General features: G+C 36.2%; 2 protein-coding genes across 4 annotated transcripts; both read right to left on the reverse strand.

The window, feature by feature from the left end:
- Positions 1-76470: 76470 nt before the first annotated feature.
- Positions 76471-113646, reverse strand: PCMTD1 (protein-L-isoaspartate (D-aspartate) O-methyltransferase domain containing 1). Its single transcript, XM_039368591.1, is given in 8 exon segments — positions 76471-78775; positions 80758-80881; positions 85617-85759; positions 85762-85787; positions 103522-103624; positions 104503-104926; positions 105106-105201; positions 110432-113646. Coding segments are annotated over 6 exon segments (1074 nt in total). The 5' UTR covers positions 104810-104926; positions 105106-105201; positions 110432-113646; the 3' UTR covers positions 76471-78404.
- Positions 113647-123582: 9936 nt separating this feature from the next.
- ST18 (ST18 C2H2C-type zinc finger transcription factor) lies at positions 123583-242624 on the reverse strand. Of its 3 annotated transcripts, XM_039368592.1 has the most exons (21): positions 242524-242624; positions 221987-222041; positions 216093-216123; positions 197658-197836; positions 186567-187358; positions 179429-179563; positions 174515-174605; positions 172678-172782; positions 170069-170271; positions 166083-166294; positions 153057-153302; positions 141703-141815; positions 139138-139200; positions 138689-138757; positions 136315-136377; positions 136154-136234; positions 135320-135541; positions 133612-133700; positions 132732-132835; positions 128058-128201; positions 123583-126109 (listed from the first exon to the last, which is right to left on the reverse strand). In XM_039368592.1, exons 2-21 carry the CDS (start codon positions 222039-222041, stop codon positions 125969-125971), a joined length of 3138 nt encoding a protein of 1045 aa, XP_039224526.1. In that variant the 5' UTR covers positions 242524-242624; the 3' UTR covers positions 123583-125968. The 3 variants fall into 3 exon arrangements, with proteins under 3 accessions (XP_039224526.1, XP_039224528.1, XP_039224527.1); XM_039368594.1 differs by lacking the exon at positions 153057-153302; XM_039368593.1 differs by lacking the exons at positions 216093-216123; positions 221987-222041 and having other exon boundaries at positions 242524-242557.
- Positions 242625-261474: the final 18850 nt, after the last annotated feature.

A 261474-nucleotide genomic window follows, 5' to 3' on the forward strand; every position in this document is an offset into this window, starting at 1 on the left:
CATGGCCAAAGTAAATCAGACATAGTTTCATGATTTTGGATTCTAGTAATGTGTTTAGTTTTACATGATTCTCTCATATCCTTCACTAAGTCTCTCAGTCATTCAATCTAGATAATCAAATCAACCTTGCTTTTCTATTTCATTCATTATTTTGCTTTCTGCATGCATAATGGTTTTACATTTAAAGCATTCTCGGAGTGGCTATCCTGAATCTCTTCCTCTATCTCATGTCAAGATCCAGGAAGGGAGTTAAGGCAGATGGGAGGAAAATTTCTGATAGTCTATCAGTTTTCCACAAGGAATCTCTCAAAGTCTATCTCTTAAGGTAAGAGTAATAAGGGTTTGGTCTGGCAAGATATTATTACACCAAATGTTGTTGGCACATAAAGAATTGAACTCTGCTGAATTGCTCTTTGCTATTCTTGGGCTTAGATTGACAGTTTGTGACCTTCTGAAGATTAGGTAGGATTGGTCTACCTGATCTCTGGTATATAATATTTATTTTCAAAAATTCAGCCCTAAAATATATCAAACAAACCATTGAACTTGATGTATAATTTTATCACATTGCTTATTAACAATGTATTCTGATAAGTCATATATTCTGTCTAATGCTTTCTAATTTTAGGCTTTATTGAAGGAACATAAATTAGAAAGAAAAAAGGTATACTACTTGCTTGGAATAATAAATTGTCCTAATTGTATTTGATTTGATAAAGTCGATTAATTCAAGTAATTTATCATGTTTTGATATGTTTTCAACCAGAGATGTTAAAACTTAAAGTTCTTTCCCTTTTTTTCTACTATGAATTATTGATTGTATCTCAGCAGTTCATGCCTAATCAGAAACTTTGGAAACAACATAGTTTTAATGATATATTTTAATTAATATATAGTAGTTTCCTTTCACATTAACAGCATTGCCAGTATATAGAGGAGAGATCATCATATTTTCCTGTTTATCATCTAATTTATACTTGTTTTTATAATATTTATATTTGAGGATGTTTTCCATTTTTGTACTTGTTCTTTATTCAATTATTGTATGACATTCAGCGTCACCTTTTGTGAGATGGGCAGCTGTACAAATTAATAAATAATTTAAAACAATCTCCAAATAATGGCATTCAATTAGAACAGATCAGCAAGTGTAGCAACAGCCTCCTTACCCTACATGCATCAAAATGGCTGCCATAATATGGAGGTGACTCGGGCTGTGTCCTGTGAAGTAATCTGAGATTGGTTTGACTCTCTGAGTCATGAGGAAGCAGATAGGACTCTCTAGTGATAGGTTCTCAATCTGCACATTGTGTTTGAAGATTCTTTTGAGGTGGTAAGAGATTAGATTTGAGTGGTAACAAATACTTCTTTGAATAAGAGGTGTTCTCATTACTGCTGAGTGAGGTTATAATTTATCCCTTTGCTTAAAAAATCTTCACTTGATTATAATTTTAGACTTTTTTCTAACCTTCCTTTTTGAAAAAGCAATAACTTTGGAAATCCAGAAGACTCTAGAAGAGGCAGGTTATTTAGATCCTTGACAATTAGTTTTCAGGCCAAATATAACATGGAAAGTGCATTGATCATGTTCATGAATGATGTTTTGAGAGTCCTTTCAAGTTCCAGCTATAGGAGATTGACATCTGATGGAATGTCATTTTTTTAATCATTGCTTCCATACTCTGAGATTAGCTTTCCATGGAAATCCAGACTGTTCTTTTATTTCTGAATTTCAGTACAGCATTTAAGGTCTGGGCATTTTATCAAGCATAGGGGGATTTATGATTGAACATTTGCATTTGGAGATGCTTGGGAATAGACAACATGCAGATAAATATTTTTTGGGGGGGAAAAAACTAGGTTGGATTTATATGACCTAGTTTGTTCCTAACTAGATGTGTTGCTGCTTCTCATTAAATTACTTACTGTTAAATCTGCTGTTGTTTCATCAATTAAGGTAGACCTGCCTCTATATATCAGGAATTGGTGAATTACTTGGTGATGTCCCAATTTTCTTTCAGTTTCTGGCTACTCTTTCTTTCTCCAGATGTCTTTTATAGACTTGCAATGGCTAATTGGATCAGAGGCATCACAGAAGATCAAGAGCAGGCTTATCCTCCAACATCATTTCCTGCTCCGTTTGTTTCTTAGGAATGAATACAAATTGTTAAAGAGCTTCTAAGGAAAGAGTCATATCTATGAGTTTGCCCTAATCTTTTCTCTCTTACAGCAATAGAAGAGAGGGTTCAGGTTTAATTCAAGGTTGCAAGTCAGCAAAATCTATTATTACAGTTTTTTGGGGGGAGGGAGGGGAATAACACAACACACACAAGCACAATACATTTTTAACCTTCAGTTGAATATGTGCAATTTATAAACTTTAGAACAGGGATGTCAAACTGCTGGTCCACGGGCTGGATGCGTCACGCTAAAACTGCACGCATTCCATTGCTGGCAATGGGGAAAAAGTCATGATACATCATGCCATGTCACGTGACATTGCAAGTTTGACACCCGTGCTTTAGAAGGAACTACAAATGTTTTCCTAATAAATAAGCCATGGTAAACTTGTTCTGATTCTTCTTCAATAGGCCCTTTATTTTTTTCTTTTTCTCTTTTGACTATCATTTCCTTTATTATATTCTATCTTACCTTTCAAATTTTAACCATATTTATTTGCTTATGTTCTCAGTTCAATGTCTGTTATTTATTTATTATTTATTGTTCTAGTTATATCTTTAATTTCAATTAATTTATGCTTAGGATTCTAATATGCTTATGCCTATCCTGTAAATTCTATTTAGCTCCATCTCTCCAGGCATGAAAAAGACTAGCAGATGCTATGCTTTTCCTTTTTGTGCTGGCTGGAGGGAATGATTTAGTATCTTCTGTTTCTGATATGCTATTCTGTTAATTTGCTTCTTGAGGTCTTATGTAGGATCCTTAATTCTTATGAGTGGTTTATTCTAATTCCTTTCTAATGTTGCCAATGCTTTGAGATTTTCTTAGGGCTTACATTAGGGCTTGCCAGAGCACTGGGATTAATATCATTGGAAGCTTCTGAGTTCCTCAGTGTCAATCTCTTTCTAAAGTGTCTCTCAGTGTTCTCTTGGCCTCCTTTTCCAGCATTACTTCATTGAAGAGGCTTTCACCCAGCTGCTGCCACTGAGCCTTCAGCTGCTGCTGCCAACATTCACCCATATTGTCCAAAAGCTTCTTTGCTCTCATGCTTCCTTCTCTGTTAGGACCACCACACTAATGCTTTTGATGATATCACTTTGTGCTTACCCTGGCTGTTATGCACCTAAAAAGATGGGTGAGCTTTAGAGGGAAAGAAAGTAATACCAGTTTTTTAAAACTGTGTTCAATGTTTCCACTTTTCATATCTTTTAAACATCTGAAGAAATCAAGCAGTTAAATCTATTAAGCAATTTTAAATAGTGAAATCCGTGAAGTAAATTTACATAGTTCTACTATTAGTTCAAAGTTCTTACTGGGAACCAAGATTCAAGGGCAAGATGGTTAACAGTATCAATTGCAGAGAACTTGTGAAGTTTCCAAAAAGACTTTATGGCTTTCCATGTCAAACCAGATCCTGAGGTTGAAACTCAAGTACTTTGGCCACCTAATGAGAAGGAAGGACTCACTGGAGAAGATTGAGGGCAATAGAAGAAGGGGACAATAGAGAATGAGATGGCTGGATGGAGTCACTGAAGCAGTAGATGTGAACTTAAATGGACTCCAGAAGATGGTAGAGGACAGGAAGACCTGGAGGAACGTTGTCCATGGGGTCGCGATGAGTCGGACACGACTTCACAATTAACAACAACAAAGGTACAAATATCAACAAATGTTGACAGTGATGGATGTGTAAACATCCTTATTGCTTGCAATAGTGAAATAAAATAGAAGAAGACAGAAAGGACACCTCTTATTGCATTGTACTGGCAGTAATATTCTTAAGGTTAGTAAGTACTGACAGAATGTCTTGAATAAGCAGTGGTTGTGTAGTTTTCAGCTGTTTGCTCCTTCAAAAAACATTACATAAGTTAGCACATCTCAGCACAGTTGGCAATCTGTGCTTAAAGGTAGTTGGTAACTGGGACACTAGGTAAATTGAAGATAAAGCTTTGTCAATTTGCACACAAATGACGCCTGCCATATCCTTTGGTTGTTTTCCAATAATTTGGAAATTTGAACAAATTAAAGAACAGACTGTTCAGTACAGATAGATGCTTATGTGTGTACAGATGAATCTGAGGTTTTTGTCAGTTTTTTTTATATATGGGCAGATAGATAGGCAGTAGATGTGAACTTAAATGGACTCCAGAAGTTGGTAGAGGACAGGAAGGCCTGGAGGAACATAGTCCATGGGGTCATGATGGGTTGGACGTGACTTCGCAACTAACAACAACAACAACAATGTCTTGAGTCTATTTTTATGGGTCATGACACCCACCAAGAAGTTCAGTGACCTGATGCTTAAGCACTACACTTTTACAGGCTTTTCTTTACAACAACGAATGAGAAGTTTTTCTTTTCTTATATATATATCTATGTTCCAACAGATTAAAAACAATCCTAGAATAAATTAGATTCTGTGGTTCCTAATAAATAAAATGAAATCTTTTTGTAATTTTTATTCCCAAAATTGAATCCGTAAAGTAATCTTTGTGTTGTTAATGATGATGTTTTTAAAGACCATTTAATTTGGAGACATCTAGAAAATTTAAGTGACATCTCTAGTTAGTTCCACTGTAGACACCACTGATCATTTTATGATTTGTTTAAAATGATTCTGTAGATTTCTAGCAGCTTTTTTAAAAGTAAAATATTTTATTGTTTTTTTAGTTTGTATGTTTGTAAATTTTAAAATATTTGGTTGTTTATTATCTTAGAAATGTTGACAAGGAAAAGCCAACAAAGTAACAGTGATTTCTGAATGTTTCTATTTGTCTGAAGTTCAGTCTCAAAATGAAATGTAAATTTCATGCAGAAAATATACAATAAGAATTGATATTTGTTTTAATGATAATCTTTCTTGGCACAATGATAGTAATAGGCAGAATAATGATATTCATAACATAATTGTATATTATAACCCAGGAAGAATATGCCTGACATAGTTCTGCTTTACAATATGTTGGACTAATGACTTTAAAATCATGACAAACCTCAAACTCAAAATTGTAATTATTATAAAGGGCACTAAGTGTAAACTTTAGTGTAATACAGCTATGTAATGCATAATCAAATATTTAAAGTTATGACTATCATAGGTTGCTTATATTATAAATTTTGAGTGTATCACAGAGTACTAAATATTTGGGATTTTTTCAGATTTTTTTTGTCTAGATCAGACAATAATTTAATGAAACTGAAACTTTCAACTTGTAAACATACAAAGAGAGTGTATACATATATAACTGGTTCTGATGTAATCTGTTATTTGGAATGAATAAAGCTGAAATGCACACAAATGGTCCCTTATAAAAATGTTGTCTATGCACAACTCACAGAGGGGAAAAGACCATAGTAATACATTAAAATATGTTATTTATTAATTCCTGTTTCCTGTTTTCCTCTCTGCCCTTTTTATTTTTTATTTTTATGCTTGTTTTATTTTCCTCAGTTTCTATAGTTTATTTTTGTACTTTAATAAAATATTATTAAAAAATATAAAGAATAAAATCACTGAGTTGCAAAGAAATAATTTCTGAATGGAGGTGGTTGCTGAAACCTAGCTGGTGGCAAATCCTTTACGAGCTACATTTTTCTAGATGTCTAGAATGTCTTTCTTTGGGACAATCTCATGATTCTATGTTCTTATTAGATGTTTAATAGTTGATTAAGATGGATGAAATTCATGTGTGTATATATATATATATGTATGTGTGTGTGTGTGTGTGTGTGTGTGTGTGTGTATAAAATAAAATGAACACCAAGGTATTAATTAAAACTATAAAAGTTTAATTTAAAAATGCCAAGCTTTCGCCATCACCTGCCGGCATCATCAGGGCTGAGCCGCCAGGGTGTGAGAGAGTCATTTTATAGGCAGATCGAAGTCTGCACTCGGCTCCTCGATCTCGTCACTGGACCCAATTGGCTAGATTGTGCTCCGGTGGTTCGTTTCTTTCTGTCCTTCCTAGCTGCGTGTGTATCTTCATCTACCTTCTTTTCTTTGAATTCTAGGGCAGGTGATGTAAACTCCTCGTCTCTCCGATTGTCTCTATCCCTCAATCCATTCCCCCTTTCAGGTTCGAGTGGTAATTTACATTTGTCCTTTTCTTTTCCCCAATCACGTTTCACCCAGTCACTTTCTCTATGAGTATCTTTCCTTTCGTCCTTAACGCCCCTCCCTTGTACCCAACTGTCATTAAGATGGTCATACACAGTGTTCCAGACTGGGTGGGTTGGCTCGATAGGTTGTTTTTCTGTGGGGGTGGTCTCATGGTTGTAATTATCTTTGATTACTACACCCTTCCCCTCCTTTTTATCCTCTGCGCTCTTGTCGCGTATACTATAGTCCGAGGTCTTGGTCTGGGGGGGGTGGAGTTATTGGGGATAACTCCACCCCCCCAGACCAAAATCTTAAACCCCTCTTCAACTCAGACTAACCTGAGCACAACCAAGCAGAACACTCCCCCAGCCAATCAGAGCACAGCCAACCCCCCCAGCCAATCAGAGCACAGCCAACCCCCCAGCCAATCAGACCACAGCCAAGCCCCTAACCAATCAGAACACACCTCCACCCAATCAGAACACAGCCAAGCTCCCCCCCAATCAGTTCATATCCCCACTGGCAGTTAAAAGGAAGAAACAGCTAAGACCACACATTGCTCCTCGAAGCACGAAGCTGAAAGCACCAGCCTGAAGATGACGAATGGGACTTCGTCGAAACGTCGCCAAGACACTTCCAATTTTACGTGGGAGAAAACCCGAACAACCAAAGACCTACATACACACACACACACACACACACACACACACACAGAGAGAGAGAGACTCTTTCTCAATTGAAAACTAAATTTCAAATGAAACCTTTTATGTACATGCTGAAATAGAGAACTGAGATATGATTGCAAAGGAGAACTCATCTACATTCATTATGATTAAAATTCATCCAGACTTTTAGCTAATTCATTTCCCCATGTTTTTAAATGTTAATAATCTAGAAAAAGATGTTGTTTTTTCAATATTTGGCAAAATAACAGCAATTTCAGCCTCAATAAGTATCTAGGCAACAGACGTCTAGACAGAGTCTTGCAAGTATTTATCAGCAGATGTGACTACATGCAGAGGAGAATGAATCATATAAGTGTTATGAATAGGAACTTTGGCAAACAATCGGCTGCTTTTTTCAACCAAAAAAAGTTACACATGTTCTCACAAAGGTAAAGAAAACATTGTGTATGCATCTTGCTGAAATTAATTCCATAAAGATCAAATAGTATGTGTGAGAGAAAAAACTGTGATCAGTTTTGGTGCAAGAAAGCAGGTGCAAGGAAAATACATTTTAGTAGGTTTATTACTTAAATCCAATCTTCCCTAGAAAGAAAAGGAAATTAAAACAAATACAGCATTCTTGAATTTAGGATCAGAGATGTGTTAATTTAAATTTATAATATAATAGGGAAGGGTAATTATAACCATTTTCAATTAGAATTACATTGTCAGGAGCAACAAACTTGAATCTGTAACGCTATATGTGGTTTAATCCTACGATAACCCTAGAGCAGTTCTTATATTGCTAGAACAGAATATTTGTAGCTCAGGGTTGAACTGTGGAGTCTTCGGTGTTCCTTTAAGCTTGGTTGTTTTCTTGCAGATGTTTCATTACACAAACAGGTAATTCTAGCACTGATGATGTTACCTCTTTGGGTAATGCAAGAAAACAACAAACTCAAAGAGAACCAATTCTTATATTTTTATTTTGTGACAAAAATGTGTTTGTGTGGGAGGGGGGAGCTTTTAAGAAAAACAGAGAATAATCCGGTCCTTTTTTTTCTGGCTTTGTACTTAATCATGATCTTATGCACATATCCCAGATTTCTCTTTTATTTTTTTATTCCACACAACAGCAAAAAAAAAAAAATCCCTTTAATTTACTACTCACTGAAACATTTTAGCTCCCATTTACTAAGTTAAAACAGGTTACTCAACTGGATGGATGCTCCACTTATGTAATATGTTGTGCTTACAAACGCAGCACCAAACCAGTTACATGTATAGTTATGCTGCAATCATCACAGAAGTAGTATACAGAACTGCCTTAATGTTATGTTTACAATTGTACTTAAAACATTAAGGTTCAGTTCATTCAGGGTGGCTTGAAAATTGACCCAACTACAGGTCAGTTCTTATACAATCCAATGGATATGTTAATTGCTTGTTTCATGTAGGGTTACAATAAATACAAATTAATTTAACTGCAATACTAAAGAGAAATATAAATTACACTCAAAAAATGAGAAATATACAAAATAAAAATGCAAAGAAAAAAAAAGGAATACATATCCACAAAGAAGTGGCTTTCAATCTTTTTAAAAGCATTTATAAATGCATTTATAGTTTTCCTCTATAAAGTTATATCATTTTCTTTTTTCAGCAAGTGTCCATAAGGGATTTCCAGTCACTAATAAATATAGTAGTTGATCTTTCTCTAAGCAAACAATTTTGGGCATCTCTGTAGGTTCTATCATACTCACCAATCATTACTCAATTGTAGATACTTTAAAGTCTTTTTATTTTTGTGCATATAATAGTCTCATACAGAAGTCACATAGAAGAATAGTTGTCTGTCACTTTTTTCTAATTGTCTATAAACCCAGCAAAAAAGTCCTGATTTCAGTAGAATATTAATTTTTATTTTTATTTTTAATATCATTGAGTATATTTCAACCAAACATTTTCTGACTTTCCAAAAAGTCTACCAGGAATGATAAAATGACCTTTTGTGTTGTCCACATTTGCAATATAAATTTGAAGTACTTTAATACATTCTAGACAATTTTTCTTGATTCATATAACAGTGGTACATTATCTTGTTAAAAATCTCATTTAAGTTAAAACATAATATACATTTTAACCATATATCACTCCTCTGTTCCATAAATATGCTACAGTATGTCCAAAATTCTTAGCCCACTTTATCATATATTTTTTACTTGTTCTTCTTCTGTTTCAAGTTTCTGTAAATGTTTATATTTTTTAGCAATTACATGTTCATCATTTGTACAGTTCATATTCTGTCTTCTGCTGCTCAATTCCAAATGTACTATTATCTACCTTGAATCTTTTCTTTAAATGTGCATGTGAAAACATTGCAAACTAAATCTCTCTGCAGCCAGCTGTTTTTCTATTTCATCTTAAATTCTTATGCTTTTATTCCAACAACTCTTGATAAGTTAACAATTTTCTCTCTACCTATTGTTTCTTTCCTACAAAAAGCTTCTTGTGCTGAGGTCAACTTTTAAAAAGAACCGTTATATCCTATATACACTCTTACATAAGCCCATCTGCAAATAATACAACTCTCAAATTTTTGACCAGAATACTATGAAAAATTGAGGGCTGGCTTATCTACAGATGGTCTTATATGCAAGTACTGTATATATGGTAGGTCTAAGAAAGGGAACATTGACAAGTTTACCCTTACCATGGGAGCTCATTGGATGATTTTCAACCAGTTGTTAGCTGAGAAGTTTAAGTTTCAAACATACCCACAAAATTGGGTTCAGTTTATTTGCAGACCAAAGCTCAAGAGTTTTTCAAAAGCCTGTGACGGCCTTAAAAATCGTGCATTTTTAAAAATGATGTTGGAACAGTTTGTAGTTTTCCTCCCATTACTGCAGTTAAGAAACTGAAGGTCAGCTTATCTGTGAGTGACACATTTCTCATGGCGTTTTGGTTGAAATTCCAAAGGTTGGTTCACAGATGGGTTTATCTGCAATTATATGCAGTAATTCAAAGATTTGTTTTTACCAGAAAACTTGAAGGAAAAAGTACTGTGTACATCATCTTTAGTTTCTGGAGGAAAGCAGAGACATTAATGAATAAAAATCCATAACTGAATTATATTCTCCGTTGAGGACCTATGACCTCAGTTTTCTTCCCCTGGATGGGTAACAAGATTATGTCAAGGATTGGAGATCACATCAGTAAATGTCTTATTTGAATATTTACTTTTTGTAAGTGGAATTAGTATATTATCTTATTATGGAAACAGAGTTGCTGCAAAAGAGGGCAAATCAAGGTTCTTGTCTAAGCACAATTTTATTCTCATTAATCATCTTCAGAAGATATGGGCATCTTATGTCATATTCATGTTTATCGCCTTTATATATGAAAGCAGCTGGATTTCTTTGGTGTGCGAGATAAAGGATGTAGTGCTTGACTTTAACCCTCTCAGGACTATTATTATTATTATGCAAGTCAATTTGACTACTATAAAGGTAACCTTTAACCTGTTTTAATTATTTGTATGATTCACCGACACTGATTAAAATTAGAGATTAAACTAAAACAAGAAATAAACTGTTTATAGCAGCCTATATAAAATGCAGTAAGAAGGCAACTTCATAATTCTGGTAGAAATTGTAACTACCTCCTAATCCCATTTAAATTTATAATTTATGGACTAGATTACAGGACCTTGGATTATGATTCATAAATCCAAGATATAAACCATATACAGGATTGGAAATTCCTAGCAGAAAATTCAGTTATGATCTGCTTTCTAATGAACATGACTATGTTTTCTTCTTAATCTTTGGCTTCTGCCTATGAGATAATGCATGCTTAGTGTTCAAGTGATTTTGTTGCTGATTGATATAATGCTATGACTTTGCTTCATATTTAGTTCTTACAGTAGCTTAATTTTTGTGGGGTATCTTGATTTTCTTCTCAATTAATTGCTATCAATTCTATGCTATGTGTTGCTTCTATACCCAGTAATAGCATTATTTCCTGTCCATTCCTATCCAGGGGATCAAATTATTTTCCAAAGCACCAGAGGGCAGGACAAGAAACAATGGTTGGGAACTGATCAAAGAGAGAAGCAATCTGGAATTAAGGAGAAACTTCCTAACAGTGAGGACAATTAACCAGTGGAACAGCTTGCCTCCAGAGATCGTGGGTGCTCAATCACTGGAGGATTTTAAGAAGAGACTGGACAGTCACTTGTCTGAAATGGTATAGGTTCTCCTGCTTGAGTGGGGGGCTGGACTAGAAGACCTCCAAGATCCCTTCCAGCTCTATTCTATTCTATTTCCTCTTCCTTTTATGCCATTTTGATTTAGGAATCTGTCTTTTTTTTAAAAAAAAAAATCATGTTTTTGACTGCTATGACTACCGTTGAGCTGGAGTTTTCTTGGCAAGATTTTTTTATGGATTACCATTGCCATTCTCCTAGAGCTAACAGAGAATGACTGGCCCAAGATCACCCAATTGGCTTTGTGTCTAAAGTGGGATTAAAACTCACTCTCTCCATTTCTAGCCTGTTGCCTTTAACAACTACACCAAACTATCTCTTAATGGTGTAGTGCAGACATGTCAAACTTGTGACATCATGTGACGTTGTGCAATGTATCGGGACTGTTTTACCATTGCCATGGGGTGGGTGTGACTTCCACTTGACACGCCCGGCCCACGGGCCAGCAGTTTGACATCCCTAGTGTAGTGTAAGTAAAATAATGGTAAGTTAAAATTAGTGGGAAACAAACTTCCCATATGATTGTTTACTTTACACATTCCTCTATACAAATTCTAATCCCAACACTAGCAGTGCCCTTTATATAGCCAACTAATATCAATAAAAATTGTTTTGGTTCTTTTAAGTAATGTTTCTGTTCCATTCTCCCATTTCTATCCTTACAAGAAATGAGACAAAGGAGATAAGAAAAAGATGATTAGAAAAGCCACATTTATATTTCTTCTAAGAATGTCAGCAAATTAACCAATGGAACAACCTGCCTCCAGAAGCAGTGAATGCTCCAACACTGGAAGTTTTTAAGAAGAGACTGGACAGTCATTTGTCTGAAATGGTGTAGGGTTCCTGCCTGAGCAGGGGGCTGGACTCGATAACTTCCAAGGTCCCTTCCAACTTTATTATTATTATTATTATTATTATTATTATTATTATTATTATTATTATTATTTCTCCAAAGTAACAAATGCAAATTCTTTTCCAGCTTAATTACTTCTGCCAGCATGGTTAACAGCATTTCTTATATTAGACCCCAGCATCTACTATTGTGTCTAGGTTCATTTACTAAGTTAAGCCATCATGACCCTATTTGGTTTTAGCTCACTGTGTTGTGTGAACCCAGCTACTGCTGTTGTTTTTAAACAATGGTTTATTGTAAAAGGAGAGCTATAATAAAGGCCTTCATTCAAGCTTTATTCTGGGGAGAAACAATGAAACAAATCAGATTGTACCTGTTAATGTTTTGTGTTCTCAACAGAAAAATGTTTTCTAATTTAAACCAATGACCACAATTTAATAATTGCCATTATCTTTCCAACAGAAAGAGGAAAAAATCTTTTCTGAGAAGGAGAAAAAGATACCGCAAAACAAGGCCATAAAGTATATATATAAGAAAGTAACAACAGCACAAGTAATGACAACACTTTATACACTCAGTCAATTTAAACTGCAATCTTTCCTCAGCTGGTTTTGTTCCCTGAAATCTCATTAAAAAAGGCAGTGATGTGTTTTTAATGTCAAAATACTATTTAATTCTTGTCATCTGTCTTCGCTGAGGCTAACACAATAGCAAATAGATCTTCTGAACAAGAAAACAATATTTTTTTGAAGAATGAATACAAAATATGAGCCTCTGTGAAATAAATCTTACTGTAAACAAAGCCACGTCATCACAGTCAGCAGAGGGAAGAAAAGTTCTAAATATGTTGGTAGTTTTCTCTTGATCAGCAGTTTATTCCCAAACTAAGCATCATTTTGTCTTGTCATTGTACCTGAAGTAGTAGATTCTATCCTTCCTCCCTCAAGTGAAGAAGCATCAGAGCTACTATACCTCTTCTTCCTAACCAAGGTTATGACTTCCAAGTTTTTCACAGAATTCAGCTGATGTTAGAAAAGCCTATTTCAGCACTTTGTAGTATGTATCTTGCTCCATAATTCTACTTTTGTATAGCAACATGCTGATTTTTTTTCAATGTACTAAAGGCTTTTTAAGTCTGATGAATAAATGAGTAGAAGGCTGTGGAAAGTTCTAATAAACCTTCCAAATGTTTCTTCAACTTTTAACCACTGTTGTTTCTCTTTTTTTCCTTCTTTCAAAAATTATCTTCTCCTAATGATTTAATTATTGAAAAATTAAGAAAAATGAAGATAAAATTTAAATATGAATAAAAATTATTTTATAATATTTTTCAAAACAGTATTGTACAATAATTATAATATATAAATAAATACTGCATATATTAAATTTATTTTAATATATTAGTTTATGTCATATATTGTTCCTAGTAATGGTTCAAAGGATTGAGTAACCCATTGAATATTTCTAAAGTAAATGTGCATCATGAATGTATGTATGTACATATAATATACATCAACTCAATTAAATCAATGAAGTCTTCTCTTAGAACAGGGGTCCCCAACCCTCGGTCCATGGACCAGTACCAGCAACTGGTCCACACAAATAAGCAAAGCTCCATTCGTGGGATGCAGGCAGCATACAAAACTACGTACACTCCAGTCTTCAGAAAAACATTTATCCACGGAACTGGTCCCTGGTGCCCAAAAGATTGGTGACCTCTGTCTTAGACTACGTTTGTTACTTCATAGTAGTAGTTCTATACACTTGCACTGATAGAAAGTTCTTTCAGATGCAGTGAAACCACTAAGGAATGGGAAAGGAATACAAATGTGGACTAAAAACAAAAACAAGTGACTCTTTTATTGTGGTTCAACTTTATGAAAAACTTTAATAATGGCACCTTGAATTGGGTCCTGAAAGTATCTGAATGTCTTGAAAAGCTCTAAAAGTCATGCAACGTGATTGTAACACCTAGTACCTTTTGCATTCTTACTGCTTTATTTAGTATTATTGGATTTTCTGGATACCTCCCAGATAGCAGCATCTACAATATACTAGCTGAGAGTTCAGCAGGGCTTGGATTGTTGAAATGAGGTTATGCCCCAGTCTAAGATCATGTCATAGGCGACACTTATGCTCTTAATGATAATAATAGATCTAGAAGTACCATCAAGGGATGGGCAAGATCTTTTTAGCAAGATGGCACTTTTATTTATTTTTAACCAAAAAAGTTGAACAGAGGTGAATTTTAAACTTTTTGTGAATTCCTCAACAATGAAGGAACTAATCATATGTGTGTGTGCATGCATGCCTGTGCTATAAATAAGAATCAGATGAAAGAGGTAAGTAGCTACAGTTGGTAATGACTGTAATAGTTAGTGGGGGAGGGTTGGGGAAGCCATACCATAAAAATATATACACCTCTTTTAAAAAAGGGAGATGAAAGAAAGATTAATGGTGAACTCATGTGAAATTAAAACTGAATTTTTTAACAACATAAATTTGTTAACACTGTCTATTGGGAACAAAAATAAAGTGATTAAATAATAACATATATAGTAATTATTAGAAAATACAACATTCCAAAAATTTGAAAGAACAGAATAAATAATTATACAAATTAAATAGAAAAATAAAAATATAAAATAATATCTGAACACAGATAGAACTCAGAAGAAAATCTAAGTCGTGAATTAGAATACTAAAGGATGGCAGTGCATAGAACCTAATTGATTCCAAGAAGATCAAAGATAGAAAGAACATACTGAAATTCTGTACAATATCAAAGATAAGAATATATTGCTTACTTACAAGAAATCTAGTATACAAAGATGATGTTAATTAAGCACTCTGGTCATTACCAAATGAGAAGGCTATAAAAATTGATTGAATATCTACAGAAATATGACAAGCTACAGCAGAAGAACCAGTCTAACCAAACTTTGCCAAACTCTCTAAAACACTACATTTGCTAATAGACTGAAAGAGATCAAAACCAAAGACTTAACAGAATGTGCAAATGATTGTATAATATTTTCAATTACATGTGCTATCCAGAAAATGCTTAGGATTATCCAATGCAAATTAAAGTCCTATTAGAAAGTGAAATGCCAAATGCCAAACTGGCTTTTGAAGAGGCCTAGGAATAAGAAGCATTATTGCTCATATGCACTAGGTAATTGAGAGAGCCAAAAAGAGAAAGAAACCAAAATATATTGATTATAGAAAGGCCTGCAATTTGGTTGACCACGTGAAATGTGGAATGTGCTTAGGAACATGGAAGGATAGCTTATTGTACTCTGGTAAAACCTAATCACTGGTCAGGAAATCACAGTTTGAATGGAACATGATGAAACAAATTGGCTGCAGGTCAACAAAGGAATAAGGCTGTAATCTCTCCTTTATTTATTTGTTGTAAGGATGCCAGATCATCGCATCCCTAAACAGCTCTTCTATGGTGAGCTGTCTCAACGAAAGCGATTGCATGGGGGACAAAAGAAGCGATACAAAGACACGTTGAAAGCCTCTCTTAAGTCCCTGGATATTAACACCATCTCTTGGGAACTTCTGGCACATGATTGACCGACATGGCGCAACTTGGTGTACCAGGGTTTCCAGACATATGAACACAGAAGGACAATCTTGGCACAAGAAAAGCGAGCACTCCGCAAAGCCAGAGCTGCAAATGCTGAAGTAACAGTGTCTACATTTCTTTGTTCAGTATGTGGCAGAACATTCCGTGCTAACATCGGTCTTATTAGCCACCTATGGACACATCGTTGATGGCCCATAACCCACAAGATGTCAAGGTCTTCATCGAAATTGATGGACGAACAACATTAATTTAACCTATAATGTTAAATATATGTTGAGGAAAATAGGATTCTAAAAATTATGATTTTACAATTGGAGAAAGAAACTTCAATAACCTGTACTATGTTAATAATAGTACTGTAATAACTGAAAGTGCAAATTATCTGCAAGTTTTAGAAATGAAACTCAAAAAGCACACTGAAAAAAATAAGATGAAACTAATGACATCAGGTACAACTACCAGTCTTAGAACTGACAATGAATATATTGAAGTAGTAGATACTTGATTTTAAAAATCAGAAGCTATCAACAATAAACCTATCAACTTGAAGAAAATATTTCAGTCCCATTTTGCATCTACGTATACAAGGATAAGAAATGTCTATGTTTTGCCTGTAACACTCTATGAAAGTAAAAATTAGATCTGAAGAAGATAAAGAAAGAGCACTGACTTATTTTCAAGTCTTTTCTACTCGAGAAAACTCCTGAGATTATCTTGAATAGCCAGGAAACCAAACAAATGGATGGTAAAACAAATCAACCCACAGTTCTCACTTGAAACACAAAGGACTTGGCTGAAATTATTATATTTATACACTTTATGTAGAGACCTTAACAAGTTTGCAATTATGATAAAATAGAAGGAAAAAAAAAAGAGGAAAACCAACAGTAAGGCAGATAAATTACAATCACTGTGGGCATAGTGTTAGAAGACCTTAAGGACCAATATTTTTATATGGTTGCTAGGAATCAGAACCAACCTGATTGTACAATCTTATGTTATTGTAAGAGCATTCAGAATTGAACTAAAGGAATTTATTCTTTTCTTTTCTTTTCATGACCTTGTAATCCATTGCTTTGGGGTAGGGTCAGGACAACTGTTTATTAACATTTTTAAAAGTCTGTTTCATGCATTCCTTCATAACAATCAGGGAAGGTATATATTATTCTCTTCCTTCAGTTCCAAAACTTCCATTGTCATATGGAAAGACAAAAAAGAGCTTGATTGAATTTAGAATATAATAGTTTTAATACACTCTAATTTAAGAAATGTAGCACCTATGTCAGCACACGTGAAAGGATGAGAAAACTAATTGAATATAAACATAAATTCCTGCAGGAGTTGACTTTTCAAATTCCATCAGTTGCCCTCTGTCTTCCTGCAAAGGGCCTTTGCTCAGTCTCTGTGTTGCTACTTACCTATACTTGAGACTATATCAGCATAAAATGTACTTCCCCCAGCGCCAAACCCTTTCTCTCATATATCTCTTCTGTCTTCCTGAGGACTTGTGATATCCTGAATAAGTACCAGAAGGTCTATTAAGTAAAATGATTATTCAATGTCCATGGTTTTCCTTTCCTTCTCTCAATGTGACCAACCAGTAGGAAACTATCCAGCAACTGTTATACCTGCTGACATATACCTTCCATCTGAGCACCAGGAAATACTGTGACTAAAATAAATCAGAGTCATGTGTGCATACATAGTCCTTCCTACCACTATCAGTCCCTTGATTACAGTCATTTATTCTTAGCAAGAAACTTAGGTTCACATAGATAAGCTGATGTTACTTATCAAAATCAGGATGATGAGAATCCTATATAGATTTACTGCTGCTGCGTGTGTTACATATTCCTTAATTAGGGTGCATTGGTTTCTGCACTTAGTCTTCCTGTTTTAAAGATATGAATTTTTCATTCCATTTCATTTTCCAGCTGTTTTGAGGTATCATTCAAAGACAGAAGAATGGTAGCTGTTTATTTTGATCAGTAATAAACTGAGACAGGGGACAGAGGAGAAGGGGAAAAATTTCTGTCAGAGAGCTCACCTATAGAATTTTCTCCCTCTGAAATAAATTATTTTGCATGTTTGACCCTAAGCTTAGACTTCTGAAGAGGAGCATTCTTTCTATTTTATTACAGGGAACCAAAGTATTGAGCTGAGCCTTTGTTCATGCATTCAAACAAGTGATGAATCACTCACTGCATGAGAAGCTATCACAACATGTAGCATAGCAACCTATGATAATCTGATCTTCTGCCAATAAGAATGGCTATTGTTCAGTAATAGCTGCCCAGGGTTGCTTATTGATTCATCAGAATGCTGATGCCTGCAGGCATTAAAGTTCACAAATCTGCTACAACTGCTTAATAAAAGTGATAATCTTCTGTGTCTGTCCTTCTAAATAAAATAATGCTCCTGATATGGAAGGCTCATGTGCTACAGTAACATCAGCAACAGACTGAATAGTTCTGCCAGCTGATTAAATAACATCCTCAAATACAAACAGCTGTTGTTTCCTCTGAGGAGTTTATGCAGCCATCTGGCCTTGTGATTGCCAGATGGAAGTTGTATGTTAAGTTTTGTTTGAAGTTTGTAGGGTATTCTTACTTGGTATTTGCATGGTAGGCTGTTATCATCGTTGACTGATAAAAATTGAAGGTACAACACATCAGGTATATTAGCACAATATTTCATGTACACATTTTATTATATCCTGGAGTGAAGGTATTCAAAACCATGATAAAATTTGTTTCTGAAATTATATTGAATGATTGATGATATGTAAACTAATATTTCTATCCATTGTTTCTCCTCCATGCTGAACTATTATCTTTAATGGTTGCAGTTGTGCCTGTCATATTCCCCATATTAGGTAACTTAAAGTCCAATGGTAATCATAATTTTGATAAAGATAATCTAGGGAAACAATATCAATAATTTATCAATCTCATTTTTTGAATCAGTTCTCTATCAATGAAGTATGATTCCAACTGGCCAACATTTACTTAGTTGGTTTAAAATTGAGCTGAATTAAAAGTTCTAATATATATATAATTGTTCTCCATATTGTTTGTATTTAATTTAGTTATTGTTTATCTTCTTTAATTTGTGCTTCTTCTAGGCTCATAATTCCTTATTCTACTACAAAATTTAAACACAGCTTTGACTCTTCTAGGAGATACTGAATTTCCTTAATTTATAGTCAGTGATGATACTTTTAGATAAAAGATCTTACTTGTGTAGAAACATATTTTGTCTTTTTGTATATACAAGCTTTTTCAGTTTAAAATTGGCCAGTTTTCTATATTTCTCCTCTTAGAGCAGGAGTGTTAAACTGCCAACCCGTGGGCCAGTTGCATTATATGGAGGCCATGCCCAGCCCAGCTCCGGCAATGCAAAAAAAGTCACAATATGCCATGACACATCATGTAGCGCAGTGAGTTTGACACCTGTGTCTTAGAGGGATGTCTAAGATCAGTATAGGATCCCTAGTTTATGATTGCTTGGCAACTAAGAAAGTTACGAAGCAAATAAATAAACAAGGGGACAAGGGAAAAAAATGAAAATTAAAAAAAAATTCATTTGACTTATTTAAATTTAATGAGAAAAACTTGCAAATAATAAAGCCAAAGGACACACTAAAGTCATGGAACTTTGAAAATAATCATGTTAGAAGCTGATGGAAACAAAATGTACAGCACAGAACTAGAAAATAAAGTAAAAAAGAACTGAACAACAAATTACTTGAATTTCATATGTATGTCTATAAGTATGTGCACATGCACATGGACATGCTCTCTCTATCTCTCTCTCTCTCTCTCGCACACACACACACACACACACACATACACACACACATACACAAACAATAGTGGTTAAGGTACCAGTCTAGAAATTAGGAAGCTGTAAATATTCTAGTCACACTCAAGGCACAAAGCTAGTAATTTGGGGCTAGTCACTCTCATTTAGCTGTAGGAAAAAGGCAATATCAAATCACTTCTACAAATGCAGCAAAGAAAACAGCAAGGACTAATCCAGATAGGCATTCAGTCATCACTGGCTTGAAGACACAAATTTATATATTTATAAACACATACACGTTATTTTATTTATGTAAAATAATACATCGTTAATAAGCTTGTCTGAGGTCTCTATATCCAAAACTCTTGGCAATAAAAAAAGATATATTATGAAATAAAGGAAAAAAAGAAAAAAAAATGGATCCAGGAAACTACAGAACTATCAAACTGATCTCAATACCTGGGAAGATTCTGGAAAAGATAATCAAACAATAAATCAGCGAACACCTAGAGGCAAAAAAAGTCATTACCAAAAGCTAACATGGGTTTGTCAAAAACAGATCATGCCAGACAAATCTTATTGCATTCTTTGATCAAGTGACAAAATTAGTGGACCAGAGATATGCTGTGGATATAATTTACTTGGACTTCAGTAAGGCATTTGATAAATTAAATTATAACCTACTATTTGATAAGATACAAAAATGTGGGTTAGACAGTATCAGCACCAGATGGATTTGTAGCTGGCCATACTCAGCTTGTGATCCTCAATGGAACTGCATCTACATGAAGGAAAGTGTGTAGTGGGATGCCTCAGGGCTCTGTTCTGGGCCCAGTGCTCTTCAACATCTTCATCAATTATTTGGATGAGGGGATAGATGGAGAACTCATCAAATTTGCAGACAACACAAGCTGGCAGGAATAGCCAACACTCCAGAAGATAGGCTTAAGATACAGAAGGATCTTAACAGACTTGAACATTGGGCGCTATCTAACAAAATGAAATTCAGTGATGAAAAAAGTAAGGTTCTACATTTAGACAAGAAAAACCAAATACAAAGGTATAGTATAGGTGGTACCTTGTTCAATAGAAGTAACTGTGAGAAGGATCACAGAGTCCTAGTGGACAATGACATGACACGATAGCAGTGTTTCAATATCTCAGGGGTTGCCACGAAGAAGAGGGAGTCAAACTATTCTACAAAGCATCTGAAGGCAAGACAAGAAGCAATGGATGGAAACTAACCTAAGAGAGAAGCAACCTAGAACAAAGGAGAAATTTCCTGACAGTTAGAACAATTAATCAGTGGAACAACCTGCCTCCAGAAGCTGTGAATGCTCCAACACTGGAAGTTTTTAAGAGGAGACTGGACAGCCATTTGTCTGAAATGGTATAGGGTTTCCTGCCTGAGCAGGGGATTGGACTAGATGACCTCCAAGGTCCCTTCCAAGTTTATTATTATTATGGATCATCACACAGTCAGCCAGATGTTCAGACTGGATTTGGCATTTTGTCTACCTATCGAGTCCTTACCCAGGACCTGGGATAGGCAGATGTGGATGTTTGATGGTATTACAGATATCGTCGCAGGATGGAAGCAGTTCCTAGTAAGGCCGCCTTTTGCAATTGACTAATAGCAAATTTGTCAATGCCAATGGTGTTCAAGTGGTGCTCCAGTTGTTTTAGGATTGCACCCAAGGAGCCTATCGCTATTGGTACTACCCTTGCTTGCTTTTGCCACAGTCTTTCTATTTTTATTTGTAGGTCTTTGTATTTTGTTATCTTCTCCAGTTCTTTCTCTTCTATTCATTATTATTATCGATCATCGCACAGTCAGCCAGATGTTCAGACTGGATTTGGCATTTTGTCTACCTATCGAGTCCTTACCCAGGACCTGGGATAGGCAGATGTGGATGTTTGATGGTATTACAGATATCGTCGCAAGATGGGAGCGATTCCTAGTAAGGCCGCCTTTTGCAATTGACTAATAGCGAATTTGTCAATGCCAATGGTGTTCAAGTGGTGCTCCAGTTGTTTTGGGATTGCACCCAAGGAGCCTATAACTATTGGTACTACCCTTGCTTGCTTTTGCCACAATCTTTCTATTTCTATTTGTAGGTCTTTGTATTTTGTTATCTTCTCCAGTTCTTTCTCTTCTATTCTGCTATCTCCAGGCACTGCCACATCCACTATCCAGACTTTTTTGTCTTTCTTATCGACAATTGTTAAGTCTGGGTTATTATTATTATTATTATTATTATTATTATTATTATTATTATTGTAGTAGTAGTAGTAGTAGTAGTAGTAGTAGTAGTAGTAGTAATCAGTCCTCAGTCATTGCAGGGTGCAAATATGGTTGTCCGCCTTTGCAGTGTTTATTGCCTTTTATACAGTTTTACAAACAGCAAAAGTTTAACATGGCAATAGCATAGCAATAGCATTTCATTGGTTAAACTCCTTACCAATCCTTAAGGATAGAAAGCCAGAGGCCCAAAACAGGGAGTAGTTGGCTGTAACATTCTGTTGGTGTAAGCTAACTGATATCAGGCAGGTGAGGTCATTGTACCAGCCTGGAGTACTTTCCCACATTGCCATGGTGATGTGAAGGGATAAGATAATGTAGAGAGAAGAGGCACACAGGCTTTGGAGGGGCAGTTTGCTGCACACGACCTCTACCTGGCCCCCACCTCTACAATTATTATTAATATTATTAATATTATTATTATTATTAAAAATCATATCAGCAGGACTTACATGATAATTATAGCAATCATATGCAAAAATTATAAATTCAAAAAGGGAAACAAAGATTGAATACTTTTTTACAGAATTGTATGTTTATAATTAGATTCTCAATTTATATTTAATTATAGCTACATGTATAAAAATATTATTTGAAAACCAAATAACAAAAACATTATTTCAGAAAGAAACTGAAAGAGAAAAAAAAATCTCAAGAAAAAAGAGGCTGATAACCTATTACGTATCATTATCTCAATGAATTTTATAGCTGTCTCAAGTTTTTCTCACAACCTAGGAGACTTTGGTGATAAATAATTCAGAATCGTATATGTATATTGATGAGGTATAAGTATTCCACAGTGTGCATAAAACTCAGATATTTTAGCTGGCTATTTCTAATGCATAACACTTTCAAACCATCATTGGAAATACAACTCAAAATCTGTTAAAAGAATATAAAATGCATTATGTAATACACAGGTGAAATTTATCTGCAATTTATGAAAATTTTTACATATGAAATTTATAAATTATAATGCCACTAATTTTATTTTTATTTATTTATTTTTTGTTTGTTTGTTAAATTGTTTGTAATTGTAACGGTAGTAGTCATACCTTTTTTGGCCTGAAAAATTCAAGAAGATCCACAGATTCAGACAGTTCCAATTCTTTGCTAGATGCCATGGTCGCCTAGATTTTTGCATCCCAGATATAGCATGCCCAGTTTATTGATAAATACTATGATTAAATTTAGTGATCCTATTTTAATAGGATTTGTAGTTCTCCCAGATTCATTAATTTTGTTATCAGAAATTGTATTTATTATATATACAGCTGAAAAATTATATCTGCTATTTCTCCACTTCAAACAAAACTACATAGGGGATGTGGTCTGGGGAGAAATGGGTGAGCAATGTCGGAATTTGTGTGTTGTATTTTAACTTCTTATTATCTGAATTTTTTTTCTTATGATTGTAATGAAAATAAAATAATAAAAATTAATAAAAAAACGAAAACAAAACTACATTGAAAGTGTATGAAGTCTTTTAAATGAACCTTGAATTTCAAATGTGTCTATATTAGAGCTGCCACATTATTACTTATGTTACTGGGGGCATGGCGTATTATTGGTCATCTTCTGAATGCTGTAAAATGTCTATCAGTGAAACAAAAGACATTTTCCTTCAGAAAATTTCACCTGGATTTTTTTTTTTTTAACCAGACTGGGTACAATGCAACATTTGGAGCAAAGTCATATGAGGCCATGTATTGTATAAGCAACCTTCTACTTTTGAAATACATACTAAAAACTGCCACTGGCAATTGTGATCAAGAGCAAATGAAAGGCAAATGAATCTTTATTTCACAGTTGCCCAAAGCTGTAATAGGAGCTAGGAGCATAAGAAAAAATAAATAATAGCTCATCCAGAGGCAAACAGACATTTCGGTTACCTAATCAACTGCAGTAGTAAAAGAAAAAAAATCAGCATCACTTCAGATTTGAAGACTCGGATGATCTATGATTTACTCTGAGAGGCTAATAATAATTAGCAATCCTATAGAGCTGTTTTGAAGAAAGTAGTGAACTGGAAAAACAATTTTTTTCCTCCCATGCTAACTGTCCACTTTAAACAGATGACTACAATTATTACTGGCTCTTTGAAAGTTTAGAGGAATATATATATATACATCAGTGCTAACAACCCTGACCTTAAAGAATGGTTCACTAAACAACCAAAACCAGTAACAATAAATAAGTGAAGCCACAACACAGCTTTCAACTTGATTAGAATAAAAAACTGGAGCAGTTAAAGGAAGAAATCCAAAAGGTTACATTTTGCTACAATATTCATTAGTGGTGATAAAAATCGACATTGAAGAAAGACTTCAAAATTCCAGATGTCAAGGTGGTATTATTCACATTATGAAATTTAATCATAATGTTCAAAGTAACTTGATATATTACAGTATGGCAAGCTGATTTTTTTTCCCTTAACAGGTAGAGTTATCTATAGTTTCAATTCTTCTCCTTTAAAAATGAAATAAAAACAGAAAATGTTGAATCACTAATGATAAGATTTATCTTATCTTAAATTATAGCTTCTAAAGTTATTAATATCTGGAACCTTCTTGAAAGCACTACATAGGAGGTTTATTTATTTAAAATGATATATTCACACAAATAAGTAGATGAGAGTAATTCAGTTTAAATGGTGATATAATACAGAATACTATGCTCTACCACCAACAAATATTTATAGTTTGCTTCTTATTTGCTTAACATTACCCTCCAAATTATATATGCAAGTTGATTGGGCAGAAAATACTCATTTTGAGACATATGTTATATTAAAATTATTATTAAAGCTAATAAAAGATTCCAAGACATTCAAGCTTCAAGCTAAACTGGGACATTTTGAATTCAGAAATTACTTAGATTGCCGAATCAATCTCCAAAATACCATCAAGCCAGTTTCCTAAAATTTCGAAGGTAGTGTATGGTAATTTAAAAAAAAAAAACTGTGAGTGCTACCAAGTTGAAACTAAGTCTTTCAGTATGCTTTGAGTCCTTCTCAACGTTGCTACCTCTCCTTTTAAAAGATTTTATAAAATGCCACTTGCAATGATTCTTCTTCTTCTCTGTAATATGAAAGGTATATACATGATATACATTTTGGTGAAATTTATTAATAAAACTTTTGATCTACGTATTTGAGAAAGTAAGGACCAAACTACATGTTATATCAGTTAATTTTTCAGGAATACATTATATGGGCACAGTTGTGCAAAGGGGGCATTAATTTTTGATTTTATTTTAGATGGCTATACTCTTATTATAGCCTTGAACAAACGAAATATCCACTCAGCTTGCTTTTAGTTTAGCTTTGCCTTTATGATCAGGATCCTCTGTCATTTTCATTTCAGACTTCTTTTATGTAAGTCTGAATTCTTACTACCTGCTGGCCAAGAGCCCACAGCCCTATCCCAAGCCCAGACCATACACTGAGACCTTTGACTCAGGACACCAGCTGCTCTCCATCTTACTTTTGCTTCTCTTTTTTATGGGAAGATTGTTTCAAATCTAAGTTGCCCCAGAGTATTTGCATCAATCAATTTCCCCTAAAATATAGTTTTTGCCCAGTATGAGTCTTTCTTGATCAATAATTTTTATTTGTTTAAAAAAAGCTTCTGCATTTCCATGGATTAAAAACCTAGCCTCCAGTGTCTCTATCTTTACTGAATATTGATTGTACATGAGCAGAAATTGTTTTTGCAGTTTTAATATTAATTGCATGCAGATTCACTTTTGATTGTATTAGATCAGTGATGGCGAACCTTTTAGAGACTGAGTGCTCAAAAACTGGCCCCACCCTCACTCCATCCCCTGTCCTGTCCCCACCCCACCTGCCCGCAGGGCCACTCACCACTTCCAGGGCCCAGCACAGATCACCCAGGCAGCCCAGCAGCGCCATGGAGGCCAAGCCTCTGCCCACACCCCGCAGCATCAACTGTGCATGATGGGGCATGAGGGCAGAGTGTTTTCTACACTGCCTGGCTGCTATGTCCTTCGCTGTGCTGCTCCGCGTGGGCCAAGCTCGGGGGCGACTCTCCTTCAGGGGGGCTGCTGGGGAGGAGGAGGCCATGGGGGGAGATGGGGCTGGGACAATGGCATGTGTGCCCACGAGAGGGCTCCGAGTGCCGCCTCTGGCACACATGCCATAGGTTCACCACCACTGTATTAGATACTACAGTTGGGCAAAGTTTCAGATGAGCATCTCAGTTCAATGATACTTCAAGAAAAGCATTCTTTCAGAGCTGCTTTGTATTGCAAACACCCTCTCACCATTTTTAAAACTGAAACCAAATAGCTGCAATGCTTCACTTTGCTGCACTTCAAAAGTGAGCTGTACTGTTGGTGCTTTAAGGTAATGCAAAGAACCTCATTAAGAAGAACTCTGTTTTATCCACACAAAGAAAATATCTCTTGCTCAGAGAAAGTAAAGCTAAATTGCCTCACATGCTTATTAGGTCTAGACCAGAAAGTCAATTAAATGTTTTGATAAAAAAGCAACCGAAAAGTTCAAAGCAAAATAAGTTTAGAAAATGCATGCTAGCTTTCTCTTGTAACCTGTTCCAAGACATAACCATATGTGCTTTTATTTTGTGTTCTGCTAGTTTGTAAAAGGACTTGGTTTTTTTTAAAAAAAATTACAAAGTTTTAGTGTAGTGAAGTGATATAATATACTGTATGTCACATATGCTTAGTCAGCCTCTTGTATTGTTCTTTTCTTATTTTAACACATCAATTCTTCATACAGAGGGAAAAACTCAAAGATTAATTTTCTCCTTGATGGTTTTAAATTTTGAATTCATGCCCATCTAATTATGTTCCAATATGACTACTTCCAAGTAGTTATTGAGGATTGCCTAATAAATGCTTAGAAAATAAATATTGCTGATTCAAATCTGTGAAGCTTGATTTCCATTTTTTAAATATATCTAATTTAAAGCCATTGCAACTCTTCCATAACTTTACTCACAGCATACATGACCCTATTCCTCTGGTTTTTAAGTAACGTAAGATTGATTGATTCCTAAGGTGATGTTCTCCAAAGACATCAATATTGCAACTAAATTTTGCCTGGAATGTCTGAGAATTGCAAACCTTATGAGAATATGCAACCTCCTGGCTGAAAAGGGTGTATTAGAGGCCAAATAGGATTTTAATGGTCTGTTTGTTTCTGGTTGTCCAGAAACAGATTGTCAAAAATGTACTGCATATTGTTAGATGAACAGGCTAAATGACAGGATTGATCTGTTTTTCATCTTCAGGCATCTAATTTGATCCTAATCAGATTTCATGTCAGCAAGGAACAATGACTAGTATATAGTATTTTGATAGCATTTGGAACACAATAATAGTGAAGAAAACTTTGCTTAAAGCAATCAGTGACAACCAAGTGGTTGGAGATATCTGGAAAGAAAAACACTAATTGTGTTGTTGTTTACATTGAACTGAAGTCTTGCTAATTTGTACTGCCAAGTACAAATTGTCTGTTTTAGAAATAATCTAAAAGTTTAAAGCTGGTTTTTCACAAGAATACTGTAAAATGAAGGCCAGACACTTAAGATATTCTTTGTTCACTAGAGAAAGAGAGAAAATGATTATTAGTATAATAATCATAATGTCACTGGAGGCATAGATAAATATACATTGTTTCTCAAATAATTATTTCCACTGTGGATATTTGAGATCACATTTCCCAACTTGATGTAGTTGAAATGTTGGGAAAGCTGCTCAATTTTATTTAAGTTCAAATTTATTTAAAAGTTAAGTTTCTGTTTCAGTATGATAATTTTACATATTGGATGTGGAAAATAGAACACCAATGCTTTCTCTATAAAGGTTTACTGGATGTTACAATAGAAATAATGTACGGTACCATTGAATGTTTGAAGGTCACATGCATTTATTTTTTTTTAAGTGCAAAAGGTAATTACAGAAGGAACAATGAATGAGTTGTAAAGGAAACCTTTTTCTGATGTTAATTTATTCTGCCTTTTTTTCAAATTTAGAGATGCACAATAAGAAAGAAGAACAAAACCAGGAGCAATTTTTGTCTACAAAGAAAGTCATCTTTACAAAGAAAGCAAATGCCCTCTTGTGGAATGAATTGGACTGTCAACTTTTTTCATAGACTGTGAGTGGCCTATTCAACAGAAGGTTCATAAGATTGCTGCCCTGAAAAAGTAGATTCTTCACTTCAGATATTTTATATAAAAGATGCAAAGCAAGTAAAAATTTAAAATCTGAAGTTCAAACAGTTACAAGTTGTTTTATCTAAGACAAAACTAAGAAAAAAATATTGCTCTCACTTTCCATTCAGTCAGTAGTTCTTCAGGCCATCTGGCCAATTTTTCCATACTAATAGGAGTTACCTGTGTACATGATACAGTCTTAGAGATCTGTGGGAGATTTTGTGAGACATGTTATATTGTAGTTAACTTGAAGCAACATTTTGAAGAGGCAGTTGAAGTTTTTCTCCAAGTTGTAAAAATAAGGACTAATAGGGACAGTGGTTTAGTCAAGGCAAGTTCAGAAAACATATGTGAGAAGTGTGTTTTCAGATGTTTTATACTTTCTCATTAGTCCCATATAGAATAATCATGAATGGAAATTGTAGTCCAACAACAGCTTAATGCCATATATTTTCTTTAGCCTGAAGAAATGGAAAATCTAGGGATAGAGATTGCAAGCAATACTAGGCAAAAGAAAAACGTGATGCTACATTTCTTTACAAAGCGATATACAGAATTATTTTAACCAACTTTGAGCAACATCAGTGGTAACATTTACTGATATTGGGGGGGGGAGAGTACAATATCTTATGAAGGCATTTTTTAAATAATAGGGTTTGGATTCTTTTGGTCAAACCTTGTAGTGTGCACTTTAGTGTTGCTATTTCTTTCACAAATTGACAGTTCTGATTAATTGTAACACTCTCATTACTAGCATCATGTAGAGGCTTCCCAATCCAAGTTAAAATCACAGAGGACAGTAATGGATTAGAGTATTTCTTCTTCACAGCCTCATTCTAGGTGAGGTGACCCTTGGAAATCAATGTTTACACTCACAAGATGCTTGATTTGTCAATCTTAATTCCATTTAACCCTCTATCACTTCTTACTCTGTTGCAAGGGGCTCCCATTTAGTTCTTCATCATTTTCTGAGAACTCAAATAGCCATGCAAAGTATTCTCATCAATTTCCACCCCCCAAAAAATACAGACATTAGGCTGGGCTGAGAGATTGTGAGGTTCCATAGACTAGACACTGATTGTCTTGTACAATAGGTCAATACTTTATTGTATCATTGTACCACATTGAGTGGTTTTTAGAAACACAGAGGGTTAAAATAAAACAAACTAGCTTTACCTTTTTCTTCAGAATTTCACAAAGTGCAAATGTGAACTCTTTGACCCTTTCTATTTTTGTAAAATTATATAGTATATTTTATCTTATTTTTTTTATTCTACAAAAGGAAAGCTCCTGGACAAGTATCCCAGGAGACTGATTGGCAGTGTCCTGCTTTTTGCAATTAGCATTCTATCTAATAATTTTGTTTGCTCAATTAAGCTTTTTCAAAGCTTTCCCAATTGGACTTCATCAATTGAAATGAAAGAACTTGCGGCAGGTTTTCCACTAATTATTTTGTTCTAATACCATACTGTGCCATGCAGAGAACACTGCATATCAAGCTGAGGAAGCAGGCTGCATAATGTAATTAGATAAGTCTCCTTTCCTGCTTCTTAATACTCTAGTCATGCAGCAGCAGAAGGAACACTGCAATCATATTCAATTGTGGCTGCAGGGTAAAGGAGGGAAAAAACTAAGGTAGCTATATCAAGATCAGGGAATGGAAAAGAGGACTTTTACAGTGCTTCCAAATCAAATACAAATAACGCAAAAGGATTGACCAGTGAAAAGTATCAAAATAATGCTTTTTGACTGAATCATAAAGGGGATTTTTTTTAAAAAGCATACAGAATACTGCCATTATAGATAATGCAGTCCAAATTCATATACAGAGTTTAAAGTTGCACAGAGGTGTGTACATTCCGTTGGCTTGAGAGTCACAACAGTTGTATGTGGCATATTGACAGCCACATTCCTAAAGTGGAGAGGAGGATTCTAGAGTTTCAAGGAGCAGATTTGGCTCATTGAGCATCTGAAAAGACTCATTTTGCCCCTCACATTCTCTTAAATGCAAACAGTCCCCAAAGGCATCACAACAGGTCACAGGTCCTTCCTTAGGTGATATTTTTTCATTCCTGCACCAGATGACTTCTAACAAAGTACTTGTAACTGTTTCATACTGGAAAATTCTCTACAGCTCATACAGACAGCAAATAAGGTTACCTAGAAAACTAAAATAATCTAATACTAAAATTGTTTCAAATTGCTTGATAATTTAAATTGCTTCTATCATTCTTTTTAGTAATTTTATTAAAATATTGTATTACAGCAGTAAAAACTCATTATGAGGAGCAATTGTCAGGAGCACTTGTGGATTATCTCAATTCCTCTCTTTGTCCTCAGAAGAATTATCAAAGAGTTGATCTACTTGCTGGTTCATCCACAGTGAACAGCTCCCCTTTTCATGGAGCTGTCTTTGGTACATCATTTCTTTCCCAGAAGTCTGATGTTCTTTATCATCAGGACAATTCTTTCATGTTATCATACAGGCATGGAAATTGCACGTATAATGGCAGTTTGAAGTGGACTTGTATGGAAATTAAAAATGGATATTACTTCTGAAAAGGATTTCATAGGATTCGCTTGCATTTCTTCAAACACTTAGAAAGCACTTCAACAATAATGTATTTGTTTCAAAACAGGAGTTACGGATGCTGTTCTTTTTCTTCTTTCTCCTCATAATATCAACATTTAAATTAAGTGCATTTAAATTAATGTTGTCTTATTTAGAAATAATTTTAATAAGCAGGAGAATATTTCAAGGTCATTTGAAATTCAGGAGCTATTCAAAGTATTTTCAGTGTTTCTAAACCAAATAATTTATTGACCATAGTGTTGGCACCAGGTGGCCAGCTATGACACAACTGGATCTTTAGGATACAGAGACAATAGACTCAAATCAGGGTGAAATTCCCAAAAAGATTTTATTGAATAAATATAAAGAGAGCTACAAAGAAAATAAGAAATTCTAATGCACATCCACTCAACTTGCCATTGACATGTATCACTTTTTTTATATGTTCCTTAAGGAACAGGGAGTATAAACAATCATATCTGGAGATGGCTTGGTCGCATCTCTTGTCAGTGACTTGGTCACATTTCAGTCAACCCACTGCTGAGGATATTTATAAGTAAGACGGTAGCAGGAAACTCTTAGGATGGTCTGATGACAAATCTTGTCAATAACTCAGGAACTCCAACATGGACATTTTGCTAAGAATAGTGTTTTATGGGAAACATGATTTCAAGCACGCAGTAACAGATGTTAAGTTAGGAAACATGCTGTCCTGCTTATCTTAAATGTTATAACGAGAAATATAGATAAAAGGCTCAAACTTAAAAGTAATTTACAATAAAAAGACACTATGTACAAAGCTTGATAAGTAATTCTGGAGGGATTTGAAATTCAAACCTTCTTGAGTTATAGATAAATTTGCTTCAACTGGCTAACTAACCTTTTCTGTATTAGCATATTATATATGCAGGGGAGAAAAGTGGACCACACCCCTACCTCTTTAACACAATGCCATGTAGACAACTTATTGGAACATGAGTTACCTTTTATAAAATATTGCAATTGGATCTTTCTTTTGATCTATAAGGTATTTCCATGTGTTTTCTTGTCCCCTTTCCATTTAATTGTATCCTGTTCTTAGAGACTGCCTTGCTAAAGTCCCTGCAGTTTTCTTGGCAAGATTTCAGAAGTAATTTGCTATTTCCTACTTCCTAGGGCTAAAAGAAAGTACTAGCCCAAGGTTACCCAGCTGATGTCATGCCCAAGGTGGAACTAGAACTCACAACTTCCCAGTTTTTAGCCCGATGCCTTAATCTCTGTACCCAACAAAAGTCACAAAATAGTGGAAAATATTGACACAATGTTGTAATTTTATGCTTCATTGTGAATTAAATAATAATAAGTTATATATAACTATGCCATTTCTACGTGATGCTATTTGGGGAATGCAATTCGTTTGTTCATTCATTCATTCATTTTTCCTATTTTTAAACCAGCTTTCTCCTTCAGAAAGGTATAGTGTATATTCAGAGTCATAATACAAAATATATCAAATCCATGATTTGATGTTCAATATAGGTGTTTTTATCCCTACAGTTCTGTCTCTAAAGTTAACACTAGTATGCTTTTTTAAATAAAATAATAAAATAAAATAATAAAATAAAACCCAGGAATGTTTGAGCCCTGGTGGTGCAGTGGTTAGAATGCAGTACTGCAGGCTATTTCTGCTGATTGTCAGCTGTCAGCAGTTCAGCAGTTCACTTCTCACCGGCTCAAGATTGACTCAGCCTTCCATCCTTCCGAGATCAGTAAAGTGAGGACTCATATTGTTGGAGGAAGTATGCTGACTCTGTAAAGCTCTCAGAGAGGGCTGTAAAGCACTGTGAAGTGATATATAAGTCTGAATGCTATTGTTATCATTATTTATTTTTTAATAAAGTATACATGTTATCAAATATCTGCAGTATATTTCCTGTCAGATATCATATGAACAGAACTGAAACGATATTAAAAAATTGCTTATTTATTTATTGATAAAATGCTGATGCTGTCTTTCACAGCTTAGTTTTGCAGGACGGTTTATAATATCTTTTTGTAATACCAGAAAAGTAACAGAAAAAAAAGTGAAACCACCTGTGATCACTGCCATACTGAAAATAATTATAGCAACATCACCATCACCACTTTAAAGCTGCATAAACCTCAGCTGGCTGATTAATTAGGCAAAAGGCACATAGGGCTACATGAAAGTGATGAGGAAATGGAAGAAGGATGAAAAGACAAGCAGACAGTGATTGCAGCTCTATGGTTACAAGTTTGATTATCATTATTAAAGCCTATTCATTGCACATGTTGCAGGTGAGGATTTTATATGCATAACCCTTTTTGATCTCAAGATTAAATTGTTCCAGGCAATGATGTTTAAAATAATTGTGGGAGAAATCAGAACACAATACATTTCGAGGTAAGAAGACTGAAACTCTAGAAATTGATTTTAATAATCTGCTTTTGAAAGACTATATACAACAATATGCCTGCATTGTTTGAGGGGTATGAGTATATAATAGCTCTTACCCCACACTGAAGAATTCTGCAGTGGTTCAGTTATAGGCACTGGTTTAATTGTAATGATAATACTTATTGTGGGCCTCATTTTCCAAACCTAACCACCCAAGACAAGTAATATGTAAAACCCAATCTAAGTAAATCTTACTGAATTTATTTTATTTCTAAATAGATGAATGTGTGTGCATGACAGAGAAATGTAGAGTTGTAGACTGAAACTAGGTGTAAGTCAGGAAAAATGCCCAGGGATGTACAAAAGATATTGTGATAGTTAAGTACAGCATGCAGGGGAGTGGCACGGATCAAGAAGGGTGCATGGAGGTGCACAAGAGGTGTCATGCAGTCAGCAATGATGCGCAGGGCAAGTGGTGCTGGTTGGAAAGGATATGTGGGGGTACTCTAGAAAGGCTTCTTCCCTGTTCCTCTCTCCTCCCCCCCCCACCTTCCCTTTGTAACAGGAAAATAAGAGGCTGCTGCAGAAGGGGGGAATGGATCAAGGGATTGTGAGACTGGCCAGAAAATTGTCATGGAACATTGAAAATGAAGATCACATGATCAGTGCAGCAGCCCAATAGCTAGACAGAAGCAATTAGTACTGAAGCAGCTACAACTTCCCAAATTTCATTCCCTTGGGAATGATAGGTCCTGGATTTTGGAAGCATTCTGTAAATTAGCTCTTTTAAGTTATCATGGTTCAAATATTGTTGCATTGTTTTGATCAGTTAAAGGTTATGTCCATAAGAGTTTTAGTAGTATATACATATTTCCACTTAATTACTCTTTCTGAAATTTCCACAATAAATAAGCAGTAAGGAAATCTAAGGAGAATAACATGCCTTGGATGCTGAATCAAAATTAACCCATTCAGTTTTTACATGAATAAGATGTTGTTCAAAGGATGAACTGAAAGCAAATATACACGGATAGTCATTTTAAAATACCCTGTCCCTGGCCAATGATTGAACTTCTAAAAATTGTTTAATGGCTGTCAGCAGCAGGATCAAGAGTGATAATGCTATGTTATCACAAATAATAGGAGGCTAGGGATTTTTAGCTTGATTCCCCCACTTTTTCTACTAAAAATATGTCTACTTGTGTTGCTCCATTTTATTTAATTCCCCACAGTTGTAAAAAGTAGCTCGGGAGCTATGATGTATATGCTATGGAATATATTCATTTGCTATACATTTCTCAGTATGATTGCCTGTAGAAATTGTTCATTTGGTGAATTTTTTTCAAGCCTAATTATAGTTCTGTCCTGAGCTCTCTGTTTTAGGTAGAAAGTCCCTTATCCATTATAAAAGCACATTTTTATAGAATCTACCTCTCTATGCTACAGAGAATACAAGCATATAGATGGGTGGGAAAAGATGCTTTGTTTGAAAAAAAATCTAATCAACATTTTAATAACTTTTGAAATTATTAGAATATCCACTGTCATAAAAATCTTATAGCAGAGCTGTGAAGCTGGATCACTTTTAATCTACAATAAAAATGCACAAGTGGAATGACATAAAATTACATCTCATTGCTAATCTCCTGAGGTTTTATATTAATTTAATTTGAAGATAATTCAGTTTTAATTAAATGTTTCAATAGCACTTCACTTGCCAATTACAATTCAGGAGAGACAAATGTTCACTTCAAACTATTTTCAAATATAATTGTATATTTTGCTGGATGTAAAATCTACTCACAGGTCTTTTTAATTTCTTGATTACACAATTTTACTCCAGCCACATCTGATGCTAAATGATTTTTAAAACATTGATTGGGTTGGGGGAGGTTATTCCATGCAGACGATGATACTTTCCCCATTTGTATTCTTTAAAAACAGTTTTACAAAGGAAATTTGGCTGAAAATAGTTCAAGTCTGTTCAGTTTCATAGCTATCTGGGAATAGAATCCACTTCCCAAAAGAATATCTATCCATCTATCTTCCTGAGTTTACAATGTTTTCTTGAAATAATTTCTTTGTATGTAATACCATTATTGGAGTAGAAAAGTTTTAAGCAGTTTTCTATGTCTTGAACCCTGTTTCTTACTTTGGCAAGCCTGTTCCACTTATTATTTTTGTTTTTAATTTCATTAAAGTTAAACGTTCTTAAGAATAGTTAAGATCAAGATAATTAATGTGTGTATGAAAGGGTGGGGACATGGGGAAGCATTAGCAATAGAGGTGGCCTTGATAGACTACATGGTATTGGTGCTCACCTCTTCTTGACTGTTTATTTTATTTTTTCTAAGTTCTTCCCTCAATAAATATTTAAGCATATTTGTTTTTGACTATTCTCAGTAAAAATATTATTATTTAATGTCAAATGCAAGGACTGAAACTTTCCTTCTTACATGCACATGGATGCTACAGTAGAAAGGGCTGAAGGTCAGTGACAGTGGACACTCATTGTATGCGATGCAAATGGCTCCAAGTTCAACCTTGATATTTCCAGGCGGCTTAAAAACTCCCACATAAAATCTTATTGTGTTATCTATTATGAATCAAATGCAAAGCTGAATGAAACTGCAGTTTTCTACATGTATAACAGGGTATGATGCCATCATGTGAAATCATGTATTGACCCAGGTGCAAACAAACAAACGTCAGCACCATTAAATCTCGAAGTCCAAAGATGTCGTTCTTTAGATATCAAGATATTTCAGCAAGACTTTTCAATGTTGCCATCCAGTCTCATTCCAGATTATTATAAATTTGTAGGACTAAAATATGAGGTCACTGAAATCTGCAAAATTTTGAGTGAGGTTGTTGCAAGGTACGATAACTTCATGAGATAATGCTTACATTTAAATTTCTTAAAATAATTTCCAATGCATTTTAAACTTGAAATTGAATTTAAATTGGGAGGCATGAAGAATTTACGGAAGTGAACAAATCCCTGGGATCAGCATAAATTGTGTTGTTTAACCCTAATATTCAGTGAAACAAACATAATGGGTGTGAAATGATGCTCTCACAATATATTGTTTTTCATCTAAAGCCAAACAGAAAGAAGCCTCAGAAAGAAAATGTAGGAACAAAGTATATTAGCAGATGTACTAGCAGAAGAAATGTTTTGTATTTATAAATTGCCCTTTTAATATCTAATTTGAAATTCCCTAAGCAGCAGGTCTATGAAAGATGCTTGCTGGAAGCTGAGCATTACTTTCAAACATTTCAAACAACTGAATACAAGACAAAAATGAGCTATAGAAGAATAGTGTCATTATAATTTCTAATTTATGACCTGCAGAGGGATATTCTCACATTGGGAATCGTAACAATATCTATGCTCTTGGTTATCAGAGGTGTTGCAATCTCATCTGGCTACTTGCTTCATCTCCATAATATACTGATTGACTTTATTTGTGGTGATTTATTTGTTTTTATTTTTAAATTATCTTTTTAAAAATGTATCACAGACTTATGATTTTGCACTATATGAATAATGAAGTAAACAGGAATTTTAAAAAGAGTCTTGCTTCACAGATTTTATCTTCTGTTTCCTACGATTTCTGCAGAAAAGGAAGATATTTCCTATTCTAAGTTCTTTGTTTTTCTTACTCGCCAAAGCTGAAAACGTTCAAATGCAGTTTCTTTTGCAAAACTGTAGGAAGTGAGGATTGCTAGTTAAATAAAAACAGTGTGCTTTTGATAAATTACTTCTTGGAATGCTCTTCACCATCGGACTATAAGGTAGCAATATAATGTATCAAATTTGATCAATAAGGAATGAAATGTTAAGGAGGAATTAAGCTCTGTTGAAAGTGAGTAGCAAAGAGAGGTAGTAATCAGGAAATAAAGGAGCAAAACTATACGGGAAGAAAATGTAACAGCCTTTCAAATATCAAATAAAAGGGAATAGATTTGGAAGACATGTTATAGTGTTTCATTTTAAAAGGGGGTATGTCACTTGTCTTCTTTTCTCTGTACAAATATCTGTCCTTGCACATATATTATCTCACTGAAAAAGAGAAAAAAGTTAGCATCTGCCGGATGCCCTTCCTGCCCTATTTTTCTCCAAATGCAATGCATTTGCATCTCCCCTGATGCAAAAAACAGAGAGTATGTACAATTTTAAAATCAGGAAAGCAAGGTCAACCAAACTGTTGCCAATTTTTTCGTACCTGAGAAACAGTAAAATAGCCATCCTCATTCTGTCATCTTTGAGTAGAATGACAAAAATGGAAGGAGCCATTTCAGCTTAGGCCTAATGTTAGATGTGCCTGCAGGGATTTCTTAAGCAGATCTGTTTTCTTTTAAGTTCATCTTGAAGCATGAAAGAACAAATGATAGAGCATCTGCCTAAACAGCCTGTCCTAGCTCTGTCCTTTCTATTTGACTGACACCTAAAATACAACTACATAAGTTTGTAAAGCTTTATGAAGCAGTAAGAAAAGGAACCAAAGGACTTGGACTGAACATTTGAAACCAAGAAACCCAATGAAAGGAATAATAGAACAAGAAAAGCTTTAAATATTTTTATACAATATTTCCCATCCACTCATATTGCCAATTTTAAGAAGCTGGAGATAAAGAACAGCTAAGGAAGGTGCCTACAAGCAGCTGGTGACTCAGAAGATAACCCTTGGTACATTTGTTATGCACACCAATGGACTTCATTTAAAGGCACATTTACTGCTTCAATAAAAATATATGAGGGTGAAGGTTTATTCTCCAAGCTTGTGAGTTAGTCTCCAAACATTTCATTACCAGGCTAGGGATGTCTCTGTCAGTGCTCTTCTGTTTATAAGAGCTTCACGTGTGGGTGTGTCAAGTGAGGGTCTTGTGATGGGTCAAGTGTGAGTCATCAGTGAGAGGCTTGTGACAGGTCTTGATATAGGGAGCTACAAATTCAAAGGGGCAAATATTTTATGGTTGCACTTAGAATGTTGCATAATTGTAAGGTATATTATAAAAATAATAAGAAATACAAAAGGCCAGAGTTTCCTTCATTTATAAATTCACTTAAGCAATTACTCTCAGTACATACAGTTCTCTTCTGGCTCCAGATATGTTCAGATCAACCTTGTATTCATTTGATTACCTTCAGGCCAAATATTTATAACCCTGAAGTAAAAAAGAAAAAAAAAAGAAACCACTCAGATGATGTCATAGGCAATAGGGAGCTTGGTCCAGAAACTGCAAAACATTCAATGCTTTAAACTCTTGATATAAAAACAGTATTTTAATAAAGGTATCCTGAAATGCAAATACATGACATTCTATTAAGTCATAATGAAGTTAAATGTGAACACTCTTGTTTCTTGAAAGTAACCATCATTCTCCACCACATAGAAAAGAAGTGCTATTTATAGAGGGAAATGATGTATCATTTTTCTCAATTAAGCTGTTGTTGTTAAATTGCATGTGTCTTTTCTTTTTGAGTGAAAAGGCAGTATGCATAGTATGAGTTCTTCCAATTTCATCTTGACTGCGCTGAGTGATAGTGCCTGCTTTAAAATTATCTCTGACTGTGACTGGATCCAAGGCTGGATTTCCCCAATCACTGCTCAATACTTATAGAAAGGACAACACTGGGACACAGATATATAACAAGAGAATTGAAAATCTACCACTTTAATCTGCAAATGCTGTCACTAATATTGGATAGTTACCTTTGGGGGGGGGGGAAGGAAGGAAGAATGTTTTCAACTCAGTCCTTACTCTTGGCAATTGCCTAGACAAGTCCCTGTAATTTTTGGGGGCAGTTTTTCAGAAGTGGTTTGCCATTGCCTAAAGGTCAGACAGCTGGCTTTTTGCCTGGTTACAAATATATGTTGAAAATTCTGATCAATTATCCTTTTAGGGGAAAAAATACATCTCCAGTGAAATGTGGCCCTATGGAGTGTTCCAGTTAGACTTCATCTTTTATCCAATGCTCCATTCTGTTCTTGATTCCTCCTGCATTCACATACAACAAACAATACTGCATATTTATTTGAATAATACAAACATAAAAAACACAGTATTTTGTATTTGTATTTTTAATATAAAGGTATATACCATATACAGCTCAGGTTTGAACTGTAGAGTCTTGGTGCTCTCTGAACTTGTATCAAGCTGTGAAGAATAACTATGCTGCAGCATCCATTACTGCTTCTTACTGCCTACAGATTGAGGGGGGGGAGGGATGAATGGAATGCAGGCTTCAGACATCAGACTGCCAAGCTGTGAGAACCAAGGTCGCTCAAGAGTTGTTTACTGTGAACTAAAAACACTCTCTCATAATAATGGTCTGACACTTCATTGGACAATGTGACCTGCACTATTAGGGGGGTGGGAGACTCTATACTTTTAATGTACTGATTTTGGCACCAATTAGCCAGAGCTGGTTTTCCTTTCATCTGTGCTGAAATGATGCACTCAATAAAGTTTTGCATTAGAGATTGGATCAACTCAGCTATGCTTATTTTGTTGGGTTCGTCAGTCAGGACCTTGACAGCTTGGTTGTTTGCTTGCAAACATTTCATACTGAATGTGGAGTCTGCTCCCTGTTTGTATACAGTAACTTGCTTTGTCAGTGTTGGTGGGAGTGTGGATTTCTCCTTGGTAGGTTCCTGCTTGATTGTTCATCTGGTGTTAATCTCTGCTGGGTGTAAACTGCTGGAGAGGATGAGTTCTGGTCTTTTTGTTTCCTTATTAGCTTTTTAATGTCTCTTTTGAATGGGGTGTAAATGTGGTTCATGTCTATATTTCTATTGATAGCTGATTTGTCTGAATGCCAAGCTTCCAAGAATTCAAAATTTTCTATCACGTCTTCTGACTGCTAGTTGGTGTTCAATATTCAGTGATGCACTGTCTGTCCTACATGGTGGTTGTAAAGAGTCTTTACCCTCTTGTGATATATATTAGTCCTGATTTTTCTTACCTTGGGCTCTGAGTCTTTTGGTTTAATTAAAATTTTGGAGGGCTTTAGTCAGTTTGTGTACTGAAATTATACCATGTGTGTTTTTTTTCTGATGAGCTTTTGATGTATGATAGTATTATTCTTTTCTTTGGGTTGCTGTGCTGTGAGTTGAGTCATCGGGCACTTTTTGATAAAGTTGCATGAGTATCCATTTTGTTGGAAGATATGTAGGCAGTTTCTTTTCTTTTTTGATATTCTGTGCTACTGTAGTGTATTTGGACTTGTCTGAACAAAGTTCTTACACATCTCATATGGGAGGCTGGGTTGTTACTTGGCAAAGAAGCACTTGGCTAGTGTGGTTTGTTTTTCTATAGATTTGCATTTCTAATTTGCTGTTGTTTCCTTTGTTGATGAGAATATCTGGGAAAGGAAGTTTGTTTTTTCTTTGTCACTTGTGAATTTTATTCCTTTGAAGATGTTAATTGTTTCATGCATCTTCTCTGGCTGTTCCTTTCTTCTCATGTCGATGGTATCATCTACATATTAGATCAATAATTTTGGTTACATGTGTGGGAGTACTATAGTTTCTAAATGCTGCACTACAGTTTCTATTATGAATTCTTGGGGGGGGGTGATCCCATGATGTTCTTCTGAGCTGTTAATATATTTGTCCATCAAACTGAAAATAGGAAGTTAGGCACTGGTTGAGAAGTCCATGATTGTGGAAATTGTGTTTGCAAGGTCAGTGTGTTGTGTAGTACTGCTGCCATGTATTGCTTCACTAGTTCTAGAACTGTGTGCATATGATAGTGCTGAGACATTGAACAAAACCATAATTTCATCTATTTTTAGGTTTTTGATTTTTCTGGAAGCAGAAAATGCTTGCTAGATGTGAAGAGGTAATTAATAATAGCAAATATAATTTCAGCTTCTATTTTTAGGTGTTTGATTTTCTGGAGGCACTATAGTGGGGAGTTGATATAATATATATAAATCAAAGTATATTTTGTAGAGATGGTCAACTTTATCTAAAGTTAGAAGCCAATGCTTTGGGACTGCTTTTTCAATGCCATAAAAGGCTGTTATCTCATTTTTACAATATGAGAGAGGTGTATTTAGTAAATAAATATCTAATGGCTAAGGAAGAATAGAATACTGCCAAGCTTGCATATAGCTGAGATTTAAATATTGTCTAAAAATAATCTTTCAAAACTCAGGCGCACAAAAGTTGTTTTCGGCATACAAAAGGTAGGATAATTAATAGATTTTGCTATAGAATTACACAATAGAATCACGAATTCAGGTAATCAAATTCACTACAATGAGCTGACTGGAAAAATGTTAAGATTCATAATCATAATGATTTAACTCTTGTAGCTATATATTTCAGTTAGAATAACAGAGTTGGATAATGGTGTACTGTTAAATAAATAAATTTATTTTTAAGTCAAGTTAAACCCAGTTTTTTAAAAAGAAGAAAAAAAGCTAAAAAAATAAATAAATCAGGGTCTATTTTAAGAATCTTGGCTCTCCAATGTACTCCTGTAGATATCAATATGTCTGCAGATATCCTTGTGGAGTTTTCTAAGCTTTTTGTCCTATCTGATTTTATTTAATGTCATATTTATTTGTGTTTATTTTTAAAAAAGAACATTCTGTAATGAAAAATAGAGGTTCAGATAGTATATTTATTTATTTATAAGATGCATATCTAATAGATTACTTTAGAAATTATTTTTTAAAAAACAGCTTTGTTTGGAAGCAGAACCATTACAAGAAATAGACAAGGGCATTGAGTTGAGTTGACATAGAGCATCTGGGAAGGGCTACATGACAGCATTACCTATTCTTCTTCTGGTAATTGGATGTATTCTGATTAATCAAGCCTTTCATGGCAACAAGTTTTGACAGCGCCCCGAGCATCTTCTCAAAACTGCAAATATCCCCACCAGCCTTAAAAGGCTTAAGTTAAACTGCCCACCCCAACTCCATATTTAAGATAGATTTTTTTTTTCTGGCACTTAATATTCTCACAGGGAAGAAAAAAGTATCTAAAAAACCCGAGACAATACCTGCAAAATTTTGAACTTTTTCATACTTACACAGACTTTACCAGCGAAAGCCTTCTGGATTTCTTTTTAAACGGAACTTGGAAAACCAGATAATATCTTAACATATTACTCTTTCAACCAAGCCTAAGGTAGATTATGATTGTGCAATTTATTACTTGGATGTGGAGAAGTGGGGGAGGACTGCAGAGAACTGGGAATAGTGTGCAAATCCCTCTTTCTAAAACCTGATTGGAGGCGGCTTTCTGAGAAAAGTAGAAATGGCTTTAATCACAGCTGCCAGGAAAGTAGCATTTCTTTTTCTAAGCCTATAATGATTTTTTTTCATTCTATTTCATTGCTGGATTTAAGCTACATATAGATTCAAGGAGGCCTGTCACCCTTTAATAGGCTCCTTTTTGAAAAGTGAAGGAGAAAAACAAATTATTCGCTCACATTCACAGAGAAAGGAACAATTTACAAACTACAGCAGCATAGCAAGGAACTGGTTCCATACCCAGGAAATGAAGGAAAAAGCAGTTATTAATTAAAAAAAACCCAGGAGATTATGATTTTCAATTATGATTGGGGAGGCAGACATAGAAAATTGAAAATGGCAGGTAGATCCATGTGACTGAAGTTCTATATTTAAATAGTTCTTTGAAGAAGAATATTTGTAACTCAGGGTTGAAATGGGGAGTCCTTGGTAGTCCTTGTAGACTTTGCATCTGTGGCCATCAGAGACCACAATGGCAAACTAGAAAAACCACCCATACTAAACAAGTGCTCCACTACCAAAGCAACAACCCAACCTCCCACAAGAGAAGCTGTGTAAGGACTTTATTTAAACGAGGCCAAATTCACTGCAGAAACCCAGAAAGCAGAAAAAGGAACTGGAGCATCTATACAACACATTCCAACAAAATGGATACCCATGCAGCTTCATAAAAAAGTCCCTGACCACTCAAGCCAATACAGCACAACCAACACAAACCCTAAAAAGAATTACATTGCCATACGTCAAGAATATCTCAGAAACCACAAATAAACTACTACAACCACATGGAATCAGGGTAGCACATAAGCCAACTAAAGCCCTTCAAAACATCCTAAGTAAACCCAAAGACCTAGCAACCCCAGAAGAAAAAACAAGAGTCATCTACAACATACAATGTAAGAACTGCAACAACCACTGTGTAGGGCAAACAGGCAGAAGACTGGCAGAACACCAACTGGTCTGAACACCAACTGACAGTCAAAAGGCATGATGAAAATTCTTAATTTTACAACATAGACAGATTTAATCATAATTTTAATTGGGAAAAGTGACAATCCTAGACTAGGCCAAATCCAAAAATGTCAGGGAATTTCTAGAAGCCTGGCACTCTGGCAAATCAGCCATCAATAGGCACATAGACAGTAACAACATCTATAGATTATGCAAAAGAGACAATCAACCAGCCCCAAAGATAAAAAGACTCCAGCATTTCTCCACCAGTAATCAGCACTCAGATCAGCATAGATTATCTCTAAGGTCACCTTCAGACCAATAATCAAGTAAGCAATACCCCAATCAAGAAACTGCCACAGAGCAGCCCAACCAAAGAATCCCTAAGACCTCCGCCCACCCAGACAGGCAAGACACCAAAATATAAACAGACAGCAAACAGCATTCCTTTATATTTGCCCAATTCTGAAATTATGTATCAATAGCCTCTATAAAATGAATCCTAAATTACGAATCAGAATGAATGTAAGAATGTAGTATGAGGAGTCTGCTGTAAATATTTCCTTTTCTATTTGATTGCTAAATATAGAGGATAGGAAGTTTTGTTATACTGCTTTATTTCCCGTTTAGCTGAATGACCTTATTTGATTGCTAAATATAGAGGATAGGAAGTTATGTTATACTGCTTTATTTCCGGTTTAGCTGAGTGACCTTGAAAGGAGCTGTCTTACATTATTTTGAAAGTCTGAACTTCTACAGAATTCTCTTTTTCTTATTGCTTTCAGTAATCTAACTTAAATGCAAGCATCCATTTATGAAAACCTCTCACTCTTCCCAAATAATCTGCATACCAAAGAGAAACTATAAGTCATCTGGAGCTGCATGCTTTTTAGATACTTTGTAGATTGTTTTGTGGGCACCTCATAAGAGCATGTTGCCATCTCTCAGCTGGAGATTGAAATTTATTCCTTTCTTATTCTCTGATTGTTTGAAATGTTAAGAGATATAACAGGCAGCAGCATTAATGACTATTGAAAGTCATTTGACAGAATCCGAATTTCATTTTAGCTTTTTTTTTATTAATAAACTTTCCCTCTCACATAGGTGAAATATGTTAGACAATAGAGAGCACTCTTCAGGCCTCTTATAGCCACTCCCATTGCTCCAAGCTGGTCAAAGACAATATGCTATCTAAGGCAAAGCCACAAGCAGTGTCTGCAACCTTCTTCCCACATGAACCTATAGAACAGGGGTGGGGACCTATGGCCCTTTTATGGTTTGTGGACTTCAACTCCCAGAAATCTGGAGTTGAAGTTCACAAGTCATAAAGGGACCATAGTTCCCTACCTCTGCTGTAGAACTGCAGGGCAATGTCATTTTGGCATTTCTTTGATTCCCCAGCAATAGAAATACAATGAACAGTTCAGGCCACCAACCATTTGCCTCTTGACAATGTGCTTTACTCTGTCTAGTGGTAAGGTTGGCAACTCACAAACTTTCAGTGCTGCTTCAGGAGGAACATTTTCTTTCTATTCATGTAAGTTGTATGTACAGTATATAAAATGTGTCCTTCCAAAGCCTATAAAAAATTGCAAGATAAAAATCTTATGGAGACAGACTGTATATAAAGGAATTCTTAAACATTTAAGCTTATTGATTTTTCTGTGTTTTACAAAAGAGCTTTTTAATACATGGAAGCCAGAAGAAATCAATGAACCCAGTTCTAACCATGCATTAGCGTTATCACTAAATCAATCTAAATATATACTTTAACCCAAATAATATGGTTGTAAAGTGCCAATATACTCACATATACATTTACATTATAATAAATACCCACATTATACATTTGTAAAAAAAATTAACATAGTTATTATGGCTAAGATCTTTTATAGAAAAGTTCAAATCTAAATTAAAAATTAAAGTAGAGGTATGTGAATGAAATATAATTCAAGAACAATTTATATCAACATACTCTAGCTATAATAATAGCTAATACAAACACATCATACAAAGCAAGTATATGCTGCCACAGGCATACAAATAAGAAGTTGAAGAGCTAATTTTTGAAACTGCATTTATTAGGGCATCAAGGTACCTAATGAAATATCAACAAAAAAGAGTTTTTTTGTAGTAACTTAGTATTAAAAAAGAAAGCGAAATGATTACAGCAACAGAAAAGTAGATACCAATTTCCAGTCTTCTCAGCAAGCAAAATGCATAAGCTTCAGGAAATAATGTAGCATTACATGACACAGAAACGTTTCAGTTTTTGAAATTGCGGGCTACTGTTACAAGTGCTTGGGTTGACAGAGTTTATTTTTGTTTATTTTTTGAGGCATTAAAGTGAAACAAGATAACTATATTATCTTTGCTGACTGTAATGTTTCTGGGAAAGATGTACCAGCTCTATTTTATTCAAAGTTTTTCTTATTAGTTTAATTCATCCTATTTACAAAATTGCCCATATTACAGAGCAACTATTAACAGAATCTTGCAAATCTAAAAATACTTTTCTCCCCATCGCCTTTCCAGCCCAAAAAACTAGGGAGGGTCCCTTCTGAGATATTTGTCACAGGCACAGTACTTCTGCAGACTGTATTGCCTTTTATCCTTTTATTGCCATTGTCCTGGCTGTGGCTCTTCTCCGTGTCTCCCAATGTGATTCCCACACACTTTTATTCCTGATTTGCAAATGTATTGGGGCTGAAGCCCAGGTAGTGTGCCAGAAGTAAGTCCTCATTTAATAATAATTTGGGCTAAAATTTCCATCACTAAGTGACACAATTATAAAATGTGACATCATGTGACTGTCATTAAGCATGACATCACATGATTGGCAATTGTAATCTCCTGCCAGGTTCCCCCCTGACTTTTCTTTTTAGGCATTGGACTGAACATTGCAAATGGCAAGCATGTGACCCTGGGGACACTGTGTTGGCCACAACTACAAGGACCAGTCATGAGTATCACTTGTTCAGCACTGTTACAATTTTGAACAGTCACCAAATGAATTAGGGAAAAAAATATTGTCAACGAATACACCATGGACTGGCATTTATACAAAACAAATTGCTTGTGAGTAGTTACATTTAAGAGATACTTTTTATTCTAGGTGCTTTGACGTAGGAAATGTGACAATCCAGAGTGTGATTTGAAAAATAAAATACATGAAAGCACACACTTCTCCCTAAATAAGATTATTAAAAATTAATCTCCCTAATTACAAATGATCAATTTTGAATGCCCATAGGTGGCACTAAAATATGTTTACAGTTTTTATGTCAACTCTGTATTTCTGAGGCTTGGTGAAAACGTTTGCCCTTCCTTCCTTCCTTCTGCTGGGGTAGTAGATTGCCTACCCTTGCCCTACACCTAAGTAAACTTTCCAATATGAACAAAAAGACAATATTTTACAACTCTTCCAATCCATTGCAATTGCTTATTTCAGGAAAAAAAATAAGAGTATAACATTGTAATAGATAATTGTTACATTATGATTATGAAGAACATTTCCTCAAATAGTATAAGAATTGAACTTTTATTCTGAAATTAATTACTCTTTATCTCTATTCTGCTGATTGCTACTGTTATTTTAACATCTGAACATTGTAGATTTTTCTTTTTCTCCTGTAGGCAAAGATTCCATCTTATAGAAAAAAATGTTCTGATGGGATCTCATCATGTTTTGCTAGCAGTTAAGGTCATATTCAAACAAGATCTGAGTAACTTGAAAAGAAAAGAAGAAAAAGAAAAGAAAAGAAAAGAAAAGAAAAGAAAAGAAAGAAAGAAAGGAAAGAAAGAAAGAAAGAAAGAAAGAAAGAAAGAAAGAAAGAAAGAAAGAAAGAAAGAAAGAAAGAAAGAAAGACTGTTTTACTGTTTCATTCCAAAGGAATCTAGATTTGGTAATTTTCTTATCAGTTAGATAACTTAATAAAATGAATCTCATTTACACTTCGTTTTGATCACAAATTTATTTCTGCTGCTTTGAAGTGCAAATGTGATTCTTAGTCTTTCTCTTCTTCCATTATCATTTTCTTTGCACTGATTTATTTTTTGCTTGCTAATTTGTGAATATGTGTCCATTTAATCACCCTTTACACAATTTTTTCATGCTTGTTTGGGACAATCCTTATACCAACTATATAATTTAAGACAATAATAAGTTTGTGTTTGTTTTTTTTTAAATGGAAATAGGCTTTGCTTGTAGGGCAAATTTTGCTCTCATACTAAACAATGTGCTGTCAGGCTGCTGCCAAACTAATGCTTCAAATATATTACTTTGCCATTCTAACATATAGTTTTAATTGAAGTGATCAAACACCCATCTGGGAGTCCAGTTGTTCATTTGTTGGTGTTCCCCCCTCCCCCAAGGGAGACATAAATGTCTTGCTGTGTGAAAAAACAACAACAACGTAATGTGACATATCATTGTTGCTGTTTTTAGCATTTGTTCAGTTTGGTTGCAGGATTGTTGGTGGGGATTTATGTTTGTTTGTTTTTTGCACTAATGCAACAAAGAATTATTTTAATCACCCACCTTGTTGCTGAATTTGATACTGTTAGAGCTGAAAGGAGAAGACTGGCCCAGGGTCATCCAATTGGCTTCTTTACTTGAGAAGCAAAACCTGAGTTTCCCAGTTCCTAGTCTAGCATCTTACCTTACACCACACTGGCTCTCTATCTGACAAAGTATGCAATTTTTATTCTAATATTATGATTTCACAAATAGTTGCACAACTTTGCAAATTTACATATACAAGAACCTCCTTTCAGGCTAATTTTGCACAATAATCTTAAGGTCATTTTGCTTATTTCTTTACTGATGATTGCTTGAAATAATCCAAAGACCTATGTTGGTAACACTGTATCACCGCATTAGTAAATCAGCATAGATCAGGGTCCTTGAATAAAGATATGCTTTTCAGAAAGGGAAAAAAGGGAGATGAAGTATAGTGGCGAAGACTAGCTGGTTAAAGTCTCCTTTGCTACAAATCTCTTCATGCACAAACACTTTCTTAAAATTCTTAACTCAGCCTCTGAACAGAATGAATATGAGAGATTTTAATAAAGTGGTACTATTAAAATGAGACAGAGTAGGTCTGTCTCTCTGAACAACAACAAAACCACTCTGAAGATTTTCAGCTTTCTTTTCTATATGTGTTGCATTCATCAGCTATTGGTCAAAACATGATTTTTTTTTTCATAAATGGAATTTTGGGGGTTTTATATATGGTTAAGAACCAAAGTAAAAATGGGTTTCACTTCATTTTTTATTCCCCCTGGGCAGTAATAATTGCAACTAAACATTTCTGATAACTATTGATAAGTTTTGCATATCAGTTGGAAGGAATCTGAGCCCATTACATAACACTTTCGACTCAGGAATATTGGTGGGTTTTCTTGCACGAACACCTCAGGTCTTTTCATAACATTTCAGTAGAATTAAGGTCAGGATTTTGACTTGGTCATTTCAAAACATTAATTTTCTTTTGCTTTTACATTCTTTGTTTTGGGTTCACACACCCTTAAGCACCACTGTAAATAAGCTTAGTGGTTAGCATTTGATGTTTGAAAGTAGGTTTATAAGAGAAGTTTATAATAGTAAATGGAAGAACAGTAACAATTTACATACTGTAGTTTAGGGGGCTGCACTCTAAAGTGGGGACAATGATGAAGACAGTAGTAACCTTACTGTATTTTAAAGCAACTGAAACTGAGATCAGTGGATCTATGCAGGCAAAGCCGGGAAGTGTGAACGATCTTCAAAACAGGAGATGAATTTAAATACCAAGGAGAACAGATTTTAATCATCTGGTAGGCAACAAATTGGAAAGGCTATCTTTTTTATTAAAAAGAATTTATGAAATGAATATTTTAATGTATTTATGACAGAAAGATCTCACAGAAAATATTTTTCCTTCTGTACTATTTTTGTTTTCCCTCTAGCTCTTCACAGTTTATTAGAAAAAGCTTCTCTTTCTCCTGAAGGTTTTAAACTGCTCAAATGGATCTTGTATAATTTATTTTTCTACCACTTTTCATCTTTTTTTAAAATTCTATTATTATGGCCTACTTTTTATTAATCATTCTGCTGGCCCGTAAAGAAGGTAACTTCATGGAAAAAGTGATGCCCTTCACAGTTTTATTACTGCTTCAGATGTCTGAGCACCGCCTATACCATAGGAATTGACAGTTTGTTAAACTGAAACAGATGTGTCAAACCAAAACATTAAACAAATGCAATTTTGCATCTGATCAGCACTGTGTGTGGCTTAATGTCTCACAAAACAGGCTAAATTTATATTATAAGGTTATTTCTTTTTCCCAGATAAATAAAAATAAATAAATATATGAAACGAAGGTCTTGATAGCAAGTTAGTTGCAACTTAACAGCTCAATATAATCCCCTCCCTTTATGATAAAGGTAAAGGTATACAATAGTGATGAATATCTGTAGCTCAGGTGTAGGATGAAGTTCGTTCTTCAGACTTGTGGGTTGGTTTCCAAATGTTTCGTTACCAGGCTAGGTAACATCTTCAGTGGTGTTTAGGGGATGTCTGTGTCAGTGGTCTTCTGTTTAAAAAGGCTTCAAGTGTGTCAGGTGAGGGTCTTGTGATGGATCATCAGAGACGGTCTTGTAATGGGTCTTATGATGGGGCAGTTACTTCAGGTCAGGGTCATTGGAAGGTGAACTGCTGTGGGGAAGAATTTCTTGTGTGGGTTGGTTGAGGGTTGGTGCTAATTCACATCCTCCAACTACCCTGACCCGAAGTAACCTCCCCATCACAAGTCTGTCTCTGATGACTCATCACAAGACCCACACTTGAAGCCCTTAACAAACAGAAGACCACTGACACAGACATCCCCTAAACGCTGCTGAAGATGTTACGCAGGCTGGTAACAAAACGTTTGGAAACCAACCCACAAGCTCGGAGAATGAACCTTCACCCTCAAAGGTAAAGGTAGTCTTGTCCAGTCCTTTCCAACACTAGGGGGCAGTGCTTATCTCCATTTCTTAGCAGAGGGAGCCAGTGTAGCCCAAAGACATTTCCATGGTCATGTGGCCAGCATAACTATATACAGAGGTGCACGGAATGCTGTCATCTTCCCACAAAAGTGGTACTTTTTTATCAACTCACATTTGCATGCATTCGAAATACTGGGTTGGCAAGAGCTGGGCAAGTAACAGGAGCTCACCCCATCATGCAGCACTCAGTCTTGAATCTGGGCTGTCAGCTTTCCAGCTGGCAAACTCAGCATCCTTAACTGCTGAGCTACTGCACCCCCTCTCTTTCTAATACTTAGGCTGAGTGTTTTCCACTAGAAAGAAAATCTAATTCAGCTGAATAGTTGTTAATTCTTGAATAACAAACCTACTAGGTGTGACTCTTCTTCACAATGCCAATTTATACTATATTTTTAGGTTAAATATAGCTATGATTTCAATATTTGACAATCAGCAGAAGAACCTTAAGAACTTTTATATGCAGAAACAAATGTATTGAAATGTCTCAGGAAGCAGAAATGTCTCAGAAATTTCAAGCATTGACATTATCACATTAAGAAAGTCTGATGAGATAGATGCTATTGTAAAATCCTGACACCAATAATTTATAGAAAACAGCTGAATCTACAATATTTTTGGCCATTTTTCAAAGAATATACACTGCTATCTTGGATGTTGAAACATAAGGTCCCAAGGTAAACTATATAACAACCGCTATAGCATAAGTCATCAGAAATATTAGCCTCAATGAGATAAAGTGCATCTGACTCCAGGTTTTATCACTATTCCTTCAGCTACAATACATAGATTGGATTTGTGTCATCAGATCAAAGACATCATTCACATGTATCCACAGCATTCCAATACATTCATGATTAACATAAAATTATGTTTTGTCAGCTTCCTTACTCAAAACTCTCTCTGCTTTCTGGGAATAATGTATTGCTAAAAAGGAACTATGCAAATAAACAATGGGCATAACTTAGAAAAGGAAGCTCCTAGATTCTAGTTAAACATAAAATAGTTTGTCTATAATTTCAGATTAAGTTAGGATCATTTTTTAGCATGTGACTCAGAAATTCATATAGTATCATCAAGCATTTCTGAGACTATAATGTAGAATAGCAATAGCAATAGCACTTTGACTTATATACCACTTCACAGTGCTTTACTGCCCTTTCTAAGCGTTTACAGAGTCAGCATAATGCCCCCAACAATCTGGGTGCTCATTTTACTGACCTCAGAAGGATGGAAGGCTGAGTCAGGCTTGAGCCAGTGAGAATCGAACTGCTGAATTGCTGGCAGCTATCAATCAGCAGAAATAGCCTGTAGTGCTACATTCTAAGCACTGCGCTAGCACAGCTCATAATCCACCCAATAAAGTGAAAAAAAAAAAAGCAATAGGACAATTATCATCCAAGAATAATCTGCTGCTAGGTTACTGAATAAATCCAGAAAATAAAATATCATAGATATAGTTCTTGTCATCTATAGCTCACTGTTAAGGTGTATGATCAATTATCTACAAACTCTCATGGATACTCATATTTTAGTCTTACAGCTGTTAGAGAGCACAGATACTCTCATTTATTTAAATTTCCAAATCAAAGGAAAGTTGTGGAGTTCTTGGTGCTCTCTGAGCTTGGTTGCTTGCTTCTAGGCATTTCATTACCCAACAATGTAATATCATCAGTGTTACCTCCAAGCTCAGGTTTGCAGTGATAATGTTACCTAACTGGTAATGAAACATCTGCACACAAATAATGAAGCTCAGATAGAACATCATAGTCTAGTTCTGAGCTATGGAAATTCTCCTCCTTTCAAAAGAAGGAACATCTGGATGCCAGGAATATCAGGCTGAATAACAAACATAAGCAATAAACATGAAGATATATATTTTATTATTCTATTAATGTGTTGCTATTATAAAATGAAACATAATATTGTTGGGTGATATCAGCATGACAGGTTTTTGCTTTTATTTTCCTGAATGAGACTGATTTCAGTCATAATTCTATCAGTCCAATATAATAAATACTGTTTCCTGGTCATATCTTTCTCTCTTCCGTATAGTATAATCAGATCCATCTTTACACAAAAGATTAGATGAACAGAAATATAACATTTGAAATGGCAATATTCTAGAACAAATAAGAAAAAAAATCTGTTTTGTGGAAGACTGTCAAGGTTGACAGAGACACTGCAAAGTCTGTCATTTTACAACAGTGGTATTTCAGAGGACTCCATCATGCAACAACTGAATTGAAAATAACCAAGAAGTTTAATAAATCACAGTACAGCAAACCATATCTTAGCACTTTGTATGAATCAAGTTATAGGGTATCTTGAAAAAAAACTTTTAAAAATGCTATTTTATGCGTTCTACACACATGCTGAGTATTTACATTCTAACTTCCAAAGTAAGGTAACCTAGAAAAATGTTGATTTTTGTGTTAAATAAACAAAAATAGTGTACCCAATCAATATTTTTCCCATTTTGTGTCGCTATTGACAAAATGATGTGAAACTTCATTTTTTTTTCTTACTCAATAATAACTAAAGTGCCAGAAATTACCTCCAGGAGATGACAACAAAGTCAGGAAGTTAATCAATAGGAGAATGCAGTGAATCTTTAAAATTCTGAGTTTGGTTTAAGGAGGAAGGGTTGTTATTTGTTTTATTTTGTTTAACAAAATGGAGAATGGAACATGAATGCTTTGACATGTACAACTTCTCTTTTCAAGTCATTGAGACCAACACTAGTATAAAATCTACTGAAAATTAGGGATATAGGTTTTATGTTCTATTTTGAGGAGCTGCCAAATTTGGTTAGAAGATGGCTATGTAAATGTTTTAAATAAATAAATAAAATATTGGTTGTTTTGAAAATGGAAAAGTAAGTGACCCTACATCCCATGTACCTGTTCTACTTCATCCCCAAGATATTATATTTAGAAATTAATGTCAAAGTACAACAGATAATTATAAAAATGCTCTCTCTCTGCATATCTTATTTTTGTTTGTATTAAAAAGGTCTCCTTCTTTCTTTGTGTAAGAGAAAATCAATAAAAAAACTTTTGGAAAAAAGCAAGAAAGAATTCTGCAGGAACCATATGCAGCTGAACAATAGCAAATATCCTGATAAAGAACACAGTTGTGAAGTTTCAGATACTAGAATATATTATTCTATAATTATTAACATTACTGTAATTACCTGTGCAGAAGTTGTAACAATTCAATACTGTTCAGTCCATTCCCAATTAAATTATGAGATATTCTCATTTTATATCCAACCAATTTCCATAGCAAGCTTTCATCAGACAGAGCAGCTTCTACTACTGATGCATGCTCAGTTCGTGCTGAACTACACCTATTATTCAGTCTCAAGTATTGTCATTCTTTACTGTCTTAGATTTATAATCCAGCTGTCACTGATAGAGGAATGGCTCAATATAATGCCAAGAATATTCAACTCTTTGCCAAACTTATTAATTGTTTCACATAGATTGTATCTTTCCCTAGTCATCTTTGTGAATTTCTTGGACTTCAATCAGACTTTGATCACATATTTTATGGGCAGAACCATTTATCTATTCTGCTCTGATTCTCCAGCCAAATCGAGCAGCTATTCGTTTCATCAATAGATTACAATGAGCAGGGGGTGGAAGAAACTATGGTAGCAGCAATAGTTTCCAGTGCATTAAGATTCTTACTATTTCTTATGCAAATAATCTGGAGCATCATGCCATTGCATAATGCATAATGTAGCACAATAATAGCCATATATTGTTTTAATATTGCTATGCTAATGGTGTGGGGGGATGAAACAAAGAGTAAAAGTCATTTAAGAATATCAACATAGTCTCATAAGCCTTTGAATCAACTAGATTTTTGCCAGGATTGTATGAAATTCTGATACTTATTTTCTTAGTAATTACTCATTGGCTTCTGAATCCTTGCTTATCATTCATTCATTCATTCATTCATTCAAAGTCATTTCATAATTTGACTTCTGTGCCAGCCATTTTGTGAGAGTACTCATAGCAATTTTTCAAAATTCTAAAATTCTAAGCAGTCTAAATAATCCAAACTAGCCCTAGGAGTTGGAAATAAAACATATTCTTCCAAGATATAAAGAATATAGAGTATAATAAAGTATGATACATTAATTTTACTGCAAGATACTATTTAAATAAGAGTTGAAACTGGCTTTATTTTGAACAATGCTTACAGAAACACATGAGATAAAATTTCTATAGTATGATATTAATTTAATGAAAAGTTGATGAGCAGAAGTGATTAGCAACTATTTCTTTGAAAGGTTATATTTAATGTAGCATTTGACATTATGTAAAATATCTCAGTATTAGCACTTTAGGAAAAACTTGTTTAGTTACAGCAATTTTACCCAGACCACTGAATTTATTTCCTAAACCTTTGCAATTTCTTCCTTCACAGAAGTAATAATCCAACTGTATCTACTGACATTTTTCTGGGAGATTGATCTTTACAGTCATATGGCTTTTAGAAACATAGTACCCATAGTTACATGATTTATTTTATGCAGAAACATTTTCATAAGTTAAGTATCATTTCAGCTTGTCTTCAACCAAATCAACCTATGCAATACTAAGCAACAAAATGTCAATTTGAAGATTTTATCTTTCTAAATGGTCCATAACCAAGAGCAAGATTATTCAGGAATAAATCCACTGCAGCTATGTGACTTTGAAAGAGTTTCATAATTAAAATATCAAAAGCTGCTGAAGATCTATTCAGTTGAGATAACACTGTCAGCCTGCAAACAAAAATCATCAGGTGTGCTGTCCCACTCACTCACATACACGTAATTGTAATTTAGTGAGTTTATTAATATTCCCCAGCAATTCCCTTCCCAAAACCCCAAAACTATCCCAATTAAGTCCAGCCATGAGCAAACCAATGCTAGTCCACAGGTCAAAGAGTCCATAAGCCACTTGAAAGTTTCTCAATTAAAATAAATCAACCAGGCAATCTTAAATCTACAACACAAGAGAGTTTATGAAGCAAGAAAAGTCCAGAGTTTCCAGGCCACAATCAAGGCACAATGTCAATCCAAAGTGAGGCAGAAATCACAATGACCAGAAAACACACAGCTAGGAAATGAACATGTTGTTCCCAACATTGCCTCAGTCTGCTGTGCTAAATAGACAGCTTCCAGTGCAGCCCATCAAGAAGGGCAAAGCTTTCTCCTCATGAGTAATCTAGCTGACCTTCTCTACTCCTACTATGTGTTCTTGGATCAGGTGCAGAAGGCAATACCTCTTCCTCATCGATGACCAGCTGCAGCTGCATACTTTCCTCACCTGGAGCCCCAGAAATGTTCTGCTGTAACTATAAGTCAGCCAAATCCCTTGCATCAGGACCTCTTGGATCTCTGGGTGACTGCAATAGATGCCAGCACTCCAGGGACATTACTAATGTGAGAAATTGACAGTGATGCAATTGACAGTGAGAAATTGACAGTGATGTAAATGTGAGTGTGATCTCCTTCTAAGAACATCTTTGATGGTATGTCAAGGCAGGGGTAAGTGCTCAGTCTCTCAAACTCTGCTCATCTCTTGGTTGGACTACTGCAACATGCTCTACATATGGCTATTCTTGAAGAGTGTCCAGAAGCTTTAACTAGTGTAGAACACTGTTGGAGGGGAAGTTCTTGGGGTCCCTAGGGTGGTCCATGTTACACTGATGGTCCACAAGCTGCATTGGTTGCCAGTTTGCTTCCAGGTCCAATTCAAGGTGTTGGCTATAAAGGCCTTCATGTAGTTTTAGATGCCAAAACTACAGAGATAGTTCTGATGAAATATAGCTCTAAAATAAGTTTTCAGAAGAGATGTTTCCTAAAGGGACAGTGAAAGGAATTTTTTTTAAAAAAAGTTCTTTGTTGTTTCGGTAAAATTATAAAATTTCTAGAGTAATTTCATACATACATACACACACATATTGAATTTCCTGTCAATTATTAAACATGGTTGGATACTTCATGGTTAGACTGAGCTCAGAAAATCTATTCCTGAGGGATTCGCCTCCCCTCTAAAAGTGAAAGCTAAAGAACTAAAAAAAAAAACAAAACTATTTTCTATACAAAGCAGCATAAAAGGAGAACAAATTGTGTTGTCCTATACATTTAAAGTTATGACATGTTCAGTGGATCTACAGTAGAGGCATTTTGCGGAAATAGTTTTAGATGTTAATTATAGTTGATAAAAAGTATTTCATCTGGTTGATAAAAAATCTTTAATCAAGACATAAAAGCATAATATTCATTACAGCAAACAATCACAGAATGAAATCCAAATTTAGCCATGATTACATTGAGATGATTTCAGTAGAATTGTTATAAGCAGAACTTTTGTGGATTTTTTTTTCAATTTTTATTATTTTATTTTCATTACAATCATAAGAAAAAAAAATTCAGATACATAAGAAGTTAAAATAGAACACAAATTCCACCATTGCTCACCCATTTCCCCCCAGACCGCATCCCCCTCTCATCTCTTCACTTCCCCCTTCCTTCTACCTCCTCCTCTGCTCCCCTCCCTCTCTCTTCCATCTTTCTACTTACTTATCCCTCTCCTCTTCTTCTCAGTCGGATGCAGTCTGAGGGAAAATGCCCGAGCAATCCTCTATCACCAAAATCTGAACTATTGAAAATACTACCCATACTCTCCTTCCCCCCCTCCCGACTTCCCAGAGCTCAATACAGAAGAAAAAAAGAAAAAAAAAGAAAACTAAACATAGTCAACTTAAATTTACTACTTATACAATAAGCAGAGTCCTAATAACCCTTAACTCTCTGCAAACTTGAATTCATAATTTAGTAAAAATCCATTATTCATAAAATAAATGAAACTTTGAAACTTTGTGGATTTATGCATATGTGTTGAAATTTGTCTTACAGATAGTCCAGAGGTTTGCAGCTTTTTGGTGGCTGATAGTGAATGAACCCTCAAGTATAAAGCCCCACATATGCACATATACGTACATAGTCATGTACATGGCTGTGCCTGTTTATGTGTATAGCAGTAGTAGTGTCCAGGAATCAAGGTATTCTTTCCTTCTGTTTGGAGGAAGATAATGAATTAAGTAGAAACACTGCTCTTTCAGGGAAGTTTTGACACCAAAATCCACTGCTATAGGTTCTAGGACTTCAAAACAGGTTCGAGAGTTTATGGATATTTATCCACAGGTTAAACACTAGAGATTTAGATATATTGTGATCACATGCAACCCAGTGCTGGGATTCAGCCAGTTCGCACCAGTTCAGCAGAACCAGTAGCTAATTTTTTGTTGTCCATGCCCAGAATGGACTTCTGGAAGCGGCATCCACACAGAGAACCGGTTATTCATATATTTGAATCCCACCACTGCATACAACTCACCAGCATGCCTTTAGTAAACCTCAGAGTTCCATAAGGTGGATGACATCCATAAACTAAGCCTGATATTTGTCTCCCCCACCTTTTTTTTTCTAAGTAATGTTTCTTTTGAAATGACAATTTGACAATTTGAATGCCTTAAGTTTTGCAAGGATTTAAGGGTCCTATTTCACAAATTCTCCACTTCATAGACCCAGTCGATGTCACTTGAGATCCTTCTCCCTTTATGTTTGTAATGCAGCATTCAGGCTGATAGAAATTCTACATTCTAAGTATTAATTAATATCTATTAAAATACAAAACTTTGCTATACACACTAACCAGTGAATGCTGAAAAGTCAAGGGAAAAAAAATCAAAATCAATAAAGAATTATTGAGCTTTTGAACTCATTTCAGCTAAATACAACTTAAAGCATGCTATTTCCTTATGTAATAATAAAAGTTCAGTCTTCATGCTTCAAATCAATTCAGTATTCAAATTGAATAGTTCAATGTTTAGAAACAAAATACAGTGCTTTTTTTGTAAAAAAAAAAAAGAAAAGAAAGAAAAAACCCCGCCTTGCCTACCCTACAAGGTTCCATTCAAAAAAGGTGCTGGAACTCCGTTCTGGGCATTCTATGACAAAAAAAGCCCTGATTTAGTTGTAATTTGAAATGTCTATATTCTAAATGCTGAAGAAAAAGTTCATGTAAGATTTTATGGCCATAAGCTTACCTGTACATGTTGTTTTGGGAAATCAGACATAATGTGGTTTCTAGGAGGTGATCCCAGTTTAATGGCATGTAATTATCATCAATCATGCTTTTAGTATTTAGTTCTTAATATTTTTATTTTATATCTAAGCACAAGATTAGTTAAATGCTACCATTCATGTATTTAATATTTATTGTATCACATTAATTTGTGTTTTCACTACATAAAATTAAGATACAGCCACTTGAAACAATGCCCTTGAACACATTTATAATAAGGCATATTTTGGGTAACGTGTGGTTGTTCTAATATATTCAATTTATATTCATGATTCAATATAATTTGAAATAACTGTCAAGATTGAGAATGATATTATGCTGGCAATTGCTATTTAGAAAAGAATTTATGGGAATTTGAAGACAATAGGTTAAAAGAGTTTCAAGAAGATTTATTATAAATACCCTAAAATAGTGTTTCATATATGAAAGTTATTATAAATAATTCAGATGCTGACTATTTGCCTAGTTACTTTTTGTCTAGTAGATGAAGGGAATGGCTCACCACTTTAGAAAATTTTGCCTAGATGGAAAAGAAGATGGTACAAAGAACAGCTTCATAGATTTATTTCAGTTTAATCATTTCAGCTCTAGAAAGATTGAAAATTCTCTTTCCAATATCCTAATTTAAAAAGAATATTTTGTTTTATTTGGTACAAAGTGACCAATAGCCCAGAGCTGCTTAATAGTGATATGGACACCAGCATAAATAAATAAATAAATAAATAAATAAATAAATAAATAAATAAATAAATAAATAACCTATAAAATTGTGCTAACACTATTCTGAAACTCTGTCTTAGAATGACATCCCATTTTCCAAATCAGAAATATGTAGTCAATATCTTGGAACCTAGATAAGTGACCTTTGTTAAGAGTGTTTTATGAAAACATTGCTTTTAGTATGTTTTCTTCCCCCTAGCAGGTATTAGATTATAATAAGTAGGAAGACAGATAACAAGTGAGCAAGAGCAATTAACAATACACTGATGCAATGACAAAATTTGCTAAATAACTTATAGGTATAGGTATAGAAATATTGTACTATGAAGCTTGCTAAATCTGATTTAAAAATTGTCTCAACTAGCTAAACAATCTATTCTACAAATCTATTACATATGCAAAGGGGAAAAGAAGGGAACACATCACTATTTTCTTGGAAAAAAAGAGAAGTTGCTAAACATTTCTCTCCTCCTTCTTTCCTCTGCTAGTTGAATCTACTGGATCATAATCCCCTTTTCCAAGCTTGAATGTTCTCATCTGTTCACTGTACCTCTCATTTTTAATAAATCATTCTCAATTATTCTTTCTTGATGACCTATCAATTAAATCAGCTTGAGACATAATAATTCCCAATAAAGAGCACCTCTTTCAACTTGAGCCTGTAGATAGTAGGAGAATATATATTAATAGACCTTATACGTATTTTTCACATCAAAGAAAGAGCCCATTTGCCAGCAATTTCTTTCAATCAGTATGTAGCAAAACCTCTTCCAGGAAGAATTATTCGTCTTTCAATCAATAGTGTGGTCTGACTGTATGATACTGCAGATGATCAATCCTGACAGGCCAGACTCTGGTTAAAGTCTTGAATTTTAACTTCTTTTCCTGAATTTCTATTTGCACCTTACCTGACAGAATACCAATATTACTATTATAACTCCTAGGGGAAATAGCATTCTTCTCCCACCCAGCTCTGTCAGCATATGCCCATGAAAAATGGAAACAAACAAATTATTGAATTGTATCATTTGAGATGTAGTAGCATTATTTTGTTATATATGCTTGTGTTGAAATATGTAATTTTAAGCTTTACATAGGATTGCTCTATCTTTTTTTCTTATGCAAATGCAAGGACAGTGTACTTCTATGTAAGAAATCAATGTGGGATACAACCTCATTTCTGAGTTAAAAAAAAACCTTGAAAGAAGCCCACTGCTTTATAAATATGTTATACTTCTTTCCCTCCCTTACTAAATACCCAGACAAGGTTGTAAGTATTGAGAATTTGAGCTCATAACAGCTTGTGTTCCATTGTTCAGAGAAGATGAAAACAACATAGCATTTGGATATCTATGGAGATTCTCAATTATCCAGGTCATGGTTTTTCCAAAGATGCTTTTTAAAGGGCAATTGGACTTTCTTGTTTTTTTCCTTGAAAACAGTTAACTTCTCATCCAAGCAGCTTCTTCAGTTCCATTTCCTCTTCAACATCTTCATCAACGATCTGGACAAGGGGATAGATGGAGAACTCATCAAATTTGCAGACGACACCAAGCTGGCAGGAATAGCCAACACTCCAGAAGACAGGCTTAGGATACAGGAGGATCTGGACAGACTTGAACACTGGGCGCTATCTAACAAAATGAAATTCAATGGTGAAAAAAGTAAGGTTCTACATTTAGGCAAGAAAAACCAAATGTACAGGTATAGTATAGGGGGTACCTTGCTCAATAGTAGTAACTGTGAGAGGGATCTCGGAGTCCTAGTGGACAATAATTTAAATATGAGCCAGCAGTGTGCTGCAGCTGCCAAAAAAGCCAACACAGTGCTAGGCTGCATTAACAGAGGGATAGAATCAAGATCACATGAAGTATTAATACCACTTTACAATGCCTTGGTAAGGCCACACTTGGAATACTGCATCCAGTTTTGGTCAACACGATGCAAAAAAGATGTTGATACTCTAGAAAGAGTACAGAGAAGAGCAACAAAGATGATTAGGGAACTGGAGGCTAAAACATATAAGGAACAGTTGCTGGAATTGGGTATGTCTAGTTTAACGAAGAGAAGGACGAGGGGGGACATGATAGCAGTGTTCCAATATCTCAGGGCTGCCACAAAGAAGAGGGAGTCAAGCTATTTTCCGAAGCGCCTGAAGGCAGGACAAGGAGCAATGGGTGGAAACTAACCAAAGAGAGAAGCAACCTAGAACTAAGGAGAAACTTCCTAACAGTTAGAACAATTAACCAGTAGAACAACCTGCCTCCAGAAGTGGTGAATGCTTCAACACTGGAAGTTTTTAAGAAGAAACTGGACAGCCATTTGTCCGAAATGGTATAGGGTTTCCTGCCTGAGCAGGGGGTTGGACTAGATGACCTCCAAGGTCCCTTCCAATTATTATTATTATTATTATCAATCATCGCACAGTCAGCCAGATGTTCAGACTGGATTTGGCATTTTGTCTACCTATCGAGTCCTTACCCAGGACCTGGGATAGGCAGAAGTAGATGTTTGATGGTATTACAGGTATCGTCGCAGGATGGAAGCAGTTCCTAATAAGGCCGCCTTTTGCAATTGACTATTGATTATTTAATTATTATTATTATTATTATTATTATTATTATTATTATTATTATTATTTACTTTGGTAAAAAAGTTCACATATCTGAAGAACAGAACTGAAAAGTTTCTTGAATGGGAAGCAAAATGTTTTCAAAGAAAAAAAACCCCAAGAAAATTCAGTTGCCTTTTGAAAAGCATCTTTGAAAATAGCATTTGGATAGTCAATAGTCTAGGCTTGCATAAGTTTTACAAATCACTACATTTTTCCTGAGGTCATCTTGGGTTGAGACAGATAGCAAGTGGCATATACATCCTATAATAATAAATTCAGTAAAATTATTTATTTATGGTAGATAATCTGTCAAAAACATATTCTGTTTTTTTAGTAACCAATGCCACAGCTCCACAGCTAAATTATTTTTACTGAGTGGTTTTAATAACAAAATCACGCAAGTCTGATTGTGTTGCAATCAGGGATGTGTCTCACTAAGCCTTTCCGTCATGTTTTCTGTTTGTTGTGGATTTACCCCTCATTACTTTGGGAAAAGAGTTCATATATCTCTGTCAAGATCATCATTTTTACTGGCTACTGTAGTTTATATATCTCTGAACCATAGTTAATCACTTCTACTTTCAATGATCTTGTCTCACTGGTCTTTGCCAAAGAGAAGAAGAATAAGCCTATTTTATCTTGTGCTTGGAATGCTTTATCTATTCCTGCCAAAAATGAGACCATCAAGGTTTTTGGATCAAAGCTGAGAAAGATCATCCTGCTCTACAAGATGTCCTACCAACAGCAGGCAAAACATATAAAATATAATTCAAATATACCTCTGATGACTAAAATAAATGCTTCCATAATTCTGAATTACATCCTCACAGTCTCCTGGTATCTAGGCCGATATCTTAACTGCTAGTTCACCTGCATATCTGACTACTTTTTTAAAATATGTGTTTCATTTTCATATTTATTTTATGCTGCTTCAGTTTCTAAAACCCAAATTGGCTTGCAAGAATAAAACCATGAAAGAATTAATAGATTTTTAAAGGAATTTAGTATAAGAACCTTTATATTTCTTTAGCCTGTTAAAACTCATTTATACTGAGGACAAAGGAGTTTTATTATTGTGACGTTCAGTTTTACACTGGAACAATCCACTTTTAAAAACACTAACTTCAACTTTTGCTAGCGCTCTGTCAGAAACTCATTTAATCAAAAGTCTACATAATTTTATATTTTAACTTATAAGAACATTCATTTTTATACAAAAATATAAAATATGCTTCTGATGTATGTATAGCTATGCAAATTTTAAGATATCTGCATTTCAAATGGTAGAAAAATATGGATCCAAAAGATTCATATTTCAAGATATTTATTAGTGCAAAATAAATAAACACTTATAATAAAGACTACATAACATTATCCTGTGAAAGCTGTAAAGTAGGCAAAAAAGTCGTCAACAACAACAACAACAACAACAATAATAATATAGAATTAGTTCAGATTTGGACTGTCACTATATATCTGAGCTACTTCTTTTAAATTTCTTTTAAACTGAACAAAATATCATTTAGTTACTTTGGTCCCTTAAAATATTCTTTCTGATTTTTCTTTCAATTGATTTAGTATTGTGTCTGTAGTTGCTCCTGCTAATCATTAAAAATTTGGAGCAAGGATTTTCCTCTTCATTTGTCATATGTCATATGCTGCATATATCATCTTCAGTTACAAATACTGTCAGTACCAAACATGCTAAAAATGTAGGACTCACTGCTAGTATTAGCTTTAAATAATTCTATTCAAATAGAAAAAAAGAGAGACTAAAAAGACTTTAAAAGGTAAAACATCACCTTTTTAAAAGACTTGCACTTAATGCTCACATTCTCACTAATTCAATTATTAATGATAGCAGACAAGAGTAAAACTTTCAGTGTCAAAAACAGCTCATCAAGTTCTGTGAGATGAACAAGAACCGAGGAACAGAACATCTGTATCTACATGAATTCATCTCTGCGTGTGATATTCTTAGTATTCATCATCTACTTGATCTGCTTTTTTTTTTACAATTTTAGCACTATGTATTTGGTCTTGTACATTTTCAAATGGTAATTCATTTTATTAACAGCTTGAATAAAGTGCACTTTCAAAGCATTTCTCTGATCAGACCCAGCTTATTCTGATCTGAACAAAATTTAAAAGCTGTGTTTCATTCAATGTCTTACCTACTTGCATTTTTTTTTTTTTTGAGTAATAGCTTGCAGGAAAGTTTTCTTATAAGTACAGTGGTACCTTGTACTTATTGTTATCTAGTTCCAATATATTTTTTAGCTTTTTTACATATTCACCAAACAGGATAAAATATCCCTTCATGTTCTTCACATTTCCAGCACATCACTGAATCCAATACTTTCATTCTTCCACTTTGTACATCAGAATGGGACCATAAAAGATAGAGTAACACTGTTTTAGGACTTTCACTGAGGACCAGAATTGGAATTGAGAAGAAACCCCTTCCCCAAAACTCACATAACACTTAGGAATGTCCAAAGCGCTTATGATTTAAATGTAGGCGGCATGCCAAACTCTAGATTATTGTACAAGTTGAGACATACAGTACACATCCTTGTGGGATTAATTGCACAAATACCCATAGACATCTCCCACAAGGTCCTTGAGATAACAAACAGACCACTCTAGACACAGGATGCATTCATCAACCATTTGGACAGACTCTGATAAGAACACCTGCAGTAGCCTTGCATCTGAAAAGTGTCTGTTATTTGATACATTGTAACCACCCCTATATACGTCTTTTGCTTATGCTGTGTGATGTAAAAACCTTAGTAACAATAAAATAGGGTGCAAGAGTCAGCTCTGGGCTCCCATCCCGAGATACCTGCTGCGTGCGTGTCTCATTCTCCATGGGAGACCACCTCATCTGGTGACCCCGACGTGATCCACTGAAGGATACGTCCCTGCCGACCCTTTACTTATCGCCTGAAATAGGCTTGGTGCACCTGACGAAGTTGCTGGCAACTGACTCCTCTTCGTAAGTATGGGGGGTGGGATGTCTCACGCTCAAAAGCAGGATGTGGAAGAGCTGAGGCTACTTGGCAGGAAAAAATATCTTATTGATCAGGAACAGAAATTAACCTATCACCTTTCTAAATCTGAGGCTGCTAAATTGCTTGCTTACGTATGGGCTAACTGCTCATCTTATCCGGAGTCTGGATCTTTAAAAGTAGATACATGGAGGAAAATTGGTGCTGTTCTCCATTAGTCTCCGAGAGCCCCCCCAGAGATTTTGTGCCTTTGGAAAATTGCCTATACCCTGATTCAAACCCATGCTGACTTGCCTCATCAGCCTTTATTAGACCCTCCACCGTATAAAAATCCGTCTGTTATGTTGGCCACTCCCTTACCCCCTGGAGCAGGTTTTAACCCTCCTTCTGCCCCTGCAAATTTTATGGATCCTGATAAACAACAAACAGCCTCTCCTGTTCCTGCCATGTTGCCGCCTCTCTCCCGGCCCGGAATCATCCGTGGTACTTTTCAAAAGGCTTTAAACAATGGTGATTTAAGCGTTTTTGAACTATCCGAGACAGAGTTGTTCCATGTTACTTACCAACAGACTGCAACAGGCTTAGTAGTTGATTGGAAAACACTTCCCCTGGCTATGATCAGAAAATTGAAAAAGGCTACAAAAGATTATGGCATAACCAGTCCCTATACTAGAGGACTGATACATTCAATTGCTAGTGCATATCGAATGTTGCCTCAAGATTGAAAAGATCTGTTCCGCATGCTTCTTAACGGAACACAATACGTAGTCTTTGAATCTGAATATAAAAGAGAGGCACAAAGCAGAGCTAATCACCCAGGTTCACAATGGACAGCAGAACAACTCTTTAGAGAAGGCAATTTTGCTACCCTTAATGCTCAGGCTCAAACTTTTACTCCCTTTGCATTTCCAATTATTAATACTTGTGTTCTTTCTGCCATGGCTCGTGTTGATGAGTCTGGCACCCCGATTCAATCTTTTTCTGCCATTCGCCAAACTGCAAGTTGCCATTGAGCGTCAAATTTCAAACAGAAATGCAGCAAATGAAATCCTCATAAAATTGGCTTATGAACATGCAAATGCAGACTGCCAGTCCATTCTTAAACCAATTGTTTCCACTCCCACAGCCACCTTAGCAGATTTTCTTAAAGCCTGTCGCATTGTGGGAACCAATGCTTTTCAAATGGACACTCTTGCAGCTGCAATCCAAAAGGGGAATCAACCCCAAGGCACTTGCTTCAATTGTACTCTTCAGATGTATTGTAACTTTCTCTTGCTGACTGGGCAGGATCTGTTTCCTGTCATATTCCCTCTGACCCTCGCTTCCAACTCCTTAATAATGTTTCAATTTCTTTGCATTCTCCCATTTCCTCCTCTCCCATTCCTAACGCTGTCACCCTGTATGTTGATGGCAGCAAGACTTATGGTTCATGTGTATGGAAGGAGGGTGAACAATGGCACACAAAAATTACTCCTCCTCAAACTTCTGCTCAGCGTGCTGAACTTGCTGCTACAATATTGGCTTTACAAACTTTTTTTTCTGAACCTTTTAATCTTATTTTAGATAGTCTTTATGTATATAAAGTTCTCACCTCTTTATCTGATTCATATGTGTCACCCTCACTGGATGACTCTCTCCTCAGTCTATTTCTCACACTCCAATCCCTTCTTCATTCCCGCTCTACTTGTTTTTTTCCTGCTCATATTAGAATTCACCAACCTTTCCCTGGTATTATCTCCGAAGACAACGCCAAGGCGGATGCTGCCGCCTCGGCTGCCTCCACTCACCAGGATGTTTCTGTCCTTGTTTTATCTCCCATAACTCCATGGGACAGCCATTCATATTTTCATCAAAATAAGAAGGCTTTAATGAAACAATTTTCTTTAACGGCTACGGAGGCTACGGCTATCATACAACAATGTCCCACCTGCAGCCTCCAAGCACACTCTGTTCCTCAAGGGGTCAACCCAAGAGGGACGCAGAGCTGTCAACTTTGGCAAATGGATGTTACGCAATATTTGCCATTTGCCCCTTGGAAATATTTGCATGTTTCCATTGACACCTATTCAGGTTTTATTATGGCCACCCCTCAAAGGGGTGAGTCTGCTAAACATGTTATTAATCATTGCATTCGTACTTTTTCTACCCTGGGCACTCCAAAAGAAATTAAGACTGATAACGCTCCTGCTTATACCAGCACCTCCTTTGCGCAGTTTTGCTCTCGCTGGTCTATTGTTCATAAATTTGGCATTTCATATAACTCCACTGGTCAAGCGATCGTGGAACGAGCCAATCAGACCGTAAAAAGGGCTCTAGACATGCATGCAAAAAAGAAAGGGGAAAATACCCCCGGCTTGCCTGGGATACAAAACACTCTTAATCTTGTACTTTTTACCTTAAACTTTTTGAATGTTTCTGGCACCCCTGGCTCAACTGCCGCAAGCAGGCATTTTTCTGCTTCTCCCACAGATTCTTCACGCCCCCAGGTATACTATCGATGTTTGCCTGGAAAGGGCCTGCCTCCCTCATTACTTGGGGTCGAGGCTATGCTGCAATAGACGACCATGGCGAGATCATTTGGACTCCAGCTCGTTGTGTTCGTCCTTATATGGCTCAACGTACACCACCTCAGCCAGGCATATGAGGATCAGGGACTGTGGGCTTTTAATGCTTTTGTATGGGATGCCAGGCGCACTGCTCTTACACTTAACGTCACGAACTGTTGGATTTGCATGCAAATTCCTGGTGACAGTCGTGGTGGCCTTATTTTCCATGCCATCCCGTTCAATGAAACAGGATGGAAGCAGCTGTGGAGCATAACTACAGAGACATTGAATATGACATATGCTGTGGGCGCTCGTATAATGGAACCTGCCAGATTTTGTTTTTATAGCACAGGACTATTCCGTACTGCCATTTATTTGGGAACTTATAGTAATTGTCAACAAGTTATTATATGGAATTCAGCAAAGAAATGCAAATCCATCAAAAGCAACCTTACTAAGATAAATGACACTTATCAAAGCAATCAATGGACAAACATCAGTACCTACATGGCTTGCCTTGACATGGAATCCATAATAACATTTGCTAATGAGTCTCACCAGGGTTATTATGAGTTACCTGATATGTGACTACTATGTGGCCGTAGAGCCTATCGCCAAGTGCCTAAGGATTGGAAAGGCACTTGTACACTGGGCCTTTTGACTCCTGCTGTATATGCCTTGCCTCATCTCCCTGATGGACGCCTGCGGAACAAACGTGATACTGGTTCCTCGGATCCACCCCTAACATTGGGTGGTAGTTTAGAGACTCAAATCAGCAGAGGGATTCTACCCAATCTAGGAGTTGCCATGAACTATAGGGACCTTCATTTGCTTAACAATTGGACTGTTCATATGTTTAATGAAACAATCAACAGCATTAAAATGATTAATCAAGAAATGGGGGAAATAAGGGAAGTAGTTTTGCAAAATCGGTATGCTTTAGATATTATTTTAGCAACAAAAGGCGGTGTATGTGCCTTAATTCATTCTCATTGTTGTATGTATATACATGATTTTCAACCTAATATTTCTGCTACAGTCAGGAAAATGGAATTTCTGCTACAAAATAATCCCTTACACAGCGATGGATCAGGCACCGTGAATATTTGGGGTGCCCTTTGGTCCTGGCTACCGGATGGATCCTGGCTACGATCTTTGATTTCTATTATAGTAACCATTTTGATATTATTTGTATTGCTATGTTGTTGCATTCAATGTATTCCCTCCCTCCTGCAAATGTGCAAAAATGTTACGCCCTCCACTAGGAAGGACGCCTTAATCAGTGAATCAAGATCCCTTCTGGAACTGGAAGTGAGTAACATTAAAGAAAAAACAGAAAAGGAGGAGATGTGGGATTAATTGCACAAATACCCATAGACATCTCCCACAAGGTCCTTGAGATAACAAACGGACCGCTCTAGACACAGGATGCATTCATCAACCATTTGGACAGACTCTGATAAGAACACCTGCAGTAGCCTTGCATCTGGAAAGTGTCTGTTATTTGATACATTGTAACCACCCCTATATACGTCTTTTGCTTATGCTGTGTGATGTAAAAACCTTAGTAACAATAAAATAGGGTGCAAGAGTCAGCTCTGGGCTCCCATCCCGAGATACCTGCTGCGTGCATGTCTCATTCTCCATGGGAGACCACCTCACATCCTTATGGGTAAGAGATGGTTGTTTGTCATATACAGAGTCAACCTATCTCAGCCTGGCTCTCTGCTGAAAATAAAGAGTTGTTTGTTACAAAAGGTAGAACTCAGCAGAAGCCCCTGGAGATAAGTTGATAAAGAACAAGATTTTTTCCTTCTCTTCATCAGTCTTTGTTTGACACAGTGGAATTTCCAAGAAATTTGAAAAGTCCAAATTACTGAAACAGAGGAACACATGCTATCAATATGGGTAGAGATGCATACACATGTCAAGAAATTAGTTATTTGTGAATGTGTGACTTTTCCTTTATTTATTACATCAAAATGCTTCAAATTAATTGGCTTACTTCATTAGTTGTTTACTATACGTTACATATGATATGAGAAGTCTAGGTAGATATTTGCTTCAGGACTCAATTTGTTTCCCACTAAGGATTAGATAATAAAAGGCTAAATTGCTGTTGTTAAAAACTTTGATCAAAAAACAAACTAAAAAGCACATGCAAATTACAAATAAAAGAAAGAGTACATGTGAAGTGTTTATTCTTTATTGAAGACTAGAAATGTAGACGATGCAAGTAATATCCTTTCTTTTAAAAACAACTCCCTCTGCATTACTATCAAAAGCAACGACTGCCTATGTTAACAGATTTACCAATAAACTCCATTGCCAGTTCACCATAGGTTTCTTCCAGTATATGCTTGAAAAACTAATTGTACTTCACTGCTGGGAAACACTTTATGTGCCAGAAAGTTTAGATATTACTGCTTGTAAGAGAGCTGTCACAGTAACATTGTGGATAATACAAAGATTTTAATGCAAAATGATAAAGAGAAAACCTTAATCTACATTAAGAAAATCAACAATTGAGATGTATTAGAAATTAATAAAGAGTTTTGAGAATTTATTTGTTTGTTCCTTCAAGTCACTTTTGACTCCTGGCAAGAATCTCGACAAGTCTCTGCAGTTTCCTTGGCAAAATTTTCAGGAATGGTTGGCCATTGTCTTCTTGCCAGCACTGAGAGATCATGACTGGCCCAAGGTCATTTAGTTGGTTTTGTGCCTAAGGTAGGATTAGAACCCACAACCTCTCATTTTCTAACTTGGTACTTTTAAGCAGTACACCAAACTGGTTCTCTTTCGCTGTTTACATGTTCAAATTTCATTCTTTTTAAAAGAATGAATATCAATATCTGGCAGTTGAATCATGGCAATTGGACTTTTTTTTTTTTTGATCTGAAACTGTCCAGTTCAAGAAATCCAATTGCCATGTTTCAACTTCCAGACAACTCTATCTGGATGACTAAGAATCTTCATTGATATATTGTCATTCAATAATGCATCCTATACATTAATTAGCCATTGAGGGAAGGACTTTTTAAAATCTCCTTTGAAAATGATCTGAAGTTTTAGGACAAAACTTCACAATACCTTAACCAATGAATATTTTATTTTTATATCTCCAAATATAACAATGGAAAACAATAATACAAACTGGGGCAAGATTAATGGAAAAGAATTGCTGAAGAGAAAAGAGACATGCTAAGCCCTTCTACTTTAACTGATTTCTTCTCTATAACAGCCAAAAAACCCCTATTTTTTAAACTATAGTTGGCATAAAAACAAAACTAAAATCAGTAGAAAGAAATTTGTAAGAAAGAATTGGCAACAAAGCAAAACTTAAACAATACTTGCAGCCTATTGAATTCTTCCTAAAAATACTACTTGCATTAAGATGGACATTCTCCATGCCAAGAAAAGTGTTTCCTTCGCATTGCAATTGACCCCAAACTATTTAAAGCTTTAAAGGCTAATGCCAGTAAGTTATTTTTTTTAATGTAGCATGAGCTGTCAAAGTGAATGAAATATTAAAACTCTATACATTGTCCCAAATACAGTCAAAGAGTTGCAAATTACATCTTAAGATGATCATTCTTATTCTTCCCGACTCAGTTCATGAAAATTTCAAGCAAATTTGAATAAATACCATAGCATTATTTATTCATAGACTAGCAATATCATCAAAGCTGAACTGCAATTGTGATAACTGTAATAAGAAAGTAAAATGTTAGCTTTGTGTTAGTTATATTTAATGTCATGTCTCCATTTCATTGGAGGCTATCAGTTATCTCAGATAATATTGCCTCGTTTGTTACTGAAAACTCCACACATAAATAGTTAAGACTAAAGTAAATGTGAGTGACTTTGTCAACAAAGTGATGAGTGGAAGGGTGATAGATATTCTTGCTCATCCAAATCAACAACCCTCATTAAGCCACCACAAATTCCAGCAAAATGGTTACTAAACAAATAAAAACCTCCAGTGATGGAGCACTTCTGAACACAAGCTGTTTTAACTGTCAGGAAATTTCTCCTTCGTCTTACGTTGGTTCTCTCTTTGATTAGTTTCCATCCTTCTTTTCCTGCCTTCAGGTGCTTTCAAGAATAGGCTGACACCCTTTTTTATGAAAGTCCCTTAGATATTGGACTATTATGTCATCCCTAGTCCTTCTTTTCATTAAACTAGACATATCTCCACTTTCTGCAACCGTTCTTCATATGTTTTAACCTCCAATCCCCTAATCAACTTTGTTGCTCTTCTATGCACTCTTTCTAAAGTCTCAACATCTTTTTATATTGTGGTGACAAAAACTGAAATATTTCAAGTGTGGTCTTGCAATGGCATTGTAAAGTGGTACTTACACTTCAGTGATCTTGATTCTATCCCTCTGTTAATGCAGCCTGGGACTGTGTTGGCTTTTTTAGCACTGTAGCACACTGCTGGCTCATACTTAAGAAATTGTCCACTAGGATTCCAAGATTTCACTCACAGTTACTACTATTGAGTTAGGTACCACCTATTCTATACCTGGGCATTTTTTTTCTTGCCTAAGTATAGGACCTTACTTTTCTCATCACTGAATTTTATTTTGCTAGATAAGGCTCAGTGTTCAAACCTGTCAAGATCCTTCTGTATCTTGAGCCTATCTTCTAGAGTGTTAGCTATTCTCGCCAGCTTAGTGTCATCTACAAATCTGATGAATTCTGCTTCTATCCCCTTGTCTAAATTGTTTATGAAGCTATTGAATAGCACTGGGTCTAAGACAGAGCCTTGAGGTACTCTGCACATTGAGAGCAGTTGGTAAGCCAATTATGAATCCATCTGGTGGTGATGCTGTCTGAATCACATTTTTGTATCTTAACAAGTAGCAGGTTGTAGTCTACTTTATCTATTACCTTACTGAAGTCCAGGTAAAAGACACCTCCAAATTCTTTGGCTGCTATCTAAGAATTTGGAATTAGTAATGTGCAGGGCTTTTTTTCTCATAGAACGCCCAGAACAGAGTTCCGGCACCTTTTTTGGATGGAACCTTGTAGGATAGGCAAGGCGGGTTGTATGACGTGTGTGAATTCAGGCACCTTTTTTTTTTTTTTTTTTTTTTAGAAAAAAAGCACTGGTAATGTGCATGGCTATAACCACTGTAGAAATATCAACTATTTCTTGTTAACTACCTAATTAAGACTTCAATTTTTCCATGTGATCATATCATAGAATTCATGATCACCTGGTAGCTGCAAACCAGCTTTCAAAACTTCCTTACATTCTTCATTGAGATGAGTAATGTTACATACATGTAAACTATTTTCCACTTTCTACTGCAATTTAAAAAACAAAAATTGCAAGAACTAATTTGCAGAAAACATTTCCATGTATTTTTTACTACTCATTTTTGCAGTTTGATAAAAGAGATTGCTCTGAAAGAGTTGGGTAGAATGTGCTTCTTTAGTTATAAGATTGGTAAAGGGTTTCTATGAATGTTTTTATAATGTCCTTGTATAAAAAAGCTTGTTGTTTAATTAACTCCCTCTTCTGCTTCCTCACTTCCTTCAGTTAAATTCTGAAGGAAATCATGAAGTACAGTTGTCATTGGACAGTGTCCAACTAGAAATCACGGGTCTTAAAGCTTTCAGAGTTCTGTAAAGATTTGTACTTTATATACTTGCAGATAAGCCAAGAATTTTAAGTGCCAATATCCACTCAAAAATTGAGTTTGGCTTATCCACTGATGGCCTTATATATAGTAACTGAACATAGCAATATCAACAGTAGCATTCTTTTCCCCCTTCAACTGTATTGTAAGGTCAAAAAGAGAAATTTAACATAGCCTCTCTTAAGCACTCTGATAATACATTTTGTGAATTTCTCACCTCTTTCAATTTTTGTTACCTTGTATTGAAACAGGGATAAATCCCATCTTTCAGTTAAGATTCCCTCCTCACAACAAACCACCTACTACCCACTATCTTTCGACCAGCATTTGCACATTTTCCCACTTTCTACTTGCTTTAGAAAACATTCTATTTGCTCTAGTTTTTTACCATTTGTGTATATAACTAGCAATTGTTCTCTCTATTTTTAATGCTGCTGGCTGAGAACCCAAATGATTTGCAGCAAACATTAGATGGGACTATCTGATAGGGAATATGAACCTGAAAATTTATATAGCCAACTCTCTCAATTTTCAGATCCATCTTCCATGCTGGATTATACAGTCTAAATTTACTGCAAATCATTTGGGTTCTCAGCCAATAACCCAGCATTGTCTGTATACCAAAGTACATGTATCTTCATTGCACAAATCACCTTACACCTTCGCAAACATTTCTTCCACATTTATTCATAAATCATCAGGAGGACATCACTATTCCTGAGCTTACTGGCTCAGCATTCTGTTTATTCTCATGAATGCTTTATTTCCATCATATCCTACTCTTATACCATTTAGCAATCAACTTAACATCCATACATGTTCAAAAACTTCCATAGTTTTAGCTGGGTAGTTCTTTCTCTAAGTCAACAAATATTCAATAAAGAATAACATTTTTAAAAAAAACAATCTAACATTATTTTTCATTTTACTACATGTGAAGGACAACTTAAGTAGTGAAACTCCGTGTGAATATGAATATATTACCATTGTCACAGTTTGCCATGAATACTGTACTCACAGCCATTTGTCCGTGAAAGTGAAATCTGTGAAATGAAGAAATCTGGAAATAAATTACTATCATTCTCTTAATGTACAAAGCCGAAAAATGATTCAGGGTGAACAAAGTCAGGCAGTGAATATGTTGTCTCTCCCTTTTATTTATTGATTATTGCAACGTACTGATTTTAGCTATGCAGTGGGATAGGTATTTGCACAAATTATTTTTTTCCGCTTTTGAAATCTGCAGGTTTTTTAAATTACGCAAATAGTTCCTAGCTCACTCAATTTTTATTTTTCTCTATATTCCTCTGTAAGACAACATTGCCCTCTTGTGGCTTTATAAAAAGCATTGGTTTTGCTTTGCAATAACCTGTCATAACTTGAACAGACAATAATGTTTTTGTTTTAAAGGTTCCCTCTATAGCAGAAGCAAAGAGATAAGGGGAGATAAAGGGATCTCTTCTATTTGTTTCACTTTAACTATTTGGCACTTATTGTGTTATATTAAATAGAGGGAATTAGAAAAGCACATTTCGTTGGCTTGGCTGGAAAATTAGTCATTATTAAGTCACTATTTTTATTTTATTTATTCAATTGATGGGGCACTCCCATTAGGTGCAGTAAACTAGGTAGGAACTCCTGCTTGCATTATAGCCATTGAAGCATTACATCTACATCTTGTTTGTAATAAAATCAATGGAATATTAAATACTGACTTTGGATGTTCAAAAATTCCCTTTTTCATTTGTTAAGGATGAAAGCAGGAATTATCTCTTTATTGATTTGCATATTACAACTCCTGGAGAACCAGCCTGGAAAATAACATTAACGCATTAAATCTTGCTTATGAGACCACCAGCTTTGGCTAAGTGGCAGTTGATATCTGCATCAAAGAACATCATAACGTGGCAAAGGAAGGTAGAGTAAGACTGAAGAAAATAGAGGTTTTGGCCTATTAAATGGAATATTATACCATTAAACAGATGTTTGAATGGTTAAGAAAATGGATAACTGTTAGAAATAAAAGTATTATTATAATTAGAAGGATAGGATTTGTAACTAGAATATTATATTTTGTTATGAGGTGGGAAATATGAAAATTCTAAAAGCATTTGAATAAGGGAAGCCTTTGGTTACCCAAATATAATTTATTATGAGAAAATTATAATAGCAAACTATTAGAAATCCTGAAACAAGGGGGACTAGATGACAAAGACATCCAAATCATATTGGCATCAGGTAGCAAATGTGAGACTAGGCCAAAAATACTCAGCTGATGCAGAAATACGAAGAGGGGTCAGACAGGGATGTATTCTGTCTCCGCTGTTGTTCAATATCTACTCTGAGTCAATCTTCAATGAGGCACTGGAGAACATCGATGCTGGCATCAAAGTAAACGGTGTTTGGATCAACAATTTAAAATATGCTGATGATACAGTTCTGCTTGCCAGTAAGCATGAAGACCTTCAGCTCCTCATCAAGTGTCACAGAAATATCTGAAAAATATGGCTTGAAACTTAACACCTCAAAAACCAAGATCATGGTCATCAACAAACAACCCGTTAATTTACCAATAAATTCAGAAGGAATACCATTAGAAAAAGTTGAAAGGATCACGCACCTCGATTCTAATTTACATGAAAGCTGGGACATGACCACTGAAGTAAAGACAAGGATAGAGAAAGCTCAAACAGCATTCTTCAAAATGAAAAAGGTCTTCTGCAGTCACAACATAACCCTAAGATTGAAAATCAGGCTTGCCAGATGTTATATTTTTTCTATCCTGCTCTATGGAGTAGAGTTGATCTCTGACAGAAGGCCACCTGAAGAGACTAGAAGCATTTGAAATGTGGATTTACAGGTGATTGGTACGTATAAGCTGGGTTGACAAGATTGAAAATGAGGTGATAAGCCACCTGGGAAAGCCAAGGGAAGTCATCAAAACAATTAAAAAATGAAAGTTAAAATATTTCTGACATGATACGACACCCAGAAAAATACGGCCTACTCCATTTAATCCTCCAGGGAAAGATTGAAGGCAAACGAGGTCCAGGCAGAAGAAGAAGATCATAGCTTCAAAATCTAAGGGACCGGTTTAGACAAAACTCAGCAGCACTTTTTCGTGCAGCTGCTGATAAAAACAGGATCGCCAACATGATCTCCAACATCTGATAATAGATATGGCACAAGAAGATGAGAAAATTATAAGCGATAGAGATACTTTGAACATTGAGGGGAAATTAAAAAATTTTAAAAGCGGGAAAAACAGGATATTGATTGAACAAATGGATTTTAAGTGCAAATGCAATTGAGATATGTTTTGACTAGAAAAGATATTATAAACTGACACTATCGATATTATGTACAACGCCAGAAAAATGTGATGAAGATGTCTATATTTAATTGCATATGTATTAACAGTAACAAGAATTACCACCGAATTAACAATGAACTCAGACAACACGTTGTTTATTAAGTACTTATAATTGTAAAATTAGAAAATTAATAAAATACTTTTTAAAAAAGAAACAGGAAGCATGCCAGACATTTTACTGGAATGATGACCAGAGATTTAATTTTGATTGATTCTGAATTGTATTATTTTATTTTAAAATACAAATCCAAAAATGTGAAGTAAACCTATACACAAACAAAAATGGTTCAGTAACTTAAAAAAAATTACATAATATTTATAACTCTTCTATTGTCTATCTGAACAAGTTTACAACAGAAAACACAAGAACCAATCTGTATAAATTTCTGGGAAACCTTTGCACTCTGAAAATTGAGAAAGTATGAAAAACCAACACTAGAATATAATTATTTTTCAAAATGCCTTAAGCTTCATTTCAGCTAATAAAATACGCTGGATGTGTCAATGCTTTCCACCACTGAATATTCAGAATTACTGCAGTAGTTTCACTATATAAGCCTGCCATTTGTCAGTTTCTGTTGCTGTGAAATAAGATTGGCATACCTTTCTAGTAATATATGTTATTTGTTAGCGTTAATTTTTTGAAAACCATTCTACATTATAACCCCTGAACTTTTTTCCCAATGGAATTTAATTTAATAATTGCAAAGAAAGAGGGGGAGAGAGTGACATTATTTGTATTTAAAGAACAAAGCCCATGTATTTCACAGACTATTCAAAATATTTATAATACTATGAAGTGGACATCAGGAAAAAGATTTTTTGAATTATGTAGATAAAATGGTTGATTTCTATTAATTCCAAATGTGAGAACATATATAGCAGTCATCTGTTGAATCTGCTTTACGTATCTACAATAATAAACTCTAGAGGAATCCTCTCCATAAGGAATGCTTTTATTTGGCCCCAGAGATTAGGTGTCCTCAACAATTATAAGTTTTAAAGTATTTTGAATTCTATTTTATTCACTTAAAGCTAATAAAAAGATGCTCTAAAAATGACCCCTTTAACTATTCAATAAAAATGCAGATGGAACATTATAGTCAAGCAGCTTGACTCCCCAAGCTTGTAAAGAGGAGAACCAATATCAAGTGTAAAAATGAAATGCATCTTCCCTTATCTGCAATAAACAAGGTACAGTATCCCTTAAAGTGCATTGCTGAACAAATCAGTGAATTCTATTATTACTGCTATGCAAAAAAGCAATACAAGATTGTTTTTACATGTTCTACTCTATAAAGGTGTAAATAATACACAGTAGCTGAAATTACAGTCTTTTATAAATGAAAGATGTTTTCTGTATCATTAAATTTAAAAATGTTACATACATTTTCATAAATGCTGGAAAGTTTAAGAAATCAGTCATTGGCTGGTGTTAAAGAAAAGGATTTTTAGAAATGCTATTGTCAGAATGTCCTTTAAGGCTGAGCGAGAGAGAAAGAGACAGAGAAGTAATCACTTTTCTTGACATTTTTTGGCAAGAGATATAAAAGAAAATTATCTGTCATTTCTAAATTTGAATGCGTATATTACACTAAAGTCAACTCATTCAATGTTCGCTATTGCACTTCTGTATTCCTTTGAACACACTTACTTCAACACAGTAACAATGATTTGCAATATAACCATGGTAAAATATAGTATTCCATCTCGGTGACATGAAAAATGCCTGCTTGTTTAAAAACTTGCTTAAGAGAATGCAGACCATCCTTACTGTTATCTGAATACACTTTTATTCACTTATATAAAAATGTTATAATTCTCATCAATACAAATTTGTCAGGGAGCAAAAAGATTTATCATGCAAACTCTTAATTAATGCTATACACTGCTGTGAAACCCATTTCTAGTCAAGTTAAAACAATATTTCCTGGGGGGGGGGAAGGAAAGGTAACAAAATAGGATTTAAAATAGGAAACTACTGCTGAATCCAAGTCCTTATAGCAAAGTTAAGACAAGTTATGTTTTGATTCATCACAGTTCTAAAGCCTTGCTGAAAGATTACTGTACTTAAGTAAATGCTACATTTCAAGGATTAAGAAAATATCAAGTAGGCATTATTATTTTACTTAAAAGCAAAGGTTATTTTTCTCTGTAGTATGTCAAGTAGGCTTTTAGAGATTGAGGGAGTGGTAGACTCATAATCTTTTCCCGCAATAAGTTTCGTGGAGGTTGCTCTGTTTTCAAGACTTCATTTTGATCTTTTTCATCATCTTCTTTGTGGTCTTCCTCCATCTTTTCATCTTCTTCACTATCTAGAGGTTGAGGAATGAGTTGATTGCCAACAAACACATAGGTATTAATCCTGCGTCTACGACACCTTCTGCGTTTACGTTTTGGTGGAGGTTTCTGTATAATACCTTTGGTTTGCATTTCATCATTTACATAGTTTCTAAGGGTGCGTCTAATGTAGATCCGAGCCAAATCCTGTAGATTCCTAACAGCACAGGGAGCTATAAAGAGAAAAAATTAAATTAAACAAGTCATGGTACTTAAATTACACCATAAATTGTTCTGAAAAAGTGAATCATTAAAAACATTGAACTAAATTAAATATGTAAAGGCAACAATCACTTTTCTGGCATGATTTCTTAATAACTTTGATAAAGGATCTTGGAAGGCAGTGTTTTCCGTAATTTCTTCCAATGGCTTCTTTTGCTCGTTGTATATTATTAAGCCAGACACCATTATGAACATTTTGAAAGGAGTCTCCCTATATTCCAAATATTTTTAAATATGAGGGATCCTTGGTGTTCTTTGAGCTTGCTTATTTTCTGCAGGGTGCACCAAGGACCCCTCATTTCAACCCTGAGCTGCAAATATTCTCCTTTATTGGTATTTTAAAATATTTTTAAAACTTGTGTCCAATATAAAAAAGTTTGTAATAACATGCTTCATCCAACAAAAAATTGGAGATCACAGAACAATGAACTATAGAAAATTATAATAAATCACATTTAACTTGAGAAATGTTTAAAAATTTACACTTATCATTTATTTTCAATCATCACTTTTGCCTACTATCTACTTGCAATAAATTAATTTTACCCTGGCAGAAGAGGCATGCTATGGACTCCATCAGCCAAGGAACTTCAGCTGGTGGGGACCAGAAGAACTTTTTCTGCGATGGCTCCCTCTGGAACTTCATGCCCCTTGACGTCAGATCGGCCCCCACCCTCTTGGCCTTCCATAAGACTCTGAAAACCTGGCTCGGCCAAGTAGCTTGCGGCCCTGCTGGGATTGTCCCTTGCTGGAGATGATTAGTAGACTGAAAAGATCCCACCTCTACCCTGTTCATGCATTGGTCCCTATTTTACCCAGTTTTTGTTAATCCTTAATCCTCTTGTTTTTAATGTTTTAATATTTTATATTACAATTTTATGATGTTGTAAGCTGCCAAGTTGCTTGACAGTGAGATGGACAGCATATGCATTTAATACATAAATAGACAGACAGTTTGGCTATTTAACTCAGAAAGAAATAGGTTGATTGCAGGCAATAAACCAGAAGACTGTAAGTTTTATTTATGCCTTAGGCCTGAAAGTCAGCTGGGCCAGTCATTCTTTCTCAGTCCAACTCACCTCACAGGGTTGTTGTTGTAGGGAAAGTAGGAAAAGAAAAGGTATTAGGCCTGTTTACCATACTGAGTTATTTATAAAAATAATAAAAGCAGGATATAAATAAAATAAATAAAGTTTATTCTGAAATTTTATTATTTTTACAAACAGAAATAGGCAAGAATAGGATACAGGAAGTTATATCGCAATATGCCATCCATTAAATTATGTTTTAAGCAACTAAATTGTATTTAATTCACATATCAAAGTATTGTTAGCAACCAAATCCCAGTAACAATGAATTTATAAATTGTTTTTACCCAGAAATAAGTTAAATTTACATGGTACACTACTCTCCCTTATCAGCAATCCCTAAAAACTTTTGTCAGCACATCAGTTGACTCAACCTAGATGAGTTAACTCAGCCTAGATTTAGAAAATTAAGATTCTAAAAACAAAACCACAAAATGGAATTAGTAACAAGATGGAGTATAGATCTGGTATCCTAGTCAGCTAAAGTTGTTCAGCTTAAGGGAGAAAATATTGCAGATAGTTGTTAAGCTGGATGGGCTGATTCCAACGGATTGTTTGCATAAATAGAAGACACATTCATAAGATTTATTATCAATCTCCTTCCAACAGGGAATCCTAGGTAATATATATTATGCTCTTATTCAGGATCTCAGAAAGGTTTTGTAGTTAGAACTATTTATTGCTTACAATGTGGCCCAACATAGAGAAGAATTATTGAGATTAAGTGTCGATATGATTTTTTTCATTTATTCTTTTTCAAAGACTTTCAGCTGCTTAAGTACAGTACAATGTTTACTTTTAGTCTATTTAGTTGTACTACAAGGAAACACACAGCAAATACTTACGCAGCCCCACACTATCATTTTTGCTGGTGTCACTTTTGCTTGGCTGTACAAGTGGAGCAAATGATACAGCAAGAATGTTTTTGCTTTCCCAAGTATTCTGTCCGGTTCTCAGGATCTGGGTTAGCTATATAGAATCATTGAAAATTAATGATATAAATTTAAGCTACATCAATATTTGTATTTGTATTTGTTTTTCATATATTGACCTTATTCTGACAGACTGAAAAAAAATATAGCTTACAATTTATGCACGTGAACGTGGGTAAATCTTAAGACTTGTGGGACCCATTTTGATAAAGGGTTGTGAGTTCCATTTTACTTCTTAAAAGCTCTTCCTATAAATCCAAAATTTGGCCAATAATCCCTGGTTTTCAGGGTTTTAGAAAGTGAATTGGATGTAGTTAGTCTTTGCGACTATTTTACTCCATCCTACCTACTCCCAAAAACCCTTCAAATAAAAAAGGATTTATTTTATTTTTGCTCCAATTGTTTGGTAATATGAAGGTATTACTGTCTTCATTTCATTTTCCCTTAAAAGGATAGAAAGACAGCTGCAGAAAAGTTGGCTGTAACAAGCCAATTTCAAACTTCATTTATGAAATCGAATAATCATAGCTATTATAGGATAATAATGTTCATACCACTCATAATGGGGTAGAGAAACATGCTAAATTACCATAAATGTCCTAACATCAGGAAAGGTTATACTTGTTAACCCTTTCAGCCAAATTCCATCAGTGATTATAGTCACAAGGATCATATTCTTTAATTATAGACATGCGCTTAGTAAGGCTACCCGCCATTTAGAAAGGGATATATTATTTGATATTTTCCAAATAATTTGAACTTCTGATTTCAAACTGCCCTAGCTATCTTTTATAATGCCAAGCAAATTGTAATCTAAAGTAAACAAAGGGTAAAAGTTGCTTCTATCTACGTTAGAATTTGGAGGAAATTGGGCTTCCGGCTGAATGATCGCAGGGCTCCGCACCCTACGGCTGATTTCTGTCTGCTAGGGGACCCTAAATGGGCCTGAAATTGCCCCATAGAGGTAACAAAGAAGGAATTCCTGCTGATTGCAGAAAGACAGCAGTCGATCCGATCGGTTTGGGAGAAGCCCTCCAGAAACCAACAGGAGAAAGGCGAGCTTAACTTCAGAGTATAGCCCATGCTACAAACAGCTGAGGCCCAAAAACACTACTTTAAACTGACTGTAAACAATGTGTTTGGAACTGGGTAAGAACAGTGATTTTCTCTCTTGAAAATTGATTTCCTGGGGGGGGGGAACCCTAGAATTTGGAGGAAATTTAAATTTAAAAAATTAAATTGGTGAAATTTATTAGTGTAAAAGTATGGTTTCCTGTTAAGCTATAAGTACTTAAAACTTAATTTATAACTGAAGCAGCCCCAGTTTCATCTTTTTTTTCTTTATAGTATTAGCTCATGAAAAATATCAGCCCAGGTGACTACAATCTCTTCTCTTCTTCACCTTAGTACATACATTGGGGAAAGAACCTATTGGATATAAGCAAAGTGGCAGCAATGTTTCCAGCTACTTCATCAATACTGGACTGACAGTGCAGATAGGTAGAGCTGTTATTCAGTTTCTGACTTTTGCCTCCCCAGTAACTGTCTCCATTTGCCTACTAATAAGTTTTGGGGACTCATCTGATAAACCAGGTACAAATAAAAGGTTTAAAATATCTCAATTTAAACAAAGTATTCAAAATTACAAATTAGTAACATCAATTTATTTTTAAACCGCAGTATTTCAACATGTTAACAGGCAGAAATAAGATTTATTTAAGAAAAGGAATGGGTGATTTCAGTGTCTAAGAAAATGGATCATTTAAATGCTGTTTTCCCAAGCTTTGTCTTTGGGGGAAGGGCCAAATTCATGGGTTACACAATATTGTATAATGGACTACATGTGTCAAAATTACATTTGCAAATTCACTAAATATCAACTATAGGTGGGCTAGAAGAACTGCCCTAAAAGATCAAACTGTGCTCAGCTAGAACATTTCTTGAAGACAAAAGGGGAAGAGAGAATTGGTTTTATTGTTGGTCCTCATTCTTCCATTTTACATTCTGTTTACAATACTGAGGCATCTGACAATAGAAAGATTAAGAATAATGTTATTAAAAAGGTGAAAGATTTATACAACTGACTTCTGGTACCGTGGATGCAGGAAGTCGAGCTCCATCTCTTGCATCCAAATTTGTTCTGCTGGGGGCCCCTGGAAAGAATCGAAAGTCACCCTGTAGGGATGATGAGCAAGGAGGGGACCCCCATTTGATCATGGGAGGGCAGAGGCCCTTCCATTTGATCTGGGGAAGCCCTCCAAACCGGCAAGGGAAAGACCAGCCATACCAATATGGCCCGTCATTAAGCTGCTGATAGCCGAAATCAAAATCACCACCAAGCACCTTTATAGCAACGCAGATGAAACTGGTAAGATCTGATCTTTAAGAGTTTAAGTATTTTTTTCCTGTAAAAGCTGCCCAAAGTACTTTTTCTTCCGTCAGAGAGAGGGAAGGGAATGTCTACCCCACCCTCTAAGAAAAGTGGTAACTAACTACCCAGGAGAAACAGAGCAACTGTTTGTTAAACAATTTTAATCTAATTGGATATATATTCTTTTGAAACTTGGGGACTAAAAGTGTTCCTTTTCTCATTGGAGACGTTTGTTTTTTATCTAAAAAAAGAAATAAGACTTGGAAAACTATCACAAAAAATTTGGACTTAAAAAGCTTTAAACGGCGTTGGTGACATCTTGTGGTGAAGTATGGTATTACAATTTGTTATTGCCTAAAAGAGACTTGGCTTAAAGCCGAGACTCCAGAAAAAATTTCCTTGACCTTGACAGATCACCTGTGAAAAACCCAGCTGCAAAGAAGGAACTTCTGGGCGGCATATCTGGCCTGTTTGAACTATGAATATAAACTTTTACTGACTTTCAGAGCTATACTTGGGGAATTGTTTTCCTATTTCTTTACATGAGAAGCATGTTATTATATGAGATGATGGAATACCTTGGACTATAAACTCTTACTTCACAAACAATTTCTATTATAAAGACCACCTATAACATGTGAAATAGCTGTCCCCTACCTAGCTACAAAAGACAAAAAAATATTTTTAACATTTGATTCTAAAGTCTTCAATTTAACATACTATCAAGACAATAAGGATGAAGATCAGGAAAAAATTCTTTCCATGTTGAAATCAATACATGAAACCATCCTTTCAGCTTGTGAAAAAATAAGATGCAACATAAAGGAACAAGATGCCAGCTTAAATATATAAACCCAGATCTTGACTACAACCAAAGAACTAACAATGCAGAAAATAACAGAAAAAATTGGAACAACTAAACACCAAGACAGAAGACCCAATTGACCAACAGACCCAGCCAACGGAAAAATTAGAAAAGGGAGTGACAACACCGAAACTGGAAAATACTTTTTACAAAAATCAGAAGAAATTTGAGGAAAAGGAAGAACAGATCAAATGGAAGATAAACCTATCAGGACAATTGTGGGAAATTGGAGTAATAGGGAGGCAATCTAATGAATACAAATGGGCTCATTCTTCCAAAAAATCTTCAACCAAATGGTCTTTCTTATTCCAAATAATATATATAATAATAGAGGGAGAACTATTTGATGACTCAAAGGCACTGACATGGAAGGTTAGTTGGCAAAGGAAGTCAGAGTAAGGCTGAAGAAAATAATGGCTTTGATTTATTAGAGTGGATATTATATTAATAACTAGAGGGTTGAATATGGTGGAAAATAGATAATTTTTAGAAAATAAAGTAACATTATAATTGAATAGATAAGATGTGTAACAAGACTATTAGACTTTGGTATGAAATGGGAAAAAGGGAGAAGCTGAGATAAGGGAAACTTTGGTTATCTAACATAAAATATTTGGAAATCATAAATAACAGTGTTCCCCCCCTTTTTTTGAATATTGATGGAAAATTAAAGTTTATGTATAGGCTAAAAAGTATTGATAAATGTAACAAGCATTTTTTTTACTTAGTTGAAAATAAGAATTCAGATATTACTACAAAAAGGTTTTGACTTATTAGAGGGGATACTGTATTACTAATTAGATGGTTTAAATATGGTGGAAAATACATAACTTTTAGATATCTATTTAGAATATTAGACTTTGTTATGAAAAGGGAAAAAGGAAGAAGTTGAGATAAGGGAAACTTTGGTTACCTAAATATAAAATGCTTGGAAATCATAAATAACAAATGTTAATTTGAATATTGATGGGAAATTAAAGCTTGAGAAAAAAGCATTAACAGGACATTGATTATATATAAGGACTGAATGCAAACATAATTAAGATATGTATAAGCTAAAAATGGATAAATGTAACAAAGATGTTTTTATTTAGTTGATAATAGTAAGAACTGTATTAGCCTAATATGAGATATTAAGGGAAAAAGAGAGGAAATATCTTGAGATTTATACTAAAGACTTATGTACCGTATATGCCGGCGTATTAGGCGACCCGGCGTATAAGACGACCCCCATCTTTATAGCCGGGCCACATTCCTAGAACGTCGTCTTATACGCCGGAAACTACCAGTATTTCCGGCGTATAAGATGACTCGGCATATAAGACGACTCCCGTCTTTGGCGCCGATTCAGTGCTCGCGGAAGTCGTCTTATACGCCGGCATTTACGGTATGTTATTGAACTATTGATTAACCCAGTCACCACATTGCTTTTTAAATACTTAATTGTAAAATGAAAAAATAAAATATTATATAAAAAATAATGTTATTTAAATATAACAAAGGAAATATAAATATTTTAAAAAATGTTTAAATCACCTGATCTTCTATAGGCATAACCAGAATGCCTCCAATTTTCAATAAAATTTTCATGTAGTTTTCATGGTCTTTTTGCACACCTGCTCCACAATAAATCCGGTCATACTGATGACTGTCTGAGGCTATCTGCAAGCAATTTCCAATACAAATGCAGGTTCACAAAATTCAAATCTGTGGATAAGCAAACATTTCATTTTTTAAAAAGAAAAATTAGAAAAACAATATAAACATTTGCTGAAACTGATACTGAATTCATTGAAATACTCTGCAATTAAACACGCAACCAAATTTTTTTATGTTCTATATCTTTACTTGATTAAAATATAAAGTTGAACGTGCTTTAGTATTGTTTAAATAATGTGCTATTTGTTACTAAATATTTTGCAATTTAAAATAAAAGAATATAAAATATGGATTTTTTTAAAAAAATAAGAAAATAAAATACATTACAAAAATATGTTGCCATTCCTATAAAGAAAATCAGGGTGAAAAGATGGATCTTCAATATACACCTAAATGAACATCTGCAAGGAGAATATTCTGAATAAAAGGTATGGCTCAGAAGGCACATCAGAATGACAATCTACTGATTTATGGCATCCACAGTAGGATCTCCCTAGGCCACAGGTCGGCAACCTGCGGCTCCGGAGCCGCATGCGGCTCTTTGAGCCTTCCCCTGTGGCTCCCAGCCTCCTCTGCCTTTGCAGAGAGAGACAGAGACAGAGAGAGGCAATTGCACTTCCCTGCTTCTCTCTCTCTCTCTCTCTCTCTCTCTCTCTCTCTCTCTCTCTGTGTGTGTGTGTCTGTGTGTGTGTAAAAGAGAGTGCACTCACAGTGTTCTCCGAGGAGCTGAAAAGCTTTCTGGGCGGAGCTCCTCCCTTTGCTGCGTCTCTGCAGGAAGCAGGAAGCAGGAAGGGCAGGAGAGAGCTAGCTAGCCCAGCTAGGCTGACTCAGGAATTCTGGGAGTTGAAGTCCATGAGTCATAAAAGAGACGAGGTTGCCTACCCCGGAGGTTGTTGGACAACAGCTTGAAGCTTGCCAGGTGAGCAGCAGATAGGAGGGGGGGGAGAAAGAGAGAGAGAGAAAGAGAGAGAGAGGGAGAGAGATGGGGGAAGAGGAGTGGCAGACCAAGGGCAGATAGAGAGGGAGGGAGAGAGAGACCCTTTTGACATCTAAAATGAAGATAACACTGCATATATCCTTTTTTTACCTCTGTGTGTATGTAATTTTATTCTCTTAAAGCATTCTCTTGGTGATCATTGTTTTAATAGTATGGATATTCCCAAGAGTCATATTTTTACTTTTATTTTTAATGTGTGTGTGTGTGTGTGTGTACATACATACATATATATACATATATATATATATATATATATATATATATATATATATATATATATATATACACACACACACAACACATACACATACACACACACACACACACACACACACACACCTATAATAAAGGTAAAAAAGGATATATGCAGTGTTATCTTCATTTTAGATATCAAAAGGGTTTTGCGGCTCCCAGTGTTTTGTTTTTGGTGGGAAACGGGTCCAAGTGGCTCTTTGAGTGTTTTGGGTTGCCTACCCCTGCCCTAGGCAATCCTAGCAACCATGCAAGTTTATAACAGGGAAGATAATCTGCTAGGTAACTCAGTGTGAAGTTATTCCGTGCTTAATATGCCAATTACAAAGTGTTTATCCCAGTAGCTAATGTGCAAACAGTGCAGCTTGCTTTATTATATAAATAACATGGTTATGGTCAGATCCCCCTTCAAAAGCTTGGCCTTACCTCCCAGGCTAGAACACAAATGTAGAACATATTTTAATCATCATAATGGTTATCTTAGTCTAGGAAAAACTTAGTAAGCCAACAAAAGTTAGATAATGACAAGCCTCAAAAATTAAAATTATCTCTTATTCCAGAACAGGCAGTGCACTGAACATCTCATAAATTCTTATGTGAAAAGCAATATGCAAGGTGGCATGAAACTAAATTATCTTGTAGTAGATGCTTTATAAAATTGTTAACACAAGCTAAAGATGAAAGTGATATCACTACTATTTCAAAACTTTCTTATAAGAGTCAATATACTTATTTCAGTCTATGGGTAGTGAGAATTATAGCATTTACAGGAATTATAAGACATCCAAAACATTTGATGCTTTTAGCTGCCTCTTTCTCAATTTTGAAACCACTTAATCATTTATACATTTATTTTTACTTCCAAAAATTGCAATACTAGAAGGTAATGATCCTAAATTACCTTAACAGAGGAACACTGGTGCAAACAGTACATTCAAAAATGATGGCATTCCCAGTATTGATGCATATACTGAAAGCATTTTTAATGAATAACATTAAAATCTCATAGCTTCTAAAAAATTAATGCATTAATGACCTGTTAGCTTGTCTTATCATGCTGCCCTATGTATAACACTGCCAGAATTAAATTACTGTCTCTCCTTGGAATTGATCCCTCTGGTTCTAATGTTAGTAATTTGGTCTTATATTGTCTAGGGGATGACTCCTCCTATATTACTTCTCAGGTTTCTAAATTTCTTTTAAGAGCTGTAACTATTAGAGGAGAAGGTTGTAATTCCCTTTAGCCAAGGCTTCTGGTGTTAACTGTTTGTGATTGTATTTTTCTTGTGTTTTCTTTTGTTGCACTTGCATTTTGGTCTGTGACTGTAAAATAAAAATTATTATTATTAATGCATTAATGACCTGTTAGCATAACAACTATTTTCAGAACTATGTTCTATACATATCTAGCAAACATGGAAATCTAATACCCTAATATCAGTATTTGAAAAGTATGATAAAAACTCAGTTTTATGGAGTATTTGGAGGGAATTGGTATCAGCAAAAAATATCATGAATCATCATGGCTGGTCATAAAGCTGATGCGCCTAACATGCAGTCACATGACCAGGGGCCCCATGACCATTTATGTTAGCCAGGAGTGCTTTCTAGGCTGTAAAGCACCTGTTTTGTGGTCATTAAACAAGGACTACCTCATATTGTAACTGTATTGTGTTGCAAATATACAGAATACCCATATTTACCATGGATATAATTTAAAGTTCAGCATATTATATTTATTCATTTCAGTGTGAAGTCTGCTAAATTAAGGATGCATTAAAGAGATGGTGACAAATGAGATATTTGCATCTGGTTGCTTCTTCCTTAGCTTAAGGAAATATTTTCCTGAAACTGCACGGTTCCTATGCAAGCCTAAGAAAAGTCATGGTTTCTTTAGATAATTGCTATCTAGTATAGAAAACACACTTATGCTAAATCCAAATAGCTGCACAGACATGCTTCCAAACTATGGAATGACCTTTCTTAGAGATTGTATTTAGTTCCTATTCTTTCAGATTTTATGAAATGATCAAATCTTTCTGTTTAGCCAGAATTTTTCAATCTAAATGAGTTGTTTCAACTATTCATATTTTATTTTCCCTATTGGAGCAGGCATGCTGCACTTCTAAACTGAGATCATCAGTAGAGGTGTCTGGAATGTTGGATGGTTGATACAGAACTTGTCTGCAACAAAGCTCCTACTTTATCTCCACATGGTTGTCTTCTGCAGACAGCACAGTCCTGGAAAATGACAAGTTTGGTTTAAGGAACCACAGTGAGATGCTCAGTATAGAGTTCTGTGTGCTATAAGACACCTTTTTACTTCTGAATTTCAAGCACTGCATAATTCTACTTAGTTTACAGTGATCTCTAGGTAGAAATACAGGAAAGAATCACCATTATCATCATTTTGTGCATGCAGTGAAGATACATTTTACTGTGTACAGGTAAACTAAGTACCCTTGTATCACAGTACATTTCCACAATGTGCTTAATGGCAAACAGTACAGATATCAGATGATATATTCAGAATTTATAATAGAGAAGCAATATTAGTACAAGAAATTTATCAGGCATAAACCTCCATCAACCAACTGTGCTGATGATTAAATTGGTTCATGTTATAATGTAAATCAACCCTCTCACAATACAAAGCACAGATGTTAAGCAAATTAACGTCATATCCTCAGTAAACTTTTTTTCTTTCATAAAAAAATTCAAAAGAGTGACAACAGAAGAAAAACAACACTTCCTTTCAACACTGAAGATAAAATTCCTTGTTGGGAATTGTTCTGCATTGTGGTATTTGGTGTTTTATTAGATTTAACAACTATAAATCTGTTTGAAGGATTGCTTCAAATATGACTCCAATATTCGCCAGTCACATGCATCAGATGTGATCATGATTGGAACCTTGCAACCCCTTAAGATCTTTTGCAATGCTTCTATTGGGAGTTGAATGCTGCATATGGCCTCTGCAATCAGAAAAGTAATCTAGGCAAATACACTTATGTATTCAGCGAAATACGTTGAGACATATTAATGGAAAATAATGATTTGCTGTGGGGAAGACAAAAGACCAATTATAATCAGCTGGAGTTAGGCCACTGGGTAAAACAGAATTGATTATTGTCCAATAAAGAAATCAGACAAAAACCCAAGAAAATTTGTGTTAATATAAGGACACAAATTTATGCTCCAAAGGCTGATTAGAAATGAGTGGATTCTCCTGCATCTTCCTCCCATGGTGTATCTGTATCCAGCTTTCTACGTAACTGTGCACTCTTACGGATTATGCAACTACACAATGAATGTTCTTCCAAAGCCCCTGAAATTCCCATGATAGTGGAAATGAGCCATTATACAAATCTGTAGTTAACACAAATGAAAACAAGATATTAGATGTTTTTAAACATTCTTTTTCTTCATGATCAAGGAAACAGTATAGAGTTAGATATAGCATCTATGAGAGCTACTTGGCAAATCAGGTTGACTTTAGAATTCACACCAGTTAGTGCCACATAGTCAGACCTTCCCACATGCTTGCTTTTGGCTTTAGACAGTAGTGGGATTCAGCCAGTTCGCACCACTTCAGCAGAACCGGTAACTATTTTTTTTTTTTGCCCAGGTCCAGAATGGACTCCTGGAAGCAGCATCCACAAAGAGAACCAGTTGTTCATATATTTGAATCCTAACACTCGCTTTAGAATGATGTAACATAGTTAAGACTAAAAGTTAATACTAAAACATATCTAAGTTCGTGCTGTGTTTGAAAATACAAAAAGTAACAAAATAAATGTATTTGAATTTTTTATTTAAGCTAGTGATCCACAGAAATGAAATGATTATTTAAAAGGAAATACTATTGGAGTAGGGTAAGAATTTTCATGTCCTACTCACTGACCTCCTTTATTTAAATAACTTATTAGAGCACACTCTCCTTTCAAACAAGTTGTTTGTAAGAATATGGTCAAAGATTGATAAAATGGATAAAACACACTGTAATCCAATCTGAGACACAAAATAGACAAAAGAAAAAAGAAAATAGCCAAATGACCAATGTGAAACACAGTTCATAAAATTAGGCCAGATTCCTCTGATTCACAAGGTCAGGAGAATCTTCCTTCTATAAAGGCAGACTGCAAGTAAAATAATTACTTAGGAGCTTCAGAAATCAAAAGATGTCTTGTCCTTATGGCTAGCACTGAGTAAATATAAGTTCATTTCATAATTCAGTTGAACACATCCATGTTTTTTCCACTTCTGTGCATATGAATCATTAAATATACTCCAGGAAATATAATAAAAGAACTCACATTTTGTACCTGATTTTTCTAACTCATTCATTGCAGGTATTTTTTTAAAAAATAATCTTAATCACATGGCCTTTGGAAATACAATAAAATGGATTGAAACAAATTTGGACACGAATTCCTTCAAGACTTCTGGTATATGTGGATAGGACAGAAAGAAGAGAGGAAGGGAGGGAGGGCTTTATAATATGATAATGAAGAACCTGTAATTTGTCAATTTCGATGTAGGAAACTTAACATTAAATATATAAGAGAGCATTGTCCTTATGTACCTTTCTATTAATCTATAGAAATTATTATCTGCTAGTAAGTAATCTGCTGAGTGCTAGTGCACTTCAAGTCCATATTACATTAATGTTGAATTCCCAGTATCTTCTAAAACAAACAGAACCCAAATCTCATATAAAAGAATAATTAAGTGAAGAGGTTGTGGTGGGACTGATTAGGCTGAGGCTACCTGAAAAAGTTTAAGTAGGCCATTACTTTGGAATAAATTAAGACTTTCTGATGGATGATGATTTAAGATGGTCTAACATATCAGAAAGGTAACATTGAATTTATATACATTTATAGAGTCCCTTCCCTTTACGTAGCAGGTATACATGTTCCATTGATCCACCACAGAAGGCTGTACAAGATTTTAAAAAATATCATTTGTCTAACTTGCTGGGGGCAATATGCTACTCTGCTTAGGGAGGGCTGTAAAATACTGTGAAACAGCATATCAATTTAAATATATTTTGCTAACACAGAAATGCAGCAGTTTGTTGCAATAGAAATTAAGCTTTCCTCTTCTGCCACTTCAAATTGTTTTTCACAGCTATAATTTTTGTGGACTACAATGGTTTCAAATAAATTGTTGTTTATTTCAGACTATACAATAAGGATATTGAAGGCTCTTTTTGAAATATACTGTTCAAAAGAAAAATTATGATCAGATAATTTCTTGTACTGTATACATATATTTCTAACTATACTAAGCAAAATGAAAACTGCTTTAATATAGCTCATTTAAATAAAACTATATTTCATGTTTGCTGTTTTCCTAGCTCTTATAAGTCATGGCATTTTAAGAGAAAATAACTTGATTACAATTGTATTCTGAATATAATATTATAATAAACTATATAATAATTGTAAATGATAAGTTCAGGTTGAAAGAAAAAAATATCAGCAAAGCAGGTGGCAACAGTGACTTAATAAGTGTTTAGTATACTTGCATATCATAATGATTATTGTGCTAAACCAGAATTTTGAAGAACAAAGTTTAAATATTCAATTACCTTCAAACTGGACTAGTTATTACTTTCTTTTATATTTCTTAAAATGATAAAATAGGAAAACGGTAACCTTTTATACTACTTTAATAGTTTATGTATTAAATATTATTTATTAGATTTATATTCCATTTTTCTTCTGAGAGTTCATGATGCTACCCTTCATTTTTCCTGAAAAGGGAAATTATAATTGGTCTAAGTTACCCAGTGAGTATATGTAGCTGAGGATGAAATTTATTGAAACTCCAAAGTCCTTAATTATTCATCTGGCTCTGAATGGAACATATGGTATAAATGTAGTAATAAAATAATAGTTATATTTGGATATAGATGCATTACTATAAAGTACTATATAGATTCTGTAAAGATAATTACCTTCAGTCTTGGTAAAAATTACATTTCATATCAAAACATGCAAATCTATATGACACTACACTCATCTGAAGTTAGTTTTTTAAATGTTTTCCAAACTATTTTGTCTAACTCATGTAAAATACATATTTATCAAACTTTCAAATGCATATTTAAAAGCTGTTATTACTGATGCAGTTTGAAGAGTTCCAAGTATTTGCTTCTGAAAACACCAAAATTTATTGCTTGCCAATTAGTTGTATTTCCATATTTAATCTGTATTGACTGCATTCTGTAGAGCTTTGTCTTGAAAACTAAGCACTCTTTCTTTCAGTAAGCTAGCAGGGCCTAATCTTTGGCAAGGATCCATCAACGTCATGAGCCAAGAAAAAACTCTTAACCAGAGGAAAGGTTTCACAAGGGTGTTTTTTTTTCCTTTGGCCAAAAAGTGACAGCAAAAATAGTGAGGAAGCATAAGAACACTAGGAATAGAGGTTTATGGTAATGGTGGTAAAATTTTGCACATGAAATAGTATCAGAAAGAACTTTAATTTTATTGTGTTCAGAGATTAAAGCCACAGCATATTTAGCCATACAGAACATAGTAATGTGTTTGTTGATTGCAGGTTTGTTACATGGACAAAGTATTTTTTAATCCTGATTTCAATGCCTTTATGGCAACCAGATGAAGCAAATGCAATAGATACAATTCTGTTTTGCAGGATCCTCAATTATTCTGCTGTTCTTCTTTTACCTGGATGGAGACTTCCTTATTTTGATGAAAACTTCTAACTTCAATGTACTTGCAAAGCATGATGTAAATATAGTGTTCAGCCAGTGTCTGCTAAGAGAATCTCAAATCTTTCCAACCAAAGCAACATAAAAAATACTCCAAGGATTGTGTTTTGCTTGCTCCTATAACAACTAAATTTATCACAATCCCATTTCAATAGAAGTTTCCAAATCTGAAAACTGTAGACTTCCACTTCTTTTTCTTCAAATAATCAATAAATTATCTGTAAAATGACATATTCATTCAAGTGAAATTGGATAAAAGGCCTTTCTTTTTGTTGTAGGTCAACAGAATGCCTTCACTATATTAATAGAACTAAAACATACTACTATTTTACTCTTGGGAGGCTGAATAAGTGTCCTATCCTTCTGCAGATATCAGCGATTAAAAAGATTATCTTATTAGTAATATTTTTGCAGTAGTAATACTACAATTGATCTCACTTACCATTGTAGAAAGATGATTCTTTCATAACTCAGAGGTGAACTGCTGGTATCCTTGCCCAGAAGGGATCATATCAGCTTTTGCCCTTTGGGGATTGGTAGAGTGCTAGCAGGTGGGCAATCTAGCACTGCCCCGTGGCTCTCCCTCCAAGACGGATATTATACATCTAGAAGCTGACTGGGAGCAGAAAAGACAACATATTCCCCTTCAATAAACAAGTGAAGAGGAGTCCTGGCATTGCAACATCTGTGCATTAGATAGCCATAAGGATCCTTCTAGTTTCAAAATTTGAAGTGACTCATGTCAATTAAAGAAAGAACAGCATTGCTTATTAATTTTCAAAATGAGGGCAATGCAATGACCTAAACTTACAAAGTGTTTCTCCTAAGAACAGTCCAGATAAAATAGAAAGTTGTGATTTGCTGCCTAAGGTAATGTTTTGTAGTGAAATTAAATTTTAAAAGGGAAGAAGATCTAACAAAATCATATCTCCATTTCAAAAGGGAACTAATTTTTTGACATGTATGTCAAACATAGAAATTAAACTTACTGCCAAAATATCTCCATCTTTTGAGAACAGGAATACAACTTTGGTGATTTTTCTAACTGCTATGTAGTTGAACATATAGAAAATTTTACTTTGAAAATATAGATTTAAATGTCAGAAAATAAAAGAAATCACAAACTTATTTGTGAATAGATATTTCTGACACATTTTGAACACACTTTGTCATATACTAGATGCCTATATCTAGTATATTATGATTAAAAGATAATAATAAAAAATAATAGAAAAGAAACAAAATTAACCTAAAAATTCTACCCTATTATTGCAAATAATATCGTGAAATCTATGCCAAAGAAGAACACATTACTTCATTTTCTGATTAGTTGAATATACTGCTTTTTCTAAAGCAAATACATTTCCAAAGGTAATTCCTTGATGAAATATAACTCTACTTATATGCATCAAAATACTAATATTAGTAGTTCTTAAGACCAGATCATCTGGGCCAGCGATCTTTCAAATTGTTTACATCTCCAGAAATTAAAATCTGACGTCCAATACATTTGGGGTGGAGGAAGAGTGTAATAGACATAAAATACAATTTTATTCTTAAACCTGTTAACATCAATTTAGCATTTTAAGGACTTGCAACCATTGATATCATATGGGTTTCAAATTCTTCTGTCCATGATTGAAAAATCCCAATACTATTTTAAAAATATTCATATATATTTGAAAAATATATGGTTTAACTTCCATCAGTGATTCCATCAGACATGAAAGACCTTAGATAACTTTGAAACAGCCTAGGTATCTGGGGTATATTATGCTATCAAACTCTGCTTAAGTTGAAAATGCTGCCACTGTTGTGAGCTAAGAAGTTCAAATTCAATTTGAAGCTAAGAAAAGCCATTACAATAATTATGCATGATAGCTGATTTAAAGTACTATCCCAGCTTCTTCCTACTCCTTCCAATAAAACATTTTACTATCTATTTCTTAGCATGCACTTTAAAGAATTAAATATTTTTCTCCTCATTTATTTATTAAAAATATAGTTGTAGAACAGATAGCATTAATAAGTAGACAAAGAAAAACTCATAAGTTATACAATTACTCTTTAGTATAACATTAATAAAAGATAAACCAAAGTAGATTGAGTTGTTTTTGTGATATTACACACACACACACACACACACACACAGCTTTATCTATATACTACTAAAACTTGTATGTTTGTCTGTGTGAAACTTTTAACGGGCAAAACTGTAGCACAGGCAACAATTTTTGAACCAAGACTTCAAACTGGCTAATGTGTCCAAAATCCAGAATACATGACATTTAGCAATTTTTACAAAACATTTTATTAGATGAAATTTATCATAAAACATTTTATGACACACCAGTAGTCCTCAATTTACAACCACAATTGGAACCAGAATTTCCATTGCTAAGCAAGATGGTTGTTAACTGAATTGCATCTGATTTTACAATCTTTTTTGCCATGGTTATTAAGTGAATCACTGCAGTTGTTAAATGAATCAAGCAAATTCAGCTTCCTCTATTGACGTTGCTTCTAGGAATCTGGCTAGGAAGGTCACAAATGGTGATTGTGTGACCCTGGAACCATTGTAAATATGTGCCAGTTGCCAAATGCTCAAATTTTGATCCTGTGACCATGGGAATGCTGTGACAGTCACAAGGACTGATTAGAAGTCAGTTTTTTCAGTCCCACTGTAACTTTGAACAGTTGCTAAACAAATGATTATAGTTGAAGATTACCTAGGATACAAAATCTCATAAAGCATTTCCTCTGGTCAACTCCTGATGTTTAACTACAGTATACTATACAGTTTAATATGGTCTATTCTCAAGGCAGATACATCACTGAATATTTCCCTGAACTTTTGTTCCCTGAATTTTTAAGAACTTTTCCCATGAAGGCAGTACTTCAGAAGCTCTGCCACTGTTGAAGGCATTGAGAAATCTGGTAAGGAAATATTTTTGAGATAGTTATCCAATGGGCTATCTATTTGTCTGTCTGTCTGTCTGCCTACCTATCTTTCTATCTATATCCATCCATCCATCCGCTGTATTACTATTTATAAATACAAAAAACCCCTCTGAAAATAATATAGGTAAGTATTTAATTCTTTCCCCTTTTCTATGCTCCAACCAATTAACATACATTTAAAAAAAAACATACTGTGTTTATATTTGCCTTGAAGCATATGGAAGCTATTCTTTCTTAAATTTAAAGTAGTTAAACTTCTACTATATATATACTCTTAGTTTTGCCCAGTGCTTTTTTTCTAAAAAAAAAAAAAAAGGTGCCAGAACTCACACACTTCATACAACCCTTGCCTACCCTACAAGGTTCCATCTAAAAAAGGTGCTGGAACTCCGTTCTGGGCGTTCTATGAGGAAAAAAGCCCTGGTTTTACCATATCTGTGTATTCTCCAAGTTTAAGTTCCAAATCAGATATTGTGAGTATTGTGTTACTTTTCCAATGTTGTGCAAAGTTTATCCTTATAGACATGCACATATATCTTAAGAAATTATTGTATTTTAGTGATATATTCTGTAATTACAACTAATAAAAGGAACTGTGGTTTCATTTCAAATTTAATTTTTAAGTTTCTCTAAATCTTTATATATTTTCAACGCTTTGGGGCTTGCCCATCAAATTTAGTAAAATGTTCCTTCTGTCTCATGGCATTTCCACCATTTATTGCTACATGATTTCTCTCTTTTTTGGCAATTATTGTAAGTCATCTATACAACATTTCATACTATTTTTTTTCTTAAATTATTTTTGGGTAAATTTTACACATTTGTTCATTCCATAATTCTTCCCACTACTATACTGGGACTATTTTGTAAAAGTTTACATCTAATTTTCTTCCCACTACTGTACTGGGACTATTTTGTAAAATGTTATATCTAATTCATCCTGCTTCTTTAAAAAAGATCTCTCTACATCATATATAAATGTGAGTTTATATATGTGCTCTAGCAAGTAGTATTAATTCTGAATGAGTATTTTAAACTATGTCCCTTTCTAATTTTTAAGATTAGATTTATTCTTTCAGCTACTTGTATATATGTTTGTATGGTATAGCTTTCATTAAGTAATTCTTGCTGTTTTAAATCTATTAATGATATCTGAGTGGACTAGATTTTTTTTTATTGAAAATTTTTAGATTTTACAAAACAATACAATTCCCTTCCCCGAACCCCCCCCCCCAACCCTCCCCCGACCTTCCCAGAGCTGAATACAGGCTTAATTAAATTTTTTTCAAAAAGTCTTAAAACAAATATAAACCATAAACAAGTCTAAATACATTAATTAAACGAATTGTAAAATAGTTAACAATAATATATGTATAAAAAAACAAAAATACAAGGAAATACAAGAAAATAGGAAGAAAGAAAAAGAAAAGAAATAAAAAGAAGAAAAGAGAAAGAAAAAAAGTCTATAAAGTCTATAAAATATCTTAAGTTTTAAATATAAGTTATTGAAAAGCTAAATAATATTTTTTTATATCCAACTTATATTGTATAAAGTCTATCCATTTTTTCCATACCAAAAAATACTTCTCTTGCGATTGGTCTTTCAAGAAAGCCGAAATCTTTGCCATTTCCGCCAAATAAGAAACTTTAAAAAACCACTCTTGCAAGGTAGGCAAAGATTCCTTCTTCCAACATTGCCCTACTAACAAACTTGCCACTGTAATTAAATTTAACATCAATGTAGTCTCTTTAGTATTACAATCAGAAACAATACCTAACAAAAAAAATTGTGGGGTAAATTTTACCCTTCTCCTCTCCACTATTTGTCTATAATGAAACCATGAATAAATAATATTTTCTTGTATTAAATCTTCCAAGGATTTTAATTGCCAATTTTTACCATCCCATCTAAGTAGTTGTGCATAAAAAACACTATCCATCTTGACTCCTCTCCTTATCCCTTCTATCGCATGCCCCGGTATGGCCCACAGTGGAATTTTAAAATCACTTCTATAATATTTCCTCCAAACCCGAAGTAAGGAAATCCTTATAATATGAGATTTAAAAACCCTGTCAACCTTTTTATTAAAAATTAAATAGGCATGCCATCCAAAAAGTAAATCCCAACCCTCCAAGAGGAGTATTTCTACATTTGTTAAATTAACCCAATCACTTATTAATGTTAAAACCACAGCATCATAATACAATTTCAAATTCGATACCTTGAGTCCACCTCTCTCACGAATATCCTGCATAATTTTAAGTTTTACTCTTGGTTTTTTCCCTGCCCATGAGTGGACTAGATTTATAAATGTAATTTATAAATTACACTTGTTTTTACTTTATCTCCAATATGAAAAGCATTTAGAGCAGGCATGTCAAACTGCTGGCCTACAGGCCGGATGCGTCACGCCGAAACCCCGCCCACCCCATTGCTAACAATGGGGAAAAAGTCGCGAGACGTCACAAGACGTCATGTGACATTGCGAGTTTGACATGCCAGATTTAGAGCAAAGGCTAACAGTGAAATTGTTGTTAGCAAAGGCTAACAAAGTGAAATTGTTATTTCTGGTTTTTTTTGTAATGTTCCATAATTTTATCAAGTTTTGTCTTATGTGTCCTTTTAAGTATTGTCTTCTTTTATATCCTTTATACCATAAGTAACTGTAGAGTCCATTAGCTAGTCCAGCTTCTTCCAGTATTGACATTCTAGTGTTCAGGAATTAAATCCCCAAATAGTTAATTCATGAGCCTCAATCAAAATCCTATTTACATCCCAATAAACCCCAAAGATTTCTTACAGCATACACTCCTGGAAATAAATAGCTTTTCTACTGTATGTTTCTACTATTTCTACTACCATGGTACTAGCACAGTGATTAGAATGCAGTGTTTCAGGCTGACTCTGCTCACTGCCAGAAGTTCGATCCTGACCCACTCAAAGTTGACTCAGCCTTCTGTCCTTCTGAAGTTTTAAAATGAGAACCCAAATTGTTGGGGGCAATATGCTGACTCTGTAAACTATTTAGAGAGTGCTGTAAAGCACTATGAACCTGTATATAAGTCTAAGTGCTATTGCTATTGTTACATTGATAGAAGAACTTCCTATGCTGATAATGGGAATAAATAACAACTTTTCAATAAGGCCCATGGAGGATGATTTTCTACTATTTTTCAGTTAACAAATTCATGGATGATAAAAATAACTTTTGTGATATTTTTGCAAGTCTGGTACATTAAAATCATGATCATCAGGGGACAATCTTAGTTTAGTTAATGAAATTTTTGGTGATCTATTTCCCCAAATATATTGTATGTTCTATATAACTTTCCACTCTGAAAACAACATTTATTTGTAATTAACACTGAGATGCTTCCCAAAAAGCAAAATCAAATGAAGTACAATATTCATTTTAATAACATTATATTTGCCATACTAACTTTTAATTGATTTATTAACATCTAAATCAATATTTCCTAAACTTTTCAATATATTTACACATATTCAGAAATCAAACATACTCAAAATAATAATAAAATGCCCACAAGGATCAATATATTCTCACATCACTGCATTGTTAGTGCTTCACTTAAATCATAACTCCATAAGACTTGGCTATTTCCGCTGACTGTGAAATGTTCAACCAAACAATTTCATACAAAAAAGATGTTTCATCTTTGTATAATAAGAGATTCATGTAAAACTATGACATAAATTTTATATCTACTTAATATTTTAAATACCTTAAGTGTATTTCACATACCATTCATTCCAATTCTGTATCCTTCACTTCAATACATGAAGAATTAAAATTTAAAGAAAGTGCTCATATAAACCATAGATTATAAACCAGCTTGTCAGGCAATAAATGCTAAGTTTATAGATATATGAGTACAAATCAATATTAAATGGGTAATCAAACAAGATTAGACTAGAGAAGGTAAGTCTAAAATTAAAAGTATAAAACAACACATAAACAAAAAAAACTTAAACTAACAAAGATATCTGTAACATTATTTCTATGAAGAACAAGTTCATCACCAAACCCATGTCTTTTTCTGTCCCAATGTTAATATTATTTAATTTATTTAAAAATGTAATTGTAACAAAACCCTGCAGGAGACAATATAAGCCAACTAAAAAGAAAACAGAAGAAATCTAAACAAAAAAGTCAGAATGACTTTTTACTGTACAGTGACCATTCACTGTACAGTGAAAATGACCATTCACTGTACAGTGAGAAATGCCAGAGCAGGCAAATTGGGAGGCAGAAAATTGCAGAAAATGAGGGAAAAATAATTCATTTTTCTTTGTCCCAGCTTTAACCCAAGGACATTTTGTACAAACATATGCAAAAAAATATAATCAAGGAAACAATGAAAAATTAAGACAGTTAATAAATTACTTTAAAAATCTGAAACAAAACCAAGAAACTGGGGGGAAAAGCCACCCAAAATTTAAAACCTAGAAAAAATCTTCAAGCTACCATTATTGTCTCTGAAGAATTACTAGGAGCCATTATGAGCTACTTATCAGATTGTAAAATAATCAAACTGGGGATGGCTAAGGAGTTAGATAAAGCAGAACATAAAAATTTTAAATAAGGCACTTGCTTATTATGAACAATAACAATTTTAAACAAATAGCTAGATTCAGAAATGCTTTCTACTAGGTTCATTGGGTTTAAAAGCTGTACTCCTTAAGTGATAGGATATTTGAGATCATGAACATATTTATAATATGATTATATGAAATACTTCCTTCTCCAGGAAGGAACAGTCCTCATTCTTTAACGCAACATAATTGAGAGGTGCTCTTCTCCAGCACTGGAGATGTAGAATCCACCAATGGGTTAACTCTGCCTTCCTGCCAATTAGACCGGGTCAGCTAATTTGTCACGTCCGTCCTGGGGTAGCTCCTCCCATTCTTGACTCGGTCTTCAGCCCAGGTGGACGTGATAGATTGGCTCCCGGCCTAAGGAAGGTAATAGAATTAAACATTGGTGGATTCTTGTCTAACTCCATAACTACTCCAGCAGAGTATTTTAATGCAATTGTAGAAACATGCAAAAATAGTTATATAAATTTAACAAATAAATAAAAATAAAAAGAGGTTTCATTCATTATGCTGTTTTGCCTTACTTAGCTTATATTTCCCAGTATGCGTGTACTATGTTTAGCAAGCATTTCCCCCCTTTCTCTTTTGTTTTGTTTTCCAGTGCCATTATAGTTGATTACTTCCTGTTCTGTCGTCCAATTATTTGAACCTGAACTGTAACAATTATTTTTATATGTTTTGCCATATTTAAACCTGCAAACTGGTTTAACTGGTAACCATAATAACTTTTCTGCAAATAAAACAAATTTCCAGAAAAGTCACAAAAATTGCTTTTATTCTTCCAATGTTTTAATGGCTCATTTTTCTTATTGCACATAAAAGTTCTTCAGTGAATTTTGTAAGTGTGTGGGTACCTGCTCTACCTGTTGGCATTACTGTAGATAACAAAGTTTATATATAACCTTGGCAACCTAGCCTAAGGCTACAACATATATTAAAAACTTTTAATAACATACTTATACCTTACCATATTTGCATGTATTTACAACAGATTAACAAAATTTTGTCCTAGATGAAAGGATGAGAACTCTGCATACTTAAAAAAGTAAATCAGTAACAGTGTCTCACTATCATCATTAAAACTAATCCTCAAAAAGTTTATTTTTCAAAGCAAGCATATATTGGGATATTTAAGTGACCAAACTATTAGTTTAACGGACCACTTTAGGGTTTGTTTCTGACCCCAAATTAGTTTAAATTGACAGAATTACCCTGAATACTTCCTGCTAATGTCAGTGGGAATATAAATAATGCTAATTTACCATTCCAATTTGACAGGACTGGACAGACAGGAAAAGGAGGCATGTAACTATTTTGCCTAAAGCAGATATTTCAATCATCAAAAACTGAAACCAAAAAAACAATATCAATATATACTGATCTGTGCTTTAGAGCCTGTGATTTGCCTATATTCTATGCTCAACATAATCAATTAATAGGTATGAGGCAGACACAACTTACAATCCGTTTATGCAAAGAACATAACATTTAGTCTGAAAATTGCTAAATAAAAATAGAAGCAGTTATTATTGTAATGCTAAATTAGATACTAGCAATTAATACATACTCAAAATACATGCCAAAATACAAATGTGAAGTAGCTAAGGTGCTAAATACTTCATAATACATAAAATTTAAATATAGCATGAATCCTTTCATTATAAGCTGTAACAAAAGCCAAAAGATTACTTATTTACCGATTTTAGACTTTTTCAATCATGTAATTCTTTATAGTTTACATGAAGAGTCAAGAGTTTTTGGATCCATAAGGTGCTATGAAAAAGTGGGAGAGATACAAGTGCTATTTAAAATATTCCTTGACTGAAATCCAAAAAGGTTGTACAACTCAATTTTAATTTGAAGTTCAGAAATATTCAGAAAGCATTCCAGTAATTTTAACAAGTAGAAATATTTACATAGAGATCTATATACAGAGAGTGACAAAGGCTAAGGTAAGGAATGCGGGATCTCCCCAAACAACATGAGAGACCAAGATGTGCAACACTTTTGAAGACTGGACCAGAATATTGATAATACAACCACAGTAACAAATGAATGAATGTCTTACATTTTGAACATTTTAAAATCATGTTACAAACTTTCAATCGTGGTTGCAATAAATAAGCATGGCAAGTTTTCTCAAGTCTTCCTAAATGCTTTACTATCACCACAGGGAAAAAGATTTTAATATAAAATTAGCTATCAATATACTTACTTATCAAAGCTATCACTGTATCTTATGAAGCTCTCCAGTTTTTCCTTAGCATATTCCACTACATCAGGATGAAGTTCTATTCCATGATTTATTCCAAAAGGGCCTGTAAATTAATATTCAGCAACCATGTAAGATTATTGAATCAATGTATTTTTATAAAACTGTACATTGATGTGAATGCTAAAGAACATCTTTATTTGACAACTACATAGCACAAAGTAGATAGTGGGAATGTATGTATTAATTAACAAAAGAGAAAGTTATCCAATAAGTCCCAAACCATATAGCTGCAATACTGACACAGGAATAAATAAAGATCCCAGGGCATAGCAACTATTTTTATAAGAAGAAAAAGAAACGACTGCAGATAACTTAGTGCACTGCAGAAAGTTGTTTATTGTCCATTGCAGTTCTTTGGACAGTTTCACAAAACTGTGCTTTACCTTGCTTTGCAATCAAACCATTATGTGATTATGTTGGCAATCTCATTTATGATAGTGGTAGTGCAGGAAATTTTCAGAATAGTGCTTAGCATTATAAGCTGCTTTTCCACTAAAACATCGCAAGAAGGTATAGCTCAAAATTCCTTTTTTATTTAGCAGGGAACATGTATTGAATTATGTTATTTTCCTCACTTTATCTCCCACTTTCAAAATAATGTAATAAAGATATAAATTTAAGTCTCAACTTAAATGTCATGATTACTGTACTTTTAAAACAATTGAAGGGTCTCTTATTTTGTACAAGTGGGCAATACTGACATAAAAATTAAGCTATAAACATTTGCTCATCTTTGCAAAGCTACAGATCTCTTCGTAATTTCAGAAATTTTAATCAATTATATATCAGAAACACTAATTTGAAAAGCTACTTGCTAATATCTTGCAAGTTTGGCAGGGGCATAAACATGCTATTTTAAAACTGAAAATATAAGTAATTCAGCCTATATAAAAGAATGTTTAATAATTTTTAAAATATTACCTAATATTAATCCCACCATTGTACTTAAATATCCGGTTCCACTACCCAGATTAAGAAAAGACAATCCAGCCTGAAGCTTTAATGCTTCCATGACTTCAGAATAAATGCAGGGTGCCGATAAATGTATATTTCCGTGCTTCCAAGCCAAGTCTTTATATGCATTGTCTCTATAGCCTTCCAGATAGTAATCACCACGATCAATAGCTCTGAAGGCTTGTTCTACTCGCTCAGTGCGAATATATTGTGCTTCTTTCAAGTTATCAATTAAATCATCATTATCTTCTCCTGCACTCACAGCTCCTCCCATGATGATTGTCTTTCAACAATTCAATTAATTTTGAGAATACATTGGTAGGTACTTGACTGATGTTTCCACACAGAAGGTCCAATCCAATCTGGCTCAATACTGCTTTGCAAGAGAATCCTAAAAGATTTTTAAGAAGACATACTTTTATTTTCACAGGTTGTAAAAATGTAATCAAATTCAGGAAAGGAAAGGTAAATAATGTTCTTTGATATCTAAAGTTATAGACATACAGTTACTGAATTAAACAAAATACTCAGTATACAGTGAAAATCCTCAGAATTTGTAGAAAGCCTTACTAGATGAAAGTAATCCATATCAGCCACCCCAAATGGAACTAGATCAAAAGAAAGCTGGTCTGGAAATGTACAGTTGATCCTCAGTTGAAAACAAGTCTATTAAAAGAAAAGAGCAAATCTGTATATTAATTGTCCATTCAGAGTAATATCCATATAATAATAGCAAGCAAAACATTTTTATTTACAAGAAAAATGTTATCTCATCCAGCACTTAAACATGGCAGGTTTTATATATTTTTCTTATTGACTATGGAATACATTATTTAACAATTACTATGGTTTTTAAAATCTATTTGAATTAAGTTTTACTGTAGTAAACAATTTCAGTTAAATACTGAATTTCATTCTCAAAAATATATTTGTCTCCTTATTTATTATAAGAAAAAAAACAAAAGAAAAAATGGGTGAAGAATTGTGGAAGGAAACATGAATCAATAAGTGAATCAATAAGTTGTAGTAAAAATCCTTTAAAATGAATCTTAGTCTAGTAGTCCAAAATTAAATGTTGTTACATTAGGGTAAGTTAAAGATGGATTTAATGGTCTTTCATCCAACTTGAAAGCCCAGTTAAGTAATTAACAGAACTTTTTCTCCCCAGGAAACTACCTGGAGATTATTAAAATAGTTCAGCTTCTGTGGAACAATTACAGTAAGCTATATGAGAAATAAAACATATATGACATCTAAAATATTTGAAGTTGATTTACACTCATCCAGAAAAGAGAAAGTATTTATTGGAGATCACAGGTTCAACTACATTTATTTTTATTCACTCAAGCAAATGAGAATCATTACCACTTAGTTGGATCATCAAATGTTTGCAAACAACTGGTGTCAGTAAAAACATTAGACTATTTATAGAAAAAAAACAAAGCAGGAGAAAACAGAATTGGTGGCTGGAAATGAAAAATAGGGGCTTGTCAACATTAGGAGAGGCATCTTCCAGGGTTACCTATTATCACTCTTACTATTTGTCATTGCTATGATTATAGCATAACATGACTGGGATGGTCTCAATGTTTATTGGCATACTGAATGATATATGAAAAAATACTTGGCAGCATTTAGAAAACCTGCTCATTGACAAAATTTCCATCTCTAAATTGCAAAAGGCTACACTGCTTGGATCTGCAAATATACTATCCTGATATATTACAACATCTTAAGTTCTACACATCTTGGGAAAAACTAAATGTGTAGAAGGCCTATATGTTAGACTTAGATTTTTTTTTTTAAAAAAAAAGATGGCTATGGCAAACCACTTTTATGTAGTTGCCAACAAAATTGCATATAATAACCAGAAATTGAAGTACAATGGTTCTACAATTCAAGACAAACAGGACTTTTTACCAGTATTTTAATATTTCTTGTTGTATAAAAAACAAAATTTCATATTAATAATTTGTGCTTCTTCTATATAGCTTAGGGGTGGTCAGATTTGTTCTATGTGAAAACAAAATGTTGCCAAACACATGAAACTGAAGTCGAGGTGCCAATACTGTAATTAATGAAGCATTTTCAGCAACTTAGTTTTAAAACTTCTCCCATTCTGAATAGTTGAAAAATTCTGAAAAGTACATACTCCACAGATAACTAAACTGATTAAAAAGTATCTCTTACCTAATAGAAAAAAAAAGCTGTTCAAATAGTTACTGGTGCCCAAGTAATTATGCTTAAAGTATTTCCAACAGGCAAAACAATTCTTCTTTCTCAGTCTTATTCCCACCCATAACTACTTCACCTTTGGCAGTAACATATACCTGCAAGTTAGTGACACAACCATAGCATATGTCTTTACAGTAAGCAAACATATCTAGAGCAATACGTTTGCAATTCTTACAATCTAAAACCTCAGCTATCCTTGAGATTCAGTAATGATGTTTCATCATTTAGACCCATAGAAAGGGCATCTCATGTAGTTCCATCATGACTTCAACAAGTCAGTTAGTTCCTCTCTCAACTGTTAACAGTATCTTTCCACTGAGCGACAGATTTTCCTGTAACAGGATACGCCAACCAACTTCTTCCCTCTTCTTCTTCGCATTTTCCCACAAGTGCAAAATCCGCTGTTTTAGGATCAACCAAGTATTTATTCATTGATTGCATAGGAACTGATCAATTAGATTTTACCCAAGCCTGACACTGAGTGAGACAGTGACTGGAAAAGTCTTCTTAGCTATGTCTAAGATAAGACTAGAATTCATAGTCTCCTGGTTTCTAGCCTAGTGCCTTAACCACTAGACCAAACTGGTTTTCGTAAGCATATGAAACTTATAGCCTTCCCAATTTTTGTTGAATTGTAACATACTTCATAATAGAAGTCAAATGTCTTTAGAACAGGATTCCCTGCTTTAATTTTCTAAATACACTAGGACAGAGGTGTCAAACTGTGGCCCACGGGCCAGATGTGTCACACGCAGGCCACACTCATCCTGGCTCCACAAAGGCAAAAAACATTGTGATATGTCACAATATGTCATGTGATGCGATCGAGTTTGACACCTATGCACTAGGAGGATTTCTAGGTGATCCTTTCCCGTGAGAGTTAGCAGCTGTCAAGAGATGTGATGTACAGCATTTCTTTTGTCATAAAAATGCCATGAACTGAAAATAGGCCATGGGCTCAACAAAGCTTTATGTTTTATTAAGATTGTATTATAAAGCATCAGTAAATATGATATAATTTGTTTATATGATCAAAATATGTGGGTGTATGATTTATATTTGCTCACTCCAAATATCATAGGACACCTGACTCCAAACAATATATTTTAACAAAGTTTTTCATGTCAAATTTAGGGTACCCAGGCTCTTAACACTTTCAGGATCTCAGGCTTGCACACATAGCTAAATCTTAAGAGTCTTATGAAAGGCTAATAGGGTCAAGGCCATCCTGAACTCCGAAGAAAAAATGTTCTGCTGCCAAGAAGATATGCCTCCTGGTTTCCGAACTACACTCAAAAATACCAGTTCCTATTAGAAATTTTGTTACATGTGTCATATAACTGTACCATTAAGCTACCCATGCAGCTGCATTTTGCACTAGTTGAAGATTATGAATGCTCTTCAAGAGCAGTTTCATCTATAACATGTTACTTTAATCCAAATGAGAGGTAACAAGAGCATGAGTGATTGTGAGAAAAGTCCACCAGTCCAGGAATTTGCATAACTGGTGCAAAATCCATCCACCTACTCACAGTTGCCACCTGCTCTTCAAGCAGGAACCATAAGTTCAAGAAGACCCCACCAGGTCTCCTGGGGCAATGCTACCCCATCCAGTATGGTACCCCATCACTATGGAAGAACCTTGTTCCCAGGAGGAATAAATACTCAAGGCTACTACTCCATCTTGCTTGGACTGAATCAGAGGCAATTGTGCCACATTTAGGGCCCTAGAGCCTCCAGATACTGTGACAGGATATCCGTGACATCACTCAGCAGATCTGGGGTGGAGATGTATCCACCCCAGATCTGCTCATCCAAACCACTGGATCACCTCACCCAGTGGCTTCATGTAGATATTAAATAGAAGAGAAAACCAAGCCCTAAGCAACGATATGAAAAACAGAAGACAAGCAGAGCCATTCTAATATCAAGATATACCAGATGAACAGGAACAGATCTGTTACAAAATTATAGTTTGTCAACAGATTATAATGCTAATATGACATACTCAGAATGTTCTAATGCATTGTGTTGTTTTTTTTATGCAGGCTATGCTTGTACAAGAAACAAACAGAAAAATTAGGAGGGGTAAATAAAGTTTGCTGAAATAGCAACATTATTCCTATTAGAAAAAAACTGTTGTAAATATTTAAGATACATTCACTATTCATCACCAGATCCAATTTAAGGAATGGCTGCTTTTGATAAAAGATATAAATGATTTGGCCTATTTCAACTGTATGAAGAAAATTAGTCTTACACCTTTGTCTAAAAGGTCACCTATATGCATTTAAAGCATGCCCTTAAAATAATGTTCTTATTCAATTTCACCAATGAATAACATTAAAAAGTATAGCTATTAAGATTACAAAAATAAAAGGTAAAGGTTTCCCCTGTCCAGTCGTATTTGACTCTAGTGCTCATCTCCATTTCTTAGCTGAGAGAGCCAGCATTGTCTCAAAACATTTCCATGGTCATGTGGCCAGAATGACTATACACCAAGGCACATGGAATGCTGTTATCTTACCACCTAAGTGGTACCTATTTATCTACTCACATTTGCATGCTTTAGAACTGCTAGGTTTGCAGGAACTGGGGCAGGTAAGCAAAGTTCACGCTATTGCATGATGCTCAGGTTTTGAACCCAGACTGTCAGCTTTCCAGCTGACAAGTGTCTTTAACAGCTGAGTCATCGCACCTTTTTATTGTGTTTTAGAACAAATACATTTTAAATATATTCAATATTCAAATATATTCAACTTGGCAAAATCAGTTTTGCTTCAATGTAAACTGCCAGCTAAACTGAGCTATATTTCAAACCTGAAAAAAGCTATTAATACCCTTTCTCACAAACTTTCTTCAAACACTGTGGTGTTTTCAACAGTAGATGACAGTTTCACTCAATAAACAATTTTGTTCTGCGGTTAGCCACATCTTTCAAATGGTTGACCTTGGAATTTTATTAGCAAACACAAAACTTATATTTTCCAGAAACAAGATTTAATTTTGTTCTTATGCTTATTCTGTTGCTTTAACGTTTTTATGAGTTGTTTGCAAAATTTGTATAACTCTGTTTTCAGCAGAAGTCTGGTTAACCAAACCAAAAAACATTTTAGAACACTCAAAGGAAACACATTGAAAGAAGCAAAGTGAAAACCACATGAAGAGTTAGTTAATCCAATTAATATTTCCTTTTAGGTTTAAAACCAAGAACTAATTCTGGATACAGATGCACTGGCTGAGAGCCTATTATCAGATCTTAACACTTTATTTTACTGCTTTTGTAAACAGATTAAATTTGCTATGAGGCAACTTCACTGGCTTACCTTCCAGGGCACTTGAAAAGATGACTGAAAAGATGCAAAATACTTTCTGCAGCTATATTTCTCATAATCATATTTTTACTTAGGTGCTAAATGTACAGCATATGTATAAACTATTATAAATAATATTTAATTATCAGGAAAAATGTTTTCATGATTTCTTTCTTAATTGAGATACAGTATCTTAACAAACTCAGTTAACGACCATTCATTCAGTAACTGTTCAATGTTAAAACACGCTGAACAACTGTTAGTTATGACTGGTCCTCAAAGTTTCAGCCATCCCAGTATCCAGATGTGATCACAATCTGGGCATTTGACAATTGGATTGTACTTACAGACAGTTGCAATATCTCATGGTCAGAAGATCCCCATTTTCAACCTTCCTTGCTGGCTTCCCACAAGCAAAGTCAATGGGGAAGCCAGCAGAGAAGGTCACAAGTTACTCTTGTAAGTCGCTCACACTCCTGTGCTTCTTTCCCAGCAACAGTGTGTACCTACAGCATACGCACAGAAATAAAAATATGGCAGTCCCCCATGCATCTTGTCTCACCTGGCAGTAGCCATACATGGCCTGTAGCAGCCACTTTCTGCCCATCAGCCTGCTTGTGAGGTGCCTGGGACTTATAACTTACGCTAATTTCCTCATTGACTTTGTTTGTTGGAAGCAACCAGAAAGTCACAACACCTTACTTCATGATCTGTGTTCCTTGCTTAATGACAATAGGGATTGTGAGGACTGATGCAAGATTTCAAGGAATAATGTGGGGCAAAAGCCATGGAGAGAAAGTATTAACATCCAAAAATACAGCTCAGTCCTAAATATACATATGCACAGTGCTGGAAAAGTTAGTCTTGTTGACCTGAATGATGTTTATGCATAAGATTCAGTTACTATTATAATTAATATAGGCTGTTTTTTATAATATCTATATTCCAGAATATAATTTATCCTTAAAAATAATGTCATAATTCAAGCTTCTAAGACGAATAATATGGAAATGTAATAGTTTATGTGCTATAATAAATAGTGCTTATTTTTTAAAATTGGACCATTTCAATCAAGATATTCATAGATAGCTTGTCATGGTTCCGCAGATAAAACTCCTCAAAAGAACTTCGAGGCATTGTTTACCTTAAAGAATCTTTTATTCGAGAAGCATAATATAGGCACTACAAAATTGAAGCCAACAACTGAACTCTCCTCCCCTTGGCACAAAGTAGCAAAGCACAATTCCCTCCTCCAACTAACAGTCATAAATCACATTCCCCAATTAGCTTGAAAACGTGGGCTCTCTCCACAGCTCTCCAACCCGCCCAATCCATATCAACTCTGGGCTCAATAATCTTGAATTCCCACGACTTGAAATTGTTATGACTAAATGGACTCTCATCCACATCCCCCTTCCCAAAAGTGAAAGAGAAAAATAAATGCATTTCCATCTGTTGTCAAAGCAATAACACCTGATGTTAGCAGCATTGACATAGCTATTATCTATTATAATTTAACCTGGAATTATGGTCCTAGGTTTTGCTGCTCGTTAAGCAGGTTACCATGTGACAGTGCCCAATTTTATGATTTTGCAGTGGTCATTAAGCAAATACCAGTCATTAAATGAACTCATTGCCTGTAATGGGCATTTTTTCCAGAAATCATAAGTACACTTTGGTTTCCAGCAAAAAATGTAGTAGATTGTGATCATATAACTGTGAGATTCTGCAAATGGCCATAAATGCAGGCTGGTTACCAAGTGCCCAAAATGTGATCCTGTGTATGTAGAGTGGGCCCTGCTGTCAAAATTTCAAATCCAGGTTGCAAGTACCTTTTTTTTTTTGGGTCCCGATCATATGTTGAAAATTATCTGCATGGTAAAGTATTATTTATATCAGAGGCACTATATATCACCATACTATCTGTGGATTATATGAAAAAAAATATTTAATTATGCTGAAGGATATTTTGGCATTTTAGGAAACATATGCTTAATTAGGCGGGATTTTTTTCATAAAACTGAGCTTTTAAGTTGCAACTTTCATTGCACTTCATAGTCATCAGGAACTGAGGATGTTGTACAAGTTGAAGTAACCTTTGAATTTGCTTTAGGACATAAAGTGAGCAAAATGAATGTATATGGCACAGAAGATGTAGAATATGAAAAACAAATTCAATGGGGAAAATAAAGTGGACTAGAATTGTAAAACTCTTCTATTGTAGCAGATATTTTTAGCTTTCAGCATTCTACATGTTTTATATCTTTTCAAACATCAGGAATTATCTACATAGTAGTATACTTTATTTTCTAGATGTCAGAAAGTTTCAATGATGTAAATTGGATAATATATTCAAATAATGTTCTAAAATATTAACTTATTTGAATTAAAAATATAATTATTCCACCCCAATAGTTTTTCTAGAAATGGGTATGGGGAGTCATGAGTTTTTCTGTAATTTTGTGTTTTTGTACCATTTTGCTTGTTCTGCTGGGGTCAAGCAAATACATTAAAGCTCGAGCACGTCAACACAGAATTTCATTAACATATAAAATATATTTATTTTTATTATATTACGTATTAGCAGCTGTTGACTCCTGATTAAAAATAGTTTATTCCTTTACATAGGTCGGTAAAGATTTATTATTTATATTGTTATTTATAAGGAATATAATAATATAATCAGGGCAATCCCAAATTGTCAGAAATCCTATACAGGTAGTCCTTGTTTGGCAACCACAACTGGAACTGGCAAATTGGTTGTCAAGTGATCACTTAGTAAAACCACAACTGTGCTTATGATCTTACTTCAGGGTTACTTTGTTTTACAGATCTATGAAGGTCATAAATGTGAGGACTGGTTGCAATGTTACTTTTTCATTAACATTTTAATTACAAATAGTCATGGTAGGAGGCAGTCAAGTTATTTGGGTCATTGCAAAATGGACTTCATTTTTCAATCATTCACTGATGTGATACTGGATTTTTGTTTTGTCATTAAATCAGCTAACTTCAATAGAAGATGCTCCACTTTTACCATTTGATGTATTTTTTTAAAAAAAAAAAACTTTGGATGGTTTTTAAAAACTTGTTGAATGAAGTAGAGAAATATGCTAAGGATTTTATTCGCTTGATGGCAAAATGTGCATGTCTATCAAACATTCAAAACCACCAGAATCTCATCCTATGTCACACTTACAGCTTTTATACAGGATGAAGCACTAAATGATATTATTTAGTAGCCTAAAAATCTCAGAAGGGGACACCGGATTGACTTCTTAGTCTTTCCCTTTTCTCCCTTAATGATCTTTCTTTTGCTTATGCAGTGAAGAAATGGGGCAAATGAAAATCAACTTCTTATTCTGGCACAAACCAATATAGTAACAGATTCCTGTGCACTTAATTCAGCACCCAGAAGCTAAACACATTTCAAAAGTAGTGGGGGCGGGGGAGAGAAAGAGCACTGGGCCCAGTGCTCGTCAACATTTTCATCAACAATTTAGACGATGGGATAGATGGGGAACTCATCAAATTAGCAGACGACACCAAGCTGGCAGGAATATCCAACACTCCAGAAGACAGGCTTAAGATACAGAAGGATCTGGACAGACTTGAACACTGGGCACTATCTAACAAAATGAAATTCAATGGTGAAAAAACCAAGGTTCTACATTTAGGCAAGAAAAACCAAATGCACAGGTATAGTATAGGGGGTGCCTTACTCAATAGTAGTAACTGTGAGAGGGATCTGGGAGTCCTAGTGGACAATCACTTAGATATGAGTGCTGCAGCTGCCAAAAAAGCCAACACAGTGCTAGGCTGCATTAACAGAGGGATAGAATCAAGATCACGTGAAGTGTTAATACCACTTTACAATACCTTGGTAAGGCCACACTTGGAATACTGCATCCAGTTTTGGTCACCGCGATGTAAAAAAGATGTTGAGACTCTAGAAAGAGTACAGAGAAGAGCAACAAAGATTAGGGGACCGGAGGCTAAAACATATAAGGAATGGCTGCTGGAATTGGGCATATCTAGTTTAATGAAGAGAAGGATGAGGGGGGACATGATAGCAGTGTTCCAATATCTCAAGGGCTGCCACAAAGAAGAGGGAGTCAAGCTATTTTCCAAGGCGCCTGAAGGCAGGACAAAAAGCACCAGATGGAAATTAATCAAGGAGAGAAGCAATCTAGAACTAAGGAGAAACTTCCTGACAGTTAGAATAATTAACCAGTGGAACAACCTGCCTCCAGAAGCGGTGAATGCTCCAACACTGGAATTTTTTAAGAGACTAGACAACCATTGTCCGAAATGGTATAGGGTTTCCTGCCTGAGCAGGGGGTTGGACTAGATGATCTCCAAGGTCATTTCCAACTTTATTATTTCTGTGATTATGATTATGATTATTATGGATCATCGCACAGTCAGCCAGATGTTCAGACTGGATTTGGCATTTTGTCTACCTATCGAGTCCTTATCCAGGACCTGGGATAGGCAGATATGGATGTTTGATGGTATTACAAATATCGTCGCAGGATGGAAGCAGTTCCTAATAAGGCCGCCTTTTGCAATTGACTAATAGCGAATTTGTCAATGCTAATGGTGTTCAAGTGGTGCTCCAGTTGTTTTGGGATTGTACCCAAGGAGCCTATTACTATTGGTACTACCCTTGCTTGCTTTTGCCACAACCTTTCTATTTCTATTTGTAGGTCTTTGTATTTTGTTATCTTCTCCAGTTCTTTCTCGTCTATCCTGCTGTCTCCAGGCACTGCCACGTCACTAACCAGACTTTTTTGTCTTTCTTATCGAGAATTGTTAAGTCTGGGGTGTTATGTTGCAGGTGCTTGTCTGTTTGAATTCTGAAGTCCCAGAGCAGTTTAATTTTATCATTTTCTATGACTTTCTCTATTTTATGATCCCACCAGTTTTTGCTTACAGGCAAATGATATTTTGTGCAGATCTTCCAATGCACCATTGGTGCTACTTTGTCATGCCGCTGCTTGTAATCAGTCTGTGCAATCTTCTTGCAACAGCTTACCAAGTGGTCCACTGTTTCTTCAGCTTCTTTGCATAGGCGGCACTTACTGTCTGTTGCTGTCTTCTCAATTTTGACTTTATATGCATTTGTCCTTAAGGCTTGGTCTTGTGCAGCAGAATTAGTCCCTCGGTCTCTTTCTTCAATTTTCCTGCTCTTAGCCATTGCCAGGTTTTATTATTATCTGCTTTCCCAGCTATTTTTTTCACGTATTGGCCATGTAGTGCTTTGTCTTCCCATGCCTCTATTCTGTTCTTCATTTGGTCTTTATTGTAGGCCAGTTTGGTCTCTCCAGTAGTTAGTAAGCCTTCCTGATATACTAATTTCAGTGCATCTTCATCATTGTTCTTCAGATATTCTTCCAAAGCCATTTTTTCTTCTTCAACCATCTGATGTACTTGTAGCATTCCACGCCCACTTATTTGCCTTGGTAGATAAAGTCTGTCAATGTCACTGCGTGGATGAAGGGCATGATTCATTGTCATTATTTTTCTGGTCTGCCTATCCATTGCTTTTAGTTCTGCTTGAGTCCAGTCCACTATTCCAGCTGTGTACCTAATGACTGGAATTGCCAGGTGTTGATTGCCTTTATAGTATTTCCTCCATTGAGTTTGGACTTTAAGATCTTCTTCACTCTCTTGATGTATTCACCTCTAATCTTTTTCTTGACTTCAGTGTGCTTGATGTTGTCAACTTGAAGGATACCGAAGCATTTGTAGTACTCTTCCTCATCCAGACTCTTAATGTTATTTTCGTGGGGCATCTTGATTCGTTCAGTTTTCACTATTTTTCCTTGTTTGATAGTGTGGCACATTTGTCCAAGGCAAACTCCATTACAATATCTTGGCTATATATACGGACAATGTTGAGCAGCGATTCTATTTCAGATGATGTTTTTCCATACAGCTTCAGATCATCCATGTAAAGGATGATGATGATGATGATCACTATTAAATAGCAAATAGGCCCTCAATTTCAGCAAGGCTCTGGACCCCAGCAGCTTTAAGTTTGCCTACAAACTTTGCCTTCTCTCCTTCAGTCCAACACTAAGAGGCTCTCTCTCTCTCCCCGAATCCGATCGTCTTTCCCTCGTTCAATATAGTGTCTTCCTATAAACAGAAGGAAAGCAGATGTGCTCGCGGGCTGCGAAGAACTTAGCCGTTCTACCTAAGCCGTGGCATGTGCTATCTTGGACAGCCTGCCGGCGACATTAAAGTTATGCGCGAACTTGAGTGCCTTGCGAAAAACTGTGGCAGGCGCGGGTGTGTGTGTGTGTGTGTGTGTGTGTGTGTAGGAGCGAGAAACGAATTTCTTTTCCTCTCGTGCGGGGCAAACTCGGGTGCTCTCCGCTTCTTTGTTGTTGGGTGATTCATTCGATCTCTTCCTCTTTGGCACCTCTACACAAAGCCAACTGGCGGCCAAAAGCAGGGCAAGGAAGCAGCAGGCGGCGGCGCCTCCAACCTGTTTATCCTTTTATAGTCCCAGGAACGGTGCAAACGCTCGGAGCAAAAGGGGCCGCCTCGTTAACAGCTGGAGACGGCGGGGAGCGGGGCAGCAGAACAACCGTCGCCTTCTGCCCTCAGCCCGAGTCCTTGCCCTTTTAAATGCTCAACGACTAAGAGGCTCACAGATACGGGGGGGGAGGGGCTCGAAGTGCCTCCCGTGAGGAACAGCAGACGCTCTTTCCTCCCCCGCCCTCTGTACACTTTCCCAGAGTCCCGGGAGGGGGGAGAGGAAGGACCAACGAGGAAAAGGGGGAGGGAAGCGCCAGGGGCAGTTGGTTCCCCGGAACTTTCAACGGCCTTCAGAGAGCTAACCTCGCCAGCCAGGTCATTTGGAGCCCTCAAGGCCGCCTCGCGCCTCACGCACCCATTGCTGCCCCTCTTTCTGACAAAGTGCCCCCTCCCCGCCCCCCATCCGACTCACCTTCCACACGCCCTCTGCGTCCCGAAGAGGACTGAAGCTTTGAGAAGCTGTCAGGGCTGAACTAACCAGTTTAAGAAAGAAAGGGACGCCTCGGACTCCGAGTCAGAGAAAACGTTGCCCACTGAATGCGTATATGTCTGTGTGTTGTGGAGGGAGGGGAGGGGGAAGAAGATTCTCCTCGCCGTCAGCCTCGTCCCGCCGGCCGCGGCCGATGATCCTGACTGTTTGCGTTGGCCTGAACTACGCCAGGAAGAAGAGGGGAGGGGGGGAGAAGCCAAACAGCTGAGAGGATGTAAACACTGGGGCACGTGACCTTATCTCTGGGTGGGAGGCGGAGTCGTTCTATCCTTCCTTAGGACTGGACACCTGGTTGTTGCGTCGACCTTGCAAGCAGAGAGACTCCGCCCCGCAACTCCACGACCAATGAAGGGGCAAGAGTGTTGCGTCAAAAAAAAATTGATAACGTCAGTAAGGCAGCCAATAGCAGTTCGCAATTTTTAGGCTTTGTTTTTACTTAGTCTGTCAAATAGCAGCTTTTCGGACGAAGATAGGGAGCGGTAACTTGTGAATAGAATCTATTTGTTTGAAAAATAGAAAATGTGATGCCGTAGGCATTATTAAATTTAGCTTTAGACAAGTTTTTTTTCCTCAGTTTCACAAAAAAGAAAGAACCAATTTTATGCTTATTTAATGTTATGAACTATAAAAATAGAGAACGATGTTACTTGCTCGTATTATTTTTGCTTACCAGAGTCATACCAGATTTCCCTAAAACCTCTTCCCATGAGTGTAGATGCATATACTTATGCTAAATAGTATGCCCCACTTTCCTGCTTCATCTTATGCTTTCAAAGACAAAATTATATTTAAAGGAATTTTTAAAAGATTTTTCTCCAAATCTTTATCTCAGTGGCAAGCCCTGATTCATCAATTGTATGTTAGTAAAGCTGCCATTAAAAGCATATGAGCAGAGAATATTGTCCGATTTCTTTGTATTAAGCATATTTTCCTAGAGATTAATCTATAATAGCTATGATTTACTTGTTTCATACTTAACCATATTTAAAAACATCATATATCACATGACACATAGTGCCGCTTCCAGAAGTCCATTTTGGGCCTGGGCAACAAAAAATTAGCTACCAGTTCTGCCAAACTGGTGTAAACTGGCTGAATCCCACCACTGCATATACCTTTATTTAGGGCCTTTTCAGTCTGACTGTCAAACAAGGATGAGTTGAAAACATTGCCAGACTAAGTAAAATACAAGGTCAAACTCAATATTTTCTTGAATGCATATTTTCTAGAGTTATATCCCCTTCATATATTGAGGACCCTTTAAAAATGAGATAACTATATTTGTTTTATATTTTATTATATTATTTTATATTTGTTCCAAACCCTTAGAATGCCATGTCTAACAAAGTGATTGACATTTAGTTTCCTCAGATAGTGAAATCTTTTTTCCAGTTGGATGGGGTATTTGCCCCATTAATATTCAATCTTATATATTTATTCTTCATCTTTAAACAGTGTAGCAAAGTCCTATACAGTTACACCATTTAGCCATATGAAAGTTGTTCATAAGCAGATTTTGGCTTGTAGATGCTTGATGTTCTTCAATCTTTCATTATCAGGTAGGTTTTGCCAGATATTAACTAACTTTCAATTTTACCTCCTTGTAGTATGTTGCTAAATTACTTGGCAATGAGTGGGTATAGACCAGTCAGATGTTTCAATCAAAAACCATGCAGTTCATCTTCACCTGATACTAATCAATTCTTGAGCAGCCCATTTCTGCTCTCATTACAAGCTTTTTCATATCAGCTTCTTTTTTATTCTTATCCACAGTCTTTATCTAAGCTGCATTGTTGTTGTAATTCTTTGGGTTGTCCCATAGCTGCATCCAGAACTACGGTTTTTTCTTTGTCAGGTGTTGATTAGTTCACTGCAGTTTTTCCATGAGTGAATTGGGAGAAACGTTTCTGGCTTGACAGAAATTGAAGATTCCACCTATACTTAGCAATTCTGCCTTCATATTTGCTGATCTTTTGGGTTATAGCTGTTATTTGTTGCTTTATTATTTCCCTTGTTTCCTTAATGTTCCTTGCTTCTAGTTGATATTTCATAATCAGATTGTTCTTTTCTTTTATCTGTTCTAGCTTGCTTGAATCTGATCTTAACATACTGATATTATCTTCCATTCTGATCTTCCATTTTGGTGGCCTACTGATTGACTTTTTCTTTTCTTTGTTGATTTTGCATCCAAAAAATTGAGTTATAACTGCAGCTGTGCTAATTCTTCTCTCTCAATTTTTTATAAATACTATGAGGCTCGCTCAAACCTACAATTCAGAGAAATATCTAAGAAATCTAAGTCAGTATTTGGCAACTTTGCTTCCCCAGCAGAATTTTCAGGAAGAACCATACCTTAAAGCAGGGATGTCAAACTACTGGCCCTCAGGCCGGTTTCATCATACCAGAGCCGCGCCCACCCCATTGCCGGCAATGGCGAAAAAGCTCCAACACGTCACGTGACATCAGTGATGTCGTGAGTTTGACATGCCTGCCTTAAAGCCACAAATTAAAGTTCCTACTCAATTGAGAAATGGACAAGAATAAAGAGGATAGATTTAGATGCTTATTGTTAATCTAAACTTATTATCAAATCAATCACTTTGCTAAATGTCTCTCCACTAAAATTAAAATTAATCCATCATTTGCCTTCCCATGAAAGCCCAATTTAATTGCTGCTAGAGCAAAAGTATGAATCCCCTATTAATAAAATAAATATTCTAGCATCCAGTTTCTTGAAGGAAATAAAAGTATTTCAATGCACATTTTGGTATACTTCAAAAATATATTTCATAACTTTGGTCCACAAATTTATTTTCCACTTTGTAATGTTTCCAGAGAGAGAGCCTTGTGAGTATGGTGTACTTTTAATGATGCACGGTGTTGTCTTTGCATCAAACACATTTTTTGGAATTATGGCCAAAATCTTGGTCTCATCAGATCACAATACATTTTCCCACATGTTTTTGTCAGATTTGATATAGGTTTTTTCAAAATGTAGCCAGACTTAAATGTTTTTTTTTTTTTTTTGGGTAAGAAAAGGCTTCCTGTGTTGCTACCCTACTCCAAAGCACAGACATTTAACAATACTGGAGAATGTGCCACATGTAATACACAACCAGTACTTGCCAGAAATTCCTGCAGCTTCTTTAACTGTAGGTCTCCTAGAAGCCTCTCGGCCCGGTTTTCTTCTTTTTTTATTTTTTATTTTTATTTTTGCCCTTAAAAGATGATACAGACCATCCTGTTCACTAACTGCTGTCATGCCCAATTTACTTATACATTATTGATTGCCCACTTTCTAGGCCATTTTATTTATGCTACAATCTGATAGGACTCTGTAGACTTCTGCTCTGGATCCTTGAACTCTCAGCTTCTGCTCATATTGGCATCGCTGGCATTGTATCCTGACTACCAGACAAGATCTCTTTTGTGGATCAAGTGATGAAATGTGCATTGTGATGTAATGCAAATACTATTCTTGCATCTGCAATCTAAGTTACTTAAATATTCCTACTTCCACATTGGTAGTGTATAACAATGAGATTTGTGTCAATAATTTTGATAGGAATGCCTGTAATTGTCAGAGAGAAATAATGACTCATGAAGAAAATAAATCTCTTTTGTTTACTTAGTCATTTCCCTTAGTCTCTGATTACAAATAGGTTACTCTGGCACAAACAACACTAAAAATGTCATCAGTTCTTTTATTTGTTGGAGTGAAGAACACCGGTTCATTATTGTGATGCTCTATCCCAGTGGTGGCGAACCTATGGCACAGTGCCAGAGGTGGAACTCAGAGCCTTCTCTGTGGGCACACGCGCTGTCGCCCCAGTCCTAGGCCTTCAGCTGGGTTTTATAAAACCTTTTCGCTTTAGGCCTCTGCCGCCATGTGCAAAAAAAAAAAAAAGTTCAATCAGTCAATTTCAATCTCACGGCGGTGAGATGGTAGTATGCCATTACCATCGCAGCCATGCCCACCCAATTGACCACGCCCACCGAATTGGCAACACCCAGCCAATTGGCCACACCTACCTGGCACTCAACAATGGATAAGTGGGTTTTGGGTTGGAGTTTGGGTTGGAGGTTCGCCATCACTACTCTATCCGGTATTATAATCAGACTTTCACCAGGGAAAAAAGATTCTGCAGTTATTTCAGAAGTCTGCAGTTATTTCAGAAGTACTTTTTCCTGTACTGTAATCTAAGTTTTGCATTTGCTCTATTCAGTTTGGATGTATTGTTAGCCATGGCATTAATGTATATTAGCTATGACAGATATACTCTGAATTTTATTTTCTAAGTATAAAAAATTGTTTTTAAAAATAAATGAGAAAAAAATAAACTTTTCATACATAGATTATTATGCAGATAATTTCATCCTATAGCATCTCATTAAATCGATTACAAAGTTAAATATTATTTTTCTTTGTTTTTATTTTTAATGCAGATCAATAAATTGTTTATCCTTATTTAGATATGATTAAATGCTATTTTGTCAGGAACCTCATTTAATGCATAATATTCATGCAATTAAAAGTAAATTTCTCCTGTGTCTATATAGTCTATTCATGTGTCTATAATCCTTTTCTCTGATACAGACTGTAATTATCATGATGAAAACCATTTTTCACCTCTGTTGTCATCTACAAACCTTTATTTGTGTGTGAAAGAGAAACTATTTTGGGAATGGTCATTGACTGATTAGATATGCATACATCTCTAGATTAGATATGGTCATACTGCAGAACATGAGTTGGAGCAGGATAAACATGGAATGGATGGAACAGGTACATGTAAATCCAGTCCATTTTGATTATAAAATCATGAATTTGGAGGTTTGTTTGTTTTTGTCATGCTCTTCTGCATTATAAAAAAATGTCCTCCTCTTGTTTATGTACAACAATGTTTCTCAACCTTGGAAACTTCAACAACCAGCATGCTGACTGGGGGATTCTGGAAGTTGAAGTCCATACATCTTAAAGTTGCCAAGGTTGAAAAATACTGATGTAAACTCTGTGTAGTTATGGTGATGGATAAAGATGAGACAGTATAAAAGCAGAAAAAAGTATTTAATATCTGATATATCTCTTCTTAACTCAGATTATCTTAACACTACCATTATCACTCCAATCATAGCACGGGGGAGGGCATAGATTCTCTTATCTCTCATTATTACCGATCATTCACTGCTGTGATTGTGTGATGGTCTTTTTGTACTTCATAAACTAATTCACCTGGCTTATGGTTTATTTTATGGGAAATGCACCCATAGATATGGTTAAATGAGATTCAATGAGCTACTTTCTCAGCAACTCTCCACAACATTACTTCTGCATTCATGAAGAGGACAGAATAATTTTATATGAATATCTTTTACTTTTGTGCAACTCTTCCTAAAGTTTTGTTTGAAATTTGTATCGGTATTCCAACCCATATTTTACCGCATTATATCATCTGAGATAAATTGCTTAAAAGAAATACATCAAAGTAGCGTATCTGTAGGTATTCCTACAAAGTTGAATACTTTTCATTTCCCAACTTGCTTCCAAATTTCATTTGACTCTGATAGAAAATAGGTTACACACATTTCTACCTTCTTTCTATAAGAATCTAACTGTTTGGTTTTTTTTTTTTTTTTTACCCAGACCTTATTTGGATCTTGGCAGTCATGTCAAACTGCTTCTAGGATAACCCAGTCCATTAATTATGTAGAAGAACAATGTCAGCCAGGACTGCAAAAGGAAGTCCTGTTTCTCTAAAAGAAGTATTTAAAAATATCAACCTGCATGTAGATGGGCTGAAAAGGGCTAAGGAAATAATAATAATTTGCCCTGTAATTAAACAAACAAGCCCAAGTTATGCAGCAGACATATTTCAATACGCTTTACGTGTGATGAATTCAATAAATACAATATGCCCTCGTACAAAAGGATCCAGAAACACCCCAGAAACATATCAGAAATACACACTGGAATTTATACTGGCATAGTTCCCTTCTGAGATAGTGGAGTCCTGTAGTGTCTCATATGAAGGCATGACATAAGATATCAACTGTATCTCTCTAAACCAGTGTTTCTGAACTGTAGCAACTTGAAGATGGATGGACTTTGGCAATATGTTGCCAAGACTGAGAAATACTGCTCTAATCTAAAAGCTTAAGGAAGGAAGGTGTATACCACTCATAGAGAGTCTGAATTGATAGGTGATTTTTTTTAATAACAGGAAGATTTGGTCATGTTACTTTGTGCTTCTAATTTAAATATCATTTAGCAGCTATTCAAAATCTTTTCTTTGATCTTGGGCATAACACTAGAAGTTAGGTAACATTTAGAGGAGAGACAAACTTCTGCAGAAAGCAAGTCATACATCTGTCAGAGTGAGAGTTCCTGGGAGTACCGGTATTTTAAAAAACCATCATGCGACATGTGGAATTAAAAAAAATGCCAAATAACTTGTGGAAGCCGTTCCAGTATCAGTTTTTATTTCCTACCATACACCAAATGAACAGCACAGAACACAGTTTTGTTGCTTTGATGTAAGAAATATTAACTGTATGAAGAAACAGTATACAAACTACCCCAAAATTAAAAAAAAAATGCATACATCATTGTCCTTTACAAAAGGTCTAATTTACAGGATAGTTCATCAAAGCAAATTAATGCAGAGAAAAGAAGGGAAAAAAGAAAGAATGGGAAGACAGAGGAAGGGAAGAATCACAGCTCACATTACAAAACATCAAATACAAGGAAGGCAAATAAATATGAAGATACATTTTGAGCAAAAATCCAAACACAGATAAATTAACTGAAAGCCATAGTAAATAATAATAGATTAAAAAGAGATTGCTTAATTTAATTTAAATAAAATATAGGATTACTTTCTTAAAATACTTAGTACATTACTTCTTACTTTTTGTCATGGGTGAATGCCTTTGTATGCCTTAAACTGGCGTCAGCAAATGTCTTATAACAAATGAACCAACAAGTACAATAATTTAATAGTAATTTGGTGTTCTAATTTATATTAGCACATACTGTAGCTTTGTCAAATTATTTTCTTTAAAAAATAAGCACAGCTTCTAAGAACATACACCTCTCCTGTCTAAACTAAGGTCTGAGGGCCAAGCCAGTCCCTCCACACACAAACAGCAAGCCCACCTAATGCCAAAGAGCAATCAATCACAGCATATGAAAATTGGAGAATGACTGAAGAGGCAATCTGTGGATAGGAACACTATAGGTATGAATGAAGACTGTGAGTAGGGTCATACCCAGTTGAAATATAATGTTGGCAAATAAAACTAATCACGGTCATTCTAGCACCGAAAAAGTAAAGCCTATGCTGTAAGCCATTATACACTTTCCACTGAGGCACATATACACATGAGATCTGTACTGATGGTTAAAGGCAGTTCAGCTGGTGGTTTGTAGTTTCTTTTTTGGAAAAAAAATAATGTTAACATTGGAGGGAGGGGAATGATTTATTATTTTTACACTCCCTAAGATAGTTGTTGGATCTTTGTTCAGAGCAGTTATAAAACAGGAACTGAAAACAGATTACGAAAGAGTTCACTTTGGACAAATGTGAATGTGTTTCTGAATGAGGGTTTACAGACTGCAACATTTGAAGACCTCTCTTTCCATAATCAATGGAAACTAAAACATGCTGCCACCTGACTCAAAGTTATACAAGACTCCAATATGTATACTAATCACCTCTGGATGGTCTCTGTTTTCTTCAGTATAAAAATCAGTTGTATCAGTTTTATCAACTAAGCCACTCCTAAGATTTACTACTAGTCAATGTTGACAGTATTTAGCTGAATGATAAGTACTGTTTAATGTCCTTGCTTTGTGATATGTAAAAAATTATCAACTTGGGAAGCACTTTTCCAATATGAAATTATATTGATAGTGGTAAACAGAACAATGTTTTTTTCCAGCTTCTATACTTCAAACCTATCTTATTTGAACAATTAAACAGTTTGATCTTCTTTCATGAATGAGCATGAAATTGGCCCAATGAGAAGGTTTCCTTCAATCAATCCAGACTTCCCCTGAATGGTTTCAAACAATTGTTTCGTGTAGGCTAAGGCTGTAGCTGGATCCAGTGGTTTACTGATTGCTATATTTCATTATTGCTACAAAAATTCTTGAACTCTTACTGCATGCTGTGCTCAAGGAAATTAGCCACTAGAGGGTACAATTCACCTTGGTATCACTGGGTCTTTGCTTCTCATGCTATTTGCAAACCCATTTCTTATTTCATTAAAAAAACTGTTATAAAAAGCAGGATGTGGTGAAAATAAACTAGAATCACAGTTCTGTTACTTTGTTTCTTTCATAGTATTTTTTTCTTCCTGTACAAACCCAGCACATTATTTAATTTACATTATAACTTTCAGTCTATTTAAAATCCCATTGGAAAATAAATTAACAAACACATTTGTAAAAATATGGCAGGCTGCAAGAAATGCTGTTAAACAATCTTTTCTTTAAAAAAAATCCATACAACTCTTTGATTGGAAATAAATTAAAAATGTAAAAAAATAGTTACACACACTTTGTACATTCACTTTACAAAAATGAAACAAGTGCAAAACAACAATGGCAACAAAAAGGATTTGTACAGAAATAAATACGTTTGATGATCTAACTCATTGCTGTTAATACAATAGTCTGTTATGTTTAATGTCCTTTTTATGTCAGCTGGAAAAAAATAGTGCAATGTTGTAATTAAAAATGCAGCACAGCAACCAATATTTCTAAGCAGTCCAGGTGCTTTTCATGGATGCATCTGGAATTTGCAGCTGCTGAGACCTTCTTGTGCCCAGCAATTCTTCCATCCTACACATGAATACCCTTCACTGCTTGCTTGATACTTTCCAGTAGAGCCTTGCAGTCCGGGGAATAGTCCCTTTCCAGACTGCTGTACATTTCAGTGAGTGTATTCACGTATGCTTCAAAATTATGCTCACTGATCGGGCCCTGAAAAAATGACACAAAACAAAGAAATCAAAGATAAGTGGGACATTAGCAAGAGAGAGAAGATTTCTTATCTGTGGACTGAAGACCTGAATCTGGCTGAGATGCTTGGGAACTGAGTTTTTAAAATCTAAGTCAGAACTTTTTTTCTGGTAAAAGCATGTCAAAATCAGTTGGAATCATATTAAATGGACACTCCTTTTCTCTCTGCCTATCCCTGTTTTACTGTAAGTGCCTTCACTTGTAATGCTAATATACTTGCCATATTACTAACAAGTAAAAGACTTGTCTATACCATCTCCCGTGGATGGCCCAGCAAGTTGCTGCAGGCAGATATTTATAATTCTTCATCAACCGTGGCTGGTACTCCAACATCACAAGGAGATCTGTCCAGATATCACTTTTTGGGGAAAGGTTTTTTTTAAAAAACAAAACAAAACAAAACAAAAAAAACCACAGGCATATGGAGGCTTGATTGAGTTGTGATATGATTCAAGGTAGAGGCAAGTGATTTTTTTGCCCAGGGGCTCTGTTTGTGTGTGAGCGTGTGTGTTTAAGTCTTTGAATATACATGGGTGATGTGATGATAACTCCAATGGTTCTTTTGTGGGTTATCATACAGTATTTATCGACTTTCCTGTTTCAACATGTGGCCCTTGACAAAGATATTGTGGCCATAGAACAATGGGGAGCCCAATCACTTTTCCTTCTTGCCAACTGATCACTGTCTTCTGGTTTGCAGCAGAAGTGGGATTTTATTTCTCTGCTGCCATTAATTGAAGGGGACCAAGTAACTTGGTCTATATTGTTCCCCTGCTCATGGGGCTGGCAGGGACCATTGGCAAAGTCACTGTGTGTGTATATGTTCAACCTTTGGATTAGACATTTGAAGAGAAAATAATCCATCCATCTTCATGTTAGCTGTGTAAGTTAGTACGAGGGCAATTTGGAAATAAACCTCCATTTGGTTAGCAATGACAGACACTTGCAAATACAGAACTTTTATTATACACATTAGAAAACTACAACATTACATTATATTTTTGACATAATCGCTATTCAAATTGAGGTACTTGTCATATCGTCTTACAAGTTTTGAAATTCCTTAGTAGTCACTTGGCACCAAATCTGGGCTATATGGGAGGGGTGATCAAAAACATCCCAATGGAACTGCTTCAAAAGTTCTTGCGTGTGTCTAGTGGTATGCGGGAAAGCATTATGGTGGACCAACATCACACTTGAAGAGGTACCTAGAAAATCCTGCCAAATATGAAGATGCCAAAGGAGTACTGCTAGTGAAGTTCATGGAGCGTGGTTTGACCATCAGTTCAGAAGTCTATTGTGAAACGTTATGAAAACTCAGATGATTCATCCATAACAAGCGTCGGGGCATGCTGACTTCCAGTGTGATGTTAGTTCATGATAATGCTCACTCACACACTGCGAGACATGCCCAGGAACTTTTGAACCAGTTCCTTGGGTTGTTTATGATCATACCCACCCCATAGCCTAGATTTGGCACCGAGCAACTACGATTAAGGAATTTCAAACCTTGTAAGACGTTATGACAAGTGCCTTAATTTGAAGAGCGATTATGTTGAAAAGTAATGTAATGTTGTAGTTTTCTAATGTGTATAATAAAAGTTCTGTATCTGCAAGTGTCTGTCAATTATAAGCAAACAGAAGTTTATTTCCAAATTGCCCTCGTATATTTCTTATCTCTCTACAAGATGAGTTGTCCCACTCCTAAAATATTATTCTTTTCTATTTAAAGTACTGTCATTATTCTATCCAGAATTGCTCATACTGATTTTCCATAATTTCACAGTGGCATTAATGGATTGTACATCATAATTTTCCATTTGGCAGCCCTGCAAGATGCTACTGTATACTTCTTTATTCTTTGACTCTTAGAGAATGTACAGAATTCTGAGTCACAAACATACTGTACCATTTGTGGAAGTTGAATGTCAGCAAGACTGGAGATGAGAGCTTGGCTTAAACCAGCTAGTTCCTTTAATAGGCTCTCATTATTCTGCTCTATCAGTTTATTCTCTTCTTCTATGGTTTTCAGATTGCTCTCCATTGATGTGATCTGAATCCATAAATAAAAATGAGAGATGGCATAATGAATAGTTAGGTTCTTGATATAGAGCTTCAACTATGTATTAGAACTTGCTCAGAAAGAGCCAGCAGAGGAAATGCAACCCTGAGGCTCACAAAATCATGTTAACAATACTCATCAGAAAAAAATGCTAATTTTAGCAACACATTATTGTTTTTGAAAAAGTGTAGAAATGAAATTTGTTAGCCTCTTGCTTCCATTTCCACCCAACTACTCCCCTTCCCAACACTTTCACCCAGCTCCAACTTGTGGAAAATTGTCTTCTCCACTCTAGACAACAGTAGGATGAAAAGAACAAGCATTTGTTTCTTTGATTGTTTGGCAGGAGTTCACAAATGGATGAAAGGCCACAATTTGGCAAAACAGAAGAAGGCTTGGTAGTTAGTTAAAAATGCCTGGTTAAAAAAAGAATTTAGCTACAGTATTAGGGATACAGAAAAAGAAGCAAGCAAACTACTGTTTACACTGTTGATTTTTTTTTTCTTCCTTGCAGCATCCCTGCTGACTCACTGCAATAATAACAGCCCTGGCATTCACACTAGAGCTAGATAAGGCAATACTGTAGGATGACTGCGATTGTAACACTTCTGAATGTAAAAGGCTAAAAATAAAAGAAACAGAATAGAAAAAAGTGGGACCTCTTTGTCAAGAAAGGCTAACACAAAATATTATCTTGAATAAATGATCCATCAGAGTAAATCGTCCTAGGCTAAGGGGTGTGTGTGTGTGTGTGTGTGTGTGTGTGTGTGTGTGTGTGTATATATATATATATATATATATATATATATATATATATATATATTAACAATTACACTACAGCATCTGGAATATATGTACATGTACATATATTCCAGATGCTATGAGTCAAGTGAGAGCTAAACAAAGACTTCGACAGATCAGTCCATTTTGTTCAGGCTCCACTGGTCATCACAGTAAGCTGCAAACTTTCCATGAGTTTTTCCTTGCTTTGCAATTCTCACCACTGTTTTTGTGCTGCTGCAATGCCAAATTTAGGATGCAATTATAGTACAGTACATTATGCACTACAAGCCTATCTATATTTGGGTAATATGCAGTATATAGTTATCATTCAAAAGTTAGAGATTTAGTCACTTCTTGTGAAGGTGATAACTATTTGTTACAATGGAAACATCTAACAACTCCTCTGTGCTCAGGAGGAAAAGAAGGCGTTCCATAAGAGAACAGCCTCTGCAAGTTTTATTTATTTATTTATGAGACTTATATACCGCTTTAAGTGCAAGCACTCTCTAAGCGGTGTACACCAGTAAGCAATGTATATATATATTTACATTGCCCCCAACAATCTGGGTCCTCATTTTACCTACCCCGGAAGGATGGAAGGCTGAGTCAACCTTGAGCCGGTGAGATTTGAACCGCTGACCTGCTGAACACAGTCAGCTAAAGTGGCCTGCAGTACTGCACTCTAACTGCTGCGCCACCTCGGCAAGTTTCCTACAAATTCCTTCTCACCGTATTTCACTGCTGAGGGGGGCTCAGCAAGCAGATTCCATTTAGAATTAGTGGTCTGCAAATAATCAGGCAAAAGCCAGATAGGATTTTAAAGGTTATAAACACATTTGTCTCTAAGCCAGAAATAAACCTATGCAGGTCCTATGGTATTAATCCTAATGATAGCATGCTGCATTGTGCATTAATTGCAATTTCTTGATGGTTGTGAACTGCTCATTGCATATTTATATACTATTTAAATTCTCATGCCTGTAACTTTTAATTGGGGAAAGTGGTTTACCATAGAGCAGAACTTTTCACCTCAAATAGGCTAGACTTTATGGAATATGTCAAAAATCCTGTGGAACTGAAATCTGGCAAATTTTATAAAACATTTTATGATATACAAGTTATCATAAAGCATTTTATGACATCAAACAAAATGATACAAATTTCTTGTAGGCAACTTCTGATGTTTGATTGTGCTGTGCAGTTCAACATGGGCTACTTTCAAGGCATCTCTGGACATCTCTCTGAATTTTTAAGAACTTTTCCAGTATATTAGAAGTTCTGTCAGTGTTGAAGATGTTGAGGAATCTGATAAGAAATCAGGTATCTCTGAAAGAATGATCCAACAGGCCACAGATTGTCTAACTGAATCCTAGCATGATGATAGGATATTAGCCACAGTCTTCTGCTCTAAGATTGACCACAATTGACATCCACATCCTAGTTGTAGCTGAGCAAAGGGCTTATTGATCACAGCTTCTAATTTCTGTTCTACTAGGAGATGAGAGTACAGGACTCTGAAATTGCTCACTAGCTTTTTCTAGGGGAACCCAACTCCTTTCATAGCCTAAAGCTCATTTTATTCTGTAATCAGTCAGCTTTGGAACCCAGTGCTACAGTCTGCAGACCGTGGATTAAAATTCCACCACGTATTAATGACACCAACCCCAAGCTGGTAGATAATCTTTTCCAGAGGCTTCATGTAAATGTTAAATAAGACAGGAAAGAAAGTTGATCTCTGAGGCATCCTGTAGCAGAGTGTTGAAGGGCTCAAACTGTCTTTTGCCCAACCTGCCTCAAACCATCCACTTAGGAAACAAACCAGCACAAAATGTACCCCTGACTTCTAAGCCTCACAGATGATTCAGAAGGATACTGTGACTAATGGTATTCAAGACTGCTGAAAGATGCAGAAAGACTAAGAGGATCATATTCTCTCTATCTAAACCTCAACTATCATCATCATTAATAATAATAATAATAATAATAATAATAATAATTATTATTATTATTATTATTATTATTATTATTATTATTATTATTATTATTATTTCTATTCTCTGCCCACACCTGGATTGTGACTGAAAAGATTGCAGATAGTCTTTCCTACAATCTATACTTCAGAAGACGACTGGAATTCTAACAAAACCACCCTGCAGACTCTGCAAATGCCATCTGGCAGCCAGTAGGATCTATTCTATGTCTGGGATGGGCTGATTTAATTGGATTTATCTCCTTGCAGAGGTGAGTAAAGCCAGTTAATTCTATGGTCACTAAAAAGTGATCTGTCAATGACAATGGAGTAGCTCTTATACCTACCACCACCAGAGCATGCACAATTGCTCCAGAGTATAAACCAGGTCTCATATGTGGTTTCCTAAGCATTGGACTAGGATAGTTTGGGACAAACCCCCAGTTATCATGATGACTATGAAATCCCAAGCTGCCTCAGAACATCTTCCCCTCAAGGATAGCTGTTTGAGATCATCTATACCAGTGGTTCTCAACCTTTTTAATGCCACGACCCCCAACCGGTCGTAAGTCGAGGACTACCCAACCGGTTGTAAGTCGAGGACTACCCAACCAGTCATAAGTAGAGGACTACCCAACCAGTCATAAGTCGAGGACTTTCCCTGCCCGGGAGCGCCGTGCATGCGTGGTGCTGCCTCCTGCGCTGGCCGGGCGTAGCTGGCAAGCGGCAGAGACGGCGCATGCCGACCACCGGCTGGGCCACCAGCTGGCCCAGCCCAAGGGAGGTAAGGCACCTGCTGGGCCCCACGCATGCCAGTAACCCTCTGCGCCCGCTGGCCTCCCACCTCCCACCCCTGACCCTCTTTTACTTACATTTTTAGTAGTTGCTCAGCAGACAACTTGCAGCACCATTTGCAGAATGGGACTTTTGGTGGGCTCAGCAGGGCAGAGACAGCCTGGACAATTCCTATTGACTTTTGAAAGCCAATAGAATTAGACTCTATTCAAGAGAGTCTAATTTTGAAAGCCAATAGAATAAAAGGGAGTAGCACAGCTAAGGAAAAGGGGGGAAAATGGCGGACTGCGTTGTTTGGCGACCCCCGTGAAATGGTTGTTCGACCCCAAATGGGGTCGCAACCCACAGGTTGAGAACCGCTGATCTATACCATACAGCAAATCTAAGTGTCTGACTCATCATCCATAGTGAGGCGTTGAATGTGTACAATGACATATTAGCTCTTTTAATTTGTTTTCCAATCCTTTCCTTCTCTTTACATGCTCTTTCACAACACATCACTTTAAAATATTTCACTTTTCTTCTTCCTTTCTTTCCAATAGATCTGGCAAACAAACATTCCTAGACTCAGCCTCAAGCAATATGAACCCCTCGCCATGTCAGGATAGTCAGCATTGTAAAACTCAACTGGTAGTGCTCAGTAGCAACCAAGGCCTTGGTGTGGTCCAACCAGGAAGAAGCAGAGCATGTGCCAACTGGCAGATAGCACACAGGGAAGTGTTCATGTGTTGTTCATGATGTTACCATCTGTCACTATGCCCCTTTTCCTAATCTTCTGAGAACAAGCTGCACATAGAGAATGTGTGTACTGACCTGGTCACCAGTATTCTTCCTTAACAGTGGCCTTCATTTTTTTCCTAAACCAAGCTAACTTTCTAAGGAGCAAGCGACCAGATCCTTCATGTGCTAAAATGGGTGGCCTGGGGAAAAATATGTATTATTGCTGTATCTCAATGAAGTAGTTACATTCTTACCTGTGTCTGGAGTTTCATCATGTCAGCTTCAATTTTAAGGTTGGATTCATTTAGTTCTTTAATTTCTTCATCCAAATGTCTGATTTCCTCTTCATTCTCTAAACCTGCACAAGATTTACTAGTTCAAGTCAAGCACAAAATGTCTTCCTGAAAATATTCACATCTGTCTTTAGAAACACTGTGAAACTGAGGCTTAAGTTGGTTAGACAGCCACCCATTTAATTGGAAACAAAAGTGCATATTAGCAATTTCATTCTACACTTATCAGAATTAATATAAAACTCTCCATTGTGACATATCAAGGACCAGGAAATCATGAAGGGCTTCAAAAGGTTCATACATGTCCACTACATTTCTCAATAATTTCCTGCTGTGCTACTGATTTAAATGTCTGTTGGTGAGGAAGTTTAATATATAAAGGGAACATAGTTTTGGTATGTAATCTATGCATCAATTTCAGCTATATTTATATATCAATTTCAGCTATATGACACAGCTCCAAAAGTTAGTTTTGTTAAGTTAAATGTTGTATTACATAGGGATAGGAACTGCTGATTTTCCCTTTGCATATCAGTAAAGTGACAAAGTGGTAAATATAAATTTATAATTAATGCAAGTACATCTATGCCTAATGCCCAATCATAAACTTCAATAGTTTTTAAAAGAGAATCTTTGGTGGCTAATCAAAATGACTATATGTTACCCATAGTTAATATCTATTAAGGGAAGATAGAGAGCACAGTATCACATAGATATTATGGAAAAACAATACATAGTCAAACCTTTTGTAATAATACTGCTTTAATGTGGCACAACTGTTCTTATAATTCTCAGTATATCAGTAGGTTAACACTAGATTTATGTAATCTAGTCTCCTTACCTCCATTTGATTTCAACTTAACAGTCATTAGTTCTTCAGATATTTTCCCTTTTTTTAAGGCTTGTGCATTCAGGGGACATCCAGACAAACTAAAAAGAGTAGGAAAGGGGACCTATATGAAAGTCGAAACATATTTTGATTGCAACAACTCAGCCTCCAATATCTTGTCAATATAAATCCATTTCACTATGCTGTCCATTATGCTCCACACTTATAATAGCAATAGCATTAGTACTTAGACTTATATACCGCTTCACAGGGCTTTACAGCCCTTTCAAAGCAGTTTACAGTCAGCATATTGCCCACAACAATCTGGGTCCTCCTTGGAAGGATGGAAGGCAGAGTCAACCTTGAGCAGGTGACATTCGAACTGCCAAACAGCAGGCAGCCAGCAGTCAGTAGAAGAAGCCTGCAGTACTGCATTCTAACCACTGCTCCGCCAGGCTCTTAACATAATAATGTTACCATGTTTTTGTGAAAATAAGACCCATCCCGAAAATACGTACTAACTTGAAATTTACGCATGTGCCTAATATAAGCCCTATCCCCAAAATAAGCCCTAGTTTTGGGGTGAGGCACATGTGTAAAAATCAAGCTAGGGTGGGGGTGGGGGTTGGAGCTGCCCCACATGCCCCATGCCTGCTTATCTTAGGACCACTGCAGCAGGCCTCCCACCCCCCGACACTGTTGCGCTGTTGCCCACGTTCTATGGCTGCTTGCGGCTGCCCGCCATGTGATGCATCGCACTGCTGCTGCCACTCATAGCAGGAGGCTGTGTGACTTGTCATGCTGATCGTGCCACTGCCGCCACTTGCAGCAGGATGCTGCATGGCTCATCGTGCTGATTGTGCCGCTGCCACCGCTCACAGCAAGATAGTGCCATGGTGCGGTGGCAGCAGCATAAGCGCACGAATGGTGAGACGAGCCATGCGGCCTCCTGCTGTGAGAGGCGACAGTGGCATGATCAGTGTGATGAGTTACGCAACCTTCTGCCATGAGTGGCAGCGGTGGCATGATGCACCACGTGGCATGCAGCTGCAAGTGGCCGCAGAAGAACTTGGGCAGCGGCGCTACAGGTGTCGGAGCGTGGGAGGCCTGGCTGCGGTGGTCCTAAGGTAAGTGGGTAAGACATACCTTGCAAATAAAACCTGGTGCCTCTTTTGGAGGCCATATATATATAAGATCAGATCTTATTTTCGAGGAAACACGGTTATATAATATTTGTTTTGTATGATTTCCAGGATCATGCCTACAACAGTTTTCTCTTTCAGTGCATTGTTTAGTTCTATTATGGCTGCACCTTGATAGCTCTTGCTTCAAAGCACCAAATCTGATACTTTTGCACTACTGTTTTACTAACAGCCAAACTAGGTACATTCATGCTATGAAATTTATGACCTTGAAATCACATTAGCAGCTCAACAGAACAAATTATGAACAGCTTATGATGCTCATTCTTCGAAGATCTATAAAATATTAGCTCAGTGGTTTGATCCTAGGAATAACGTATTCTTATACAGTATGCATAAGTGTTCATTAAAAGTTTTGGTCCCAATCATCCCTGAAAGATGAGCTATTTAAAATGCATGCAAAATCCTAACAAGACTTTTCCTGTCAGTTGAATAGGATTGTCAAATTAACAAAACTCCATTGATTTATAGATACTTGCTGAGAGAAGGGGGGAAAGGGTATAAAAACAAAGGGATACCTTCTGTGGGTGACAAAAACATTATTAACGTGACCCAGCCCATTGCAGCCTGGCAAAGGGCAGTGTGGCAGCTCTTGCTTGTTCAACTTCCAGTGTAGAGAAGATCCATTGAGAGGACTTTCCTTCTGTCTCTTGGCAGCCATGGGACAACCTGAAGCTGTGCGATGGGAAGTGTATTTACCTGATACATGACCTTGGCCATCACAGCCTAGCACTGGACATCTGTAGGAGCACAGCAAAACTGATATTTGTCTAAAGATCTCTCTTACAACAGTAAGAGCTCAGGAAAATAAATTCAAATTAGCAAAATAATATGCATGTCCAGGATTTTTAATGGAAAGCTCTTAGCATATTTGATCTCACAAATGACATAAGCCACGAGAGCTATAATGTGCTCTGGGATGAGTGTCCTGTGTTAACCCACATTATATCTTGGCATTTTATGTGAACTTAACTTTTATGTTAACCCACTCATTGCATTTAGCGGACAAGCCAAGGTTAGTCTAATAGAGCCACTTTAAAAGATTTAAAATATACAATGATATTTAATCATAAATATGTGACAGTTGTTAACATTTATCAGCATATGTATCTGCATGGATAATTGCAATAAACTCAGGGTAGGAAAAAGATTGCTGAGAATATATTCAGGGAAAGGCTTAGAAACTTTCCTGCATTACATCTTTTTTGCAATATCAGGGATAGTGGTATTCACTGAACCATAAAGCTAGCTTTCGTAACTTTATTTTAATTTGTTATTATATATGCACATGTTTGTGAGATCAACTGGGGTGTGATTTGTGATTTATCAGAAGCCTTTGGAAGCCTACTTACTTAAGTTCAGGATCTTCTTTTTCTTCCTTTGTAGGAGTCACTTTCAGACCACTTTTCCTGGCCCGAGGACAGCCAGACAAGCTAAAGAAAAGTATGCAAAGCAGTTTATTTCTCTTCCCAACTTCCTAATTTTTACTTTTGAATAGGTAAGGGGTCCGTACCTTCTGTGAGAGGCATAATTTCCCGTCACATGACCAGAACCATCACATCCAGGAGTGGGGCACCTATGAAACAAAATATAGAGAAAAAGAAGAACGATTCAAATGAATCCTACCTTATTAAATTGAGAACTTTAGCGAAAGTTTCAATAGGACTTTCTTGCTTTGCAGTTTTGCTACTTTGTGGTGAAAATACAGAAAATGCTTTAATGTCTTCAACTTAAAGTTTGTATTATTTTTACTCTGTGAAAAAACTTATATATATATATATATATTTAAAAATTCTTTCTCTTCTCTATGGCTGGTACATATCTTTCTCAATCTTGGGTACTCTACCGGAAGCTTGGGAGTTTGAAGGTTCTGTGTATTATCTTAGCTGTTTCTAGCACTGCGTGCATCTGGACAGATAGCTTTGATCTTCTTCCTAAAGTATGTTGGAACTATTGTCCCAGCTTGGCAGCCCTGAAATGCTCCTATCACCACTGGGACCATCCAGCCTTTATTTTTGACAAACCTACCCAGTTTCTACCTGTGGTCCTGATACTTCCCAGCTTCTCATATTCCTTCTTCCTGATGTTGCTATCAATTGGCACCACTACATCTATCACCAGCTCTGTCTTCTGCTCCTTGTTGATCATCATGATGTCTGCTTGATTGGCCAATACCAGCATGTCCATCTGGGTCTGAAAATCCCACTAGATCTTGGTCCTGTTATTCTCTATGACTTTCTGTTGAATATCCCATCTGAACTGGGGACAGTCCAGCCCATGCACAGAAAAATATTCCTGTACACAGTGCCAGCTACTTGGTTGTGCCACTCTTCCTCCCTACATTTTACACCCTGCCACTACATGTTTGACTGTATCTGAGGCCTCTCTGCACACTCTGCACCTTGGATCATGTCTAGTATGGTAGACCCCTTCTTCTATGGATTTGGTGCTTGATGCTAGTTTTTATGCTGCTATGATCAGTGCCTCAATGCTGTCTTTTAATTGAACTGCAACTTTTCTTAGGAATTGTTTTATTAGCAATTTGTAAGGAGGCTTCAATGGTTGCATATTGCCCACAAGTAACTTACTTCTGATATATACCTTAGATGGCCAATCGGTTATTTTGACTAAAAAATTCAAAGGTAGAGTATGTATGCATCTGTATCTACAATATATGCATTTATGTTTTTTAAAAATATATATTTTATACTTTCAACTTCACTTCCAGTAGTTATAATCATATATAAGTGTTAATAAAACATAAAGCACATCAGCCTACCATCCAAAAATTGTGGTATACAAACCCTGGCCCAGAGCATGTTCTACACTCTTTAGACATGAAATGCCAGGTAAAAGAACTCAGGCTTGACTGCCCTATAGAAAAATGTAGGAAGGACATTGTCTGGGTCTCTGAAGTCAGGTGCTGCAAAGAGAGAGAAGTAACTTACAGAACAATGTGCTGTGCCTCTCTCCTTTGATCTCCTCTGAGAAGAGGTTCTGAACATATTGCTCGGGACTGAATGCACTGAACAGATCAACCCAAGAGCCAGTCTTTGAGACTCACAATACTGTCTAGGGTCAGGACTGGAGTGTCCCACTAGAACAGAATTTCCAGCCATTCATTTCCGGAAGAGGTTATTCCTGATTCTGCAACAGGCATAGTTATGCACTTCCATCATGTACTTAAACTGGATCTTGAACAAAAGTCTTATTCTTCAGCTCAAGACTACCCCCAGGAGCAGGTGAATAGAAAACATTCAAATGTCAATAGCTAAGTTTGCCCTTTCTCTTCATATTATTCTTTGTCAGTGGGATTTACCACTGTTTTTTTTTAAAAAAAATACATTAAGATTCAGCTATTATTATTGATCTTCATATAATGTTCATCTATTGTTAATGATCCTAATGGGATTATTTTTCTTTGCTTTATTGCATTTATAGCAGCATCTAATTTAGAGGACCTTTGGATCAGTCTATTCTCCATGCAATCAAACTGGTGGATCTGGATCATTTTAATGTTTATTCTATTAGAAACTCATCCAAAAAATGGGGAGAATAAGTCTCCAATACTACCACCACTGATAATTTTAGTCCTCCAGGAGATAGAGGACAAGGGTTTACCAAAATACTTATCTAACTGGATACTTTCCCACCCATGAGCACATTCCTCCAAACTCTCCATCATGCAATTTTAATTACATGAGATTTGAATGGCTTAATAAAGCTGAAGAAGGAAAATATTCCTGGTAAAAGTGATTTATGATGTTTGAAAAAACGGAGTAAAAATAACCTTACTTGCTGCTCTTATTAAATAATGGATTTTGAGGAAAGAAGACCCTGTAAAGTAATGTATCAGTCAATACCTCCTCTTTGCAACAAATACATACTTAAGCTCTTGAGAATTGGCAGCCATTAAGGATTTTAACGTCTTGTCAGCCAAAGGACATCCAGAAACACTAAGAAATGCAAAAGAAATGCATGAAATGCAAAATAATTTAAAGATATTGCAACAAAATAATAATTAAAGATTATTATTTTTTCTTTTTAAAAATAAACTAAAAGCTTAACCAAAGTAAGACTCACCAAATCTAAGGCTTCAGGATTTATTTATTTTTTTGTAACATAAGTTTCAATAAGTTCATGCAGGTGAAGGAGGTCTTGTGAATTACCAAATCCAAAGTATTTAGGAGTTTAAGATTAAGATATATTTTAAATTGGGCCCAGAAATGTATATTGTACATGGTAAATATGTAGCTATTATTATTATTAACTGCCAATTGCAATCTTGTATCTCTATAGTTTGTTAAATGCTCTCACATTTCTTTTTCTTTTTTACCTGCGGTGGGATGCATAGTTTCCTGTCACATGACCACTGCCATCACATCCTGGAGTTGGACACCTAAGAAAATAAAGTGAACCAATCAGACACAAATTAATTGGGAAAGAGAGAAAACAAAAGGGAAATAACTATGTTCTGCTGGAGAACCATGTTCTATTGTTCTCCATGGTCATTGGGCTGCACAAAAGATTTGATGTATTGTGGTAGCCTGTCCTCCAGTAGGGTTGGCACAGTTGTTTTGGGAGGTTCCTGCGTGCCTATGTACAAGCAACACTCATGGTGCCAGCAATATGAAGTGGCTATATATTCGTTTATATGCATGAATAATTTGGGAAACCCCTTGAAGCAACTGCAGAGTTTTCTAGAACAGTGTTTCTCAACCTTAGCAGCTTTGAGGTGTCTGGATTTCAACACCCAGAATTCCACAAGCAAATAGCTGGAAAATTCTGGAAACTGAAGTCCAGACATCTTAAGATTGCTAAGGTTGAGAAACACTATTCTAGAGAATGTTCCTGCCTCTGAGTTTTGAGGCGAGACATTCCACTTAAGCCACTATGTTTGGGAAGTGTTCCTTCAAATGCTTTATATAATGCTATGTGTTAGTAATGAGGAAGCTGTCTCTCTTCTTTCTATCTTGCAATGTACTTTATTTAAGATTGTTTTTATGGCTAAGCAATCTTATATTCCCAATATTTCGGGGTGGGGGAAGATTCTCTGTATCAGGAACCTGGTTTAATTCCTCATTATCAGGATCTGAATCTTACTTCAAATCTTGGTTTGCAAAAAAAATAAACCTCTGCTCCTTACACTGGAAAGAGTGACACCTAGGCATCAGACACCTGGAAGTTTAGAAGTCCCTTCCCCCCCCCCACCCCTTGGTTCACTTCTACCCTCTGGCTGACTTACTTTTTATTACCCTTATTTGTCTATTCTGTTTTTCCAGTAGAACTCCTCTACCTAAATTGCAATAATCTGGCTGACCACTAGAGTTAGAGCTTTCTGTATCATGTTACTTTCCATGTAATGGTTGTCCATATTTTTGCAGCAGCCCAAATATCCTATGGGATGTGGCTAGCTGTAATGAATTAAATGCAGAGAATGGTAAAGCAGAAAGGAAATGCACAAGGCAAAACATGTAGTTGAGTCTGGGACAAGCTTCTAAGCCCTTTAAAAAATCTTTCAGTGGCTTCCACTGCTAGTTAAAGAAAAGTAAAGAAAAATAAAGGAAGTTTACTACTGGTATAGGATGCTGCTATTACCTGTTGTAAAAAGCCAAAAATTCCACATATATGAAAGAAAGGCATGGGGAAAGAGAAAAGCAAACATAGAAGGCTTTGTCTGTATGATAGAAAAAATGTATGTCAGAGGGAAAGTATAGGCTTGCTGAGAAATCAGGTAACATTACCTTTTTATTTTAATTGGCGGTGCAGTCAGTTTAATTCTATAAAATACCTTCTCGTGATTGTGTTCCTTTCTAGCTGCCTATAGCTGCCTTACTTAATAGTGGCTAGTGACATTATAATGATTACTAGTTAGTATAACAAGAGCAGCTGAAGTGCGGTCCCAAGAAGAGAGAAAGAGTAGATTGTGTGGGAAAATACTGCTTTAATTTAATAAATATGGATTATAACACTATAAGTATTTTCACTGAGATGCATCTGTATTTTTATAGGGTGAAAATGAAGATGAAAGCTGCAAAACTACAGCCTGAAGATTGTAGATAAAAATATGTTGTTTTCTCATAAAGTAACTAAATCATTTAATTATTTCATTTAGTTGTCCACTAATGAGTTGAACCTTCTAATATTTTTTTCTAATAATTAACTGATTACAGCTTTCAGTAATATCCTTAAAGCATGATTGGAACACTCCATTGTAGCTGCTTAATAGTACCGGTATTTAAAAAACAGAAAATGTATAGTTTCTTTTAAGTAGAACTATACCACATTAGATCACCTAGTTCATTCTGCAGAATACTGTTTGCCTTGGTATAATATAATTATTGAAGAGGTCATTAATATTCCAAAATATGTAATCCATATTTATATTTGTATTGTAACTGAGCTTCAGACATAGAATTTCGCTTTATAATTGTTGTTGTCATTCTTGGTATTTCCTCAAGATGGAGCCATTTGCATTATCAATTCTACCAGCAAATGTTTGGTAAACATTCCTTGCCCTGAGTGTTACTTTTAGACCTTTTACATACTTGTATTTAAATATATTTCAGCCAAACATATTTTGGTTACCTATTAGCAAGCAAAACAACCATTACCGAGTGATTTAAAATCTAATGCAAGATTTACAAAGTATGTAAGTTATTATACACAGAGTAAATTATATTCTGTTTATTATGTTAAACAGTTATGTGGATACTGGGAATTAACATACTATAAGTGGAGTTCTTGAATCACTGAATGAAAAAATATTTTTCATCCAACAAATGTTATTAATATTTTCTTCATACAGGAAAACTAAGCCATAACTGATGCAATATCTGTCTGTCTGTCTGTCTGTCTGTCTGTCTGTCTCTCTCTCTCTCTCTCTCTCTCATCTACTCACGTGATCAGTTCCTTTTTGAGATCTCTTGAATGGACCTTGGGTTTTGGACTAGATTCTGAGACATCTGAGTATTTTTTTTCCTCCAGGCTTTCAGGACAGATTGCAGGATCTTTCTGAAATAATAGAAGAGACTATTACTTAGAAAAACTGCTATCTTTTAATCCATTTTCCCTAACCTGATGCCACCCAGAAGTTGTGGACTACACAGTTTCAGTTACCTAATCTAACTCAGGGTAAATAGAAACTGTTGAAAAGAAACATATTTTTAATTTAGTGCTATTTCACACAATATTTTTTAAATGCAGTGGGAAAATGCATGTGTACTCATATGTACTCATTGAAACAGATTGTTCATTAGGTCACAGGGGAAAATTGTGTAAATTGTTCACAATTATAAACACAATGTTACGCTTTTCCATTTGTTTTATTATCTGTTTTCTATTTACTTTACCAACAGAAGTTAGTCAAAATAAAGGAATATCTGATTATATAAGCTGGTTCTTGGTTTGTGGTTTATTTGGGTTTGGTTTAACAAGATTGCAGCCAAGGTCATTAAATATCTATGTTATATGTTGCATGCCACTATGATTTGTTCCTTAACAAGTCATATGAATCTAACCATACTGTCTAGGCAGAAAAAGTAATCAAGTAATCACCACTGAAGAAGTTCAAATAATAATGTCATGGTCATCTTATATCATCTGTCATCTTAGATCCAAGACTGAATTCAGAGTTTGTTGTATCTACTCAAATACAAGAGTCAGCTATTGCAAATCCACTTATTAATATGACCTTTTCTGTATGCTTATACAATCTGTTTCAAAACCAGAAAACTAGAGGCAAACTTCATTATTTAATACAAAGGTATATTAGACAGACAGTGGTATGGTACAGACAGCTAGTAGAAAGTAAACTAAAAGTCTTCCACAAGTATAAGTTGTTTATTTGTTTTTTTTCTTTTAATCAACTTTTCCCAATTCTGTTTCTAAGTGATCTCTTAGACTGCCTGCATGTGTGAGCTTTATTTGGGAAGCTGAGCTACATAGTTCTTAGGATCCTTGCCAGTCTCCACATTCCTACCCATTCAGGAGGAGGGGGGAAATCAAATGAAATTCCATTAATGTACAGATGGACATTTATATTGATTTTTGCAAAGACCAGAACATAATGACAACACAAATAACAGATAATAGCATCTGGCACTTTTAACATTTTAAGCCCTGAAATCTTTGGAAAACTGACAGTTGAACTAAACTAAAAGCTCCAGTTATTTTTCTCAGCTTTTTGCTTCCTTTTAAAAGGAGTGTCAGCTTTTTCCAATTCAGGATTTTATTTATTTATTTATTTATTTTGGAAGGCAGCTTCTGGACAGATACACTATTTCTTTGTTAGGAAAAAAAACTTCTAGATATGAACTTCAATTTGACAATCAATCTTATGTGTGTATGTAGGCATGTATAATAATGATTACTTGCTGCATCTAATATAGTACCTTTATAGTATGCTGTTTTTGACCTAAGATTTTTTCATTTATAGCCGATATTATTTGGATCTTATATATTTTGGACATGGATCAGACACAAAATTATTCAGATGAAAGGATAAATATTTTGTCCCCTCCCTCCTGTACTCCCAAGGCCCATTTGGAGAATTAGTTTGGTTCATGCACGACCCATGTATGCTACCATACTTTTATCTTTACATTATAAATGACGTCTCTATTTGATGAAAGCAAATATAGGCGTCCCAGGATAATGTGGCAGGATCCAATCTGGATCGGTCACTGGAACCAGACGTCTAGCCTTCTGAGCTTTTGGATTCATGCTGGAGGCCATCTTCCAGACTGGGGAGAAAGAAGTTCCCTGAGGATGATCTCCAGCATGAGTCCAAAAGCTGAGAAGGCTAAATCTCTGTTCCCAGTGACTGACCCAGATTGGATCCTGCATCTTTATTTGAGTATTTTTGGAAACATTTAGTTTCAGTTTACACTCATTCTTAGCTGTTCCAGCTGCAGAAAATATTACTTACCCTAAACTCTTCCTTGAGGATAGTAATAAATATTATCAGAAAGACTCATAGGATCATACATTTAATGTGACCTTAAGCAATTTAGCTCAACTTCTGCTTAGTGCTTGACAATACTTACCATTGGGATATTCCTCCTAATATTCGCCCTTAGTTTTATATTCCTTTGTTTTTGTCCAGCTTCCAGTTTGAGTTAAGAACTGATATGTCCCATCTTATAACATATAACATCATACAACCGCTTTTCAGGTATTTGTGTACTATTGGCATATTTATTTTAATCTTCTCTTTTGGAAATGAAATATGTACCATTCCTGATAAGGAATGGTTTCCAGATCCCTTACCATTCTGATATCTCTTCTCTGAACTTGTTTTAGCTTCTCGATATCTCCTTTAAACTGCATGAGATAGTACCTCTGATGATTTGGATGCAATACTTCTATTAATACACTTATCTCTTTAACTGATGTCTTATAATGTTTCTTCATGTTTAGCTAATGGTCCACTAGTTTCTTTACATCCTTTGGACAAACACTCCTGCAAATTCTATAGTTATATGTTTGATTTTCTTCTTAATCAGAAGCTCTGCTAGTTGGCCTAGTGCTCAAATCTGTCAAGATAATTTAGACTGTGGTTGCCATCTTAGGAATTAGCCAGCCTCCAAGCCTGGTGTCAAATTTGATAAGCATCTTTTCTATCCCAGCTATCTCTGCCTAAGAATCCCTTATGCTGATGATGTAGGCTATGAATTAGGAATCTGGATGCTACCTTTGTTTTAGCTGTTCAATTCCAGGATTTTGTTTTCTATTTTGCCCCTTGACCATAAATGTATAGATTTATTCTTTGCAACTCCTTTGCTTTCCTATGCTTGGCTTTAAGCTATTGATCTGAGATATTGATTTCTTTTGGTTGTGTTGTTGTCTCCATATGGGGAAGCAAAAATAAATAGAAATCAGTTGCAGTTCCCAGGATATTTTATATTTTGTGTGAAATATATATATATATATATATATATATATATATATATATATATATATATATGTATATATATATATATATATATATATTGTCAAAATAATGATCACCAAGAGAATATCTATCAAAAATAGAATTTAATCCACCAAGCTTTCGTCAAATACATTTGACATCGTCAGGGTTAAAAGGCAAACGCCGGGGGAAGTCTTATATACAGTTGTTTAATGCCTGTTTCCGGCTCTTGGAGCGTGTCATCGGCCCCAGCTGATCGAGTTGAGTCTCAAGCGCACGCCCCACATCAGCATCTATCCTCTTTCCATTGCTAATTTGCATTCTGTCATACGTTACTCCGTTAGCTGTTTCAGAGTTGGGGGTCAGGATCTTTTTGTCTCCCCTGCTCATAACTCCCCCACCATCCCACACACGGCTTCCCTTAGGGAGCGGGGGTGGGTAATTATTTAAATTGCTTCCAATATCCCTGCAAGCCCCAAGACCACTTTGATCTTGTTTATCTATCCCTCAGGGTTGTAACGCAGGCTCATAGTCACCACCCATGCTATTCCTCCTCCCCTCCTCCTTCCCGTGAGTTCTCCTAAATGATCTACTGTTCGTTTCCACGCTCTCTCCCTTGCGCACACTCAAGATGTTTTCTGCCATTGTCCCATTGTCAGTGCCTTGTTGTTCCGTCCATTGTCGGTAAGCACCATTCCCACTCATCCCCAATTCTCCATTCTCACTCCGTACGGGGCTCTTCCCCTTTAATTGCAGTCGCTGTTTCACTCCGCAGCTTTGTGTTGAAAATGTCAGAGGGGGGTGCCTTCCTCTGCTCGACTGCGACCGGGTTATCATAATGTGCCTGGTAGTATCCTCAAAGGGGGATTCATCCTCGTTCTCATCGTCCTCGTTAGACTTTATTATATTCCGTTTTCCTTCCGGTTCCTCAAGCCCCACTCCATCTCCATTCCGTCCCAAAAAGAGTCTGCTCCCGGCGGATCGTGGCAAACCTAGTCGCAGTTGTCCGCTGGAGTTAGTCTGTTGTCGATCCGGGAGGGAGGAGCTGTCAACAGAGGCTCCATTGGTGTAATTACGCAGGGAGGGGGGCCGGGTGGTATTTTGATTACAAGTTTTTTGATTGGGTCCCCCCCACATGTTAGTACGGTTGCTGGCACTCCACATTTTCAGAGCTTGGTGCGCTGCACACAAGTCTACGCGCCGATTGATGGAATCCGTTCCTGAAAACCATGCCTCTTTCAGTAGGCGACCTCCTTTTGTCGTGTCGTTGGCCAAGATTTGGGCATTCTCAAAGTCAAAGCAATGGTCGTATTCTGCTACATGGGCCCAAATCTGCGAATGTTGTTTGCCTCGTCTAATAGCCAACCTATGCTCATGTAGACGAGTCTTAAGTCTTTTTGAGGTCTCGCCTACATAATTACTCTGGCACCCCGTGCAGTTGATCTTATAAACTATAGCTGATCTCTCGGCGGTAGGGAGCTGGTCCTTGGGGCGCATCACTTTAGCTCGTAAGGTCTGGGTAGGTTTGTGGGCTACCTGTATATTGTGGGGTGCCAGAAGCCTGGCTGTGGCTTCTGACACATTACTAATGTACGGTAGAGACACCCGTACGGTTCGTGTCCGGGGTTCCTCTCTTTGCTGTCCGTTTCGGGGGTCTGATACCATACTGTGTCGCTTAATAAACCTTAGGGGGTACCCATTCATCCGGCATATGCAGAATAGATGTTTTCTTTCTTCTGCCTTAGACTCCATGGTGCTGCAGTGCGATTGCACCCGTTTAAACAAGGTCTTAATGCAGCTGGCTTTATGGGAGGCCGGATGGTTGCTATGGAAGTGGAGGATTCGGTCCGTATGGGTGGGTTTCCGATAGACCTTGGTGTTCAAAGTTCCATCTAAGGAACGTTGGACCAATACGTCCAAAAAGGCTATCGAGCCCCGGATCTCCTCCTCCACCGTAAATTTAATGTCCGGGTTTTCTCCCGCGTAAAATTGGAAGTGTCTTGGCGACATTTCGACGAAGTCCCATTCTTCATCTTCAGGCTGGTGTTTTCACCTTCGTGCTTCGAGCAGCAATGTGTGGTCTTAGCTGTTTCTTCCTTTTAACTGCCAGTGGGGGTATGAACTGATTGGGTGGGAGCTTGGCTGTGTTCTGATTGGGTGGAGGTGTGTTCTGATTGGTTAGGGGCTTGGCTGTGCTCTGATTGGCTGGGGGGTTGGCTGTGCTCTGATTGGCTGGGGGGTTGGCTGTTCTGGTTGTGCTCAGGTTAGTCTGAGTTGCAGAGGGGTTTAAGATTTTGGGCTGCCTTGCTATTTTTTGGCTTTGCGTTCGTGGTCGTGCCTCCTCTTCATGGAGGGTGTCAGTTTGCTTCATGTATGGATTGGAGGAGTTTAAATTGGCTAATGATGCAGCTGTGGTCTGGCTTCTGGTTTGTGGTCATGCCTCATCATCGGTGTGGCTTTGGGTTTGTTTTTTGCGTGGATGTGTGTGGTGACATCCTGTGTGATTTTTGTGAGTGTGGGTCTGGTATCATTTTTTGTGTTAGGGAGTCGTTTGTCAATAAGGGCGGGTTTCCAAATGGCTGGTAGGCGGGAGGTATCATCTCGCTTGTTCATGCTGTGTGGGCGTTTTTCTATCTCGATGGCTTCTCTGATTATTCTGTTATTAAAATGTTCACTTTTGGCAATGGTTCTGGTATTTTTAAAGTCAATTTCATGTCCTGTGGCTTTAAGGTGTTGGACCAGGGAAGATGTTGGTTCCTCTTTTTTGACTGAGTTCTTATGTTCTTCAATGCGTGCACTTATTCTTCTGTTGGTTTGTCCGATGTATGTGGTGGGACAAGTGGTGCATGGGATTTCGTATACTCCTTGATTTTCTAATTCAATTTTATCTTTGGGGTTTCTAAGGATGGTGGATATTTTTCTGTTTGTGCAGAATGCTGTTTTGATGTTGTGTTTATGGAGGATCTTACTGATTCTGTCTGTGGTGCCTTTTATGTATGGGAGGAGGGCTTTGCCGTTTTCTTGTTCTTTGTCTTGGATTTTAGTGGGGGTTTCTTTTTGGATTAGGTTTGTAATCTTATTTCTATGGAATCCATTGGATGTTAGTACATTGGTGAGAGTGTGTAGTTCGGGTTTTAGGTGTTGTTCGTCAGCTAAGCGTTTTGTTCTGGAGATGAGTGTCTTGGCTACAGAGTTGATCTGTGCTGGGTGGTGGTGTGAGAGAGCGTGCAGATAGCGGTTTGTGTGTGTTTTCTTCTGGTAGATGGTGTGTCCTAGGGAGCCATTGGATTTCTTGTAGACTAAGACATCCAGGAAGGGAAGTTGGTTGTTAGCTTCTGTCATATCCCTCTTCACCCAAGTGCCTATCAAAGAAGCCTTGACAGCTATCAAAACAAATATAACCCCCCCAAACACATCTTAGATCTGACCAACCACTGCCTATCCAACACATACTTCATCTATAATGGACAAAAATACAAACAAACAGAAGGAGCACCCATGGGATCACCCCTCTCACCTGTCATTGCCAACCTCTACATGGAACACTTTGAAACCCAAGCTCTAGAAAAATCGGATCACAAACCCAAACTCTGGCTCAGATACGTAGACGACACCTTCATAATCTGGCCACAAGGGAAAGAAAAACTGGACAACTTCCTCACACACCTCAACAGCCTACACCCCAAAATACAGTTCACTATGGAAACAGAAGCTAACAACCAACTTCCCTTGCTGGATGTCTTACTCTACAAGAAATCCAATGGCTTTATTTTTATCTGATTGACTGTATATATATATATATATATATATATATATATATATATATATATATATATATAAATTTCTCCCCCCCCCCAAAAAAACTGAGTGTATTCTGTAATATAATATTCTATCCCTTCAATTTCAAAGACAGCTTTAAAAATGAAGTTTTCATTTGATGATGGGAGGTAGTGGAAATTTTCTATACCTTAAATTATACCATTATACTTTTTTTTATTATTACCAAATTTGAATGGCTTTATTCAGTAAAACTCTCCTTTCAATCTTTTGAAATATTCACACATATTATGTTTAGCTACTTGGACTGCTTGAGACTCAAAGTGTAATAGAGTAATATAAATCATTCCACTATCAAATGATTGAATATCATGATATAATATTAATAGAAAATTGCATTTTGATCTTTTGTTCATGACAAATTGACATTATGGCTAATACAGATTGTTAAAAATTGTGTGAAATGTTTGAATGATTAATGGGATTTTTACTTTTAACCAATTACTTAATTCATTTTTATATGCCCACAGGCAATATTTACAATTATAACTTCTAGTGACACCTCGGTTTGGGCCTGAAATATTTTCAGCTTCAGAAACACTTAAATTATTAGGAGTGATTAGTAAAATTATAAGAGTAAAAGATCCCACAATTAACCTTTATAAATCTTTGTCAATGAATTAATTCAATATGCAAATGTTAAAAACTAAATAGAACAAAAAATTGGAGGTCCCCATTTCCTTTGTCAAGGAATTTTCATATATAAAAATTAAATAGTTCCTATATTATGCCGTATTTAATTAAAATAAATTGGATCTATTGTATTTTTACTCAAAAGATATTAATTTTCATCATGTTGTTTAAGATATGGTAAGAACAATGTTTCATTCAAACACATTTTTAGCAATGACCTAAAACTGCTATATTCTGGGAAGAAATCATATATATTACTTCTATAGTGATTTTATAAAACTTTGCCATTGTTCCGTTATATCTTGGATTCAGGAAGATAACACACTTTTTTGTGAGAACTTGTTTGACCCACATATAGCAGTACACCAGCTTTATTTTGTTTTGTTAATCCCTGAGGTGGTAAAATCCATTATTCTATGAGATTCAGAAGAAAGAAATATCTCAGAAAGTTGGAGTTTGCCCTTCATGTCCATATCTTCAGACTGATTGTTCAGCTCTGAGACATAAGCCTCCCTTGATTTTTTTATATGTTTCTAAGAACTCACTATTTCCACAGAGCTTCCTTCTTTCTCTTTGGGGGGTCTCTTTTGCTTCTAGACAGGACCATCTGCCTGGTCCTCCTTGAGATGTTATTCTGCTCGCTAATATCATGAAGAATATTCTTATGTAACACTTGTTTTTCTCAGAGGAGTCTTAAAGAAAAAGATTGCCCTCTGGCCTTTCATCTCCTTCAACAAGGAAAATAACTTACTCTTATAATTAGCATACTTTTCTGGTAAGAAGACAAAATAAAATAAAATAAGTAAAATAAATACAATAAAATAAAGTAAAAATAATAAAATAAAATAAAGTTGCTTTGTTAAGAGTGGATTTATCGATGTAAGAGCAAGAATACTTCCAGACAGATAGCTGCAGTGCTAACAATCAAAAATATTATGTAAATATTGTATCTTCTTTTGTTTTTAATAAAAAAAATTGATACAAAATAATTGACATAGCTTTTAAACTGACAACATATTCAAAGTATAATTCCTTGGCAGGTTTCTTTCAAATAATGGTTCCATTTAAGTTTGATTTATTCAGATATGTTCTGCTTGATTCATAAAAATCCAGCATAGCTGAAATCTACTTGACTAGTTCTATGTATACTTTGTAAGGCTTTAGTTGCATTTGAGAAATCATAGCCTTCTTTTAACAATAGGTTATGAGGTTCTTTGATCTGGTCAAAAATTAGTCCAATCATTTGGACAGTTTTTCAATATTACTTGTAATTTTACTATGGGATGGGGATGAATAATTTTTTTGCCATATTTTTTATCAAAAACAAATGGATGGTCAATGGCTCTCAGAGTTAGAACTAGAAAAGGTAGGGCAGAGACACAACAATTTAATTTTGTTTTCCTTCCTAAGACTAGGAGGGCCACTTGAGGTCCTATGACTTCAAATTGTGGGGTCCTTGGTGCTCTTTGAACTTGGTGGTTTTCTTGCAGACATTTCTTTAGCACTGATGATATTACCTAGTTTGGTAATAAAATGTCTGCAAGAAAACTACCAAGTTCAGAAAGCACCCAAAACCCAACAGTTCATCCCTGAGCTACAAATATTCTCTTCCATTGGTGCTTCAAATTGTACCATTGTGTTCTTATGTGTTTCATTGAAGTAAAACACAGAATGCTTATTGTAAAGCTTTAAAGCAGCTGTTTAATTGCAGCAAGTCAGAGACTGGGGTGATGGCACTTCCTATACAACTGCAATCCTTCTTTGCAATGCAAGATTGCAATGACATGGAAATAAATCTCCTACTTTCTGCACTAATTTTCATGTAATTAATATGGTCTCCACCTGGCAGTCATTATACATGCACTGTTCTTATGTTGTACACAAAGATAAATCTGAATAAACAGTGCTGATTCCTGTTAATTTATCTAAGTGTCATTCAACTCACATTATAAAAATCTGATGCTGATTATTCATCATAAGAGTAGGTTTAAATAATACTCTACTTTGCTTAATTCTGGCAACAACATTCGTATAGAAAACATGGGCAAAAAGTTGGGGGAAGGGAGAAAACAAACAAGAAATGTACTATCAACAGTCAATAAACATATAAATGAAAAGGGCATAACAAAAATCAAGGAAATCATCAGGGTTTAAATTATAATTTAGTACAGTATCTGTTTCAAATGATGATTCCCTTTATGTAAATATTTGTCTTATTTATGTAAGGGAGAGTATCAGCCCACAGCTGCATTTTTGTTTCCTGTTCAGCTTCTATTGTAAACCAAATTGATGCACTATACTGATATGCATGTTGATGTTTTGTGAATGCCATGATGAAGAATACAGAGGAGCAAATGAGATATGGCTTATATTTTAAGTGCTTGATTGATTTCTTTGATGATCACTGTCCAAGGGTCAATTTCTATATGATTTATATGTTTCTGGCAATTGAGATTTCAAATTCAAGCTGTATTGAATCTTGACATATCTGCTGTATTCCTGTCTGATTCCACTCCCTACACCAAACCTGGGTAATTTCCAGGGTCAAAACGAGGCTGAAAATATAGATAATAGAGAATAGTACATGGATATCTAGTATCTTTGATTTGCATACCTCTTTCTACCTTAATTGTTGCTCCATTTTATTTGACTTAGAGTTGGTCAACTCACTGTTTGAAGAGTATTATTCTGTTATATACCAGTAGTATGGCTTTAAGTCAAAGGCTTAAATATAATAAATATTTAGACCTAGATGGGTTTTGGCTTCTATATGGTGAATATCAACAAAATAGAAAGCAGCAAGAACAGATGGATGTGGCCATAAATGTCTTCCTAGAGACAGGTCAGGAGCTTTTTTAGATATAGCTTTTAAGAACAAAATTAATCAGATTTAGCATGCTATAAAACAGGACACCAGCCTAAAGCATTATCTGTCTCTACAAGAATGCTATTGGGTTCTATACAGGGCTCATAAACATTCTTAGAAAATAAAATAGAGGATGACTGCTTTGTTTGGAAACATATTTATCTATTTTTTAAAATGTAGGGAGTGTCTTAGCATGACTAAATTAGAGAGAAGAAGCATTCCCATTTATGTGTATTTGTGTATTTGTGTAGATCAGTGATTCTCAACCTTTCTAATGCCGTGACCCCATAATACAGTTCCCCATGTTGTGGTGACCCCCAAGTGGGTGTGGCCACCAATAAGAGGGAGTAGGACAGCTAGGGAAAAGGGAAAAAATGGCGGACAGCATGGTTTGGTGACCCCCGTGAAATGGTCATTCGACCCCAAATGGGGTCCCAACCCACAGGTTGAGAACCACTGGTGTAGATGAACAAATTGTCCTGTGGCAGCCATTTTAAGGAAACTCACAACATGCTCTCTAAACTTTAGACATGGCGTCCTGCTTAAAAATATTGAAAAATGCATATCTGCCTTCCTAAAATAGGGTTAAAGAACTTATTGACCTGGTCTTTCAGATGCTAAACTACAACCCTTTCAGCCATGAGCAATATTTAAAAGTACAGATAGGTGTAGAGAGTTGAATGTTTTCTCTTCATTCTCATAAATATATGGCAGCCAAAATCTGAATTTTCTAGGAATACCACCATACTGTCAGAAATGAACATGACATAACAGTTAATGGCACATCATTCTAAATCCCTTTTTCTGCCAGCATCATATAGGCAGAAATAACCTTGATCAGTCCTTAAGACAGTAACCAACTTCTAGCTGAATCGCATTTGTTTATATTTAGGGATGCAGTAGTATCTGCCATTAACTCAAATTATGCATTGGAAAATAAACAGTCCAAAATTAGAGTTGATTCCCATCACCCCTGGGTATTGTCAAGTAAAATAAAATAAAATACCTCTTTCTCTTCCTCTTTTTTGCCTTGGCTCTTGCTATAATTGATTGGTGTATCCCAACCTTCTTTTTCATTCAAAGCTTGGTAGAAAGTGGCATTGACCAAAATGCTGCCTGATTTGAGGGGAGAGGAGGAAGGAGTGGGGACACTTGCACTGAAGGAACTTAGAGAACCAATATTTTCTTGACTTCGGTTCTTTTTCATGCTCAAATCCAAAGTGCCATTTTCATCTACTTCTATTTCAGTTCCCTGAAACATAAGAGAGAAATGTTTAAAGAGCTGCTTGCAGAGGCACCCTAAGACATGTGGAGCTTTTAAGGGATAAGTGAAAATGCCTCTTATTATTTAAATATGTCTAAATCTAAAACCAGCTTTACAGTTTACACCCATTAATATTTAATTCTTAGGCAGACTTAAGTGATACTTCAATAATGCTCTTTCTGTGTTTGAATACTTATATATTGCAAGCAGAATTGGAAAAGGGGCTTCCTAAATTTAAACTGTATATACTAAATCAGAGAATATGTTTAAAATTTAAATCTTGCTCCTTTTATATGCAAATAATTATGATCCGTTTTGGATCAAAGCATAAATTCATTGTTTATCAATCTTAATTTTTTATTCCTTCCTTCCCCCATACACTACAGATAGTGCATTTGCATTAGAGGAGGGTAAAGAAAAGCAAAAACATTTGTCCTTTACATAGGAGCTACAATCTCACTTGATCTAAAGTGCACTCTGAATTATAAGATCATGTTAAAGGATTATCGTAATAAATGTGGGTGGTACTCCTCTTTTAAATATAATATCTCATTGGACATTATAAAGAACAAAATCTGATATAAATTATTCTTGTTGATCTGTAGCTTGCCTTATGGCCAAATGTATTTTTCCATATGATACCTTATACATGTTTGCTATCTACAAAAGTATCTTAACTCAGTGGTTCTCAACCTTTTTAATGCCGCGACCCCCAACCGGTCGTAAGTCGAGGACTACTCAACTGGTGCAGCACCATTTGCAGAATGGGACTTTTGGCGGGCTGAGCAGGGCAGAGACATCCTGGACAATTCCTATTGGCTTTTGAAAGCCAATAGAATTAGACTCCATTCAAGAGAGTCTATTCTATTGGCTTTCAAAAGCCAATAGAATAAAAGGGAGTAGCACAGCTAAGGAAAAGGGGAAAAAATGGTGGGCTGCATTGTTTGGCGACCCCCGTGAAATGGTCGTTCGACCCCAAATGGGCTCCCGACCCACAGGTTGAGAACCACTGATCTTAACTGAACTTTTGAAAGATTCAAAGATACAATTAGGATTTTTAACCTGATGCTTTCCCAGATGTGTGAGCTAAATGCCACAATTTCCTTTAAGCCTTATTGACCAAGAATTTGGGGGAGTTAAAATATAATACATCTCCAGGTTTGAGACAACCCTGTATGCCAAACCAGTTAGGATTGCTGTCCCTTGCATTTATCTAAGCATCCTTTGGTAGAGGAAGAATAGGGAATTTCAATTTACTCTCTAATTCAGGGGTACTCAACCTATAGCAAATGAACTCTATCATTCCTGTATCTTTTTTGTGGGCAAGGTAGCCCCAGGAACTATACTACCAAAATTTAGGAGCAATGCAATTGCCACCATATTTTTAAATAGATTTTTGGCACTAAGCACTAAACTAGGTTTTAATAAATTAATACAACAAGAAGAACATAACAATCAGCATCTGGAGAACAGCTATTAATTCTATGACAAAACAAAATTAATACAGTACAAATTAAAATACAAATTGTAAAGTTGTATAGTTGAGAAAGGTGATTCCAGGAGAGAGATAACTTTTGTTTAAAGATGGATGAATGAGAAATGGAACAGTGCTTTTGCTTTATATATTCCCTTTATAAAATATTGCAAAACTGAAAATGGTTAGGTTACTATGGTATTCAGAAATTGTTAAATCCACTCAGAGAGTTGGATTATTACACTCACTTTCTGGATTCAAAACTTATTCAGAAAAAACAAAATTCAACCCTCCCATAATCTAGTATTGGAAACATAAAGTATATACCACAATAGCTATATTTTCAGGAAAGTTAGACAGAAAGTTGATAAGAAAGTTGTAAGAAGTTTCCATTTTCATAAGAATCTTTCCAAAGGTTTTTGAGCTACAATGCCTTAGATTGTTATGTTTTAAGGAAATTTGGTAGCATTTAAATAAGGTGACCAACTTTTTTACAATGAAAAGGAGGACACAAATAAATTGAAGAAAAAAATATTGTAAATAAAAGAAACATTTTATTCATTGCAACAATAATACAGAATACACTATAATATGATAAAGGCATAATAAAAACATTTGTAACAATATCATTTTATATTGTAATTATGCTTACATGCCGCGCCTCCGCCCGCAGCTGCCCCGCCAGCACTGCTACCCTGCCATGTAGAGCGGGTCCCGTGGCTCCCAAAGCACCAGCTGTGCTGGCTCCAGCCCTGAGGGGCAGCCTGCCATTAACACACCCTGCCTGCAGCAGCCCCGCCAGCACCACTGCCCACCCTGCGCAGCCCCATGTAGAGCAGGCCCCATGGCTCCCACTGCATGGGGGGCAGCCGGTCACCACCACCCCTCACACCGCTGCCCGCAGCAGCCCCGCCGCCCCTGCCTCTTGCACCCGCAGCCAATATTGCTCTAGCAGGGCCGAAGATCAAGAGAAAGTTGCCATGGCATCGCCGCTCCAGTCTCCTCCAGGTATCTTTGGGACTAACTAGGAGATGGTGTCGTTGGGTAGCAGGGAGGGGTGCAAAGTTCTTGCCAATTTACCTTCGCTGCAGACAACTTGCATGTGCAAAGTTTGCTGGCTGGGTGTTTTGGCGTGCTCAGCAGCAATTCCTATTGGCTTTCAAAAGCCAATAGGGGAAGTAGCACAGCTCATGCAAAAGTTGAAAAAAACCCATCAAAAAAGGTGCTAGAAAGCCGTTCTGAGCATTCTATGAGAAAAAAGCCCTGCAGATTAGTCTTCAAATATCGAAAAGGAGGACATGTAGGAGGACACTTTTCAAGGGAGGACAGAACTCACAAAAGGAGGACTGTCCTCCCTAAAGGAGGACGGTTGTTCACCTTAATTTAAATTTTGAATCATAATATCACAACATTTATAGTAAAATGGGATTTCAGGGAAGAGTATTCCTAGCAAATTTTACACCAGTAGGTTGAAGGTGTTTGGGGACAAGTTTAAGGCACTTAAATTAAAGGGAAGGGATGGTGGAAAGAAATAATGATGTCCTTCACAAATATGTTATGTTGAGGATAGAGGAATGTATAAAAAATTCCCTCAATAATCTTTTCAATAAAATATCAAATAGACATCTAAATCAGCTCATGAAATATCACCATGCAACAGGAAATAACAAATAAAGCAAATGACAAAATAAACATCTCCTTCCAAGATGTTTGCAAGCCTTCAAACAGGCTATACTGTGGTCTGATCTCAAGAGGAAGCCCTGTCATTCAGTGTAATTTTTGTTCTCCCTCCCTGCACAACCTGGTTGTAAATTTGGAGCAACAAATTGGCCAAATGCACTGTGGGAATGTTTTGATTGGGACCAAGCAGGCTAGAGGGATACATTCTATCTCATGTACTTCACAGTTTATCCCAAATTATCTCAATAAACCTTGACGTTGAGCTCTTGACAGAATCCAACGCTAAACTGTTTTACTGAGTTATCCTGAATTTCTTCTAGGTAGTACGAAAGTATAGGAAATGAGGAAAAAAATACAGGGCATATACTGGGCCAGTATCTGTTTTTTTTCTTCATATAAATGAAGCTTCAATGGTTAGATAACCTAGACATAGATATCTAATATAGATCTTTTTAACATTCATATTTTGTTATGTTTTTTTTTAATCTAGCTGAAATGTCAATATATATTGCAAGTCTATGTATGATATGCCATACTCTAAATAAATAAATATGTGAAACTACTTCTCAAGCCTGATTAGGTGGCCACTTGGTGGTTATCTTCCTTAACCTGTGAACCACATGTTGCCAAATCAGATCAGCTACTGCTTTAGTGACTAGAATGTTCTTGAATTATTCTTATAAAAAGTTTTATTATAAATCCTGACTGCTAAATGTATCTGCTGTATGATTAGTTGCTCCACCATAAATGCTTGGACATGAATTCAGTATGTTGGTTACTGAGAAAAAGACAAAGACAACCAAACAGAATAAATCCTGAAAAAAGTTATAAAAGAATAAACTATTTTGATAAGCTGCTAAAATAGCAATCCTTTTAGAGTACATTGCTCATATAATGTTAGAAAATTATACAGAAAATGTAAAGTTTTTATGATACTTGCATAAGGTTTTTGAAATATCAGTTTTCTTGCTTTCCTTGGAAAAAGCTGAAAACAATTGGGCCAATTACTTTTCTGGGTACAAATGAGAAACTCTTCTATGACAACAGTCACATTTTAATCCCTCATTTTAAGAGAGATATACTTCATTATATTTATGGGAAGTAAATATACTTATAATATGTTCATGGTAAGATGCTTTCACTATATCTTTCTGTCCCTTTTTAGTAAATAATTTAATCTCCTGTGATAGTTTTAAACCCTGAATTTGCCAGTACAGCTTATCCCGGATAATAACTTAGTAACCACATCTTATGCCATCTGTATAAAATCAAATACAGTTTTATATCAGCATTAATAACTCTTACTTACAAAAATCCAAGATATTAACTGTATCATTGCCAGCTGAACTTTCCAAGGCCTGACTGCATTGCCATAATTACCCTTGTGTTTTTTTGGCTTCATAGTTGATATATAAGTGCAGCCATGAAAGAGAGCTACAAAGTAATCAAGTTTAATAACCACTGTAAAGTAAAATACTAAATATTGTAGTTGCAAACATTTTTCATAATAAAAAATCTTGGGTTAAGTCTGCCTGACCAACATTCACATAAAATGCCAGACCTCTGTGACAGATGGCTTAGGAGAAGATGCCATGTGATAGGGCTGCAGTAGTTTTATAGTGAAAAAAAAATCCATAAATAGTGCAGATTTTCTGTCACTAAATAAAATACCAGCTATAGGGAAGGCAGAGACAACAGAAAATAAATTCCATAAAACAGTCAAAGTCTTCTCAAATTAAAACACAAATCCAAATATGCTAGGAAACACATCTGACGATTGGGAACCAAGCCGTATTTAACTGAACCAAAAAGGCCTGGTTGGAAGACAATTCATACCCAGAGGTGTGAACATTTTTGATATTTTTTCTTTCTCTTTTTAACATTTATCATTTTATTGTTTGTGTTTTTATCATTATTGTTGAGTTGTGTGCCAAAAGATGGGTGGCCTTATAAATCTTTCAAGTAAATAAAATTAATACAGCAGCTAGGGTTCTGATGTGTAAACATTGGTGAACACAAATTTAATTATGATCAGAAAGTTGTGCATTTGCAAAAAAAAAGGACAGTTGGAATATAAGTGAGCTCATAATTGAACACAGTGATCAAATGGAGAAATGGGTCTTGCGTTTGTAGAAAAATGGACCCCATTTTACCTCTTGACTATTTATAATATGATACTTTTCTTCTAACATTTTCTACAGTCATAGCAAATGCCAAAGGAATTCACTTTTCTGTTTCACGAATTAATCTTTTGATCATATTGTCAAAACATTTTAAACATAAATTACTACAAGAGGATGGACACTTATTCAAAGAATAAGAAAGTCTGATTTTATAGTAGTTTTTATTTTCATCTCACCAAAATATGCAAGATGTGCTTAAATAGCTCTGGAAGATAAACTTTGGAAAAAAATCCACATGGGACAACTCTTTGATTTCTCCCCAATCAATAAATTGGTTGCACAAAAAATCAACATCTCAGGGAAATGGCTAGGCAAAGGTATTTCTCTATCATGTTAGAATTTGATAAGCAGAATGGTTGACAGAACAGGTAACTGTTCTAGGTATTGGCTGCATTCACACAACATACTTCACTTTGTTTAACATATTACTTTACAATATAAATCATTGATAAGAGATGGTATTAAGAAACAAACATAGAAATTGATGCAGGACAAATCACTGTTATCTTTTGGAATGATTTGGGATTGATAAGATGTCATGGTAAATTTTTTACATGTTGATTACAATAACAGTTTGTTAACAGAAGGTTTTGAAACCTTAATCTTGTCTTTTTTATTACTATTCTTCTTGTTAACTATTATGTCATTAATATAGTATATAGATGACAGGTTAATAACTTGCAAATAGATTTATTAGTTTAAAGCTTTGGGGGTGTTTTTCAAGGGGTGGGAAACTAATATTGTTGTAACATATTAATCAGTATTCAACTAGGGGGATAATATGTGCACATGTGTTAGTGTTTTTCCTTTTTTTAATGCACTTTTTAAATGTCTGTTTTGTATTTTGTTCTTAGTTTTTTAAAATTTTTGAAGTTTTGTATTTGTATTTTGTATTTTAACTTTTTGGGGAATAAAATAAAAATAGAATTGAAAAAAAAAATACTATAATATATATCAAACTTGGCCATTTTAAAATTTGTGGATTTCAGTTCCCAGAATTCCCCAACCAGGATTCTGGGTCACAAACAAAGAAACAAGCAAAAATGTCTGCCAAAGATTAACACTAATTAAGCTACTTAGTAAATTGTGCAAATGTGTCAGCTAGCTTTACCTGTTCTGGTTAAGAATATTACCTGACTGTTATTCTGAAGTCATATAGTTCTAAAACAACTGAACCCCAACATGTTCGGAATAGGGAAGATTTACTGCAGCAGTGGTTACCAAGTTTAAGATAAATCAGTTATTACTGGTTTACAATCCCCATCATCCTTCAATATTAGACATGGTATGATGGGAATTATAGAGAATAATATCTGGGGATCCCAATACTAATGCAGCTGATAATCTAAAAGATCATGAATATTCTTAAACCTACTCAATCCTATAATCTCAGTGTGAAACACAAATCTCATGGCACACATAAGAATTATGCTAAACTAAGTCAAGGACTTGCCTAGTCTGGTATCCTATTTCCACAGTAAGCTTCTAATGTTTCAACAAAATTTACAAGAGGAATCAAACAGAACCAATTTCTTGCTTCTGTACTATCAGCAATTGCATTTCATCAGCAATATTTTTTCCCCATCAGAAATAAAGTACCAGAGGTATAATGCAATGAATATGGAGGTTCTTCTTGGGTCATAATAATTTCTAGTCATTGAGTTACATGCTGTCTTTCTCTTTTAAAACAATATGTGCCAATGGTCATATCACATTTCAGACTATTATTGCAGGAAACTATTTTTTTCCAGTATAAACTCCTACAAAAATGTGTCTTGTAACACATTTAAAATATGTCTAATCCAAGAATTCTATTTGTGTGTCATGTTTCACAATATGGGGACTAAAAAAGCATTCATGTAGTGTGATTTTCTTGCTCAAACTGAGTATATGATCTGCTGTTTCTTCTGTTTCTTTGCTTAATCTGCACTTTGAATCATCTGATGATTTTTTCAGTTCTGGCCTTGATTGCATTAGTTCAAATAGTTTGCTCTTGAGCAGTCAAAATTAAACATTCAGTTGCTTTTTTAATGTTCTGGTTGTAAGTCATTGCCAGGTTTTATCTTTATCCACTTTCCCTTTCATCTTTTATAGAAATTGACCATGTGATGTTTCTCCTTGCTGGTATTTCATTCTTCTTTTTTATTACATTATTTCAATGTTCATGCTTTGTTTCCTGTACATTTAGTAAGTTCCAAATTTTAACTTGCATTAGTGTTTGTTTTTGGCCATCTTTTATATAATCAGCCAATGCAGGTTTTTCTTTTTTGACAGTTTGTTTAATTTGAAATAAGCCTCTGCCTTCATTTCTGCAGGATGGGTATAATTTATTAATATCATTACAGGAATGTTATACATAGTGAATAATCATCAATTTCTTGTTTTTCAGTCCAAACTGTCCAAATGAGCTTCTGGGCAGTTAATAATTCCAGTAATGTATCATATCACAGGTATGGCCCAGGAATTCATGGTTTTGATGGTGTTTCCACTATTTCGACTGTTCAATTTTGTTTTTAGCCATTTCCTCACTCTTTTGATGTATTCTTTGTTAATCACATTTTAACTTGTCCATGCTTGATGTTATCCAACTGTAAAATGCCCAGATACTTGTAAGCTTCATCTTGATGGTTTGACCATTCAGTATTTAAATTCCATTATTGTTCACCATTTCACTCGGATTTATCACTACTTTAGCACATTTCTCTAGACCAAATTCTATTGCTATATCTATGCTAAAAATTCTTACAATATTTATCAGTGACTGAATTTTGATTTCTGATTTTCTGTAAAGCTTCATATCATTCATATAAAATAAATGCAAATAAACAAACAAATAAAGCAAATATGGAGTCACTTTGGTCCAGTGGTTAAGGCACCAGGCTGGAAACCAGGAGTCTGTGAGTTCTACCTCACCTTAGCCACAAAAGTCAGCTGGATGACCTTGGACCAGGCACTCTCTCTCAGTGCAACTCACTTCACAAGGCTGGTATTGTGGGACAAGTAGAAGGAGGAAGTTATGTTGGATATGTTTGCCACCTTGAGTTATTTGTAAAAATAATAAAAATCAGGATACAAATTAAAAAATACTGTAAACAAAATGTGAGATTTTTTTAGTATTTTTTGCCGTTTGATAGCCACGATCTGTTTATTTCAAAATCACTGAAATCAGAATCATAACAATGACAAAAATAAATGTAATAATAAGTCACCCTGGAAGATGCCTCTTCTATATTGTTATTCATATGTTTTTTTCCATAGCATATAGTGGAAGATATATATACATAAGGTAAATAGTTATTCAAGTATATGATTTTATAAATGAAAACAGTCAGTTTTGTATAGTGGTTAAAGAAACCAGGCTAGAAAGCAGAGGACTGTGAGTTCTAGTTCTGCCTTAGGCTAGTTAGATGACCTTGGTCAGTCACTCTCTATCAGCCCTAGGAAGGAGGCAATTGCTTTTAGAATATTGCCAAGAAAATTGAAGAGACCAGTCCCGGTAGTTGCTAGGAGTCAACAATAATTAAGTCAAAGATGCTCTCTCTCTCTCTCTCTCTCTCTCCCTCCCTCCCTCCCCCCCTCTCTCTCTCTTTCTCTCTCTCTCTCTCTCCCCCTCCCTCCCTCCCTCTCTCTCTCCCTCCCTCCCTCCCTCCCTCCCTTTCTCTCTCTCATACAAAATTATATGAAAGGAAAACAAATTTAAAAACCTTGAAAAAATATAAAGTAGCTTAACCAGTAAATCATGATGGCTTTCAAATTAATGCACATATTCTGTATGCTATCATGTTTCTCCTGAGATAGGTATAGGCATTCATGAAAAGAATTTGGATTCAATTCTTTGCATCTACTCTTTAAAAATTCAGAATATTTTATGAATTTGTTTGCCACCAACTGATGAATGGGAATGTTGGCTTTACTTGTCTGGATAGAAAACTGCTTCCAAAATTGTTATTTAAACTATTTAAAATATAAGAAATAAGTATTGCAAAGGATCGGAACCTATAGAACAGATACAACCCCAAAGAAGTCCTGCCATTGGATGGAATAAAATATGAGGAAAATAAATTAAAAATAGGAGACAAATTTAACCAAGTAAATTTACTCAAAATTCATTGAGTGGACCTGTAAATGCCTAACAACTCATGCTATTCCATTTAATTAAAAAATCTATGGATTAAAAAAACATCAATAAGCACTATATATTAAAATAAATTATTCTGCTTAGCATTTATACTGCGGTGTAATAGCTTTAAATGTATCAACTGCAATAGTATTCCTTACTTGTACTTAAATATATCCTTAATACTACAATCCAGATTCCTGGGTTCTGTTTTGTTATCTATTCACCAGTTTCAGCACCAGGAATAATTGAGAGACACCAGATATGCTTGTCTGCTAAATATTTCATGCTGTTTATTTTCCTGTTGTGTTTTCTTTCAAGATAGAGTACACATATGCCATTCTGTCTAAACCTGTGGGGGGAACACCCAAACATTAAATAGATTTCTTGGCAAAACACCATAAAAAGATAAAGATAGAATATACTGCATGTGTTCCTTTTTTGAATGGCAATCACATAAGGTATGAGATCAAATCAGAGAAAACTGTAGGAAGAAGTGATATCACAACAAGCATATTTCACAAGAATTTAAATAGAAGGAAAGTTAAGAGTGTCACCATTTTCTAAATCATTTTCAAAACACTCTCTAATACAAACTAAACAATCAGTTTCCTTAAATCTGGATAAATACAGCTGATTCAAGCTCATATTCTACTGTGGTGCCTATAATATAAAATATTTATACTGAATCATTTATATAGTAATTTATATATATTGGGACCATTAAAATCAATGCTAGAAAAGTGCCCTATCTTTTGCACGTAGTGAGTGGAAGTATCTTATTTTTGAGAACAATCTGGTTTAATTTATTTCTTTATTCAAACTGATCCAGAGAATTCATAACTATGCATTTAAATATGTTGCATTTCATTGATGTTACTACTGTGTGTTGATTTTTTCCTTGCTTCATTTCATAGCGAAAACTAAGTTATGGAGATCTGTGTTTTTAAATAAATATGCAATTTGATTATAGATCACTTCTATTCTTTCTTAACATGTAAATACAAAAAAATCCCTTAAAATATCTGTTATAAAAACAAATTAAAGATCACAGTTCAGCTTTAGAATGTTTTATTTTATTGTTTTGATAGATTAATCAAAACATATATTTTTTCATTGAAAGATGATTTATTATATAAGCCTCATAAAATTTATTCTCATTTTTGAGGTTAAGTTTGAAAGTGAATAATCATTTTCCCCATGTAATTTTCCACATGAAGATAATATTTTTTTAGATGATGGTGAACAGACAATATACACTAGAAAAGCATGATAAACAATCTAAATTATTTTGCTTGGTTCTCTTTCATTCCCCCCCCCCAGACTAAAGTAGACTTTAGAAGTATGGCCTATTGAAGCATTTTCCCCTTATCATTCTTTTGATGAGTTATGGGCTATTTGATTAGAACTTTTTGTCTGCAAAGAAATTGGAAGGGAAAGCTAGTTCACAAATTCATTTTTCATTCTTTATTTCATAGAAAATGTTCCCAGTGCAATGGAGAGGGAGCTACAGAATTTCAGATTCCTTGCCTTATATTATTTTAAATGTAATAACAATACCTTCTGAGAAAACTATATGCACAATTAAAAAATAAATTATAAATATTGTTTGGAGATAAGAGTGAAAATCAGAGTGATTATCACACCGAACTAAAACCATGCAGTTTTAGAAGAACTTTTGGATCATGTTATTCTTTATTCTCATTCTTGAGGAAAGTGGATAGCATACGCAACAAAAAAAAAAATACCATAATGTATGTTTAAAATCCTGTTTAAAAGCTCAATTTCTCTAAAAGGGATCTTTATTTAAACAAAATAAAAAGAATATCTTTGATTCTGGCAAATCCATCTCTTTCAGCCTTGCTTTGCTTTGCTTTTGCCAGAAACTAATTCTGTTGGCCCTTCTGTAACCCTGGTTGTCGTTTTTCCCTGCTGGAAGTTTGGCAAAAGTAAAAACTGGCAGAGAACAACATATTATATTTTTAACTGTATATTAAAAACTTTTTTGTATAGCCATTATTCTTACTATGTGCTCCAGTTGTGACTAGGAGTTGCTTCAATCTCATTTCCTTCTTTGGCAAATGCAAAGCAGGTGTACAACTGAAAAAATATATATTAACAATGGTCCCTCTATTACTGTTCTTTGGCAAGAATGGTCTGTTTCTAAGCTCAGCCAAAGGTGGGGGCAGCAGTTTAATATTGCTTCTGGTATTAGCCTCTTTCCACACAGGGGGGTGAGAGTAGGGATTATCATAACTAGTACTAGAATACTTTCTTGATCCAAAGTAGTAAATAAAACTGTGGCTCCAGATAAAACTTGTTAGAAATTCTGTACCTTAAAAAGAAATTGCCTGGATAGTTGGGCTTGGAAAATAAGACTCTCAGCTTCATTGGTTGTTGGAAAAGGCAAAGCAAAATATTCTTGTTGAACTTCTATTTGATTTTCCATATTTTGATATGCTATAAAATGATTTGCCAGAAGGAAACAATCTTATTAAAGAAGATCCTCTGGCACCAGAATAATGGCTGCTCACATAGTAGGACAGAGAACTATGGCTAAAAGTTTAGTAGACTGACTGAGAAATAGTAATTTATCTTTTCCAGAGCAAAGACATGTCACTGTATAATGCTTTTAAGTAACCTACCTAGCTCTACAGATCTGTGCCTGTTCATCTATCTACAGGACCATCTTAATGTGCTTATTCAAGACTGTACCAACATTATTTCCAATGGTGTTCTTGCTACTAGACTGATAGTGAATGGTACTAAAACAACCTAGTTTGCCTACCTGAAAGGCTGAATTGTTAAACATTTCTGGGACTCCTTAACAAAGCTGAAGTCCAGCAAATCTAGAGGACACTGGTGGAGAATCCTATCCTATTAAGTAACAACAATAACAACAAAATAACAAATCTGTTGCCTTATAATCAATGAAAACAAAGCCTAATTAAAATTAAAAGTTTACAGCTACATATTTTCAGCAGCCACCAAAACCTGTATATATCTCCAATTTATCAAAACTTGAATCTCTTAACATTTCTATTAATTTTATAGTAGTCTTTCTTTCAGGTGAGAAGAAGCCTCTTTTAAACCAGTTTTGCACCATGTCCTTCCCTAGTTCTTTTCCATGTAGAAGCCATTTATGACAACTCTCCAGAACATAGTCCTGTCATTTTTAAAGGAATACTCACAAAGATGCTGCTCTTTTCAGGGATAGGAAGGGGGAGCAATTGAGTGCAATCACTAATACAAAAGATGGTTTATTCACATAGTTCAGTAGCTAATGTACCCTCCAGGTTTCTGGACTTGCCTACCTTGGCAGACAGACTCCGTGGTTTGCTGGAGAGGATCTCTGTAGCTTCCCTGCAGTGGGTGGAAAGGTTCAGAATTGCAGCAGCTGCTGCTATGTGGGTGTCTTCACTACATTGACCATAGCGATAAGAGCTGGCATGGCAAGGACTCTGTGTGTGGGCGCTAGCACTAGGCTGCCGATTAGAAAATTTCCCTGGATTTGAAAACTGCTTTGCTGTTGAAGAGAGATTTGATTAGAAGTAGTTCTATGAAACCGTCCTCCTATTAAAGGGACAAAGGCAATCAGCTCATACAGTAAAATAGACAAACAATGCATGAAATAAAAGCTACTCTTGTCACAAAACTCAACATTTTTTTAAGTTTCAGAAATTAATAGATTTAAAACATTAGACAGTGTTGTCATATAAACTTTCAGATACTTCCAAAATCAGTAGAGGACAACATTGTAAATCCATTTCCTAAAATGTTCTCATGCCATGTGAAGGAAACATTGTAGGAGTATAATTATGATGCTATGCTTGCCATCTAGCAAATTTTGAAGCCTTCCCCCATGGACATTCCTAACTTTTGGTATAGTTTTATCTCTTTATAAAATGTTTTCTTAATATTTTATAGATGTTTAGCCTGAACTCAACATTGCAGCATTCATTTTGATTCTTGAATCTCTTGGGATATATCACCGCTTACCTGCAAAAGTGCACACCCACTTAGAGTGCAATTGAGTTCCAGCTATAGCTTGAGTGTGCTGGCAGTTAAGCTCCTATATAATTATACATTTAACCGAAAATTTTAAAGTGGATATTTATAAAATGACAATTCATGTGGGGTACAACACAATATTGTGTCTCTCTATCTGTATCCCAGTAATTGGAATTGTTAATAATGCCCTAGAACAGTGGTGGCGAACCTATGGCACGCGTGCCAGAGGCGGCACTTAGAGCCCTGTCTGTGGACATGTGTGCTATGCCCCAAAGATGGCAACCATCCTTTTTCAAGCAGCCGCCCGCTAACTTGCCGAGGTCCCACATGGCCGGATGCATCCCAGCATGGCTGGTTTCCCTCCCCCCTGCCCCGTCCCTCCTGGCCTCACATGCTCTCCTTTTCCTAGGCATAACCCACTGCATCGCCTCCTCAGCTGTTGGCCGGCTGTTGAGCTCAGAGGCGGCTTCTCTGAACCGCTGGCAGTGGGCTGCAGAGCCCTAGAGTGTGCCGGTCAAGGGGCCAGCAGGCTGTGGCTGCTGACGGATACTGTTGGCCCCCATGCGCTTGCTGGCCTCTGTGTGCGGGGGCCGATGGTGTCAGGCAGCAGCTGCCCTGGCCCCTGCATTGCCTTGCCTTGCAACAATGGCACCCCTGCCCTGCCTCACATCCCCTCACCCTGCAGGAAGAGCCTCCTGCCCACTGTACCACCCACCAGAGACCCCCTGGATCTCCCCCAACCCTGTCTGATCCCCACAGGAGTCCCTGCCCACGAGTAACATTGAGGTGACCATGCCCACCTTGGCCACACCCACCCATTCTGCCATGACCACCACAGCCACGCCCACCCAGTGGGCCACACCACCTGGCACCCGGCGATAAATAAGTGGGTCTTGGGTTGCAGTTTGGGCACTCGGTCTCTAAAAGGTTCGCCATCACTGCCCTAGAAGATGAGTTTTCAGAATGTATGTGACTCAGAGTTTACCAGTATTTTCAGATAGAGAGATTACAGGATATCACAATACAAACATCAGAGCAATCACTCTGGCCTTATAAAAATGCCATGATCTTATTTTAACAGTGTAATTCTAGTAACCTAGATGCTGCTAGCCTTTCTGCAAGAGATCATCAGTTTTGTATAATTACACCTTTTTACATTAATCAGTGGATATTGCATATAGGTTTGGGTGTAAGTCTTATTTAAACAATACATTATTTTAGCTACAGTAAATAGATAGATAGATAGATAGATAGATAGATAGATAGATAGATAGATAGATAGATAGTTAGATAATGCGTAGCACTATATCTATCTATCTATCTATCTATCTATCTATCTATCTATCTATCTATCTATCTATCTATCTATCTATCTATCTATCGTGGAAGTTGGAAGCGACCTTGGTGGTCATCTAGTCCAACCCCATGTTCAAGCAGGAAACCATATACCATTTCAGACAAATGGCTGTCCAGTTTTTTTAAAAAAACTTCCAGTGTTGGAGCATTTACAGCTTCTAGAGGCAGGTTGTTCCACTGATTAATTGTTCTAACTGTCAGGAAATTTGTCCTTAGTTCTAGGTTGTTTCTCTCTTTGGTTAGATTCCATCCATTGCTTCTTGTCTTGCCTTCAGGTGCTTTGGAGAATAGCTTGACTCTCTCTTCTTTGTGGCAACCCCTGAGATATTGGAACACTGCTATCATGTCACCCCTCGCTCTTCTCTTCATTAAACTAGACATATCCAATTCCAGCAACCGTTCCTTATATGTTTTAGCCTCCTGTCCCCTAATCTTTGTTGCTCTTCTCTGTACTCTTTCTAGAGTCTCAACATCTTTTTTACATCGTGGTGACCAAAACTGGATGCAGTATTCCAAGTGTGGCTTACCAAGGCATTGTAAAGTGGCATTAATACTTCATGTGATCTTGATTCTATCTTTCTATTAATGCAGCCTAGCACTGTGTTGGCTTTTTTGACAGCTGCAGCACAGTGCTGGCTCATATTTAAGTGATTGTCCACTAGGACTCCAAAATCCCTCTCACAGTTACTACTATTGAGCAAGGTACCCCCTATACTACACCTGTGCATTTGGTTTTCTTGCCTAAATGTAGAACCTTACTTTTTTCACCATTGAATTTGATTTTGTTATATAGTGCCCAGTGTTCAAGTCTGTCAAGATTCTTCTGTATCTTAAGCTTGTCTTCTGGAGTGTTGGCTATTCCTGCCAGCTTGGTGTCATCTGCAAATTTGATGAGTTCTCCATCTATCCCCTCGTCCAGATCGTTGATGAAGATGTTGAAGAGCACTGGGCCCAGAACAGAACCCTGGGGAACCCCACTACACACTTCTCTCCATGTAGATGTGGTTCCGTTGAGGACCACATGCTGAGTATGGCCGGTCAGCCAGCTACGGATCCATTTGGTGGTAATGCTGTCTACCCCACATTTTTCTATCTTGTCAAGTAGTAGGTTGTGATCTACTTTATCAAATGCCTTACTGAAGTGCAAGTAAATTACGTCCACAGCATTCCTCTGATCCACTAATTTTGTCACTTGGTCAAAGAATGCAATAAGATTTGTCTGACATGATCTGTTTTTAACAAACCCATGTTGGCTTTTGGTAATGACTTTATCTGCCTCTAGGTGTTCACTGATTCATTGTTTGATTATCTTTTGCAGAATCTTCCCAGATATTGAGGTCAGGCTGATAGGTCTGTAGTTTCCTGGATCCATTTTTCTTCCTTTTTTGAAGATGGGAAATACATCAGCTCTTTTCCAGTCCTCTGGTAGTTCCCCAGTGCTCCAGGATCTTTGAAAGAGATAGTTCAGTGGTTCTGAGATCACATCTGCCAGTTCCTTCAGAACCTTGGTGTGTAATCCATCCGGTCCTGTGATTTGAACTCATCTAGGGGGGACAAGTGCTCACTTATTATTTTCTTGCCTATCTTAACTTGTGTTTCTAATCTGTTTTTTATGGTACTGCTTTTGATAGGATGGACTGTTTTTTCTCTTTGTGTAAAAACGGATGCAAAAAATGAGTTAGATAGTTCTGCTTTCTCCCTGTTGCTTGTCAACTTCTTGCCAGTTTCTCCCACTAATGGACCAATCATTTCCTTAACTTTTTTCTCGTTTTTACACACACGTGTGTGTATGCATGATTTCTCAGAAGGGACTAGGCATTTTTTACCATAGTGAAGCTTTTAACTGTGCTAGTTGCATATTTTGCTTGGTATGTACATCCTGGGAAATAAAACAAAAAAAAATACAGTGTAATTTTGTCAGTCTCTTACTTACATTCAAAGGATTGTGTGGGTTTTTGTCCTTGTATAGTTGGCATCTCTGTGCATTTGCCAAAGACTTGGGCATCAAAGCTAGCATAGTCAAAAGGTACTTTCCCATATTTCTCTTGCTCTCTTGTAAAAGTGGTTCTGGAGGAAGGGGTCAGTACAGATTGGCAGCTGTACTGAGATAACTCAAAATGTTTCACCAAGTTTGTCCTTCATAATGAAGACACAAAATATCAGAATAATAACTATTGTTATTAGATTCATTCTCTAACAGAGATACATTTAACAGTAATTTTTTAGAAATGCAGATTAGCACTAAATGTTTAGAACTAGGAAACACAAAATAGTAAGATACAAAAACTAATATTCATATATTTTCTTAAAGTTCTTTTCTTATATATAAAGATGTGCAGATTTCAACTCCTAGAATTCTCCAGCCGGCATGCTTAAAGCTGCCAAGTTTGAGAAACATTGGTCTATAGAATTATCTTTCTAACCAATTATCTTTCTCACCATTTGTCTGCCTCACAGACAAATTTAGTGGGTTTTGTGTTTAGGCATGCTGTTACTAGCTTTGACTGGTTCATCAGTTATGTCTTCCTAAATACAGCTCTTCCTAAATACAGCTCTCCATACCTACCTTTGGATGGTATTTGTCTGAGAAATTAGGAGGATATAGTTGAGTTGAATTTATTCTTCCCAATTTAGCCTCATGAGTGCATACAGTATGAGGTCAGTTCTTTATCCATGATCAAATAATGGATAACAGTAGTTACATTGTGAACCAACCTGGCATCCACCAGATACCTGAAAGAAAGGCCTTTTCTTTTTTTTACTTCTGCAAGGATATTTCAAGGTGTCTTTTGAAACCTTCTTGGGTTTCTTCTTTAGTGTTGGTGATGGCAACACTAGCATTGCCAGCATTGGGGTTATTTTTTTCTACACTCCATCTATCATTCTGAATCCTTCATAGCTGCCCATATTTCTGGAAAAGACCAGTCCCTTTTCTGGAGAGGAATAGTTTGATAATTGTTGTCCATGAGCAGGTGACCTCACATTTGAATTCCTGAAATGAACTGTATGTGGGCCTTCTTTGTTTTTGTCCTGGAAGATGCAGATGAGGGGCCAGTCTTCTGGATGGGCATCTAGCCATACTTAACAATATTCCTATGCTGAAGCTATAGCACTGGCTACCCATTAGCTACCATGCCAATTAGTACTGGCTTATAATGCCCTGATGGCATCTCCTAAATGACCTTGGCTGATTTTGAAAAAGCTAAGCAGGGTTGGACTTGCTTTGTATTTGAATGGAAGATCACCACAAAAGCACAGGGTTATGGACTAATCTAAGATGTCAAATAGAATTCTGGAAGAAAGCTATGGCAAGGCATGGATGTGGATGTGAACTCAACTTCAGGGAAATTTTACTTCTTTATAAAGGTCAGAACAACTTGGAATCAGAATCTCAATGTGTCTATCTTTTTCTTTAATACATCTGTGCAATTGCTATGATCATCTTGACAGGTCTTACTGCTGATTTCAACTGGGAATTGACATTTTCCAGACATTCCAGCCTTTTTAGTGGTAGCAAATATTCTTTGGAAGGCTTTCTTTTGAAATTAGAAGGTTGCTTTCTACTGACACATATAAGTGCCTCCTAAAGACACATATTTTCTTCTAGGTCTTCCTTGTGTAGAGAGGGTTTTTTCCCCCTTTATACATTTTAATATATTGTTATTATTATATATTATCATATATTTTATTATCCTTTTTGTAATGAAATAAGAAATTTGGGATTCAGGATATTAATAGGTTAATGAATATGAGTTAATAAATAAATAATGAACTTGCGTTAATAATGAATAGATTTGTAAATGAAATGATAAAGTCCCAATTTCCCTGCATAGTGACCATGGTCAATTGGTGGGTTGTGGTGTTCTTTCAGGTGGGAAGACATGAAGAGTGTAAATGCAAACATTGCAAACATGTGGTGGCCCAATGGTTAGAATCCAATATTGCAGGCTAACTCTGCCGACTGCCAGCAGTTTAGTCCTGATGGACTCAAGGTTTACTCACCCTTCCATCATTCTGAAGTTGGTAAAATGAGAACCCAGATCGTTGGGGGCAATATGCTGACTCTGTAAACCACTTAGAGCAGGGGTGTCAAACTGGCAGCCTGTGGGCTGGTTTCATTATACCAAAGCCATGCCCACCCCATTGCCGGCAATGCAAAAAAAGTTGCGATATATCACGACACGTCATGTGACATGGTGAGTTTGACACCCATGACTTAAGAGTGTAAAGCACTATGAAGTGATATATAAATCTAAGTGTTTTTGCACTATGGTGCTTAGATCAGCCAGATTGCCATTGAATTTCAGTAGCAAAATCCTCAGGGGATTGGGGATGCATTAGGACTTTATATTTCTGTAATAATGAATGATGTCTCATCTGCACCTTTTATATGACATTTTATAATATATTAACTTCTACCTGCACTGCCAATTCAAAAGTTGAATGTTTCAGAACATTACAAGCTATAGTATGAATATAACATGAAATATAAATGTCTTTTTCCAGAATGCATCTTCTATAAATATAATTCAAATTTTTTACCTATGGATCTGATCATGGCACTGCCCTGTTTTGAGTGATACATGTTGATTTTTTTCCTGAGACATTGCCATTTTCTCAGCTGCAGCAATTGGACATCCAGAAAGACTATTGAAAAGATTTGTTATACAAAAGTAATTGTTAATAGTTTATACTCAGTGGTATTAAGATTTCTAATATGCATTTCACATCAAAAATAAAATATTCAGCTTGTTGCCCTTTTTATTCTGTTTATCATGTTAATTGCTATTACTGCCTTTAAAATCCAACTATATCTTCTTTTCACTGTTATCTCAAGCTATTATGGCTGCTAGATCTTTCTTTCCTATACATCCCCTGATGATTTTAATTCAGCTAATTTCCCATTGCCATTCAAATACTAGGACGCTATCCATTCTTTTCACCTGATTGTTGCTAACATAATTATTTCATTGCTTCCATAACATCATTATTTCTTTAGACTTGTAAGATCTTTGACCTCTCTAGTAGAAATGTTGATCTTCTTTCTCTGGGAAATTAGCCTAGTCAACTTTATCAATGACTTTAATATACTAAATTAAACCATGATCTATCATAAATGGATATAAATACTTAGAAGATTAAATCAATACACCAAAGTATATCAAGTTTGAATCAAATCATATATTTTCACTATATACATTTGATCACTTGATTAGTCTTCACTGTTCTTTGTAAGTAATTTAAATTCTTTGTAGTTATAGACTACAAAGATAGTTTTAATATCAAGTTTACACCTAGGATTTCATATGAAATGAAGATGATGCCACATTCCTGTATAAAGTATATATAGTAAGTACATAATTGAAAGCAAAAAGTTGGGGAGGGCATATATTATCTGAGATTGGATAGCATGTATTTATATTGACATCCTGGCTTTCTTAAGGAGAGCTGTCAATAAATTATGATTTAGGAATGAATGTATTTGATTCAATTCTAACATTTCTTAGTACTGTAAAGTAGTTATGTATGTTTCTTAGTACTAGTTATGTATGTTTCTTTTTCATTGATTTCAACAGGAGAATTAAGTATATATGTCATTGTCAGTCAGTAAAAACTTTGGGATCTAAAAGTACTTCATTTGGGCTGAAAATTCTTAAATTTATGTTTGTGTAAGGAAGTTTTCTTGCAAGAGTTAAAAGTTTATATTATTAAGTGAGGTGGTCATAAAATGTGACACCATATGACTGTGCTGATTTATGATGGCGGTTAAAACAGTCCCAGTTTCAGGTTTTAAGAAAATTCAGGTGCAATATTGCATGATCACCCATTTGTGATCTCCTGCTAGCTTTCCCATTATATTTTTCTTGTCAGTAATCAGCAATGAAGGTCTCAAATGGTGATCACATGACTATGGGACAGTGTGATCATTATAATTGTGAGCTGCCAAGTGCCCAAATCCCAATCACATGACTGTGGGATACTGCAATAGCCATAACTTCAACTCCTGCCATAAGTTTCCTTCATCATTGTCATTGTAACTTCAAATAGTTGCTGAACAGATGGTAATTAACTGAGAGTTACCTATATTGTTACTTTATATCAGTGGTTCTCAACCTGTGGGTCGGGACCCCATTTGGGGTCGAACGATCTTTTCACGGGGGTCGCCAAACAAGGCTGTCTGCCATTTTTTTCCCCTTTTCTTTGGCCAAGCCCCTGACACCCGGTGATGTATAAGTGGTTGGGGGTCACCACAACATGGGGAACTGTATTATGGGGTCGTGGCATTAGAAAGGTTGAGAACCACTGCTTTATATGAATGACAGATATTAAAGAAAACATACCCTTCTTGAAGATACCAATGGAAGCAGACTTGAATTACCTTCTGTGAGTGTTGCGGTTGCTATTGACATGGCCTCTTCCTGTACATCCAGGGGTGGGACACTTTAAAACATTTTCATGCATGGCAAGGACTAAATAAAAGAAAAAACAAACAAACAAAAAATCCTGAAATCCACGCTAATTTTACAGAACAGTTCAGCGTTGGCCACTGAGAGGAGATCTTCACTCTCAAGTTTATACTAGTGAACTTTCAACCCCAAAAATATGAAGACTTGTCACAATTGTAAAATGGGTGGCTATATAAAGTGATTAAATGAATGAATAAATAGATGAATAAGTACATAAATAAATAAACCATCTCCCTCAGTTACTACATAATTCACAATAAGCAGAGAATCTAAGAGTTTGAGCCACCATATATCTCCCAAGATAAAACCTGACATTTGTTAAATAGTTGCCCGCCTTTTTTTAGAGAATAGAAATCATCATCTGAGTGCGTGTATGTGTGTATACACACACACATATATACATACATATATACACACATACATATACATATACATATACATGTATATATATGAGAACAATTCATCAGTGGAACAGCTTGCCTCCAGAAGCAGTAAATGCTCCAACACTGGAAGTTTTTAAGAAGAGACTGGACAGCCATTTGTCCGAAATGGTGTAGGGTTTCCTGCCCGAGCAGGGGGTTGGACTAGATGACCTCCAAGGTCCCTTCCAACTTTACTACTATTATTATATATATATGAACATACATACATACGTGCATGCATGTTTTACTGCAAACTGACTTCCCAGCTGTGAGATAATAGCTGCATTATCCTCTCAAACTATATAAACTACTAAACTATTTTTGTTCATTTCATGCACTAGCATGTTCAGTGATTCTGTAATTTACTGTATTTCTGTAATTCTTGATAAGTTTCAAAGACATAATTAAGCACTTTGTAAACAGCTATGGGACATATAACTAAAATACATTTTTCCCAGCATTGTTCCAATCATACCAAAGCAATTTTTCTTCTATCAATTTTACAAAATTTATCACCAAAGCTTCAATATTAACTCCACAGGATTATACTTCAATTTAAGTAATTGAATTTGGAATATAGATTGATTTTGGATCAGATTATCTGTTGCTGGTCATAGAAAAGTTAAGAGGATAGCAATGGCAAATATAATAGGTATCTGGATCCAATCTGTGTTGGTCATCAGGACCAAAAGCTTTGTCTTCTGAGCATTTGGAGTCGTGCTGGAGCCCATCCTCAGAGAATTTCTTTGTGTGCTTTGGGCTGTTCTATTGTGATAGTTTTTTTTTTAAATTTATAAACCTCCCCACTCCCGCAGGGCTCCGGGCGGCTAACAATAAAAACACCATATAACATGACAAAACAAACAATACAATAACAGTCATCCAGGGGTCAGATTTTATAAACCCCAGGCCTGACGGAAAAGCCAGGTCTTAAGCAGCTTGCGGAAAACCAACAGGGTGGGAGCGGTCCTAATCTCTGGGGGGAGCTGGTTCCAAGACGTGGGCGCCATCACAGAGAAAGCCATCCCCCGTGGCCCCGCCAAATGGCACTGCTTGGCCGACGGGATCTGAAGGAGGCCCAGCCTGTGGGATCTAACCGGACGAAGGGAACTATGAGGTAGTAGGTGGTCTCGCAAATAGCCTGGCCCTAAGCCATATAGAGCTTTAAAGGTAATAACCAACACCTTGAATTGGACCTGGAGACCAATAGGCAACCAGTGCAGCTCACGGAGGATAGGTGTAACGTGGATGTACCGAGGAGCATCCACTATCACTCACGTGGCTGCATTCTGGACCAACTGTAGTCTCCGAATACTTTTCAAGGGTAGCCCCATGTAGAGCGCGTTGCAGTAGTCCAGACGTGAGGTGACAAGGGCATGAGTGACTGTAAGGAGAGCCTCCCGGTCCAGGTAGGGTCGCAACTGGTGCAACAGACGAACTTGTGCATAGGTCCTCCCAGCCACAGCTGTCAAATGATGTTCCAAATTCAGCTGTGGATCAAGGAGGACACCCGAGTTGCGAACCCGCTCCAAAGGGGGTATATTTTCCCCTCCTAGAGTCAACACTGGACAGTTAGCATGATCCTTGGGAGGCAACATCCAAAGCCACTCGGTCTGGTCAGGATTGAGCCTGAGTCTGTTAACCCCCATCCAGACCCTCACGGCTTCAAGGCAACGGTCCATCACATCAGCCGCTTCACTGAGAGAGCTCGGGGAGGAGATATATAGCTGGGTATCATCAGCATACTGATGAAACCTCACCCTGTGCTGTCTGATGACAGCATGCCGGAGCCCATTCTCAGTTCTCTGAGAATGGGCTCCAGCATGGGTCCAAAAGATCAGAATACAAATCTTCTGGTCCCGCTGACTAACACGGATTGGATCCTGCAACATTATCCTGGGACACGTATATTCGCCTTCATTCATAATAAATACCCTTTAATTACAATCTTTGTTTAAATTCTCAGAACAGCACAGCTGTGCCATTTAAAAGATCTGGAGACCGATGACATATTTTCTGAATCATCATATGGTCTTGAAGAAACCACAAGCCACAAGCTCTGTGCCACATAATTGCTTCTCTGACTGTCACAGAATTGTTCAGTGAAGTGAAAACACCAAAGACAGCACACCTACCATTCCAATGCACAGCGCCTACTCATATCAGTAGAAAGGGATTGCACAAGTTTAATAAAAAATACTCTCCCTGTAGCTTATTTCTGCTTTAAACAACAAGGTGGAATTTAATTATCTCCCTTTGCAAGATTGCTTGGGAATTTTCTTCTTCTGTTCTGTTAGAGTAAAAAAAAAAAAAAATCCTACAGGAAATAACAGATTTGCGATCCTCCCCAGAAGTGTAACACACCTATTTTATATTTTTACGGAATCATAAATAAATAGCCAAATCCATAGCCCTTTCCCTCAGGAGGCACAAAGCACATTATTTTCCTGGTCTATCAGTGTAGCAATTATTTTTAGTACAATGAGAGGCTATAAAAATCAATCTGCCAAGAGAGGCAAAGGGCTTAGGGTTATAAAGGTATTCCCCGGGTATATATTCTTCAATAAATCATAAGGAATTTTATTTTGACCAAGAGCATAAGGCAGTATTTTCATTTCAAATGCCCACTTATGTTTATTTCCTAGTGTAATTGCAAAGTAGAAGTTTAATTCACTTACTTCCTAGTAGGTGTGCCTGAGCGTGTGTGTGCGCATACACTGATACTAGACCTGATAGGTTTTTGCATTTGAGAAACAAAATAGCATCCAATTTAATTTTTATTTTTGATAAAAAAAATATGAAAATTTGATTTCAGATTCCAAATCAAATTTAGTTCCAGATTTGCTTAATAAATGCATGATTCACTTAATAACTGCAGTGATTCACTTCACAACTGTGGAAAAAAGGTCAAAAAATGGGGGTACAACTCACTTAACAACTGCTTTGCTTAGCAACAGAAATTTTGGTTCAGTTGACTATCTGTACTGAACTAGGATGCTTATTTATTATAATAAATTCATACATCATAAGATAATAATACTATCTGAAATACATTAATTTTAGAGTACCCCCAAACTTTTGTAGGTCCTAGACATTGTGCCTAATGGATAATAAGATGGTGATTTGCTCATCCTTCGATTTAATTTGGTATGGCTTGATCTCATGATACTATTCTGATTTGTCTAAACTTCTTGAATTATACATATAATTACTAAGGTGAAGTAATCCTGACAATGGCTAAGGTGTTCATACAAAACAGGAGGAGACCAATATTGAGGATTTGCAGCAGCAAGGAACCCCCAGGTCAAATAAAAAATATGCATAAACTTTGCATTGGGCCAGCTTCAAAATCTAGGTGTCCATGCTATAATCTACATGGTGTGTGCTCCCTCCCCCTTCTCTTTTTGTCTCAAATGGTACAATCAGAAGGCAGTTTAGAAAACTGTTTCTTACCACCAATACATATTGCTCACTACCTTTCAAAGAGGGAGAAAAGGAGAAATATTGTTTTTAAAAGAGATTCCCTGCAAGTGATGGGAAGAAAATCACATTAAGTAAGTAGTTTTATAATGTAAGATGTCAAATACAAATAAGAGGAAAATGCACCAAATGATAAAGTTTTATCAAATTGTAGTGTTTGTGCTGTTGAAAGATGCTCAGTGAATGTGTTTGTTCCTTTTGGCTTAACTTTTAAAGGCTAAGAATGTTCAGACCTGGTTAGTGTTTGTAATCAAGTTTAGTACCTAGAAATATCAAAGACCGGGAAGTTGAAAAATCATCAAAGAGTCATCAATGTCAAACCATTTCTGCATGGATATCACGAGGTCTCAGCATCCATTTCCAGCTTGACTCAAAGAAGACTTGACTTTACATATTTATTTGTAAAATCTTGACACTCATTTATTTAATCTAGGAGTCTGGGCACTTGAAATAGAATACTCTGGTAAACACTATGAGATACCTAGAAGTTGAGGGATACTTACCCAATTAAGTTTCATAGTGCTGAGCTTTTGTTCTGGAGTTTTACCCATGCAGTATTACCCAGCAGTGGTAGGGTGAAGTAGATATAAGATTATCATTTAGTTATGATGGCATGGTTTTTATCTGATCTGGTCCCTTAGGCCAGGCTGGTTTTGCTCAGCAATGGACTGTATTCAGCTTAAGCAACACCCTTCTGGATCTGAGATTTTTCTGGAATATTAATTTCAGGTGCCTTAGTGACTTTTCATTCCATAAATAATAGTGTATCTTCATCACTGAAATGGACATGAAATTATACCACTGTTATAATGCAGATCCTTGCTCTTGGTTAATACAGTTATGAGCCGTATAAAAGGCTATGCCTTGTGTCATCATGCCAGTGGTATGACATAGAGTTTTCTGTACTGAAGAATTTCTACTTACTTTCAAGTGGCACTCTGACTTTATGTGGACAGCCCGAAAGACTGCGATGGTGAGGATACAATCCAGTCACATGCCCTGTTCCATCACACCCTGGAATGGGACATTTGGTCTCTCTTTTTTCAGGCCTGGGTACATCTGTGAAAAAAACAGAATGGACGGTCTGGCTGGAATACTGTAAATTATATATATATATATATATATATATATATATATATATATATATATATATATATATATATATATATATATATCAAAAATAAAATGAACACCAGGGTAGTAAAACTATAAAAGTTTAATTAAAAAGCGCCAAGCTTTCGCCGTCCCTGCCGGCATCATCAGGGCTAGAGCGCCAGAAAGTGTGAGAGTTTTTTATAGGCAAGTCAGAGTCTGCGCCCGGCTCCTCGATCTCGTCACCGGGCCTAATTGATTCAACTGCGCTTGATTGGTTTGCTTCTTCCTATTCCTCTTAGTTACGTGTGTGTTGTCGTCTCTCCTCCTTTCTTTCGATTCTGGGATGGGTGAGATAACTCCCCTACCGTTCAAATTATCTCTGTTCTTCAACCCATCCTCCCCATCAGGTTTGCGATTACAGCTTTAAGAGACCGATTGAATCAAGGAGACCAGGAACAACATCAGGACTCCCTCCAGACAGAAGACCTTATAAAACTGATGGGAGTCTGATTAAACACCTACTTCACCTTTCAGGGCACTATATTTGAACAGATCAAGGGAACTCCAATGGGGTCGCCGATCTCCAGCGTAATAGCAGAGGTGGTGCTCCAACGTTTAGAACACATAGCGATGGCCCAATACCAACCTAAGTTTTGGGCCCGCTATGTGGACGACACATTTGTAGTCGTCAAGAAGCAACACAAGACTGACTTTATGGGCATTTTGAATTCGGTATACCCAGACATCCAGTTCACCATGGAGGAAGAAAATCAGGGCACATTAGCATTCTTGGATGTACTGGTGCAGCGCCAACTGGATGGATGTCTGACCACCAGGGTATACCGAAAATCAACATGTACGGATAGGATTCTCCATTTTGAGAGCAACCATCCGACAGCCCATAAAGCCAGCTGTGTTAGAACCCTATTTAAGCGTGTGGAATCACATTGCAGCACTGCCAAAGCAAAGAAGGAGGAGAGAAACCATCTTTTCCAAATATGTAAGCGCAACGGGTATCCGGCAAAATTTGTTAACCGGTTCAGTAAATCATCTGAACCCCGGAATAACCCTGCACCCCAAGAACCCACACCCCAGACAACCACACGAGTTACCCTCCCCTATATCCATAATATCTCAGAGGCTACAGCGAGAATCTTGGCACCATACAACATACAAGTAGCGCACAAACCAAACCAAACGCTACGAGCAGCCATTATGCGCCCTAAGGACCCGCTCCCCAGCATGGAAAGATCGGCAGTCATATACAAGATTGATTGTATGGACTGCCCATGTAACTATGTTGGGGAGACTGCCAAACGAGTAAAGACCAGGGTCCACGAGCATAAATTGGCAGTAAGAAGGGGGGACCAATATTCCCAGATATGGGCTCACATGGCAGAATTGGGCCATAGATTCAATTTCAGTGAAGTTAGCGTGCTGGCAAGTGACAATACCAAGGGAGGCCGCTTACTTAGGGAGGCGTGGCTCTCTAATAACAGCTCTATTAATCGGCACGTTGACCTGTGCCCAGCATATATGGCGTTAAGATCGTGGAGTGCGACCAACCAGCTGCCCCATTACCGACGACCTAATAACAACCCTAATAATATCAAGGAGAATATGTCAACCCCCCAACTGGCTCGGTGTAGGCCAGATGAGGAAGAGCAATTGCAGAGCATTCCTACCACTCTTACAACGCCAGCACAGACCCAGAGGAGCAGTAGAGTGAACCTGGCAGCTTGCCTGCGCCTGGAAAGAGGCGAGGCAGCCGATCTGGAGAGGAGGAGACGACCCCTCCGCTCAGCTGAGATGGCTGGATTGGGGATGTGTGAGGTGCGGAGCGAAGCCGGCGATGGACTCACGGATGCTTTGGAGAGTGGGGGGAGGGGTGAATTGGGATGGGAGAGTGCGCAAGAGGGTGGCATTTGCGAGACCGAACTGTTGCGCCTTCCACCCACGGACTCCGGGGACCCCCACGATGCAAACATTGGCACGAGCGATGTTAGAGGGGAGAGGGGAGCGAAGGAGAAGCACGGCGGCACTCGAGAAGATCGTAATTCCACTACCTCCCCCAGACCGAGCCTCCGAATTATAACGCGTGCGAAAGGAACACAGGAGGCTCAGGAAAGGGGGAGGAGGAGTAAGACGACTGAATGTAATCACAGTCAGGGGACCGCCCCCCCAGTAGACAAACAATCCATCAACCTGTCCCAGATCACCAGCATATCGCAGCCAACTCAGAACGACTTACAGGATTGCCCAGATGACAGTTGGATGGGAGGAGAAAGTACTAAAGTTAAAAGAGAAGGCTATCGCAAAAAGAACAGCCGAGCGGATGATGATTGGGAAAGGAAGAGGAAGTGTACATTACCACTCAAACCTGATGGGGAGGATGGGTTGAAGAACAGAGATAATTTGAACGGTAGGGGAGTTATCCCACCCATCCCAGAATCGAAAGAAAGGAGGAGAGACGACAACACACACGTAACTAAGAAGAATAGGAAGAAGCAAACCAATCAAGTGCAGTTGAATCAATTAGGCCCGGTGACGAGATCGAGGAGCCGGGCGCAGACTCTGACTTGCCTATAAAAAACTCTCACACTTTCTGGCGCTCTAGCCCTGATGATGCCGGCAGGGACGGTGAAAGCTTGGCGCTTTTTAATTAAACTTTTATAGTTTTACTACCCTGGTGTTCATTTTATTTTTGATATGAATACTCCCAGGGTTCATATTTTTAGCATTATTAACCTTATATATATATATATATATATATATATATATATATATATATATATGTGTGTGTGTGTGTGTGTGTGTGTGTGTGTGTGTGTGTGTGTGTATGTATGTATGTATGTATGTATGTATATACATACATACATACATACATACACATACATACATACATATACATACATATATATATATATTAGGCTAGGCACTTTTAAGTAATAGGAAAGAAAGCAATTTTCTTTCAAGGTGTTAATAAATCCTGAAATGCTAGACAACATTTAACATCCTACTTTAAATAATGACTTGTTATTTTTGTACTAAGACATATGGCATTAGAATTTGCAATGACATTTGCATCATGTGCCAAAAATGTGGAACTATCTATGAGTGGAAAAATAACTAGCTAAACAACTAGCTATCAGGCTCTGGGAAAGTTGGATTGCTGTGAACAAATCGTACGTTCATTCCCAGATATAGAACCCTAACAATGTCGTAGATCCTTATGTTGAGTTTTTTTTAATCAAGATGCTTTATTAAAGAATTTATACAAGGAAATACATGAAATCAATATACCAGCATGGCTAAAAGTATAGTGCAGGATTGGTTGGCAAGCTAAAGCTATAACTATATGATATTTCATTTGTATTAGATGTGAAGCTCCTATTTGTGCAGCAAAAGTAAGCATGCAAAATGTGCTAATCTCTCAATTAAACACTGTAAAAAGTTCTGTCTGCCTTATATATTGCTCTAATTTATTATTGCCTTTGAAAAGGATAGTATAATGATCATATAAGCATTTAAATTTTGAAACTAATAGAATGATAAAGTTTAAAAATATTTGTTATTCTTCCTATACAAATACATGATTTTAATATATATTTAAGATATATAGTACATCTCACTTCTCTGTCTGAAAAACGGACACAGAAAACTGAAATAACATTATTGTTCGATTTTTTTCATTCTTTTCAGTCAGATTAAAAGCAAAAATGTTTGGATGTATCTGCCCCATCTTTAGATATAACTTTTAAAATCTTAAATATGTATGCATTTTTCTTCAAAATAAGGAAACTTCACTGAATTAAATACAAGTAACTTTCAAGAGTCTTTTCTACATTTTCAATAAAATAGCAGACTGAAATCAAATAAGTAGTCCTTTACAGATACATATTATTAAAAAGGACTGGATCCATTAAGTAGATATAGTTTGATCAGTTTATCAAAATGAAACAATTTATAGTACCTTCTATACTAGTCAGTTTCATTTTTTGGCAGATACACATTTTAATGTCCTTAACTACCTCCACCACCCACCAAGTGATCTGATTGCTTCCATGATATTTTCAAGTTACAGTGCTGAGGTGGAAAAAAAATGAAACTTTGAATTTGGGTTTTACTGATTAGATAGTTCTGTTGTTATAGGGAGGCTAGTTTATACTATTATGTAAAAGTTAAACATTGAGGTTTAATGTTACTATCTTATTCTACAGCATCAAAGGGAGTCAGAAGTCAATGCCTTTTCCTTCTTTTTCCCTTCTTTTCTACACTTTTCCCTTTTCTCTCCCCTATTTTTCTTATTATTTGCTTTTGTATTTTTGTATTTTATATTATAAATTAATAAAAAGGAAAAAAAATATTTTCAGGTTACAGTGGTAAGGGTTGGAGAGAGAGTGGTCAAACAGGGAATTAGCTTGGAATCCCGATGGGCGAAATCTGACTTCCCTCCCTTGAATATCACTGAAATTTATTTAATCTCATGCATATACAAACTGTTAGTCAGAGAATATTCCTATGTATAGACTTAAGTGCTAAACAACTAACTGAATTCTTCACATGCGAGTCTGGTTATGTCTGACAGTAAGGCAAATAGTTACATATACTGATACATGTATTTATAATCAGTAAGTATACAAATTGTATACAAGTATACAATTATGGTTTACAGTCTTTTTTTCTATGCAGTTAATTTAATAGTTCTTATTCAAGTTTTCTCCATGATGTGTCCTTCACATCATCTTACTGAAGAAGACCCTGGCCTCTCTCAAGAATTCCATCTCTGGCTGTTCTCCAGTCAAAATTAAGTGAATCCAGTGAAAAGGTGTCAGCTTTCTCAGGTACATCTGACAGAAAACATGATTAGATGAACTAATTCTACTTCATTGAAATGCTACATTAACAGAATCTTGCATCTTTGAAAGTACAAATCTCCCACCATCTCCCACCATCTCTGAGAAGTTAGGGAGGGTCCCTTCTGAGCCTTTTTCTTTTTCTTTAGGCAACTCTGGGCTATGCTTTGTCATATGCGAATATTCCCTAGACAGCATCTCGTTGCTCATTCTCAAAATCTTTTTCATATACCATTTCAAGAGGCTCCATCTCAAAACCCTTGGTGAATGTTACCAGGCAATAGACTCCCAACATCTTTGTATTTTTCATACTACCATCTTGGGGTTTGGGCTTTATAGACATCTCCTGTAATGACATTTATATGTTTCAATAATATATGATAATCTTTGTTGACTTGATGGTATGTTTAATTGATATCATTTCAGGCAATGTAGGACATTTCTGGGACCCTGAATACATAGATTCAATGAATGTGGATTCTGTATCTCATGTTCTCAGTTAACAAAGCCTATGCTATTGTCACAAGAAAACTGGACAATAGTCTTGGAAGATATCACTTTGCAGAAATAAAAAAAACATAACAACCCCATCTTTCTACAATAGATAAAACCCAGTAAGGCTGATAAGAGTTTGCAAAGAAACTATCCTTTAATATAACTTGCATATCTTGGAACCCATACATTGTATAATCCTTTTTAATATAATAATTTCAGATAGAATATAATTAATAGATACAATATACAATACAATTCAAAGTAAAATTACATTCACTCATTTACATGGGGGTTATTTTCTCCTAAAGATCTTCTATTGCTCAAACAATTTAACATCATAAAAACATACTTATTGATAAGTTTGGCATTGAAGATTCTAAAATTCACAGCTAAGAACATTTTGAAATCCATCATATCTGTGAATGATTTAGCTCTTACTAGAAACTTATCATTTAACAAACCCAGTTAAAATATGCAATGATATGCCTTAAATACAGATATGATTTAGTTACACATACTATATCTATATGGTGTGGTAATATTTCCTCTAAAATGATTAAATTATTTAAAATCTAATTTTGGACAAGAAATATACATTCCCAGATGTGTTTTCTCTACTGTGTACTACATTGTTCTTTGTCACTGAGGCCATGCAAAGAGCCTTCTTGCACTCCCAACTGAATCAAATCAGGTAATCCTTGACTTACAACCATTCATTTAGTGACCGTTCAAAGTTATAACCACTCTGAAAAAAGTGACCTATGACCATTTTTCACTATTATAACACACCCAAGGTCATGTAATCAAAATTCAAATGCCTGGCAACCGGTTCATATTTATGATGAATGCAGTGTCCTGGGGTCATGTGATCACCTTTTGTGATCTTCTCATGAGCAAAGTCAATGAGGAAGCCAGATTTACTTAACAATCATGACACTAACTTAACAACTACAGTGATTTACTTAACAACTGTGGCAAGGAAGGCTGTAAAATGGGCCAGAACTCACTTAACAACTCTTTTGCTTACTAATGGAAATTTTGGACTCAATTTTGGTGATACGTTGAGGACTACCTGTAGTATTTTGGAAGTAAAGAAAGTTATTTCTTTCTGTTCTCCCCATTACTGAATCATAACACCACAGTTAGATGTTTGGAAGAAGAGGACTACTGTACCATTGCAAACAAGTGATGTGAATGTAGCCCACTAAGTGTTGACATGATAAGTTGAAATCTTTCACACAGAAACTATGTATAAATTGTATAAATAACCATTCAAGGAGTACTTTTCAACATAGAGGGCAGGGGAAAAGTGCAAGGAGAGGATTTTATTTTTTGGGGAGGGGCAGTCACGTTGTTGAAGCCCTGGAGAAAATCTCTCATTCACTGGTACCATTGTAATATAATGTAATATTTTTGTAAAGGGAAATGCATGAAATTCTTTATCAAAACTTTTATATCATATTAAACTTGAGTGAAAAACACAATGGAGAGCTCAAAAGCCAATGTACTAGCTAAAACTCAAAACAGTACTACCCTGGAATCAGGGATGGGAACCAGGATTAACAACTATTTAACTGAATGTGTAAATTTACTGTGAACAAAGAAAGTGGACTTACGCTTGTGGCTATAGACTGGTCTACCACCAAGGTCAACTATTTTGGCTTGTCTTCTTTCACTTGCAAGATGCTCCAGTAGAAACCTATCCAGTTCTTTGTAAGTGCTATGAAAGATGTGACCCTGCTCTGCCTGAAGGGCTATTGCTTGTTCCAACAAATTTAAGTTCTGTTTTGTTTTATCCAAGTCAAATGACTGTTCTGTATTTTCTGATAGACAATCATCTTCTTCACAATCTGGAAATGGATTCTGCATTCTATTACTGCAAATGTCAGCATGTGAGTCCTGTGATACTTGCAGTTCTGATCTCAAACTACCAAAAGTTTCAGAATTGTTAACATCTCTTTCTTCAGCTTTGACTCCAGGTGTTTTTAGGATCTCTTCCTGATTACATCCTACAACATATGTTTTATTTAAAGGCAGTTTTATACTTATCTCTTCAGAAAAATTTGAGGAACTATCCCATTCATTGTCCAGAATTTCAGAGCTACTTTCATTGTCTTCTGAGGAACAGTATTGTGGATGTGGAACACTAATTTTGTCCCTTCTTACTGAAGAATTAATTTCATAACATACAGCAATGTTCTTATTCTCTGTTTTTAAAGGCTGGTTATCACTATCACTTAGTTTATCATTCTCTAGGGAATTTGGTGCATCTTTTGCTATTTTTTCAAAGTTAATTAATGTGTTGGTCATTGTGTCCTGGCAGTTAGTGAAACTGTCCTTCTTTTGAAGATCATTTTCTTGCATGTTGAAATATGAGATACTTTTTGTGGCCATTAAAGTGGTGTTTTCTAGATAGAGAGAAACAGAGAAGACAAAGTTAAAGTATTTCTATTTTGGCCACAATTCACAAATCTGTTAATTATAAATTAATCTACTTATGTCAGTGAAATCCTGGAGAAATGCTACCTGTGAGATTGTTAAGAATTGGCCAAAACTTGAAGGCACAAAATCCATCAATCAATATCAGTGAGAATACTCCAGGGTCAAACATTCTTAAAACCTTTTTAAGGTTTCTTTCTTGATTTGTATGAAATCATACTGTGCAAAACATTCCTTTAAAGAAATAAATGGAAACCACACTTAATAATCAAACTATTATGTGGATCCATGGTAAAATTATATAATTGGTCCAGAAATATAAAACAATTATAACAATGTGAAGTGCTTGTAAAATTTTTTCTCCAAAATTCATTTTCTCAATTAAACTTAATATAAATTGCCAATTCAGTTGATCAAAAGCTTTTTCAGCATCTAAAAATATCAATCCTGCAGGAACTTGATTATTTTTGTCTAAGTATTCTAATAAATTAATAATTTGTCTGACATTATTCTTCATATACCTTCCAGTTATAAAACGCGTTTGATCCTTATGTATAACCTGATGCAAAACCCTCATAAGCCTGTTAGCCAAAATTTTTGCAAAAATCTTATAATCTACATTTAAAAGAGATATAGGTCTGTAATTCTTTGGTAAAGTGAGATCTTGATCTTCTTTTGGAATTAAAGATATAAAAGCTCTACCCCATGACGGGGGAATCTCTAAACCCTGTAATATATTATTAAAAAGCTCTCTTAAAGGTTGAATCATCTCTTGTACCAAAGTTTTATAATAAATAGATGTCAAACCATCCGTACCCGGTGCTTTACCTAATTTTAATTCTTTAATCACTGTCTCAATTTCCTCTCTAGTAACTAAACCATTAATTTCTTGTTTCTGATCTTCTGTTAATTTAGGGAAGTTGGCTTCATTTAAATAATTTTCTATGTCTAAAACCTGTATTTTAGTACTCTTATATAATTTTTGATAATAATCTAAAAAAGATTTCTTAATCAAATCCTTATGATATACTAATTTACCATTATAATTTATTTTATCTATAATTCTCTGTCTCTGTTTCTTTCTTTATTGATAAGCCAACCATCTCCCTGGTTTGTTAGCATTGCAAAATGTATTTTGTTTCATATACAGTAAGTTAGTTGCAGTTTGATCAGCCATCAACATATTAAATTGTGTTTTAAGCAATTTTATAGATTCTTTAACCTTTTCATCTGTGGGATTTGAAATCAAAATTTTTTCTTTTGATTTAATCTCATCTTCCAATTCCTTACGTTTCTGAATCTGCTTTTGTCTATGAGCATTATTCATTTGTATCAAAATCCCACGCACAAAAGCTTTACCTGCATCCCATACCATTGACATTGAAGTTCCCTTATACATGTTTAAAACAAAATAATCCTTTAAATACTCCTTTAATTTTTGAACATTCTTTTCTTGTCTAAATAAATTTTCATTCATCCTCCACGATCTCCTCTCTTTCATCAACCAACTCCATCCAGACTGGACTATGATCCGTCAATGTCCTAGGAAAAATTTTAACATTCTTTACCCTAAAATATAAATCAGTTGTGATAAAAAAAAGTCAATTCTTGAAAAGGATTGATGTCTATCTGAAAAGAAAGTAAAGTCTCTCTCCTCCTGATTGCGTTCACGCCAGTAGTCTCGTAGTTCCCAGTCCTCTTTCAAATCAAAAAAAGCTTTAGGTAATTTAGCCTGTTTAAAAGAAGTAGAAGATCCTTTTTTATCTCTTTGTGTATCTAACACACCATTCCAATCACCCGTTAATATCACAGATCTATAGTCCAACAAAGTTAATTTCTGATGTAACAATCTATAAAATTGTTCCTGTTGTTGGTTTGGTGCGTACAATCCCACTATAAGTATTTTCTTACCATATAAACCAACTTCAATCATAACATATCTCCCTTGAGGATCAGATTCTACCAAACAGACTGATAAGTTTTGCTTGACATAAATAACTACGCCCTTGGTCTTATTTATCAAAAACAAATGGCACAACTTATTGTTAATGGGGGTTTATCAGAGGTCTTTACAATAGAAAAGGGGACTAGACAGGGATGTCCAATGTCACCACTGCTATTTGTTTTAACTTTGGAAATATTGTTGATTAAAATTCAAGAATCACAGGAAATAAAAGGAATAGAAGTTAATAAAAAAGAATATAAATTAAGAGCTTTTGCAGATGACTTGGTGGTCACCCTGTCCCAACCTACTTATTCTGTAGTAGAGTTATTACAATTGATATACCAATATGGATGGGTTTCGGGTTTTAAAATTAATAACAATAAGACTAAAATATTACCTAAAAATATGACCATTTTGGATAAGCAGACTTTGGTTAAGTTGACAGATTTTGAGGTTGTTGATAAGGTAAAATATTTGGGGGTTATTTTATCTGTTTCTAATGCAAAATTGTACAAAAATAATTATGAAAGGTTATGGGTCAGGATACAAAGAGACTTGAAAAATTGGGAGAAATGGCAATTATCCCTTTTGGGAAGAATTGCGGTGATTAAAATGAATGTTTTGCCAAAGTTTCTTTTTCTGTTTCAAATGATACCTATTTTAAAGAATGAGATTAATTTAAATGAATGGCAGAAAGGTATCAACAAGTTTATTTGGGTGGGGAAAAAACCAAGAGTAAAGCTTAAAATAATACAAGACATCCGTGAGAGAGGTGGACTCAAGGTACCGAATTTGAAATTGTACTATGATGCGGTGGTTTTAACATTAATTAGTGATTGGGTTAATTTAACAAATGTAGAAATACTCCTCTTGGAGGGTTGGGATTTACTTTTTGGATGGCATGCCTATTTAATTTTTAATAAAAAAGTTGATAGGGTTTTTAAATCTCATATTATAAGGATTTCCCTATTTCGGGTTTGGAGGAAATATTACAGAAGTGATTTTAAAATCCCATTATGGGCTGTACCCTGGCATGCGATAGAGGGGATAAGGAGAGGAGTTAAAATGGATGGTGTTTCTTATGCACAATTACTCAGATGGGATGGTAAAAACTGGCAGTTAAAATCTTGGAAAACCTAGCACAAGAAAATATTACATATTCATGGTTTCTGTGTAGACAAATAGTGGATAGATGGAAGTTAGATTGTAATGTGGGTTTACTTAGAGAAGATGAAAATTTTCTTAAACAAGTAAAAGATCAAAGACGAACTCATATTAAGAGAATTTATGGGGTGCTAGTAGAATTGGATTCAGAGGCAGAATTAATTAAAGAATGTATGGTCAAATGGGCACAAAATTTTGGTGAACCAGTTCTACTAGATACCTGGGAAATTATTTGGATGAGGAATGTCAAATTTACACAAGCCCAGAATTTAAGGGTGAATTTTTATAAAATGTTTTACAGATGGCACTTTGATCCACAAAAAATGTCTCGTATGTATCCTGACTTACAGCCTAAATGTTGGAGATGTGGTTGTTTGGATGCTACTTACTATCATATTTGGTGCTCGTGTAAAAATATAAAAGCTTTTTGGATTAAGATATGGTGGAATATTCAAAGAATTTTCACAAGGAGGGTAAAATTTACCCCACAATTGTTTTTATTAGGTATTGTTACCGACTGTGATATTAAAGATACTACATTGATGTTAAATTTAATTACAGCCGCAAGGCTGCTAGTAGGGCAATGTTGGAAGAAGGAATCTCTGCCTACTTTGCAAGAGTGGTTTTTTAAAGTTTCTTATTTGGCGGAAATGGCAAAGATTTCGGCTTTCTTGAAGGACCAATTGCAGGAGAAGTATTTTTTGTTATGGAAAAAATGGATAGACTTTATACAATATAAGTTGGATGTTAAAAAATATTATTTAGCTTTTCAATAACTTATATTTAAAATTTAAAATATTTTTTAGATTTTATTCTTTTTTTATTTTTATTTTTTATTTTTATTATACTTTCTTTTATTTTTTTATTTTTTTCTCTTTCTTTATTCTTTTTTCTTTCAAGTATTATTTTTTTGGTAGTTATGTTTTTTTATATACATATTATTGTTAATTATCTTATAACTTGTTTAATTAATGTATTTAGTATTTAGATTAATTTATGGTTTATATTTTCTTTTACATTATTTGAAGAAATTTTAATTAAGCCTATATTCAGCTCTGGGAAGGTCGGGGGAGGGAATGGGAGGGTTGGGGAGGGTTGGGGATGGGTTGTTTTGTTCTTTTTGTAAAATTTTAAAACTTAATAAATATTTACAATAAAAAAAAACAATGTGAAGTGTGAGTGGCATATGCTCAGACAGACAGACAGATACATCTATATCTCTTCTTAAGTTAAAGATGACCATAAAGAGACTTACTTTGAATACACCACTATGTAAGAGAAATATTTTGTACCAGGCTTACTGAATTCATGGAAGGACAATATACAGATATAAAGAAAAGCTAGGGGCAACTATATCATTGAATTCAAAATGAAAGCATTAAATTATGGTGTGCTTAATTAGTTACTATCAATGTGAACATGGATATTCTGAGCAATGGGAAAAATGCCTCTCTTACTTGTGGGTGTATTTAATTTTTGCTTTGAAGCAATAGAGCTTGGAAAAACACAAATATAATACAGAAACTGGCAGATGAGACTTTTCTCATGTTGATGAAAACATATATATTTTTTAATCTTTGACAATGTTAATTCTTCTCCATTGCTTATATTTCCAATTGATTATATTTTTTAAAGATGATGTATTGGATTTCAATATACACACATGCTGTATTGAGAAGCACTTTTTCTTTGAGATTACATGACAAAACAATTGGTAGTAGCTACAAGGAAAAGAATCTCAAATGCCAAAAGACAATAAATCCTTTGTGTTTAATTTACTTTTTTTTCCTAAACATTTTTTCCTGACAAGGACACTCCAAAATACATCTCCATCATCTTTCTTTCTGTAATTATCTCCCTAAAATCAACACTGGCCTGCCAGGATCAAGTAAATATTACCATAGTAACTAAAAGCATTTTTGGATGAAGGGAAGAATTTAGCCACAACACTAGCCCCTTCAATAATGCTGATTATAGGGTGTATTCTTTTGTTGGGATGCATTCAACATAAACTGGAATGTTTTGCACTTTACTTCCTAGAAGAGAAAAAAAATGAGATAAACAAGTGCATAATAAAAAATAAGACAGTCTGGTTCTTTGTGGAATCCATGTCAAACCAACTCTGGGTTTAAATATTAACTTAAATATCATCCAGAAATGCAAATCAAGTTTTGTCTCAGCAACAGTGAGCTATTAAGAGAAAGTATAAAGGGTTATCATAATTTCAAAGTATTATCAACTACCGAAAACAAATAAAAAGCATTTTCGGTGAATATGTCCAATTCATTGAACTATTCTCTCAAGCCACTTAACTACCCACATGTGTACAATAATGATTTATAGACATTATACCTAATTATGCATATTTGGGCTATGGTGGAGTGCCTAACAAAAGCTCTAGAAAGCAACAATTACCTCTGTTGCTTAGCTACATAGTTTAAAATATTCCTATTAAGTGCAGATTATTGTGGAAGGGGGGAGGACGATAGAAGTGCACATGTGCCTCTACAATGCGTTTCACTTTATAGCTGCCAAACTGTTAGCATTTTGGGTCATTTCCAGTTTACATAATTGTTTGGTTCAACTGTTTGTTATACATTAAAAGAAAAATATTTATTAATTGTTTCTTACACATTTCCTTCCAGAAACTGGCCCCCATACTAAAGAATGGGGCCCTTTTTTGAACTACTTGTCAGGCATTTATTGTTGTTGTTGCTGTTATTGCCTGACTTGAAAACTCCAACACAACTTTATTTGTAGATCTTCTACCTTCAGGAGATAGAAGGAGCTAAAAAGATGAAGAGCAGCAGGCAAGGTAACAAAAATCCCAACACTTATTAATGGATGTTCTAATCAAGAACAGACAAAGTCTGAGTAAGGTTCATATTGTTCCCCACTTTCTCCATTTAAATTAATTAAATTATAATAAATAGAGGAAAATGGTAAATAGAGAAAAACTCTTATTGAATGTTCTACATTTTTACAACAAAAAATTTCCCAACAGTCAATCCAACATTCGTGAGTCAATAGTACAGAAATGTTTTCCTATAGAGCTACTTGCCTTGTAGATAGATGCACGAATTGCAGTTTCTGTCATATGAAATCAATTTGAGGTTATGCAGAAGAGATCATTACTACCCTATCAGCTATTCAGAAATAGGAAACCAGTGCATGATTTATTCTAGCAATACATTCCTCTTCCCCCATAGAAGAAGAATGTATATGACTATTAATCACATATAAGTACATATAAGACTATTAATCACATATAAGTACATATAATTATCATAATAATAAATGAGGGCCTGAAACAACATAAAACCAATATGATATATCTCTTGGTCTGTAAATGTCCATTAAATTCATGAAAATATTAATGCAAGGCAGCATCCTAGCATTGGCATTGCTTAAATCTGTTTCTAGAATGGACTCTGAACTATACCCAAATACTATTTATCCAGTTGGACAAATACAGTTATTAGTAAATTCTGAGCATGAACACATGCATCCATACCAACATGCTCATGTAAAGAAGCAAGGTAACATTATGACTTGATCATCAACAATCAGACAAAAGCTCTATGTGAAAAACTAGTGAATTAAAAGTATCTAAATTATACCCCTTGTATCACTCCAACTTTATTTGAGAATGGGAGGCCATTTTATTTTATGGAATTTCCTGAGTGCATCTTAAACATTTAACTGCACAGGATCACTGTTATATAGAATGAGCATGAGTGTAAATGACTTCTCTTCAAAACTATGCTTGGTGCCTGGAAAGATGAATCAGTGAGGAATGCAATGTTACTTATAGAGCCAGAAGACAAGTTGATTAATCCTATAAATGTTAGCCTAATATCACTGCAGATAAATCTTCTCACTTATGAACTGATGCAATTCTTCATTCTAAGGCTGACAGAGAAGGCTAAAAGGTCTTCTAATGGCTACACCTTTGTTCTGCTAAGAATATGGTTCAATAGACATAGATCAGTGTGGTAAACTCATGTGCAAGATAGGAGAAAGAGTGGTTTTCCTTTATCCAAGGTCTTGATAGTGTCCTAGCATAGTCATGAAATCTAATTCAGATATCTTTTATCTATTCTAATCCAATAAAAATTTTAAGTTGTAAATCAATATTTGAAAACAATAATGTGTATGTGGGGGGAGTACGAAAGGGGGGGTTGAATTTTAATTTATTTAAGACAGAGATAATCAATTAAAAGATAGATCAGAGGGGGAAAATCTTATGTCTTATTTTTACATTTTGGATTTATTTCTAGAATCTGCCATGACCCGTGTTATGCAGCTGCCAATGTCAGTCAATATCTGCTCATGTAATATAGCTTTTAGACTCTTCAGTCAGAATTAGCAGGAAAATATGTACCTTAAATAAATCTTATTTGAATTCTATATGGAGTAACTTTTGAAAATTATTTCAAAAATTCAAGTGTTTTAGAATATTACAGCTAGACTGATACCAGAGAGGAACTGATACCAGATAGGAAAAGTATAATCATTAATTTCTTTGGATTTTTTAAAAAAAGTTTTTGTATTTTTGATAAATGAAGACTCTTTGGATTGGCAAAGTTTTATTTAACTCATCAGGTGAGTTTCCAGCTCCTTAAAAGACAATGAGATAATTTTGATTTTAAAAGTTTTAAAAATATATGATTTTTTTGGATTATGCAGCAAAAGTATGCTAAGTATATAGATTTTTAGTATATACATTTTTAAAAACTAATTAACAGGTAACCCATGGTTTCCAACTTCAACTATATTAAACACTTTCTGGGGTTGCTTTCATATAACCAAGTTATCAATATGTGATTCACCACCCAGCATATGGCAAACATGTATTTAATTTTTAACTTTGAAGTGGGAAGTCTTTTATGTTCCTACTGTCATTTGATCATTTTGGTACCATGAAGACACAAAAACTGGGAGACCAACCATATGTATTCATATTTTTCAAAGAAAGGTTTGTTTCTGCTGTTCTTGTAGCTCTTATTTCATTTGTATAGTAATTAATAACATAATGAGAATAAAGTCTAAGGCTATGCACATACTTTTACTCAAAATCTTCTTTTGTTTAAATTGAAGTGTTCTGATAGAACAAAACTAAAAATGGCTTGGGAATACCATATTCCAAGGGAATAAACTTAACGTGTGTTTGACTATTTCAAAAAAAAAATTTCTGGATGCACAAAAGATGCTAAAATTTGGAAGGACTTATTTTAGAAGTGACAAAGAGAAGGATAAATTTTACTTATTGATATAAAAGAAATCTGTTAAAGTTTTGGTGGATTTTTTGTTTTGAAACACAGATGAGAAGCAAACTACTTCTAGAACTTATTTTGAATTGATTAAAAATAATTTTAAAAAACTAATGAAGATTTATAAAATTGTCTTATTTGACCAGGCTTAAAAGAGCTACGTTATTATTAATACACAAAAATGTGAACTCACATTGGGTTTGTACGGATAAAGTATATGTTTGATTATCATTATTATTTTAGAACATATCCCTGTTTCCTATTTTCTGACAACAACTCTGAAAAGTCCATTAGACTGAAAGAGATTAGGTAACTTGGATGCGATTATAAAGACAAGTTATTAGAATCTGATCCAATAAATATAATAGAATTTATTCTCATGTGTATGATTGCAGACTAAGAGACCCTACCACCTATAACTAGAATCTTACACAAATTATAAAGAAAGTAACCCATTACAATTCTAATCCCATTGTTTTAGAGATTTGACAAAGCAATTTTCAATGGTTAATTCTGTGTTAATTTGTTATTAAATTTCTATACATCTAGAGGAATTTTGATCTGAGCAGAGACATGTTCAAGTGGTTTGTTCTCTTGACATGCTGTATTTACTGAGTTCAAAAAGAAATAATTCATCAAGTTTTTGATCAACAAAGCAGAGACATTCACACAAGAGAAAATATGCTTTGCTTTGAACTTTTAATGAAACACTTTTCCTCAAAATGTTCTTTTGTTTAAATTGAAGTGTTCTGATAGAACAAAACTAAAAATGGCTTGGGAATACCATATTCCAATGGAATAAACTTAATGTGTGTTTGACTATTTCAGAAATTTGAAGCAAGCTCTTCCCATTTTTCCCTGGGATTACATAATTGGATGGGACTTCCACATTGATGGCTACCAGCCACTTAACTTATATGAAATTTGGCCAAGTGTATTTATTTTAAATACCCAAATAATAACAGTTTCTACTTAATAAAGTCAAGTAACAATTTCTGCATTTCTTTTGGTAGCCTGCCTATCTAACTCTAACCCAAGGCCAGTTTAAAAAAAAAATTTCATTTTAATGTAAAATCAGAAGTGAATTCTGAGTAATATTTCTAGTAAAGTAAAATAAAAATACTATAGGACACAAATGCATGCATATATGTAATGCATATAGTGCACATATGCACCAAAACTCAGTAAACAACAGAGCTAATAACTAGGCTTTACAATTTTAAATGCACACTAAAAGCTCAACATCAGAAGACATGTGTATGCGTGAGCACATATAAATGCACAAATTCAAACCAACATAATAGCATGATGTAACTGCTGTTTGTCCCAGCATCCCACCTACCATTTCAGCCCATGCGCTAAGCCAATAGTAGCATCGGTCATAATTCTTGTTCTACTGGTTGGCTGGGATATTTATTTTTAAGCAATAATCATAAGCTAGAAAATGAAATCTAAAAATAGTTCTAAAAAGAATCTAGAACATTCCATTCTGGTGTTTGAAACACTGAGCATATTTTCTTAGATCACCAAATAGTTGGAATGGCTGTTTTTAGCTCAGAATGTTTTCATCTTGGAATATTTTGCAAACCCTAAACCTAAATCATTTTTAATTTTATCATCACCATCATCAACAACATCATTATCATCATTATGATCATCATCATCACCAGCATACCATCCTTGCTCCACAAGTCAGGTCAATAGGAATAATATGAATAACTGGTACAAAGTCCTCCCAGTGAGCCCAATTGTCTTATATATTAACAATGATACCACATTGGCTTTCTGATATAATTTTGAAGTGTGTCTAATGATAAGATTTCACTTGTCTTCTTTGGGAAGTGTTAGGAAATATTGATTAAGTTATAACCTATGCTTTTTCATACCTGTTTGGAGAATATTATTATTGTCCTGAAAGTGTGTCCTGCCTTCATTCTCTCCTTTACCTTCCAAGGTGGGATTGTAGTGGCGAGGCTTCATTAACAGAGATTTCCTTTTGTTGATTGGAACTTCCAAAATCTGTTCTTCAGCTTTTCTCTTCTTAGCCATGGAGCTTTTGTAGGCACTGCATTTATACAAAAGCTTTTAATAATAGAAAAAAGTAACATGAAAGACATTGCACAAGAGAAGTAGTATAACCAAAGTTGTAAATGGATGGGTCCTGTAAAAATGTGTATATGTATATGTATGTGCATGGACATATATAGATATGTTTAATTTTACTGGATGGTACTAAAGATGAAGACTCTTTTTGGAATGTTTTATTTTCTAAGATAAGCAAAAGTCTACAGAGGCATAATATATAAATTTTAAGAAAAATAAAAAGTCACTCTTCATTCTGAATAGAACCTATGTTAATATAATCTCAGCACTTGATTAGATTATATGTGTCCAGGAGTAGATAAGGAAAGATTAATAATGATTTGTTAATCCCAAAAGAGAGCAAATATGAAAATTCCAGTCGAATGTGTCAAATTTCTTTGTTTTGCTGAGATGTGTACAATTGAAATATAACCATTTAAATAGTTTGCTCTTTTTCTTGTATGTGAGAAGTTATTGAGCTTTAGAAATGGACAAAGAGGTAGCAAAGATACTTTGGATTCTGATCTAAATCAGAAGATAGAACCAGCACATGCAAGATATTGCTGCAGCATTTCTGAGCCACCACAATGTCTTACTCTCATAGCTAAATCATTATACAAAGTCTGGTTTCTTTCTTGTAGTTTTCAGTCACTGGAATCTAATACTGTAGAGAAGAAATTAAATACACCCACACCCAAACACAAACACACTCACAAATGTTATTCTATCTTATATTTGACATTCTCTAAGATATTTAAAGATTACTGTAACAATCAACTTAATCTCCTCTTCTTTGCTCAATATGCTCAGCTTTGCAATTTGTTTTTCATTGGATTAAGTTTCTAGGGTTCTGGCAAATCCTTTTCTAGCCCCACTCTGATCTATATTATGGCTATATAGATCAGATCTCAAGGTAATTATTTTGGGAACTAAATAGATGTATTCCGCATCTTCAATTATAATGTGCTATATATTCAAGTTCCTTTTTTGTCTTTATAATCTAGAAGTGCACAACCCAAGGGAACAGAGCTACAAGCTGGTATGAAAGATTTGGAAGAAAGCCCCATAACTCTTTCAAACCTTATAAGCAATACACAAGACATAACATATTAATTGAATTTAAAATTCTTTCTTTCTTTCTTTCTTTCTTTCTTTCTTTCTTTCTTTCTTTCTTTCTTTCTTTCTTTCTTTATTTGCCACTTATCTCATTTCAAAAGACTCTGGGCAGCTTATAGCATAATAAACATTACAAACATTAAAATCATATAATATAAAATTACAGAAGAGACAAAATCAAATCATTAATTTATTTATTTAGTGTATGGCATTCAATGTCAGGGAAGTGCTAGACAAAATGCAGTCTTGGCAGCTTCAATTTCTAGTTCAGTGTTCAGTGCTTGTGTGCCTATCTTTGGTGCACCACAGGGGGCAAAATAGTTTATACCAGCTGACTAGCAGCACTCGGGTTGCATGCTTTCGAACTGCTGGGTGGGCAGGAGCTGGGGAACAAGTGACAGCAGCTCACCCCATTTCATAGAGCCAGGCTTGAACCCCCTGGCGTGCAAACCATTTCTGGCAGGCAGTTTCAGCATCATGAAGCCACTGCGTCACTGCGCCCCCTACAAAATCATTAACATTCTTTGGAAAAGGAGGGAGCCAGATATATGGGGGGGAGGTGGGATTTGTTTTTAATTGGTCAACCACCTCCAGTGTGAAACATTCCCATTGGGACACCAAGCCATCTGGCAGAATCAGGTTTTAAGGCTTTTATGAAAACTCAGGAGGCTGGGAGACAACCTCATCTCAGAGGATAAGATGTTCCAAAGGGGGGGGGGAGCCATGGCAGAGAAGGCTCTTCTCCTGGACTCTCCCAGTCAAAATTCCTTGACCGACAAGATCTGCAGTATGCCTTCTTTATTTGTTCAATTAATTATATTAAATTTAAATGAAGATGAAACCACATTCAATATGTATCAACGTCCCATTCACTTCTTTATTTTGGCTTTACTTTCTGGATTGTGGTAACAGCACTCCATCCAGGAATCAAATGCAGCCAGTAACTTCCATAAAGATTTGAATGCATTTCCTACCTAACACCATATGGAGGTGTTCCCTAAGATTATTATTTTTTAAATATTATGTACTATATTCTAAGAAAGTATAAAAATATGTTATTATTTGTTAACAAAATTGAATGGCTGAAAATAAGTATCTGTCAGTCAGCAGGGCCATAAAAAAACCTTGAAAAAAATATTCAGATGATGTATATGTTCTTTGAAAAGTCCAGTGTCACATGCTAAAAATTCTACATTTACTGTTTTTTTTTTTTTAAAAAAAAAGATTCATTATCTGGTGTTCTCTCAGTTATGCAATATGAATAATACCATTATATCTGTCACAGATGAAAAATTGCATTTATGGATCAGTGTAATCCACTCATTGGTTGCTGGACTCAACTCCCCTAGGGAGTATGACAATTCAACATGATACCACTGGTTGTTAAATTTTGCATTTGGCTCATTGATCTAGCAGAAAGATTTGCAAAAATCCCTGTCTCCAGACAGCTCCCTGTTGGTTACACATATTATGAGGCTCAACAGCATAAATTCATCTTTAACTTATGTGCACTAAATTGGCTCCAGTTTGGATTGTTTTGGATGATGGCATATGACTAACTTAAGCTTTTTACTTTTTCTTTTTAAATCCAAGTTGGCAAGGCTTCTCCTTGGCAAGCTACCCTTACAAATATGAAGGACAGGGAAACAAATGTGAAGATCTTCACTGCGGCAAAAGTTAAACCACAATCAACATGCATCTTAAATTGTAAATTCTCTTGCTCTTTCACAATGTTGCACAAAGCAAGAGACCAAAATAATGGATACATTCCAATCCATCTATTTAAAATGACTATGGTTTATGTGGCATATTTATCTGCCACAGCAAAACAAATCCCACAAAGCAGCAATTATTTTTTTTCAATGTACATGGCATACAGGTAAAGAATTGTAACTGGTTGGATTGGAATAATTAAAATTGTGCATCAAGTTGTTTTTTCCATGTAACTTTTGAAAAATCATTTGCCAATTAGGCTCTGCTAGTTATATTAGGAATTCAAAAGAGGCAGGTTTTTCTCAGGTTGTCTATATAAACTATATAAATATAACAATAAATAAATTACTTTCAATAGAAAGTATAATATTCACCACATTTATAGTTCATGATCTCATGGATTTTAATCCTTTATTCTACAGTTACTATAATAACACAAAAAATTGTTGTGCTCCCACTTATGCATCCAAGTGGCTGCCATAAACTTTGATATTTGTGATATTTAGCCTATATATGAACACTTGAACATATTTGTTCCTAGTTACAGTATCTCAGTTTTCTTATGAATAGAAGGAGCTCTGCAAGCCAAAGAAAAATAGACCAGTTTTATATTGTCACTTGTGATAGGCAGCACCAGTTTGGCGGAACTGGTAGCTAATTTTTTGTTGCCCAGGCCCAGAATGGACTTCCAGAAGCAGCATCTATACAGAGAACCAGTTGTTCACATATTTGAATCCCACCACTGATGATAGGCATGATTCAAAGAAATTGGAGACAATTACTTTTTTGTTCCCTTTCATCTATTTTCTTCCTTAACCAAATTAATATTACATTGACAAAACTATCTGATATTGACTGGGATCAGGTGGTGGTCGGAGAATTGATGAGTAACTGAAAACTTTAAGATACTCTGAATTTTAAAATTGATATAAAGGTAATAATAAAAGAAATTGGAAATGCTTCACAATAGAATAACAGATAATAAATTTGTATGCAACTTTCTTTGATTGGGTTTATTAATCATGCGTGTGTGTGTGTGTGTATGTGTATGTGTGTGTTAAGCACATCCAACTGTGTCAGTCAACTAATGAAATTATTCTGTACATGGAAGTACCTAACAGCCCAGAAGTAAAGAAAGCAAGAATTTTCACCAATGGGAAAATACATCTGCAGCATTTCTAATTGTAAATTGGCTTCAAGTAGGTTACTCTTGTGGTGTAGGTGAACTGAAGATAAATTGGCTCAGTTATCCAATGGGAATAAGGTTGTGAAATCGCAGGTTTATGGAAACAGTATAAATACCAGATATGGATTTAGCTTTTGTGCATTGAAGATTTCCATTTTGCCCCTATTTTCTGTCCTTTACTTTCTTATCTCTTGTTTCTTCTCATTTTTTTAAATTCCAGATATGATATCATTCCTTCAAATTAATTTGATCCTAATCTGGTAGTTTAAATGTGAACCAACTTCAACTATATTAAACACTTTCCGGGGTTGCTTTCATATAACCAAGTTATCAATATGTTATTCACTACCCAGCATATGGCAAACGTATATTTAATTTTTAACTTTGAAGTGGGAAGTCATTTATGTTCCTACTGTCATTTGATCATTTTGGTACCATGAAGACACAAAAACTGGGAGACCAACCATATGTATTCATATTTTTCAAAGAAAGAGGTCTGTTTCTGCTGTTCTTGTAGCTCTTATTTGCATTCATATAGTAATTAATAACATAATGAGAATAAAGTCTAAGGCTGTGCATATACAAAAAGAATAGTTTTACTTTTTATCAATAATTTGCATATTAAAATGTTGCCTTTTATTCTGATACTACAAAGCATGTCAGATAATCTATTTATTATGGTATTTCTGATGATAATGTATGCTTTGTACAAAATTTACTATTTATTTTCCATCTTTTTTTAAAAAAAATCTGAATCTTCCCCAACTTTTCCATTAAAATAAAAGCTAGGAAGGAGAAAGGAGAAGGAGAAGGAAGAGAAAGGGAACAAGGGCAAGAGAGGAGGAGGAGGAAAAGGAGGAGGGGAACTTTATTATTAATAGCTGAAAGTAGGGCATGGATTAAACTGTGCTATAAAAAGCAGTTTTGCCTGCAGGAAGAATGGTTTAAGAAAGCAGCAGCAGCAGAAATTGGGACAAAATCACTGCTAATTCTATAGATCAGGCATGTCAAACTCACGACATCACGTGACATCATACAACATATCGGGCCGCTTTTGCCATTGCAGGCAATGGGGTGGGCGCTGCTTCCACATGACGCGTCCGGCCCACAGGCTGGCAGTTTGACACCCATGCTATAGATAGATTTGGATAAAGGCACCAGCCAGGAAACTGGGAGACCATAAGTTCAGACCTGCCTTAGCCATAAAAGTCAGTTGGGCCAGTTTCTCTCTGCCCAACCCACCTCACAGGGTTCTTGTTGTGGGGAAAATAGGAATAGGAAGGTGTGTTGTGTATGTTCATCACCTTGAGTTATTTGTAAAAATAATAAAGGCCAGAAACAAACAAACAAACAAATAAATAATGACAAATAAATAAATAAATAACCACATTTAGAACAGCTTATACCATAATAAAAATTCTTAACTATTCAATGTGCACACTATATAGTTTTCATTGCAGTAATTATCTATGTAAATAGCCTGTCTATCAAAATTATATTTTATGAGCCAAATAATTTAAAAAGTTCTCATTGAATCAAACAAAAAGAATACCGATACAGACCATTTATGAGAGAAATTCTCATACTGCTTAACTGTATTAGACCATTTCTAACACTGAAAATAACAATGCATTTTCCTCATAATTTTAAAATATAAGCTAAAATGTTTTTTTTCTTTAGAAAGTATTTAATTATTAAATATCTGGAATATAAAACCTCTATAGAAAGCTTCCTTTTAAATTCTTTTCAATATAACAAATCGGCATGTCAATAAAGTTTTTTCTTTCCATGATGCATATATTCATTTGCAAAGGTATGTTAAATTGTAGTTTGCTAACAGTAAGTCTGTAATTTAGGATCTCTGTTATGCATCTCGTACATTTTGTCATTAATACTTTTCTTGCTATTTATCAACTGTCCACTTGTTGTCATGGAATATTGGTTCAGCTGTCAAAATTACTAGATGATCTGCGTCTAATAGAAGGGATATTTTTAATTAATTAGGATCTATTATAATTTCATTCCTGTGCCTGTTATGGCATTTTTGATGAAATATTGATAAAAGGAAATATTTTAACTAAAAATTCAGTTCCTGTGTTGTGAAATAACATGACACAAAACTCTAAACCTGATGTTTTGAGAATGTTGAGATCTCCTAATCATACATCCTTGATATACAACTCGCTTTGTAAATAGAGGAATAAAATTTCTGAAAATTTATTTATTTATTTATTTAATATGCTGTCCATCTCTCCAGTTAGGGGATCTAGATGACTTAACAAAGAATAAAAAGATAAATATAAAAACATTTAAAAAATTTAAAGGTACATAATTTAATCTATCTAAATAGTTAATCTATATAGTTTGAAGTTTAAATGTATAGTTATATAGTTTTTAAAAAATTGTCTGTCTTTTAGCTTACCAAAGAATTTTTATCAAAGATTTGAAATGGTTGGGTATAAACCTATGGAATCATTTTTCTTAATATATTCAAATAAAAATGTAGTTAAAACTGCAGAAAAGTCAGAGATCATATCTTTGTGCCCTTAAAATGTAGATGAAATGTTCATTGGTTCTTACAGTTTTGATGATTTCACAGCAGAGTCATTAATGATCGCATTAGGAGCATATATTCTAATAGATGTTTAACTAAATTCAAGCAAAAATGGCTTTTATATATATGATATATTATGCATCAAAACAAATGTGAACATTTAGAATATAGAATTACAGCAGGAGAATTGATTAAAGAACTGAAGTTAGAAACATATGAAAAATTTTAAAATGTTTATAAATATTGCATACCGATTAGAGTACAAGACAATTTAGAAGTTAAATATTTATTGAATAGTGTTTTAGATTTTTTTCTTTCTTGTTTCTGTTATTGAATTATCTTTGAATAATTAAACAGCAGAGATATTGGTATTCAGCTCAGAGGTTTAAAAATCTTTTAAAATCCTTTCCCACTTTGTTAAATATAACTCAGTGTATTCTGCTTTTCATGATTAATCCTTCATCAATGAGTTACTGAGCATCAACTATATAACTTTTCCCACTATTTTTCTGCTTAGTGATATTATATCTTTGCATTATTTTTTCTTCTTCTCTCTCTCTCTCTCTCTCTCTCTCTCTCTCTCTCTCTCTCTCTCACACACACACACACACACACACACACACACACACACACACACACACAGAGAGACATGCATATCACACCTGCATATGTTCTTATTTATTAACTATTTGTATCAAAAACATTTGTTGAAGCCCAGCGAAATCCAAAGTGAAATTGAAATACTGTGAACCATTTCAAAGTTGCATGCATGCATTTTTCTACCAAAGACTTGATGACATTTTAAAATTAAAAAAAATGTTCATTTTTCAAAAAATTGTATGTTGCTTTTCTTAACCAGTTCTTCCCAGAGAAAGAACGTGTAAGTCAAACAGTTGCAGACATATATATACAATAAAATAATTGATAACATAATTGATTTGCCAATAGCACTTGATGTTTAAATACTCATCCCAGGATAATGTGTTTAATATTAATGTTTTCTACTTGATATTGCAACATGGAGTCATTTTTATGGCTGACATCTGTAATATTTGTTTCCATGGATGCACCAACCTTCCTTTAATAGGAGAAGGGTTTTTGATCAGTTGCATTATCTAGATTATACATCAGAGATATACAAAATGGTCTGGATCCATGGTAGAAAGGGTGTAGAGAAAGATTTCTTTGTAATTATATAAAAGAATGGTGTTTCCTTACTAATACTAATTAAAGTTCAGAAGTTCAATTATATTTACATTTTATAACATCAAAAAAGGAATACTGACAGAGAGATGAAAGCAATACACAGAAGGGTTTAGCTGCCAATGAAGATAAAAGAAGAATCAGGACTGATGAGCAGCAATCTTAGAGAAAAGTAACATAGAAGTTATTAAAATATGCAAGTTCCAGTATACTAATATGAGGATTGCCAAAGAAGAAAGTAAAATAGCGCCGAGACCAGGGCATATATAATAAGCTAGAAAGCAAATGCATTGTGATTTAACTGGAATCAGGATGCAATTTTAATATCAAAGGGTAATTTCTTTAAGAGAATAAAATAGGGAGCAGAGAAGATGGTGCAGCCTTGTTAGGTATAGGGAGTTTATTAGTTCTTCTAAGAGAAGCCTGGGGAGGAATCGATAGTGCTATTGACTCATTATACTTGGAGGCTCTTGAATAGATTCTTCCAGGCTCTGTTGGCTCATATTTAAGTTGGAATTCTAGTGGACGATCATTTAAATATGAGCCAACAGAGTGTGGCAGCAGTTTACAAAGCCTTAATAAGACCACACTTGGATAAATGCATCCAGTTCTGGTCATCACATTATAAAGATGTTGAGACTGGAAAGAGAGCAGAGAAGAGGAACAAAAATGATTTGGGGGCTGGAGGCTAAAACATACAAAGAACAATTACAGGAATTGGGTATGTTTAGTCTAATGAAAAGAAGGATTGGGGTGATATGATAGCACTATTCCAATATTTGAGGGGCACCTACAAAGACAAGGGAGTCAAACTATTTTCCAAAGCACCAATAGGCAAGAAAAGAAACAATGGTTAGAAACTAACCAAGGAGAGAAGCAACGTAGAACTAGGAGAAATTTCCTAATGATGAGAGCAATCATCAATGGAACAGCTTGCCTTCAGAAGTTGTGGTGCTCCATCACTGGAGGCTTTCAAAAGAGGCTGGACAATCATTTGTCTGAAATAGTATAGGGTCTCCTGCTAAACCAGCGGGTTGGACTAGAAAACCTCCAAGATCCCTTCCAACTCTATTATTCTATGTTCTACGTTTATAGAAGAATCCAGCAGAATGACAATTTTTTTTCTTCTGACAATATCAGGAAAAGAAGTCTTTTCAAAATGTATGAGGTTATATCTGGTAGAATTACCAGGCATTATGTAGCCCTGAGTTCAAAATACAGTTAATTAATGATAGATCCGAAAGATTGGAAAAAGCTGAAAATGTATAAAAACCACAAACATATACAAATTATTGCAATAATGCCATACATTTATAATATGTAACAATGTGTAGATGTTTGAAAGACAGGAGGTAATAATGAGAATAAGTGAACTTTAGTATACATCCAATATATAAGCTAGCATCATGCTTTATATTTTCAGTGTACTATAAATAAGCAAATGCATAACCATACAGGCACATATAAACATAGACATAATTACTGAGTTGTCTTGTGGGTGACAGATTAAAATTATCTAGTGTGATTGCTCCAGACATATAAACTGAGTTCCCAAATGGCAATTACTTGGTTTTTAATAGAAAACTCTTCAGACTGTAAATGCATTATGAGCAACAGCATTTCCACAGAAGATTCTATTCTACCTTGGATTAAAACCCAGCCTGCTAATGTACTTGTAATAGCAGTTAAATCACTGTCTCCTCACAGTTAACACTCAACAGGCAGAAAATGTTAACTACATTGCAAGTTGTTTACTGTTTGTCATTTACTTATCCTCAAATATGGCCTGCACCCCTTCTTCCCTTGAGTTTTCACAAAATAAAGCCCATGTGAATTCATGTTTGAGTAAAATTAGCTTTAGGCCTACTTTTTTGTGACAGACATTTGTAAACTATATCAAACCTATTTATCTAATCAACAGAATGTTTCCCCCAAAATCAGATTGGGTCTTATATTAATGTTTGCTCACAAAAGAGCTAATAAAGACAAAGACTGAAAAGAATCCACAATTGATTCTGCTAGGAGAATGAAAACTACCGTGTTTCCCCCAAAATCAGATTGGGTCTTATATTAATGTTTGCTCCAAAAGATGCATTAGGTCTTATTTTCAGGGAAATACGATACTAAATGTATTTGTATGGCTGATTATCTTAACTGGGGCTTATTTTGGGGGTGGGGCTTATATTACATGATTTCTGAAAAATCTTGCTAGGACTTATTTTCTGGTTGGGTCTTATTTTCGGGTAAACATGGTAGTTACTTTGTCCTCACTCAGAAAAATTCACTGTGGGAGTAGATTAGGATTGCAATTACCTCTTAAACATGATGAAATGGTCAATAAAATCCATTCTAGCTTTATAAATGTTTTTAAAAGCCCTAAATTCTTGTGGGCTGCAGAATCAAATGGCCACCTTACACAAAATAAGAAAATTTTTGCTGTTCAATATATCTCGATCTGAAGTAAATATGCAACCTTTTTCAAAATTAAGAGAGCTTAAAGGTAGACTCTCAGTCATTTCAAAAAGAGTAACCCTTAGCATCAACCAGATCCAATATGGTACATTGTATGTGGGTGTGGGAAGTCAGTCCCCCAGAGAAGGAAATATTAAAAGGGCAGAAAAATACAATCTAGCTAGAAGATTAAGAAGAAAATGACACCTAAAATCTACATACCCCACCCAAACTCTAAAACAGGACATAATAGGATTAACCCACAGATACCAAGGGGCGCACTCAGACTCAGGTCAAAGTTCATGTCACAGGAACAACTCCAAACAAAAGTCTCTAGAGGATATAAAAACCTACTCCCTACATGTGCTTGCTCTCTTTTCTTCCAGAGCCATCTTCCTCTTCAATAAACTGCAACCTTCTTCCTAAAGCAGTCGCCATGTTGTTTATTCCTGGCTTGGACTGAACCACGATGAAGACTTTTCGTTCAACATGGGATTTTAATTAAAAACCAGTAGCAGGAGTTGCCATATTGGAATGTGGTCCAAAAAAAGGAATTATCCTGACTAATTTAATTATATTTCTGTGGCATGAGAACAAGATGCAGCTTTAAACCACATTTTTATGACCCTGAACCTATCTCCACAATTTAACTGCTAAAAATCACAACACATTAATTATTGTTTAACTTCTTTTGGGGTGTTGGGATCCAAAATATCTTTGAAGAAGGTACAATTAGCCTCTAATAGTTTATTTTAAGTGAAATTGTCAAATCTTGTCTTACATTCACCCTTTTCCTTTGCTTGCCTTCTTCAAAAATGTCACTGCATCATTGTGTTTTCTATGGCCCTCGGAACTCTTCAAATAGATAAAGACTAACTACTAGATGGAAAAAATCCCCATGGACTAATGAAACATAGCTCTTTTCATATCCCCATATCACATTAATGACATTTTTTAAATTCACAAATTAAACAAGAAGCATCAGATATACCATAATTATAGAAGCTAATAATTTTGGGTGGACAAATTCTTGAGCATTCACTGCTACAAAGTTCTAGATTTCTGTTTTATTACTATTTAAAACTTTATTAATAAAGAAATTTGTACCACAAAAAGCTACAAACTTGGAACCTAAGATGATAAATGAAAAATATTTTTGTCTGTTTTCTTGCTTCTTTTAACTTTTAAATACTGTTTTTATGCTTTTGATATTTTATTGTACACTACCAGAATCCTTCTATGAGGAAGATGAGTTGTTCTTAAATATGATAAATAAATAAAAATAAATATCTTTATTTCCCCTCCCCCCTTCAATTGTGTCCAATTATTAGAGGTTGCTTGGACAAGTCCAAGGTTTTTCAGGTACTGTAGCTTATCACTGTCTCCTTCTTAGGGCTGAGAGAAAGTGACTGGGCCAGGGACACCAAGCTAGCCTTGGCCCTTAGGCAGGATTTGAACTCACAGTCTCTCAGTTTCTAGACTGGTGCCAAACTGGCACTCATATTAGAGTATACAATATACCACTTGTTACAAATATAAGGTTGTTGATTTTATACCAGAGATAATATACTTTTTTTAGAGTTTTAGGGGATTATTAGTATTTTTATTTTTAAAAATAACCTCTAAATCTTTGTCATATCCATATTTTCAGTTGCTGTTCAACTGAAAGGTCAGTTTCACTGTTAAAGCTTCCTACTGCATATCCTTGAAATGCCTTTGATTGAACAATTTAGAAATAGAATATGAAAAAATGGTTTTTAATTTTATTTTTCTCCATTGAAAAATTGCTGGAACTTTTTCATTTACATAATGTATTTGTATAGCATTTACTTAACATTTCAGTGACCAATAACAATGTGAGCTAGATAAAAAAAATGCAGTAATTTTGCAATTAACATCTTTGGCTTCAATAAAATGCTCAATAGGAAAAGAGGTAGGTAGCTAAATGATGCCAATAAAGAGAGATAGATATCATTTTCTTTTTACATAGTGTAATTGCTATATAAGCTATGATCATTCCACAGGTTTTGCAGAATAAAAGGAAAGGAGATATATCTTCTCAGCTATAATTCCATGCAACACTAGTTACTGTACTTGCAGTGTTAGAGAACAACAAAATATAAGATTGAGGGGTTTTTTAAACTTTATTCATTTCAAACTTTATTAAGAAGGAACATAACACAAAGCTGCAATTTTGGAATCTAAGAAGATATATGAAAAAGTGTTTTATGAACTGTGTTGTGTCCTGAACCTGCAAAGGCAGGCTCGGGATGTTGCAATGTTCCCGGGCAGTTGCAAGCTGCCCGGAACCAGACTGAGTGGATCCGGCTTCGCGTGCATGCGCGAGGCGAGGAAGCGTGCCAGAATGTTACCTTTTTGCCCGGGGATTCTATTAAAGGAGACAGAGAGGCCTGAGAGCCTCAGAGCTGTGACGGAGAGAGAACTACTGAAATAAAAGGCTGTTGGAATTACAGAATGTGCTCTATTCATTCGCCGTTGACTCGAGGACTCAACACTGGCGACGAAGGTGGGATCGCTTACAAAAACAAAAAAAAAGAATTGTAAGCTTACACCAAGAGTCCTGGAGAGAGGAAGACGGCATTAAACTCAGCACCTGGCCTGCCAGTACAGTGTCGCTGGAGGTAAGCTGGCTGATAGACCTCTTTCTAGTGTAAGAAGCAAGAATGGCGAAGATAGGGAGACTGTCTGAATTCAATATCACTCACCCAGAAAGATGGGTGTCTTATGTTGCTAGAGTAGAAAATTACTTTAGAGTAAATCAAGTAAGAGAAGATGGCTTGAAGGCCGCTACTTTGCTGTGTGTCTGTGGTCAAGATGCATTTGAAATTGCAGAAAATTTGGCAGCCCCTGCTCCTCTTGAATCTGTCACTTACACAGATTTAAAAAGTTATTGAAGGAACATTTTCAGCCCAAGTTGTCTGTTATTGCGTGGAGACACACTTTTGAACAGAGGGATCAAAGAGCTGGTGAATCAGCTAAAGAATACATTGCAGCCTTGAGAAGAGCAGCTAAGCCTTGTGATTTTAAAGATTTAGAAGAAAGGTTGAGAGACCGATTTGTATGTGGGCTTAGGAACAGAGACTTGCAACAGAGACTCTTTGCAAAAGAGGACATTTCATTCCAAGATGCCTTGAGAGAGGTCACTGCAGAAGAGGCAGCAGGTGGGGCAGTCAAGAACATGAGGCCTATCAGGAACAACCCAGAAGCCATCTCCGTGCACCATGAGGGAGTCCAGGAGAGCTTGGAAGAAGATCCTGAAGATGAGGTGGATCATCTCTACCCAGCCAGAGAAAGGAAGCAGAAGGAAGGCAAAGAAAAGTCTTCAGCTGTACCCAAGTGCTTCAGGTGTGGAGGCTGCCACAAGAGGACCAACTGCAGGTTCCGTTCTGCAATCTGTAGAGCATGTGGAAAACAAGGCCACATAGCAGCTGTGTGTCTGGGCCATCAGAAGGTACAACCCCGAGAAGAAGGGTGGGTTTCTGTGCATCACGTAGAAGCATTTATAGGACAGGCACACACAGGCCACTTAAAAAGAAACTGTCACTTAAGGTGAAGTTGCAAGGAGTTCCATTGGTTATGGAACTGGACACTGGGTCTGCCCTTTCAATCATTTCTATTCACACTTTCAGAAAAATTTGCTCTAGCAGTGGGTTCCAGGCCAAGCTTAGGCCATCCAATATAGTCTTGACAGACTTCCAAAATTCCAAGGTGTGTGTTAAGGGGGAGGCCACCCTTAAAGTACAATACAAGGATTTTGAAGGTCCATTAGATGTATTGGTAGTTGGGGGTGAACGAACGAGTCTCATTGGACTCGATTGGTTTGAGGCCTTGGGAATACAAGTTACATAACAATTTGTAAACATTAGGTCTACAAGAAGTCTGCAAAGAATTTGCAGATATCTTCAGCCCCCAGCTGGAAGCCTACAAAGGCCCCCCAGTTTCCTTGAAACTGGACCCCACTGTCACTCCCATTAAGGTGAAAGCAAGGAGAGTGCCCTTTGCTTTGAAAGGAAAAATTGATGCTGAATTGGACAAATTGATTCAGCAAGGTGTTTTAGAACCTGTTGACTCAAGTCCATGGGAAACTCCCATAGTCACGCCTCTCAAGGCTAATGGGGACATTCGCATCTGTGCAGATTACAAATGCAGACTAAATAAGGCATTGCAACAGCATGCATATCATGTACCTGTAGTCAGCCACATTTTGGCCTCCCTCTAGTTTTTGCAAAGCTAGATTTAGCACAGGCTTATCAACAGTTACCTGTTGATGAAGCTGCTGCTGAAGCACAGACTATTGTAACTCATGGGGGGGCATTCAAAGTCAAAAGACTACAATTTGGAGTAAATGTAGCTCCTGGAATTTTCCAGAGTGTAATGGAAAACACCCTGAGAGGTATACCAGGGGTTTGCCCGTATTTTGATGATGTCCTTATAACAGGAGAATCCACTCAAAATTTAGCTGAGAGATTGAGGGCTGTTCTGCTGCATTTCAGGAAAACAGGTCTCAAACTTAAAAAAGACAAATGCAAAATTGGAGTGTCTTCTACAGATTTCCTGGGATTCAGAATAGATGCCAGGGGTATTCACCCTGCTGAGTCTAAATTAAAGGCTATACTGCAAGCTCCTAGGCCTAAGTCTAAAGCTGAGTTACAAGCTTTTCTGGGCCTCTTGACTTTTTACAATGCATTCATACCTAACAAAGCTAATGTAGCAGAGCTACTTTGTAGACTCTTAGACAAACAGGCAGTGTGGCAGTGGTCACAAACATGTGAAGAAAGCTTCAATGAGGTCAAGGCCTTACTTACATCAAATGATGTGCTTGCACATTTCAATGAAACTCTTCCTGTGTGCATCGCTTGTGATGCTTCCCCTTATGGAGTGGGAGCTGTACTTAGCCATTTAAGAACTGATGGAACTCAGGTTCCTGTTGCATATTACTCCAGAACGTTGTTCTCTGCTGAGCAAAACTACACTCAGATAGACAGAGAAGCCTTGGCCATTGTTGCTGGAATTAAAAAATCCATGATTTTCTATATGGCAGACACTTCACAGTCTATACTGACCATAAGCCTCTGTTGGGGTTGTTTACTACAAACAAACAAACTCCCCATATCATTTCCCCTAGAATGCTGAGATGGTCCATCTTTCTGTCAGCCTATGACTTTTCATTGGTTCACAAACCTGGCAAGGAAATGGGCCACGATGTTGGCCTTAGTAGATTACCCTTACAAATGGTAGAGGCTGACCCTGCCCCTGCCATCAACATTCTTTCCATTCAGGCGTTGCCTGAGTCTCCCTTAAATGCCAGGGATGTGGCTGCTGAATCAGCCACGGATCTCACACTCACTCGTGTATTGTCATGGGTTTTGTCTGGATGGCCGGAAAGTTGTCCAGGTACTGAATTTCAGAGTTTCTGGCTCAAGAAGCATGAGTTATCCACTTTTCAGGGTTATCTGTTGTGGGGCAGCAGAGTTGTTATTCCTACCTCAATGAGACCTAGGGTCTTGGCTTCCCTTCATGAGGGTCATCCTGGCATTGTCAGGATAAAGGAGCTTGCGCGTAGCCATTTATGGTGGCCAGGGTTAGACAGGGAAATAGAGGCTCAAGTGCATGGATGCCACTTGTGTCAGTGCTCATGCCCTGAAATGCCTCAAGCTCCTGTGCATAGATGGGAGGAGACACAGTCACCTTGGTCTAGGGTGCATGTAGATTATGCTGGGCCCTTTCAGGGTAAATTCTTCCTGGTCCTTGTTGACAGCCATTCAAGTGGCTTGAGGTTGTACCTGTCTCTTCCACCACTGGTGCCAAGACCATTCAAGTACTGAGAGGGATTTTTGCTGCACATGGGCTCCCAGATGTTCTGGTTTCTGACAATGGTCCTCAATTCACTTCTTTCGAGTTTCAGGCTTTCTTGCAGGCCAACATGATTCGTCATGCCACCTCTGCACCATTCCACCCTTCCACCAACGGTATGGCTGAGCGGATGGTCCACATCACCAAGGATGCTTTAAAGAAACTGACCTACGGGGACTGGCATCACAGGTTGGCAGACTTTCTTCTTGCTTACTGCACCACACCTTCCACTTCCACTGGGAAGAGCCCAGCTGAACTCCGTTGGGGGCGCAAACTGATCACCAAACTTGACAGGTTGCCCCCAGACAGACTGCCTCCTAGGGTCACCCAACCCAGGGCACCGTGGTGTCTGCAAGTGGGTGCCCCAGTATGGATCCGGAACTATGGGCCTGGTCACTTGTGGGTTCCTGCTGTAGTATGCAAGGTCACTGGTCCATTGTCCTATGAAGTCTCCTTGGATGACAGTTGTGTCCTTTGGCGGCATATCAATCAGCTGCGTATGAGACTGGGCTTACCCTCTGCAACTCTTGGGCTTTCTCCAGAAGGAAGGGGGACAACTATGGGCAAAGAAAAGGGTGTTGGCAGCGGCCGGGGCCAAGCAGACAGGCCAAAGAAGGCCTGTTCCAGGGTTCCGCAAGTGTTCCTAACAGGAATTCAGGGGAACAAGAAATAATACAGGCACCAGTGCCTACTCCAGCCAGGGAGTCACCCAGGGGGCATACTCATCATTCACAACTACCATTCAGCACTCCATTCAGGGAGAATAACCGGGAGCATCCAAATAACCCAAACAATGCAAGAGAACTGGCACACAAACAGTCAAGCTGGCCTAGTACTGCTACTGCTTCCAAAAGGAAGTCTTCACACAGGGAGGTAGTCAGAGAGGCAAATCCTGATTCTGGCACCTCTGGCATAGAATGGGGGACAACAGAGTATTGGGGCACTGCAGAAACCCCAGATAATTCCATTACGGGGCTTGGGAGTGAAGGGATGCATTCCCTTGATAGGTCCATTGTGGACTTGGAGAGTTCTACAGAAATGCCAAATACTGGCAGGCACATAGAGGGGCCCGAGAGCCTACAGTTAGGCAGGTCAACCAGGTTCAGTGGGGAGCAAACTCCTGGTCTGACGAGCCTGATGGACAAGCAAGCAGACCAGGCAACAGGACACAGTTCATGGGGACCACCAGGGTTTAAAAGAGGGGGCAACTCCACTCCATCCTCTGCATAAGAGAAAATAGGGGGTTCTCAGAACCTGAGGAGGTGACAGAGAGTAAAAAGATCTCCCAAGTACCTTGAGGACTTTGTAAACCTGCTGTCAAAGCAAGGAAAGTGAGAGGGTGCCTGCTGTTGTTGGAAAACTGGGAGTGTGAGTATTGAGCAATTAATTCCAAAACAATAGCCTGGTACCATTCTGTGGTGTGGCTAGTGAGTAGCTGCAACAGATGTGCAGGTCCTTGGGTTGGCACACCACGCTCTTGTTGAGGTCGCGTATAACTACCTATATAGTTAATAAGTCTCATCCAGGGGGGAAGGGGTGTTGTGTCCTGAGCCTGCAAAGGCAGGCTCGGAATGTTGCAATGGTCCCGGGCAGTTGCAAGCTGCCCGGGACCAGACTGAGTGGCGCCGGCTTCGCGCACTTGCGTGAGGCGCGGAAGCGTGCCAGAATGTTACCTTTTTGCCCGGGGATTCTATTAAAGGAGACAGAGAGGCCTACGAGCCTCAGAGCTGTGACGGAGAGAGAACTACTGAATTAAAAGGCTGTTGGAATGTGCTCTATTCATTCGCCGTTGACTCGAGGACTCAAGAAACTGAATATCTGCACACTAGATATATTAAGGTATAATGTACAGTATAGTGAAATTATTTGAAAAGTTATGGCAAAAGAACTTAATGAAAACAGAAATGACTGCCCACCTGTCTAATCATTAAAGTTACCCATTGGGAGTTTTCTGACACACCGAAGAATTCTGGGAGGTATTTAATAAACAACTTTAACATTTTGTTTCACCAGCATTTCTTCTAAAGAAATAACTATAAATCACTTGAACACACCCACTTGTCCTGGTTGTTATTTTATTGTAATAAATACCCAAGATAAATAGTCAGTGATGAAGCCAAGATATAAACTTTAAAACCTTACCTGAGCTCCTGCGCGATTGAATCCACATGTGCTGTAAAAGAAGGGAAAACTGAATCAAGTTATATGTTTTTTTTAATCTGCTTGCTTCTGATAAGTAAAGTAATGCTTTGAAAACAGGGTTACTTTAATTTTCTCCCAGCCACAGGATTATTTTTCTGAGTAGTAAATATTAAGTAGCAAATTCTATGATGACTTCAAAACAAAAGATACAGATGATTTTGAACCACATTGAAAGATAAAAAAAAATACTGTACAGTGGATAAAATTTACCTTGTATACTTTCTTTTAAAATAAATACAATTGCTACTAATAGCAGTAGTAGTGCTGAATGTACAGTGAAAAAGCATATTTTGTGGTGATAATTTGAGCATGAAGAACTTTGGTTTTATTTATTTATTTACCTGCCTGAAAAAGATTAGATGGTTTATTAGAAAAGCCAATAGATCATTTACTTATCTTTTGCACTACTTTTGGGAAAACACAGTTACTCTTGTAAGCCTCTTTGGTCAAGAGAAAAGAATTTTAAGACTTAAATATGCTGAACTGTTTTGGTAAATTAGAGTGATAGTCTCCTTAATGTTTAAAGAAATTATGGCAATGTGTTAACTTTGATTAGAAACTACTGAAGAATCTCAGTTAGCCTGTAGCTCCCTGCAGACTTTGTCAAATGGAAGCTCACAACAATGTTCAGATGTGCAGCAATAACTTCACTGCAATTAATCATCTCATTTAGGAGTTGTTTTTCATCCTACTGATCTAAATAGAACTGCTGTCATTGATTTCAACTGAGGGTAAAGGAAGCTTTTTAAAGAATCGTATAGATGTAGACTGATATCATTATAACTAGTTATATTGCAAGGGATAAGATATCTGGGTTGATAACCTCTGGGTGACCACAAGATGGCAGCAAATGGTCAAATTTATCTGTATCTCTTTGCTACCATCCACTGTTTGAATTTATGTGGATTATGATAGCTCCAGACATTATGCTCAGTAAAATGAACACCAAAATGTGCATAGATGTAGAAATTAGTTTTATAGCAATTTGTTTAGAATTTACAAAATTCTAAGCAACTTAGTTAAAAAAAGACAGACATAAAATAGGAAATTATTGGATTGTATCACTTAGTTCCCTCATCTGTAAATATAATTTTATGTGATAATGATAAATTCATGGTTTGCACATTAATTTCTACATTCATAGACATTTCACATTGAAATGTTATAATCAGCAGTTCTCAAATGGTGGGTCATGAAATATTGGGAGTTCACAAATAAATAGACAGGCCCTGATCACTGTTCACAAGAGTGTAAGTTAGCAGGGCTTGGAAACAGCAGTCATTAGACCCAGAATTAGCAACAACAGCATGGTCTGAGAATAGGAGTAGGAATCTCAATGGGGAAGAAAACAGGACAAAAAGATTCCAGAAACTGGTCTTGAAGAAAAATTTTGGAACTACCAAATGCCTTTCAGGAATTCTGCTTCAATCCAGCAAATTGAATACCAGGAACAAGTTACAAGGGATGATACAAGTCCATGGGAAGATATACAATAATGTTGACTTGCCAAGGCAGAACAAAATATATTTCAGCAGAATTATATAGTCAAGAACCCTGATCTAATCACAGAAAGGTCAGGAAGGAATTTGTGTTTTATTAGTATAAGAACTAGATAGGTTCAAGAAGTTTCTGCATTGAGTGTTCCAACTCCATATGGGCTTCCAAGAACCAGTCTTCTATTATTTATTTTTTCATCATTCCACACCCATGTGTACATATTCTTTTGTATATGCTGATGCATAATGGGCCTGGCTTCTGGGGAATACAGCATCCAAAAGCTCCATTCAGTGCTCCTGGAGCCTGTGAGAACTCATTCATAAGTCACCAATAAAACTGAGCTATCACCAGATTCTGATTTTGCACATGCACAGGGCTATGACACTTCAATTAGGAACACTTTTCAAGCTGTCACTCTCAGTACTTTCAAGAAAAAGCTCTTTGCAACAGTGGAAAATATATGTAGCTCTTATTTGAATTGTTTGGTTCTTGATTTATCTGAACTTGCTTTTCGTTTTGAAGACGTTTTGTTACTGGCTAGGTAACATCATCAGGGCATAGGAGAGTGAAATTTGCTGGCTATTTAAATATGGCAGCTTGTCCTATCAGTCTTGATTGGGGTATTATTTCTTCCTTGATTACTCTTTTGATTGCAAACAGGTAGAAGACTGGCAGGTAGAAACTGGCAGAATATGTGCATGAACATGACAGTCAGAAGACAATGAAAGTTCCTTAATCTCAAAACACACTGGCAAGTTCCAGCACAATTTCAACTGGAAAAAGGTAGACTTAATCAAGGCAGATCCAAAAATATAATACAATTCCTAACAACTTGGCACAACTTGTTACTAATCAGCTAGTAACAAAAACACTGAGATAAGCTCTATCTAAAAACCATTCAAAAATGGTAGCAATTAAAGGTCACAGAAACAACCAAACAACCTTAAGTACATTGATCCTCATCACACCATCATTTGTTAACCCACATCCAGATAAGCAGAAACAATCAAGAAAGAAACAATGCCCCACTCAAAGAGCAGTCAATGAAACAATAAAGCAGTCAAGGCTGGTAGGACAAGCTACTATATTTAAACAATCAGAAAACTTCACGCCCCTATACTATGTACTGATGAAGTTGCCTAGCTTGATTATTAAATATCTGCAAGAAGAAAAACAAGTTCAAAGAAGAGCTCACTAGTCAGAGGAACATGAAAGCTATTATTTTAGAAGGTCCCAGCTCCACAATGTTTGATAATTGCTTATTTCTGATACAATGAGTTAAGCAACTCTGCATCTTTTAAAACAAATACTTTATAGGGGTCAAAGCACTGGGAAAAAAAGGTCCCCAAACTTGTGGAAATAAATATGAAGCACATATTTTTGAATTGTTAAAGCAGCTGCATTGATTATAAGTCTCAGGTGACTATTACAGAAACTGCTTTTGGTCATCTTGACAGATAAGAAGTGAAGTAGTCATATGTACATATACATGTGGAGACTGCTGGAAGCAGCTTCAGAGCAGCACTAAAACTTTGCAATGATGTAGTTGTTTTAATGATTCAGAAAGGGATGTTTCATACTCATTTCCATGCATTGCAGATGATGCTTTTCACACAATCTTTTCACAGTCTTAATATTTGAAAATGCTTGCTTACAATAAGAAGGAAGGAAATTGCCATATGGTTGACCTTTAATAAAATAATTTATTTAAAATATGTATGTTAACACTGAGCTTATTTTCAATTCATTGCATTAAGAAAAGGCATTCAAATCAGAGATGGGCAAGCAGGTTTCTATTCATAAAGTTAAATGAGTTTTCTGACCATTCAGACAAAATATTTGGAAGGTCTTGGATGCTTTAGTATGGAAGGCCACTTGTCTACTTAGGCCTCTTTCTTTGGATAGAATTGATAATATTCTACTGGAGTTAATTTGGTCTGTAATCCTTTCCCATCACAGGATTAGCTAATACATTTGTTCTACTAGTGTCCTTCTCCATTATCTAAACTTCACAGTAAGGGAGTTTTTCCTGCAATGGGAAAAATCAAGGCAGAGAATGCTTGGGCAGGACTATTTATTCATCTATGAGATTTTTATCCCACCTTTATTACTTCATAAGTTAGTCAAGTTGGTGAACATACATAATACTTCTTCCTCATCCTATTTTCCTCACAACAACAACATTGGGAAGTAGATTGAGCTGAGAAAGTATGAAAGCTTTCATACCTAAGGCATTGTGGGAAGAAAGTGACTTCCATATCCCCTATGACATATTCTATATCACCCTTGCCATGCACATCATCCACTAACCTTGGCCATGCTTGACCTCGGTAAATCTCAGGTCATAAAACAAAGAACTATTTAAGTTTTTCTGCTCATAGTGATTCTAGGGCTGAACTGGCTGAGTACATCTCCCATTAAGACATTAGCAACTCAATCAAAACCCATAAGAAATCTCTTAGGACATGGAAGTCCTTTACACAGAGAAAAAGGTTGCAATTGGCCAAAGGTTGCAAGCCCATTGAGCAAAAGGTCCCTTCCTCTGTGTGACAACCACTTCTAACTACAATGTTAATTAAGCAGGAAGCCAAGTGATATGGAGGAAATGGAGGGGGGAAGCCCTGCAAGCTCAGCAGGATGCCTAACTGAGCACTCCCTTTTGGCTATTCACTAATTACAGTTTGCAATAATTTCTAGTGGGCAGGCTCTGTTCTTGGGAGGAACACAGGGAAGGTATAAAGGTAAATACTTGAGAACTGTGACTTTGTTTCAACCTTCAGTTGTTGTACTGCAGGTTATGTTGCAAGAATAAACTCACCCATTGAAATAAACTGACCCATCCTGTGTATTCTTAAAATGACCTGGCCTGAATTTGAACCCAGAACAGCAAAACTCAGAGTCTCCTGTTCCAAAGGCGCTTTTAAAAAAAGGCAACAGGACTTTCTCGATTTTTCTTGAAGACAGTTCATTTCTCATCCAACAAGAACTGAAGAAGCTTCTTGGAGGAGAACTGAAGAAGCTTCAAGAAAAATCAAGAATGTCCAGTTGCCTTTTAAAACACACCTTTGGGACAACCATGACCTGGATGACTGAGAACCTCCATAGACATTCAGAATCTCCTGGTTTCTGGATCAGCCCCCTAACCACTAAATCAAACTACATGTTTCAATTCAGTCTATGATAGTCTCCCATGCAGCTGTAACAGCAGTGGGTAATGGGATGGGATCTCATAGGAAGAAGGTGCCTTCCAATTGTATGTTACAAGCTTTTAGATCATTTCAACAACTAATGCTTGAATCAGATTACTTGCCCTGAATTGTTCATTATATGCATTATCTCCTTGCACCAGCATATTCAAACATGATATAAATAAGCAGATGCTTCAAAGGTCCTTCATGGAGTCATATGTCAAAGTACCCTTAAAGTGCCCTTAAAGTAATGGATTGTAGCAAATTAGATTTATTAGCATTACATTTAGTCATTGAAGTTCTGCCACAAACTTTGCAACTAAAATCTGCTTCAAATGAAAATAAAATATTCCCATTTATTTACTTTTATATATGTCCTTATCCCATTTTCAATGAAGGGTCACAAAGAACATTAACAATTATAATAAAAAAGTTATTTTCCTTAAGGGGTTGTATTACTAGTCAATCATGTTTTCCAGATGTTTAGATCATTAAGGGGCCTTTTAATCTCAATATTGCATTGCCATCTGTTCCACTCCTTACCCAATGAGAATCAGAAAATGGGTTTAGCAAATATTCAAAAATATATCGCTCTCTCTCTCTCTCTCTCTCTCTCTCTTAAAAATATGTATATATGTGTATGTGTATTTGTGTGTGTGTGTATATATATTTCAGGTAGACAAACATTCATTCGGAAAGGATTTTTTTAAAAAAAATGGTTACAGCAGAGTTTGTTCAATAGGGAACAAAAATTCACTAAAATGCATGTCCCTTGTTTACCCAAGTTAGCATATAATTTAAAAAGGATCAGTCGCACTGAGGAGTTTATTTTCTCTTCCAAAATCATTGCTTCCATGGCAAAAGCCATTTAGTGTCAAAATATCAGAGAGCTTCTGTTGGGATTTTTTAAATTGTCTATGTGAAATTTATCATGCATTAGAAAGATTGTCTTTCCTCTTTCATTCCCCAATGCATGTAATAACATTTCACCTCATAATGCTTGCAGTTTCTGTCCTGGCTTGATTAAAATGAGCCCTAAGGAAGGTGTTGACTCAGTGACTGCACATTTGGGAGCCTGTGCATATATCATTATGCTTCATGGTGTGGTGGGCACAGGGTCAGAGAAAGGGGCCTTTTAAGCTAACTCACCCTCGATTCCTCTTGAACGGGTACGTAGCTTTTTATCTTCTCCATCAGCATCCATCTGCAAGAAAACAGGAAGCATTCAATTAAATCTATTTACCACTGAAGACAGTTTTGATGTCTTACAAATGAAGAATTTATTAATCTGTTGTAAGTGAGTTAAAAAGCCAACCATGAATGACTTTCAGTGACAGTTCAGAAGCTATTTCTAACACAAACAGTATTTCTTTAATATGCTCCCTACGCAACTGCCAATGAGCTACAAATGAGTAGTGCCTTAGGGATTTACATTCTAATTCCAATTAAGAAATTGTGTATATGTTTGTATGTATTCAGATAAAAACTCCATCTAGCCTAGAACCTAGCCTAGAACTTTTCTTCCCTCCCCCCCAAATGTTTTCATCAAGATCCAAGCAGGACATGAAAGCTGTTGTCCATTGGTGCCTTCCAGAAAGTGGCATACACTAACAAACTGCCTGCAAATATTGAAGTTTCATTAATCCATCATAGTCATTATTACTAGCAGATGTATCACTAGATGAATTTGTCTAATGTCCTTTTAAATCCATGCAGGTGTAAGCACGTCCTAATGGTGGGCAAGGAACCAACGCACTGGGAACGTTGCAGTAGTCAACAAAGGTTTTTATTATTTCGCTAAGTTGAAGATAAAGTCAGCTCTGGGATACCTTCCGTCCCAGCGCCCTACATATACCTCACCACCACACCCACATTACACACCCCAATCACCAGGTATCACTCCACCCACACCACACCCTCATTTCCAGCATCTCTATTCCCCAAGTTCTGTCAGACCCAGCGTCTCTGCAGCTCGGTTTAATCGTCTCTCAACGCCTATTGCTTTTCGTGGAACGCATTAGTCCAATACAATCCCCCATGCTAGCCGGCCACTTGGGCGGAAGCGCGCCACTGGCGGGACGTCATTGGCGGGGCGCCGGCAACCTTCCAAAAATGGTGCTGGCAGTTCAACTTGCGGCGTCGCTGAGGCTGCCCGGCTGCGTGGCGGAGTATGCAGACAGGTAGGTTGCAAGCTGGGTCTGACATTCGGCCTCCCCTCACCACAAGGCCCCCTGGAATAGAACATCACAGGTGAATACGTCGTGTGGACAATGTATATAATATATTACTTACCCCCCCCTTTAGTTCTTGGCTTATGGGGCCATGTCTTATGAAACCTACGGACTAGCTCAGGGGCGAAGACATTTTCTTTCTGCACCCACGAGGCATCGGACAAGGGATATCCTTTCCACAATACTAGGTAATATGCTTTACCCCCCCCCCACCATCGTGAGTCCAGTATGTCTTGTATTTCATACTGCCCCGGAGTTATAGGCCCTGGAGGGTCCTTATAACTGTCCTTTCCTATTGGCTTTAACAAACTCACGTGGAAGACCGGATGTATCCTACCAAGGAAAGCCGGCAGTTGGAGTTTCACCGTGACAGGATTAACGATGCGTATTATGCGGAAAGGCCCGACGTATTTTGGTGCTAACTTCTTGCATGGCACCTGTAACTTAAGATATTTGGTTGAGAGATATACCTGATCACCCACTTGGAACTGGGTTGGTGCTCTACGACCTTTGTCGGCCTGCTCTTTTGCTGTCTGTTCAGCTTGCTTCAGCGCTTTCTTTACTGTACTCCACACCTGACTAGCACGGGACAACCAGTCCCCTGGCTGATGGGCCAGGGAACTCTGTAGTTCACAACCGGGTAAGGGGATTAGGTCATATCCATAAATTACTTGAAAGGGGGTTAACCCGGTGCTTTTGTGTACTGCGTTGTTATAAGCTAGCTCTGCAAAGGGTACATAATCTATCCAATCCGACTGTTGGTAAGACACATAACAATGTAGATATCGTGAAATGGCTGCATTAGCTCGTTCCGCTGCCCCATTGGTACATGGATGGTATGCGGAGCTCAACCCTTGGGTGGTTCCAATGCTAGCAAGGAATCGGCGCCAAAATTGAGCTGTGAATTGAACCCCACGATCTGAGATGATTCGTCGGGGAGCTCCATGTAATCGGTAAATGTGTTGCATAAATAGTTTTGCTAACTGTGCTGCAGATGGCAGTCCTTTGCAGGGTATAAAATGGGCCTGCTTTGAAAATAAATCAATCACCGTCCATATGACCGTGTAACCCCTTACATTTGGTAAATCCACGATGAAATCCATGCCAATGTCCTGCCATGGCCGAACTGGATCAGACACCGGTTGTAGCAATCCCATCGGCCTTTTCGGTATCACCTTTGCCTGTGCGCATACTTGACATTCTTTTACATATGCTTCAATATCCTTCCTCAAGCTCGGCCACCAGAATTGTCGTCTTGCCAAGTGTAACGTCTTCACAAAACCGAAGTGGCCTGCTACTTTGGAATCATGACATTGATGGTATACTCGACTCCGCACTTCCTGGGGAATATATAATTTATCTCCATACCAGGCCAAACCATTACGACGGGTTAACATTCTGGGATTCGCTAATATCCAAGGATCAGTCAACAAGGCTGCCTTTATTTCCTCTTCAAATGCTATTAGTTTTGCGCATGCCTCTACCTTTGCGGATTCCTTATTGCACTGGGGTATAATGGCCTGGACCACCTGTTCCCTCTTGCTATCGTATTGGGGCATTCGGGAAAGTGCGTCTGCTAGAAAATTCTTTCCGCCCGGGACAACTTTCAGACGGAACCTGAAACGTTGAAAATATTGCGCCCATCGGACGTGTTTAGGTGCCAGTTTTCTTGGTGTTTGGAGAACCATTAGGTTCTGGTGGTCTGTCCAGACCTCGAAGGGGTGCTGTGCACCTTCCAACAAATGGCGCCAGGTGGACAACGCCCATTTCACAGCGAACGCCTCCTTTTCCCACACCGCCCAACGTCGTTCTGTGTCGGTGAATTTCTTCGAGGTGTAAGCACATGGCCTTAGAACATTTCGCTCATTACGTTGTAATAAAATGGCTCCAACGGCTACATCACTAGTGTCGGCCTGGACAATGAAAGGCCTATCCGGGTCAGGATGTGCCAACACCGGCTCCCGTGCAAATAAGCTTTTTAGATACTCAAAAGCCTGTTGACAGGCTACAGTCCAATCCAACGGTTGTTTTGGGCGGGGTTTTCCGGCGGTGTGCTTGGTGCGCAATAACTGGGTCAATGGTAGGGCCACATCAGCGAAAGAAGGTATAAATTGGCGGTAGCAAGTTTAGCAAACCCCAAAAACCGCTGTAGCTGGCAACGAGTCTTCGGGGCTTGCCACTCCAATACATTGCGTACCTTACTAGGGTCCATTTCTATCCCCATCGCCGAGACTCTGAACCCTAAATAGTCGATGCGGTCTTTGTGGAACTCACACTTTGATAGTTTACAGTATAGCTTAGCTTCCAGTAACTTTCTCAACACCGTCCGTACTAATCATATATGGTCCTCCAATGTTTGCGAGTAGATGAGTATGTCATCTAAGTACACAAGTACACCCCTATATAGATGGTCATGCAGCACTTCGTTGATTAGCTGCATAAATAAGCTGGGGCCCCTTGCAATCCAAAAGGCATCACCTTGAATTGATAACTCCCCAATGGACAGTTAAACGTGGTTTTCCACTCATCTCCTTCCTTAATTCGTATCCTGTAATATGCTTCACGAAGATCTAATTTTGTAAAAATCTTGCCAGTAGCCAGATGAGCAAGGAGGTCTTTCATGAGGGGCAGGGGGTAAACGGGTTCTACACATACCGCGTTAAGCCCTCTGAAATCTACACATAATCGTAACCCCCCGTCCTTTTTCCCTTGGAATATTACGGGTGCTGCTATCCTAGAGCGCGCTGGCTCTATAAAGCCCCTAGCCAGGTTTTTATCTATGTACCCCCTCATTTCCTGTAATTCCGCGAATGTCATTGGGTACATCCTAGGTTTAGGCAACTTTGTCCCGGGCATAAGTTCGATTGCACAATCCGTCGTCCTATGGGGTGGCAAGCTATCGCACTCCTGTTCGCTAAATACTGCCGCAAGGTCATTGTAAGCTGACGGGTAGTCAAGCCTGCTCTCCTCCTTTAGAGGTCTTACGGCGTCCAGCCCTTTGTCCTCACTATGGTCGTATGGGGGCAACGGTTGGGGACCCACTGCCAACCTTAGACGCCGGGACCCATCCGCCCACCAGATGGTTGGTGTCCACTTATCTAACCAAGCCAATCCAAGGATGAGAGGCTCAGACATAGAAGGGACCACTATGAATCTGATAACCTCCCAATGACCACCTACATCCATTCTGACAGGCTCTGTCACCAACGTGGCTGCCCCCCCCTAACAAAGAGCCATCCACCTGCTCGAAGCGGATTGGGGATCTTAGCTGAGTCACCCTGATCCACATCTGTTGCGCTACTTCCCTATTGATTAAACACCGGGTGCATCCGGTATCGAGCAACGCCTGAAAAGGCCTTGATTCACCAGTAACCGGGCTTGTGAGGGTTACCGGGATGGTGAATGGGATGATGGGTTCACTCACCATTGGGTCTTCCACTGGATCTTCTTCCTCGTATTCCTGCAACATCGGGGATGTATCGCCGGGGGGTTGCTGGAGTGGCATCTGTCCTGTTTGGTAGGCCACCCGCGACTTCTCCGCTGCTTTCTGTGGTGTGGATCCTGGTCTACCAATTGCCGTCTGCGTACCTGTTGGCGCTGGTATTCCACACTCCACCGCCCGGTGCCCCGGTCGGTTGCATCGGAAGCATTTAAAGACAGCTTTCGGGCGCACAGTATCTGGTACGGTCTGAGTGGTACTGCTCGCAGGCTGGTCCTGGCTCCGGTGGGGTGGTGGTCTATTCTCACGTCCACCGGGATGCTCTCGCAGCCCAATATCCAGCTCCACTGCAGCCCTGAACCAATCGACCAGACGCCCTCCTACTCCCCTGACTATACATGCTCGCCGTATGTCGGTATCCAGGCCGGTACGAAAGTGGTGGACCAGCAAACGATCCGGCCACGACCTCAGTCTCCCCGCTATTTTTTGGAATTCGCGGATGTATTCTTTTGCTGGTCTCCCCCTTTGCCGTAGGCCCACCAGCTGGGCCTCCGCCCATTGTAAGCGGGTTGGGTCTTCAAATCTTGTTTTTAATGCATCAAGGAAGAGCCCCACATCAGCTAACTCCCTAGCTTGGTCGCTATATAGGTCAGCGGCCCACGCAGCGGCCTCTCCCTGCAGACTTGATGTTATAGCAACCACCATTGCCCAATTGGACGAATACAGGGTGGTATAGCGGTCCAGATGGTTGAGTACATGGCTAAGGAAGACCGCCAGGTGATCTGGGTCCCCGTCGAAGGTAAGTGTTATCGGGGGAGGGTTCCATACCATGTTCTGGGACCAGGGAGCTGGTACCTGTCCCCCATACTGGACAGCTTTCGGATGTGGCCTAGGGCGAGCCCCTGCTCCTACTCCTGTAGGTCCCATTCCCGTCCCATCAGGATCTACCGGCCTGTCTCCTGTTGCCCGTACACCCATCCCATAACGGGGACGCTCCGTCTCCACCCGCCTTGCAACCGGGTCCCGGAGCGTAAAACGGCCGCCTTGTTGTAATTTGAGCTCTGGACTGGATAGCCGGAACTGGGAAGTGTAAGACTGACTGTCCTTGGCAGGGCTGCGGAGAGTAGCGGGGTAGATACGTTCCCCGGACTGTTCCCTGAGGACATCCAACGTATACTGTCCCGGGGCCGTGGAGCAGCTCCATTCCTCCTCGTGGTCCCCGGTCACACGGCGCTCCCTCCAACCGGTAAAACTCAGCGCCAACCGTCGTCCCCGGCCATCCTCTGGAAGCCCTAGTGCCGGACTGAACCACCATTCGCCCTCTGTATCCGCCGGGCGTTGCTGCTACTCCCTGGTTCCGCGGTCAGGGGAACGCACACCCTTTCCTTCGGCCGAACCGCCGGTGGCTCCTCCCCCGTGTTACCGACGGCCAGGTCTTCCAGCTGCTCGCCGGACTCCACGGACTCGTCACCCATTACCAGGTCCTCTCCTTGCGTCCCCTCCGCCATAGAGCCCCGTGTTCGACCAGCGTCTGGCGTTGGGGCGAGAGAAGGGAGAGCTGACTTAATGTAAGCACGTCCTAATGGTGGGCAAGGAACCAACGCACTGGGAACGTTGCAGTAGTCAACAAAGGTTTTTATTATTTCGCTAAGTTGAAGATAAAGTCAGCTCTGGGATACCTTCCGTCCCAATGCCCTACATATACCTCACCACCACACCCACATTACACACCCCAATCACCAGGTATCACTCCACCCACACCACACCCTCATGTCTCTCCGCATATAACTCCACCCACACCACACCCTCATTTCCAGCGTCTCTATTCCCCAAGTTCTGTCAGACCCAGCGTCTCTGCAGCTCAGTTTAATCGTCTCTCAACGCCTATTGCTTTTCGTGGAACGCATTAGTCCAATACAATCCCCCACGCTAGCCGGCCACTTGGGCGGAAGCGCGTCACTGGCGGGACGTCATTGGCGGGGCGCTGGCAACCTTCCGAAAATGGTGCTGGCAGTTCAACTTGCGGCGTCGCTGAGGCTGCCCGGCTGCGTGGCGGAGTATGCAGACAGGTAGGTTGCAAGCTGGGTCTGACAGCAGGGATGAATTGTACAGGAACAAATTTCATATATTTCTGCTGTCTTGAGAAGGCAATATTTTGTTTACCCTAAATTGACTATCTATCAATTTTAAATTTAAAGTTGTAGGAGAAGAGAAAAAGAAAATAAGCTGTGCTGTGTATTTTTGTATAAATTATTGGTTTTCACCAAGAAAACGGCCTTATGAGATTCAACAACTACAGTCTAGCACAGGGCTTTTCAACCAGTGGTATGGGTACCACATGTGGTACATTGGCACCTGGCAGGTGGTACGTGACCATCCTAGAAAATTGGTAGCGGGGAAGGGAAATGATCTGAACTGGTGGTAGCACCGCACAAGCCTGAGTGAGAGATGGCTGGAGCTGCAGGGTTGTTGGCTCAGTGGAAGCATCAGGATCAATGCCAGGCTCCAGCTGGAGTTTGGGGCTGATCCCGGTGCTTCTGCTGAGCCCAAAAGAAGCACTGATCTGCTGGAATGTTGCAGCATCTCCAGCTTGGCAACTGATTCATATTTATGATGGTCACAGTGTCCCAGGGTCATGTGAAATGACCCAAATCTGCTGCAACCACCCAGCAGATGGGGGGAATAAAAACCAAACACCCCCCACCCTATCCCCACTGCCAATCCTCAACAATGAAAACTTCAGAGAGGAGGAAGAGTGCCGCCGGGTGGGCAGGCATGTGTCTTGCTCGGCTGTGCCTTGGGGGGCACTGTTTCAGTGCCCTTGTAACTTCGAACAGTCACTAAGCGGACTGTTGTAAGTCTACCTGTACTTCATCACTTTTTTCCTTTTTTGGGGGGGTCAGGTTTTTGACACCTTGCTAGGCAACTGGTGATACTTGGATATTGCCATATCCTAAAAGTGGTACAATGGGTGAAAAGGTTGAAAAGCCCTGGTCTAGCACATCCTCTGCCTAGAAACACATACTGTCTGTTGGTACAGTTTGGAAACATGCTGAAAATTTGTAAATTTAACACAGTATATGGCAGTGCATATGTCCATACTATCCAATAACCCATCAATTATTTTATGTTTATATTTTATGATTTTTGATATTTGTTATTGTAATTAATTCATTTTTATATTAACATACACCCTCTGAAAACACAGAGTTGACAGAAAGCAAACAAGTATTTTAAATAAATCTTTTAAAGAAAGAAATATGATAAAATATTTTAAGCCCACAAAGTAATACACATAGTTTTTAAATTCTTTCATGATCTTCTTTTTCAAGACTATTTTATTAATTATATTGTTTAGATTTATGTGCTGACTAAATTAGTGGACTAACAAAATGCAGTGGACATAGTATATTTGGATTTCAGTAAGACATTTGACAAAGCAGATCATAACCTACTGCTTGGTAAGCTAAAAAAAAATATGGGGTAGACAGCATCACCACCAGATGGATTTGTAATTGGCTACAAACTGCACTCAATGAGTAATGGAACTATATCTACATCTATATCTACATGGAGGGAAGTAAGTAGTGGAATACCCCAAGGTTTCATTTTAGTAGTCTTCAACTTCTTCATAAACAATTTAGATGAGGGAATAGAAGGGGAACTCATCAAATTTGCAGATGACACTAAACTGGCAGGAATAGCCAACACTTCAGAGGTAGGTTCAAGATCCAGATGAATCTCAACAGACTTGAACATTGGACCCTATATAACAAAATGAAATTTAATGTAGAGAAAAGTAGAGTTTTACACAGGGAAGAAAAACCAAATGTACAGGTACAGATTAGGCGAAACCTGGTTCAATAGTAGTAAATGTGAAAGGAATTTTAGAATTTTAGTGGACAGATACTTAAATATGAACCAGCAATATGGCAACAGACCAAAAAGGTCAGTGCAATCCTAGACTACATTAACAAAGGGATAGAATCAAGATCACGTGAAATATTAGTATTGCATTATTATTATTATAAAAAAAGATATTGAGACTCTGTAAAAAGTGCAGAAAAGAGCAACAAAGATGATTAGAGAGCTGGAGGTTAAAACATGAAGATTGATTGCAGGAATTGGGTATGTCTAATCTAGTGAAAAGAAGAACTAGGGGAAACATGATAGCAGTGTTCCAATATTTGAGAGACTGCTACAAAGAAGTTGGGGTCAACCTATTTTCCAAAACACCAAAAAGCAAGGCAAGAAGCAATGGATGGAAATTAATCAAGGAAAGAAGCAACCTAGAAATAAAGAGAAATTTCCTAACAGTGAGAACAGTTAACCTGTGGAATGGCTTGCCTTCAGAAGTTATGGGTGCTCCATCACTGGAGGCTTTTAAGAAGAGACTCGATAGCCATTTGTCTGGAATGGTGCAGGTCGCTTGAGTAGGGGGCTGAACTAGATCCCTTCCAACTCTGTTATTCTGAACTCTGAACTCCTCTAGGAATGCACGATAATGTATGAATTTCTGGTTCCTTTAGATTATTCCCACAATAACAACTCTGTAAAATAAACAAGATCATGATTGACTCCTAATACCCAGTGTTCTTTCATGGGCATAGATTTGAACCTAGGTCCTACACTGTCACTTTAGGTCCTATATCTCATAGATGTTAGATTTATTTTATGGGAGAAAAGCTAAGTCTCTGAGGTTACTACAATCACTATTGTAACTATTCTGGTGGTATGTTGTGAATTTGGAACATATCTTGGCACTGAAAGTATGTTCCACGCAAGTGGGTATGAGCATTTAATTCATCATAATTTTCTTTTCTATGATTTGTTCACAAAATTATAATAAAGCAGTGGATCTGGTTATAAGTATGCAATGAAATTGGTCAGGCTTCTGGTGACATATCATTGGTATCATTTCTAGCAATCATAGTTCCAACTGAAACAAACATATTCAAACTATATAATTCAGAGAGCATATTATGTGAGAGAAGTTTCTTTGGATAGACTGACAACAAAACCACAACTAAGCAGGGCTGGTTTTGTTCCTACTGCCTCCCCAAACCTATCCAGAAAGTTATGCATAAAAACATTGTGACAATTACATGTATTGCCATTTTATTAAATTTGAAAATTCCTAATATTTTTCTGTAAAATAAAAACATTAACTTTTATTTACAGTATGAGGAAATCCACTATCGGGCTAGAAATGGAAAATTTTCTTTCATTATTATTAGTGATAAACAAAATTTCAAGCTGACAATGGAAGCAAGAGGAGCAGCTGTTCTTAAATTGTGTGTATGATTGTGTGTTTTCCACTTAAACAGAGGAAAGAAAATGTGAGGACTTTGGTTCTGAATATGAACAAAGAGGGACAAAAAAGTAATTGGAGGTTTTGAGCAAAAGAACTAATTAAACTCTGAAAAATATAAAGGAACCACATTTTTGAGATGATGGAATATTTGCTTATTGAATTAAGATATTGTAATATAGATTTTAAAATCAGTAAATTAGGCACATATGCAACTGATTTATTCACTATGACTTTTATTTTATTTTTTAAAAAAAAACTCAGACTATCTTAAGGGCAATCACCCTGATCACTGTCCCCTTGATAAAAATAAAATTCTGCATAAATTTCACAATCTGTTTCATTTAGAAATAAAGTTTTTTTTAGTTTGCCAAGAATATTTTTATACAAAGGATGAGTAGAGCAGAATAAAGACGCAGGAAGCTTTAACCTGACAATCTCATCCAGCCTGCCAAGGCCTCACGACTTCACCCACACTCTGCCATGAACCACGGAAACCTCTGTTCACTCTGTGGATCAACCTGATGAGTTGTTACTCTAGAAACACAGACAAATATTTTGCTCTAGAATTTATGTGTTGTATATTATTTGTTATAAAGAATTCTAAATTTGAAAGCTGGTGTCTCCAGATATGTTGGGATTATAGCCTTCAATGTAATCCCAACACAAATTAAAGGCTGGGAAAAACTGACATTCATTTTCTTCAGCCAGCCATAATTCAAAAGCTAGGAAACGTTGTCTTCTAAAAATATTATTATGGATTGTAGCTTATAATGATTGCAATTAAGCATAACTAAGAAACTTGAATATTGGATTGTAAAATAATTGCAAATTGAAGTAATTCTGATTTTGAATTATTGTCCTTTATGTACTGCTTGATCTGTTAGGAAGATTGATTAATAGCAACAACGTTAGATAATGCCCAAACCTCCTCAAATCATATATATATATATATCTGGTTTGGATTTATTACTTTGTATATTATTTAATTTGAAGCTCAAGTTGGTTTATATGGGTACCCTCCCTTATTTTATACCCCATAACAAGAGCACTATCAAGAGTTGCTATCAACTCTTAGAGACAATATAGGTAGATTTTATGTCTTGATGATATAAAATCCTGGTCCTATTTTTCGAATAATGTACTCCTCATCATTCTAATTGAGTTCATCCACTTTGCTGCTGGTCATCATTTTTTTCTTCTTTCACCTTTTTCAGAAAATTAAATATTTGCATAATGTATTCAAAACATGATAATTTGAGTATCATGAATTGTCCCTTAAGTGAGAACTCTGGCTTCATTTGTTGCATGATTCTTTAATTTGTTTCCTTTCCCATTCATGATACCATATCTCATGAATGTTTTCCAATACCAAAGTTCAAAATCATTGGTATTCTTTCTATTCCTTTTCAGAGTCTGACTTTCACTTTCATAAAGCAGAGAAAACTAGTACCTGCATAATTCTGATTTTAATTGACACGTAGAGCTTCCTTTTCAACACCTTCATTGCTATTATACCAAATGTTAGTCTATGGTGCATTTCTTGACTGCCAGATTTTTTTTTATTCTTAAAAGCAGAAGGTATCCATCATTTAGATTCTTCATTGTTATTTCAAATGTTGGATTACATTACTTGTTGTCATTAGTTTGGTCTTCTTTGCATTTAAACATAGTCCCATTTTTTATTTGTACTTCTTGACATATTACTAGAGCTTGCAGATAATTTGCATGAGGACAATGAGGTGTTCTGGGTTTCCCATTTTTGTAAGGACACTGCATGGCTTGGCATAGTTAACACAGTTTAAAGCTTTTCTAGAAGCAATTGAATTATACTGATGCACAGTTTCATGGCCATGTAGCTTCAGAGTTTGGCTGCTTGCTATTCGGCAATTTCTTTTCACATCCATTCTTAACAAAATCCACACTTCCTCTAATTTTCTATCAGTGAAATTCAGGACTTCAAAGCCATTCCTGTTGTCCTCCTTGAAAATTGTGGATATATGCTCAAGATCATATCATGGAAACTGATTAGCTTTCTTCTTTCAAGCCTTCTTTAGATTGACAAGGAACCTGCATATGAGCAATTTGTTATCTGTTCCACAATCAGTTCCTCATGATATCTTTGCTGTTTAATCGACATTTGATCATTGTTTGCATTGTAGTCAAGAACTGTCCTTACTCATACTTCCTTGCCATAAAAGCAATGCCATTCCTTCTTTAATGTGTCCTAAATGCTAAAAACCATGGTTTTCTGACTGAAAGTGTCCACTTCCACTCAGATCAGTTCTCTGATGGTGAAGTTGTCAAAGTATAGTCAATGCATCTTTCAAAGTGCAAAGTGCTGAACTTACCTGTATTTATGTTCTTTGTATTTCATGTTCCCACTCTAATTCTCTCTCTTTGCAGCTTTGGATTTTCATGTCCTGTATGGTAACAGCTATTACATAGTCTGAGGACTAGCCTAGCTATGTCATAAACATCAATATATAATACACCAAATAATTCTCAATGGTTCCACAACAGTATGCCGAAGGCCCATTATCCAGCAGTATATTATCAATAATTTTACATCTATATCTATGTAGTTTTCTTGGTAAAGTACAAAAGTGATTTATTATTGCTTTCTCCTGCACATAAAATCATACCTTTGCCATTATCCCTAAAATGCTAATCCACATCCATCATTTTCTATATCACTGTTGCCCAATGCTGGTGCCACTTTATTTTAGTTAGGATGACTTTTATGCTTTGGGTGACCTGGTTGGGATTATAAATTCTTCATTATCCTTCCCAGGAATATACAGACATATGCACACATATACTGCCATGATGAAGTCCATATAATAAGATCTGAGAGACATTCTATGATCCAAAACAGTTAATTCTCTATAGCAAGTTCAGTCTATTTAATTTAGAAAGAAAGTAGCTTCTGCTGAGTTAATAAATAATCTGAATAGAATTTACTCATTAATCTTGTGTATCTATATTAATTAATCTATATTTCCATTTCCACCAAGTCTTTTTTAAGGTTGCATATTTACTTTAATCAAATATTGTAAAACTTCAAGGAACTTTAATTTGCATATATCCACATTATTCAGGCTTTTTCAGTACTATGAGGCCTAATTTAACCAACTTCAAAATGTAACAAGAATTGTGAGCTTCTCTGTCCCCCCCACAACTAATATTACACAAGGCTGTATGAGATATGTAACATATGGTGTATGACATATGACCTAAATAGCTCTTTATAGGAATAAAGAAGCAGTCAAACAGTTGAACAGATTTTTGTAAATGTTATGCAAATACTTGAATAAGTCTATTTCTTTGGTTTTGGTCTTGCATAATCTGAAATTAGAAATGTTTGTGTGTGGGGGGGGGTCTATGCATGTGTGTGTGTTAGCAATGGAGGACAATGAAGGATAATAGAAAATGCCCCAAAGAAAATGGGTATCAATGTAGATAATTAAAAATAAAGTGTCTGATCAGAAAGAAAACTTCTCTGTTGCTTGCTGCCATTCAAACCTTGGATGGGGTGGTTTGCAGTGTGATTGCAATAGTAATGGGAAATGTGGCTCTGTTCTCTGATGCTGAGTCGTGATTGAAGGCACTGACCTGCCATAGACTTATAATAGGGGAGCAGGTGTGGCAATGATGGACTTTAATTTCCTTTAATAAACCTTTTATGTGCCACACTTTTACTGCCATTCCATGCTCTCCAAGGTCCTGCACATAATAGGTTCATTACTTTTGATTACTATAGTCTATTGAGACAAACAACTCCAGATCACACTATATATTATGTGCAGTTAAACCAATACAGACTATTTATCCAATGTGCAGTATTTCACCTGCAACTCTGCTGAAAAAATTAACAGCCACTCTTACAAGCTAAAACTATTCTTTTTTTTAAAGCAGTTAGAATTCCATCCTCATCATTTCGTAATAAACACTATACCAATCACTACAGTTCTTTTTTAATTGTGAAACAAACAGAAAAGTGGAGGAAATTCTGGCTCTTTTTAAGCAGCATTTATTTGAGTTTTTATTTTGTCATGAATATTTAAATACCACACAGTGGGTGCAAAATACTAGCCAAATCAATATAGGTGATTTTTTTTTCTATTGATTTTCTTTCTTTAGGAAAATCATTTGAATTTATGACAGATGTTTAAACAGATTAAGATTAATCTGGCTAGGCCTATTTAGTATGATGAACATAGCACTGTAAACCCATCATCACTGGCTGAGGGTGTCTGCTGCATACAAAGTAGTCCACAGAAAACTCAAATCACCCTCCCCTTCCCCCAACTTCCTCAAAAAGCTGGAGTTATTTACAATGTCCCAATGCAGTGCAGTTTTCCATCCATTCAATGACATATTTTAAAGAGTTGTGATGTAAACTTGAGCAATTACTTCCATTTTCTTCAAAAGTTTACTTAAGCTCTTTGGTAGAGCCTTGTTTTAGGACACATTGCTTAATATTAACCAGCACTTTCTTAATAAGAAAAATTGAAATAAATCAATTGGCTATTCAACTAAAGTAATTGAGGCAAGAATGTACTCAGGGTATGGGTAAAAAAATATCAAGATGGAGATTGCAATGGTACAAAGTTCCACCTATTTATGTGAGGCACATAAAAACACAGGTGGAGCTTCATTCACATCATATATATATAATTCTATTTGTGCTCCAAACAGCTACTTAGTTCAACTTTTTCAACCTGGCACTTGCCAGATGCTGTAGGACCACTCTGAAATGTAGTGTCTTCATTATATTAGAGTTTTTGCATCATGTTTTTCTATTTTTTTCATGCATTGTCTTGTAAAGCCATTTAGAGCTAATATTAAATGGGGTAAGATACAAATCTGAACAACAAGAATAATAACACTAGTCAGTGTGATGATTGGAAGTTTGGAAGTCACAACAAATCTGGAGAGCAACTAATTAAGAAATCAGTCAACCTGATATGATTATTTTTCTGAACTCTAGCAGCATTAACATTACTAAAGAGAAAATGTTTGATGTTTCCTTAAATAGCTTGTATATATTTTTTAAGTTTTCAGGGGATAATTTAAAGCACCACTGAAATGAAAATTCCTAAAATAGTGTTCCATAATTGTAAGAGAAGTAATAACATGTATAGGTTGGTTGTGTGGATGTTTGAAAAGTTTGAAGAGAAACAGCTTGGTAATAAGAAGGCTGAACAGTTATGGCAATGCAGTTCTATCCTTTGGTTTTCTCATGCCTATTTGCTCCATATATTACTCTACTAAAAGCTTGTTTGCTTGCTTGCTACACACACACACACACACAGAGAGAGAGAGAGAGAGAGGGAGGGAGGGAGGGAGGGAGGGAGGGAGGGAGGGAGGGAATACACATGGTTACCTATTGTACAAAAGTAACCCTGAATGGCATAGAAAAGTTAGGAACACCCAAGATCACAAAAACATTCCCAACTCATAAAAAGTCAAAATAAACCAGCATAGCTAACCTAACCATCCAACCTAAATGCCTGAAGGAACACCCAGGTTCTTGATATCTTACAAAAAGCTAATGGGTTGGGGTTATCCGAATGAAACAATAATGTATCATAAAGAAGCAAAAGTTCCAACTAGTTCCTCTCTTTAACCAAACTTTGTTCAATATGTAATAGTTTGAATCTGCATTCTTTTGAACTGCATTTTAAAAATTGTAGGAAAAAAAGCAGAGCCGAAATAAGTTGAACTATATCATACAAGCCACAAGTTGAAAAACATATATCTATTTTTAATTTAATGGCAATGATTTTACATGTTGTTGTTGTTTTAAATTCAGATCATTAAAAATAGCAAACTTGAAATTTGAAAAGAAAACTGTGGGAGGAAGGAATTTTGTTAGGCTTAAACGATAAGAAGCACTATTGCTTATATATTACTTTTATGTATAGTTTACGTTGTAATTCCCAATATCCTACTAAAAGCTGCCATCTTAAGTATACTTATTGGGATGTGTATTTCACCCACAGACATAAAATATGTGATTTAATCAAGAGTTCCTTTAAGTATGTGTTCACACAATAGAGCATTAAAGTTCATTTGACTAATGATTTTCATTTTAATAACGCCTTCAAAGAGCTTTTATATTCACTAGTGACAGGCAGTGTTTTATGTGATCTTAAAATGAAAATATTATGCTTTGCCCTTAGTTTCTGGGAGCAACATTTTGTAATATTTTGGAGTAAAATGCAATGAGATCATATGCAATTAATGAAAAAAGTATATAGAAATCCCTCATAAATTCTGTAAAGTAACCAATATTTTCATAATAGACACTAAGTGTATCACTATGTATATATGTAAGTATATGAGCAGACATAAACACTCACGGTATTGTCTACAAAAAGCTTTTGACATATCCATTTTAAACTTCAATATTAAACTCAGTTTAACTTAACAGAATTAAGTATACATAATTTTGGTACCACTGAATTTAATTGTCCAACTTTTAAACCTGAAACACTTGCCTGTTTTTTATTATCTCCAGTTTTAACCTGCATAATCAAAACACAAATCTAAGCAATCTGCACACTTGAGCTGTTGTTTAGACTTCTGTCTGTAATATGCATTTTAAAGAAGTACATATAGCAATACATATATGCAGCAAAGGTGAACCTCCAAACTTTTTCCCATCTTGAAATGACAATACAGTCTTATAAAAATTAGACATTCACAAAAAAGTAGAAATTGCAAGCATCAGCTAAATGTTTTGCTCTCCATGCCCAAAAACAAAGGAGTTCAGACTGTTTCCTGCCCTACATCATGTCCTAAAATTAAATTGGTTGTTTTTATAAAATGAAAATGAAGATTATCATTGGAACCCTAAGGCGACTCTGGAAGGCTTACATAGCTATACAGGTATGTGTGTGTGTGTATGTATATACACATGAAACATACACACCAAAATATAAATAAAATATAATAAAATAAAATTTAATAAAATAAAATATAAATTAAGATTAAAATGATGTTAAAAATATGGGGAGGGAGAGAATAGGGTGTGCAGAAAGTGAGATGGGGTCTGCAATTGGTTCATCAACCATCTCCAACATGATACTCACCCATTGGAGCCTGAAACCAACTGGCAGAACCAGGTCTTTAGACCTTACAAAAAGTCAGGAGAATGGGAGCAGTTCTCATCTGGCGGGGAGGGGGCAAGATCTTCCAAAGAGTAGGAGCCATGTAACATATAGCAATGGTATTGGATTTCTCAAGGTTTTTTTTTTCTTTATTAACCTGTACTTGGACCAAAATTGATCCTGTCTTTAATTCACATGTAGCTATTTTAAAGCTTTGGAAAATTCGACATCTTTAATAATTTATATAAATATATAGGTTGGTTGGAACCAAATAACAGAAACAACATAGACATGAAACTCATATCATTAGTTTTTCATTTTATTGTCTAAGAAGGATCTGCTGCATTCTCATAAATCATCTGGGACAATTCGGAAACCATCATCTGGAAAACTAAGTTATTTGATCTCCTAAAATCTGTATATTGAGTTGAACGATCACAATAAATGTCTCATTGACTGAAGTAGGTCTAATCTAAACATTACTAAGTGTGGATCAGCCCGGGATATTAAATAGTTACAGGTGGTCCTCAGTTAATAGCTATTCTGTTTAGTCACCATTCAAAATTATAATGACCCTGAGAATGTACACTTATGACTGGTTCTCGAAATTACAATGATTGCAATGTCCCCACAGTCATGTGATCACTCTTTGGGTGCTTGACAACCAGCATGCATTTGCAATGGTTACAGCATCCTGTGGTCATGTGATCACTATTTGTGACATTCCCTGCCGGCTTCTAACAAGGAAAATCAATGGGAAATCCTATAGTAAATTGCAAGTTGTAGTTACCTCATGTCACATTTAATGACTTGGATGATAAGCTTAATTATTGCAATGGAACTGATGTCACAATTCAGGCACAGACACAATAAATTTTACTTAATGACTGTCATTTAAGCTAGATAGTTCCAGGTACCAATTCAGTGGTGGGATTCAGCCGGTTCGCACCACTTCGGCAGAAAGCGTAGCTAATTTTTTGTTGCCCAGATCCAGAATGGATTTCCAGAGGTGGCATCCACACAGAGAACCGGTTGTTCACATATTTGAATCCCACCACTGTACCAATTGTGGTTAGTAGGTGAGTATTATGTACAGCAGAATGCTTTGTCTTCCAAAATATTTCTAGGAGAATTAAATAAAGTTAAAAGTAGGGGCCATTTCCCCTCTGAAGCTTCCAGTTAATGATGAGGCAGTCTGAATGTTGCTTAACTATATTTCATAATATTTCCCTGTGTGATTAGATTATGTTTTTGAAAAAAAGAACAACAGTAAAATAAAACAGGTAGTTGCTGATTCTGTTCCTTTTCTCCAGATTTGAAACACAGGGCATGCCCTTGTGTGTGGGAGTGTGGGGGGGTGTCTTGACTGAATACAATGGTTTTAATCTTTCACTCTACCATCTTTAGCATAACTGCATCTGGATGTGGGAATAAAAATGTTACTTGTACTTTTTCCTCCAAGGCAAAAAACAACTTTGTGTAAAATCCTGATTTGGATAAGATGACTGCAGCTGCTTAAATATCTTGAATTTAATATATCATCTAGTTTCACCATCATTCACATATGGGCTCCAATTTATTTTAAAAAATCTTGTGTTTGAATGAGTTTGAGATTATACAAACAATTTTGTGCGTGACGAATAATGTCTTAATTGATTGGAGCAGATAAGAATTATTTAGGAACAATGCAATTTACTCTTCTGTGTAACCTAAAAATATGAAACTGAATAAAACTGTTGAAGCAAGATAATAAATATCTGATCACAATCCCTCCCTTGATCTTTTCTTCTTCCCATATAAGTTTTCACTTGATATTATAGATATGCCTGTTGCTTTACTATATGAAAGTTGATAATCTGGTGTCCATTTAGACTTGGAAAGGAAGAAAATCAGATTGATGAATAGCTATCTCAGATGATTCTTCTGGTTACAAAAGAGGCAAAGGTCCTACATTATATTTATGGCAGAAAATCCTAACATTACAATAATAAGTCTATGTCCTCACAAAGATCACATTGTAACTCAGTATAAAACAAATTCCTAGGAGCTGTCTAGTGAATAAATTTGCCCACTACTATTGGCCTTGTTGGTAACCAAAATGTCTATTTCATTATGCTTTATAAAATGTAGATTGAAAGAAAATTACTACCAGCAGAGAAGAATAAAGCTGATTAAATACATTTTATAAGAACTCTTCAACTAATTAAACTAATTAAAATTGGATGAATATTAAATTTCATATTTTACATGCATACACACATTATGTTATAGAATTAAATTGTGGATAATACTTTTGAGGTTAAGGAAAGAACAATATCACATTATGTGATATTAGCTGATTCTTATTAATAATAAAAGAAAATAAAATGTCAATACAGAATGTTACTTTGGAAAATTATCTATATTTATTTTTTTTAAAAATCAGCTGTACATCAACAGCATCAAAGCTGTAATTAGAGTATTTTATCTGATGCTTTATAGCTTTCAGGATTTTGAAAGCTTCTTTTGCACACAGTATTATTCATATTATCATTAACGCTGTTGCATCCTCAAAATGAAAAATAAATGATACGAATCTGAGTACTGTACCAATATTCCTGTTCTCCAAAAACTAGAATAAACAAGTTTAAATGCTAAACCTAAATCAGAAAGAGTTTTAACTTGAGACTGTGCACCATGTAATCCTTTCTATGATAACGTGGTAAAATAGTATGTCTATTTTCGAAAAGGGATCTAAAATTCAAAAGTGGGTTAACAGTGGAATGCATGTTATACCAGAGACAAGCTTGGATGGTTCTTTAATGAGGATGATTTATTTTGATTCTCACTTCTGATTTTGGAGTTGTCACTGCTGTTGTATACCTCGTCCACGCAACTTTGCACAACTGGCAGGACTGAATATAAACCAAAGCCATATGTTTATGTCCTTTTGCCAAACGATTACAGCAAATAGTTCTATTATTCCCTTAGGTAACTCATGTGTGCCAAGGATTTCTATTAGTCTGCTTTACCATGGCATCAGAGGGTAAAGTCACAGCTTTATGAAATAGGGGGAAAGGGGGGGGGCAGGTGCCAACTTTATATTTTCAGAACAAATAAACACAAATCTTATGCTAAATAGTAAAAAAAAACAATTTTTGTAAAAAAGATAAATATCTTTGGAGTTTCTTGCACTAGGATATCAATTTTCTGGATAATTCATTACAACCACAAAATTTTAAAAAGAAAGAAAACTGATCGTAAATACAATGGCAGAGCATAAATAGAATAAAAGAAATTTTAGTCTTAAAGAATAAAAGCTTCAATGTACAATGGGTAATTAATGTTTTCCACAATATTTATTTATGTGAAAATATTTATTTTTAATATGAAGGCATACATGTGTATGTAAAAATATCACTGCTGCTTGCCTCATCTGAAAAGAAAAGAAATAGAAGCACCATTCCATGCTTTAGGAATTAACTAATCACATTATCTAAATAAATCAAAAGTTTTAAAATCCAGACAAAATGTCCAAATGAAACAAGTTTGACAAATGAGATAACATACTTTCCACTCAAAACTAAACACCAAAAACATTATCCCACCTTTGTTTGCTTCGGAGTAAAATTATGTGCAAATTCCAAATGACCAAATCCGTCTCTTGGACCAAAATGTCTTGTCTGACTTAACAGATAATCCCAAAATTCATTCTCTGTAAGAAAGAATGCAAGGTTTACAAATTGTTACTGAAATTGAATTTGGACAATGAATATGTGAAGCATTGCATGATTCAATGGCCAAAGAATTTTGGAATATAATATAATGCTTGAACAATGGGAAAACATGTGGATGAAAGGTTGAAAATTTACATTAAGCTATTATCTAAAATAATTTTTTTATAAAGAGATGTACTGTTGGCATTTAACACCCCCCAAAATTGTCGAAGTTGTTAGAAATGTAAATGCAAAGAATTAACTTTTGACCATTTTGGTGAATTTGTGATAAAGAAAAGAAATACTGGGGTAAGATTCATGTTTTACTACAGAAGACTTTTAAAGTGAATATAAAATTAAGGCAGAGACTTTTCTTTTAGGCTTAATGAACAAAGAACTTGGGGGAAAAATATGGAACCTTGTTGCTATATATATTGGCAGCAGCAAGAATGCTTTATGGTTAGAGAGAAATTCCCTGAGGATGGGGCCTCCAGCATGAGTCCAAAGGTTTGGAAGAGAAAACCCCTGGTCCCAGTGACTGACCCAGCTTGGATCCTGCTGAATGCTTTATGCACAAAAATGGAAAGATATTCTAATTTCCACAATGGATGAATGGCTAGAAGAACTGATGGAACTAACATTAATGGCTAAATTAACTGCTCTAGCCAAATAAAAGAATACATCTATTTTTTGGATTTTGTACTTGAGATGGAAAAAAAAATATGAAACTTTGGGTTTTGCTAATTAGAAAACATATTTTACGTATTTTCATTGTTTAGTGTTAGCATTTGAAAATTAAAAGGAAACTGTAATATATATGTATGTATGTATGTATGTATGTATGTATGTATGTATGTAATAGACAACTTTATTTGGAGATGAATTACACAGATCTTTATTTAGAATTTGTAGTTTCACTTAAGTCTTAGAAATTTTCACATAATATAGACTATGTGAGTTAAAGATAAGAAGATTCAACAGAGTACAAATCTGGGAGATGTTACATGTTCTCAGACTATATCATGTGCCATATCATAAAAAGTTATCTTCAGTAAACAAATATAGGCATCCATATCAAATAAAGCTTTTGCTTTTGTGTTTTTATTCCATGATGCTTGTTTCATCCCTTATATTGTTGCATATGATCTCATGATACAAGTAAAACAAGGAGTGGAGTTTGCATTGCAGTATTATATGATTTGTTATTATTTGTGGAAATATAAATATATGAAAATAATATATCTCCTGTGTTTTCTCCAACAAAGGGATAAGCTAAAAATATAATGAAAACAAAAGCAGAATCATAGATTTATTTTAATGTAAAGCTTTGTTTCAAAACCATGTCTCTACAGTGCAACTGAAAACCAACTGTTCTTCAAGGACTTACATTTCTAATATAGCATATATACTTCATGATAATATACTTGGAAAGTACTATGGAAATTTCATTATTATTACTATTATATTGAATATCCTCAAATATGGAGACTTATAAGTCAATCACTATATGATATAAACCTAGAAAACACAATAGATTTGCTAATGGTTTTCTCCAGCTGAATGAGCTGCAAAGGTTTAATTCTTACCCTGACATCTGTTTATAATTTAAGCAAGGAAGAAGTGTAAGATATAAGAAGAAAAAGGTATATATAATGCTGGTTAAAGTGCTAGTCTAGAAGCAGGGAGAACCAGGGTATAATCTTTCCTTGGCCACTGATGACATGATCTAAGTGAGTTTGGGCCAGTTACTCTTTTTTTTTTACAGAAAGACCCTGGGCTAAGAATGTCTGACTTAAGAATAAACTTTAGATATGAACTGGCTGCCTATTACTACAAATGACAGATGGTGTTGTCCTTCCTTAAGCTGACAAACTGCTGAAGTCATTCAGTGCTTTCAGGAACTGCTGAAGCCACACACTTTTAATATACAGCCTTTTCCCAACAGTTTTCAGCAGTTCCCGAGACCATTCAATAGTTCGTCAGCTTGAAGGACAACACTGTCTGCTACAGACAGTCTGTTTTTAAATACAAGTTCTGACCTACATACAAATTTGAGTTAAAAACTGGGAGCACCTCAAATTCATGATAGGGCCTGGAAGATGATGATAACCTTTTGGCTGAAAATTCAATTCTTTCCAGCTGGTCTTCCCTCCATAGTTCTGATAAATAACTTCTATTCTCCCTGGAAACATAAGCTGGCATTGTGTGGGCTTTCTCCATTGTTTTTAATCTCATTAGGATATGATTGAGTCAAACAATTAGTTTTCAATAGAATAAGAGATATGGAGTTCCAGTTAGAAGTAAATAGGATATCTCTACATAGTAGAAAAGGGATAAGATGGTATATATAGGAATCAGCAAGATATTTGAAAGATCTAACCTTCTCTAAGATTAAATAGTATTTTTAGACGTAGACGTAAGCACTATATCAGCAAGGCTAGTATAACAAAATACTCATAGGAGAAACGAATATGTACATGTGGTAACAAGGAAGTTGAAAGCATCTCATATGTTTTATTACACTACAAATACTAGAGGGGCAGGGCTTTTTTTGTCATAGAATGCAATGGAACAGAGTTCCGGCACCTTTTTTTCAACGGATTTTCCAGAGTTGCGTTCTTTTCCAATTGTTTCCCTTCCTATTCTCGTTTGTTTTTGAAAATGCCCCGCTGGCAGTATGATCCCTTCTGGTGCTGTCTGCCTCCTCTAGGAGGAGCCACCAGGTGCCAGAGCACCACAGCCAGAGTGTGGCTTCATTGGCTGGTTCAGACCATGTGGTGTGGAAGCCAATGGTGGTGGTTGAAGACACATAAACATGGAGGCCATCTTTCAGGAGAGAGTGAGAAGATGGGGTGTGTGTGAGATTAAAAAGAGGTGAAGCAAGAGGAAAGAAAGGTGGCTGGCTTGGAAGCTTCCCTGACAGCGAAACTTTGCTATTTCAGTTCCTTGGGTAGTTCAAAGGCTGGGTTGTCTACGAAAATCACTTTTTAGTCTTTTATACTTTATATTCAAACTGCAGAGAGGAAGAATAAGAATAAAGCCAATGTCTTGTGATTTGGAGGTATTATTAATAATATATATTAATTACAACAGATGTAAAGGTAGATCTACAGTATGAGGTTTAATCAGATCTATTTATTAAATTGGGTTTAACTTAAAGGTAAATTAAAAGTAATCTGTTCACTGACAAAGTTTCAATTTTAATTTGTTTCAAAGTCAATATCCATATTAAACTCCAAATGTAAATTTTTCCACCTTGTTTGACAACTTCTTAAAAATAATTCAATCTTTTACAAGCAACCAAATTTTGTTTTATTGGGCCAATTTCATTCCACATAGAAAACTGACATTTCCACTCATTAAACTAAATGGGTATGCCAGTGGTAAATGTCCCAAGAGATTAATAAAATGCTTTCTTGTAATTTAAAGCCACTCAGTGCATGGTAATATTAATAGTATTAACTTACCTTGAACAAAATCCTAGTCTGTTAGATACACTAAAAATTGAAGGGTTTTTTTTTTCAACTACAAAGGTAAACCTTGTAGGGTAGGCAAGGCGGCCTGTATGAAGTGTGTGAGTTCCAGCATCTTTTTTTTTTTTTACAAAAAAGCACTATATAGAGGTATTAGATCAATATACACCCTCCATGTAATAGATAGTTTTCTAGGGAGAGCAGACAATTTTTACATGAACCATGTTTCCCAGGACTTAAATCCTGCCATTACTTGTATAGTAGCCAAATTTCTGTGCTACTGCAATGAAAATAAGGCAAAACTGAGTAAAGAAGTAATGACTCTCATTTTCATTAATATCTTGTTCAGTTGTATTTTAGTAATTTTTGGTAGTTTTAATATATAGGATTTATTAGTGTATAGGTGAACAAATACAATAGCGTTGGAATAGGGATGTTCAAAGTACTCTGTATTTGATTTACTTAACACTGGCCAATATATACTTGTGCTCATTTACCTTACTTTGATTCTGATTCTATTTGTTACCTTTCATTTCTTTTTGTTTGTTTTATATTGCTGGTCATTGACTGAATAAATATTACATGACAGGATTAAAACCTGAGTTAGGAACAAAATTTGTTCTTGACCAGGGGGCTGTCTGCATAGAATTGAGTGGATGAAAAGACTGGACCAGAGTGGTAAATTACAGTTCATAATTTTCAGCAAAGAGATATTCATTTTCAGTGGATGGATTTGTGATGTACACATATATACACACGCAAGTAAAAGTGTGTGTGTGTGTGTGTGTATAAGTAATTTTATAATATTTTTCTTACCAGGTCAGTGCTCCAAAGAGGCTAGAGTCCTAGCATTAAGGCCACAAGGTGCCTTGTGCATAATCCCACTTAGAAATCAATACCATTTTTAAAAACTCACAGAAAAAAAATATTTAAAACAATGACCACCACATAAAGTATACGCTGGATTGCAACATCCCTGTCTACATATCTTTTTTTTACACGTAAAACTGGACAGTTAAAAACTGAATTTTAGGGCTTCCGGTTCCGGTTCGCAGCGTCACTAGTCGTACAAGGAGACTTCTCTCCTCGTCGACTAGGTTTCCCTCCATCAGTGGACCCTTATATGGGTCCAAAGTTGCCCTGCAGGGTGCGACTTCTGTCGAGGAGGCTGCTGTCCATCTGCGGAGGAGCAGCAGCTCCTCCAGCTGTGCGGATAAATCTCCGAGGGCTGACAGAGAAGAAGATTAGCCAGTAAAATGGCCAATCGCCCTGCCACTTCAGACCGTAAGTCAGACAACATCTAAGCTTTGAGTGCTCCTGGGGTGAATCCAGGTGAGATTTTTTTTTTCCTCTCTTTTCCGCCTTTTTTCATTTTTGTACCTGTAAGAGCTTTTGAAATTATTTCCCTGGCTTGGAAAGGTGGCTTCTGCTTTTTTTGAGAAGAAAGCCATTTTACAAACACTGAAAGACTATATATATGTTTTCTGAGGTTTTCGCGGGTATTTGTATGAAGGTCTTTGGTTGTTCGGGTTTTCTCCCGCGTAAAATTGGAAGTGTCTTGGCGACGTTTCGACGAAGTCCCATTCGTCATCTTCAGGCTGCTCAAAGCACGAAGCTGAAAACACCAGCCTGAAGATGACGAATGGGACTTCGTTGAAACGTCGCCAAGACACTTCCAATTTTTCGCGGGAGAAAACCCGAACAACCAAAGACCTACATATATATATATATATATATATATATATATATATATATATATATATATATATATATATATATATGCTGGAAAATTTGCATAAAAATACGACGCCTGGGCATGTCTATGGTACAAATAAAATACGAACACCAGGAGAGTATAAATATAAAAATATACTTTACTAAAAGCTGCCAAGCTTTCGTTTGGAAACTCCAAACATCATCAGGGCTAAGGAGCCAGTAAACAATGATGACTTAAATGGGTTTTGCCGGCACTGATGTAACACTGATAGAGGAGAAACAGATGCCCCCAGGGTGGAGAATGAAAACAAAAAGGGGAGGAGGGTCAGTGCTATGGAAGGAAATAAGGATAAAGGGGTGGTGGAGGAGATGAATACCAGTAATGAGATAGTGGAAGGAATGATCCGGAAGAACCATAGAAGGAAGCATAAGGAGAGTAATAAAGAAACATCTGGAACACTAATTAACTGGCCGGGACCGGTGACGCGGTCCATGAGCCGGCTGCAGATGCCGGCAAAACCCATTTAAGTCATCATTGTTTACTGGCTCCTTAGCCCTGATGATGTTTGGAGTTTCAAAACGAAAGCTTGGCAGCTTTTAGTAAAGTATATTTTTATATTTATACTCTCCTGGTGTTCGTATTTTATTTGTACCATATATATATATATATATATGTAGGTCTTTGGTTGTTTGGGTTTTCTCCCGCGTAAAACTGGAAGTGTCTTGGCGACACATATTACTTTAAAAGACAGAAAAAAAGAATTGGTTTTTGGAAAAGACTTTTTAACTCACTGAGCGCATCTAGTGGCCAAAATTTAATATTGCAACTTTGCTTATTTTTCTATTGAATTTCAAAACACTAAAGATAAGCTGTACACCTGTGAAGCTGTGGAGGTGGATGTTTTTACATTAAACAAAGCCTCTACAAAAAAGAAAAAGAGATTTCCTTTTAAGCATTAGTATTAAAATGGAGAAACCTCAGATACAACTGAACTGTGCACTTATATTGGAAAAGATTTATGATGCTACTGCAGAAATTTGTGCTACATTTAAAAACTGTACTTTAGAATTAAGATCCAGAGATTCTACTACATTTACTCAAACTGATGTCCAGGTTACAACTGACTATGGCATAAATCAAAATGTACCAGAAGAGAATTTACAGAGATAGAAGTGGAATTTATTTCATCTGACAATCCTTTCTTCAGCAACTTAGAGAACCAGAAGAAGCAAAGACTAAGACCTCAAAATACAAAACAACTATATTGCAAGGAGAACAGAAAAAGATGTTTACTGCAGAGGAAGGGATTTATATTTTCTCAAAGATTACTACAAGCAACAAGAATCGATCTATTGGTTGAAAGGGAAAAAGGACGTTTACTGCAGAGAAAGGGACGTACATTTTCTCAAAGATTACTACAAGCATCAAGAATGGATTTACTGGTTGAAAGGGAAGCGCTTTTATGGAAGCCTGTGTGACATAGAAAGAAATTAGACTGAAAAAGAAATTTAAAAATGTTTAATGGAGTAAAAGGAAATGTTGATTTTATGGATTGTTTTAAGGATAATGATCTAGAGCTAGAACTAAGAAAAATGCAATTATATACATGCGTGTTTAAATTAGTAAGTGCTTAAATTGATTAGGTGATTTTTGTGTAATATAATATGATCTGATAAGATATGATAATTAATTGGATGGAATTTGAAGTTTGTGTAATGAATTGAAAGGAATTAAGGTTTAACATTATTATTATTATTTTCTTTTTTCTTTTCTCTTAATTAAGTCAGTTATAACTATATACATATGTGTTTAAATTAGTTAGATGCTTTTTTTGTTGTATGGAATGGTTTGGATAAAAGGACCTTGGCTCTATGGATTGTATTAAGGATAAAAAATATATAATCACACACACACACACACACACACACACACACACACACACACACGTATATATATATATGTCTTTGGTTATTCGGGTTTTCTCCTGCGTCAAATTGGAAGTGTCTTGGTGATGTTTCGACAAAGTCTCATTTGTCATCTTCAGGCTGGTGTTTTCGGCTTCGTGCTTCTCCTAGACCAGGGGTAGGCAACCCAAAACACTTAAAGAGCCACTTGGACCCGTTTCCCACCAAAAACAAAACACTGGGAGCCGCAAAACCCTTTTGATATCTAAAATGAAGATAACACTGCATATATCCTTTTTTACCTTTATTATAGGTGTGTGTTTGTGTGTGTTTTTGTGTGTGTGTGTGTGTATATATATATGTGTGTGTGTATGTGTGTATATACACACACACACACACACACACATACACACACAGGTAAAAAAAGGATATATGCAGTGTTATCTTCATTTTAGATGTCAAAAGGGTCTCTCTCTCTCCCTCCCTATCTGCCTTTGGTCTGCCACTCCTCTTCCCCCGCTCTCTTTCTTTCTCTCTCTCTCTTTCTCCCCCCCTCTCCTATCTGCTGCTCACCTGGCAAGCTTCAAGCTGTTGTCCAGCAAGCTCAGGGGTGGGCAACCTCGTCTCTTTTATGACTCATGGACTTCAACTCCCAGAATTCCTGAGTTAGCATAGCTGGGCTAGCTAGCTCTCTCCTGCCCTTCCTGCTTCCTGCAGAGATGCAGCAAAGGGAGGAGCTCCGCCCAGTAAGCTTTTCAGCTCTTCGGAGAACACTGTGAGTGCACTCTCTTTTATACACACACACACACACACACACACACAGACAGACACACACACAGAGAGAGAGAGAGAGAGAGAGAGAGAGAGAGAGAGAGAGAGGCAGGGAAGTGCAATTGCCTCTCTCTGTCTCTGTCTCTGTCTCTGTCTCTCTCTGCAAAGGCAGAGGAGGCTGGGAGCCACAGGGAAGGCTCAAAGAGCTGCATGCAGCTCCGGAGCCACAGGTTGCCAACCTGTGTCCTAGACACTAGGAGAAGTTCTCCTTGCTCTTAGAAGCACAAACCCGAAAACACCAGCCTGAAGATGACGAATGAGACTTCATCAAAACGTCACCAAGACACTTCCAATTTGATGCGGGAGAAAAACCGTATAATCAAAGACATACAAACACCTGTGAAAACTATATATATGTATATGTATATGTATATGTATGTATATATGATGTAAATGTTACAAACAGTATATATATATATGTTCTGGAGTTGAAAAAAATGTTCAGTCATGAGAATGTAATTTTGAAGTGCTTAAATTGATTAGGTGATTTTTGTCTATAATAATACGATCTGATAAGGTATGATAACTAATTGGATATCTGAAGTTTGAGTAATGAATTGAAAGGAATTAAGGTTTAATATTGTTTTTTTTAATTATGTTAGTTATCACTGGAAGAAGAAATGAATGAGATTGGTGATAAGAAGAGGGCTGAGAGAGATTAAAAACTTCAATATACATGGTAGAGATACTTGAAGTGATAATTTGTTGATGTAAAACAATATTTGATTATGGTAATTTTAAATTGATAAAGCTTTAAAACAGGTAGAGTAGTAACAGAAATTTAAGCTAGAAATGGAATATATTAAATCTATTATGTTATTTTTGAGAAATAGAGAAATGATAGTGAATGTATTAAGTTGAGCTGTTTATGTATGTTTTTTTACTTTGAATTGTTTGTTTACCCAAACACCACAGTGGGTCTAAAGTACTCTTTGTTAAAATTAAAAAAACAATAAAATATATTTATGTCTGGACTACTGCAATGTGCTCTACATGGGGCTATCCTTGAAAAGTATTCGGAGACTACAGTTGGTCCAGAATGCAGCCGCGTGAGTGATAGTGGGTGTTCCTCGATACACCCACGTTACACCTATCCTCCATGAGCTGCACTGGTTGCCTATTGGTCTCCGGGTCCAATTCAAAGTGTTAGTCATTACCTTTAAAGCCCTATATGGCTCAGGGCCAGGCTATTTGCGAGACTGCCTACTACCTCATAGTTCCCTACGTCCGGTTAGATCCCACAGGCTGGGCCTCCTTCAGGTCCCGTCGGCCAAGCAGTGCCATTTGGTGGGGCCGCAGAGGAGGGCTTTCTCTGTGATGGCGCCCACGTTTTGGAACCAGCTCCCCCCAGAGATTAGGACCGCTCCCACCCTGTTGGTTTTCCGTAAGCTGCTTAAGACCTGGCTTTTCCGGCAGGCCTGGGGTTTATGAAATCTGACCCCTGGATGACTGTTCTTGTATTGTTTGTTTTGTTATGTTTTATGCGTTTTTTTATTGTTAGCCACCCAGAGTCCTCCGGGAGTGGGGCAGCTTATAAATTTTAAAAATAAATAAAATAATAAATTTAAAAAAACCCTGAATTTTAGAATCTTGGCTCATTATTATCATTTAATGTGTCTTGACAATTTACTCAAACATATTTACAGCCCTGAATATTAGTTAATCTTGAACAGTCCATAGTATAGAATGTTACACAGTTGCAGCTTCAGCATGAAAGAAAAAGTGAGGAATATTATAGTTTAGTGTTTCTCAACTTTGACAATTTGAAGAGGTGTGATACAGAATTCCCTGAGCTTGCTGAGGAATTCTGGGAGTTGAAGCTATACATCTTCAAGTCACCAAAGCTGAGAAACATTGTTGTAGTTCAATGATCAGGGCCAGTTAGGTGGCCTCATTCCCCAGAAATAGGAGACATCCTGCCTGCCTGTTTGCCTACTTGTCACCCAACTTATCTACTCCTCTCATACATCAGTATTTCTGTCACTACAACTTAAGTTGATTCAATAGGATTAGTTTAGTATCTATATGCAATCCATTCAGGGGCAGTTGTGGTAAAGAAAAGGCACACCTGATTTAGATAGTCCCCAGACATATTTTTCCCTTTGACTCCAAACTGCTGTAATTATCTAATGATTAAACAGAGCAAAAGACACTTATTCAGAAATTACTGCTATTCCCACAGTCTGAAAAATTGCACTCATTGATTGATTTCTTGACATTGCAGTTTGATAATATATATCTTCAATCATAGTCCCCTTCTCTTTAAATATTTTGTAGCTGGTCATGGTTGGATAAAAATATCACTGAATCCCAGTGCATGCAGCTATTCTCAAAATTTCAGTGAGAACATTAAAACGTTTCAATTGTATGAGAAAAGTTTGTGGTGGATCGTATCCATTCACCTTAGATGTTTAAACTGCATTTTGTCTGCTTCATTGAAAGAATGTCTTTGAAATTCCTAGACTGCAAAAAAACAAAACAAAAAAAACCTTTTTATCACAGCATTTAGAAAGAATATTCAAATCAATGGTATTTTGGAATTAACAATGAACAAAGTTATCTTTTGCAAGGATATCCAATTATAAATTGGATTATTTGTTTCTTTAAACTTTGTTTAAAAAAACAAGCTGAAGAAGAAGGAGAAGAAGGGATTTAAATTCCTTTTTCTATCCATATCTCATTTTAGCTTCTGATTTTTCTGGAAAAGCTAATTTCGAAGTAAAATTCTGCTGCCCTCATTACAGTCAGGGCTGTAATGAGGGCAGCAGAATTTCCACAATTGGTGGAAATTACTAACCTTCCTACCAATACCATCACTTTGGAGATCTATCCTATGGCACCCAGGAAAACTTTTAAGGTACCACCAATTTCTTCATGGTATAAGATTACTTTTGATGTCTGTAGTTTTTTGAGTATTTCTTGTTGAAACTGAAAATACTGTTTTGTAACATTTACATCATAAGTGGCATAAGTTGAGTTAAAGTTCTCTTCCAGATTTGATTGTGTCAGACAGAGTATTACAGCAAAGAAAGAAAACAGTGTTATGGATGACAGAAAATAAATGATCCCAATAACTAAAAGCGTGTTAATCTTATAACAGACACATTATTAGAAAAGTAGGTTGTGTACCCTGATAAGATTTTAATTTACTAATCTAGTTTCTTACAAGAGGCACTTTGCACCTGCCTCAGTCCTTTTGTTTGTAATACATTATTCTAAAACAAAAGATTACTGAAAGGAACTCTTTCAACATCCTCAAATTTAGCAGTCCCCCCCCCCACAACACACTGCTTCCTTACTCTCTAATGCTCCATCAGGTTCTATATTTATTAGCAATACAGTTTCCACTTATTTTCCCAAAGATTGCCAATAAAGCTCTAAATCACATGAGGGAGTAGCTGTAAACCCTTGGAGTTCCCTAATGTCAAACTCATTAGCATCCAAATAACCACACGCCAGTACATCATCTGCACAATTGTGAATTTTACTACTTTTAATAACATTTCTCAAAAGGCTCATTTTTAACTTTCTTCAATGGCTAGTCCTCAAGGGACAAGGTGCTTCCTGACGCTCACAGCTTCAACTCAAGAACCGGACTGTTTACTGTCAGAAGCGTCACCCTCTGCCCTAACCCCATCTGCTGTCTCTTGCTTCCTAAGGGACTGAGAGTTAAGGCAGCACAGCTGAGATTACTTAGGAAACTGCACTGGGGAGGGTGTAACTGTGCAGACTGAGTGCACAATGTGCTGGATTTCTGACAAAAGTAGAGATGTTGCAAAAAAAGCTTGGGAAAATATCAAGGAACTACTGGGATTTTCTAACCCCTTTATGTCACTGAACATCAGGAGATCGATTTCAAATGGATTGGAAGTTCAGCCATTTCAAATTGTATGGCTTCTTTTCAGAGATGCATGGCCAATATTAACAGTTAACTTGTTAAGAAAGGGCTTGGGAAAATTTCTTTAGCAGGAGATGAAAATCCCCTCTCTTGCGATTTTAGCTATGCACTTCTGGAAAAGCATTCTGATTTTCAAGTGGTTATTATGGATTAATTAATATTTTTAAAAATATGTATGTTTATGTACTGTGACCTTCTGAACCATTTATTTTAAAAAGTAACATAAGTTGTCAACGCTGCTAATATTGAATATTCTTGCTTTGACAAAATATGCAGAACTGTCTGGTATTTTTAGAGTTAATTCAGATGACAGAGAAAAGGAAGGGGAAATAACAAAAGCCCGGGAACAGAAGTGAATCTCTGCCCTCTGGGCTAACTGGAAGATGTGACTTGTGACTGCAAGATAAGGGAGGGGTTTAGCAAGAAAAGTTAGATGCCAGCAAGAGGAATTCAGATTCTGGCATAAACCTCCATGATGTACCGTCAATTTGTAACACTGTTAATAAAGGCTTTAGGATAAACATGCCTGGAAGTTCTTTGAAATGTTTCATTAGTCGGAACCATGACATAAGTAACATAAGAGTCTAGCTTCTATCTATTTATACAAGTATCCATTTATTTAATTATTGTCTATACTGCCTAGCACAGGGGTGTCAAACTGCCGGCCTATGGCCGGTTTCATCATACCAAAACCGTGCCCAGCCCATTGCTGGCAATGCAAAAAGAGTCGCGATACATTGCAATACGTTACATGACGTACCGAATTTGACACCCATGTCCTAGCAAAAAATCTACCTGACTATTGTATGTATTGTCATTATTACAGTATATCCAATGAAACTGGTGGAATGGTCAAGCTGTAGTTGAACATTTGAAAGCTTAGACTGCAATAAATGTTCAGTTTATTAAAATATTTTCTTATACATAATAACATCATATAATTTCACCAATATTAGATTGTTCATGATCCAGTCTTCATAATATATATATATATATATATATATATATATATATATATATATATATGTTCAATGATGCAATCTTCGATCTCCAGGAAGAGTATACTCCAGTATTTATTGTTAAAACAACATTTAAAACAATAAAAACAGTTATATACAAGATTAAAAAAAATCCAATTGCCTATTGGATCAGCAAGGGGATAAAAAGAACTTTCCCACCCCCTAAGCCCCACTCTGAGGACGCTGGCAGAAGACCCGCGAAAGCTAAGTTGTTTTAATCTTGTATATAACTGTTTTTATTGTTTTAAATGTTGTTTTAACAATAAATACTGGAGTATACTCTTCCCAGAGATCAAAGATTGCATCATTGAACAAATATGCCCGGGATTCGTATTTTTATAACCATTATATATATATATATATATATATATATATATATAAAAGAATAAAAAACGATCACCGGGAGAGTTGAGGTAAAAATACTTTACTAAAAATACATTAATACTAAAAAGTTGCCAAGCTTTCGCTGGGGGAACTCTCCAGCATCGTCAGGGCTAAAAGGCCATTGCAGTAAAGGTGGTTTAAGTAGGTTCAAGTAACGTTTGCGCACGGCTCTTAGACCGTGTTACTGGCCCTGATTGGCCAGCTGAAAGCCAAGATGTGTCTATAACGTTATGTTCTTTTCTTCGGATGCCCTTCCCTATCCCTCCACTATTGGTCTTTAGAGGCGTTAGTAACCTTTCATCTCCTTCTCTTCCGATAATACCAACGTCTGCCGTGTCGGGGGGAGGACTTGATGTGATGTTTTCTTGTGTTTTACAATGGGGATAGGGCTCCACTAACTGTGGGTTAATATCCCTTCCCAATTGTGTATCTCTCTCCTCCTTTGTCATGTTAACAGCTCCTATCCGGGTATGGTATGCCCCAACAATCAAGTCTTTATTCCCCACCTCAGTCTTCCTTACATACGTTCCCTCCCATTCTTTGGCACTCAAACCGCTCTCATTACTCCTCCCCTTGCTGATCGAGTGGGTTGTCATTCTATGCTTTCTCACCCCTCTCCACATGGGACGCTCCTCTTCATTGCTATGGGCAACCGCACACTCCAAGATTTTAGCATGTTCTCTGTAAGGGGGGTTCTTCTCTATGTTCTTCTTAACGGTTATCCATTAAGATTCATCAGACGGCATAGCGTAACAACCCATCTTCGGGTTAACCAACATAGAGAAGAACCCCCCTTACAGAGAACATGCATCTCCCTCCCATATATTAACAATATCTCAGAGGCCACGGCCAGATTGCTGGCCCCCCATGGGATAGAGGTGGCTCACAAGCCAAATCAAACTTTATGGTCTAAAATCATGCGCCCAAAGGACCCCCTACCCCCCATGGAGAAATCATCTGTTGTCTATAAGATCAATTGTAAGAATTGCCAAGGCAACTATGTAGGGGAAACAGCCAAACGCCTGAAGACTCGTCTCCATGAACACCAGTTGGCTATAAAACGGGGCGAGCAGCGTTCACAACTTTGGATGCATATGGCGCAGGAGGGCCATCAATTTGACTTTGTTAATACCTGTATCATAGCAAGTGATGCCACGAAGGGAGGCCGGCTACTGAAAGAGGCCTGGTTCTCGAATGACAGCTCAATTAATCGTCGCATTGACTTGCATCCAGCGCAACAAGCACTGCGGAAATGGGACACAAATCATCACTCATTACATCGCAAGCAATCATACCAACACCTGCGGCGTTATGGACAGGAACCCGCATCTCCCCACCATCGGAAACGCCTGCATATGGACGTAAATAACTATACCATCAACACCCCCTTGCCAGGTGACCGGCGCTGGATCGTGCAGTGAGAGAGTCTCCCACTCCAACATGTGGACGCTGGAATAGAGGCTATGGACTCCCTATGCATGGAGAAAGAAAGGGAGGGATGATCCATGTGGATGATCCATGCACCGCGCAACAACCCCATGTGAGCCTCACACCCCCCAGGAGGGAGGGAGCGATATTAATGGAGCCGGAACACCTAAAAGACTTAATGCTAAAATCTCAGAGTGTGCGGTTGCCCATAGCAATGAAGAGGAGCGTCCCATGTGAAGAGGGGAGAGAAAGCATAGAATGACAACCCGTTCGATCAGCAAGGGGAGGAGTAATGAGAGCGGTTTGAGTGCCAAAGAATGGGAGGGAACGTATGTAAGGAAGACTGAGGTGGGGAATAAAGACTTGATTGTTGAGGCATACCATACCCGGATAGGAGCTGTTAACATGACAAAGGAGGAGAGAGATACACAACTGGGAAGGGATATTAACCCACAGTTAGTGGAGCCCTATCCCCATTGTAAAACACAAGAAAACATCAGATCAAGTCCTCCCCCCGACACGGCAGACGTTGGTATTATCGGAAGCAGAGGGGATGAAAGGTTACTAACACCTCTAAAGACCAATAGTGGAGGGATAGGGAAGGGCATCCAAAGAAAAGAACATAACGTTATAGACACATCTTGGCTTTCAGCTGGCCAATCAGGGCCAGTAACACGGTCTAAGAGCCGTGCGCAAACGTTACTTGAACCTACTTAAACCACCTTTACTGCAATGGCCTTTTAGCCCTGACGATGCTGGGGAGTTCCCCCAGGGAAAGCTTGGCAACTTTTTAGTATTAATATATTTTTAGTAAAGTATTTTTACCTCAACTCTCCCAGTGATCGTGTTTTATTCTTTTATTTATAATTATGCCCGGGAATCGTATTTTTACCAATATTCTTGAATATATATATATATATATATATATATATATATATATATATATATATATATATATAATTACATTAAAAATTGAAGAACAGCGATTCCTGGGTACATACATTTCAATAAAAAAGGAAGCGATCACCAGGAAATAAAACACCAAGGTTTTAATAAATAAAATCAAGCTTTCGATGGCTAGCATCTGCCATCATCGTCAGGATACAAGCTAGCTAGTGAGGAAACCTGCCACACCTAAACTCTACGCATGGACCTTGTAACAGGTCCAAGCCGACTAATCCTTACTTCAGAAAGAAGAAAGAATCACTATATATATATATAGTATATGATGTATATGTATATATATATATATATATATATATATATATATATATATATATATATATATATTCTGCTTTCTTTTTCATTCACATGTTATCTATTACACTATTGTCCTTTTGTTTCTCTGTGAAAATTTGGGAATACCCTCTCTTGAAATGTATTTTCCTCCTGATAAGTCAATTATCTCCAGAATCTTTTCCACAACTTCATTCTATTCAGCTCTTTCCCACCATATGTTAACTGAAAACATTTATGATCATTGGGAAAAACTTGGCCATCTGATTCATGCTTGTATTTGTCATAATAGGAATTATGAAGTAAAGATTTTAGATATAGTAATAATGGAAAGGAGGAAGGAAATATTTTAGATGCTAAATGTTTTATATTTTAGATCAGTCAATGAATACAAGAGAGTAATATATTAATATAGCAACAGTTTAGTGTAATAGTTAAAGATACAATGTTAGAAACTAGAAGAACTCTATATGTCTAGAGTTCTCCTGGTTTCTACCTGGTATCTTTAGACATCAGTGAAGCTGGCTGTCAGCCCTACCATCTGACAGAGTTGTTGTTTGTAGGCCAATCTGAACTGACCAAAATAAAGTTGGGATAAAAATCTAATAAATAATATAACGCCTACTGCTCTTTTTCAAACATTTACCTCTTTGTGCCACTTCTGTATCAATGCTTATAGGTATTTACATGGTGACAAAGCTTTCTCCTAAGATAACATGCCTCACATGCCCTTATATTTTATCAATGAAAGTCCTCTGTACACATTTAATTGGACATCACATATCTGAATGCTCTCTCATGAAAACAAGTTGTGCATGTAACAAGATAATCAGAAGAAGGTTAACATAGGATCAGTCTCTACCACTTGTTAATTTATTATATGTAAATATTTCCATTCATGAAGGAGCCTTTAAAATTCATCTCCTGAATGAGTTGATAAAGAAATGCCACCCCTTGTGCTCTGGCTGTATATTTGCAGTAGCTGAGTTACAATTAAGGAAGTCAAATTGGTCTGGGCTACTGTTCACCAAGACTGCTCCTAAGCTGTTTATATCTATCTCACAGAGCACTTTAACATGCACTCTCTTATTGCTGTCTTGGGTGTTAGTGGGCTGGCCAGAGTACAGCACAAACAATCAGAATGGCACTGCTGCTTGCCCGTGAGAAAGAAATCTAGATCAAAAGCTCTCAGAGGAAATGGTGTGCTGATGAAGTCTGCAAGCTGTGTGTAAACATTTTAGGAAAGCTCTGCATCTCAGGCTGTAGCCTAATTAAAAGTGGAGCTCACATCTGCATGTCATCACTTGATAACTGCCATATGATATCCCAGGTATTTTAGGCATATTTTTTTAAAAAAAACATCCCTTTGGAGGACTAGAGTTTCCCTGCTTATATCAGCCATAACTAGCTTAACTTCCTAAGGGAAGGGAAGGGAAAGAGAAGGGAAATAATGGTAAAGAAAACTCTGCAGTCCAGTGGACATCAGAACCAATATGTTTATTATATATATATATATATATATATATATATATATATATATATATATATATATATATGTGTGTGTGTGTGTGTGTGTGTGTGTGTGTGTGTGTGTGTGTGTGTGTGTGTGTTTTCTGAGGTTTTCGCGGGTATTTGTATGTAGGTCTGAAGATGACGAATGAGACTTCGTCGAAACGTTGCCAAGACACTTCCAATTTTACGCGGGAGAAAACCCGAACAACCAAAGATCTACATATATACATATATATATATATATTATATATATCTATATATATATATATATATATATATATGTAGGTCTTTGGTTGTTTCGGGTTTTCTCCCGCGTAAAATTGGAAGTGTCTTGGCAACGTTTCGACGAAGTCACATTCGTCATCTTCAGGCTGGTGTTTTTAGCTTCTTGCTTCGAGCAGCAATGTGTGGTTTTAGCTGTTTCTTCCTTTTAACTGCCAGTGGGGGTATGAACTGATTGGATGGGAGCTTGGCTGTGTTCTGATTGGGTGGAGGTGTGTTCTGAATGGTTAGGGGCTTGGCTGTGCTCTGATGGCTGGGGGAGTGTTCTGTTTGGTTGTGCTCAGGTTAGTCTGGAGTTGCAGAGGGGTTTAAGATTTTGGGGTTAGGGTCGTTTGTCAATAAGGGCAGGTTTCCAAATGGCTGGTAGGCGGGGAGGTATCATCCCGCTTGTCCTGCTGTGTGGGCGTTTTTTCTATCTCGATGGCTTCTTGATTATTCTGTATTAAAATGTTCACTTTTGCAATGTTATGCGTATTTTTAAAGTCAATTTCATGTCCTGTGTCTTTAAGGTGTTGGACCAGGAAAGATGTTGGTTCCTCTTTTTTGACTGAGTTCTTATGTTCTTCAATGCGTGCACTTATTCTTCTGTTGGTTTGTCCGATGTATGTGGTGGGACAAGTGGTGCATGGGATTTCGTATACTCCTTGATTTTCTAATTCAATTTTATCTTTGGGGTTTCTAAGGATGGTGGATATTTTTCTGTTGTGCAGAATGCTGTTTTGATGTTGTGTTTATGAAGGATCTTACTGATTCTGTCTGTGGACGCCTGTATGTATGGCGAGGAGGACCTTGCCGTTCTGTTCTTTGTCTTGGATTTTTGTTGGGGGTTTCTTTTTGGATTAGGTTTGTAATCTTATTTCTATGGAATCCATTGGATGTTAGTACATTGGTGAGAGTGTGTATTTCGGGTTTTAGGTGTTGTTCGTCAGCTAAGCGTTTTGTTCTGGAGATGAGTGTCTTGGCTACAGAGTTGATCTGTGCTGGGTGGTGGTGTGAGAGAGCGTGCAGATAGCGGGTTGTGTGTGTTTTCTTCTGGTAGATGGTGTGTCCTAGGGAGCCATTGGATTTCTTGTAGACTAAGACATCCAGGAAGGGAAGTTGGTTGTTAGCTTCTGTTTCCATGGTGAACTGTATTTTGGGGTGTAGTCTGTTGAGGTGT

This window comes from Crotalus tigris, unplaced genomic scaffold (assembly GCF_016545835.1).
Source record: "Crotalus tigris isolate CLP2741 ecotype Arizona unplaced genomic scaffold, ASM1654583v1 scf7180000020856.321264, whole genome shotgun sequence".
Lineage (NCBI taxonomy): Eukaryota > Metazoa > Chordata > Lepidosauria > Squamata > Viperidae > Crotalus > Crotalus tigris.

Bases quoted from the DNA above. Each gene is read 5' to 3' on its own strand.
- ST18 (XM_039368592.1), bottom strand. From the start codon at position 222,041: ATGGATGCTGATGGAGAAGATAAAAAGCTACGTACCCGTTCAAGAGGA. The intron at 216,124-221,986 runs GTGAGTTAGCTT...CTTCTTTTACAG, and splicing joins CCGTTCAAGAGGAATCGAGG to CACATGTGGATTCAATCGCG. The intron at 170,272-172,677 runs GTAAAAAATTTG...TTCATTATGAAG, and splicing joins TGCCATGATCAGATCCATAG to GACAAACTTGGTGAAACATT.